The following is a 270553-nucleotide window of genomic DNA, read 5'->3' as shown; positions in this document are numbered from 1 at the left end:
AGCCTCTTTTCAGCAAATTATGAAATTAAAATTCAGCAAACAAATTTACAAATTGCCAATTAATTTTTGCACAAGAAACAAAAGAACAGAACAATGAGTGTGTGCAGCTGCAATAAGGCCAACAAACGGAGAAAGAAAAAATTCCACTTTGTGCGTGTTCCTAAATTCATAAATTGATCATCCCACTTCAGAAAAAAATTCTCATCAAAAGAAAGAAGCCCATTGGTTCACTTAAACACCTCATGATTATTCATAGCCTCAACACCATCATTGCAAGAGTTTTCCCACGATTCTGTAAGATCCATGGGAAATCTCTGCCTCCAGCGAGCTCATTGTTATTCATACATGCAGGTGTCTCATCAATATTCAGTATTGTGTCTTGTGTTTGACGAGATCAAAAAGCAACCTGTTAGTCACTCATCACAAGTCAAACACCTTAAAAAAAATTTTGTTTTACCAATTTGTCAGTCAGCTGATTGTCGAGTAAATGGGTGAAATGCACAGTCCAATATAAACATACAATAAGTAAGGGAATCATTCTTAGAGCATTTACACGTAGTTCTGTTTTATTACAGTAATCCACAGAAATAAATATACATTTGTTTTGTAAATGATTCACACAATTGCGAGGTTTGACTTAAGTTGCAGGCCTTGATCTTTTTGGGAGCACAATATGATCCTGAAAATCAGACACTCAAACCAATATCTCTACTTAAAAAAACCATCAAACCAACATTGAAATAAAAAACAAGAAAAACAACAAATACGGTACAATATAGTTCGTAATAATTTTTGCCTTATTAATACGTCGGGTATACACGTACACTCCATAAATGTTCAACTACAAAACTGGCTTGGCCAGTGTATTCCACCAATATCTTCTAAGAAAATGTGTTCCTCAAAACAAAAAATTCAATGCACATTCAGAACTACTGTTTTTTTTTTTTTTTTAACGCTTTCATACTTTAACATAATTAAAATGAAGCGCTTACAAAATACGTGGGGTGATTGATAAGTTCGTGGCCTAAGGTGTAAGGAGATGAGCTGTACAGTCTGGACTGATATTGTGTGCAGTTCCACTTGCTGAATGATTACATAGACATTTGAAGTTATTATGTTTTCTTGTTTTTCGATTTGACAGATAATTAAACCTTGACTGCACACAATATCAGTCCAAACTGTATAGCTCATCTCCTTCTACCTTAGGCCACGGACTTGTCAATCACCCCGCGTATGTCACGTTTATATACTCCTTAATTAAGTCAAGATATACATGTGTACAATATTAATTCCCATTCTCACATTATCTGCCAACATTGTGGTGACAAAAAACAATAATGAAAAATCTTAATATGAATAAGGCCAATATTGTAAAATTTACAAAGGGCTAATCTAATTAAGGGCTAATCTTACCCCCGTTGTTTAAACCGTCTTGCTAAAATGGCCAAAAAAAAGTGGAATCAGAGTTAAGCAAAGAACTATAAATATCTGAGCCCAATTCTCACAGCGCTGCTTAACGGTAAAGCAGAAAAGTTTTGCTGACTATAGTAGAAATTTATGAAAACCTTATGCACTATTTCACAGCGTGGATGTGCTAATGGTTGCACGCGCATGGAGATTTCAATTTAAGCAAGTACTTCCTCCGAGGCTGAGGTAAGCATGCCTTTTGCCGTGCTTACTGCTTAACGGTCTCCATGAAATACACAGAGGCTCTGTAAGCAGAAGCGCATGCGCTAAGCAGCGCTGAAACAGTGTTTTTTTCATTATCGATATTCACAAAAAGATGAGCATTATTCAGCGAATGCAATAAAGATCCAACTGGAAACTGGAAACAAACTATCATGAAACGAACTTTCATGCTCGATCTAACTTTTAAGTTAAATGTTTCTTTGGGAACACAACTTTAAATTTGAATTCTTAACACGAATGAAAATATGCTTCCCCATGACAAACCTGATAATTACGCTAACCCTCCTTTACAGCAACTATTTATTTTAGTATATTACAAATTTCCATTTAAGCTTCATTTGATGTAATAAAGTGATAGGTATACAGGGAGAATTCAGTTCTTTAAATAAAAAAGTTGTGAATTACCTTAACAGACAAATCACCTGTATCAAGCAGGATCATGTGGTCAGGGCAGTAAGCTTAGAGAGCATGAAATCAACAAAACTCTCATAAAAAACAACAAATCTGAACATTTTGCACAGATGATTAATATTACCGATGCCTCGGATGAGTTCTTCCTCTCATTCTTTCTTTGTTGTCTTCTGGGGTTGTTCCTCAATTTCCTTGTTGACGTCGAAGTCTCGTATATCGTCCAGTTCCTTCATCTGACCCATGGCCACTTTCTTCAGGACAACCACAATGTGCTGGAGAAGGAGAGGGAGGAATAAGGAGATGGCAACACTGTGAGAGTAATAATCATATATCGACATGGTGCTAAGGCCAAAAAAAAAAAGTCTCCGGTTTCTGGTATGGAGCTTGCCCAAAAAGTGGTGCGGCGACGCGGCTTTTTTTTTTTTTTTACCTGATTTTTTTGCTTCAAATGTCGGCTGATGAGTTTAGTCGGGCACCATGCCCGACTAAACTTAGGGCAAATATATGGGAGTCCAGAGAGGCCACATAAAGTTTATTCTCAACCATAACCCAATCTAAGAAAACGTTAAAATTGTGCAGCAGTAGGATTCCAGTCAAACCAGTGAGTTTGGCGGTTTTGAGACATCATCTTTCATTGAAAAAAAAACTTTTCATTTTGCCGACGCGCATGGCTACGGCGACGCGCGCGCATACCAGAAACCAGAGACTTTTTTTTTTGGGCCTAATATAGCAATTTATATGTGTGGCCAGGATTACATCGGCCGACGATATACAAATATTGAGTGGCTCAGCATGGAATGGGAGGAATATTATCGAAAGGTAAAATCTGGATTTTTCCATTTCACGAGGCGAAGCCGAGTGAACTGGAAAAGTCCAGATTTTACCGAGCTCTTTGGCCCTTTGGAACAAAACGCGCTACGCTGAACGCGCACACCAGCATGCATTTGCACACAAATACCGCGTCATGGAACAAGAATGATCCTAACTGTTCAATGGTATTTCCCATTCCCCATGGGCGGATAGTTCTTTTTGAGCCGCGGCGTGAATGGGAGCAATAACGCATGTCATGTGATGTGAGTTCCACCAATCAAATGACAAGGATCTGTTTGTCGGTTATATGAAAACATCTATTCATTTGCACATTAGTTTCCATCGGTTGCGATGCGGTGCCATTCGACACTCCAGACTCAAGAACCATTGGCTGGACTCGAACTCACAACCTGCAGAATGTACATGTATACCCCTGGATGTAGAGTTGGATGCTCCATACTGGAAGGCAAGCACCCGATTTCATGAAACTCATCATAACTTACGATGCATTGCAGCACTGCGACACGTCGTATCCCTGCCACGCATCCTGTGATTCATTTCACAGAATGCTTCGTAAGTGGGACGCATCATAGGTGTATTTTTAGCACACCACGGTGACTGTTATATGTATTTATTCAGGGTACAGTAAATAGTTGTCTTGATTTTCAAAAAAGAGTTGTCGGATCTCCTGTCGAAAAGCTTATAAAAACGTAAAACAAAATGGCAGACTTGTGATGCAGTTTTAAAGGAGAACAAGCTTGCGGTGGACTGTATGGTTACTTTGAAATTCCAACTGCAATATTCCAGGCTAATTAATAATTACATTTACAACTTTACACACATTGTCTCGGTATTTCTGAACATATTTATGGCATTTGTCTACTTAGTTTCAAGGAAGGATCAGCCCCTGACAAGATGGCTTTCATCGGAGGCTGCCATTCTGGATTACTGAATTATGCAAAAAAGACTGCGTCTGAATAAAGATGTAAAATCTACGAAGGCCGTTATTGACAAGGCATTGAGGCTACTAAAAAGGCAGTGAGGCTACTAAATATTTATAGTAAGGCCAAAAAAAAAAATAAGTCGGTCTCTGGTCAGCGCGCGCGTCGATTTTAATCATGCACGTCGATCTTTTTTTTCCCAAAATGTTCCGAGGTAGCTCCAACAGCGCCCTCTATTTCCGCACCTCCTCAAATTTTTTTTTAACAAAGAGCACCAAGGAATGGGAAATTGCACCAAGGCAAATGATCGAAAGCACCAAGGCAAATTATGGAGGACACCAATGTACATGAGGACACCCAAAAAGCAAAATGGTACCCACCTTGTCTGTACAATCCAAGCTTGAAGAAAAAAAAAAAAAAAAAAAAAAAAGCCGCGTGGCCGCGTCAATTCCGGAACTTTGGTCTGACCAGAGACCGAATATTTTTTTTTTTTGGCCTAAAACAAATACAGCACGGTTTACTTCTGGAAAATAGTTGGAAATACTGGTCCCTCGGTATAGGTCAGCTTGACTACCTCTATCCGGGTAGTCAAGCTGACCTACACCTCGGGACCAGTAATTCCCACTTCTTCCCGTCAAACCATGCTGTATTTATATAATACTCAGACGACAATTAAACTGGGTCTGGATGCGGATTACGCCATTTCTCAATAACTTGGCTACGGCTAAATCCACTTCCCATCTACACTTTGTGTTACAGCTGGCCGTAGCCATGTCATTCACATGTGGCCTTTTAGAACGTACCATAAACCAGTATATATCCATGGCTAGTAGTATCCACAGCATGACGTTGAAGAGGATCCCAAACGGGACAATGTCAAGGGCGTTCTGCCTGGCCACGGAAGGGGTGCAGTTCCTCAGCACTTTGAGTGGGTACCAGTACAGACGCATCACACACCTAGGGTGCAGGACAAAGTATTCTCAATGAAAAGAAAACCAAGAAGAGTTGCGACTATGAAGTGTTACGGGCTCCGTGCACAAGTACCCCCTCAACGGTTAGAAAGGGAGAGTTGGGGGGACCACTGGGAGGGACATTTCAACGAAGAGCTGATGATGACTGACACTCACGCAAAGATGCTGAGGCGTTGTGCACGTTCAAAATAACATTAGTCGTGCGTACTTCGCGTTCAACTTCGGGCAAACCAGAATGCACATATCTTGTTCACTGGGCTCTCGAAAGTGGAACAAAGTGCCATAGAGCGCATAGTGTTATTTCTTGTTTAAGCCAATCCTGCCAATTGCAGTATGCTCAATGGTTGAGTGGTTAAGATGTCTAAACTACAGGGTGAGTCAAAAAAACGATACCCAAATGTTGGGACCATTGTTTTAGTGAAGTTCTGCATGTAGCACTTTCAAAATCTAGGATATGAAAGCCCAATTCATAAGCTTTATTTTAGTACAAAAATCATTCAAATCACTTACCCGGTATGTACTTTTCAAGTTACGGAGTTTCAAACACAACCGCCGTTTTAAGGTTCTGTCCACGGATCACAAAAAGTTCAGTGTTCTTTCAGCAAAACAAAAGCAAATCACGTAAGGATGTGTGTGAATTGTTTTCGTGTTGCTGAAAGAACGCACACCTTTCAGCACACCATGAAATTGGCAACGGGGGCGCAACGGGGGCCATAACGGGGGCCATGGCGCCCCCCCCCAAACGAACCCATATTTTTTTTTTTTTTTAAGCGACGCCGCAATAAAGGCAGGCGGTGCATACACCACCCTCTTTTCCTCAACAAAATTTGGTTAAAGTGGTCAGAAATTGCCTCAGATTGCACCACAGAGCATCTAGAATCCAAAAAAGTTTCGGACCCTTTAGCGTTCCCCGAACCCCACGCCGTAATTATTTGGACACACTTTTTTGGGAACCAAATTTTTTTTGCCCCCCCCCCAAAAAAACTGTGTTCTGGATCCGCCCTTGCTGGCCTTGTCAGCAATGCACCTGAATGTCCCTCCCATCGGTCTCCTTCCGACTCTCCCTCTGTAACCGTTGAGGGGGTACTTGCACAGGGTCCGTAACCTTGCTGTTACGTAACAATCCATTCAAGCAGCTAATGTTTGTCACTGCAGCTTTGGCTACCCTCAAAACAAAGAATTACAAGAACACCATCTTTCATTTGCTTTACCAGGAAACAGTCAGGATGGTGAAGCAGATGTTGGCAAACGTCTGCCAGTTTTGATGCTTCTTGCCGTTGCGGAACTTCAGGTAGACGCACACTTTGGAGAACTCCAGCCAAATGTCGTCAAAGTCGTGAAAGAAAGAAACCAGGATTCCAATGTTGTGATATCTATAAAAAGGGGGAAGGAAAATAACATAACTGTTATGCGTTGACATGTCGAGGACTCTAGTCTTCAAACAGTGATTTGAACAAGTTGTCTTGATGGGTTTGTACCAGTGCGATAACTGTGATAACTGGAGCTCTAAATTCTAGCTTCATGCTAATGACAGTATTCCACACTTCCAATCAGCTTTCTGTGCTAAACAAAATATCTGTGCTAACCCTGTAAGCACAGAACCCTTAGTTACAGGATGTATGCACACACATATATGGTACTAACATTTCTCGCTAACCCGTGAAATACGTAACCGTAAGCGCACTATTTTCTGCTACAGGAATCAGGGATTTTTCGTTATTAAACCGTAAGCAGTGCCATGAAATTAGGCCCTGAACATGACTTTTTCACACTATCGTCTATACTACCCACCATCATCTATACTACCCATGTTGAAATCAACACTTACTGGTGAACCGTAAGAGGAACTGGGTCTTGTCCGAACATGGGTAGGCATCACACCGGATGTATATGGGTCCACTGTAGATTTTGGATTTTTCCAAAGGGTTGGACTTAATCCGTGTAGAACGCTGGACCCATGTAGAAGTCGTGTTGGAGAGGTGTTCCTGAAATCCCCTGTTGGACCTGGGTCCAACACGGAAAGTGTGGAAGGCCCTATCGTGGAAGTGCCCACTGGATAGTGCCCACTGACTCTAAAATGTTAACAGATGCCCTGCAAATATAGGTTTCATTCACTCATCCTTGTAGCTTTCCTCTATAACTATGATGACACAAGAGCTACGGTGTCTAGACACACTACTGCAATCTCCGTTTCGGACCCGGGTCCAACACAGAGATTTCGGGAACACCTTCCACAAGTCAGCAAAAATCCAACACCGCTTCCACAGAGGTCCGACACTCTAAACAGCTAATATCCAACCCTGGCCAGAACCAGGGTTGCGAGGCTCTATGGTGGACCCGTTTTAGGCGAGGATTCAGAGGGGGGTTTTGGGGGTCGAACCCCCCCCCCCCCCCCAACTGGACAAAAGTGTGAAAAGGCATTTATATAAGTTGATTTTACCTTGAGGCATAGGAGAAGGTGATGAGCGTAAGGGACAAGACGTGATGGAGGGACATGACAATGGTATCCGTCCGCCATATGTCATGAAACAGCGTATCCACGATGCGGTGGAGATAGTATCCGCCCTGTATGGCATACACCAGGTAGATGTCTGAAGGAACAATCTTACCGACCTTCCAATCTGGGGAAATAACATGTAAATGACCAAAACTACAATTACTGCAAAAAAATGCTGTGTAAACTGTTAAGAACAATATCAGGGCAAAAGGAGCAAAAACGTGTGCGCTATTGGCGGCTCACAGCTTTATCTACTACGAGGTTTCGCCCAGAGATGAAACTGGCCTATAGAAAAAAATTAGGAAAATGGGCCGAACAAAAATCTGTTTCAGAAATCTGGGCCGCGAGCATGATGTACATATGTACAATATGAGCATGATGTATACATGTACAATAAACTTACGGTAGTGCCCGATTGCCGGACACCGCCTCTTGTTCTATTTTAGCATGTTTAGATCCAAACAAAATTTTGAAATTTTAAGATAATGCTTAAAATGATCTCCAGTCGCAAACTACTCCAATCTGGGCTAACTTACAATGTATGTGCATTTACCATACAATCTGTGCGTTGACGACTGATAGAACAGATTAACATTGTGCTCACACTACAAACTGTGCCGTTTTCCTCAAATTCATTGAAATTTAATTTTAAAAAAAACACCATACATTGCAGAGAAAAGATCATCAGCAAAATCAGAATTCTGAGAAATAAATTTGAAAAAAGTCAGATTTCTGATTAAAATCGGAAAAGATTCATCTCTGTTCGCCTCACCTGCTACGCAAGGGTCGCCCACTTTGCGAGCAAGTCGCCCACTTTGCAAGTGAGTCGCCTACTTTGCAAGTGAGTCGCCCACTTTGCTGGCGAGTTGCTAACTCTTGAACAATCAACTTGTGAATGCACCCACATACATTGTGTACACACACTTAGCGTTTTATTAGTATAGTGAGGATGCATTTTGGATATAAGTCAAAATTCAAAAATTTCAAAATGTTGCCAAATGAAGATCAGTTTTGACTTCATGTACTTGGCAACACAAGTTAGGGGATGCCTAATTTAAAGTGGAATTTTCTTCTGCGAATAATGATGGTCATAATTTGTGTGGCTTCCGATTGCACTTGTGCGTTTACTTGTGTGGTAACCATGTAAATAAAAACCTGAAAGAAACTTTGCAAAAGAAATGGACCGTTACTTGAAAGGAGGCAGTGGGAACCAACCCAATACAATACAATATAATAAAACTTTATTATCCGTTTGCGGGAAATTCCATGGCCTTTTTACACGTTATTTGGTTTAAAACACATAAAAAGCATGAATGTAAAAACTACACAAATACAAAAATACAAACATTAAAAAAAATATTTAAAAAAATTAACTTATAACATCTGTCCGTAGGCAAGTAAGATATGTCAATTTACTGTGTACCTGTACTGTGAGATTAGAAGGTTTGCAATAGATGTGCATTGTACTATAAATCCTGCCAACTGCACAGAATGAGACTGTAGTGGGCGAATGAAAGTAAACAGAATTTGAGAGCAGATTCAGCGTTGATTGAACCACAAGTTACATTTTGCAACTAAGATAAAAATGTTACCACAAAAATTCTACTTCGTTACAAATTTACCAAAAACCCAATCTACATGTACATGTATCCTTCCTGCATTTAGCAACATTGGTAGTGTGATCAAGTGGAATGAACATACAACTAAGGCCTGCATTTTTGGTAGCAATAACAATTGTCGTATCGAACTGGATGAGGTCAAATGACTCATGTGTCAACACTTGAAACGTGGGTCTGTGAGTTCAATGATAGGCTTCACAGAAAAACAACCAACCAAAAAACCCCTCCAAAAAACATTGAAGGCTCTAAAGAGTCAAAGGTCCAGCTGTAATCTGCATTTTGTTTTTAAAAACATCAGTTAATACGCCAATAATACCTTAAATGGTATGAGGTTTTATCATCATATGTAAACGCATTTTTGAAAGATAAAAAAGATTATATGAACAAGTACATGTACGATGTACATGATCAAAGTTGTGTTTTGAACACAGTATAATATTAATCGCGGTTAGTTTTTGTCTCAGTCCATGAAAATTTAAACTGGGAAACTCCTGAATCAGATAAAACTCCAACACTGTGGCGTACGGTACAAAATATGCGACATCTTTTTAAAACCAACCATCCTGCTATCTGGACAGTCACAGACAGTCATAAAAATCGATACTCTTCCCCTGCCATGCCTTTCAACACAGGCCTAGTCACCAACAGTCAGATCATATTTCACACAAGCACTGTGACCAGTCAAATTCAGTCAATAGACAAAAGCAGACTTGTGGTAGGCCCAGCTGACTTATCAATCACCTTCAATCAAAGCACAGCTGTATCAAGTGACATAAACAGTCACAGCCAGTCAATCCTGCTTTATGTAGGCTGGGAGCTCTTAACTGTTGAAAACAGTCACTTGATTGACTTTGACTGAAAGGACAACTTGGCACAGAATGTATGTTTGCATCATAGGAGGGTTAGCACATATTCCACTGTAATACAGTGTACATACTCCTTCAGAAATTAGGGGGAGTGTGTGGCCTAGTGGTTAGGGTTCGTGACTCATGATCAGAGGGTCCGGGGTTCGAATCCAGCCGCTGGTCATATATTGTGTCCTTGGGCAAGGCACTTCACCCCCACTTGCCCCTCTCCACCCAGGAGTATAAATGGGTACCGGCATTAGCTGGGGAGTAACCTGCGATGGACTACCGTGGCATCCCATCCAGGGGGAGTAGAAATATTCTCAGTCGTTTCATGCTACTGAAACCGGAGATAAACGCCGGCCTGATGAGCCACATTGGCTCGGGACAGACTTTACTACTACTCCTTAAGAATTCATAAAATCACAGTCCTGGGATTGTTTTGGGCTGTACAAGGAGTAACATGCAGAGCAATTAAGGATGGTACTAGGGACTACATGTAGGCCCAATAGGTTAATAATTTGCACCCAACTGGAAAATTAAGTCAACTGTAAAATACTACTACCAGTAGATGAGCGTACTACTATCAAAATTTTATGGAGGAGTTTCATCAGCTTTGTGCTACCATACGAAAAAATACTCACTTTCAGAGTGTTGTTACAGCACTGGAGACGATGGTGGAATGTACATGTACGTGCTGCGGCCAAAAGCTTCTGAAGGGATGCAGGATCCCCCCTGATGTCATTGCACACCTCCTCGATCGTGTGTTCCACCAAATGATTGAGGAAGTGTGCAATGACATCAGGGGTGATCCTGCATTCCTTCAGAAGCTTTCGGCCGCAGCATGCGTCTTCTGCCACCGTCTCCAGCGTTGTACGGACATTGGAGGACGCCAAGTCGAAACTGGCAGATTCGGAAAGTGAGTATTGTTTTCGTATGGCGTTTTAAATCTCACCCTCTTGCACCAAGCTGATGAAACTCGCTCCATACAACTTGTCATGCCTTGTTTACATGATCGGAAATTTTGGTTTAATTCCATTAATTAATAAACAACATAGTTATTTAGGATCAAAAGTAGGACACTTTTTTTTTTACACATAGTATAAATCTACATTTAGTTGTTATGTACTGGTACATGTCACAGTGTTCTCCAACTTTGAAAATTAAAGGTTGGCGCTGGGGTCGGCGGGGACTCCTGCGAGCGCGGAGCGCGAAGCCCTTACGGCGTGGGGTCCGGGGCCCGCTTAAGGGCCCCGGGAAAATTTTGGATTCTAGATGCTCTGTGGTGCAATCTGAGGCGATTCTCCAGGCCAGTTCCCCCGATTTTTTTAGCATTCAAAAATTTCCTTTTCAACCTAAAGCAGACTTCTCTCAGATCAAATGACACCTTTTTGTAATTTTGAAAAACAAAATGGGATACAAATTATGTTTTTTTTTACGCGATTTTATGGGTGGTGTCGGTGCCGTGCGATCGTCATCTTTATTTTCATGTTGCGTTTTGTCGTTGTCATCGTCATTTTCCCCCCAAATGTCCCTCTATTTATGACCTACCTGTATGTTCTTAAATGTCGCCAACTAGTTTGGTAAGTCAAATAAATTAAAAGTGGATTTTGTTCTCTTACTAGGAACCGGGCCCATACACGATCGCCATTTATAACTTTTGACAATCGGCTCGTTTGCCTCGTACAAAAACATCAATGCGTATTATATTGTGTACCGCGCGTGCAAGCACTGAGAAAAAGAAAGTCGGTTGGCTGCACGTAAGATCTGCCGTACGTACTCCTGCTGGTGTGTGTGTGTACTAATACAGATATATATTTTTGCGGCGGGGTTGTCGCTACTTGAAGTATCGGCACACTCCGGAACTGGGGATTCAGTGCAGTGTGTGTACATCGCGCGTAGGTAATAGTATAGTACGTACGGTGCATGGGGCCGGGGAATCGCTGGTGTTTGCACGGCCGGCCGTGCGTGTGATTGATTCAGCGAGATTTTAAGACAACCCCGATCGGGCTGGGATGACATCGAAATACATTGTTAATGTGTGGAAAAACAACTGAAATCAATTATTTTGGTTGTAGATGTACACTGTAGAGTCAAAAAAATTAAACCTGGCGGCAGGATTTTAAAGCTTGGCGGGGACTTCTTAAACATGGCGGGCGCCGCAGAAAGCATGGCGGGGCGCCAGGTTTGTTCTACATGTTGGAGAACACTGATGTCAAATTTAGCCAACTCTTTTCCAATATAAATAACAGAAATATCAAATCATAAATAAACAGCTATTAAAAACTAGGCTTATCATGACAGTTCAACTTTTGCACTGCCTTTTGTCCTGTGACCCCAAAAACCCACCAAAATTAAATAAATAATTGAAACACAAACGTTTACTTGACAAAAAATGTCTGTTTTTTTTCCCTTCAGCCTTCGACCTTCAGTCATCAGCACTTCCTTTCGTGACGTGAACAGACATCACCCCATCTACGTACTGACCAATAGGAGGAAAGACACGCACTGCATGCAGTGGTGCTGTTTATCTAGTCAGGGAGATTTGATCACAAAGAAAGGATATGTAGATTTCCCTCCACATTACAGTTATTGTTATAGTTGAACTGTTACAAAAAAAGAAAAGAACAAACTGCATTCCATATCTGGGCAAACCAGCATATGATCCTTCAATCCCATGAAAGCACTCAGTGTATCACACATTTTTGGTACATGTACATGTATACATACATACTGTAAGAATGTGTAGGACTTATTTTGTGTCTCCCCCCCCCCCCCCCCTCTTGCAATACACCATACAGTACAAGTATCTGCATTATTGGGTATTTCTTGATTCTTGTCAATAGCAGTTGGCCCAGCTCAGTAATACATGCAAGTCTTTCCCAACAAAATAATGTAGAATATGAGTATTTTCAAAGCTATAAGAGCAATATTAGAAACTGCAAACCTACAATGTAATTGAGCTCTGTGCCTGATAAATTACGACACTGTAAGCAGACAGAAGATCTTGATTTATAGAAATTTATCTATAAAAAATATTCTTTTTTTTTAATTTGCAAATATTTCCCTAGTTATTTTGTACAAATTAAGTTTTGAAATCAAAGCCCCTCAAATAATGGAATGAACCTTACATACATGTACAATGTACACATACTTTAATTTTGTATTATGTTTTATGAAATAAAATAAGAGGTTTTTTTTCATTCTCATAATGTTGCAACTGCAATGAAATACATGTACATTGTGTACAGTATACACTGATACATGTATTTTTGTACATGTATATATGCTTAAATTATTTGTGCAACAATGTTAATTGATACTGGTACTTTTTCAGTAATTATTTATATTAAATGAGGTATAACCATGACTAGTAATAAAATAGGTACCGGTACCTTTATTATGAATACATACATACATACAACACATTGGAATTTAGGGCCCCGGATTTTTGTTACATATCCACTTGCCAAGGGCGGATCCAGGGGGGGGGCCAAAGGGGGCCATGGCCCCCCCAAAACGAAACCAATTTTTTTGTTTTTATACGACATCGCAATAAAGGCAGGCAATGGGTACACCACCATCTTTTCCACAAAAAAAACATGGTTAAAGTGGTCAGAAATTGCCTCAGATCGCACCACAGAGCATCTAGAATCCAAAAAATTTTCGGGGCCCTTAAGCGGGCCCTGAACCCCACGCCGTAATTTTTTTGACCCACTTTTTTGTGGGACCAAAATTTTTTTTGGCCCCCCCCCCCAAATTGTGCTCTGGATCCGCCCTTGCCACTTGCCAGTACGACGTACCTTCTTTGACACAACAGTGAAATAAAACCTGTCTCACAGATTACACTGACAAAGAAACTTAACTAGGCAGCTGTGCAGGCCACTTCATGTACATGTACCCTTGAATATCAACATAGCACTCACAATACATGCAATTGTGATTTTTTTTGAGAGAACCAAATTGTATAGTTGTAGAGTTTGGAGACTTCTCAGCCGCAAGTGGTGCAGCTCACACACAGATCAGTGTGATCAAGTCATGAGGCCAAAAGAAAAAACCCCAAAACTTTATTTTTGGTAACCCGACTGACAAACATGTACATTTGTACATGTAGTGTCGGCAGTTTGATTTTTTTTTTTGAGTTTGAGTTATAACTTATTTTTTTTATAGTTATAACTTTTCTTTTTAATTTTATTTCTTGCATGATTTTTGGATAACTTGTGAAAAATATACCAAATACAAGTCTGGAATACTTGAAAGTACACAATGAAGTAATATGTACCTTCTTACAAATACCAGTATGCCCACCGGTACTTGTCCAGTTGTCCTCATTCCAATACGTGTAAATGATATACACAGAAGTATACGTACTGTGAACATGTATGTACATACATGTACAAAAGATATACAAAAATAAAAACAAACACACACAAAAGAAAAATGTATACTTTGTAGAAAAAATTGAACGTACATACACGTACATACACAAGTTGCAACCTTAAATGTACACGTACGTTGCAACCTTTCGGTTTCTTATTGATTTTACCAGAAACACACTTTTTCCCTTATTATAATTTATGTTACAACATACCTGTAGAAAAAAATGATTCTTTGTGCAAGGACAATGGATATCTTTTTGAGCAAAACAATGAGATTAGGCCCATTGATACAGCATTGTTGACTGAAAAAGTTTGTTGACCTTTTACCTCGGACACCTGTAGGAGGTACTGTTTGACTTTGAGACAGTTAAAGTTAATTGACCCTAAACCACAAAGGGTTGGCAAGGGTAAAGAGCAAGAAAAAGTTTTTAAAAAATTTGAAGGACCACATGACTGAAAGATTACATTTTCAAAGGTACATAACGAGGATGATGTTGTATGGACAATTACCCATGTACCTTGCATTCGATTCTACTAGGAGTACTGAAGACAGAGTGCAGTACAGATGTTTACCAAACAGCTTCGCTGACCTCAACATTCTCTGCAGTATTTACTATGTAAATTTGCTTCCAATATCAATATTCAATTTCTACTGAATCTCTGGCCGCTGACTGTCTGACATACCACTTACATGTATTTAAACCCCACTCTTCAAAAGTGGGAAAAGTTGGCTTTTTGTTAGTTTCGTCGTGGAGGAATAAAAGTATATTCTTTTAAACTTGTGTTCCCGTGCTCTTCAACAATTTGAATTTTTTTTCTATGAATAAATGTCCAACTTGTATGTTTTATTCTAACCTAAAAACCTCCTTTTTTCCCTCCTTTGGACGTCTTCAAACTTCTAAAAAAGATTTCTGTTTTAGCCTCTGAAGAAGAACTTGCTAAGTTCGCAACGTCAGGCCACATTAATTTTTAGATTTATATATTTCAGGTCCATCCAGTCAGTAAGCAGTTTGCAGCAGTCTTACTTTTTTTCTAAAAAAGATTGTTGTTTTGGGCACAAACATAATTATAGTCTATGTAATAGACCCTTGCACAGGTATCAAGCAGATTGGGCAATTTATTATGCAACTAGACTGCGTATGACTGCAAGAAACTGACCAATCAGCGGGCACCTTCTATACGCGCGTACTGCGAGCTCATCGCGTGCGTAAACATCACACCCACGATGAGTAGCATTTTTGTACACGTCATTGTATTACAAAAACGTGGCATTGAAATTTACCAATCAATTTTGGATTGAATGACTTCACAAATTTCTTTGCATGCTTAGATATATCAGACGTTGGACCGGAGACATAGGCTCCATTGGGCAACGGGTCACACTCAGACTAGAACTGATACGCTTTGCAGCGTACATTATGGATACTGATTGAGGGGCGGGAACCAGCCTACCCAACAAGAACGGGAATGATTTCATAATTTGCAATAGTAAAGTAATAATTCAATAACTAATCACGGGCCGATTTTTTCTGTCGATGTCTCTGCATTCAAAAGTGAATAATTTTTTTATTGCTAGAAAAAAAAAGGAACTTAGAAAAGGAATCCTACTTTTTGGGAAGAAATTTGAACATAGCATGGGAATGCATTTTAGTTTTTCCATGGTCTGTTATGCTACTCTAAAACCAATCCTAGTTCCACCCACAAATTTTAAATTGCATAGCATGACGTATTGAATGGAAACCTTTTTTTCTCCAAAAATTTGATTTGTGTAATTCTGTCACAGGAAATTAGTTCCTCAACAAATCCAATGTACAGATGTTAAAACACCATGTCAAATCCAACCAGCACACAAAGCTAATTTCAGGAAATGAAATGTTTTTGCTTCAGTGAAATAAAAACAACACGTAAAAACAAACCTTTGAAAGCTGTATCTGGCCTGAAGAAAATATCCGGGTAGTTTTTGAGCAAAACGTAGGCAGCCAAACTCCACGTGATGCAGTGGCACAGACAGCGCCAGGCGCTCTCGGGCAACTTGTTGATGTTGTCTTCTCTCAGCTTGCCCCATTTTGCAAGAGGCTAAAAGTAGTCAAAAGCATAGGGAAAAGGAAAAAATATTCATTAGATTGTACATTTGCTTAATTTTTCATTTGCATGACAAGGATTGTTGTTTCTTTTTAGCAGGGGAAAAAGTGTTGCTTATGGGAGAAGAGAAGGGAAGAGAATCTTCATAGCAGTAATCGAGAGGATCCTCTTTTATGGGTACAAAACTTGGATCCTAACTAAGTCCATGGCCAAGTCCCATGATGGTTGCCACACTTGGATGCTCCGCATAACCTTTAATTAACTTCAGCTGGAAGCAGAAAGTGACCAATGAGCAACTCTATGGTGACCTTCCCAAGTTGACCAACAAGATAGGAGGAAGACAAATGTAAATCAACGGCACTGTCTGCGACACCCAGAGTTGCCCGCCAGCCTGAAATGCTGGTGAAGAACAGGCACAAGTTTACAAAAAGGACAGTCTTTACAAAATATTGGGGGGGGAGAGTAAATGCCACAGTATGTCTTGTTACTATTGGTCATAGACCATATACTGGACGTTGTCTTGTTTATCTGGAGCAACTCTGCTATTTTTACCAGGGAACAGCAGCTCAAAAAATGATCCTGTCTCTTGGCTGGTTAGTAACAAACTTTAAAAAATGGCTTTTTTGGCAATCAATCACCTTGTCCCTTAGGCCCTCCCAACATCTCGTGCTTCAGGTCTCCACTGACCAGCTATCAATTTATTGGTGGAAAATTGGGTCAAATGGAAAATTGGGTCGCGAGGTCACTCATCTATGGTAACATTGGGGCCAGCACTGTACTGCACACGTGGGTGTTCGACATGCTAGTATAAGACACTCCATGCACCAACTGACAGTCAACATAATAATGGGAATCCTTTTCAATTGGCAGTCATGACCACGTGAGTAGTTGTGCATTATAAGGACAGACTTTCATATCATGTACTGTACATGTACATGACTTACAGGCTACAGCAGGTCTACACTGGCCGAAGCTTCTGAGATCATTTCTAGCTTGTTTTTTTTTATGGGGAAGGACACATGGGGGCACTGGATGGAATCTCCTTGCAAAACAAGATTTCACTAACTGTTGGACTAAATTTTTTGATCAAAATCACATTGTTTCTGTCACAAGCCAAAATAAGAACGAAGAATTCGTACCAGGAAGTACAGCAAGCAAAAAAAAAAAGTTTTCTTGATCCAGGGCACACAAGATGTTTTTCTAACCCCTGGGCAATCAATGAATGACTTATCGGACTTTCACGGACACTCTTAATTACGGTATGGTACCGGTATATAAATACAAAGAGAAGTAAAGCTGTTTAAATCAGCTTAGAATCCATATATAGATGTTCGTTCCCAGCTGTATCCAGGCATTTGGAAAGTTTTATGCCACTAATCTTGGCTACATCTCACTCTTTGTAATGAAGGAATGTCCTGTCCATGTTTATGCTACATGTTTTTTTCACATTATCATCTATGCTGCATGTACATGTAGTCAGGCCATACACAGGGCGAGTCAAAAAGAAAGTGACCCAGATTACTTATTTTTTCCCTTAACCCTAACTCCCTAGGCCTTTTTGCTAGGATGTAGCCTCAATCCTGCAAAATCCTCCAATTGGCCTCATGGAAAAATAGCATATAGCCTCAATCCTGCAAATTCCTCCGTTATTTCTTGAATATGGTCCATGGAGGGATGACCACTGCCTGAATCCTGCAAAATCCTCCGGCTATGTCTGTCAATAGGCTGAGGCAGAGGCAGTGACATCCTAAATTTATGCACGGCTGAGCATAAACAACACAAGGTCCGGCCCAAGACCTTGACACAGTGCGTACTCCGAAATCAGCAACGCACTTTTGCCATGTAACCTCAATCCTGCAAATTCCTCCAATTTGCAAAAAGGATTTTGGAGGATTCAGGGCGGTTAGGGTTAAAAAGCAATTAAATTTGATACACAAATGAAGTATGTCTTAAAAGAGCATGTTCTTCCACTCATCTGAAAAGAAAAAAAATTACTGAAATTGATCCACACTATCAGAAATTAAACATGTTTAAATTACTAAAAGACCCCATTTTTATAGCTGTCCGTGGAATGCCATTGGGAGCTATGGAGCAAAGTGAGAATTACAGATTACACACAAAAGCATTCAAATACAAAGGAGATTTTAATCATTTACATTAAGACTGAAACATTAGTTTTACTGTCAGATTTTGTGTTTTGAATGAAAAGAACAAGTCAACTCCTTTTTTATTCTGAAAAGGTATTAATGGCGATTTTTGTATGTTTTCCTTTGCAAGTTTTCTTTCATCCATGGAGGTTGGAAAATGTCCATTTCATAGTATTTAATGGGTATTCATCAGTTCGTAAAACGGTAAATAATCAGTGGTGGACAGCTGAATTTTGTGATCTTTTTATTAAAATAGACATAACTTGGGAATAAAGTATGCAAATTACGTGAAAATTTTCAGTACTAGTCAATAACATGTACTTTATGCCTAATTGCCATAGATGTTATTTCGTCGCGTTTTTTATATACTGTACATTGGATTTGTTGAGGAACAAACAGGTAGCACCACGCATTTTACATACTGGCGAAAACGTATTGTGTATACATTTTGTACATGTACCTGTTTGCTGGTATTGGAAAAGGCGTGGTGCTACCACCTGTTCGCCAGTATGTAAAAAACGCGACGATTTTTATGAAATGGAGTGAACCAATTATTGTTTAGCTCTTTTTTCTAATTCAGTCACTTTCTTTTTGACTTGCCTGGTAGAGCAAGGAACAGAGGCAAGGCGTTCCATTCACACTTACACCAGAGTGTGCAAGGGTTGGCTGTACATGTAGATTATGGATTTTCTACCCTTGCAGTGAGGGCTGTGCCAAATACTCCATCACTCCACCAAGTTTCCAAAAATTAGTATATTACTAATCAGAATGTTTGAAAAAAGTGACGAAAGAGGTCCATTATATACAGTGAAACGCCGCTATAACGAACACTAAGTACTATGATGAACATCTGGCTATAACGAACACCTCCTTTTGGCTCCCGAAATAGTAAATTTTATTATAACGCACAATCACTATAACGAATGACCACTAGTATAAGGAACATTTTTACGGACCCCAATACCTTCTTTAAAGTGATGTTCTGCTGTATCTTTATTTGTATAGTTGAGTGGTTTATTCTTTTATCAAATGCCAGAGTTTTGTGAACAGCCACTTAACAAGAGTGTTTAGTGAGCTTTCGTGAAGAAGAATAGCCCTAATTTAAGTCTTTTAAACATGTCAAACTTCAAAAATGTCAGCTACCACGAACAACTGTGTCGATGTATTCATAAATAATATTCATAAATTTTTTTTTTACAATATGTACCTTGATTTTTACCTCAACGTCAAATCGAAGTTCAAATACTTAAAACTAAATTGTCTAGCACTACGGGATTTTACCAGTGTATGTAGTATACTGGACCCATGTAGCAACTGTGAGGATTTCTTTTAGTGTGACTGAAAGGGGTTCTCAAACTTTGTTTGGACATCAGACCCAGGTCAGCCACAGAGATTTTGGATAGTATGAAAGGCCTTTTAATCACAGCACCCTCCATGGTAATCCTCCATGGTAATTCCATCACTAGCTGGACAGCCCACGGGCCAGTGTTTTCAGCCCACGGGCCAGTGTTTTCAGCCAACGCTGATTACATTGCAATTTGTCTGGAGGCCAAATTGTGCATGCAACCACATCCATGACACACACATTATGGGCACTGTGGCTCATGCCCAGTGTATGCAGCCAGAAAAACAGATTTTCTTGTTCCGTGCAACTGGAAATTGAATTTGGCTTTCATCCTGTTGAGACTGTGATTCTTATACCGTACCTCCTACGCAACTTTTGGGACATTCCACACTGAAAAGTTAGGGCATGGTTAGGGGTACAAAAGTGTTACATGGGATAATTGGGATTGGAAAATGAAGGCGGATAATAACATCAAGTTGTTTGTCCTCTTTTCTCCTTTTACATACATTCCCACCCCATTGTTGAGGATTGTGCTCACCAAGAATTTCAGACTTTCCAAGCAGATTTTAATAAGATAACATGCTCAGAATGTTACGTGCGTAACAAGGACAGAAAGTTTGTTACTACTGTCTGTATTAACAGAAAGTCATAATTACAATAAAGGTATTTACCCAAATATTGTGCTTTTTCATTCTTATCCCTACAGTAATTGTCCCAATGGTCTTCCTTGCCCCCCCCCCCCCCAAAAAAAATCCAACAAAAGAGGAAAAAGGAAAGAATTAAAGTAAAAGAAAAGGAAAATAGCAAAGAGATTCAAAGTCAATGAATGTATATAATTAAGACTGGAGAGAACTGGAAATGGGTACTAAAATGCAGCTACTGGTAGGCCTACATGTATGTATTCATAAATACATACCGGGTTCATGTATGGATTTGAACATCGCCCCAAAGGGTCAAATGATGTCCAGCCCCCTTCCCTCCCCCCTCCCTTTTTTAGTTTTCCACAGCCAGTATTTCTTTGCCTCTCACTTGCCCCCCTCCCCCCCCCCCCGCCCCCAAATTGTAGAGTCTGGCGCCACCACTGCATAACACCTAAAAATAGAATCACAGAAAAAGTACAGGCAGGTTCAAGTAGAATACTGTATTGATGAACATCTGTACAAGCCTACATTAGGGCAATGCCGAATATGCTGAATAACTGAATATTCACTCATCCAACGAATCTCCGAATACCATATTCAAATTTGCATAATCAAAAAAATAAAGAGAAATGCCCATGCGTATATTTTACTCGTATAAGTTTGCATCTTTCAAATATTTCAGATTGCATCATTCTAGTCAGTTTCATGAACATGGACCTCACCAACAAATTTTGTTGAAATATAATACAAATAGGTCAACATACATAGTTATGTTCTGAATGTAGAAAGCTACATGCATTTGTACTTGTACACACACATTATGACCATTTAATTTCATTCCCGATCGATGCAAATTTCTACCAGGGTGACACATGCACTTCCGGCCTGACACGATATCCGACTTGCACAAGTGCACTTTAGGCCGGCAAGTGTAAACCTTGATCGGTGTGTTTTGAATATTCGATTGAATCCAATTTTGAATAACCAAAAGCTAAATTATTCAAAAATGCACAGCACTAGCCCGCATGCACGTACTGGGGGGGGGGGGGGGGGGGGGGGGGAGGTGTGTGTACAGGTAAGGTACACACACAAAATATTTTTATAATAAAATGTTCATGAATCAGGAAAGATTTTCTAATGAGAGAAATGTACCTGATCTACCAAAGGTTAAAATACTAGTATTTCAGGTCATTCCGATGGGTGTCTGGTTTGCATGCTACAAATCACCCCCTCCCCTCCCCCCACCCCGCAAAAAAACTTAAAATACATTGTAATTATTCGGGTAAATAAAATACAATAAAGAAATGAATAAAATACAATGAACGCATTCCATCAACACAGAAAAATTGTCTTGCTCAATGTGTTTGCCTGTTGCGTACAGCATTAAAGGCAGGATTTGAACAAAAATAATTACATCCACGTCTGCTTTAATTTGAGAAAAAAACTCAGAGTCAAAGTCGTTTCTTAAAATACTACATGTTAATGCATTTTGTGCAGTAAACGCCTCTATGTAATGAACACCGCTACCGGTATGACAGACATTTGGCTATAACAAACATCCCCTTAGTTTGGCTCAAGAAATTTCAAATTCAATTTCAAATTCTATTATAATGCACATTCAATATAACAAACGACCATTATAATGCAAAAATTTTACAGACCCTGTTGTGAAGGTAGTACATGTTTGTAAAGAAGTGAAGACCATAATTTAATTAGCAGTGAGTGTCCAAAATAGCGTATTGGGTATTGTGGGCAGAGAATAAAAGGCTTTCTTCTCAAGGAGCTTTTACAGAAAATCCCTTCCATTCAATTTGTACAAGGTTAGGGCATGGAAAAATCAATAATTAAATTTGGATGGTGATGGGGCACTATTAATGGTCAACTGTCATTAAATACAGCACACAATGTGCACAAAACTGCCCACGGATATGTGTGGTGATACAGTGGCCCAGTTTGTGCAGAAACAAAAATGCTATGTACATGTACATTCTTAGATAAAAAAAACCTTCACTGCTGGCTTATGTGTTTTACACATGTTGTATACATGTACATACATACAGTATACATGTCATGCCTTTTCTTATTACTGCACTCAACATGCAATCAGGGGGCTGTTTTGGAGGTCATTCCTGTATCCTCTGCATAGGAAGTGAGTAATAGCCACTGTGATCCTGTGAAGCCTGATCATGCATGATGTGACCATAGAGCAAGGACCCGTGACATACATGTACATGTAATTACAATAACACCTACATGTACATACATGTACATGTACATGTATCATGCAATGGGTAAAAAAATCTCAACGCATGAAAGGTGATAGTATTGACAATATGAAAAGAGGGGCCAATTTCACAGAGGTGTTACTGTTACACATGTAGGTAACTTTGGGGTCCACATTTTTTCCCCGTCCCTGTTATATCCTACATCTACATGTAAACGTATGATTTTCCCGATGCAGTCGTCCTCCAGGGGTGATTAAGGATAGCAAACTACCCGTTCCGGTGGCTACATGTACCCAACAAAGAAAACAATGTTGCTTGAAGTTATTCTTGATCATTTGATGATGCTTGAAAGTACCAAAGAAACAGGGACAGAAAAGAGTCACAATTTATCGAACGTCCAGTGTATATGTGTACAATGTACCGTACATGTACTTGAATATCACTTAACCATTTTCCTTCACACACAATTTTTGTTTGCATCCTGCTGATGTGGTTATTTCTTGTAAAATACTTTTTTTTAACCCTAACCCACCTCACTCCTCCAAAATCCTCCTGGCGGTTTTGGAGGATTCTAGAGGATTGAGGATGAATGGTGATTGAATCAAATGAGGATTCTGGAGGATTGAGGATGAATGGTGATTGAAGCACATGAGGATTTTGGAGGATTGAGGATGAATGGTGATTGAAGCACAAGAGGATTTTGGAGGATTGAGGATGAATGCATTTTGAGGCAGGACTGTCTGATGATTTTGAAGGATTTGGCGTTGGTTATCCTTCATTTAAACACGAGTGCAAAGTTTTGGGATGAGGAGGATTTTGGAGGATTGAGGATGAATGCATTTTGAGGCAGGACTGTCTGACAATTTTGAAAAATTTAGGCGGAGTTGCAAAATTTTGGAAAATTTTGGAGGATTTTGGAGGATTGAGGATGGTTGTAAGCAACAAGGGCCTAGGGGGTTAGGGTTAATTAATGTATTTATTTATTTATGACTTTTTTTTACAACTTTGCTCCATTAGGCAAACAAAATCCTAAAAACAAACGAACAAACATCCCAACAACCCCAACTGACAAAAAAACAAACAAACAAATTACAATCCTCTCCCCCCCCCCCGAAAAAAAAGAACATTACACAGACTGTCCACACATACTGCAAATAAAGGACAAGAGATCAAGAAATTAAACGGCCCTGAGAAGTGGTCTGATTCGCCAGCTTATTGTTCCTCCTTTCGAACACTCCCCCATCTTATTATTCTTAGGTTGTCTGAATAATTTAGCATGTCAACATTCCAGGGTAGCCAGACTGTCAAATGTATGCATTCACCTGACTCATACATAATGACATTCACGTTCTGTACATTAATGTACTGACCACACACCATTTTGTGGGGACAGTCATGTTGCAGGGACAAAGATCTCCGCAGTCAGTCCCTGTAGACGTTCATCCCTACCGGATATGAAAGGAAGGGCTGCATTATGTATCAGCCTCAACGTGAGCCTTGCTGCTCATACTCATCATAGTCGCAGAGTTATAATTTGAAACTTGAAGATTAAAGTACCTGGGAAATTGAGCGGCATTGTACTGTGCATTTAGGGTCTTAAGTTCTGAGATCAATACTTGGCATGCTTCCAATATATAGCGATCAATACATGTCTTGCAGGGCAATGTTCAATGATGTCTTTACATGTAAATAGTAATAGGGGTTTTGAACACGTATACATGTAGTGGCCCTACTACAAAAATACAATTTATAAATACAATTTATAAATACAATTTTAGGATTTTGACGACACGGATTTACACCACTGTCCAACACAGACTTTCACAGACACAATAAACACAAAACACATTGGTATAACAACTGATTGCATTAATGTAAATTTGTAACATTCGATAAACAACACTAAACTACAGTATGCCCTACATAGTGAACTGGCGCACATTTTGAAAACCTTATTTGCCTCTCATGAGTGAGCTGAATGAATACCACCCTCAATATTTCTAAAATGAAGAAAGAAAAATTTTAAACAAGATAAAACATTCATTATTCAAGTGTGTACAAGTTGTCAGGTTTTGCCTTTCCTTCACCATTTTTTCCAAATTCTGAGCACGCTTTTCTTTATCCACACAGCAAAGACCCACCGCAAGTCTGCCAATGCAGATGGTATGGAAACGTGGTTCACCTCTGACTGCTAGTAAACATGGAACTTCATTTGAATACAGTAGACTTCCACATCTGTAGAAACACAGGCTTGCATAGACTTGCTCCTAGTGCCTGGCTCATTGAAAAAGGAGAAAAACTTATCCTTGGGAAAGCAACATTTCAAATGTTAAAAAAGAAGTTCACTTTCCAATAAAATTAACCAAAAAAGGGATGTCAAATAGTTTTCATACATTTATGAGGAGTAGAAAGTTGCACAAAATGTGTTCCTTGGAAAAAAATTTACTTCATGGGCCTAATTGTCAGAGAATCACTCCCTACAATATACATCATGTACAGTGTCTCTGTTTTGTACCCCTTGTGTGGGAATATGCAGAGTCCATACCAGTGTTGTAGTCGAGACCGGATAGTCCGAGACCGAGACCAAGACCGAGACCTGAAGATTCGAGACCGAGACCGAGACCGAGACCAGCCCCTTCAAGGCGGACCGAGACCGAGACCGAGACCAATATGGTCCGAGACCAAGACCAAGACCGAGACCGCTGATAATAAATAACAATAGTCGAAGTTATTATAGTTGAAAAATGTAACCTTTCTATTCACAAAGAATACAGACCAAAATTTTGACCAGTGGCAGTGTTGACAAATTGATACATGACACCTTACTTGAGCAAAAAGTAGTTACACTTAAGAAATATGGGCTTTGACGTGTTGTCTGCACCAAATCGTGAAAAAAGTAAAAAGTTAAAGGTAGATGTTTCATCTGTTATAGGAACTCGGATCCTAAACTCCACAGTCACCCCTTGGTTTCAGCTATGACTTCTAACGGATATTTAAAGATGCAATTTTAATTTTACATTGTGCCTCTTTTTTCCTAAAATAAATAGGACTTAACTTCTAACAAGACTTGTGTACTTGATTTTTAAAAAAAATGGGAGCTAGAACATGTTGAATTAATTTTTAAATTTCTGTCATAGAATGTGGACTTGTACATGTAGACCCACAAGTTGCGAGGTGATAGCCAGAATGTGCCAGATATGGATTTTTAATTTTTTTCTGAACAGGATTTTAATTTTTGAGGAATAATGGGGTACTTCAAAATGAGCAGCCAGAAAATGGGGTCTCATCATACACTCTCATGGCAACAGTGAGTGGTAACTGGTAAGAGTGTGTGAGTTCAATGCTAGAAAATCAGGTAGAAAAATTTACTTTTTCTTCAAAATACTGTCCCAAATTAAAGAGAACATTGTGTGGGGTCGAAAATATAACTAATTTGAAGCACCTCGTTTATTATCAGAATACAAAATGCAAGTGATTACGCCAACAGGGGTGGGCTAAACTACAAAATACCCGAAAATGGTTGCCCCTTATTGCATAAATTGTTACAAGTTTATACTTTATGTGCCCGACTCAACAGATAAATGCCGAACTTGTTCCAAATCGTTCAGTGACTGGTACTGCAGCAGCTTTACATGTACTTTGGGGACATTCGAATGTGCAGTCGAGTCCAAACCGACCACGATATATAACAAGCTTGATCACAAAGTGAACACAAAGTAATCGATCGAGCTGTAAAAGCTACATATTGCGGGTCTCGATCCGAGACCAGCCAAAATATCGAGACCAAAGGGGACCGAGACCGAGACCAAGACCGAGACCACAGCTTCCGAGACCGAGACCAAGACCGAGACCAGCAAAAAGTGGTCTCGAGACCGGTCTCGAGACCGAGACCGGTCTCGAGACCTACAACACTGGTCCATACTGGTCAATCAGTGACTGGAGACAAGTCTAATAATTGAAGGTCATCTGTCCTGCCTTAACCCGGGTAACGAACTTTTCAAGTAAATAAAGATAGGTTGTATTTGCTTAACGATATAAAATGTTCACTGCGGCACTGTTTTTCAGAAAGTTCACCAGAATGATGGTCAAAGTTCAAAAGGTTAAAACTCACACATACGTGTAAGTACATGTCTACATCACTACTGCATGCACTTGTCATTTTGTACTTCGGCCATTTTATTATGAACAAGAATTTCTTTTCGTTTGCCTCACATGATTTTCTTATGCTCCAGCTATTTGTACTGACACCAAGCAAAGTCTAATAATATTGACAATACCAGCTGTTATTGTCACACACAAAAATAGTGTAATTGTGATGTGTGTTGCAGGTGTTCATGTGCATGCATACGGTAGTATGACATTAAAGACTTTTAATGTACGTACATGCACATCTCAATATGCTGTTTGCAACTTTGCAGGGATATATTTTAGTAAAACTAGATTTTTAAATACATTATCCTCATGAATGCAAATTAGACACGATACATGTGTTGTGCATATATACATTTGTACAATGTGCAATACACGTATTTCCTTCACGAATCCCTTAACCAGCAAGTTTATGTGAAATAATAGAACGAATTATCTTTTCTTTCTTTTTTATTGTAGTACCTTATCTGTGCAAACATCAATTTCCAAATCGGCACCATTTGATGTAAAATGCGGGTAGGGCCTATATGAAACTTTGTGTCCTTTAGTGACGCACCCCAATTGTTTGCAGAGATGAATGACAAGCAGGTCGCAGCCTTTCAATCTTGATTTGCCGTGAACTTCACATGAACTTCTACTTTGAACCCAGGATGCAAATAATCAGTTGAAATGCATAACTTCCAATCCACAAACAGGAAGTGCCAATGAACTTTTAGGGATTTTGAAAAAAAAATTAGGCAGATTTGTTTGAATTAAACAGGTCAACTATTTAGTGAATACTACAGCAAATACTTTTGCAACAAATTTACAAAAAAAAGGGGCAAAGAAATTTTAAGAAGCGGGACATACAAGTTTTATGGCAATCACAATGCGTTTATTTTGCAGAATGTTTTACTGACATATAAGAAGTGCATTTATATTTTCAATTTTTATTTTTGGATGAAAATATCTCACCTAAGATAATAAGTCTCCTGTTTAGGCCCCCCCAAAAAAGTCTCCAGTTTCTGATATGCGTGCATCAACGTAGTCAAACGTTGTTTTTTTTTCAATGTAAGATGATGTCTAAAAACTGCCAAACTCACTGGTTTGACTGGAATCCTGCTGCTGCACAATTTTAACGTGTTTTCAGACGGGGTTACGATCGAGTATAAGCTTTATGTGGCCTCTCTGGACTCCCATATAATTTGCACTAAATTTAGCCGGAAACCACTTGCAGTCAATCATCAGACATCAGCCAACATTTGAAGAAAAAAAAAAAAAAAAGCCGCGTCGCCGCACCACTTTTGGGGCAAGCTGCATACTAGAAACCGGAGACCTTTTTTTGGAAAGATTTCCATATATACGAAGTTCACTCAACACCCTGTGTACAAACCCTATGAGAGTGGACTGAAAAATTCTAAGTGTTTTCTAAGAAAATGCTCGTATTTTCTCACTGCTCAAATTGACTTTGATGACATGAAATTGCTATCTGGGGGCTTGTTAGTCAATACAGAGGAAAATTAGTGAACTTCTTATATGGAAATCTTTCCTTGATTTATTCTGCGAGTCACGCTCAGGTACATGTAGTAGCCCACACTCGGTGCTTCTTCCACCAATAGAGTTAACAAAATGCTCGTGTGCCTTGTTTTTAAGAACGTGTGCAGCATGATCGTGGTTCCACCTCAAAAGATTTCTTCTAATTTTGTTCGACGAATTAGTCTTAACAAACATATATATGAAAACAAAACAAAACACCCTGACCCCCTCTTAAAAACAAACAAACAAATAAACAAACAAATAAGCTACAATTTACTTTTTCATTGTCTGCACCATAGTTTTATTTTGCAAGTTTTCCTTATCTTTTATGAAATGATTGTGCAAATTAACTCTTCCTCCACATTTGTTGGAGTACTAAAAGCATGCATCAAATCCTCTGAATTTGATGCAGCCAAATAATCTCATACAAAGCATTTGTGTCACGTCAGTCAGATCATAGAGCAAGGAACTTACAGAAATAATAACTGAATTATAATTTTGCATTGAATCACAATTGAAAATTACTAGTCCAGTACAACATGCAGGAAGATTTCTTTGGTTGTGTACAAACTTTAGGGGGTGCGATTTTGTTGGACTTAAGCCCGGTTCATACTCGGCGCGAAAGCGAAAGCGAACGCGAATTTGTGACGTCACGGCAAGTATTCGCACTGCAAATTCGCAAAAATTGAACACATTTCAACTCGGGCGAATTTCACAGCGAATGTTTCATGACTTCAAATTTGCTTCGCATTCGCATTCACGTGGAGTATGAACCGGGCTTCATCATTTCATGAGGCGTCGCGTCGGACCTATGAGGTGTCGGACTTATGAGCGACACATTTTGATCAGACAATTTCTAGAAAGAGTTAGAATTAAAAATATTAGTAGTTTATTTTATGATACAAAGCGAAGATCCAAATAACCAAGTTCAACATTATTCTATAATTATGTAGGAGGCCCATGTTGACGTTAAAAACAACTTTATAGGAAGGACATTGAAAGGGGGTCACTCACCAACTAAGCAATCTTTGCAAAAATGCAGTGCTTAATTCCTTACCTTGAAAACCTGAGTTGTCATCAGCATTCGCAGAAGTGTCCAGACCACGGCCAGCATGAAAGGCAACTTCAGTTCCTGCCATGAGATGGGCATGCAGTACATCCTCAGGTCGCCCAGGAATCCATCAGGTTGGGTCGGCGCCTCGTGGTAATAATCCCACAAATCAGGGACCACAACGGTGACAAGTCTGTGATACGCCGGGTACACAACGATGCTCTGAAGATCCATGTTCGCCGTCAGGTTGAACATGGAAAATGGCATATTCTGCCCCCAAATCCACACAAAAATGGAACTAACAAATTCTTCGTGCTTCCTTTCGTCTTATACTACGGATTCAAGATTTTGTGTTTGTGTGTGAATTTGATTGCGAGAACAAATTAACCGTCTTTCTCGCGTTAAAAAAAAAACAATGACTCGGTCTTGCGGTTGCACTTAGGTTAGTTTTACGCTTCTGCAACATGCCGACATTTCCGCATTATCCGAAGTAATAATTTGTTCACCGTTATGTCAAGAGGCTTATAATGCTAGCTTACAATGACAGCTACGCCAGTTAGCAGTAAATAACCAGATTAAGAGACAAAATCGGCTGGGTAAATGATCAAACACTTTGTTGTCCACCGTACCGGCCACTGCGACATGCGTTTTGCACATGCACAGTTTACAAGTGCGCATGCGGTTATTTTTGTGCTTGTCCGTTCATTCAATGCAAATGATGTTGATGACGAATACCGTATCTGTGTGACCCCGATATTAATGGCGTGACCTCGCATCAGCTGATCGTAAAATAAAATAGTGACGTAAATAAAACCTGTCAGCATAATCATGCGGCTAGTAGTTTTTTGTGCAGTGTGTGTGTGTACACGCTCTAAGGGTGCTTTGAAAACAATGTCAAATTAACAAAGTTCAGGGCCAAATAACATGCAAGCCGACATCACTGGGGTTTCTCTCAAACAAAAATTAAATTATTGTCTTGTCCTTCATCTTTTTATTTCTTTTCAATTTTGGGTAGACTAGCCAATTAAATTTTTAATATTCACACCAAAACAAAATCACCTCCCGAAAAGTGATAGTTCCCAAGCCTGCATGTAGCCATTTTACAAGTGGCATCCTTCCACTTTCACAGGCAAATAGGACCCATTTTTCATCCGTGATTTTATCAAGCCTGCCCTCAGATGGAAGCCCAAAAACCAGGGAGTTGATCCTTGGGTATATGTACCCAATTCCACCGTTTTTAAAGCCAAACGGTCTCCGTTTTCAAAAGATATTGTGTGGGGGGGGGGGAGTTTTATGCTAATGAGCTCGCGTAGAAATTCTCACTTGAATTAGTTCAGTGCACCCTGCAGGCAGGGCCGACAGAATGCGTAATTTTAACAGCGCCACCAGAGTTTCGGAATAGCACATTTGGGGAACAAAATGATAGGGGGCCTACAACAAAAACTTCTTTCATGAAATATTTTCCAAATTGTGTTTCCTTTGTCAATACCATTAGAGCATGGAGCTAGAGGAAACAAAGAGCAAGGAACAGATGGAGGAAACGACGACAAACGTCCACTCCAGTCTTCATCATGGGCGTCGGGGGCCGGGGGGGGGGCGCTTCCCCCTCCTTACCAATCACGTCATTGAATTATTCGTACCAACGCACGGCGCGCGCGTGGCGCGCAGCGCACAGTGCAATGGAAGTTATGCACTGTAGATAGAACTTCCATTGCACTGTGTCACTGCTGCTGATGGTGGCGCTGTTTTAAATCGAGATAAATTGAATTCTCAACATTGATCTCCATATATGGAGATCAATGATTCTCAACCTGTTGAACAGTTTGCATTAATATAAATATGATGAACTTGTCGAACTTTTAAACAGTTTTTAACCTGAATAAATTGGCTATTAAAAGTCAACCAATCAGATGACAAGGATTTATTCAGGTGTTATATAAAACAAATAATGAATGTTTCACGTTCGTGCAATGGAAAGAATAATTTCATTCGGTGACAGATGAAATGTTCCATTCCACTCGGCTTCGCCTCGTGGAATGGAACATTTCATCTGTCACCGAATGAAATTATTCTTACCATTGCACTCACAAACATTCAGTATTTGTATAATACTAGCGGCAAATGGGAACTGCTATTTTGTTCGATCTAAACGGAAATTTCCAACGATGTGTTGGAAAGGCCTTCTTTCATTGATTTCTTCAAAACTTCGGACAGCTTGCCAGAAAGAATAATATCACAGGGAGTTTAGTCCCATTACTATCTTTAAACCAAGTATTCAACAATAATTACGTCAGTTACTTTTTGGAAAGCTGCAAAAATGATGGACTGTATGTAGCTTTAACATGCATGTACGGCACGGAGACGCTCGCGTTTGCTTCACACGCGACGCAGATAGACCATGATAGAGATAGACCATGTGCGCGCGGCGCAGACGCATAGATTTTATTCTGTGATGTGGACGATGATCGAACTAAACGCGTTCATCAAATTTAAATCGACATTGCACGTTTGCTCCAAAAAAAGATCACTTGCATGACTTGCGCCAAGCTATCACAGTATTGATCAGCAGTGTCGCGTACTTCATTCAATTTCGCAGTTGGCCAACAGATAAAGCTGTCGTTTGTTTCCGCAGCGTTTCGCACAATTTCTGATTGTTTTCTGTCAGACCGAAAAATAGTTACTAAGATGGCGATGATCGCTGGCAGAGTGGCGGGCAAAATGGCGGCCAAACAGGCCGGCAAGCAAGTGGCCAAGAAACAGATGAAAAAGCAAGTGAAGAAAAAGGTTCAGAAGAAAGTCCAACAAAAAGTAGAGGACAAAGCGCAGGAGAAACTACAGGAGAGGATGCAGGAATCCATGGACAAGCGGAGGGAAAAGAAGGCCGGAAAGAAAAAGAAAAAGAAAAAAAAGAAAAAGCCGAGGTTTATGGGACCAGTTAAGATGGACATTAGAGACGAGCTTGGAATTGGCGACATGGATATTGACATGGATGACATGAAAGGTATGATGATGGACCAAATGAAAGGACCCAAGTTAGGCCCCGGACTCTTCAAATCTGGTGGACAGGTATGTTGAACTAGGCCTATATATTTTAATTTAAAGAAAATCTCTGGACGAAACACTCTTTTGCTTTTTGTAGGCTAGGTCCATCATAGGGCAAAATTTGACATTCTGAACTCCAAAATTAAACCGAATGCCTTGCAAACTGTTTTGGGCTTACTGGACTCTCTCAACAATAGTTAAAAACCACCTGGAGTTTCGTAGATAGAGGGAAGGGTTTTAATGTTTCAAATTTTGGGGTAAAACGACAATGAAGACGACAACACGCAACGTGCACCACATATTGCGATCACCGCGCGATGCATGATGATGTGAAATCGCGTTGATTCACATACGACTTGATTTGAACTGATAGGGGCCTATGGCGTATTTTTTTTTTCGATTACAAATTCGCATTTTCTACCGAAAGATACTGTTCAAAATTGCAAAAAATATACATAGGGTCGTTATAAAATGTTGATTTATTCGGTTGAGTACCGGGACGAATCAGAATATCTACTTTAGCATTGGTAAAGGGCCTATGTAAACGATGCGAGGTTAAGTGGTTCAGGGCGCGTAATTTTTATTCCTAGGAGGGTTAGGGGCAATGTCATGAATAATTCATGTTTATCCATGAGAACGGACAATGACATCAACAGCACTGTTGTTAGTTACTCAACTAGTTACAATACATTAAACCATTTTAAAGAACGGTTGTCGTCGAGCTACCACACAGTAGCCTAGTGGATAGCGAGATGAGCTATGGATACAAAGATCCCTGGTTCGAATCCACGTCGTCGCTGCTCATTTTCATCAGCTATTTTTCTTCTCCAAATTTATCACTGAGATAATTTTAAATTAAGGGGAAAATAGAATGAGAACCTAAGTCTTGCAATGATTCAAAGGAAAAACTGAATTATTCATGACATTGTCCCTAACCCTCCTAGGAAAAAAAATTACGCGTTCAGGGCGGGTCATTTAAACAGGGAGTCACTCATTGTGTTCGGATTGAAGGTAGAGCACTTCACGCTTGCGAGCAGCAACGAACGAACACACACAATTTGTATCAGGCCTACCAGTACTGTATATCCAAAGACGCCCATAGTCAGGTGATAGTATTTATTGAGACAGTTCCCATTTTATGCAACGAAGACGTCGTCCAACCTGGGCTACCTTTCCACTTATCCATAAATGTTTTTTGGTTGTGGTTTTTCGCATCTGGCAGTCAACGCAGCAATGGGTTTGAATGCGATCCTAAAAGTAGAACGAATATACAGAAACGGGCCCGAACAACACTATAAAAGATGAATATTTGCTTATGCTTATCTAATTCTGTAATGACCTGCCGACTCAAATAATGGAAAGGCTCTTAGGCCCAAAACTTGCTTATCTCAAGCCTTGGCAACGTTTAGGCCTAAACTGTCGAAAGTGTTGCGTGTACAAGAATGTGAGGGCCAGCACGCCCGGTTTTGCAGGCTGGTTTTGTGCAGAACGGTGTCGTTTTAGAAGAGTGTACCTAGGTTGCAAAAGCTATTTTGGAATGCTAAAAACACCATAAGGATATTACAGGAGGGGGGGGGGGGACCGTACACATACACAATCGCCGTTCATGCCATGCCAATTATTACTTCCAACAGTTGATTTATATAGGTCTCACTCGCATGGGGGTCATTCCATGTCAGACCAACGCACTTTTTTACCTCATGTCTTCCGATTTTAATAAAAATTGCTGTGCTTGTAGGTCCTAATGAGCAATGAATACACACCAATTTTTAGCCCGATCCGACCTACCACGTGGTCAGGGCAGAAGCCACAAAAAAAATGGCATTTTTAGAGTAAAATACCACCCTTTTGGTATAAATATGTCAAAACTATGGCAATTTTCATCGAATATATGTGAATTTGGTATTAAAATAATGAGGATTGCATGCTCAAAGCACTATTTTTGTCAAAATTAAATTTTGTGAAAAGTAGGTCACATGACCTTTAATATGCTATCGTGACCTTTGACCCATTTTTTGTAATAATGTATCATTCCGAAAATCAACGAAATAAAAATAACTTGCTAGAGCATGTCTTCCTCTATCAGAATCTACTAAAAATCAGTTGGGGTCTTCAAAATTTACAACTTTATGACTATTTTTGTACAGTTGGTAGGTTACAAATGAGTCAATTTATAGACTTTACATAAGAAATACACCAACACAACTTACTATTCTGTTTCTAAAGTTACTAAAATATATCTAGATTTTTATGTATAACGTACAAAGCCAGGAAAAACAAAATTCTACCTTCTGATTCCAAAGAAACTGTCTTATCAGAATATCTGGACTCAGAAGTGTGCTAACCACTAACAATAACCAGGCCTTCACCCAGTACAGCGGACTCACGTCCAGGTGAAATTCATCTCAAAGGAACAAAATGCGATGTCTGTGAGAGTCATTAAAGTTCAAGAAGCACAGTGATGAATGAGTAAAGGTAACTTTGATTGTAATATTAAGTATTATCTTCAAGCAAACTTGAATCCTAGACCCTGATTAGTCCATCTATAGCAACAACTGTGTGATTTTATATAATATTGCACAGCTATATTGCACCCCAGATATTAAAAATGTACATGTACATATATGTTGTGTTATTTCCTGCAGAACGGACCAATACACTACATGTATGCACGTACATCTTCACCGCGTGTACGCATTTGATATCAAGTTTACTTGAAGATAAATTGGTTATAAATCCCACTTGCGCTCGTGGAACACGGAATTATGTAGTGCATGGAGTGGCATATGGGTCACAGCAGCATTGCATTATTTCATATTCCAAGCGCGCTCGTGGGGTAACTAATTATCAGTGGCACCAAGGAGGGGGGGGGGGCCTTGAACCCACCCCAACATTGTCAATTTGTTTGTTTGATTTTAGGCTAGTTTTTGTTGGTCCAATCTTTTACAGAAATTTGAACAAAAAATTATTTATGACCCCCCCCCCCCCCCCCCCCCCCACCAAAAGCCAAATCCTGGGTGCGCCACTGCTGATAATTTACACTACGAGTCTGGTTAGACCTCATCAGCCCTCAGAATGAGAAATTCACAAACCAAGATATATTTTAGTAACTTTAGAAACAGAATAGTAAGTTGTGTTGGTGTATTTCTTATGTAAAGTCTATAAATTGACTCATTTGTAACCTACCAACTGTACAAAAATAGTCATAAAGTTGTAAATTTTGAAAACCCCAACTGATTTTTAGTAGATTCTGATAGAGGAAGACATGCTCTAGCAAGTTATTTTTATTTCGTTGATTTTCGGAATGATACATTATTACAAAAAATGGGTCAAAGGTCACGATAGCATATTAAAGGTCATGTGACCTACTTTTCACAAAATTTAATTTTGACAAAAATAGTGCTTTGAGCATGCAATCCTCATTATTTTAATACCAAATTCACATATATTCGATGAAAATTGCCATAGTTTTGACATATTTATACCAAAAGGGTGGTATTTTACTCTAAAAATGCCATTTTTTTGTGGCTTCTGCCCTGACCACATAATAGGTCGGATCGGGCTAAAAATTGGTGTGTATTCATTGCTCATTAGGACCTACAAGCACAGCAATTTTTATCAAAATCGGAAGACATGAGGTAAAAAAGTGCGTTGGTCTGACATGGAATGACCCATGGGCGTCCTGAAAGGGGGGGGGGGGCCTGGAAAAGATGGGGGAAAAAAGGAGAAAACAAGAAAAAAGAGGCACGAAGTCATATTGGTGTAAATTTAAGGGATGGGGGTGGGGGCAAAATGTCCCTGCCCCCCTCTAAAATCGATAAATTGAGAATATGTTGAGAAATACAGGAATTTTTTGGGAAAAATATGTTTTGCCCGCCCCCAAAAATCCTGGCGATGTCCATGCGCACTCGGAATTCATGCAGTTTCATTTTAGCGTGTAGAAATGTATGTTAACATACGGAGAGATCATAAGAGAGTCCCGCAATTGTTTTTTTTAATTTTGGTGTAAATTTTGTTTTCATAAAAATAACTTTTTTTCACAATTTGCAAGGGGGGGGGGGGGGGGGGGGGGTGTCCCACGAATTTGACTATTCAGCAGAGCACGGACGTGCAATTTTTGACTCCGGCGACACATTTTCAAAACTACAGGGGTCTGATGATGACCTTGGAGACGATCGTGAACCGAGGAAGGGTGTGCGGTTCTCGATCTTTGCTCTGTGCCGCTGCGTCGGGAAGTTCTATCGCTATCTGGGCCGATACCTCCCCTGCTGCCGGACTGGGACATTCGCCAACCAGATCACAAAGGTATACTGTGGGCACCATCTTCAGACACCTTCCGTTTACGAAAAAAACCCCGATGAAACTATATTGCCATTCAATCATCACAATAGCTGGCCCTGAAAAACAACAGGAATGTAACGTTTTAAGGCATAGTTTTGAGTGTAGAGTGAAATTATGGGGTAACTGCCAAAATAACAAACACGGATTCGAAGTGGCCATAGTTCTAGCTCAGCTCAGGCACAATGCTTAGTGAAGTAAGAATAACCGCAGATTTACCCGGCATTTACTTCTTTAAAAATTGTTCAGGAAGCCTAATATTGCTTGACAAAATACTGTTACATTTTGAAAACATGGCCGGAAAAAGAATTTCTTGAAGTTGTATGAGGAAGTCATTTTGAATTATTCAACTGTTTTAGAACGGAAAAGGTATAGAGGGACCTAATTGAATTATTATCCCTTCAACTACAGAATGTGGCAGGATTCTTTTGCGGTCTGCTGTTCCTTGCGATATTCTACCCTATCTTCATCTTGGCGCTCAGGCAAGAACCCAAGCACGCCGCTCTCAGCGTCTCTTTAATCGGTCCAGTCGTCTGCTTCGGCATGGCGTTCTCCCCCAGGATTCGCTGCGTCATGCTGCTCATGATCCCGGGACTTTTCTCAGGTGCAAGAAAAAATCCATTTTTTAAAATTCTATATATAGAGGGTGAGTAAATCTTACGAAACCCAAATGTCGGGACTATTATTTTATTGAAGATCTACATGTAGCACTTTCAAGATGTAGCCTGACATTTGGGTTTCGTTTTTTTACTCGCTTTGTATACATTCATGATGTAGCATGTAGAATTAGAAATTTGGTCTACTTAATCTAAATTTGGTGATTTTTATCTCAGCTCTTAATTGACATATTTATTTTAAGGGAAAATATTTTTTATTCCAACATTTCATATTTCCAAGACCGAATTTGGTTAAGGATTCTGGGTCAAAAACTGTTTGAAAGTCTTTCCCTCTAACTTTCAGTCATCCTATAATTTGATAAAAGCCACCAATACAGTTTACTTATGATAGGCCGACTGTCCCTAAGTCTGTTCCAATCTCTTTTTATGTTAAGGTAGAGGCCTTTCTAAAGGCAAGGCAAAAATGACAAAACTAGTGATTGGGGTGGCCAACAATCCCCTTTTTCTCTCACTCATGTCAAAACATGGAAAATCCCCAAATTTTCCCTTCCTCAAAAGCACCAGGACAATATTGCAATTCTCCCAAATTTCTTCTCGCAGGCATTTTGCCTCTGTATACATCAGCCAATCCCATACTTCAAACCCCGCAAACTTGCCATCTCACTCTGAAAAAATCTGAAATCCTCCAAAAATGTAAAGATACACGAGTTTACTAAAAAAGAATTTGATTCATGATGGTTTTGTCTGCGTGGGGCCAGGGGAAGTGTGGCCTAGTGGCCGGGGTTTGTGACTCACCATCAGGAATCTATGGTGTCCTCAAGGGCGGATCCAGAACACAATTTTGGATTGGCCCAAAAAAAATTTGGTCACCCAAAATGTGGGTCAAAAAAATTATGGCGTGGGGTTCGGGGCCCCCTTAAGGGCCCCCCAAAAAATTAGGATTCTAGATGCTCTGTGGTGCGATCTGAGGCAATTTCTGACCACTTTAGCCAATGTTTTTTGAGGAAAAGATATTGGTGTACTCATTGTCTTCCTTTATTGCGACGTCACATAAAAACAAAATTGGTTTCGTGGTTTTTTTTTTGGGGGGGGGGGGATGGGGCATGGCCCCCTTTGGCCCCACTGGATCCGGCCTTGTGTGTCCTTGGGGAGTCCACGCCCCCCCCCCCACTTGTTTCTCCACCCAGGAGCAAAAATAGGTATACCACTATTAGCTATCATTCTCAGTTGTTTCATGCCAAGGACTAGAGACTTTACTTTTTAAGCTCTGGCAGGAGCTTCTATACATGTCACTTGGTGGTCGGTTGGATGGTATATGTCTGTCTGTCTGTCTGTCCCCAGAAAATTGACCAAAAGTATGATGTTCGGTGTTCCATTCGTGCCATCAGCGTCGAATTTTTCGGCGTTGCATTATTCAGCTCTGGCAGGGATCATTTTGAGTTTCATGCAAGACTTTCATGCAAGAAGCAAGACGGCCAGAGTTTATTCAGCACTCACACTTGTTACGCAGGCTTGTCTGTGTGGCAAACATCAATCAGAAGAGGTACTTTTTGAGACTTTCTTTTCTGTACCACACACTGCAGGGAAGGGCAGGACAATCCTAATGGCCTACGGATTCCTCTTGGTGCTAAGCGGTCCCGTGGAGAACCTGAGCTACAACATGGATATGGCCGGCCAGAGTCAGGTCTGCGGCAGCGAGCTAGCCATGAACCAGACCTACAAGCTGTTCCAAGTAGTCACAGCACCAATGGCGTGTAAATAAAAACACATTCAAAGGGGCAAGGTGAAGGGTACAGTTGTGGGAAAGGGTGGAAGGAGAAGTTACCACGTCCCAAAATTTTCTGATACCAAAAAAACCTGACTATTTTGTGCAGGACTTGGCAATGGGCCTTTTTACACTAATACTTGGACATTTTTAGCATCAATCAAAAGTCCAAGACCTCAAATCAAGCCGTCTTGTTTCTCAGGTTTTATTCTCACTGTACCATGACATCTTTGGAAGTGGGAGAAAGACACATCTACAACAATGGAATGGAAACAGTTTAAGCAAATAAATGAGCCAGCAGATTTGGGCACTAAGGCCCCCCCCCCCCCAAAAAAGTCTCCAGTTTCTGGTATGCGCGCGCGTCGCCGTAGCCATGTGCCTCGGCAAAATTTTCTTCAATGTAAGATGATGTCTCAAAACCAAAAGCCAAACTCACTGGTTTGACTGGAATCCTGCTGCTGCACAATTGTAACATGTTTTAGGTGGGGTTAAGATCGAGTATAAGTTTTATGTGGCCTCTCTTGGCTCCCATAATATTTTTTGCACTAAATTTAGTCGGGCACCATATGCAGTCATCAGCCGACATTTGAAGAAAAAAATGGAAAAAAAAAACAGCTGCGTCACCGCACCACTTTTGGGGCAAGCTCCATACCAGAAACCAAAGACTTTTTATATTTTTGGCCTTGGCCATTAAAGTCTGAATAATCCAAAGAAAAATATCGTTTCAGTTTTGTTTGGAGGGCCGAACCTACCAAAACATTTCCTGTGACTGAACACCCTTCTACAAATTTAGTCTTGGTGATGCATCTCCTTCCCCCCCCCCCCCTTTAATAGCTTTTACAGGTGAAGTCACATCACTGATTGACAAGCTCCGTAGCATAGGGCGTCGAATCAAGGAAGGCTTCCGGGCCATCAAAGATGCCATCAAAGCTTTAGGTAGGTCAATCAAGCATGCGACTGGCAGGTAAGGAAGTGACTTTGCATTTAATTTTGTAAATGTTGAGCAAATAGTTAAATAAGGGAATAAATATGTGCTTGGCCGGTTTTAAACACAATTATCCGAGCTGAATTAATTTCAGTGATTTTGTTCAACTATTTCACCTCAAGTTTTTCGAAACACCCCTCTAGATATATTATGGTATGTCTTTCTTGCAAAAAGTCTTTAACAACTCCTTATATTGCGTGCGTCGCACGTACTGCAGCTGTGCCGGTGTATTGTGAATTTAGGACTATGAAATAGCTGAATCACTGGTAGTATTGACCTATCGCCGTTTGCGAGTTAGCCACGCCCCTTAGACAACCCCATGGAACTTTTGTAAGTTGAGTTTTGTTTGTCTCAAATTTTGGGCATTCCGCGTTCATTTGTTTAACATGTAAATTGGACAAAATTTCACAAGCTGCGTTGACGCGATTCTACCGCGATAGGGCAATTGACCTATTGCCATTTGTGAGTTGGCCACGCCCCTTGCACAACCCTATAGGATTTTTGTACACTAAGTTTGTTGTCCACCGATCCTGTACTTATGTTGGAAATAACCTTATACCCTCCCACTGTCACCCACTCCCTCGCTCCCCCGGTCAATGTTGTTCTCTCCAGCTGATGGAGCATACACCGCACAAAAAGAGCCAACATTGAGCGGGGGTTGGGGGCCCAGCGAGATTTGGCAAGGAATGTGGGTTGAAAAATGGTATTGCCAATTTTAGTAGTTCAGATAGTTGTTTAGTATACTTCTCCCTGCTCCTTTGGTCCACTTTTTGCCTAATTGGAACCTTTTGTAATAATTTCACCACAGGGAATGCCACTGCGGAGTTTTTCGACTGGGTGGGGTCAATGGTGGATAAGTGCAACGAGAAGCTGGGGATACCAGAGAGAAGGTGCCGGCTGGCCTTTGATCATGCTGCCTTCATTTGCCGCAGGGACGCCTGGATCTTTCAATTCGTATGCGGCATCATTGATCTGGTCTCTAATGTGTGTTACATAGCTGGCCGTAAGTAACTAAAATTTCTTTTAAAAAAAATCCATCTTATGAAAAGTTTAATTGAGGTACCCGCTGCTACGTGTGTACGTCAGACTTGAACCAGCCAGCACATCCCGCAAGCTCCGTGGTCGAGTGGCAAGACGTCTGCACTAGAAAGCAGGAGGTCCTGGGTTTGAGTCCCACCCGAGTGATTTTTCCCGACTTTCACTCAGGAGGTATTACACACTGAGTATACATTGCTTACATTTCGATGAAGGGCAAAACCTTATACTGAACGAAAGTTTCGTTCATAATTTATAGTATGTATATACACGTTTTTCTTAACAACACGAATACAAAGGAATGTAAGGTAAGTCTGGGTTTGTCTCTGCATTCAATAGGCGACCTTGAACAATAGAGGACAATAGAGTCCCCAAATCCCGAAGGTTCCCAATTTGGCGATGTGTACAAAACATATGGGAGGTCTTCCTAAAAAGTTTATGTACAAACAAAAGAGGGACAATAGGGGGTCCCCGATTGCAGGCATATACACACTTGTACATGTTCTACATTACCACCCCCCCCCCCCCCTAGGACAGACACACAAAGGGAGAACAACAGATCCTATCAGTCCTCGGTAGTTGGGTCTCTTGTTCAAAACAGTCCTTTGTAGTAGTTTTGTGTGCTTAGTCTATGGGAGAGTGTTACATAACAGGGACAAAGGAAAACACAAAGCACTGTCCTCAGGGGTATAGTAAAACAAGAGTGAGTTTGTTTTTGGTGTAAATCGAGGACACACACATGAAACATCATCGGTGAATCGAGGACAGGCTGGAACCAAATCGATGACGACCTCGACTAGAAATCGTGTACAAAACCAATGAGAGCTATTGCGAAAAAGTTAAAGTACCAACAAAGGAAAAGGGAAGAGGAACAAAAGAAAATCCTTGATTTACACCAACATGGGTGTGTTTGTGTGTGTGTCAGTTTGTCTAACAGTCACTATGTGGACATGTGAACAAAAAATGTCCACATAATGCAGGTTGTGTTGATGATATGTGGACTGAGCCGTGTCCACATAACGTTTTGCCCTCTCTGGAAAACAGGTTAAGAGGCATTTTCGGGTTAGGTTTATCTGACACAGAGTGAAGAGAAACATTCATGGAAATCCACAAAAAAAACCAAAAAAAAAAAGGCTTGAAAGAGTTCTCACAGTTCAAGTTATTTTTTTGTACCGTTTTTTTTTAACTACACAAAAACAAGGGAATATGCACATAGAGTATGTAAAACAAACAGGTGCATGCGTGTGTGTGTTCATGAGTTCATCACGCCCTTTGTGAGTGATCTCCCACAACACAAAACAGGTGTTCACCTGTGAAATGAGTGACTTGCCCGTGTGGGCGACAGCTCTGAAGCGGGTGCGGTGAAGCCTCCTCAGTCAAATGTTACAGAGAAACCTGCTCATACAAGTCCATCACAAGTCGGTCACAAGTTAGGTAACGGGTAACAGGGGGTGAGCAGTGACAAAAGAATGTCACAATTTGTTTGAACAGCTTGGGGTACTTCTAACTGATGTTGTCAACTTTTAACATCAATGATTAACCAAACAGTGGGTGTTCCTCAACAGTTTTGAAAATCCTGTGCCTGTTTCCAAGACTCATCAAGTTCATAGCTTCAAAAGCATCTGATGGTAAGAGGAAAGCATATCCAGGATAGAATTCTTTTTAACAAGTGTTGACTGCTGTGATGTGCGATATGACGTTTTGAACACCCGAGGCGCCCAAAGCACCCGAGGCAAAGCTGAGGGTGCTATGCGCCCCGAGGATGTTCAAAACGTCATATGCTTAATGCGCAGTGGGTGCAATCTCGTCCCCAGGGTGTCGAGCAAAACGCACCCACTATTGGAAACGAGGTTGGCAATCAAGTAAGCACTGGGGATGTGGTAGCAGTGGGCATGGTTTAAACTGAAGTGACGTCACACTTACAAACCTGATAAACCAGCTATGACCAATCACAGCCATAAATAATGTCCAACATGCTAAGCTGTGTATATGGGTGTATATATTATAACCGACATACAGATCCTTGTCATTTGATTGGTGGAACTCACATCACGTGACATTCGTTATTGCTCCCATTCACGCCGCGGCTCAAAAAGTACTATCCGCCCATGGGGAATGGGAAATAATGTTAACAGTTAGGATCATGACGCAGTATTTGTGTGCAATACATGCTCGTGTGCGCGTTCAGCGTTGCGCGTAGCACATATTGTTCCAAAGAGCCAGCGCTACAGCGTTGGGTTCAAACATTTTCGTGAAGGGGTGGTTTGGAAGAGAGAAATACATATTCTTCCAGTGTTGTATTAAAATAAAAGTTCAAATATATCAAATGACGAGGATTTAAATGTCAGTTATATAAAACAAATATTGAGTGGCTTTAAATTGTGAAATGGGAGGAATATTATCGCTCGGTAAAATCTGGACTTTTCCAGTTCACTCGGCTTCGCCTCGTGAAATGGAAAAGTCCAGATTTTACCGAGCGATAATATTCCTCCCATTCCACGCTGAGCCACTCAATATTTTGTATAATGACACGCGCACGTCTGAAACACACTGTGTGGCATTCAAGAGGTGCACGTGTTGTTGCCCAATGTGCGCAGCGGGCGGGGCCGCCCAATGTGCGCAGTGGGCGGGGCCGAATGCATTCGTCAATTTCCTCCAATGACCGATGTCAAGCAGACCCTTTCAACCCTCTGCAGCGATCGACAAGGCCCTGGAAAAAGTGAAAGAACAGTTCTACGTGGATTTTGAGTTCACCCACGAGATGAGAGTAGACTACAACTTCTCCCAGTCGGCCCGACAAATCAGGGAAAACATCCTTGGAGAGATGGAGGAACGGACCGATACGTTTGTCACGGTGGTCACCTGGCTCAACCGTCTCGTGTCCTTCGCTTTCATCTTGCTCCTCCTCAAGTTAGTCCTAAAGCAGTATTGATAATTTGATTTATTTTATTTCTTTCTGGAAATCCTGACTTTGGGGTGTCGGATTGATGCAGTGGTGTGTTCATCATCTTGTTTTTGAGTTTAAGATCGTACCCCAGCCAGGTTTAACATGTTGATTGGATCTTCAGACCCTGCTTTATTTTTTTATGTTTTTGGTATGGATTTTTCAAAACCGCAGAGCTTGCAAGTATTACCATAACTATCGAGTGAAGGACAAACATGACAACTGGTACGTCACTGACTACATGCAGATGATTGACGAGAAACAGGAGGCCTTGGGCAGAGAGACACTCCTACCTCTCAAGAGGAAAGAGCGCAGGAAATACATCACCACAAGTAACAAAGCTCCGACTTGTGCTATTTATCACAGGATTTTGTACCACTTTGTGGTCCCCCAAAAAGTTGACACTTTTTGAGAGGAATGTACGCATGCAAGCTATGCCCGAATCTGCGTTTAGTTAAAGGGAATGTACATCATTGGCTTTTGCTGTAATTTTCAGAAATGAACTATTTGAGCGGTTCAATAATACATGTAGATCAAATGTTGTTACACTGACATGTGTGAAGTTTTGTGTTAAAAAATGCTGGAAAAACCAAGAAAAACACAAATGTTCAAGTAGTCTGGTTCCCTGACTCCACTAAAGATGAAATGGATCAATTTATAGATGCCGGAAAATTGTAAGGTAAGGGAACCAGTCTAGCTGGCCTGCACCCGTTCATGAACATGAAACCAATAGCAAACAAAATTTGGACTGAAAAATGGTAAATTTGGAACAGTAGTTGAAAAAGAGTTAGGTTTTTTCCAACGGTGGTCGGCCGACCACCGTTGGAAATTTATACAAAATACCACTTTTCTTGAAAATGACTTCACACCAGGTGCCATAATTTTACAGGATGCTTTAGACTGTCATTTAACAACATCCTAGTAAGGTATTTTGTAAAAATTTGTTAGTTTTGTTTTTCAATGTTCGCAAATGTTGTATATTCCCTTTAACCCATTAGACACTGAACTGCCCAAAACCGTCGTGCCTATTACTCCCTGTTGTGCCTGAAACTGCCGGAGCACTTGATGTTTTACTGGATTTTTTTTTCCAGTGAATAAACACGTGAACAAGCATTACATCCACTGTGTGAACAAAAGATGTCCACATAACCCAGGTAGCATCGACGTTGTGTGGACTTGCCCACGTCCACACAATGTCTCCCCCCCCCCCCTCCGGAAAACAGGTTTAGAGGCATTTTGGGGTTAGCTTTATCGGTGGCAAAATGAAGAGAAACACTGACTTCACTCCAAGTGCCATAATTTTACAGGATGCTTTAGACTGTCATTTACCAACATCCTAGTAAGGTAATGAATAATGAAAGGTTCGCGGAAACACCATGTGCGAATAATTTCTCAACTAAGAGAATGGTTCTGAAAAGAACCAGAGGTATAAACTTGACGTTCCGGTCAGTATGCTCTGACCGTCTTCGTAAAAAATTGGTAGTTTTGTTTTTCGATGTTTGCAAATGTTGTATATTCCCTTTAAGAAAAACCCGTGAAAAAAACTCATTTTACTCACACTGTGAAAACTCTTTCAACCCAATTTTTTTCTAGATTATCCAGAAAAAATTTGGGTTGAAAGAGTAATCACAGTGTGCGTAAAATGAGGTTTTTTTCAAGGGTTTTTCTTAAAGGGAATATACAACATTTGCAAACATTGAAAAACAAAACTTTCAATTGTTTTACAAAGAACCTTACTAGGATGTTGGTAAATGACAGTCAAAAGCATCCTATAAAATTATGGCACCTGGTGTGGTCATTTTCAAGAAAAGTGGTAGTTTTGTATAAATTTCGAACGGTGGTCAGCCGACCACCGTTGGAAAAACCTAACTATTTTTCAACTACTGCTCAACATCTACCATTTTTTTCCTGTCCAAATTTGGTTTGCTATTGGTTACACGTTCATGAACAGGTGCAGGCCTGCTAGACTGGTTCCCTTACCTTACAACTTTCCGGCATCTATAAATTGATCCATTTCATCTTAAGTGGAGTCGGGGAACCAGACTACTTGAACATTTCTGTTTTCTTGGTTTTTCCAGCATTTTCGAACACAAAACTTCAAACATGTCAGTGTAACGATATTTGATCTATTATAACCCCTCAAATAGTTTAATTCTGAAAATTACAGCAAAAACCAATGATGTACATTCCCTTTAAAGATATAGTCCATCATTTGTAATTTGTACATTTTGTTCGTTTGAAGCAACAAAAGTGTTCAAAATCTAATGAAAGATACTGAACAACTAACCTGATGAAGTTTCAGCTAAGCTTCAGCTGTATATTCCGAGAAAAACAGCATTCTAGGATCTCAATTTCAAATCAAAAGTTACTGAATCATGTTTTGAATTGTTTTGAATTGCAGCTATACGCGACATCGCGCACTGATCTGACAAATTATAGCAACCGCGCGCCTGTGTGCGTCGTGCCAATGCTTGCGCGCGCTTCGCCAAATAACAAAACGAACTACTAATTTAAATTTTCCTACGGTACGTCTTAAGACGCACCGTTGGAAAGGCCTTCTTTCGTTGATTACTTCAAAGTGACAGCTTCCCAGAAAGAATAATTTCACAGGGAGTTTAGTTCCATTACTATCTTTCAACCAAGTTTGTTTTTCAACAATAATTACGCCAGTTACTTTTGGGATGGCTGCAAATGATGGACTATAGCTTTAACTACACGAAAAGAAAAAAAATGTCCACACTAGGTATGTAACGTAAACAGTTCAGTTGCTAAAAGGTTAAGTTAAAAACCTACTTGTTTTTTTTTTTCCAAACAGCTTCTGTATACCTAGCCAGACCGGAGAAGCGGCGGATTGTCCTGGGTTTTGTGATGTGGAGCACCCAAGTTTGTTATGCAGTGGTGCTTATGGTAGCTGACTGCATGGCCTACTGGTTTCTGGACTTGGTGCGAATGCACAGCGAACTCAACGTACATATCAATTGTGAGTTAGGCAGAATGAATAAACGCAATTCCTGATGTAAGAAACGAATACCATACAGAAAAGTTAAAGGTAGCGTCCATCATTTGTAATTTGTGCACTATATATGTTCGTTTGAAGCAACAAAAGTGCTCAGAATCTAAAGAAGGGTACTGATCAACTCAACCTGATGAAGCTTCAGCTCAGTGAATGCTGTGTATTCTGAGAAAACAATATTCTAGGATCTCGATTTCAAAAGTTGCAGAGTCATGTTTTAAATTGGGCCTGATTTCAGCGTCCGAGACACGTTCTCACTGAGCCGAATGCAGCTACGCGATGTCGTGCACTGAACCGACGAATTATAGCAACCGCGCTGTCGTGTCAACGCATATAATAACGAACTACTAGTGGACATTTCCAACGATGTGTTCTTAGACACATCGTTGGAAAGGCCACCTTTCATTGATTTCTTCAAAATGACAGCTTGCCAGTCAGAATCATTTCACAGGGAGTTTAGTCCCCTTACTACCTGTAAACCAAGTAAGGTTTTCAACAATAATTACGTCAGTTACTTTGTGGATAGTTGCGAATGATCGTCTGGCGCCGCCACCGCTAGTGAGTAGTGGCCATGTTTGCATCAATGTGATCCCGTTGCTGAACCAACGACTGGTCTTCGGCAATGTTGAGTAATCACTTCGACAGTGAAAAGTGAAAGTACAGGAAATAGTCATTCAAGAGGAGACTATTTCAGACCAAGGCAGGTGGGCACTGACGTTAATTTCATGGCTTCCCCTGGCATTACCTCTCAACAGCTCCAGGTTCCGTGACGTTGGACGTGCAGGGAGAAGGAATTCTGGCCGAAATCTACCGCTCTCTAGTCCAGTCATTTGATCCACGCCACATCAGTAACTTTGAGGTAGACACAAGCAAGTGCCTGCCCCGTCCGTCCCTGCCCGACACTGCAACCTACAGAGTAATAGGTAATGTTCAGTGGAATTTTGCACAACTGAGGCAAGTTAGACAAGACTCTGCCAAGTTTAGGCCAGTTTTATGTGTCACACAAGTGAACGTCACAAAATAATTGCAGTGAACTTCCCTGGATTACATCAGTTCAGTATTCCAACTGGGCATGCCCACATCAAGATTTGAATGATTTTTCTTTTGCGATAAACAGGTATGCGTGGAAAATCAGGTACCACCAACATTTAATTGTGTTGTTTTGAGGTAAGCACAAAATTGTTATAAAAAGTTGGATGGCAAAGTGTGGGTAGGTGTTTGTGAGCCCCAACTTTTATGGGAACGAAAGTTTCCATCATGTTTCCAATTGCATGCAAATTGAGGAATGCAGATTCCATTACCCAACCCCCATAAACTTGTGTGCATTTGCCTGCCGTATTTATACTTTTGTATGGGCAAAAAATAATTGAATCTTGTTGCGCCCACGCGTAGTTGGAATTCAGATTTGGCTTATTCTGCAACTTTTTGAGATCTTGTGATGCAAAATCCATATCTCTGAAGACATAAATTTCAGAGTTCAGTTGTAATGACTTGAGTCAATGACTTGACTCGAGTCCGACTCAAGTCACAGTTTTTGGGGACACGACTCAACTTGAGTACCAACAGGTAACTGACTCAACGAGTCTCATGAGTCACTGCGAGTAAATGACTCGACTTGACTAAAGTCCCTCATCAGATGACTTGACTCAAGTCGATAGCTTATAAAACAAAGGTACAAAGTTATTTATGTTCGTGTTCTTCACATAACCATCAAGTTGTGACCGCTTATTTCGTACAAATTACGCCCTACCACAGACTCTCACCTCATGGTTTTTAAAATGTAGCGCACAAAACACTATCCCGGAATCAGACTTTAAAGGCATTTCCCAAATCTTGGTTTCAGCATCAGCTCGGGCAACTTCTCAAGCCCTTGATGGAACTCTGGCTAAATTTTATGTCCCACTTTACACAAATTATTGGATTTCTTTCTCTATAATCAGACACAGTTTCATATGTCGCAATTTGGTTTTGACATGGTCAGCGTAAAACATTATTGAAGACCTGAAGCCAAACCAGAGATAAAACCAAACTTTCACTTCTTCTTAACTGTTAACTGTAAATCTTCGGTAGAAACGCCAGCAGAAGCTGGACATTGTTTGGGGGTGTCAGAGTAGGGTCTTTTTTCCACATTATTTTCAATATATTTCTATGATGATGTTTTTTTAGTCATAGCCGTTTTTTTTTTCCCCGACCCCCAAATGCCCCCTCTGGATCCGCGCCTGGGGTAGCTGGCGCCTGCCAGAGCTGGGGACTGCAAGCGAGGTAGTTGAGTAGGTTGGATTAAAGGGAGAGTAGACCATTTTGTCATTGGTGCATTTTTTTCATTTGAAGCAACCGACAAAAAAAACTTTACTCTCTGTATTTTGAATCTCTAAAGACCAAATAGCCCATACGGTGTACCAGGACTCAAGAAGATAATTTTATGATCCTCCCAAAATTTTGTATCCTCCCCAAATTTCTCGTGGCCCTCAGGTATTATCTTTGGCATCGCTTTTCTCCTCATAATATTTGAGGCCTACGGTCTTCGTCTGCGTCGCCTGATCATGAGTAAGCACTACCCAGAGAGGGAGCGGGTGCGCACCGTCTGGCTCTACAATCAGATCCTGCGACGGCGCGGCGGCTTCAGGAAATTCCTTAAGAGGAACAAGAAAACGGAGGACGCGGCCGAGGGCACAAAGGGTGACGGTCTTATCAGCCACCTTGCGTCAAGGTATGGTATCTGTATCTGTGTCACACCAACTTACGAGAGAAGACAACGAGAAGAAATTACAGTTTTAGAGGTGGGAGGAAACCCCAGACGAACATTCTGGGGAAAACCCACGGAATCAGGCAGGGACTGAAAACCCAATCCACATGTGGACCAGGGCAGGAATCGAACCCAGACCATAGAGGTGGAAGGCGAAGAAAGTAACCACTGCGCCAACCTGACTCCCCTGGTGACTGGACTGGAGACCTTATCTCACACAGGCAGTGCCCTCAAAGTTTCTGACATTGTATTGATTTGACTTGTACCTGTACTGTTGAGTGAAGCTCTCAAAACACCACACATGGAACGCACGTGAAAGTACTGAAATTTAGGTGACCCTGCAACTTTACAGAGGTCATGAGGACAACATGCAGACTCTCTATCAGGGTGAGATATTGAGCCAGTGGATCACACTGGTGGCCACTTGAAAAAGTTAGCTTTAATTCATTTGAAGTTATTCTTAATGCCAACTATGCTCCGTACCAAGGGGACTATTGGTCCATTGAGAGCACAAGTCTGACCTACACACGAAGGTAGTAGCAACTGACCACCTCAGTACTTTTTCCCACGGTGGGTGTGAAACATGCCGTGGGCTTGAGCTGCTCAAGTTAGTTGGTTGGTTGGTGGACACTTTACTCAGCCATATATTGTATTCATGCAACTGGAGTATTACAGCTTTGCATTCAAAGACCCGTTTTGCAAACACTGATGCCATGTGTCTAATTTGCATAGATCACGCCCCATTCGTTTTCTGTACCGGTACTCTTTAGGCATCGGTACAGCCCGGGTGACGGACGGTGCCATCTTCACACGTTACCCATCCGCCATGGGTTGTACCACTTGGTACTTGTTCCTTACCGGCTTAGTCCCATAGAGCTATATTAAATTACTAGAGCGCTAACTCGTCATTCTGCGCACAGAGACGCTTTGAAGCCTTCCTGGGCGCAGACATTTTGAATTCATGTGTGTGTTTGTAGAACATAAAGAAATTAGATAGATTGAATTTTGAAAGTGTACTCTACATGCAACGTGCAAGTAGAACATACGCAAACAACTTAAGCGCGTCATTGACGGTTCAAAATATGTGACGGCAAGAAGCATCTGCAGCGAATGCGCGCACGTGTTGCGCTGTTTGTGTAGGGCAAAATGAAACGCTCATTTGCTGATCGTGCGTTTCGGTTTTGGGCTTATTGGCTTCGATAACGCACCAGTATGGAATACAAACGCAGATATGCAAAAAGCCGTACAAAAGCCGTACAAAATTTCTTGGTCTCCATAGGTTTGTGCACAAATATGGATGCGCCCAGCAGGCATCTCTTTGTACAGGGAGTTAGCGCTCTAGTAATTTAATATAGCTCTATGCTTAGTCCATACTCTGAGTAAACATGGGTTTTAAACTTGATTTTTACATATTTCATGCTTTTACTATATCCCTTTTTTTTGTACAGGTCAAAGATCATGGCCAGAATTCTAAAAATATGTGGATTTAAATGGAAGTTCTGCGTAAACTGCGGTATACCAGGAAAAGCTAAGGACACAGAGGGATTCATGGATTGTGCCAATGCAGGGTGCCGAGGTTAGACTTGTCATATGACTTAGAAAGGAAGACCATTACACTACTGAAGTGCTTGTAAACAAGTAATGACCAGGTTGACAGATTTTTATTGAGAATATCATTAAGGCCAAAAAAAATCTCCGGTCTCTGGTATACAGCTTGCCCCGAAAGTGGTGCGGCGACGCAGGTTTTTTTTTTCCAACTCTTTTTCTTCTTCAAATGTTGGCTGATGTTGCAGATGCTTCAGTGGAGCTTGAGATGACTTCAGTAAGGCCATAGGGCTTGATAATTCTGCACCCACTCAAGATCTCGACCGACACGCACATTCTTTGGGAAAATTTGATAGTCAAGACAAAAATCAGAGAAAACGGTAACGTCAGATGACCATACATCAACATCGTGCATGAGCTGCCAGGCTGTCATTAGTCTGCTCCCTTACATATTGCGACAATTAAAAAAGCATTTACAGGTTCCAGATACACGGCCATCGCTCCCTCAGTCTGGATTCCAGACGCACAATTACAAATTTACAACATCGTCTGCAAATGGTGCCCAACTAAATTTAGAGCAAAGTATATGGGAGCCCAGAGAGGCCACATCAAGCTTAAAGCTATAGTCCATCATTTGCAGCCATCCGAAAAGTAACTGGCGTAATTATTGTTGTAAAACATACTTGGTTGAAAGATAGTAAGGGGGACTAAACTCCCTGTGAAATTATTCTTTCTGGGAAGCTGTCATTTTGAAGTAATCAACGAAAAAAGGCTTAAGACGCACCGTAGAAAAGTTTAAATTAGTAGTTCGTTTTGTTATTCGGCGAAGCGCGCGCAAGCATTGGCACGATGCACACGCGCGCGCGGTTGCTATGATTCGTCGGATCAGTGCGCGACATCGCGTATAGCTGCAATCGGCTCAGTGAGAACGCGTCTCGGACGCTGAATTCAGGCCCAATTCAGAACATGATTCAGCGACTTTTGATTTGAAATTGAGATCCTAGAATGCTGTTTTTCTCGGAATATACAGCTGAAGCTGAGCTGAAACTTCATCAGGTTAGTTGTTCAGTATCCTTCATTAGATGTTGAACACTTTTGTTGCTTCAAACGAACAAAATGCACAAATTACAAATGATGGACTATATCTTTAATCTCGATCGTATCCCTATCTAAAAACACGTTAAAATTGTGTAGCAGCAGGATTCCAATCAAACCAGTTAGTTTGGCAGTTTTGAGACATCCTCTTACATTGAAAACAAAACTTTGGCGACGCGCATGGCTACGGCAACGCGCGCAGACCAGAAAACGGAGAAGCTCCTGGACCCTAAAATAATCCACCTTGGGGCACATTCTTTGTCTGGTGCACTTTGATGCATTTAGCTATCAACACCAGTGCATAAACGGCCAGTTCTGAAACAATGAGAGCCAATTCCATTAAAGCTATAGTCCATCATTTGCAGCCATCCGAAAAGTAACTGGCGTAATTACTGTTGAAAAACAAACTTGTTTGAAAGATAGTAAGGGAACTAAACTCCCTGTGAAATTATTCTTTCTGGGAAGCTGTCATTTTGAAGTAATCAACGAAAGAAGGCATTTCCAACGGTGATTCTTAAGAAGCACCGTAGGAAAATTTAAATTAGTAGTTCGTTTTGTTATTCAGCGCAGCGCGCACAAGTATTGGAACGACGCACACGCGCGCGCGGTTGTTATAATTCGTCGGATCAGTGCGCGACGCCGCGTATAGCTGCAATTCAAAACAATTCAAAACATGATTCAGTAACTTTTGATTTGAAATTGAGATCCTAGAATGCTGCTTTTCTCGGAATGTACAGCTGAAGCTTAGCTGAAACTTCATCAGGTTAGTTGCTCAGTATCCTTCATTAGATTTTGAACACTTTTGTTGCTTCAAACGAACAAAATGCACTAATTACAAATGATGGACTATAGCTTTAAGCAATGCCACAGTTGTCTCCTGCTGCATTCGAGGCAGTTTGGCCTAGAGACGTTTGACCCGATGGATCTGGCTACACTGGGGAGGCTTGTCATCTAGACAAGTGTTGCATGTTGCTGTGTTTGGCAGGGTTTCTAGCCAACATACCCTGGAGGGTTAGGGTTAATTAAGGGGCATTAAGTTCCGTCTGAAGAAACATTGACGGGGTTTTTCCTCCCGCGATCCTGGGTCTTTACCAATTTTTTTTTTGGGGGGGGAGGGGGAAAATAAATATCCCCCTATGCCTCTGAGTGGTGTTGTCATGTATTGCCCCCTGTGAAGACAATTCAATGAACAGTCTCTTGAGGAGCAGTCTCTTGATCTGTGAGGTGACAGATGAATTTGACGTAACAATTTGTGTGTGTGTGTGGACATTTTGTAGCCATTTACTGCCTGGAATGCGTCCACGACGTCCACAACATGTGTCAAATTTGCAGCCGACCCGTGGACTATGACATGGACTTCACCGTGGTTGATTTTGAAAGGTAAGCTACACGTGTATTAGACTAAAGAAATTACACTGGGCGTATCACATCTGCAGGGTCTGAAAGACGTCATTCTTTCTTTACTGAAAATGTCTTTCTCTCAGATTTTCAAAAAGTCTGATTTCAGCCATAAGTCTGAAAAATCTCAATCCTGTGTGCCTCTGAACTTGTTTCAAAATACCCCATTTGCGTTGCTGCAGAGGGTCAAGTGATGAAGAAACGAAGGACCAACGGAGGAGCAAGGATGTTGAGGACGGAACTCTTGATGAGGAGACAGATGAGGACAAGGATTTGGACTACAGCTACCAGTTCAGACTCCCGGGCCTTCGTAAGGAAAGTGACCATGACGATGAGGATGATACCACTGCAGAAGATGATTATGACGATGACGATGACAATGACGAAGAAGGTTCTGAAGACGAAGACGATTCTGACGAGGATTACAAGAAAGATGGAGCACCACACGTGAACATCCCTTCGACTTTACCTCCCTACCGATTACCAATGCCGTTGAAACCCACTGGTGCTCGTAGATTTTGATGGACTCGGTACACATGGCTCATCGGCCAAAACCCCAAAAATTTAAAGGGGTCTGGATGTTGATGGAGTCCGGTAAGGCTGGGACTGTTTAAGTAACTTGATGCAGCTATGCTTTGACTCCGGGTGCGTGATAAAGCAGCTCTGTGACCACAACTTGCCTGCTTTGTCTGTTGACCCAGTTTGAATAGTCCCAGTGCTCGCTTGACATGTGATCTGACTGCTGGATACTAGCGTTTGTTAAGGTATAGCAGGGGAAGGGGACTGTCTGTGACTGTTTAAATAGCAGAAGGATTAATGGATAAGTCAATTGGTCTTGGCTGCCCTTCAGTGGCACACCCAGGATTTGGCTGGGGGAGGGGCCCCCACAATTATTTTCCTTCATATTTTAAAGAAGTTTAAATTAAAAAAAAAAATTTGCCCACAATTGGGGGGGGGGGGGGGGGGGGAGGGGAACTATTTTGACTTTGGTGGCGCCACTTACACCCCTATTATACTACTCGAAAATAGGCCACATACATATCACCAAGGTCAATTCGTGGGACTAAAAAAAACAAATTAAAAAATTGACATCCTCTTGGGGGGTGGGCTCTAACCCCCCCCTCCCCCTTGGCCACCCCCCCCCTTGGGTGTGCCACTGCTGCCCTTGTTTATTTATACATAGGTGAAAGGTACTTCAATTTTTTAAAACTTTATTCCGGCAGGCTTCTGGGCATTCTCAGACCTGCGTGACGAACTTACCTCCAAGATTTATTTCATCAATTTGGGCACTTGTGGCTCTGAGGGGAGGAAGAGGGCTCGGGTCATAACATCTTGGACAAAATGTGCTCCACGGCCTCTGGGAAATCTCGGCAGACAGCGGTCGCTCCTGGCTGGATGCGATCCTCGTCACCATGGCGATATTTGCCTGTGTGTAGACAAAACAAACGGCACGTTGAAATAAATCTTTTAAAACTTGAAACCAATGTGACTCAGCTCAAAGACATCTTATTGTTATTGATTAGGATGTGATGTGGGATGTGTTTTTTGCAAGGAGTACATGTATAATTTATTAAATTTATTAAACTTTTGAAAGATTTTTTAAGGTACAGTTCATTTGCAGCTATCCAAAAAGTAACTGACGTAATTATTGTTGAAAAGCATACTTGGTTTAAAGATAGTAAGGGGACTAAACTCCCTGTGACATTATTCTTTCTGGGAAGCTGTCATTTTGAAGAAATCAACGACAGAAGGCCTTTCAAACGATGCCTCTAAAGACGCATCGTTGGAAATTTCTGTTAGAATTTTTTTTTTTATTCGGTGAAGCACGCGCAAGTGTTACACGACGCCATGCACGCGCGCGGTTGCTATAATTCGTCGGTTCAGTGCGCGACAAAATTGCGTAGCTGCAAATAGCTCAGTGAGAACATGCTTCGGACGCTGAATTCATGCCCAATTCAACTTTTGATTTGAAATCAAGATCCCAGAGTTATTGTTTTCTCGGAATATACAGCTGAAGCTGAGCTGAAACTTCATCAGGTTAGTTGCTCAGCACCCTTCTTTAGATATCAAGCACTTTTGTTGCTTCAAACGAACATAATGCAAAATTACAAATGATGGACGCTACCTTTAAATCCTGAAACAAATGTGACACAGCCTAAAGAAATCTTCATTGTTTGAATAAGTAATGTGTGCAATTATTTTCTTTTAGGGTTTTGAATGTGTTTTACTGTATAAGTAATCTCATAAGAAGTTTAGAGATGTTGTGCTCTTTTGTAAGCCATTTAGAAAAGGTTCATTCTGTATTATCAATTTGCGGTTTTTGGTTTTGAGTTTGAAACAACCCTTACTCAAGAGCCTGCTCTTTTGCATTGCTGGATACTCTAAGAATTCTGCTCATCCTTTGCCATCCACCATCGAAAGAAAAACCTCAGCTGGCTAATTGAAGGTAGTCATAACACGATGAACTCAGTCAAGGTCTTAGGCTGGACCTTGTGTTGTGTATGCTCAGCCGTGCATACATTCAGGCCTATATTATACTGAAATCCTCTGCACTGCTCTAGGATGTCACTGGCTCTGCCTCAACATATTGACAGTAATTTACAGAGGATTTTGCAGGATTGAGGCAGTGGTCACCCCTCTAAGGACCACATTCAAGGAACAATGGAGGATTTTTCAGGATTGAGGCTGTATGCTAGTTTTACATGGAGGCAGTTGGAGGATTTTGCAGGATTGAGGTTGCATCCTAGCAAAATGCCTCTAAAGAGAGCTATAGGGTTAAGAAGTGTTTTTTCAATGGACTTTTATTTTCTGTGTTTAACACAATTCAATATTTATTTATAAATATTTATCAACAATTTAATATGTTTTCATTTGTAAATTGTTTCATTGTCAAATTAAAATTAATATCTGTTGTGTTTTTAAAGCGAAAAAGATAACAAAGTCTGACCTGTTTTAACTAATATCCCCTGCAGTCCAGCTGCCATGGCACCATGTACGTCGTCTCTAGCATCCTGGCAATTAATATTGGTGACAAAACAGAGGGAAGGATAGAAATTATTATTGACAGCTATTAACCCTAACCGCCCTGAATCCTTCAAAATCCTCTTTGCCAAAGTGGAGGAATGTGGAGGATTGAGGTAACTTACATGGCAAAATGTGTTACTGATTTCGTAGGACGCACTTTGTCTAGGTCTTGGGCCGGACTTTGTGTTGTTTTTGCTCAGCCATGCATAAATATAAGGCTGGATTATGCTTAATCCTCCGTATTGCTCCTGGATGTCACTGGCCAAGCCTCAACATACTGACAGTCACTGCCACAGGATTTTGCAGGATTCAGGCAGTGGTCACCCCTCCACTGACCATACTCAAGAAATAATGGAGGAATTTGCAGGATTGAGGCTTGAGGCTATATGCTATTTTTCCATGAGGCCAATTCGGGCAATTCACAATGCAGAGCGCCACCAATAGTTTGCCACGGAGAGTTCATTTTTCCCAGTGCATTGTGGGAGATGGTCGACAAATTCGCAGCGCAGGACATTTGAAATTGTTCGTTTTTTCCGGTCTGTAGTTTCGTAAGTGTATGATTCGAGTATATATATGTTGCCATTTTCTTTTCTTTGTATCACTATGGTGATTTTGGTAAGGCGGCAGAACGCTACAAACAAATTACTGACACTCATTCAAATGGGCCATATTTTGTCGACCGTAAACTTGAAAAGTTGACTCTCCATGGCCAACTCTTGGTGGCGCACTGCATTGTGAATCGCCCGAATTGGAGGATTTTGCAGGATTGAGGCAACATCCTAGCAAAAAGGCCTAGGGAGTTAGGGTTAAGGGAATAAATGTGTGCTTGGCCAGTTTTAAACAGTATGTTTAAGACCGCCGGGTTGGAGTCTGGATGCTGATAATGAGACTGTTTGGAGTCGGGATGTTGATAATGAGACTGTTTGGAGTCAGGATGCTGATAGCATGGAGGTTTCCTACCTCCATGCTGATAATTACCCGAGCCAAAGGCGAGGGTAAATTATCAGCATCCAGACTCCAACCAGTCTTCAACATATTGTTTAATACCGGCCAAGCCCATATTTATTGCCATTCATAAACACCTTTTATGGTAAAAAAAAAACATCAAAACTTTTTTGTCCAAAAGACAAATTGGGACACTTTTTTTTTATATCCTATCCATTCACAATGATATTCATGTTGAACCATAACTGTCCGATGTGCATATCATATCTTAGAACACACGCACCATGTTTTTCCTTGTTTAGTTTCTTTACATTCAGATTGGAGTGGGGAAATCTGAAACATTTTCAAAGTTTGCTTTTGGTTTCAGAAATGTAAAACAAAACTTCATTCAGTGGATCCAGATTAGACCTACATGTACCTGATGCCTGACGCACAATCCATATCAGCATACTTTGACCATTTCTTAAAGCTACAGTCCATCATTTGCAGCTATCCAAAAAGTAACTGGCGAAAATAGTGGTGAAAACCATACTTGATTGAACGATAGTAAGGGGACTAAACTCCCTGTGAAATTATTCTTTCTGGCAAGCTGTCATTTTGAAGAAATCAACGAAAGAAGGCCTTCCCAATGGTGGGTCTTAAGACAGTGTATGCTCCCCGTGTATGCTCCCAACCTGACGCGTGTAGACCAATGTATGATTCCCCCGACTCTGCTCACGAGGTGACTTTTGGTCACTCCGCGAGAACATTTTACATTTGTGAAAAACACGGATTTCAGGCTTTTTGTCAAATGTTTATAATTTACGATAATTTAGAAAGTAAACAAACTTGGTCAAATTGCTCCTTGAGACAAATATGATAAAACGGCTAGTAAAACTAAAAATGGAACAATTAACGAATTTCGAGTATTTTGTCACTTCGTTAACAAAGCGCGAGTCTGGAACATGCAGTGGCACTGGAAAAGCATGCGTGTCACTGCCGACATGCGCAGTGGGCGGAGCTAAATGTATCAGTATATTTGGTCCCTGCACATTCATTCATCTTCCATCACATTCTTACATCTCCTATCATCACAGCGTCTTGGGGACTGCATCCCAAGCTCCTCAGGGCTTCTAAGAAGAACGTCTTCTCTGGCTTGCCGACGACGGAGGCCTTGGTCCCGCTGGCGTACTCCAGGGCTTCCACGAAGGGTCCCGGACCCAGGGCCAGGCCGTCCAGCCTCTTGAAGTACCTGGCTTTGTGGATGGCTATCAACTTAGCACCATCCAGGACTAGTCTGGAAGAACAGAAACAGGCTCGTTGTAGACTTATGACAAGCATAATTAGAAGTGATTACTGGGGCAGCCCCACCCCCGTGCACAGGTGGTAAGCGTGTACTCAAAGAAAGAACGGGTGCAAAATGATCTGGTACACGGTGCCCTGTGGCGACGTGCATACATGTAATAGGGAACAAAATATTGTATACGTCTCCACAGGGCAATTTCTATCGATGAATACGTCTCCACAAGGTTATCACGAAATAGATATACGGATTTTACTCAAAAATAGGAATTTCCAAGGTGGGTTGAAATGTCGCAAAGTGAAGTATTTTATGTGAAGGGTATTAAGTCCGAATTTCAGCCCAGGAAATTAACTCTGGTTAAAAAAGGAGTATTTTGAAACTACACTTTCAAACTCGAAAACTTTAGTACACGAGAACAAAGAAATGACTCCACAAGGATACAAATTCCAGTATGTGTGTGTGCACACAAGTGTGGCATCATGTGAAAATGGAGGAAATTGCGGAAAATGAAAAGAGGGAAAATCGGAAATCCTATTAAAATAGGAAAACTATCATGCCCGGAAAAACATATTTTGTAGGTCTTTTGTCGGATATGCAGAGATACACCGTAGTAATTAAAATTTAAAAACAGGCGTCTTTACCTGAATGCTGAGTTAAGAGTTGCATAATTGAAGTTGTCCGGGGAAAGTCCAACCACCACAGAGTTAGGAGAATCTATAGAGATGCCTGTAAACACATGAGAGGGAAGTCTAGTGATTTCAAAATGAGGCTTAAGACTAGACTGGTACATGTCCAACCATGGCCCAACTATTTGAAAAGACTGACCTCTTCATTCAGTGTCATTAGTCTGGTGACTATGGAGAATGTGTGGTAAATAGAGACTAGTTCCCAATTCATGCCACATAATTCTTTTGGCATGGTTGATTGATACAGTACTGAAGCGGTGTTGGACTGGTTGTTTTAGGTGCCAGTCTATTTTATTGTATTGCGTGTTTTCGATACCTTAAGTTTTGGGACTTTCATACACTGTATTGAGAATTTTCAGACTACTATGTATGTAAGTTTAGAATCTGGTAGAAAGGGTGATGGCTCCTTTTTGGACACAAGCATCAGCAAAAGTGACAAGAAAATAAAAGAATCCATCTCGAAAAATCCGCCATCTTTCTGAAAAAAAGGGGGAGGGGCACCTCCTCCCTTTTTTTGAAAAAACCAGGACGAGAATCATCCTGTGCTTCCAACCTTCAAAATCTCTCATGGCATCCTCTTGCAGGAGCAGCATTGGCCTTAGAGCGCCCTCTATCACCACATTCCGTGCGGCAGTCAGGGACGAGAAGATCTCTCCAACTCCGATGTCAAAGCCCAATTTCTGGAGCCGCTGGTGGAGGGTCGAGACACTCTCTTTGGTCGTGTTGGTCACAAACTTGATTTTGACCGGAGCTGATCTTAACCTGGTCAAACAAATGAAGGCCAACCCCCCAAAAAAGAGATAAATAATATGAGACACAAAAATAGTCTACGGAAAATTACACTCTGTGAAGTTTGTGTTAGCATGGAGGAAGGAAGTATTTAGGCTTTGCATGGTGGAGTATCAGTATCGTTTCGGTTTGCGGTAACACCATGTGGTAATAACTACTGTCGCTCAGCAGATATTTAGTAAGTATGGTTGGGTTTCAGACTTTTCAGAATTGAAGATACTTTAAAACAAACTGTGATTAATTAGTCACAAAAGGTGATTAATTAGTCATCATTTTATTAATTCATGTGAAACGATTCTGGTCACTGACTTGTGAATGATGGACTTAGTTGCATGAGTCAAGCTATTTTAGGGCATGGCAGCGACTAGAGTCAAGTTGTAATGTTGTTGAATATTGTATCCAAGCATGGAGCCCAAGTCTCAAGAAAGATGTGACAGCGTTAGCAAAGGTACAGCGCAAGGGCAACCAAGATCATCCCAAGCTTGAGAAACAAAACTTATACAGAGAGATTATTGGAGTTGGACCTGTACAGTTTGGAAGCAAGAAGACAACGAGGTGACCTGATCGAGGTGTATAAGATCCTAAACGGCTTGGAAGGCATTGAGGAGAGCAAGCTCTTCCAGAGACACGACAAACCATTCCAAGTCAGAGGTCACAACGTAAAGCTCTACAAACCAGGATTAAAGAAAGGCTTGAACTGCAGAAAAAAACTTCTTTTCCATCCGTGTTATTTCCGAATGGAACAACCTCCCATCACATACTTTATGTGGTGAATGCAGCCTCAACAAAGCTGTTTAAGAACCAACTTGATGCCTAGTATTGGAAAGAAATTGGATATGGGGTCACAAAGGCTTAGCCTATTCAATTCCTATCAACCTAAGTAATATAAGTAGGCCCTAAGTACTTCTAGAATTGGAGAGAAGCCTTCTAATTCTAGTAGTAAGTAAAGCAGGGATTTCAGTGGAGTCTAGTCAGTATACAGGGTTCTCCCCAGGATTTTTTCAAACCTGTGGGGGAAGTTTTGTTGTGATTCACCAACCTGCGAAGCCACGGCGTGGGGTTCGGGGCCCGCTTAAGGGCCCCGAAAAATTTTGAACTTTAGAGGCTCTCTGGTGCATTTTAGAGCAAATCTGGGGAGTCTTTAAGGAAGATTTTTCCTTAAAATTTAGAGGAGATCTTGTGATATTTTTTGTAATTAGAGAAAAAAAATATCAACGTTTTTAACTTAAAAAAAAAAATCAACATTTCAAAACCTGTGTTAAACCTTCTTGATCTAGAAAGTATGGATTATATTTACAAGCAAGTTTCAAATTAAGAAATTAAGGTGAAGAAAAAAAATCACTTTTGCTTCCGACTACATGGCTTTCAAAATAGCGTCGGTAGGTCGGAAAAATTATTTCGCCATTTTTTTGGGCTGCTGATTGAATCATGGAGGAATAAAAACACATGATTGAATGGAGCATATTGAACAAGGAATCATGTAGTTTTGTGCCTGGATTATTTTCCTTTGCACCACGAAAATTATCAAGACTGACCATCAGAAGTGATTAAAACTTGCCTCACCTAATTAAAAATATATTTGAGGAGGTTGATTCCACTATGCTTAACGTACATCGATCACGGCCCCTGGCACTGCCAACATTCAGTCTGGCCGGCCGTACATCGCGCAGTATCAGTGTGCATTACTGCACTGTGTACGGCCCTACTGTTTCTAAGAAGCACGCTACGATGTTTCGCCACAAGTTCGAGCTTTGCAATCTCGTCATTTTAATGGAAAATACATACACAGAAAACAAAGATCACGTTCTGTGAATTAATTTGCAGAAATTCTCTTTCTCCATCGATGTTTGTTTGGTGTTTGTACGATCCAACTTCGGTCGACATCATCATCATGTATGCACGCACGAGGCAGTAGTCACTGGTTCCGGTCCTTCATCATAGCATTGATACTGTTGGCACGCGAAGGGAACCAGTGTACCGTGCTGTATGCGCTAATATATAGCTGGCGGTTGACGCGAAAGACCCGTCATCGTGTGCATTTTGATCACGCATGCATCAGAAATGCAGGATTTTTGTCAAGATTTTGCATGTCAAGATGAAATAATGGTGTATGAAACGATTATGTTGTGCATTTTAATGGCTTGTATAATAATTATATTGTGCGTATCGGGGGCTGAAAAATGTGATCGGCATTTTTGTCGGCGTATCGGGCCGCAATTCCAGCGTATCGGGCCGATACGCACGTTTGTACGTGGGGAGAACCCTGGTATATTAGGCCAATGTCAGGTCAAGTGAAGTGCACTCTGAGTCTATTTATGGGGTCACTGAGTCATATTCTTGCTTGAGTCAAGTTCTGTCACCGTATTTTATTCTCGATCTTATCTAGGATTGCAAATTGAAATTGGGTACAATTTCTGCAATTCCTTTATCTTTATGTTAATCTGCCAATCAGCCTAATGTGGCTTTGCAACTTGATGCCGCAATTTCAAGTGTTGATGTAACTCGAGTCGAGAATCTCTAGCTAGCTATGCGAGACTCGACGTCCAAGTCAAATTGAGTCATTTGCTTGCAGTGAATTGAGTCAGTTTGAGTAGTATGCCGCATTGCCAGTGTAAGCTCATGCAGACTCAAGTCAAGTAAAGTCACTGAAAATTGCGACTCGCATTCAAAGTTGGACTCAAGTTGAGTCGTTCACTCATTCAACTTGAGTCATTATAAATTCGTCTTGAGTCATTACAACTTGAAGTTGTAATGACCCAAGTTGAATTTAGTGAATGACTACACTTGAGACGTTGAGTCCAAGTTTGAGTCACAACTTTGGCAGTGACTCGACTTGACTGGACTTGAGTCCAAGTTGCAAAGTACTCAGTTGTAATTAATACAAGGCAGGTTCAACCTTGCTAATGCTGCCACTGCTCCTGGCACAATAGTGTCTTCGATGTGTAATGTACCACTCAGGTCAATCAACACTGCTCTCAAGACAGCTCGCACAGCCATCATTCATTCATTCAAAGAAAAATCCAAAAATATTAAAACTTTCATACTCAACACTTTTCTATCATAGCCCCCTCTATTGACCAAAAATGCGCACAGCCACGTCCACGTGCTTTTGGCGAGTCAAAATCCTAGACGCTCGTATCTTCGGGGCCATGCTGAATATGATTCTTTAGAATGGCACCTGACTGACATGATCGATGAACGTTTCGCAATCAAGTGAAACAACCGAATTAGTTTGCGATATAAAAATTGACATGCAGGTACGTAAATACTTAGTGTTAGTAATGCCAGTTGGAAGATCAGCTAGCTGTGAGGTATGGATGTTTGGGGTATTGCGTAAAACGACATTTAAATCTTGTGTCTAAAGTTTGGTAAACCAGAAAGTGGAATGCCCAATTTTCGGACAAGTGGTGGCGCTACCCAGTCTAACTGTACTGTAGCCCCACTACTGTGGCCGTCGGTATGCTGCGCTGAACTTAGGTTCAGCGCAGCATACCGACGGCCACACTAGTGGGGCTAATTGTACTGTAGTCCGCACGTTATTAACTTGTCATTGTCAATGCCAATATTAAATTATACATGTAATTAACTTTATAAAGTTATTTTTTTGGTGCAAAATTAAGTAATTGTTGGGCATTATCCGCTGCAGGGTTTATAAATCGACACCAGTGAATAATTTATTGAAATTTGAATATTGAAAATATTAAACTAAAACTAAAAGTTTCTGACTTTCTCTCTGTCATTTGTCTCAGTTTTGGCTGAATCAGCAAATGGGCCTCCTTCTAAAGTATGTGACAATTGTCAGGACAAACGCAATCAATGCATTAGATAACAAGAAAATATACAAATGAAGGTTGTTTTCACAAGGTTAGGGTGTCATTAAATTTGGTCATTGTTGGTGCTGTCATTGGTAGGCCTACTGTTATCTGATTTTTCTCTCAATCAATTTAAAATTGTTTCTTTGTTAATCTTCAGAAGCAATCATGCCATCCGCAAAGGCCACGAGACAAGGCAACGAAGCTGGCCCTCAAGGTGCGTCTGGCTCCAGACCAGCTCAACCGGCCGGCCAGTCACTGAAACAGCTCGGGAAGCGGTCCAAGAAGAACAAAGCAAAGAAGGCAGCCAAGAAAAAGAAAAAGATGAGACTGCCAACAAGACTCACAAGGCTGTTGAACTACAAGGCCAAGAGAGTTCACCTGGATGGTCTAAAATCACAGTCTGTGAACCAAAAGCTGTGTGAAGGAAGCACAACACTAATAAGGCATTGCAACAGGACCTTATCATCTACAACATCTGGAGGCGGGGTAAAGGGTTTTTTGGAGGAGGGAAGGGGTAGCTGTTTGTCAGCCTTTCAAAAAGCATCCAACTTTGCTCATAGAGCCTCTGACAGTAGTGGAGATTTAGGTTCAAAAGATGGTGAGGGCAGCGCTGGATGGAGATTGATCCCAAAGGAAAAGCTCATTGCTCTAGATTGCGAAATGGTCGGCGTGGGTCCGCAGGGGAGAACTAGTGCCCTCGGGCGGTGCAGCATCGTCGACTATGACTGTAATGTTCTGTACGATGATTACGTCAAGCCTGAAGTTGAGATCCTTCATTACAGGACTCAGTGGAGCGGCATCCGTAAGCGCCACATGGTGGACGCGATCCCCTTCAGGGAAGCTCAGCAGCAGATCGCAGACATCTTACGGGGGAAGGTCCTGATTGGTCACTCGCTGCGGTCCGACATCCAGGTCCTCCAGCTCGGCCACCCGAGGGAGGACACCCGCGACACCAGCACCTACCGGGGCCTGCGGGAACTAGCCGGGGTGACCGTCGGTCCCGGTCAGCAACTCGGCCTGAAGAAACTGACCAAGCTGCTCTTCGGTCACTCCATTCAGCAGGGCGAGCACTGCTCTGTGGAAGACGCCAGGGCCACGATGAATCTCTATAAGCTGGTGGAGCGGCAGTGGGAGGCGGAGAGAGTTTCCGCTTTCCCTGACCGGGATTTTCGAGTCAGCTTCATGGACGATCACTTTTGGCCCGATGATCTAGACCAGTAAATAAATTCATTGTGTGCCTAGGGCCAAAAAACAAAAATCTTCGGTTTCTGGTATGGAGCTTGCCCCAAAAGTGGTGCGGCGACGCGGCTTTTCTATATATTTTTTTACTTTTTTCTTTTTCAAATGTCGGCTGACTACTACAAATGGTGCCCGACTAAATTTAGTGCAAAATATATGGCAGCCCAGAGAGGCAACATTAAGCTTATACTCGGTCGTAACCTCATCTAAAAACACATTAAAATTGTGCAGCAGCAGGATTCCAGTCAAACCAGTGAGTTTGGCGGTTTTGAGACATAATCTGACATTGAAATTTAAAAAAATAAAATCCCGACGCGCATGGCTACGGCGACACGAGCGCATACCAGAAACCGGAGCCTTTTTTTTTTGGCCTTTTCAAATTACAGGTCAACCCCAAAGATACCCAGCATTTTTGTTGGTATTAAGCTTCCTGGATCCTTAAAAATCCAACATTCGTATTAGTGCCTTTTGTCAGGCCATCGATAAATCAAAATTATGTGAAACAAATTAGGACTTTGGCAAATTCTAATAAGTATAATTTAATAATATGCATGCAACCTAATTTGACTTCTCCCTAACCCTCCAGGGTATTTTGGCTAGAAACCCTGCCAAACACAGCGACATGCAACACTTGCCCAAGAGACAAAGTCTGCCCAGTGCAGCAAGATCAATCAGGTCAAAAGTCTCGAGGCACAACTGCCTCAGAGTCCGTGGTCACCAATGCAGCAGGATACAACTGAGGCATTGTTCTATGGGACTAGCTCTCATTGTCTCAGAAGTGGCTGGTTTATGCACTGGTGTTGGTAGCATTTTCCATCAAAGTGCACCAGACTTTTCCACCTGATGCACTGTGCTGCGTCTGGCAGGGTTAGGGTTAAAAGTAAGTCATAACTTTATTACGGAGTTTAGCATAACTCCACAAACGTTGAAACACGTGTGTGCGCATTTGAATTTAAACATGATGGTATGCATGAAGTTTTCTTTTATAAATTGTGAAATTTTGAAGATGTTATATTTAAGCACAAAATATACTGTTTTTTTTTTAACAAACGTGCTTATATACAGAGAGATGTTTATATGCACTAAATTATTCCCAAATTCTATTGAATTTTTAATAGCGTAACTCTGTTCATCCTTCACTTTGTTTTATGTCACAAGACGTTAGAAAACAGAAAAGTCAAATATTTCATGTGCTTTCCATCCTTTCCCTAAAAAGTGGTTTTATGAAGTATTTCCATGACAGATTAATACTGAACATGAAATAAATTTGAAAATATATGAGAAATTTGATAATTGTGTGAATTCAGATCTTTTTATTTTTCTCGCCAGGACATCTGAATTTAATTGTCTAAATGACTACAATGTTTTTACAATATGTTGGCCACTGTTACCCCCTTCCCATAACCAACTTAACCAAAAGAAAAAGCTGTTGTTTTCACAGGTAGTTATTTAACCCTAACCTCCCTGAATCCTTCAAAATCCTCTTTGCCAAAGTGGAGGAATTTGGAGGATTGAGGTTACATGGCAAAAGTGCGTTACTGATTTCGTAAGATGCACTTTGTCAAGGTCTTGGGCTGGACCTTGTGTTGTTTTGCTCAGGCATGCATAAATATAGGCCTGGATTATGCTTGAAATCCTCCGTACTGCCCAAGCCTCAACATATTGACAGCTGCAGGATTTTGCAGGATTCAGGTAGTGGTTACCCCTCCACAGACCATATTCAAGAAATAAAGGAGCAATTTGCTATTTTTCCATAAGGTTGATTGGAGGGTTTTGCAGGATTGAGGCTACATCCTAGCAAAAAGGCCTAGGGAGTTAGGGTTTATAGAGACGGACCATTTGCACATTTAACAACAAAGATAAATTTCTAATTGATGCCAATGTTGAGGCTCTCGACCATACAATTTACATGCTCAAAAGTGAGTTTCATTCAATGAATCTAGAGTTGACTGTCATTAATACAACACTGCTAATACAAATTTTGGTTACAGCAAACATAAAGCCTGGGTCCTGACTGTGCATTTATGTGCGCAATGAATGGGACCGGCACTCCTCTTAATACAAAATTCTGATATAACATACATTTTTGGCTAGGTCCGGCTGTGTATGCATAGCTTTAGACGTAGCATCTTTCTTCATAAGAAACCCAAGAGAGAAATGAGTCTTTGGTCACAAATGGTCAGTGACAGTGGAAGGTCCACCGAAACGGACTCATAGACTTCCTAGTACTCTATATACATGTACACAAAATTTGCAAATTATTCTCTCTGTTTATCTTGCTTCAAGTGACATGCAAGGAGGACTACAGCATCCCCCCCAAGAGAAATACCCCCCCCCCAAAAAAAAAAATTATTCCTTCAATTCTTTTAGAGACTCCAAACTAACAACTTAAACGAACAGACAGCTTGGTCACATATTGGCGTCGGTAACAGTTGGTGGGTTATTTAGAATTTCACATTAACTCGTCCAACAATACGAAGGGCGGAAGGGCTCTGTCAAGTGAAAAAAAGGCCTTATTTGAGAAAATTGTGGTAACTGGCAGGGGGGAGGGGAAGACCCCCTGCATCCGCCACTGATTGCTACCAATTGTTGTCACTTCAACAACTCTGTCGTAAACATTGTTTTCTCAAAATTTAAAGATATTAATTAAAATCAAATTATCAAGAATGAGCACTGTGTGCCTTACATGTACATGCGTTATCCACCAACTACTTACAAATGTAAAAGTTCCGACAAGATTCAATAATGATTATGTCTAAAGACTTGATGCATTGCTGGTACCTTAGAGGCTGTTCTTTGTTTATTATAATTTAGTAATGATGAATGCGGTACAAAAACCATTCCCTGTCAGTTTCAACGTTTGGAAGCTGACAAACACGCTGCAAGGGTACTTTCAACCTGGCCCCTGGTAGGTCATGGGTCATAGGTACTGCGCAGGATGTCGTCAGTTTGTGAGTTCAATCAGGGATTCCACCAGGTTTCCTTTGTTTTCTCGCAGGCTGCGCTCAGCTTCTGTTCTGCTGATTTCAAGCTCTTGAATCTGCCAAGGTGGGTTATAAAAAGAATGACTAAAAAAATCATTTGTTAAATACATACGGTCATTTAAAGCTTTACTATAAACAGAGATGAAACTTTTCCAATTTTAATTGGAAATCCGACTTTTTCAAATTTTGTTCCCAAAATGTGTTTTTTTCTGACGATCTTTTCCTCGCAAAGTCCGATTTTTTAACTTAAATTTCAATGAATTTGAACGGCACTGTGACACCTGTATTGCGAGCGCAATTTTTATCTGTTCTACCAGTCGCCAGTGCACAGATTGTATGGTAGACACACATACATGTGAGTGAGCCTAGATTGGAGCAGTTTACGCAATACGGCTTGTCTGGAAATAAGTTTTAAAGCTATAGTCCATCATTTGCAGCCATCCGAAAAAGTAACTGGCGTATTATTGTTAAAAAACATACTTGGTTGAAAGACAGTAAGTGGACTAAACTCCCTGTGAAATCAATCTTTCTGGCAAGCTATCATTTTGAAGTAATCAACTAAAGAAGGCCTTTCCAACGGTGCATCTTAAGACGCACCCTAGGAAAATTTAAATTCGTACTTCGTTTTGTTATTTGGCGCAGCGCGCGCAAGCATTGGAACGACGCACAGGCGCGCGCGGTTGCTATAATTCGTCAGATCAGTGCGCGACATCGCGTAAAGCTACAATTCAAAACATGATTCAGCAACTTTTGATTTGAAATTGAGATCCTAGAATACTGTTTTTCTCGGAATATACAGCTGAAGCTGAGCTGAAACTTCATCAGGTTAGTTGTTCAGTATCCTTCATTAGATTTTCAGCACTTTTGTTGCTTCAAACGAACAAAATGCACACATTACAAATGATGGACTATATCTTTAAGCATTAACATATGACATAATTGAAACATGTTGCATGTTTTGAGGTTTCAGATTTAGCTGTACAAAATGTGATACTTTAAAAATCATGATGATGATCTTGAGGATGGCAAAGAGAGCATAAACGATAAATTTCACTGGCTGTTGATGGAAGAAAAAGACGATAATGCCTGATTTTTCCCATGTAGGCTAGTGGAGTTTGGTTGATTGGTCATGAATGATGCCCTTGTCTTTCAGACTATTCCCCCGACTTTCTCAAGTAAGAAGTGAACTTCTTTGCTGACGAGTCCATTACTCTAACTGTAATTCAGGCTTTTTAATTTTATATAAACACTGATAATTTTTCTCATCGTATAATTTCGTTTGGATCTAAAATAAAATAAAAACAGGAGACGGTGTCCGGAAATTGGGCATAAGGTGTATTGCACATATCTACATGTGTAACTCAGATTTCTGACACAGATTATAATTTTGCCAATCTTCCAATTTTTTTTCCCATAGGCATTAGGCAAGTTTCATCTCTGTACTTAATTTGGGGTTCATTGTCAAATTCTCAGCTTCATCTTGGGCTCAATAAAAGTCAATACCCTTTCATTGTATACTGTTTAAACCAGAAGGAAATACTGCAAGACATTGTGTTACACTACACGCTTTGATGTTTATGTGGCATAATGGTGCGAAAAAAAGACACGACAAGCCTAGTAGAGTTGGTCCCAGATTGCAAAAATGGAACAGCCATTCCAAATCAATGGGAGCCTTTTGAGACGTTGGTGGCAGCAAACACACTAGTCCTTTTCAACTGTTTATGTCATGTTTAAGCTAAAAGCATGCATGCTCAATATGACGCAAACAATGGAAAAAGTTTTTTCATGCATGCGGTCTGCACAATGGGTTGGGTTTAACCCAATCATTGGTGTTACAGAGTAATCATAAATGACAACATCGCCTGGATCTCTTCACCAGTCTACAACTAGTCGAGGTCACAAGGGGCAGTCAGTCAGTCAGTCAGTCAGTCAGTCAGTCGTGAGATAGGTACGAAGAGGACACTAGACTGGCCCTCTGGGACCAGCAAAATAGGACACTTACAATCAGGTCTACATCTGCTTTCTTGATGACGACTTTGGCTAATTCTCGCTCTCTGTAAAAACAATCACAGAGTTGGCAATTATTTTTTTCACAAAGAAACATTTCCTTTGAAAAATAATACAAACTGCATTGATAAGGAGGGCAGGAACACTGGTTAACTCTTTTAACAACAGAAAATGTGCCTTATTAGACAGAATTACAGCAAAATGCAATTAAAGGGAATATACAACATTTGCAAACATCGAAAAATAAAACTACCAAGTTTTTACGAAATACCTTACTATGATGTTGGTAAATGACAGTCTCAAGCATCTTGTAAAATAATGGCACCTGGTGTGAAGTCATTTTCAAGAAAATGGTATTTTTGTAAACATTTCCAACGGTGGTCAGCCGACCAGCGTTGGAAAAACCTAACTATTTTTCAACTACTGCTCAAAATTTACCATTGTTTTCAGTCCAAATTTTGTTTGCTATTGGTTACATGTTCATGAACGGGTGCAGGCCAGCTAGACTGGTTCCCTTGCCTTACAATTTTCCATCATCTATAAATTTATCCATTTTATCTTTTGTGGAGTCAGGGAACCAGACTACTTGAACATTTTTGTTTTTCTTGGTTTTTCCAACCTTTTCGAACACCAAACTTCAAAAATGTCAGTGTAACAATATTTGATCTATTATACTAACCTCTCAAATAGTTCATTTCTTAAAATTACAGCAAAAGCCAATGATGTACATTCCCTTTAACTTCACAATACACATGGGGCTGGAAACATAAAGCAAGGTATGCCATGGTCAATCCAACTTTGTGCACTGAAATGACTGAATTATGAGATTTACAGATGACTGACGCAACTTAGGGAACGTCTCAAAAGTCGGAACGTTCCCGTTCCGTATGAAACGCTCCTTTTGCCCAAACCTTCCAAACTCCATCAAAATCCATCCCCCCCATTCTGAGGGGATTTTGATAGGCAAGCTATGAGAACCAAGTCCATCAAAATCCACCTACAATGTATAGCAGCGGTGGATTTTGGTGGATTTGGTCCTGAAGCATTAGGTGAAGCAGAGTCAGTGATGGATTTTGGTGGACTTGGTACTGTTCTGAGTAAAACTCAGTGGGGAGTTAGGGTTAAGAACTCTGTGTGTTTCCATCAGGAACGCGCTGTGTTCCCAGCGTGTTCCCAACTGGAACAGGCCATTCCCAAACCAATGTTCCCCAGTGGAATGTTCCGAGCGTTCCGACTTTCGAGACGTTCCCTAACACTTTCTCTTTGATCTTGTTACCTTTCTATCTTCTCTGATCTTTCCTTTGACATCCTCTGGTCCAGGGCTGCCAATGCCTACCAATGAACAAGGAAAAAATTATCAATTTGAAAATTCGAAAGACGACAATATGTGACCTGCTCCACAAAAAAGGGTATTAAGTCGTGCTGAGCATTATTGTGTAATGGTGAACATTTTGGTGAACATTTTGTCAAAATGTAATGTTAATTTTTTGTCATGAATGACATCTTTAATACCTACAGTTTTAGGTTTCAATCACAGATTTTGATAAACAAATTGAAAAAAAAAAAATTTTGTGTGCATCGTTCTGTTGTTCTAATCGGCAGCCAAATGGCATCAGTGCAAAGCACCAGTATCATGGCCCATGACCTCAAGAAGATTACAGGAATATGGCAATTGGACGCCGTCTGAATTCTGCCCGAAATTACAGGTGCGGAAAGGTACGGAATTCAATGTTTTTTTTTTTTTAAATATAATTTGGGCGATTATCAAGTGGAAAAATAATTCAAATCTTGATTGATTGTCTGCTACCCTAGCAACAGCTCTTTCCACACATTTTTGTATCATGGCCGGCCGTGTACGGCTTACCAAGGGCGCAAGGCCATGGTGCCAGTAGCAAGGCCAATGGACTAAATATATAGGCCTACCCTAGCTGGAGTTACCCAGCCCTAAATTTTATCATTGGGTTGTCATTTAGGGCTTTCACGTAACTCAGCAGCGTAGGCAGGTCCCAAAAAAAATTGCGGAAGCGTAACACCCGATGACTGTTTCATGCACTAATATGAGGTTTATCACTCGCATCACAGCTGCGGTACTGGAACGGCAACCGATAGTACATGAAACAGTCATCAGGTGTTACGCTTCCGCGTGACGTCATGTCCAACAGCCAGCGCGCGCAGCCGGCAAAAACGACTAGTACCAGCGCGCTGTGCATGGTAATCGACCGCCATTCATTGTACACAATTTTTGTGTGTGCACAAACCAATTGCAGTCCTGGCCATGCCTGCAAGGTTGTCAGGTTAGCGGTTATTCCTCCTTTTTTCACTGCAATTGTAGGCTGAATCTTCATCGTTGATCGTTTTTTACTTCGAGGACCAGTGAAATGGTTATTCCAGGCAAGTTTGGGGTGAGTTGCAGTCGCAATTTTTTTTGGGACCTGCCTACGCTGCTGGGTTACATGAAAAGTTATCTACCCACAAGTTACTGAACAGAACAAAGTTGCAAAGCATTAGACAGTAGCATGGGCGTCGCCAGGATTTTTTCTAGAGGGGGGGCAAAAAAAAATTTTGCCAAAAAATGCTTGTATTTCTCAACACATTCTCAATTTATCAGTTTTAGAGGGGGGCAGGGACATTTTGCCCCCCCCCCCAACTCATTAGATTTACACCACTTTGTCTTTGCGCCTCTTTTTTTTTTTTTTTTTTTTTCTTCTTTTTTTTTTTTTTTTTTTTTTTTTTTGCTTTTCCAGGGGGGGGGGGGGCAAGTGCCCCCCCTTGCCCCCCCCCTCGCGACGCCCATAAACAGTAGGCCTATACATAAATAACCAATACAAATTTATTCCCAAAATGAAGTTCAGTCATGTCAGTAAGAACTGCCAATTATGTTGACAAAGGGAATTTAAATATCCAACACACACATTGCTCAGTCGTTGTCCAGTGATCTCTTTTTCTTCAGCATAGTCCGTAACTCTCTCAAGATCTGCCGCTCCACTGTCGTGTTTCTTTGCTTTAGGCACGGTGGAATTCGACTCCACATCCTCAGGGTCGTGGTCAACTTCATTTTGAGACATCTCTCAATGTGGAAATTTTTCTAATAACGGAGAAAATGTGTACTACTTTGATGGAGCTTTGCCGCAGTCTAGTCCCACGTGAAAATGAGATATCCGTGACAGAAGAGGGCGCCCTTTATCAGTTTATTGGGCGCATTTAACGCCGAGTCGAGCACGTTTGGGCGAATTATTTGTTTTGTGTTTCTTTAGCTTTATCGGCGAAATAAAAATTGGGCGCAATGTAAAAAGGAATACGATTACGGACGTGCACAATTTACGGAGGGTCACCGAAGAAAGACGTCTAGAAATCTCCCGAAAATGGCTTTGGCACGGCTATCTACAGTTGTTCGAAGGAATTTCAGCACTTCAGTGATTAGAAGAGCGGGCTACGGTGAAGGACCAGGCAGTGTAAGATTTGTAAATTTGTCATTTTGACCCCTAAACTTCGAGGTAAATTAAAGTTCACGAGTTGTAAAACCTGCAAGTTGCAAGCAGCAATGCAGCGCTAGCGCAGGAGCCATTAATTTGCAGTTGTCCAATTTCTGGACATATTCCCACATCTGGCCATCACTAATTTTTCCCTCTAGTGACCTATCACTATCAGCCATCAGAAAGTCTAGTAAAAAGTCAAATTTATCATAGAAAAATATTGAAGTATTTCTGCGCACTCGCCTTTAAGTTATAATTTGCAAGGCGTGCATCCTACATCCTAAAAAATGACATAGGGGCCTACTAACCCTTTCACTGGGATCATATCCTTTGATGCACGAACTTTAATCAGCATCCGAAAGAAAATGTGGAAATTGAAGGCTTTACCAGGAATTCAGGCAAAAAAAAATGAAAAACATTGGCATTTTAAGTACAAATGCAGGCAAATGCTTCCGGGCCTGCAGAACTTCAAAAATATGACCGAAAGGTGACCTTTCTTGGTCTCCCAATATCGTCAGTATTATAGTGAAGATGTCATAGATAAGAATTTGCAGTTTCTACAACTAAAAACTTACGGCGCAACTAAAAAGACACATTTGTTATATTATTTTGGAATTTTTTTGGTCATAAGTTTTAAAATCTGACATCTTAAAAACTGTCTCTGTTGATTGGGATGATCAGAATAACAATATCATTGGGATCTACATTTAATAGGTAAATATGTATCTATCTATTTATGTAAATATGTAAATATAGGCCTTTGTATAAATCTCCAAAATGGGATATTGAAAATAATCTTGAAATTACGAAAAGTGTATTGGCATTGAAAAAAGAAAGAAAATATGTTTGAAAAGCTCAGCAAATATATTTTCCTAAAGCCAACAAATCTAAGTTATTAAAAAAAATGTTTATATTGAGTTACATGGCCCGGACAGCACATATTTTTCATGAAGCGTCCCCTGCGCAGAATTAGGCAGGATTCTTTTCTTCAACGCCAAAACTGCGTGCTTTGGAATCCCCGCTTACTGCCACAAATAAAGAGATTTCGCTGTGTTAATCGGTGCGGTGGATGATCGTAAGCCAAACAATATAAGTTTTGTTGAGGAAAAGAGCGGTTGCTTTGCTATTTTTAAGCTACTTGGTTGCAAAGCCTTATCTGTGCAGAAATAGGAGGATCGAGGATATTTCTATTTAGCCAGTACTTAGAAAGTTCAGACCATGACCAGTCTCATTATCATTAATATCAATCAATCATACAGTTTAAGCACTTTAACATTAGTCCAAGTAACTAGGACGAGTTCTACGAATCGCCTTTTCCATTTAAATTCCACTCATTTTCATCATACCCCCCCCCCAAAAAAAATCCTCAGATTTCGAAACCCCCCCCCCCCAAAAAAACCCAGTCCTCAAACTGTCTGAAGAGAAGAGTGGAGTCAGTCATTTCAGAGGCAGTGGTCATTTTACTGACTCTAAGCCAGTAAATACCAATGCATTGATTAGTTTGATCAAAATGTGAAATTATTGGTTTAATAACAAAAGTATCTTCTCTTCCTTTTTGCTGGCCTTGATATTCTGTAATCATTCTTCCGCAAATTTTGGTCAAATAAAAAAAATGAAACGCATTAACGATATTAAAATTGGATTGTTGACCCAACAGAATATGCCATTCAACATCCACAAGAAATGGCGTCTGCTCGGAATAATGACAGTCTTCTTTGGCTCAGCGTTTGCTGCTCCTTTCATCCTGGTTCGCCACCAGCTCCTGAAGAAGTAGACGACCTGGCAACTTAGTATGGTTTTTGTTCATAATTATCCAGTAAGTATCGCTAGTCGTTACAATGTACAAGTCCGGATTTAGCCATTAACCCTAACGGCCCTGAATCCTCCAAAATCCTCTTTGCCAAAGTGAAGGAATTTGGAGGATTGAGGTTACATGGCAAAAGTGCATTACTGATTTCGAAGGATGCACTTTGTCAAGGTCTTGGGCCGGACCTTGTGTTTTTTTTGCTCAGCCATGCATAAATATAGGTCTGGATTATGCTTGAAATCCTCCGTACTGCTCCAGGATGTCACTGGCCAAGCCTCAACCTACTGACATTCACTGCCGCAGGATTTTGCAGGATTCAGGCAGCGGTCACCCCTCCACAGACCATATTCAAGAAATAATGGAGGATTTTGCAGGATTGAGGCTACATCCCAGCAAAAAGGCCTAGGGAGTTGGGGTTAAATACTTTAATTTCTTATGCAGAATTGTCTTTCCATTCCAATGTATTTTTTATGTTTATGCTTTGTAGGATTGATTTGGTTGAGTGAGAAGAGGACCCACGATGGACATCTGAAGTGACGCTTGTTGACATCATTTGAGAAGAATTCCAGCTATAAATAACATTACAGCCATATTACCATCTCACTTTGTGGCACTGGCTGCTAAACCTACAATTGTGTGTACATGTACACTCGGTAGATCTTCAAAGATTTTGCATGAAAAAAATCCCTGGCTCTTTTTTTTATTAAATGAGACAGAAAGTTGCAATGTGTTGAAAACGCCCTGTAACAGTCCACAAAAAAACACACAAAAATTGATCGATAGTGAATTTGGTAAAACTCCCTAGCCAAGTTTCAATTTCACCTCACCTGTTCATTGTGTGCATTCAAAAAGTGTGTCTGATTTAGCTGTTAGTAATACTGTAAATTACTATGATTTTTCAAAGCTACATGTAATACAAAAATGTATGTTATTTACGTTAGGTTGCTTTGCATAAGGCAAGGGAAGTTATAGCCTTTGATTTTGAAACCCAACTTTAATATGAAGAAGCTAATGTAATTTCTGGAGTTTTGTTTAATAATGTGTTGATTGACTTTTTCTTGTGTGTGTTAAATTTAACTCTTCGGTACATGTAGCATGAAAAACCACAAGACGTTTAAATTTGAATTGGCTAGTTTCATACTTGTGAACCACTGTCCTTTATAGCGCTGATATTTTGCGAAATAACAAGTGTAAGATTTCTTCCTTGAGATTTTGAAAGGAATATTTAAAATCTTCTATCAGTTGACTCACTTTTAAGATCAGGAAGGTCACGATTAACAAGCTGTAAATCCAGACTTCAGGTTCATACATGTAATAAGTTTCTCACATGAGGGATTAAAAGAGTTTTATTCACAAAACTTAAGCTGTATGGGTGTCATTACTGCTGTATTACTTGTATACCGGGGCGTTTACCCTTTTACATTTGGAACAAACTAGTGAAGGTTGCGGTAACGCCAAGTGGAAATCTCTTTCGGGACGATGTGTGGTTCTCAGAGATGCCATCAATAAAAAGCCTGAAACACTACTAAAAAATAATCAATAAAAAGCCTGAAACACTACTAAAAAATATATCAATAAAAAGCCTGAAACACTACTAAAAAAAACCTGAAACTACCCTTACCCCCTTTCAAAAATGTGTTTTCTGAATGTTTCAGACCAAATCCAAATTTGATTTGTCACATTTAAAAAAAACAACCCTGAATTCAGGTTAAAACCTCAAAAGTGGCATCTCTGGGTTCTGAAAAGGACCGGTTGGTTGTTAAACTAGACGTTCCGATCAGTTTGCTTTGCTCGTCTTCTGGAGGTTGCCAGACTGGTGGATGGGGCTGCAATTTACAGAGCTGGGTGATGCGTGTAGTAGTGAATGCTGAAGGGTGATTGCTGGGGCGTGGAGATGAGGACGCAGGGAGCTGGACACTAAGGCGTGGTGATGAGGACGCTGGAGGTTGGTCTGAGGTGTAGCGGTGAGGATGCTTGAGGCTGGTCGCCGAGGCATGGAGGCGAGGATGCTGGGATTAGGGGACGCCAGATGTCGCTGAGTCGGAATCCGATCTCATTGACCCTCTAATCCTTCGTGGAAGCCAGTTCGGAGCATCAAGTTTTGCAACCAACCGGTTCTCTTCAGAACCACACATTTTCCCAAAAGAGCTTTCCACATAGTGTTACCACAAAACTTCACTAGTTTATACTACCGCCATGCAAAGTTTCAAATCTTACTAAAATTTGGAATACTTCGCAAACCAAAGGACTTCTAAACAAAGATTTCTTGAAGACATTGGGCAGAACAGCAATAAAACAAACGTTAAAGTGAATGTACCTGTGCGCTTCAACAATGCGTGCAAATTCACTTTTACAACGATCGTTTCTCAAAATTGAACTGTCAATCAACAAACCCATTCAATTTGGAAAGGTGCTTGTCGTTGGGGTGTACATAGTGGAGCAGATAAGGTACATATTTGGGGGCATAGTGCCTTTGATGATACAAGCATGGCATTTGGCACGCAGAGTATGTCATGAGAAAGATATTTGGCTATAGGGCAATTCGCAGATTTGTCCTTTGAAAAAATATACATGTATGTAGAATAAATAGCAAATTTCAAAATCTTCAAAATGGCTGCCCTTGCGTGCCATTCTACCTATATTTTTTTCAAAGGACAAATCTGTGATGGCCCTATAGTCAAATATCTTGTTCATGACATACTCCGACTGTGTGCCAAATGCCATGCTTGTATCATCAAAGGCACAATCCCATCACCTATCTGCCGTACTAACATGCAGACTTGAACAAGTTATCGTTCTGATGGCATCACAATATACAACAACACTGCTAGAAAAAAATAGTTGAATATGACACTAGAATATTTTTTCAGGCAGATTTATTTTTCAAGCAAACTCCACAAGCACAATTTTCTTCTTCAGGAAATGCAACAACATGTAATAGGCAATTCAACCAATGATTTCTCACAATGATTCCTAGAAAGAATTCAATTACAATTTTATAAAAAAGTATTTCAAATATCTGGGTGTGAATCAAATGACGTGGCAATTACTGGCAACATATTCATCACAAGAACAAAATCTAATTTGTGTGGGACTACGGAAATTCAAAAGTTGCTCAACATAATCCGCAAGCTTTCTAAATTCTACAATGTTGGACACTGAGAGTTAATTTTATTGTCCTCATTTTTTTACCGATTTGACGACTCCCTAAATTACAGTGAACCCTTTCTATTCAAGCTCTACCCAGTACCAGCCTTTTGTTAATATAGTCAAACCCTGATAAGAAGAGCACTGTTAAAGGGAAAATACAACATTTGCAAACATCGAAAAATAAAACTACCAAGTTGTTACGAAATACCTTACTAGGATGTTGGTAAATGACAGTCTAAAGCATCCTGTAAAATTAGGGCACCTGGTGTGAAGTCATTTTCAAGAAAAATGGTACTTTTGTATACATTTCCAACGGTGGTCGGCCAACCACCGCTGGAAAACCCTAACTTCTGATCCAAATTTACTGGTTTTTTTTTTTCAGTCCAAATTTTGTTTGCTATTGGTTCCATGTTCATGAACCGGGTGCAGGCCAGCTAGACTGGTTCCCTTACCTTACAATTTTCCAGCATTTTGATCCATTTTATCTTGAGTGGAGTCAGGGAACCAGATTACTCGAACATTTTTGTTTTTCTTGTTTTTCTTGGTTTTCCAGCATTTTCGAACGCAAAACTTCAAACATGTTAGTGTAACAATATTTGATCTTTTATACTAACCCCCCATATAGTTCATTTCTGAAAATTACAGCGAAAGCCAATAATGTACATTCCCTTTAATACAACATCATGCTTATAACAAGCAAAATCTTAGGTCCAAAGTCTTTGTTTTGCTTTGTTTTCCAATACTGTAAATACAAGGTACCTGTTATAACAAGGTAATTTGTAAAGTCCTAAGGACCTTGTTATAAAGGTGTTCGACTGTACACACACATGGCATACATATACAATGTACACAGTACAGTACATGTGCCTTTGCATGCTCAGCAAGGTTTGTCGTCAAAAGTTTTTAACTTGTGCAGGGCATGGTAAAGAAAAAACTCTAAATTCTCTGTTTCTAATAAAAATAAAACGAAGATATTGTCTACATCCTAAAAATGCACAAATCTTACAACTACATTTTGTACAAACTTTGTGAACTGTAACTATAACTACTGCTAGTTCAATTTTACAACAACCGACAAACACAAGAACTCCACAGTTTGGTTAGTAATAAACCTGTTAATAGCCTCATCTCCAACTTTTCATTAATGCCAGTTTTGAAATTAAGGGTTTGCATGGTGGACATGATCAATGAATGGGAGGTTTGCGATACGTAACACCATGTGAATGATATCTCTTTGTGAGTTGTGTGGATCTGATACACCGTGCCCTCTGGAGACATGCACACAATAGGGAACAAAAGATTGTATACGTCTCCACAGGGCAATTTCCATAGATGAATACGTCTCCACAAGGTTTTCACGAAATAGATATATGGATTTTACTCAAAAACTAGGAACTTCCAAGGTATGTTGATGTGTCGCAAATGGTAGAGTTTTAGAAAAGGGATATTAAGTCCGAATTTCAGCCAAGGAAATTAATTCTGGTTAAAATAGGAGCATTTTGAAACTGTACTTTCAAACTCGAAAACTTTAGTACATGAGAACAAAGAAATGTCTCCACAAGGATACACATTTCAGCATTTGTGTTCTCAGAAGAACCAGTTGGTTTAACTCCTGTCTCCTGATGGCGAGCAGAGCATACTATTCAAAACGTATAGTTTAACTAACTGGTTCTTCTCAAAACCACGCACCTCACTCATTCACATGTTGTTACTCCCATTCACAGTTTTGAAGACTGAACAACATTTAAAACTCTTTGTATTTTTGCATCATCACGCCTTGTTAAATTTACCTTTCTTTGTCCCCAAACAAATTGTGGGTTTCACTGGTACCTGTCTGCTTAGTACCTATTTTACTGACTTAAACTTGTAGGCCCCTCAGACCAAATTGGCTTGGGACCAGCTTCACTAAGGCTCGGCCTGTCTTTAATCATTTGTTTTACGCAGGACAATTTTTGCCCCTGTATGAAGAGCCTGTTTTTTTCTCTTTTTTTTTCTTCTTCAAATAAAAGCACTTAACTAAAAACATAAAAGACAAAACAGTGTGCAAATTGGTTAAGCTCAAATATACAGCTTTTGGTGCAGAAAGTGGCAAAACAATGCTAGTTTTATACCACTAGAACGTGGTTAAAACAAACAGCATAACTACTTCATGTTAGAACAAAATTACAGGTAACACTCGTCTGAAGATACAATTTGCCATTTTGAACAGTGATTATAATATCTTCCATCCATCCAGACTTTTTTATATCGGGTAATGATTGGAAATGCATTGACGAGAATACAGAAATATGAAACTTAACTTGTGCATCCAAGCGCCGTACACTTATGGAAAATAAAAGGATGGTCGATCAGAAAAAAATCCTTCTCTAGATACTTGCATAAGATTGGCAACAGTTTTTTACAACAGCCAAACATTTCTCAGTAATATTTCAAAACTATTACTGAGGCACTGCAGCTAGTTTTTATTTGTAATTAAAAGCGCTCCACTAAAAACTTGTATGTATTTTGCCCCAGGGAAATGTGTACAGTTGAGTCTCGTTAATACAAACTCGTTCGGACCTAGCTAAAATTGTTTGTTATATCAGAAATTTGGATTAGGAGGAACATTAGTCCCATTCATTGTGCACATGAATGCACAGTCGGGACTAAGGCTTTATGTTTGTTATCACCAGAATTGTGTATTAACAGAGTTTGTACTTACAAGATTTGTACTTACTATCGACTGTAACGGGCCAAATGTAATCATACACATGTAACATCATAAACAATTTGCTTTCTTTCTTTCTCTTTAATTACAAACGGTTCAACATTACCTATGTGTACACACGTGTACATTTTGTTAGATGATGATGCAGAGTTATACTACAGTTATCTTAGAATCGACGGATACTGAATCTGTTGTCTGGCTGCATCTGCTGCAGTCGATCCATGCCCATGTTGACACCAGCCGAACCCATCGGCATCTGACTGCTTCCCATGAAAGCGCCGACACCCATGGAACCCTGGGACATCATGCCCATGTTCCCAGACATACCTCCGCCGAGACCACCCCCGATGTTACCCATCATGCCCCCGCCGCCCATGTTACTCATGAGGCCAACACCTGCGCTTCCTGCAACGCCACTGCTACCACCCCCGCCCATAAACTGACTCCCGATGGTATTCTGGTTGTTCATCATGGAGCTCATGGGCTGGTTCTGGTTCATCATGTTGGACATGTGCGATGTGCCCTGCATGCCAAGGGAACTGGAACCTCCGCTACGATTGGCGGAAGAATCCAGTCCACTGGGAGGCCAGCTGGCCGACTCCTGGGCAGGTGGTTCGCCAAGGATGCTGCCTCGATTCTGCTGCTGTTGCTGAAGAGGCTCTTGCTGGTTCATCATAAAGTCACCTCGACCGAGGAGTGAGGTAGTCCCACTCATCCGTGTGTTCACACTCTGACTGGATGAAGACTGCATGGGAAAATCTTGCTTCTGTTGCTGCTGGAAGTTGCCAAACCCACCAGACACATTGGAGCGACCCAAGCTTTGGTTTCCCCCACCCACGTTTGCTTTCCAGTTGCTGCCCGACACCACGTTGCCTCCATCACGATTTCCCTTCCAGCCATCTCGTGAGTCGCCGCTGCCTCCGCCATGGGAAGGCATCCTTGCTGAGGTGCCATCTCTTGCCTTATCCCGATCATCTCTGAAATCTCTGGTGTCTCTCTGCGAATCCCGATTGCTGAAGGAACTGTCCCCTCCCCTTCCGCTACCTGATCCCTGGTATCTGGTGCTCTGCTGGTTGGACAGCACTCTGCGTTCATCTCTGTCATGGTGGTCTCTTGATTCCCTCCTGGAATCCAGTCTTTTGATGGGTTCCTCAATGCGTTTGTATCCTTCATCTCTCCGGTAGCTATCCCCTCTCTTTCTGGAGCCATCATTTTTTGATGGATCGCCGTCCCGGTTGGCTGACCTCTGACGGGAATCATCTCGTCTGTCATTACTGCGTCTCCCCGGTTCATATCTCCTTTCGACATCAGAGCGTGATCTGTCATCCCTACGTTGGTTGGAACCCTCTCTGTATTGGCTGGTTGAAGTGGGAGCACGCATGCCACTGCTGCCACCAAACCCAGATTGCTGCGGACTGCCAAACTGTCCTTGGTTGAGATCATGCTGGGAAGGAGCGCCCCCTTGGTTTTGCTGCTGATCGTACTTCGCTACGTGACGCTCCCCAACAGCCACCACCAGTCTGGTGTCCGAAGGGGTTGTCTTGTTGAAGTTTCCCGTCATGCCCTCTTGCATCATGGCCCGCCGCTTGCGGTCGTTGCTGTAGGGATCTAAAGCTTGCTGTGCTGCGGCCTGCTGTGCTGCGGCCTGCTGTGCTGCAGCCTGCTGTGCTGCGGCCTGCTGTGCTGCAGCCTGCTGAGCTGCAGCCTGCTGAGCTGCAGCCTGCTGGGCCACAGCCTGCTGAGTTGCCAAGGTCTGGGTCTCCAAGGTGCGCTTGAGTGTGGCCAGTCGCTCCTGGTCGATCTTCAGCTGGATCTCCATCTTGCGAAACTCTTGCATCTCTCGCTGGAACTTCTCCCGTTCCTGGACCATCTTCAGGCGATCCTTCTCGATACGTTGGCGCTCAGCCCGTTCCTTCTCTAGTTTGGCCTGCTCAGTCTCCAACTGCTCCCTCTCCTTGCGGAGCTTTCGCAGCTCTTCCCGGTAGCGCCTCTGCACATCTTCCCGCTCCCTGCGGATCCTCTCCTCCCTCTCTCTGTCCCGGCGACGTTCAGACTCTCTTTCGTCCTTCTCCCGTCGTCGCTGGTACTCCTGGCGCTGCTTCTCTTTTGCCTCATCCAGCGAGAAGACTTTGTCTTTCCTGTCCTTATCTGACTGAGAGCTTGAACGTCTGGAAGAATCTTTCCCCGTTGATGAAGATTCACTCTTCTTCGACGCATCTGAGCTGCCAGATGGTGTCTTGTCATTCTTGCCTGTATGATAACAACAACAGGTATAATTCAGAGATGAAACTGGCATAGGGGAAAGAAATCGGGAAATAGCCCAACAATTGCACGTGTCTGAAATCTGGGCCGCGCTGCAGTTACATGCAATTGCATGTACAATACACTTCATGCCTGATTTCCGGACACCCACTCCTGTGTTAACTTCGATCCAAAGTAAATTTACGATGAAAAACCTGGCCAGTGTTCTCGTAAAATCAAAAAGCCTGAACTACGGTTAGCGGAACAGACTCCTCAACAAAGAAGCTCACTTCTTATTTGAAAAGTCAAGGAAAAAGTCCAAAAGACAAAGGCACCATTCATGACACCACGTATCGTACGTGGGAAAGAAAAAATGGGCATTATCGTCTTTTTCTTCCAACAGTGATTTTTTTAAAACCTTTTATCCAACTGGAAAAGGCTCCGATCAGTGTTGGCCTAGGTGTTTCTACCATAGAAACACTCCATTAACGACTGTTGAAAGAGATTAAAACTACGATCGGGATAATTTTTACATGCCATTTTCATTGACTTTTCATTAATTTTTTTTGGGAAATTATAGTCTAAACAATATCACCTTTTTGCAGGATGAATCGTAAACAATCTGAAATTTTAGTTGGAAAAGTCAGAAAGTTGGATTACTGATTAAAATCGGGAGAAGTTTCATTTCTGATAATTTAATCCTCCTTAAGTTGTAAGGGAACGATCCAATATATCCATGACATCAACTGCACATTGTTTTACATTGCATTCTTTTCATTTGCATTTTTTGATAGCATTTCATTCAAGAAATTAAGTTCAGATTCATAGTGATAGGCAGTTGTGCAATGTATTTACTCCGTGTAAATGTTCATAATTAATTGATCCACGTTTGATTTTCTGACAGTATGTTGCTATCGCAGTTTTAAAAAAAAAAAATTTCGTGATGGCAAAACTGTAAGTTCTGTTCTTTCCGTTAGCTGCTCATTTTCTTTACCTTCAACACTCGTCTTGGTTCCTGTTGTCGGCTTCTTTTCGTTCTTATCAACCTCTTTTCCAACTGTATCCTCCTTCTTAGCAGTTGATCCCTTGTCATCCTTCTTCACGGGGGCTGAGGGAGCTTTCTCTTCCTTCTTGTCATCCTTGGAGACAGGTGTGGCTGCTGCTTTCTTGACGTCTGCTTTCTCCTTGTCATCTTTCTTGGCTGCGGGAGTGGAGGACGTCGACGTGGAAGACTTCTGGGCGACCGATCCGGCCGTTTGATTACGAGCCTGGTTGCAAAAACAAAGATACAACAGGTTTCGAGGATTACAATTGTCTATTTCTAGTGTTGTAGTCGAGTACTTTTTTCTGAATACCGAGTACTGCCGAGTACTTAGGTTGCGGAGTACGAGTATAAGTACTTGTGCCTCCGAGTACAAGTACAGATCTCCGAGTATGAGTACTTGTACTTCTGAGTACGAGTATGACTACTTGTTCTTCCGAGTACTAGTACGAGTACTTGTATTTGTATTTCCGAACACGGCCATATGGCAATTGGTTCATTATGTGTAATTGGCCCAGGCCTAGTCAGACCGATATACAGACCCACTCCATCTAGCAGTTAAATGTGTTTGTCCGGACGTGCTCAGAGGAAAATCAGAAAACTACAATTTTTTTTCACAAGCCAATCAACCATTTCAAACTGAAAGTATCGATAAAATAAGGCCATGGTAAGTCAAGCTACACCCCCAAGTACTGCTATTCGAGTACGAGTACTTTGATGATCAAGTAAAATTTTGACATGTTGAGTACGAGTACTTTGCTGCCCGAGTACAAGTACCGTCATTTCGAGTACGAATACTTTATATTCAAGTACGAGTACAAGTACGAGTACTCCAAAAAAGTACTGGAGTAGTACTCCAGTACCGAGTACAAGTACTACAACACTGTCTATTTCCTTATGGGCTCCGTGAGCCGACAACGAGGGCGCCCTTTTACCTAGCAACGACGTCCCATGGGCGGGACATTTCGCTGGTTGATGCGCACCGTTCCTTGTGTGTGATGCACGTACACCAGGGGATTTGTACTATGTCCACGCAGTGGCTGCACTTCGCGCGCGGCAAATGAATTGCAGTCAGGCAAGATGGCGTCGGTCGGTCACCCCCAACTGTACTCTCTTTGCCGGTGAGGGGGTACTTGTAAACGGAGCGGATACCAGATCAATATTACGTCTCATACATAATTATGAACCACAGGCCCAACAAAAATTTGTGTCTGAAATCAGTTTTACATTCTTGGGGTTACTCCAACAGAATCTACGTGATTCTTTTTATAAACTTTCATGTTGAACCAGTGTTGTTGTCGAGTGAAAAGTCCCCAAGTCATCACTAGTCCATCACAATAGCGGGACAGCTGGATAGGGGAAATATTTGGGGGAACTGTGCATTTGATGATACAAGCATAGCATTTGGCACACAGTCAGAGTATGTCTTAAAGCCCGAGTCCATCATTTGCAGCTATCCAAAAAAGTAACTGGCGTAATTATTGTTGAAAAACATACTGGATGAAAGATAGTAAGGGGACTAAACTCCCTGTGAAATTATCCTTTCTGGCAAGCTCTCATTTTGAAGAAATCAACGAAAGAAGGCATTTCCAACGGTGCTTCTTAAGAAGCACCGTAGAAAAATTTAAATTAGTTGTTCGTTTTGTTATTCGGCGCAGCGCGCACAAGCATTGGAACGACGCACAGGCGCGCGCGGTTGCTATAATTCGTCGGATCAGTGCGCGACATCGCGTAAAGCTGCAATTCAAAACAATTCGAAACATGATTTAGCAACTTTTGATTTTAAACAGAATGCTGTTTTTCTCGGAATATGAAGCTGCAGCTGAGCTGAAACTTCATCAAGTAAGTTGTTCAGTATCCCTCATTAGATTTTGAACACTTTTGTTGCTTCAAACGAACAAAATGCACTAATTACAAATGATGGACTATACAGTCGGCTCCCGTTATAACGAGGTCCGATGGACTTTCACAATACTGTCGTTATAGCCGGAACCTCGCTAAAACCGGAGCGCAGTTTTCCCCATTCGTTGTGCACAAGGTACGGTACATGTGCGTGCGTGTTTTAATCGTGTAACGCACGTCCGAAGACATGAAAAGATGGTCATTTGTTGGTATGTACGTCTGTTAATAATGTATATTAAATATTTAACTGATGGTGATGAATAAATGAAATAAATAAAATACCTTTGAGGGAACATTGTTCAATATTTGAGGACCTGAATCCGGAGGAAAAGGCATCATCGCTGAGAAGAATCAGGCAAGTAGGTCACTCGCACAAATCGTGCCGAGTGACATTTTGCTTTCATTTTGCATTTGCTGGAATCGGGCAAGAGAGGGCGCCAATACATGCATTACTTCCGGGTTTTAATGACTCCTGATCCTTAGATGCTTTTTGGTTGTTGACTTTTTGGAACAGTTGGGTATTATTGTTTCTGAAGGGATTCTTTGAAATTGTAATTATTTCGGTTAACTATAGCGCACATTCGTGCCAAGTGACATTTTGCTTTCGTTTTGCATTTGCTGGAATCGGGCAAGAGAGGGCGCTAATATTACTTCCGGGTTTAAGTGTCTAAATGTGTAATTTCGCAGCAATTGGTGATTATTATTTGTCGGGAGGGATTCTTTTAAGATAATAATAATAAATAAACAAAAGTAATAATTTTGGATTAAAATTTGTACAATGTATATGTGGTGGGGCGTTTGAAGATCTTGGAAACCTGTTTTCATTGGGATTGTTTTTTCGGCGGGGCCGGAGGGGTTCTTAATTTGTTTAAGATTTTTATTTTTTTATTCTTCGGATTCTTTTTTGGGGGTGGGAAACACGGTATGTTTTAAACTTTATTTTTTGAAGACAGACTGAATTATCTCTGTTTGGAAGTTGTGGTGGCTCTAAAAAGAGCCGTTTGTTTTGTGATGCTGTGTTCTTTACTTCGTATTTTTTTTTATAGCCACAAGCCAACAATAGGGAGCAATTACGCACCCGATGTTCGGGCGGTAGTACTAAAGGCTATTCCTTACAATGTTAACACTTAACTCCTGAGCGCCCCCTATTGTTAGTTTGTAATAATATAGAAACGTGGTACCGCAGTCGTAAGCAAACTTCAAACCTGGTCACGCTAAGGGAAACCGCAGCGGGGGATTAGCGACTAGACCAGCGGTCCACTGCGCCGATTATCACAGTCCCATTGAATTTATTTATAAAGATCGGCGAGATGAAATAACGTTGGGTTGAAGTCTTTACAAAGGTACATTGATGGGTGAAGCTTAAGTGTGTTGCTTGAATTGGAAGACGGGAGCATGATACCCGTTTCGGGACAAAAGGTCTGTCGTTGACAAGCTGCAATGCCCGTAGTTTTGAAAAGATGTCGTTGTAAATGGGTTGAGAACAATGCTTTTCCTCGCATTGGGTCAGCCAAAATCGTCGTAATAGCCGAAGTCTCGTTATGTCCGTGCACGTAATAACCAAATATTTCCCCATAGTAATGTACACAAATTGATCGGGACTGGCAGAATGTGCTCGTTACATCCAGGTTATCGTTATGACCGAGCTCGTTATAACGGGAGTCGACTGTAGCTTTAACAGATCCAATGATGCTTACCCACGTCACATCGATAGTGCGACCGTGTAATTTGGTGCGGTGCAAACACTCGATGGCCTTGGATCCTTCCGCATTGGAAGACATGGAGAGAAACCCGTAGCAGTGATGGCCAGGCAGTTTGGCGTTCCATATGATCTTGGCACCGATCACCTGAACAGTTTGGTTTGAAAATATCAAGTCATCACAAGTCAGTCACAAGCCAGTACAGGTCCACCACAAGTCATTATGAGCATTCTAAGCCTTCCTCAGACAACTTCTGAGGTAGGTTATTAATATTTGGAGCAAAATGTGACCACTTTTTCAGCGTGGAGCGATTAGGATATCAGTATTTGCTTGTCAGAGTGGCGTGAGCACAACGCTCGGGTTGTTCTCAAGGTGGCACTGCAGCTACACATGGTTTGTTGTGCTTTTCACATCACTTTAAAATTACACATATGGTCTACATGTAAATTCAGTTCGTTAATACCCCCATTTTCTCCAAGAATTCACACTGGTTAAAATTAGAGATCCAAAACCTGATTTCTGGGGGGAAATGGAAAGGTCACATCCTTTTCCAATCACATAAAAAAATTTCAATAACCCAAAATACAATTTCAATATCCCAAATAATTGCGCGCGCACCTGCAACCATAAAGCCCAATGAATCGTACACCAAACATTAGTGCATTGTGGGGCCAATCAACGTCATTTAAACTTAAGTTAGATTCTTTGGGAACGAGAAGACGCATTATGGTTTGTAGAGTGGTTCCCAGGCCCTCCACTGTCCCTCGGACTTTGAATGTAAACCAGCCTATTTTGGAAAGCAGGAACCAGTTTGACCCCTGCGCCGTGCTGGCATATTCAATATTGTACAATGTAATAGGCGCTGCTAGTGTGGGATAGTCTGTCAGTCACGTAGGACTTCTTTGGTTTTGACAATCTCTGAGATAGATCGCTTAATCATAGCGACATCAACAAAATAACTTCAAGAATTCTTCATGACTGATGGTTGAACTGATTTGACAGCAATAGAGAAAAGATGCAACAAAAACAAATTTCCTTAAAAAAAAGGGGCGGTGCGGACCCCCCTCCCCCCAAAAATCTGCCCATGATGTATTTGTGACGGTTATAAAAAGACACCCCCGTTATTTTTAGGTTCAACCTTATTTACATGTAAATTCAAATTAACCTAGTGCCCCCAACGTCTGATATCAGGCGCTAGCTCATTCGTTATTTCCCAAAGACCTGAAGTAACATCACTTCATGTAAATCTTGTCTTCACATATACAGGTAATTATTACTATCTTTTTATTTTCATTCTTATTCTTTACATCAATAACCTTAGATGACATCACAATACCTCGACTACCCATTTCTGTTTGTATTTCCTTATTCCCGTATTTAATGGTATTTTAAACTAAGTTCTATTCTTGAAACGTTGAAATTCAAGATGGCCGACCCCGCAAAAGTTTCGGCGGGAAAACGTAACTATTGTTTAATCATTTGAATGAATCATTATTATTTCATGAACTAAAAGTAATTCGAATTCATCTTGCTCTAATCTTACTGATTAATTGTAGCCATTTTGTAAATATATTTTGATTATTCGTTATTTCCCGAAGACCTATAGTAACATCACTTCATGTAAATCTTGTCTTCACATATACAGATACGGAATAATTCGCTGCTGCATCTACCACAACTAAAGAGCTTCCGATCCCTTTTTTCAAGAGTGTCACATATTGATGAGTTATTCAGTCGTACCTTGCCGTACTTGCTGAAGGCGGTTTTGAGATCGGCTGCTCTGGTCTCCTTGGAGAGGCCACTCACCCAAATGTTGCAGTTTCCGGAGCTTCCTTTTTGGATCAACACGTAAACAAGAAAAAGAACACAAATGGAAGGAAATTCAACTGGACAAGACTGAAATCCAAAATTATCGTAAAAAAGTGCTGCACTTATACTACTGTCTACTTTGACCTCAATTTACATGTTGACCCAAAGTGGGCGTGGTAAGCCTTGGTGAAGCAATTTCGCCACATTTTCATAGTCAACGTTATGTTTTGCGTAATAGCGATACGTTTTGGAGTGTTTTCACAGAGATAAGGCCAAAAAAAAAATAAGTCGGTCTCTGGTCAGCGCGCGCGTCGATTTTAATCATGCGCGTCAACCTTTTTTTCCCCCAAAATGTTCCGCGGTAACTCCAACAGCGCCCTCTATTGCCGCACCTCCTCAATTTTTTTTTTTACCAAAGAGCACCAAGGAATGGGAAATTGCACCAAGGCAAATGATCAAGAGCACCAAGGCAAATTATGGAGGACACCAATGTACACGAGGACACCAAAAAAGCCGAATAGTACCCCACCTTGTCTGTACAATCCAAGCTTGAAGAAAAAAAAAGAAAAGCAAAAAATAAAAAAAAAAAGCCGCATCGCCGCGTCAATTCCGGAACTTTGGTCTGAACAGAGACCATATATATATATTTTTTTGGCCTAATGTAATTTTTAACTATTCAAAGTCTGAAAGAAACAAATTTGCAAAAAAAATCAAAAAAAAAATCTCAACTAAATCATTTTTTCACGTGCCAACCATGACTTCAGGGGACAGTGAAATCGGAGCATTATGTACCATTTAAGGACTTGCATACAATAACCAAGCCTCCCTATTAACCATTGCATTTTGTTGGACGGTGATCAGTTGACATTTGAAACCGTTAAAAAGTTTAGGCTCAAGAGTAGAGCAACAGACTCGTACCATTTTCTTTTCTTACTACATTTGAACAATGGTTAGTTGAACCTACCTTTGTTGTCTTTCGAAGCATCTTTTCCAGTTGATGTTTGGCTGGGGAAAAAAAAATGCAATGTTTATCGGATATTAGAACTTTTACTTTGTGATGCATTATGGGATGTACAATTTCTTCCAATTAACTTTCATTACAAGTTGTGGTTCCATCTCAAAAGTCACATTAATATTTACACACCTCAAATGAAAACACTTTGAAACCGGATGATTAGTAGAGTTCTCACAACCATTTGAATATGTATTCTCTCTATTTACTACTATAAGTGTTAACTATAATACAATAAATTGGGGAAGTACAGGAATATTTAAAATGAGACAAAGGCATCAGCTTCATTGACAATGACAATGCATGTGCTACAATACACAGGCACAATCCAGCACAAAAATGCTGTATGGAATATTTCATCCAGTTAATAAAATTCTCGGTTTCTAGACTTTTATTTTCATTTTGTGTGTGTGCGAGTATTTTGCGCACAGTCCTCTAGTCTTCACTTTAGATTACTTGACCCTTAACTATTCCCAAACAGTCAAACTCCAACACCAGGGTTTGTTGGAATCTGTTACTGATTATGCTTTACGTGGGATTAGGCATACCACAAATAAACAGAGTCCAACTGTTTATGTGTACAGTTTACCATATGGTGTTGGAATTTGCAAAGACGTGGAAGGTTCCTACATGTAGTAAATCACCCAAGGGATTAGGGTTCACCCCCTAAGGGTTCCTCCGGGACTACTCTGCTAAATCCAACAGAGTCCAACAGTTACTTCCTGCTCCATCCAACAGAATCCAACTGTGCCTAATATTTAGTTGTCTGCTGGATCCAACAGAATCCAACTTGGCGTTACTTATCAGTACCCAACAGAATCCGACTCTGAATATGTAGATGTACATTTTGTACAAGGGGTTTACTGCTCAATCCGACAGGCTCCAACGGGTTAATGATATAGTTGGATCCTGTTGGATTCAGCAAGGTTTAATCACAGGGTCAACGCCATAGAGCTCTCAACTTCATTAGGCGTAATTTCCATGTGTTCTAAATCCATCAAAGAGAGGCTCCACTTCACACTTGTGGGACCACACCTTGAATCATAGCACCACTGCTTGGAATCCATACAGAGTGAACCACATTACATCTCTAGAGAAGGTTCAAAAGAGAGCTGCAAGATTTCTTTGTGGAGACTACTCAAGAAAGAGTAGTGTGACTAACATGCTGGCAACCTTAAATTGGGTAACCCTCCAAATGAGGCATGATAACCACCGGATTGCAACCCTGTTCAAAATCCCCTGTCGCATCATCACAATAGATTAGATTCTAGTCACATCCTGAAGCCAAAAGCTGGGGGGTCAAAATGGCAACAACAAACAATTTGAGAGAACCCATCAACATCAACACTTGAACACTCGTTCTTTCTGAGAACAATCAAGGTATGGAACAATCTCCATCAGACAGTTATTGACCCGTCGTCACCGGCAGTTTTTAGTAACAGCTATAGGCAACTGCATGTGCATGTACAACGTGATAACCACTCAAAATCAAATCCAATTAGTTTCCACTCTCCTGAAGGCCTCCTTGTTAATATCCCTCGCGGAGAATTCAGGAAGAATTTCTACCAAGTAAAAGGTACCACTAACACTTTTCAAAAAAGTATTCTAGCCACTCGAAAAACAACAATAGCAAGTTTTCAGTTGCACCATGAGAAGAAGAAATCTCTTCATGAGTTTGTGTGGTTCTGAAAAGAACCAGAGCGAAACAACTTTTTGGACAGAATGCTCTGCCCGTCATCAGGACATCGCCTTCTTACTTGAAAGACAATACATGCTGTAGCTTTTGCCGCGACCAAATCTACAGATCATTCCCCATTCAATACACAGGTAGACGCTTCATACAAGCACATGCATACACGTAATAAGAATAATAATTTGCAGGGCTAATCATCCTTACTCTCAGCTGAGTAGCTGAATTACGAATGACGCGGCTACAACTTGGTCGAGCCGAAGGCATGTAAAGGCGCCTTTGGCAGCTGCCATATGACTGAATGTATGACCACGGAGCACAGCCAGAGATCGAAAGTGTTTGATTTTTGTGGAAGGAGGACAACTGGAGAGCCCGGAGAAAAACCCTTGTGGCACAGGAGAGAATCAAGGCACAACTCTACTCACATATGGTCCAAGCTGGGAATTGAACCTGGCCCACAGTGGTGAGAGACAAGCGCACTAGCCACCCATGCCACCCTAAAAACATGTACGTGTACGATTGGTGTCAATGCATGACAACTGTACAACAAATACCAGGTGGTTTGAGAGGACTTGAAACTCTACCAGGTGGTTTGCGAGGACTTGAAACTCTACCAGGTGGTTTGAGAGGACTTGAAACTCTACCAGGTGGTTTGAGAGGACTTGAAACTCTACCAGGTCGTTTGAGAGGACTTGAAACTCTACCAGGTGGGTTGAGAGGACTTGAAACTCTACCAGGTGGTTTGAGAGGACTTGAAACTCTACCAGGTGGTTTGAGAGGACTTGAAACTCTACCAGGTGGTTTGAGAGGACTTGAAACTCTACCAGGTGGTTTGCGAGGACTTGAAACTCTACCAGGTGGTTTGAGAGGACTTTCAGGGATTGCAGAAGGTAGAGCCTATCCTCTATTACTTCACATGGGGCTTGAGGCCCCTTGAAAGATTCAAGGGCAAAGAATATGCCATTGGTTTACTGCACAATGGAGGGTTTTGGAGGATTCAGGAATCCAAGCAAAAACATGTCAGCTGTTTGTTTTGAAGACGGCGATACATATAATAGATGTACTCTTTCAGTACGTGCGTGGGAAACGGTATATCACAGAATGAGGTCCAAGCGCATTATTTCCAGGGCATGAAAACACTTTGTTGTCATTTGGGGTCCTTCAGGTGAGATTCAGATGCGATTAAGCCGTAACCTCAGCAACTTCATATTAACTATAGCACTCCAAGATCCCTCGTCTAGGATTCGGGACGATTTGAGACTTCAGATTTCCTTTTTTTTTAAGTGGTGCATGAAGAATGTGCCATACTTTTAGGCGAATAACATGTAAGAAAGATTCCTAAAATGCCTAGGGAGTTAGTTTAAATAAATACTGATAAAAGAACCCAGGACACGTCTTGTGGAAGGGTAAGCCGTTTGCTCCTTTTCCCCCACTTAGGATGCAAGATGCATGTTACCAACGGAAATTTACATGTTTTAACCCATCCACAACTGTACTGCATTGTACTACACTGTACTACACTGTGTTTATTCCCTAATGAATCCATAAAACCACAGAGTGCTCAGGTGTTTTGGGGCGCTACAAGGAGTAATAGGCTGGGCGGTTTGGGGCGGTTCAGTGACTCATGGGTTAACTCAGTTAAAAGACTTGAGTGCGCATTTCCAGTCGTCAGATTTTTTTTAAAAGGCTGAAGACTGCTTGTAGTCAACTGATATTGAAGTTTTTAACTCAGAAGATTCCCGAGTATGCCACAAAGGCCTGTGAAATCTTAACTTCAATAACGATTTTAAAGTTAAAACTCAAGATCAACACACCAAGTAAAGAAAAATAAATACTTAAGAGCGATGTAAATATACTAAGAGGATTTTTACCTAACCAAAGTTTTTTGTATATTAAAACTATATACATGTGCTTGGTACATGTACATTACAAAAAGAAGAGACCACTTTATTTTAAGTAGGCCTACACAGCAACTGCAGCTAAGGATAAATAAAAGCTAAACCATTTTCTTCTTTATTCGAGTATGGAAATCTTGAAGATCTCAAAACATTGCATACATGTTGAACTTCATCGAATGAAACAATGGAGAACACAGACAAATTATGATGTTACTGGGGGGCTTGATGTGCACTTAATGTTTCTACACAAATATGAAGAATCAAAAAGTAACTTTAGCTTTACCTACACATTACCATGTTGTCACAAGTGAGCAAATTGCAAGCAATAGATTCAAACCTTTTGCTGGGTTGGGCAACGGTTCCTGTGGCAGGTGCGGCTTTCTTCTCTGCCGTCGAGTCTTTGTTTGAGGCAGTTTTACCAGAAACACTCTTTCCGCCGTCTCCGTCCGTGGTCTTAGGTTTGCCGACAATGTTCCCAGAATTCCCTGACACAGTTTTGGTACCCTTCGCCCCGTCGTCTCGGGAGGCAGAATCTGCCTTTTCCGGTTGGGATCTGGTAGACTCTCCCACCGCGGTGGGTTCTTCTGGTTCAGCTTCCTCAGTATCTTCGACAGGCTCTACCATGGACTCATCTGCATCTTTGGTGTCAGAAGCGGGATCAGAGGCATCGGCAGCCAGGCCAGATTCATCTTCCTCTTCGTCAGCTGCCCCGGTTACTTGTTCTGCACCTAGGATGGAAGACTTTGATAACCCCCCTGTCTGGCTTCCTATGCGCTTCGTGGTTCCAAGCGCACAGGATACTGAACAGCAATTGTAAACAGACAAATCTACAAATGACAAATAACAGCTGGTCTAAAATGGATGTTACATGTAACAATCTACAAATGCACTTGAAGTTGCACAAAATGATGAAATTGCCAGAGGCCAAATCAAAACGAAACGTTATACTGCCCCCGTGATAGTTTAAAGAGAAAAGACTCATTTTAAGGAGACAATCTTGTTTCTGACACCTTTAGCTGGCATTCACCTTACTGACACATTCACAGGTACTAGTTTCTACCGAGCTTAGCTTACCCGGACGACTCAGAATTGATAAGGTAAAGAGTTACACTGATCTAACAGTAACATAGTGTTTGTCAAGTCATTCCTCTATGGCTCCAATGTGACAAATGTGGCTCTGTAGTTTCTGCTACCAGTTCGAAGGTTCACACCACAGACTTCATCCTGCATTCGCATCTAGCGGTACAACACATGTAGTGAAGGGTGTTTTTACAGTTCAAAGCTTAACGGCTTTCAATGTTAATGTTCCGAAATCTTGATCTCCACGTACTGTTTGTATCATCAGACGCCATCAGGATATCAACCAGGCAATGGGTGTCTACGATGCTGTCATACCGATAACTCATTGGGGTTCTTTGGTGGACCTTGAAGTATCAGCAGTCCAATTTTTGATTCCTCCGTCAAACCAGTCTTTGCTTGCCTCATCGATTCATACTGCAGTGCAAGGCAGATTTCAAAGTCGCTGGTATACTCGCACACCTGGGTTATCCATCTCTGCAGTTCAGTTCTTTTGCCATGCTGAAGTGGTCTGGGTTGATTTCTCTCTCAGCACCGGCAGGATCGGCACGAATGATGTGTCCGCTTCACCAACCGACAATTCACTCCAGACGAGGAGTTCTGACTCTACTATACGCCAAATGAAGTAGTAGGAGAAAATCCGTTTTGATGCTCGCCATCACTGGTTGAAAGAAGATGCCAGTGGTCTGGTTCTCAGGTCTCAGAAATGCTTCTTCATCCTACGATTCAATTTCCTGGCTTCACTTTTAAATGCAAGAGTTAAACGTTTGAAGGTTTCTATCTGCAGGCTACATAGTTCACACAGTGGGTTTTCCAGATGCAGGCGACAACTTTGATGAACAGCTTCCAAGACGTATTGCATGTGTGGGTGCAGGCAGCTACGGTTGAGGCCTAGTCTGTGGCGTGCAGAAATCCTGTCACAAGCTAAGGCTAAGCTCCCAGCCTGGGGATCTATGTACACGTCCATAACCAACGTCCTCAGAGTTTCCACGACAAGGAGTAAGGGGTGCCCCTTAGTCCATGTGACTTGAGTCTGTGACAAATCTGAACCGTCATGTTGAGTTGAATCAGTTGCTCCCAAATCTCTGGCTGCACTGAGCACAGTTCCTCCATCAGGACACAGGTGAAGCGCTTGGACATCAGTTCTCCATCAACAAGTTCCTCGGTGTTTTGCTAATGTTGGTTCCAGCTGCGCCACTCTGTCACAAAGTACACGATCTTGCAGGTCGGGTTCCGCCGGGCACCAGTCGCTCCAGATCTTGAGCAGCACACGCTCGTACATCAGTTCCACGCAGTCACTTTAATGCAGGTCTTAGCAGCAGTTAGCTTGGCCAGTCTCTTTATTCCCCCAGTCAATCAGCCAACTTCTCGGTTAATCACTCCGTTCGTCAATCTTTAGAAACTCAAGGGTTACAAGGTTCAAGATCAAGCTGAAGGACTTCAGATGCTCCGGATACTCAAATGTTTGAGAGGATTTGTTCTTTTCTAATTGTTCAGTGGGAAGTTATCGTCAGGCCAAGTGGTCGGCTGTTCCTGATTTGTAAAGCAATCACCAGCAGAGATATGCATAGTCCTGCACACTGTTCAATAGGTCATTGTAGATGGTCACGCCACGTAGCTGACAAAGTGGATCACATTAATTTCTCTCCGCTCCATTTCACAGCTGCGTCAGTAACCTCTGGCATCCAAGTAAATCCCTTCTTTCTCTCATTGGGACTTTTGATGTATTCCCCTGCCAGCCCCTATTTACACCATGTCATGCAAACTTTAACCCCACTTCTAATTTTAGTTTTAAACCAGAAACTTTTCTCTTCGTCAATTTGATTCAGATGAGGTGACATTTTTTGTGAAATAAAAAATGTATCATCACAGCCACAAAGGGGTCGCATGAGGTACATGATAAAATAGGGAAGATGTCAGAAACAAGCTTTCTCAGAAAAAAAGGAAAAAAGTGTGAGAGTGAGGGCAGATCTCAAGGGTCCCTCGCTATTCTGTGGTTTGATTCCTTGAGATGTGGGACTTTACCTTCTTCTTCAGCCTGAACATCGTCTTCAACATCGCCCTCCTGATCCTCCTCTCCCTGAAAAGAAAAACACCAAGAGTGAATGATTTCCAACGGTGTAACAAGGTTGCATTTGACAAACTAACCTCGTGAACTGCTGCTCTGTCGGCACCATAAAACAGTTAGAACCTTGCACAGCTTTATTCAACATGAAACATGATTTTGTGGACGTTCAGACAAAATCAAAACAGTAAGAGTTTGAAATATCCACTGGCCTGAGTCCAGAGATTAACCCTAGCTCCCAAGACATTTTTGCTGGGATGTAACCTCAATCCTGCAAAATCCTCCATTTTGCAAAGAGGATTTTGGAGGATTTGGGAAGGTTAGGGTTAAAGTGCTTGTCAAGAGCTTTCTGTGACTGAAGTAGACCAGTGACCTAGAAGTTTTTCACCTTCTCCTGATGACGAACAGAGCACACTGTTCGAAACATCAAGTTTAAACAACTGGTTCTTCTCAGAATCACACAACTAGAAAGAGACATTATTCACATGGTGTTACCAACAGAGTTGATGGATGAACTTTGTTTTTGCGTTTAGAGCGGCACGAGACTGCACTTGACTTGCCTCCTGTGCAGTAAAGCGGGCGTTATCCAGAGATACGATCATGTCTTCCTCGCCTTCGTCTGTGGCTGCTTCCATTTCTGGTTCATCTTGGCCTGCATCTGTTACCTCCAGATCACCATAGATGTCTTCCTCCTCCTTAACGAACAAGGAGGCAACAAGAATAAGAAAAACAGATAGTTTATGATGCATAGTACCAGACTTTTTCTTGTCTTACTTTAAGGGTACTTCCAGAACTGTAAGGTTTTTACAAACCTTACAGATAGGCCGATGTAAAGTTGTATGACAGAAAATGTTCAATTTTTCTGACCTCCAAACTCTCCTGTTGCGAAATGTTAGGCCCCAGTATGTCACATGTATTACATTGACATGGCTAGGTACCTATAGGGTGGGTTCAAATCCCTAATATGTCAAACAAAACTGTAAAATTTACCAGAATATCACTTTACCAAGATCACAGGAGTCTCCACTAGGCCGTCTGTCATCGTTTGTTGTTGACTGAGGGCACTTTAATTATCTTCACCAACTACAGTGTGGCTTTCATTCTCTGTCTCGCCTAATATTTTTTCTGTTTTAAATGTCTGTCATACAACTTTACAATGGTCTATCAGTTCTGGAGGTACTCTAAGGTGCTCTAAATGGACAGTCATGAAATTCCTTAACCCTAACCCTCCAGTGTATTTTGGCTAGAAACCCTGCCAAACACAGCAACATGCAACACTTGCCTAAAAAAACAAGCCTGCCCAGTGCAGCAAGATCCATCAGGCCGAAAGTCTCAAGGCCCAACTGCCACAGAGTCTGTGGTCACTGAATGTAGCAGGATACAACCGAGGCATTGTTCTATGAGACTAGCTCTCATTGTCTCAAAGTGCCCTGGTGTTGGTAGCTGAATGCATCAAAGTGCACCAGACTATTCCACCTGATGCACTGTGTTGCGTCAGGCAGGGTTAGGGTTTATATTCTCTCAGATAATGATCATAACTGATCCCATTCAAACATTTGTTTTCGAGCCACATACTAGATTCTCTTCGTCGGAATCTTCGATGAGTTCCATGACAATATCATCATCTTCCTCATCTTCAACCGTCACGTCGTCTGTATCCCCATCGTTGGCCGATTCGTCCATCTCCCCTTGCTCGGTTGCTGTGGCATTTTCATAAGAAAAAGAAAAAGGAAAGGGGGGGGGGGGAATTAAAATCAAACATGAATTCACGTTAAAGGTACAGTCCATCATTTGTAATACGTGCACCAACAAAAGTGCTGAAAATCTAAAGAAGGGTGCTTAACGACCAGCCTGTTAACGACTAACCTAATGAAGTTTTAGCTTTATACAAAAACTGTTTATGACACTTACGAAATGTCTTAGAAATTCTTGGTGATGACGGCAGTTCAATCAGGATGGTGTCAGGGTCCTCTCCGTTTTCTCTGAGTGCCTGGAGATAAGTTGTGAAATAAATATTATAATATAAAAAAATAGGAGTATCAATTTGACAAACAATGGAGATATCATTTAAAACATGAGAAAGAAATACCTTATAGTGATACAGAAAATGACACAGAAAAAAATTGTGCAGCACAACTGCAAATTATCTGTTAGGGCTGTGCATCAAAACTGGGTACCAGTGTACCTGCATGCTGATGACAGGAACTGGTTCCCGATTAAGAAATCGAGTACCCATAACCAACTTTACATGTAACTAAGCAACTTCTCAGACAATGAAAAACAAAAAAGTTTTGAATGTCAGTTGTGGAGAATTTTCAAAATCAAAACCAATCTACATGAACAAACAAAACAGATTCACGTTTATGACGCTTGTGAAAATGCAATTTATACATAAAGCTATGTATGTACAGTCGAATCTCGTTAGTACAAACTCTGTTGATGCAAAATTCTGTTTATAACAAACATAAAGCCTTAGTCCCGACTGTGCATTTTAATGTGCACAATGAATGGGACTGATGTTCCTCTTAATACAAAATTCTGATATAACAAACAATTTGGCTAGGTCCGAACGAGTTTGTATTAACGAGACTCGACTGTATTGAGCTCACTGTACACACTTGTATCTTGTATTGATGCACACATGTGGTAGAAGTATCGTGCGGACCTTTATGAACAATCTGTACAGCACTTCCGCGATTTTCGGTTTGCTCGGCGCGCGCCGAGCGAACCGAAAGTCATCATCGATCATAAGTGCGGGCACGTTTCAAGTGTCAGGTAAAAACTCGGTGCAGAAAGGGCATATTTTCATCATTTTGGCCTAAAAACTGACAGAATCCACTGATGTTTGTTGGGTGCGATTTACGTGAGTATGTCAGGAGACAGGAGGTACAGTACGGAGTTTAGGGGCAAACTGTACAGCGTTTCTGTGGGAAATGGGTTGGCTTTGATGTAGTCCGAGTAACTTGGACCCAACTTATCGCCTTTTTTAACATTTGGACATGGTCTGGCGATAGTAAGGTCCAAGCTAATACCGCGACCTAGACAACACAGTCCCAAAAACCAACATTTTCCAACAAAAACATCAGATTTCACCTTCAAAACGGCCTCCAAATTACTAGATATGCCATCTGAGGTACAAGTAGACATCGATAATTAAGATGGTTGTACTGAAGTTTACTTACGATCCGGAAAAAAGTGAAATTTTCCGTTCATTTCGGAGAGCTCCCCTCGCGATCTTGAACACGTTAAATTTCCGATCGTGTTTAATGTTTGAACGACGCGATTTCTTCTACATGCCCAGCGTACATTCGATGGTCCCCGTATCCCGAGTGCGATTCCGTTACCGAGCGCGCGCGATGCATCGATTATGATAATGAGTAGACTGGATCACGTTTGTAAACACATGTGCATTTCAAACGATAATAGGGAGTCGGGAACTAGCGCAGCTTTTTTGGCGGGTACTAGCCCCACTAGTGTGGCCATCGGTATGCTGCGCTGAACCTCTAGCCACACACCGTGGTACCGCGCGCTACTGAGGACGAAGTTTCATAAAATCTGCGGTCCGTTTCTTACATTCTCAGTTTCTTACTTTCTTATGGTTGTATTCTATGATGTTTCACCTATCACTTTTGGGATGCTTAGGTCTAATGATGTTCCATTTTCCGAGATATTCTTCAATCTTTCTGGAGCCCATTATGCACTCGTGAAACGTCTGGTGATGGCAGCCATTTTGAATGGACAAGAGATGACCTCAAGCTGTGACGTCGCGTTTATGCAAATTGCTTGTCAAGCGCGCGAGGGCGCGAGTTGCAAATGCGACGGCTGTTTCCTGTGCCGTAGATCCCGAATAGAGATCGGTGCACGTGGCCCCCTGACGATAAATGCATGGTAAAGTTAATAGTGGGGCTAGGCGGGTACCAGTTCAAGCTGGTTCCCGATTCCCTTTTACAGTTCGAAATGCACATGTATGTGTTTACAAACGTGATCATTATCATAATCGATGCATCGCGCGCGCTCGGTAACGGAATCGCACACGGGATACGGGGAACATCGAATGTACGCTGGGCATGTAGAAGAAATCGCGTCGTTCAAACATTAAACACGATCGGAAATTTAACGTGTTCAAGATCGCGAGGGGAGCTCTCTGAAATGAACGGAAAACTTCACTTTTTTCCGGATCGTAAGTAAACTTCAGTACAACCATCTTAATTATCGATGTCTACTTGTACCTCAGGTGGCATATCTAGTAATTTGGAGGCCGTTTTGAAGGTGAAATCTGATGTTTTTTGTTGGAAAAATGTTGGTTTTTGGGACTGTGTTGTCTAGGTCGCGGTATTAGCTTGGACCTTACTATCGCCAGACCATGTCCAAATGTTAAAAAAGGCGATAAGTTGGGTCCAAGTTACTCGGACTAGCTTTGATGGATGTTTTTGTACTTTATTGGCGTTTTGTAGAACTAGAAGCAAACAATTTTGCAGGGTAAGTTGTCTATAGTATGATTTATGCGTTGTGGGGCGCTTGTACGACAGACATGACAGACCACATCCCAAATGTCAAAAAAGGAGTTCTATCGCCCCAGTTAGTGGGTCTAGACACTCTAGTGTGGCCTATATTTACAGAGGTAGTCGGTAATTCGGCTACATGGGGCTAGTTTGGGCCCAAGTTGACTCGAAACCGTAACTAAGCATGTTAAGTACTTGGGCCTAAGTAATACACAAAAAACGCCCTCAACGTTCATCGAAAACGCACACAGTGCATAATGCCAAAACACGGTCAACGTTTGGGGTCGATTATCAAAATAATTCTCACCCCCTGCAGCCTTTCAAGCAAAACAGCTTTGATGCCTTTTTGCTCCAAGCCCCTTTTTTCCAGTTCTGCTCGTAGATCTTTCACCAGAAGTTCTGATATCTTCTTTCTGACCTCGGTTTCTGCCATCATCGCCGCTTATCCGACAACGCGTGCATATGCAGAATGTCTGATTTTAGTGTGGTCTCGAATTGCACTTCATTTACCCGTACCGTATTGTGTGAACGCGTGAGTGGAATTACAGGTGCCAGACGAGAACATCACATGGGTGGTAGTGACGTCATGAAAGTCCACTCCGCCCAAAAATCGGACAGAAACAGCGCGCTGCCCCCGACTATAAGAGGACACACAGGTCCAAAAGTTGTTCTTTTTTTCAGGGAATGAAATCCAAAAGTTAGAAGTCACAAATTGCAAATGCTAGATCTTAAATATTTCTACAATCCCCCCATCTGACCCAACGGTAAAGGCCATGGGCGTCGCCAGGACTTTTTCTAGAGGGGGGCAAAAAATTGTTTTGCCAAAAAATGCTTGTATTTCTCAACACATTCTCGATTTATCGGTTTTAGAGGGGGGGGGGGGCAGGGACATTTTGCCCCCCCCCCCCCCCCCCACCCAACTCATTCAATTTACACCACTATGAATTCGCGCCTCTTTTTCTTTTCTTTCTTTTTTTTCTTTCTTTTTTCTTTCTTTTTTCTTCCTTTTTTCTTCCTTTTTTTTTCTTTCTCTTCCTTTTCCGGGGGGGGGGGGGGGGGGGCAAGTGCCCCCTTGCCCCCCCCCCGCGACGCCCATGGTAAAGGCCATAAGAACCTGTTTTATAATGATGCTCGCTTATATATACACAGTTGAGTCCGCACCCTGAAAAAACGTATACATTGTAGCCGTTATTTTCATGTGAGTTCAAAAACCCAGATCTCTATCCATGTATCCTTTACCGAGTATTTCTACTGATAACTTCAAGATATCCAAAATTCGAGATATAGCCCTCCAGGTATAGGGGCATGGCAGTCCGAACTGGAAAATGGCACATAATAAAGAAACTCGCGAAAAAAAAGTTGGTCGTATTCTCGGTTCGTACATCAAATTTGCTCCATAAACATTGGGTCTATACGGACTTCAAATTTGTTGGACGTCGTTGCCACGCCAACCAGAGAGGGGAAGTTACGACAGCCCGCTTATCAAAGGTGAAACAGGTAGAGTACTTGCTCGAAGGTCACGAACGGGGAAGGGCGCCTCGCACGACCCCATGCACTCAACGGTGAAAACTTAGTTGCAGAGCCGCTAATTTTTTTTGGGGGGGGGGGCAGGGGGTAAAAACCGTAAACTCATGCAGATATAACATAAAGCAGATTATTCTTGGTGTTTAATAACACCGTCCCACGTACGTGTTTCACGAGAAAATGCCTATAAGTAAGCTTTTGTACATTATACAGGTTCATAGGGATGGTATTTTTACTATTACAAAAGGTCAACGACCACAAAGTTGATTGGGATAGCTGAACTCATCGACCCGATCCACCAAGTTCATCAGGTATCCAAGACGCATACGAGAAGCCAAAGATCCTCAAGCACAACCCTTCAGCTTCCACCTCAACGACATCTGGCTCCCACTCCAAACTGATGGGGCCCCTCCGCCCTAGGTCCTCTGCTATCAGCTCAGACTGATGGGTCTCCTTTACCTATAGGTAGTCTGCAGAACTGTTCCACTAGTACTCAATGGGCAAACAGCTTGTATTTTACGGAAACGAGTGATTTTTGATTTCACGAAGTTATACACTGTGCACTGAATCGGTAATTTTCATTTTCACGAAGTAACACTCATCTTTATTTCACCATTTTAAAGGCTTTTTATTTCTTTTCCCTGCAATCTTACAAGAACACTGATTAATCATTTTCCTGTCCAACGTTTTAAAACGCTTTTATCCAAATGAGTTTTTTTCTCTCGTAAAAGTGGTGTTGTAACTTTGTGAAAACGAAAATCGTTCGCGCCAGCGTCAGATATTATGAGCGCGCACATTTGAGTGTTACTTCGTGAAACTAAAAACTTGCCATTAGCGGTTTTCACGACTAATAGCACTTATGTGCAAGCCCGCGGGAACGGGGGTGCTGTGGGTGCCCCAAACTTTTTGGAGTGGGGTGCTGGAATATGCTTCAGCACCCCCTACTCACAGGAAAAATGTGTTCCAGCCAGCAGTATTCTACGACGATGAAATTATGCACAATCTTTTGACGTTGGGATCATGAACAGCAGAAATATCGTTGGTTCTTGGTTGGTTCTTCTCCTAAATACTCCACGTGGGAGTTTATACAGGAGGCCAGAAGCACCGGGCAAACCCCTTCTCTTAGCGATAAGTGTTTACTGGGTTCTTTTACGTGCATTATACAACACACGGGACCTACAGCTTTACGTCCCATCCAAAGGACGAAACAATAATGGTCAAGTACCTTGCTTAAGAGTGTCCGCCGGCGGGCTCGAACCCACGTCACTCACGGTTGCCTCTGAAACACCAGAACATGAGTCCGGTGCTCGTAACTGCTAAGCCATGATACATGCACTCGGCAGTCAGCACTATTCAACCATACGGTTGCGAAAGCCGATTTCTATAAAGGTTACATAATACTTTATTTTGATGAAACAACATGATCTGTTACAGTATACCTTGTGCAAACATGGGTATGGACCAAAAGACTGAATACGTCTCCACAGAGCAATTTCTATACGTGAATTCGTCTCCACAAGGATATCACGAAATAGCAGATATGGATTTTATTACTCAAAAAGGCATTTCCAAGGTGTGTGTTGATCTGTCCCAAATTGAAGTACGTTGTATTTTATCATGGAGGAATGTGTTCTTATTCCTCCATGATTTTATGTAGGGAATATTCAGTACAAATTTCAGACCAGGAAATTAATTCTGGTAAAAATTTTGAAACTGCATCGTTCAAACTCTGACATTTTAGTACACGAGAACAAAAAAAATGACTCCACATGCAAGGATATATTTTGCACAAAAATGTGGACGGTTGATGTGGGCGATTTTTTTTTAATGAATTTAGGTTTGGGTACGTCCATCATGTCAAACTTGTAACACATGATGTTTAACGCGTACGTACGCTTGCATGCATGCACGCATGCACACAGAGCTACAGCCGGCCACTCATGCGGTTGCGAAGGCAGATTTCTTAAGGTTACGTAACACTTTATTTGGAATGAAACAACAATGCAGACAGACGTTGATGTTCGCCGGCGGGCGAATTCTTTGAAAGTCAGTTTAATTTGTCCCATTTGGAAGACCGTATCTTCGTGCATGGAGGAAGGAACACAACCTCCATGCTTTATGCAACTTTCAGGTTTGTTTCCCTTATAACTGATGCAACTATGTGCTAAAAATCGTTTTGATATGTTCAGTATTTCTCTTTGAAATTAGAAAATATAGGTTAGTACCTCCATTTTCAAACCTGTAACACTGGTGTTTGCAATACAATATCATTTCAAGTCTCACTAATAATTAGGTTCCTATCCATTTTGGTGTGCAGTAAAACAAATTGCACCATCGCCTCCTTCACAAGTTATTAACTAATCGCCATTTTCCCCCAGCTTCCATCGGTGACATCGTTTTTGCCAGCCCTGTGCGCCCATTTGCCGCGCCGGTCGACGTGCCCGCGTGCCGGGCCCGGGCCGGTCCTCGCGGACAAGTCGACCGTTGAGACAACTCGACCGTTGAGACAGGTCGACCGTTGAGACAACTCGACTCGGGACAACTCGACCGTTGAGACTGCTCGACTTAATGGAAATGAATACACGTGGAGCGGAAAAAGTTGCACAAATCTGTGGCAAGACCGATCACGGGTGCGGCGCGGGCATACTCGATGTACAGAGGGCGTCGCGTCGGGCCGGTGCGCCCCACCCGGGCCGCGAGGACCGGCCCGGGCCCGGCACGCGGGCACGTCGACCGGCGCGGCAAATGGGCGCACAGGGCTGGCAAAAACGATGTCACCGTGCACGGTACGGACAAGTTGACCGGCAAATGGGCGCACAGGCCTAGCAAAAACGATGCCACCGTGCATGGTACGGCCACGTTGACCGGGGATGCGCGCACGTGGCCTTGAAAAAAACGAACGATGTGCACGGACAATCACGCTGCGCTATATCGGCTCTGCGAGGCGACTTGTCTCAACGGTCGACTTGTCTTTCCATTTATCGCACATACGGTCGAGTTGTCTCAACGGTCGAGTTGTCTCAACGGTCGACTTGTCCCGAGTCGAGTTGTCTCAACGGTCGATTTGTCTGACCCCCGATACCGAGACCCACATGAAGTCACGCTCCGCCGAGTCGCACTATTGAATATGCTAATAATGCACCTATTATGTTGACGGTGCCGCAAAATCCACGTGTAATTATGGGTTATAGTCCAGCGAAATTTGGCTTGGGAGATCATGAGATTGGTCATGGTGCAACACGAGCGTTTGCTGAAACCAGATTGAGCTGAAATTCAGAGTTTAAAGTGTTCAATTACTCGTGAAATAACAACTTGCGAGGATCCCTAGAAATAGAGATACATGTAAGTAAAACGATTTGGAGACCCTTTCGAACGATTTTCCCCCGATGGCTGTTCCTTGCTCTATGGTTTAGGTCAGCTTTACCAGTGACGTTTCGGCATCAATAATGGCGATTTTTTTTTTCACTTACATGAAGTTTAGAATTTCTTCTTCTGTTACTGAAATTTAACATTTCAATCAGTCTGAGCATATTATCTGAAAGGCAGAACGCTCAAAATGGCATGTTTTTTGGGGGGTGCATTGCTTCCACTGCTGCCGCACTACTTCACAACCACAAGGCTGAAAGCTACATCTCTATAGCTAGAGTATATACGGTGAATGGTGATAACAATGGCGTCGGTCAGTTGCGCAACGAAGTAAACACGAGAGAAAAATAACAACAGAATTCACGTCAATCTGTGAGATATTACTTTAATTGGGTGCAATAAACATGAATATGGCCCAGAGTTCGTGGAAAGAGGGCATGCAGGGAAATTGTACTTGAGGCTTACAACACTTGAATCATCGCCATATGGTAGTCCCACCATGGAGCTTATAGCTCCATGGTCCCACTAACATCGTCTTTGACGTTTATGTGCGTTGTGAGGGAATTAACGGTGTTCCAAACTATCGTATATATTTTCTTATAGCTTCGTGTTTTGTGTGCTTCCGTCAGCATCGCTAATTTTGCCATATATTTTTTTCTGAACAGCTTCATGCAGTGAGTGGGTAATAAAGGAATGAACGTTATAGTTGTTGAAACGAAACCAGTCACAGCATTGTTGGGGCTCAATCATTTAGACTTGTTATGCATGGGTCATGTTCGTACCAGCCAGAAACGGGCCCTGATAGGAATTTAACGTGACAATAAATTGGACGTACAAAATGACGTTGTAACTTGTAAGGGTGCTGCCTTGTTAGCAAGCTCAAAGGGATTGTGTGCAGTGTTAAATATAAAATCAAGTTGACATGTGTTTTTAAATATCACAGGAGCAACATCCGATATACATCATTCATGAAATATGACATTTTGAGAAATTTCCCAAGTTTTCATACGGAAGGTATACAGAGCATATTTTGTTCGTCATGAAACGATTGTTTCGGTGATGTTGACCGTTGTGGGCCAACTCCGAACAAACACTTCCAAAATCATGCATTTTGGGCGATGTATGACAACTGCGCCTGCATGGGTATTACCATATCGCTCCGCAAAGCAAAGCAAACTCTTTCTTCCACCCAGCACTAATCTCATAGGAGTGAGCAACTGAGGTTATGCTGGCCGCCGGGCGCTTTCTATTGTTGCTTTCGAGTGTGGTGATATCACTTTGAAGTAGGGGAGTTCTGACTCCTTCTGTTCCTCGCTCCATGAATTTTCAACGCAACCTCCGTTTTAAAGTTCTGTCCACGGATCACAAAAAGGTAACTGTTCTTTCAGCAAAACGATTACAAATCACATGGGGATGTGTGTGAATGGTTTTCGTTGTGCCGAAAGAACGCACACCTTTTGGTGATCCGTGGACAGAACTTTAAAACGGTGGTCGTGTTTAAAATTCCGTAGCTTGAAAAGTGCATAAGTGATTTGAATGATTCTTGTACTAAAAGAAAGCTTATGAATTGGGCTTTCATATTCTAGATTTTGAAAGTGCTACGTGCAGAACTTCACTAAATCAGTGGTCCCGACATTTGGGTTTCGTTTTTTTTTACTCACAAGTGCACATTACCAATTCGTGCTGAAAATTTCCAATGTGAATTATATACGGTCCTGATCATGATTTCTTACTTTTTTATTTTTCTGCTTTATAGGTCTATTTGCCGACCCTCCACTACAGAGCTGTGCCTTCGTCTCTACCAATTGACAGTCAACACCTACCTGTCTGCTGCTATTTCCTGCAGCTATACCTTCCATTTGTTGAATAAGTAAAGTAGGACAAAGTGAACAGTGTGTTAGTAAGTCTACATCATAGTCAGTTTCTAAGTGTATATACTTGAAACATATTATCATCATGTCGAAGGCAAAAAAGACCATACGGGCCCACCCTGAGAAGGAGTGTTTAACTCAGTGTGCAGTAAAATATTGCAACGCAGACCTCCGCTTCACCAGAATCTATCATGTAACCGGTTTTGATGCGGCTAAGATGCTGTTTGCACACCAGGTTTACGCCATCGCCAGAGACTCTTGCATTTGCGGTAAATGCAACACAAGGATAGCACGGCAGTATAATCAGCCTAAGGAAGCAGGTCCAGTCTACGGAGGGTCTAAACCGAAGAGAGAGCGCAAAGCAACTTGCTTCCTGTCACGTTTTCAGAAGTGCGAGTCAGTCGCTGCCCATGACACTACAGCTGGAGATTGGCCATCATTTGCTGCTTGCTTTGGCTTGCATCAGCATGACCCTGTACCTGTCCATGAAATTAGTTTGTGCAAACTGCACTACGGAAAATGGTACGAGATCAAAAACCAAAATGATTGTTCGTATTGTTTCCGGCGTTTACGAAGTTTACGCGTAAAAAAACGTCATACTATCCCTGACTTTCCAAAGGTAAAAGAATTTTTACAGGAATGTGGAGAAGTGACAGTGGATGAAAACTCCAACATCTGCCACACATGCTACATGAATTTCCGAGATATCGTGGAGATGAGACGAGAATCTAGCGATGAAGAAAGCAGGGGGAAAGTCCCACAGGGTCCCAAGGGATTCAACACGGAATATGGGACATCGCCAATCCCGTTGGGTCATGCAATGGGATCCCGTTGGGACCCCATGCAGTGGTATCCCATTGGGTCCCATAGCAATGGGATCCCATTGCCGATGTCCCAAATTTCACACTGGGTCCCATTGCAATGGTATCCCATTGGGATCCCCGTGCCAATGTCCCAATTTCCACAGTGGGTTCCGTCGATCCCACTGAATGGCAGTGTTGTAGTCGAGGCCACAACCTCCGAGGCCGAGTCCACAACCTCCGAGGCCGAGGCCACAACCTCCGAGGCAGAGGCCACAACCTTCGAGGCTGAGGCCACAACCTCCCAGGTTGGGGCCAAGACCGAGGCCACAACCTCCGAGGCTGAGTCCACAACCTCCGAGGCCGAGGCCACAACCTCCGAGGCAGAGGCCACAACCTTCGAGGCTGAGGCCACAACCTCCCAGGTTGGGGCCAAGGCCGAGGCCACAACATTCCAGGTCAAGTCCGAGCCAATCTTTTAAAACTTGCATTTTTAAATCACCCAAACAAGGCCAGGTTTAGTTGGATTTTTAACATCGGCTTCTGCCATCTCGACGACTTTCATCGTCAGCGTCATCCACTCCTTTGTCAATAGCCGTAGCTGCTCCAAGTTGGTGGTGCTGTGTATAGGCGCTTGCTCACCGTCAATTAACAGTTAAAAAGTAATTAACTGGAAGCATGTGATACAAAAGAGCCGTATCTATTTGACTCTTATCATCTCAGAAACTTTGCTTCAATAAATGCAGAAAGCCTTGAACCATTGAAATTCTCAGGATTGCGTTGAAAGTTGTCTCACAGTTTATAATTTGTACAACATTATTTTAAGGTTGAGAAAAAGATGATTTTCCACAAACATGTAAAATTGTTTTTGCGGGTAAAAGTTTGGGATAAAAATGGAAAGGTTTTGCTTTGAATTTAAATATAAATGCCTCTTATACGTTCAATGTAAAAGTCTTGTTTAAAAATAGGCAAGAAATCATGCTATAAAACGGTAAAGGCACAGGCGTCGCCATATAATTTTGAATTGGGGGTACAATCATGAAATTTGTCGACGGACCCTTCCGCCAAATGAGTATAAATGATAATTTCCGCCCAAAATGATCCCTTTAACTCCATTTCGAATTATTGCATAAATATATGAATGGTTAATTATGTTGATTCCTTTGAATGGATTTATTTTCAGTGGGATAAGTTCAACTTCAAAAGTAAATCGTCAAAATTTGGCCCTGTCATATTGAAAAGTTTTAGACATTATTTTGCTCGTCGCAAAACTACGTGATATACACGGACGTGTGCGCATACATTGTTCAGGCCCTTTCCCTGATCCCAGACTGGGGGGGGGGGGGGAGTTCTTTAAATCCTAAAGTTGAACTTTTTATTTGCGAGTGCGAAGCCCTGAAGGCGTGTGAGGTCCGGGGCCCGCTTAAGGGACACGGAATTTTTGGATTGTCTAGATGCTCTGTGGTGCAATCTGAGGCATTTCTTGGCCACGTTCTCTGACGTTTTTGATTTGAAGTTTTAACTTGGTTTTTAGGTCAATTTTAGTCTTTACTTTTAGTCTTGGTTTTCGTGGTTTTGGTTTTACAATAATGTGGTCATTTTCTTTTCAATTGAAGTTCTTGTAAATTAATTCTTGTTGTCCGGGGAGGGGGGGGGGGATTTGAAGAATTTGTGTCTGTGACTCTATCTATTATTTCAATTCCTCGCGAAGAGAAGATACTTAATTTAGTGTAGCTGGTCAGTAAATCCCCATATGCATGTCTAATAATTGCGAGTTTCCCCAAAGTGTGTCATTTTTCTAGGTAACACGGGACCCCGACCCCACGCAATCAGGGCTTCGCGCTCGTAAAAAAAGTTCCAGACCCCCCCCCCCCCCCCCCCCCCGTCTGGGATCTGGAAACGAGCATGCGCCCAGGTACTGAGCGTCAACACGTAGTTTGGTGACGAGTAAATGCCCAACAATTTATAATAAGATATCAAGGAAATGGCCCGATCAGAACGTTCGAACATGAATATATTATAGCAACGTTACGTGAATTGGTCGAACAAAATATTGGACGCATTTTGTCCTTTACATGTTTTTAAGATTTCTTACCAAAAGGGTGTTGAATCGGAATAAATTGTAATTGAGCATACGAAATTAAAACGTTTGTTATGTCGTCATCATTATCTCGATATGAGCGAGTCGCCCAGAGGTAGTCACGAACGGGAATTTGTTTGTTTCGTCACTAGTATCTCTACTACATGACTGTAGTAGACTAAGGCCTGTTCTTTAAACAGCGTGCCACTACCGTATACCGAACTAAATTGATTTGAGCTCATGCAAGTAGCTCGGCTATAGATCTTTATTATGCTGCAAACATTTCAGTCATGTTCCCTGTATCGAATAACAGTACTGAAGGATAATGGTTTTTGTGCAAAAAGGAACCTAGACTATTTTCCCTTCCAGCCTCAAATCAAGATGGCCGCAGCATGATAATAGTATATAGCACAGTTCGTTGCTCTAAACACCGAACTTTATAAACTTAGTCGAACTAAATTATCCAGCAGCGAATCTCACGTGCAGTGCACCAATTTTTCAATGCATGCGGCACTGAGGGCAATACAGTTTGTGTGCAATTTAGCAATTCAAAATTTCAAATGGCAGGGGGCACCCGGAGAATGGACCGCTGCTGGGGAGAACATGACCCCCATTTCCCTTTTTTTAACCCATTTAAAAAAAAATTCTGCTAGCAGAAATTAATGGAATTTATTTGTACGACTCTCTTAGCGTCCCAAAAGTATAAGACTAAAATATCAGTTCCCACTAGCAGAAAAGGTTGAACATATTGCAATGCGGAAACCAGAATCTCCTATTTTGGTGTTGGACTGAAAAGTGGACCATGTACAAAGTCGCATTTTGTACGACGCCCATAGAAAACCACACTAGGACAGACTCCACCAGGATACGTTTTCAGGTCAATATGACCCTTCTACGAGGCTAACAAATCTATTTTTCGAGGTGATCACTTAAAAGTAGCCTGTGGACTGTAAAAAACAAACTGAACAAAGCAAATAATTATGTTACAGCAAAAAGAAGTCAGATTTGTATAGAACTGGCTTGTTTGTGGGAAACTCCCTCCGCTCCCAACGTGTTTTCGATTATTTTGAGACTAAAAAAAAAAACTGGATTGCGCGTGTGGAAACAACCAGAGGTGGGATTTGAACCCACGACTCTAAGAACTTTATAAGTCTCATGTTCTACCAACTGAACTACTCCGGGACGACGTATCCACACAGCTTAGCCAGCAACCCTAGTGGAAAAATAACCCTTTTTATTTCATACATGTGAGGACACGCAATATCCTGCAATAGTTGCATCAGATAGATTGTGTCATGAGACGACCATAATACTAATGCATCGGTCCTAACCAATAATGTAACAAAAAATGTCCGATAGTGTAGCCTTTATTACTACACCCTCGGTCAATTTGTGTGACATTATCGGTTGGTGATACTTTATCCGTTGGTTACTACATTATCAGTTGTATTCGGACTATCGGACATTACAGTCTTTGCGGACTATCGAACCTTATTGTAAATTCGGAATAATGAACCTTCGGACTATTGAACCTTAGTTTCGTTTCGGACTACTGAACCTTCGGACTATTTATACTGTGCACCCAATGCGTCACCACCGCGTTCTGCATGCAATTTCCTGTTATAGTTGCGTCATGCAGAGCTCTATGGTCATGCACAGTGACGCTATAATCTGCCCGGTGGCGCGCCCCCCCCCCGGGGGGGGGGGGGGGGGACACACACACATGTTTACGTTACATACGTAGTGTGGACATTCCTTTGTTTTCGTGAAGTTAAAAAGAACGTGAAAAAAACTCATTTTACTCACACTGTGAAAACTTTTTTTGTGATTCCCTTTAGTGTTTCTCTTCTCATTTTGCCACTGATAAACCTAACCCCAAAATGCCTCTGAACCTGTTTTCCAGAGAGGGGGGAACACTGTGTGGACGTGGGTAAATCCACACAACGTCGCTGCTATACCTGGTTTGTGTGGACCTCTTTTGTTCGGAAGTCCACACAGTGAATGTAATGCTTGTACACACGTACAAGTGTGTATTTGTCCCTCTTTTGTTTGTACTCTAACTATTTAGGGAGACCTCCCATACGTTTTGTACACGATCGTAAATTGGGGACCTCCGGGAATTGGGGACTCAATTGTCCTCTATTGTTCACCGTCTCCTATTGAATGCAGAACAAATTCACACACACTCATACAACTTAGTGTGTATTTGCCTTGCAATTGGGGACCGGTCCCTATTGCCCCTCTTTTGTTTGTACTCTTAACTTTTTAGGAAGACCTCCCATACATTTTTTACACGCCAAATTGGGGACCTTCGGGAATTGTGGACCCACATGTCCCCTATTGTTCAACGTCCCCCATTGAATGCTAAAACAAACTCACGTTTAATGAAATAATGGAGCTTATATGTTTATAATAGGCCGAAAGCTGATGTGACCCACCATATTTCCCGCCACAGCATGTAATATAGCATACAAGGAAAAAGAAAGAACAGAGGCATTTCTTTATTAATATGAGAGCATTAACTTAAGGTTAACGTTAGTCGTCCACCATAGATCAATCATAACAAAAATGCTGGATTGCGCGTGTGGATTGTGTTAAGGTGGGAATCGAACCCACAACCTTAAAGGCCGAAACTTTATATTCTACCAATGAATTACTCAACGAAGTATCCACACTGCTAAGCCAGCACCAGCAGTGTTGAACAAACCCTTTTATAGTCTACATTGGATGGAACACGATTACGATGACTGTACTGAGAGTTGCATCATGTTTTTGCACGGATGCCGCGGCTATAGACCTATATCATGCATGCTGCCACCATTTTCCCTGTATCCAATAGTACTGAATGATAATGGTTTTTGTGTAAAAAGGAAACAGACTATTTTCCTTCCAGGATTTGTATGGGAAACAAGATGACAGCAACGTGGTCTACAGACCTTTCTTTTGTTTGTAAATCATCGAGCGCCAGGACTTTATCACTTTTGCACAATATAATAAAGTATTCGATGCGACCTCGTACCCATCCATAACCTATGGTGATCTATATCTGCCATCTCACCTATCGCATCTCGCATATACAGGCATGACACATTTCGCATGTCGCATTCCCCTCCCCTCTCTGATGTCGCAAGTCGTCATTCCCGTATTTCGCATGTTGCAGGATGCACGAGTGTGTATTTGCCTGCAATTGGGGACCCCTATTATCCCTCTTTTGTCTGTGCTCTAACTTTTTAGGAAGACCTCCCATACCTTTTTTACACGATTCCAAATTGGGGACCTTTGGGAATTGGGGACCCTATTGTTCTCTATTGTTCAACGTCCCCCATTGAATGCTGAAACAAACACGTAAATGAAATAATGTTTATAATAGGCCGAAAGCTGATGAGAGTCACGAGACCCACCATATTTCCCGCCACAGCATTCAATATAGCACACATGGAAAAAGAAAGAACAAAGGCATTTCTTTATTAATATGAGAGCATTAACTTAAGGTTAACGTTAGTCGTCCACCATAGATCAATCATAACAAAAATGCTGGATTGCGCGTGTGGACTGTGTTAAGGTGGGAATCGAACCCACAACCTTAAAGGCCATAACTTTATATTCTACCAATGAATTACTCAACGAAGTATCCACACTGCTAAGCCAGCACTAACAGTGTTAAACAAACCCTTTTATACTATACATTGGATGGAACACGATCCCGATGACTGAGAGTTGCATCATGCACCGATGCCGCGGCTATAGACCTTTATCATGCATGTTGCCACCATTTCAGTCATCTTCCCTGTATCCAATAGTACTGAATGATAATGGTTTTTGTGTTAAAAGGAACCAGACTATTTTCCTTCCAGCCTCGCTTTGGTTACGTTGATTTGTATGGAAAAACGAGATGACCGCAACATGGTCGTTGGACCTTTCTATTGTTTTTAAATCATCGAGCGCCAGGACTTTATCACTATAGCACAATATAATATAGTAGTCAATGCGACCTCGTACCCATCCATAACCTATGGTGATCTATATCTGCCATCTCACATATCGCATCTCGCATACAGGCGTGACATGTCGCAAGTCGTCATTCCCTCATTTCGCACGTTGTAGGATGCGCGTATGGATGGTGTTAAGGTGGGAATCGAACCCACTCCTTAGGGACCCTGACCTTTAATCCAACAAATGAACTACTCAACGAAGTACATGTACATGTATATCGACACTGCTGTTGACAAAAGAATAAAGTCACGTTTTATTAATTTGCTAATATGGTAGAAAACAACCAATAACTTAGCATGGCTATTTAGCATAATGGAGGGGAACAAACGCGTAGTTTCTGGAGAAAAAAACACTCGTGGGCTTTTTTGTGGAGGGGCAAATTGAGAGACTCGAATTGGGGGGGGGGGGGGGATGACGTGCCCACCAGCCGCCCCCTATGCCCTGTGGTTAAAACCCATTTTACCCAGTGCAAGTACTTGCATCTGACTTTATCGCCCCACGTGCCATCAAATAACACTTAATTATAACCCATTTTAGATTATTAAAACATCAGTTTTTCAATGTCAAATGCAAAATAACCCCCAAAACACAAATCGCGTTTACAGATACGAGCGTCACAGATGCTTAATATATAATATAGTTCTTTTTTTGAAGGGTCGAAAAAGCCCCCGACTCCAGTCAAAGAAGGGAGAGGAAAGAAAGGAAATCGTATAGAGGGCACATATAGTTTTAAGGTTTGTTCACCGTAAAATCGAGGCCAGAAAAATTCAATAATCAAATCAATTATGTCATGGAGCTTATGATAGGCCGAAAGATGGTGTGACACACCCCATTTTCCGCCACAGCATTCAATACCATAGATGGAAAAAGAAAAGAAGGGGCAAAACAGGCATTTCTGAATTAATATGAGAGCATTAACTTAAGGCCAAAAAAAAATAAATATTCGGTCTCTGGTCAGACCAAAGTTCCGGAATTGACGCGGCCACGCGGCTTTTTTTTTTTTTTTTTCTTTTTTTTTCTTTTTCTTTAAGCTTGGATTGTACAGACAAGGTAGGTACTATTTTGCTTTTTTGGTGTCCTCATGTACATTGGTGTCCTCCATATTTTGCCTTGGTGCTTTCGATCATTTGCCTTGGTGCAATTTCCCATTCCTTGGTGCTCTTTGGTTAAAAAAATTGAGGAGGTGCGGAAATAGAGGGCGCTGTTGGAGCTACCGCGGAACATTTTGGGAAAAAAAAAAAGATCGACGCGCATGATTAAAATCGACGCGCGCGCTGACTAGAGACCGACTTATTTTTTTTTGGCCTAAGGTTAGTTGTCCACCACCGATAACAAAAATGCTGGACTGCGCGTGTGGATTGTGTGTTAAGGTGGGAATCGAACCCACAACCTTAAAGTTACTAGCTTTATATTCTACCAATGAATTACTCAACGAAGTATCCACAATGCTAAGCCAGCATGCAACAACCGTGTTTAAACAAACCCTTTTATTACATTGGATGGAACACGATGATTTCGATGACTGTATTGAGAGTTGCATCATGCACGGATGCCGCGGCTATATAGACCTTTGTATTGTTTGTAAAACATTGAGCGCCAGGACTTTATCACTATATAGCACAAGATGATAAAGTATGCAATGCGACCTCGTATACCCATCCAAAACCTTTGGTGATTACCTTTGGTTTAATAGCTATATTAAATTACTAATAGCTCTATAATGGTGATCTATATCTACCATCTCGCATATCGCATCTTGCATACAGGCATATCGCACGGCACATTCATGTCGCACCTCCCCCTCTACCCCTCTCACAATGGACCGATCCAGTAAGCACCACCCCATGGTATTCTGACCAATCACAGCCGTGATTTATGTCCGACATGCGTGCACAAAAGTCCGACACATGCGTGTACGCGCGTATGATGCGCGCGGCAGGAATTATGCAGTGTGGCATTGGAGAGGAGCACGTGTTAATTGGTCGTGCGCAGTGGGAGGGGCTTACTGGATCGGTCCATTCATGTCGCAAGTCGTCATTCCCGCATTTCGCACGTTGCATTGGACAGCACGTGTGGATGGTGTTGAGGTGGGAATCGCACCCACAACCTTAAAGTCTGAAGCATTATATTCTACCAATGAATTACTCAACGAAGTATCCACGCTGCTAAACCAGCACTGACTAATATGCATAGGCCTAACGTCAGCATAAATAGTAAGATTTTTGCGATTTTTCCAACCAAAATAAGATAAAGAAGACCGCAAACCCAGGTCGGGACACATTTCCTCAGGGGCGTGCGGAAAATACCCAAATATATGTATTTATCTCAATTTCTAGGAATCTCCTCAACTTGTTATTTCGCGAGTAGTTGAACACTTACATCATCTAAGTATATTTCGAATTCCAGCTTAATCTGTTGTTGCAAACGCTAGTGTTACACTTGAACTATCTCCAAGAAAAATTTCGACGAGTTTTTTTGCCGACCAAACCCACGTGCAAATATGGTTTTTAGCAAAGGTCCCATAGCGCCGTGGGTCTCGGTATCGACCAATGGAAGCCGGCAAAAAGGGTGATATGTATTAATTAATAACTCGTGAAGGAGGCTTATGTGCAAATTTTAACTGTACACCATAATGGATAGGAACCTTATTAATATTCGTTAGGCTTGAAAAGATTGACAGATATTGCAAACACCAGTGTTACAACTTTCATCCACGTAGCTACGCCTATTTTTCCAATTTCAACGAAAAGTAAAGAAAAGTAAAGAACATCACAACGATTTTTAGCACACCATACTTGGATCATTATAAGGGAAATAAACCCTGAAAGTTGCAAGAAGATATGGTCTTCCAAACGGGAGAAATTGATGTTCAAAGAGTTCGCCCGCCTGTGTGAACATGTCTGTGTGCATGTTGTTTCATTCAAAATAAAGTGTAACGTTTACTATAGAAATCGCCCTTCGCAACCACACGGCTATATCGCCCTGCATGTAATCAAATAGGTGACTGCTCTATATTCCGACACCCTATGTTCCGCCACCCTATGTTCGACACCCCTGTTCCGTGGGTGTCGGAACATAATAGGTATGGTACCATCAAATGAACATATCACTAACTAATTATAACCCATTTTATTTTATTTAAACGTCAGTTTCTGCAGCAAAAAACACCCGTTGTGATTCCATTTTGCGATTGTTTCATAGATGCTTATACATGTAGTTTTAATTAATTAATTAATTAATTAATTAATTAATTATACCTTTATTTATCCAGGGTAAACCCAAACAGCAAAAAGCTGGTTTTCATTAGGGCCTTGCATTAAAATAAACTAATAATATGAAATTTACAAAATCGAAGGCTTAAAATTATATGCACTTAACACAAATAAAAAGCAAAAACTAAGAAAAGATAAAAGAAAAACCAGCAACAAAAACAAATCAACACTCTCTCGGTAAAATAACGTTACTAAAACAGAGCGCAAAAAAGGAGTGTATAAACAAACAAACAGACAGAGGGACTTCATAACGGGACAAATAAAAAAAAAAAAATATATATATATATGTGTAAAATATAAAACAAACATATACCCCTTAAAAAATAAGACGTTTAAGAAGATTCAAGTAAAAAAAGAACACATAAAGAATACTCATACATTATTTAAAAACAAATACAAATACTTATTAAACAAAATACGAACATAAAAACTGGTAGATGTAAGAAAAAGAAAAGAAAAGAAAAAAAACCCTAAAATGATAGAAGTATTAAAAATGTTAATATAAGTAATTAAAAAGTTCAGTCTTAAAAACAGGAAGCGAACGTGGAACTCTAAGCTGGGCAGGAAAACTATTCCAAAATTTGGCTCCAGTGACTGCAAAACCTTGAGAATAATATTCTGCTTTAGAGGTGGGAATCTTCAAGCTGTCTAGTTACTTGGTATTGTGCAAAACAGGAGAAGAAATCAGTCATGTATTCAGGAGCCATAGAGTTTACTTTTTAAAGGGACGAAAAAGCCCCCGACCCAAGTCAAAGAAGGGAGAGGAAAGAAAGGAAATCGTATAGAGATCACACATAGTTTTAAGGTTTGTTCACTAAAATCGGTCAAATTGGTCACTATAATCGAGGCTATAGAAATCACTTATCAAAGCAATATCATGGTGATTTATGATTATAATAGGCCGAAGGCTGATGTGACCCATTTCCCAAAACAGCATTCAACATGGAAAAAGAAAAGAGGGGGAACAAAGGCGTTTCTGTATTAATATGAGAGCATTAACTTAAGGTTAGTTGTCCACCATCGATCAACGATAACAAAAATGCTGGACTACGCATGTGGATTGTGTTAAGGTGAGAATCGAACCCACAACCTTAAAGACGCAAACTTTACATTCTACCAGTGAATTACTCAACGAAGTATCCACAATGCTAAGCCAGCACTAACCGTATTAAACAAACCCTTTTATAGTCAACACTGGATGGAACACGATTACGATGACTGTATTAAGAGTTACATCATGCACGTACGGATGCCGCGGCTATAGACCTTTGTATTGTTTGTAAACATTGATAAAAATATTTAATAAAATATTTTATTCAATGCGACCTCGTACCCATCCATATACTATGGTGATTTATATCTGCCATATCGCATCTCGCATACAGGCATATATCGCATGGCACATTTCGCATGACACATCTCCCCCTCCTCCCTCTCTCATGTCGCAAGTTTTCCCGTATTTCGCACGATGCATTGGATGGACTGCGTGTGTGGACAGTGTTAAGGTGAGAATTGAACCCACAACCTTAAAAACCTTAGTTTAATGTTACAGTTGGAACAGCGCACGATAGTATATACAAGTGCACCCAATTCCTCTGCGGAAAAAAAGATACTCGAGCGCTCTTGCCCCCCCCCCCGTCTGGATGCACCCTTGGATGTAGTCTGGTTCCCAGACCTGACAATTATACCCGACGCTCACGTCTTAAATTGTAGGTCAGGCAGCCTCCGTGGCTAAAAATAAACATGACGACATTAATGGCCCTTTTTCAAAGCGCGGCTTCGTTTCCGATTTCGCTTTATCACTTGTAGCTTTTAATGTTCTGATCAAATCTTTAAATAAATCACTTGCTTCGTAATATCATACAGTTATGATAAAACAGTTTGATGTTTTGGTAAGATAACATTGAGTAATGTTGATCTGGAATCTTCACAATTAGGGAACCAAATAACACTGTTAGCAGGCGGAGCCGAATGAAGACCGAGTTTTGGAAATTCTCGGTAACGGTCGTCAAATTCAAAATTGTACATGACGCAGCAAAAAGTTCGCCCGCACGATCCGAGTATATTTGATGCACAAAATCGTCGTTGAATTTCAAGTTTTCTAAATGAAAACAATGAATATTAATTATCAACTCATTTATAATAAAATAAATTTAATAAGCAATTAGCAGTTAATTAAACCTATATTATATACTCGGAAATACTCGGGCGCTATCCGATGTCGACGAAACGACTTCGGCAAACTTCGGAAATTTTCGGAAAAAGGAGGAATTCCTCCCGTTTTAGTCACGTGACGTAAATTGTAATACATTGTATTACCGGAGGCTACCGGACCTAAGATTCATCAGGAATAGTCGGAATCTTTTGGTCTGGAAACCAGACTACCTTGGATGAAACTCGCAAATAGCGCGGGTAACACATCTTAAAGGGAATATACAACATCTGGTTTTGCTCTAATTTTCAGAAATAAATGGATTTGGAGGATTAGTATGCTATAGAAAATATTGTTAGAAAAACTGACTTGTTTCATCTTTGGGCTTGTAAATGCTGGGAAAAGCAAGAAAACCAATTTTGTTCTTTTAGTCTGGCTCCCTGACCCCACTTAAGATGAAACGGAGCAATTTACAGACTTTGGGGAATTGTAAGGTCAGAGAATCAGTCTAGCAGGCTTGTACCCCTTCACAGGTGTGTAATCAATTGGAAAATGCGGAATAACTAAATATAAAAAAAATTAGGAGAAATTTTTGAAAAAAGCCAGTTTTCTCCAACGATGGTCGGCCGACCAGCGTTAGAAAAATACAAGTTTTCTTGAAAATGTCAGCACACCAGGAGCCACGATTTTACAGAATGCTTTAGAATGGCATTCACTAACAATCCAGTAAGATATTTCGTTATAATTTGATCAATTCGTTTTTTGATGTTTGCAAATGTTGTATTTTCCCTTTAAAGGAACGTCACACTAGGCAGAATGTCTGCGTCTCGCATGACATTCAGAAAGGATGCATTTATTGACCTTTTCATGATATTGTTTAGTTTTCGGAGGCTATAGAAATATCATGTGAGCTAAACATTTTGTCAGTAATAACTTCGGGCTTGTTCAACTTGTGTTTCTGTTGCAACAGCTCTGTCGCTCTACAAGTACAAACTTCTGAAAACGAAACTCCCACAACTAAATTCTAAAGACATATAATAGACCTATTATTTCCATCATGTCAAGAAAGATGGCAATTAAAACCCATAGTAATGGACATTTTCATTACAACTGGCATATTTCATACTGTCGGGCAAAGTATTGCAACATTGATGACTTTTAGGAAAAAGTACTGGACTGCGCGTGTGGATTGATGTTAAGGTGGGAATCGAACCCACTCCTTAAGGACCCTGACCTTAAATTCAACCAATGAACTACTCAACGAAGTATCCACACTGCTGAGCCAGCACTCGCTGAATAAATCTGACCTTTTTATAACTTCCGTCACCACGGACGATCTGAATGAAAGTTCCTGCAATTGTTGCGTCATGCATTTTGCAATCAATCGATGCAGTCCCTGAATCACTATACGTGGGATCTCTTTGCATGTACAATAGTACACTGCAGCACGTCACTCATAGTCATAGCATCACATTATAATTCAGCGAAGGAAGAAAAATATGCGCATTGAGAACACAGACAATAAAGACCTGTTCCATTGATTATAGAACATCACTTTTCTTAGGCAATGAACCAAAATGAGAAAAAAAAGCCGGATCGCGCCAGTGGATCTGTGAGGTTTCGAACCAGTTTCCTTAAACAAGTTGTGAAGTTATCGAAGTATCCACTCGGCCAACGCCGGCACTTGAAAAAGTGGAAAATAAAGTTCATATAGGCTACATTGGTGGCATTGCGAAATCATATCACAAAAGTTCATTATATTATGACGGCAATATTTACCCTTACCCAAGTTGCTGAGAATAAAGTAATATCAATAATATAGTTATACTTCTGAGCTTATTTATGAATGGAATATTATAATCACGATGAATGTATGGTCCTATTACGAAATGCGTCATGCGCAACCTCGTTCCCGTGGTGTCGAGCAGTACGCACCCACCACTACCTGCTCTCTCACCCGGCACGGGATCGTTTGCATACAAACCATTTTTTTTATACGAATGCATATTAGGAATAGTCTGGTGCCCGGCTGCTCTCACATCAGCGTTTGTTTTTGTATGCGGTATCTGCGGTAAAAACAATCAGTTTATCGCAGCGTGACTACGATGTTCAAAGTCTTATTATGTATTATCACATTTTCATATTAATATAGTATAAAAGCAAACTGGAAAGTGGAGGATTATTTTTTTTGGGAGGAGTGGACGTAAATGATTGCAGTGAACGTTAAAACACGTAATATACACGATGGAAATAACAACACCATGCAAGTGCAAGATATAAATAATTAATAATTACTGGTAATTAATCAGGATGACCGGGATTCATGGTGGAATCTGATCTGGGAATTTTGTGAGTGCAGAAAAAAATAACCTCCACAGCCCAAAGGCACTACCCGCGATTGAAAAAAAATCTATTTTTCAAGGTGAAACTCCAAAAATGCATCATGAATATAAACAGCAAAGCACACACAGTTCAGCAAAAAGAAGAGGATTTAGTTTATTTATTAAAAAAAAGCAGGATTTGCGTGGGTGGAAACATATCCAGAGGTGCATGGACTTGAATCCACGACTCCAAGACCTAAAGTCTCATGTTCTACCGACTGAACTACTAGCCACACAGCTAAGCCCGCACCCGTAGTGTAATGATAACCCTTTTTATTTCATACATGAGGACACGCACCCCCATTTTTTAATAAATAAACTTTCAAAATGACAGTAAAGTACTGACTGACAACAAAAACACTGCAATAAGATGGTACACGGCAATTAACCACCCCCTTCGTTGGCCAGCTTGAGCGACTACATGTATATGGATTATCCATATAACTATATTAAATTACCTTACAAACTGTCTGTGAAACAGATGAATTGTATACTGGGTGGAAACAAAAGTATCATCCGTGTATACATGTAAATAGCCGGGAGTCAGGATGGCGTAGCGGTACTTTCCTCGCCTTCAACCGCTGTGGCCCGGGTTCGAATCCCACCTGGGCCAATATGTGGATTGGGTTTTCAGTCCCTGCCTGATTCCGTGGGTTTTCCCCCAGAATATTCTTCTGGGCTTTTCCTCTAAAACTGTAACTTCTTCTCACTGTCTTCTCCGGCCACAGGTTTCTTCAGGCTTGCGAGCTACAGTGCCTTTGGCACTTTTGAGGAACCCTTGGTTTCATTACAAGAAATGGTCGATAATAGTAATAAAAAAGTTAACTTTACTGTCAGTTTTAGCGATTCCTTGAAGTCTACTAATGTTTTTATTACTCAGACTATTAAAGCAAACATTTCAGTAAAAAAACAGTCACCGATTGAATTACACTCTGATAGAACAAAAACACTATGTCTCTGTTTACACTGAAGGACTTGAGTTTACGACAGAAATATCCGTTGATTTACTTTACCGCACACTTTATCAGTATTTGTATTCCACTTCAATGTCTGACCAATACATAACTTCCAATGATTGTATTCCGTAACAATTTCAACGTCTTCATTTTTACTCCTCAAAGGTACAATTTCACTCTTGAGCTTACGCAAATCGAAAATCATCTTCTTTGTCTTAGGAATATTGATCATCAAGTGATTATCCTCACATCAATAGCAAACTGACGATTTACCTAGCGCATCCCTTTATGGAGTTTCGTCATTATGCGAGTAAATCCTGTCAATGAGATATCATCGGCATGCTTAACAATCAAGTAGGAATTATTAAAGCACATTGTTTTATCCCAAGATTTCCAGTAAAAACACAACCCTGCCCTCTATCCAGGCAGGACACTCTTGTTGGTTTTAAATTTCGCAAGAATCGCCAACAAAAATACTACTTTAATTTGCCGGGAAGCATTATAACGCATTCGTAATACACACTAAAATCTAGGCTATAGAGAAATCAATTATCAAATCAATTATATCATGGAGCTTGTTATGATTATTTAAATATAGGCTGAAAGCTGATGTGACCCACCCTATCTCCCGGCACAGAATTCAATAGCATGCAAGTATGGATGGAAAAAGAAAAGAAGGCGCAAAAGAGGCATTTCTGTATTAATACGAGAGCAATAACTTATAAGGTTATAGTTGTCCATCATCAATGACATTTAAAAATGCTGGACTGCGCGTGTGGATGGTGCAAATGTGGGAATCGAACCCACGACCTTATATTAGGTAGTTCCAGTGAAAACTCAACGAAGTACCCACACTGCTGAGCCAGCACCAACTTTGCTAAACAAATCATTTTATAGTGTATGACTGTGAGTTGCGTCATGCGAGGATGCCGCGGACATTGTCACAGGCATGAGAGAATAATATGAGTAATCACTGCTACCGACCTCGAACCATCCATAACCTATGGTGATCTATACATCTCACATTTAGCCCAAGAAAAAGACATACAAACCGAAACCAAAACCTATTTCTCTAGGTGAAACTCGAAAAAATCATGGATAATGGAGAATAAAAATTATGTAACAAACTACACCGTTTAGCAAAACGTAGAGGATTTGTAGATCTGGCTTGGTTTGAAACTACTCCCCCCCCCAACGCTTTTACGATTATTTGGAGACAAATAAATACAAAAGAACAAATAAAAAAAGCTGGATATTGCGCACGTGGAAGCATATTCAGAGGTGGGACTTGAACCCACGAGCCCAAGACATTAAGTCTTGTGTTCTACCGACTGAACTTCTCGGACGAAGTAGGCCGCAAGATGATGTGACCCACCATATTTCCCGGCCACAGCATTCGATAACATAGATGGAAAAAGAAAAGAAGGGTGAAAAAAAGCATTCTGTATTAATACGAGAAATTTAACTTATAGTTGTCTATATATATCATCGATCAATCGACCAAAAAAACAAAAATGCTGGACTGCGCATGTGGATGTGTTAAGGTGGGAATCGAACCCACAACCTTAAAGTTAGCGGCTTTATATTCTACCAATGAATTACATAACGAAGTATCCACATTGCTAAGCCAGCACCAATCGCGTTTAAACAAACCCTTTTATAGTCTACATTGGCTGAGAGTTGCATCATGCACGGATGCCGCGGCTATTGTTAGTAAAACGTTGAGCGTCTGGAAATAGCAATAGCACTTCAATGCGACCTCGTACCCATCCTTAACCTACGGTGATCTATATCTGCCATGTCGCATATCGCATCTCGCATACAATCACAGCGCATGACACGTTTCGCATGTCGCACGGACGTGCCCATTGCCCACCGGCCGCCCCTCGCCCATGTGGCCGGCTACGCAACTTTAAGCTTGTTTGAACATTTTGCTCAATACATGTTCTTGCATCTGCATGAAATACATGTAACAATAACTTAAAACCTATTTTATCTTATTAAAACGTCACTTTTTGCTGCAACCCCCCCAAACCCCCCCCCCCCCCAAAAAAAACCACACCCGTTGTCATACCATAGTACACAATTGTGTTATAGATTTAGTTTACTTAACTATCTAAATGGTCGAAAAAGTCCCCGATCCCAGTCAAAGTAAGGGAGAGGAAAGAAAGGAAATCGTACAGAGGTCACAATACATATAGTTTTAAGGTTTGTTCATTAAAATTGGTCACTAAACTGGAAGCTATAGAAAAATCACTTATCAAAGTATATCATGGAGCTTTATTATATGATTATAGGCCGAAAGTTGATGTGACCCACCATATTTCCCGCCACAGTATTCAATATAGCATATATGGAATGGAAACAGAAAAAAAGAGTACAAAGGCATTTCCGTATTAATATGAGATGTTCATGGGCGTCGCGAGGGGGGGGGGGCAAGGGGGGGGGCACTTGCCCCCCCCCCCCTGGAAAAGCAAAAAAAAAAAAAAAATGGACGCAAAAAAAAGAAAAAAGAAAGAAAGAAAAAGAGGCGCGAAGACAAAGTGGTGTAAATTTAATGAGTTTGGGGGGGGGGGGGGCAAAATGTCCCTGCCCCCTCTAAAAATGATAAATCGAAAATGTGTTGAGAAATACAAGCATTTTTGGTCAAAATTTTTTTTTGCCCCCCTCTAGAAAAAATCCTGGCGACGCCCATGAGCATGTTTGAACATTTTGCTCAATACATGTACTTGCATCTGCATGACATACATGTAACAATAACTTAAAACACTTTATTTTATTAAAACGTCACTTTTTGCTGCAAAAAAAACCCAAACACCTGTTGTCATACCATTTTCACAATAATGTGTCATAGATTTAGTTTACTATCTAAAGTGTCGAAAAAGTCCCCGATCCCAGTCAAAGTAAGGGAGAGGAAAGAAAGGAAATCGTACAGAGCTCACAATACAGTTTTAAGGTTTGTTCATTGAAACTGGTCATCTAAACTGGAAGCTATAGAAAAATCACTTATCAAAGTATATCATGGAGCTTATGATTATAATAAGCCGAAAGCTGATGTGACCCACCAAAAAAGGAGTACAAAGGCATTTCTGTATTAATATGAGAGCATGAAATTAAGGTAAAGTGTCACCATCGATCAATGATAACAAAAATGCTGGACTGCGCATGTGGATTGTGTTAAGGTGGGAATCGAACCCACTACCTTAAAGTTAACGGCTTTATATTCTACCAGTGAATTACTCAACGAAGTATCCACACTAATGAGCCAGCACTCGCTGAATAAATCTGACCTTTTTATAATTTCCGTCACTGCGGACGATCGAATGAAATTCCCTGCAATTGTTGCGCCATGCATTTTGCAATCAATCGATGCAGTCACTGAATCACTACGTGGGATCTCTTTGCACGTACAATGGTAGTCAGCACGTCTCTCATAGCATTCCATTATAATTCAGCAATAAAGAAAAATATGCGCGTCAATAACAACGACAATAGAGACCCGTTCCTTTAATTATAGAACAGCACTTTTCGTTGGCGATGACCCAAACAAAAATGAGCAAAAAGCCGGATCGCGCCAGTAGATCTATATGAGGTTCCGAACTCGTTTCCACTACGTGTTTGAGAATATTGCGAAGTATCCACTCGGCCAACGCCGGCACTATTTGTGGGTGAAAATAATGTTTATATAGGCTACTTTGGTGGCATTGCGAAATCATATAACAAAAGTTCATTATCATGAAGGCAATATTTATCCTTACCCAAGTTGCCGAGATTAAAGTAAGATCAATAATAAGGTGGGAATCGAACCCACTACCTTAAAGTTAACGGCTTTATATTTTACCAGTGAATTACTCAACGAAGTATCCACAATGCTAAGCCAGCACGAACCGTGTTTAAACAAACCCTTTTATAGTCTACACTGGATGGAACACGATTACGATGACTGTACTGAGAGTTGCATCACGCACAGATCCGCGGCTATAGACCTTTGTTTTGTTTGTAAAACATTGAGCACCAGGACTTTATAACAATTTTAGCACAATATGATATAGTATTCAATGCGACCTCGTATCCCTAACCTATGGTGATCTATATCTGCCATCTCGCATCTCGCATACAGGCATGACACATTTCGCATGTCGCATCTCCCCTCTCATAATTATGTCGCAAGTCGTCAATCCCGCATTTAGACTGCGCGTGTGGACGGTGTTAAGGTGGGAATCGAACCCACAACCTTAAAGACTCAAACTTTATATACTCAACGAAACATCCACACTGCTAAGCACCAACAGAGTTATTGAGCAAACCCTTTTTTAACGCGATGACTGCATGTATTGTTGCGTGAATGTGCGCGGATGGCCGCGGCTATCTGCATAATAGCATCTCGCATACAGTATCTCTCACATGACATATTTCGCATGTCGCCTCTCTGACTCCTCACCTCTCGCATGTCGTCATTCCCGCCTTTCGCATGTTGCATGTCGTATCTCGAATGTTAAATGCTCGAATATCGCATCTCGCTGCACTATCATGATGTTGCATCTCGCTCCATAATTTATAAAGAGAATAAAAAACTACAAAAAGTCAGCAAATAAGTTAAAACCAAATACATGTAAACGTTGCCGACATCTCCCTCGCAAGCCACCAGCTACACATACCTTTTAGTTTTAATATTACAGTTGGAATAGCGCACGAAACTATATACTTCACCCCATTCCTCTGTTGAAAAAAAAAAGATACTGGAGCGTTCTTGCCCCCCCCCTCCGTCTGGATGCCCCCTTGGATGAAACTCGAAAGTAGTATGGGGAATCATGATCTTTTTAAGTAACGTCACTGGGCAGAATGTCTGCGTCTCGCATGACATTCAGAAAGGATGAAATCACCTTGTAATGATATTTGTTAAGTTTTCGTAGACTATAGAAATATCCTGTGAGCTAAACACTTTGTCAGTAATAACTTCGGGCTAGTTCAACTTATATTTTGATTGTAACAGCTCTGCCGCCCTACAAACTTCTCAAAACGATTTTTTTTTTTTTACAATATAACTCCTATAACTAAACTCGAAAATACATGCCTTTTATTATTCGTATCATTTAAAAAAAGATGAAAAGAAAAAAACCCACAGTGATTACAACCAACATCTTTCAGGCCAGGCCTATGCAACATCGATGACTCTTAGGAACAACTATATACGGGACTGCACGTGTCGATGATGTTAAGGTGGGAATCGAACCCACTCCTAATTAAGAACCCGGACCTTAGATTCAACCAATGAACTACTCAACGAAGTATCCACACTATGAGCCAGCACTCGCTGAATAAATCTGACCTTTTTATAATATCCGTCGCCACCATACAGCTCCATGGTTACCACGCACGATCTGAATGGACACCGTGCAATCAATCGATGCAGTCACTGAATAAGCACGTTGGACATCTATACATTTACAATAGTAAACCATGGAGCTATGAGTAAACAGAGTACCGCATGATTTTCGCGGTGCAGGCTTTCAAGCACGCTGTGCTCTCACAGTCACATTATATAATTCAGTGAAAGAAAGAAAAATATGCGCATTGAGAAAACAGACAATAAAGACTTGTTCCTTTAATTATAGGACAGCACTTTTCGTTGGTGATGAACCAAAAATGAGAAAAAGCCGGATCGCGCCAGTGGATCTGTAAGGTTCCGAACCCGTTTGCTTAAACGTGCTTGCGAAGAAATCGAAGTATCCACTCGGCCAACGCCAGCACTTCACTAATGGAAAAATAAGGTTTATGTATGCTACGTTGGTGGCATTGCGAAATCATATCACAAAAGTTCATTATCATGACGGCAATATTTACCCTTACCCAATGATGTTTCCATGATTAAAAAAAAAAGATCAATAATATAATTTTGTTCCCAAGCTTAAATGTCTAAAGGGGTATCACGATGACTGTAGTGGCGTCATGCGCAACCTCGTTCCCGTGGTGTCGAGCAGTACGGTCCCGCCACTACTCTTTTTGTGTGTGTAGGCGAATCAGGAACAGTCTGCATGGTGCCTGGCTGTGCTTTACGTCAGCGTTTGTTTTTGTATGCGGCGTCTTGGGTAAAAAAAAACCCAATCAATTCGTCGAGGCGTGAGTATGAAAATACGATGTTTTATGCACTGTATCACATTTTCATTTTAATACAAAAAGCAAAATTGGATTTAGATAAAACACGTAATACACGTTTGAAATAACAAAACCAAGTGCACGATATAGCCTAAACAATTACTTGCTTAAAAAGGATGAGCCGGATTTATGATCGAATCTGGCCCCTTTATGAGGCAGAACCTGTACTGCCCGCGATGGAAAAAATCTAATTTTCGAGGTGAAACTCAAAACATAGCCGTGGGAATAAAAACTACAAAGCACAGAATTATGTTAAAAACCACACCATTCAGCAAAAAGCAGAGGCCGATTAAGTAAAGAACATATCACAACGATTTTAGCACATACTTGGACCATTATAAGGGAAATAAACCCTGAAAGTTGCAAGAAGATACGGTCTTCCAAACGGGAGAAATTAATGTTCAAAGAGTTCGCCCGCCTGTGTGAACATGTCTGTGTGCATGTAGTTTTATTCAAAATAAAGTGTTACGTTTACTATAGAAATCGCCCTTCGCAACCACACGGCTATATTGCCCTGCATGTAATCAACTAGGTGACTTCTCTATGTTCCGACACCCTATGTTCGACACCCCTGTTCTGTGGGTGTAGGAACATAATTATCATGGGTGTCGGAACATAGGGGTGTCGGAACATAATTGGTATGTTACCATCAAATGAATACATCACTAACTAATTAAAACCCATTATATTTTATTTAAACGTCAGTTTCTGCTGCAAAAAAAACACCCGTTGTGATTCCATTTTGCGATTGTGTCATAGATGCTTAATATTATACATGTAGCTTACTTTTTAAAGGGACGAAAAAGCCCCCGACCCCAGTCAAAGAAGGGAGAGAAAAGAAAGGAAATCGTATAGAGATCACACATAGTTTTAAGGTTTGTTCACTAAAATTGGTCAAATTGGTCACTTTAATCGAGGCTATAGAAAAATCACTTATCAAAGCAATATCATGGTGATTTATGATTATAATAGGCCGAAGGCTGGTGTTACCCATTTCCCAAAACAGCATTCAACATGGAAAAAGAAAAGAGGGGGAACAAAGGCATTTCTGTATTAATATGAGAGCATTAACTTAAGGTTAGTTGTCCACCATCGATCAACGATAACAAAAATGCTGGACTGCGCATGTGGATTGTGTTAAGGTGGGAATCGAACCCACAACCTTAAAGACGCAAACTTTACATTCTACCAGTGAATTACTCAACGAAGTATCCACAATGCTAAGCCAGCACTAACCGTATTAAACAAACCCTTTTATAGTCAACACTGGATGGAACACGATTACGATGACTGTATTAAGAGTTACATCATGCACGTACGGATGCCGCGGCTATAGACCTTTGTATTGTTTGTAAACATTGATAAAAATATTTAATAAAATATTTTATTCAATGCGACCTCGTACCCATCCATATACTATGGTGATTTATATCTGCCATATCGCATCTCGCATACAGGCATATATCGCATGGCACATTTCGCATGACACATCTCCCCCTCCTCCCTCTCTCATGTCGCAAGTTTTCCCACATTTCGCACTATGCATTGGATGGACTGCGTGTGTGGACAGTGTTAAGGTGAGAATTGAACCCACAACCTTAAAAACCTTAGTTTAATGTTACAGTTGGAACAGCGCACGATAGTATATACAAGTGCACCCAATTCCTCTGCGGAAAAAAAGATACTCGAGCGCTCTTGCCCCCCCCCCCCCCCCCGTCTGGATGCACCCTTGGATGTAGTCTGGTTCCCAGACCTGACAATTATACCCGACGCTCACGTCTTAAATTGTAGGTCAGGCAGCCTCCGTGGCTAAAAATAAACATGACGACATTAATGGCCCTTTTTCAAAGCGCGGCTTCGTTTCCGATTTCGCTTTATCACTTGTAGCTTTTAATGTTCTGATCAAATCTTTAAATAAATCACTTGCTTCGTAATATCATACAGTTATGATAAAACAGTTTGATGTTTTGGTAAGATAACATTGAGTAATGTTGATCTGGAATCTTCAAAATTAGGGAACCAAATAACACTGTTAGCAGGCGGAGCCGAATGAAGACCGAGTTTTGGAAATTCTCGGTAACGGTCGTCAAATTCAAAATTGTACATGACGCAGCAAAAAGTTCGCCCGCACGATCCGAGTATATTTGATGCACAAAATCGTCGTTGAATTTCAAGTTTTCTAAATGAAAACAATGAATATTAATTATCAACTCATTTATAATAAAATAAATTTAATAAGCAATTAGCAGTTAATTAAACCTATATTATATACTCGGAAATACTCGGGCGCTATCCGATGTCGACGAAACGACTTCGGCAAACTTCGGAAATTTTCGGAAAAAGGAGGAATTCCTCCCGTTTTAGTCACGTGACGTAAATTGTAATACATTGTATTACCGGAGGCTACCGGACCTAAGATTCATCAGGAATAGTCGGAATCTTTTGGTCTGGAAACCAGACTACCTTGGATGAAACTCGCAAATAGCGCGGGTAACACATCTTAAAGGGAATATACAACATCTGGTTTTGCTCTAATTTTCAGAAATAAATGGATTTGGAGGATTAGTAAGCTATAGAAAATATTGTTAAACTGACTTGTTTCATCTTTGGGCTTGTAAATGCTGGGAAAAGCAAGAAAACCAATTTTGTTCTTTTAGTCTGGCTCCCTGACCCCACTTAAGATGAAACGGAGCAATTTACAGACTTTGGGGAATTGTAAGGTCAGAGAATCAGTCTAGCAGGCTTGTACCCCTTCACAGGTGTGTAATCAATTGGAAAATGCGGAATAACTAAATATAAAAAAAATTAGGAGAAATTTTTGAAAAAAGCCAGTTTTCTCCAACGATGGTCGGCCGACCAGCGTTAGAAAAATACAAGTTTTCTTGAAAATGTCAGCACACCAGGAGCCACGATTTTACAGAATGCTTTAGAATGGCATTCACTAACAATCCAGTAAGATATTTCGTTATAATTTGATCAATTCGTTTTTTGATGTTTGCAAATGTTGTATTTTCCCTTTAAAGGAACGTCACACTAGGCAGAATGTCTGCGTCTCGCATGACATTCAGAAAGGATGCATTTATTGACCTTTTCATGATATTGTTTAGTTTTCGGAGGCTATAGAAATATCATGTGAGCTAAACATTTTGTCAGTAATAACTTCGGGCTTGTTCAACTTGTGTTTCTGTTGCAACAGCTCTGTCGCTCTACAAGTACAAACTTCTGAAAACGAAACTCCCACAACTAAATTCTAAAGACATATAATAGACCTATTATTTCCATCATGTCAAGAAAGATGGCAATTAAAACCCATAGTAATGGACATTTTCATTACAACTGGCATATTTCATACTGTCGGGCAAAGTATTGCAACATTGATGACTTTTAGGAAAAAGTACTGGACTGCGCGTGTGGATTGATGTTAAGGTGGGAATCGAACCCACTCCTTAAGGACTCTGACCTTAAATTCAACCAATGAACTACTCAACGAAGTATCCACACTGCTGAGCCAGCACTCGCTGAATAAATCTGACCTTTTTATAACTTCCGTCACCACGGACGATCTGAATGAAAGTTCCTGCAATTGTTGCGTCATGCATTTTGCAATCAATCGATGCAGTCCCTGAATCACTATACGTGGGATCTCTTTGCATGTACAATAGTACACTGCAGCACGTCACTCATAGTCATAGCATCACATTATAATTCAGCGAAGGAAGAAAAATATGCGCATTGAGAACACAGACAATAAAGACCTGTTCCATTAAAGGGAATATACATCATTTGCTTTTGCTGTAATTTTCAGAAATGGATGGAATTGGGGGTTTGGAAATATAAAGCAAATATAGCTACACTGAATTTTTGGAGGTTTTGGGTTCGAAAATGCTATAAAAACCAAGAAAAACGATCATTTTCCTGTAGTCTGGTTCCCTGACTCCATATAAGAAGAAACAGAGCAGTTTACATACATTGGGGAATTGTAAGGTCAGGGAACCAGTCTAGCTGGCTTGTACCCGTTTATAGGTTTGTAATCGATTGCAAACAAGTGCAATGGTAAATTGGGGCCAGTATTTGAAAAAAAGCCAGTTGTTTCCAACGCTGATCGGCCGATCAGCGTTGGAAATTGATACAAAAATAACACTTTTCTTGAAAATGACAGTATACCAGGTGCCATAATTTTACAGGATGCTTTAGACTGTCATTTACCAACATCCTATTAAGGTATTTCGCAAAAACTTGGTAGCTTTATTTTTCGATGTTTGCAAATGTTGTATATTCCCTTTAATTATAGGACATCACTTTTCTTTGGCAATGAACCAAAATGAGAAAAAAAGCCGGATCGCGCCAGTGGATCTGTGAGGTTTCGAACCAGTTTCCTTAAACAAGTTGTGAAGTAATCGAAGTATCCACTCGGCCAACGCCGGCACTTTAGTCAGAGGAAAATAACCTTTATATAGGCTACAATGGTGGCATTGCGAAATCATATCACAAAAGTTCATAATCATGACGGCAATATTTACCGTTACCCAAGTTGCCGAGATTAAAGTAAGATCAATAATATAGTCATACTTCTGAGCCGGCTTATATATGAATGGAATATGATAATCACGATGACTGTATGGCCTATTAAGAAATGCGTCATGCGCAACCTCGTTCCCGTGGTGTCAAGCAGTACGCACCCACCACTACCTGCTCACCCGGCACGGGATCGTTTGCAGTACAATCCATTTCTTTATACGAATGCAATTTAGGAATAGTCTGGTGCCTGGCTGCTCTCACATCAGCGTTTGTTTTTGTATGCGGTGTCTGCGGTAAAAACAATCAGTTTATCGCAGCGTGACTACGATGTTCAAAGTCGTATTATGCATTATCGCATTTTCATATTAATATAGTATAAAGCAAAGTGGAAAGGGGAGGTTTATTTTTTTTAGAAGGAGTGGACGTAATTGATTGTAGTGAACGTTAAAACACGTAATATACACGATGGAAATAACAACACCATGCAAGTGCAAGATATATGAATAATTAATAATTACTAGTAAGTAATCAGGATGACCTGGATTCACGGTGGAATCTGATCCGAGAATTTTGTGAGTGCAGAAAAAATAACCTCCACTATCCAAAGGCACTACGTGCGATTGAAAAAAAATCTATTTTTCGAGGTGAAACTCCAACTTGAAATGCATCATGCATATAAACAACAAAGCACAGATATCATATACCGTTCAGCAAAAAGAAGAGGATTTAGTTTATAGCAGGCTGCGTGTGTGGAAACAATATCCAGAGGTGCATGGGACTTGAACCCACGACTCCAAGACCTTAAGTCTTACGATCTACCGCCTGAACTACTAGCCACACTGCTAAGCCCACACCCGTAGTATAATGATAACCCTTTTTATTTTTTTACATGAGGACACGCACCCCCATGTTTAATAAATAAACTTTCAAAATGACAGTAAAGTACTGACTGACAACAAAAACACTGCAATAAGATGGTACACGGCAAATAACCACCCCCTTTGTTGGCCAGCTTGAGCGACTACATGTATATGAATTATCCATAGAGCTATATTTAATTACCTTACAAACTGTCTGTTCAACAGATGAATTGTATACTGGGTGGAAATAAAAAAAAGTATCATCCGTGTATACATGTAAATATCCTCAATTAGTTAACACCAGAGCTTTCTCATAAATTCCATAAAGCTCTTTTACACTGATACCGATAACTTTACTGGCAGTTTTAGCGATTCGTTGAAGTCTACTCATGTTTTTATTAGTCAGACTATTAAAGCAAACATTTCATTAAAAAAAAACCAGTCACCGATTGAATTACACTCTGATAGAACAAAAACATTATGTCTCTGTCTACACTGAAGGACTTGAGTTTACGACAGAAATGTCCGGTGATTTACTTTACCGCACACTTTATCAGTATTTGTATTCCACTTCAATGTCTGACCAATACATAACTTCCAAGGTATTGTATTCCGTAACAATTTCAACGTCTTCATTTTTACTCCTCAAAGGTACAATTTCACTCTTTAGCCTACGCAAATCGAAAATCATCTTCTTTGTATATTATGAATATTGTTCACCAAGACGATTATCCTCACACCAATAACAAAACGATTTACCTAGCTCATTCCTGTATGCAGTTTCTTCATTATGCGAGTAAATCCTGTCAATGAGGTATCATCTGCATGCTAAACAATCAAGTAGGAATGATTAAAGCACATTGTTTTATCCCACGATTTCCAGTAAAAACACAACCCTGCCCTCTATCCAGGACACTCTTATTGGTTTTAAATGTCGCTAGAATCGTCAACAAAAATACTGTTTCAATTTGCCGGCAAGCACATAACGCATTCGTAATGTACACACTAAAATCTAGGCTAGAGGAATCAATTATCAAATCAGTTATATCATGGAGCTTGTTATGATTATTTAAATATAGGCTGAAAGCTGATGTGACCCACCCTATTTCCCGGCACAGAATTAAATAGCATGCATGTATGGATGGAAAAAGAAAAGAAGGCGCAAAAGAGGCATTTCTGTATTAATACGAGAGCAATAACTTAAGGTTAGTTGCCCATCATCGATCAATCGACCGCGACATTTAAAAAAAGTAGGCCGCAAGATGATGGACCCACCATATTTCCCGGCCACAGCATTCGATAACATAGATGGGAAAAGAAAAGAAAAGAAGAAAAGAAGGGTGAAAAAAAAAGCATCCTGTATTAATACGAGAAATTTAACTTACAGTTGTCTATATATCATCGATCAATCGACCAAAACCCCCCAAAATGCTGGACTGCGCATGTGGATGTGTTAAGGTGGGAATCGAACCCACAACCTTAAAGTTCGAGGCTTTATATTCTACCAATGAATTACATAACGAAGTATCCACATTGCTAAGCCAGCACTAATCGTGTTTAAACAAACCCTTTTATTGTCTACATTGGATGAGAGTTGCATCATGCACGGATGCCGCGGCTTTTGTCCTTTGTATTGTTTGTAGACATTGAGCAACAGGACTTTATCACAATAAAATATAGTATTCAATGCGATCGATCTCGTACCCACTCATAACCTATGGTGATCTATTACCTGCCATCTCCGACGGCGCATATCGCACCTCCCCCTCCTCCCTCTCACATGTCGCAAGTTTTCCCGCATTTCGCACGATGCATTGGATGGACTGCGCGTGTGGATGGTGTTAAGGTGGGAATCGAACCCACAATCTTAAAGACCTAACTGTATACTCCACCAGTGAATTACTCAATGAAGTATCCACACTGCTAAGCACCAACAGTGTAGAGCCACGGACCATTGTGTAAATGGTCCGTTGTAGAGCAATTAAATTTCGCATCTCGCTGCAGTATCATGATGTTGCATCTCGGTCCATAATTTATAAAGAGAAAAAAAACACCAAAAGGTAGCGAATAAGTTAAAACCAAATAGGGGCCTTAATGTAAATTCAAACGTTGCGTATATCTCCCTCGCAAGCCGTCAGCTACACATACCCTTTAGTTTTAATATTACAATTGGACCAGCGCACGATACTATATACTTCATCTCATTCCTCTGAAAATAAAATAATAACTGAGTCCTCTTGCCCCCTCTGTCTGATGCACCCTTGGATGAAACTCGAAAAAACGGGGAGTACATATTTACCGGGACCGTCACTGGGCAATGATGTATCCGTCTTGCATGACATTCAGAAAGGGTGCAATCACCTTTTCATGATGTTGTTTAGTCTTAACTTCGGAGACTAAAACATGTCCTGTGAGCTCAACATTTTGTGAGTAATAACTTCTGGCTTAAGATCCACTTGTGTTTCCAATTGCAACAACTCTGTCGCTCTACAAACTTCTGAAAACGAAAGTGCCATTTTACAATATAACTCCCACAACTAAATTCTAATGACACATAATTATTAATAGGCCTATTATTATTCCCATCATCTCAAAAAAAAATATGAAACTAAAAACCCACAATAATGGACATTTTCATTACAACCGACATATTTCATACTGCTGGGCAAAGTATCGAACATTGATGACTTTTAGGAAAAAGTACTGGACTGCGCGTGTGGATTGATGTTTAGGTGGGAATCGAACCCACTCCTTAAGGACCCTGACCTTAGATTCAACCAATGAACTACTCAACGAAGTATCCACACTGCTGAGCCAGCACTCGCTGAATAAATCTGACATTTTTATAACTTCCGTCACTGCGGACGATCGAATGAAATTCCCTACAATTGTTGTGTCATGCATTTTGCAATCAATCGATGCAGTCACTGAATCACTACGTGGGATCTCTTTAAACGTACAATGGTAGTCAGCACGTCTCTCATAGCATCCCATTATAATTCAGCAAAGAAGCGGAAAAATATGCGCGTCAAGAACAACGACAATAGAGACCCGTTCCTTTAATTATAGAACTGCACTTTTCGCTGGCGATGACCCAAACAAAAATGAGAAAAAAAAGCCGGATCGCGCCAGTGGATCTATGAGGTTCCGAACTCGTTTCCACTACGTGTTTGAGAATAAATCGAAGTATCCACTCGGCCAACGCCGGCACTACGTGTGTGGGAAAATAATGTTTATATAGGCTACAATGGTGGCATTGCGAAATCATATCACAAAAGTTCATTATCATGACGGCTTCAACGAAGTACCCACACTGCTGAGCCCGCACCAATTTTGTTAAACAAATCATTTTATAGTGTATGACAGAGAATTGCGTCATGCGAGGATGCCGCGGATATTGTCACAGGCATAAGAGAATAATATGAGTAATCACTGCTACCGACCTCGAACCCATCCATAACCTATGGTGACCTATATCTGCCATCTCGCATTTAGCCCCAAAAAAGACATACAAACCCAAACTAAATCTATTTCTCTAGGTGAAACTCGAAAAAAAACCATGGAGAATGGAGAATAAAAAAAAGATATGTAACAAACTACACCGTTTAGCAAAACGAAGAGGATTTGTAGATCTGGCTTGGTTTGGAACTACTCCCTCCCAACGCTTTTACGATTATTTGGAGACAAGTAAATACAGAAAAAAAGAAGAAGCTGGATTGCGCATGTGGAAACATATCAGAGGTGGGACTTGAACCCACGACCCCAAGACCTTAAGTCTTGTGTTCAACCGACTGAACTTCTCGGACGAAGTAGGCCGCAAGATGATGTGACCCACCTCCCAGCCACAGCATTCGATAACATATATGGAAAAAGAAGCAAAGAAGGGTGAAAAAAACCATTCTGTATTAATACGAGAAATTTAACTTATAGTTGTCTATAAATCATCGATAAATCGACCCCAAACAACAAAAATGCTGGACTGCGCATGTGAAAGTGTTAAGGTGGGAATCGAACCCACAACCTTAAAGTTAGCGGCTTTATATTCTACCAATGAATTACATAACGAAGTATCCACATTGCTAAGCCAACATCAATCTTGTTTAAACAAACCCTTTTATAGTCTACATTGGATGAGAGTTGCATCATGCACGGATGCCGCGGCTATAGTTAGTAAAACGTTGAGCGTACCGGTTCGTTAGTGTGACGTCACCTCCAGCACTTTCTGCACGATTGGAACCGGAAGTTAACGCAGCTCGAGCGTTTGCAGCCAATGGGCGCTAGTAATCAGTGGTGTGCGCGCGTGTATGGCGTTTTTACTAACGAACCGGATAGCACTATACAATTGTGGTATCAATGGACTTCGTACACATCCTTAACCTATGGTGATCTATATCGGCCATGTCGCATATCGCATCTTGCATACAAGCATATGGCATGACACGTTTCGCATGTCGCTTGGACGTGCCCACTGCCCACCGGCCGGCCCTCGCCCATGTGGCCGGCTACGCAACTTTAAGCTTGTTTGAACATTTTGCTCAATACATGTTCTTGCATCTGCATGAAATACATGTAACAATAACTTAAAACCCATTTTATCTTATTAAAACGTCACTTTTTGCTGCAACCCCCCCAAAACCCCCCCCCCCCAAAAAAAACCCAACCACCCGTTGTCATACCATAGTACACAATTGTGTCATAGATTTAGTTTACTTAACTATCTAAAGGGTCGAAAAAGTCCCCGATCCCAGTCAAAGTAAGGGAGAGGAAAGAAAGGAAATCGTACAGAGGTCACAATACATATAGTTTTAAGGTTTGTTCATTAAAATTTGTCACTAAACTGGAAGCTATAGAAAAATCACTTATCAAAGTATATCATGGAGCTTAATTATATGATTATAGGCCGAAAGCTGATGTGACCCACCATATTTCCCGCCACAGTATTCAATATAGCATATAGAAAAAAAGAGTACAAAGGCATTTCCGTATTAATATGAGAACATTAAATGAAGCTTAGTTGTCACCATCGATCAATAATAACAAAAATGCTGAACTGCGCATGTGAATTGTGTTAAGGTGGGAATTGAACCCACTACCTTAAAGTTAACGGCTTTATATTCTACCAGTGAATTACTCAACGAAGTATCCACAATGCTAAGCCAGCAACAACCGTGTTTAAACAAACCCAGTCTACATTGGATGGAACACAGTTACGATGACTGTATTGAGAGTTGCATCATGCACGGATGCCGCGGCTATAGACCTTTGTTTTGTTTGTAAAACATTGAGCACCAGGACTTTATAACATTTTTAGCACAATTATGATATAGTATTCAATGCGACCTCGTATCCCTAACCTATGGTGATCTATATCTGCCATCTCGCATCTCGCATACAGGCATGACACATTTCGCATGTCGCATCTCCCCTCTCATAATTATGCCGCAAGTCGTCAATCCCGCATTTAAACTGCGCGTGTGGACGGTGTTAAGGTGGGAATCGAACCCACAACCTTAAAGACTCAAACTTTATATACTCAACGAAACATCCACACTGCTAAGCACCAACAGAGTTATTGAGCAAACCCTTTTTTAACGCGATGACTGCATGTATTGTTGCGTGAATGTGCGCGGATGGCCGCGGCTCTCTGCATAATAGCATCTCGCATACAGTATCTCTCACATGACAGATTTCGCATGTCGCCTCTCTGACTCCTCACCTCTCGCATGTCGTCATTCCCGCCTTTCGCATGTTGCATGTCGTATCTCGAATGTTAAATGCTCGAATATCGCATCTCGCTGCACTATCATGATGTTGCATCTCGCTCCATAATTTATAAAGAGAATAAAAAACGACCAAAAGTCAGCAAATAAGTTAAAACCAAAGACATGTAAACCTTGCGGACATCTCCCTCGCAAGCCACCAGCTACACATACCTTTTAGTTTTAATATTACAGTTGGAATAGCGCACGAAACTATATACTTCACCCCATTCCTCTGTTGAAAAAAAAAGATACTGGAGCGTTCTTGCCCCCCCCCCCTCCGTCTGGATGCCCCCTTGGATGAAACTCGAAAGTAGTACGGGGAATCATGATCTTTAAGTAACGTCACTGGGCAGAATGTCTGCGTCTCGCATGACATTCAGAAAGGATGAAATCACCTTGTAATGATATTTGTTAAGTTTTCGTAGACTATAGAAATATCCTGTGAGCTAAACACTCTGTCAGTAATAACTTCGGGCTAGTTCAACTTATATTTTGATTGTAACAGCTCTGCCGCCCTACAAACTTCTGAAAACGATTTTTGTTTTTGTTTTTTACAATATAACTCCTATAACTAAACTCGAAAATACATGCCTTTTATTATTCGTATCATTTAAAAAAAGATGAAAAGAAAACACCCCACAGTGATTACAACCAACATCTTTCAGGCCAGGCCTAAGCAACATCGATGACTCTTAGGAACAAAATATACGGGACTGCACGTGTCGATGATGTTAAGGTGGGAATCGAACCCACTCCTAATTAAGAACCCTGACCTTAGATTCAACCAATGAACTACTCAACGAAGTATCCACACTGAGCCAGTACTCGCTGAATAAATCTGACCTTTTTATAATATCCGTCGCCACCATAGCTCCATCACCACGCACGATCTGAATGGACACCGTGCAATCAATCGATGCAGTCACTGAATAAGCACGTTGGATCTCTATACATTTACAATAGTAAACCATGGAGCTATATGAGTAAACAGAGTACCGCATGATTTTCGCGGTGCAGGCTTTCAGCACGCTGTGCTCTCACAGTCGCATTATATAATTCAGCGAAAGAAAGAAAAATATGCGCATTGAGAAAACAGACAATAAAGACTTGTTCCTTTAATTATAGGACGGCACTTTTCGTTGGTGATGAACCAAAAATGAGAAAAAGCCGGATCGCGCCAGTGGATCTGTGAGGTTCCGAACCCGTTTGCTTAAACGTGCTTGTGAAGAAATCGAAGTATCCACTCGGCCAACGCCAGCACTTCACAATTGGAAAAATAAGGTTTATGTATGCTACGTTGGTGGCATTGCGAAATCATATCACAAAAGTTCATTATCATGACGGCAATATTTACCCTTACCCAATGATGTTTCCATGATTAAAAAAAAAAGATCAATAATATCATTATGTTCCCGAGCTTAAATGTCTAAAGGGGTATCACGATGACTGTAGTGGCGTCATGCGCAACCTCGTTCCCGTGGTGTCGAGCAGTACGGTCCCGCCACTACTCTTTTTGTGTGTGTAGGCGAATCAGGAACAGTCTGCATGGTGCCTGGCTGTGCTTTACGTCAGCGTTTGTTTTTGTATGCGGCGTCTTGGGTAAAAAAAAACCCAATCAATTCGTCGAGGCGTGAGTATGAAAATACGATGTTTTATGCACTGTATCACATTTTCATTTTAATATAAAAAGCAAAATTGGATTTAGATAAAACACGTAATACACGTTTGAAATAACAAAACCAAGTGCACGATATAGCCTAAACAATTACTTGCTTAAAAAGGATGAGCCGGATTTATGATCGAATCTGGCCCCTTTATGAGGCAGAACCTGTACTGCCCGCGATGGAAAAAATCTAATTTTCGAGGTGAAACTCAAAACATAGCCGTGGGAATAAAAACTACAAAGCACAGAATTATGTTAAAAACCACACCATTCAGCAAAAAGCAGAGGCCGATTTGTAGAACATGGCTTGATTTGGGAAAACTCCCTCCCAAGTCCCTACGCCTTTAAGATTATTTGGACATTAAAAAAATAGCTGGATTGCGCGTGTGGAAACATATCCAGGGGTGGGACTTAAACCCACGGTCCTAGTAACGGTCTTGATATGTTCTACCGACTGAGCTACTCTGAGCCTCGGGGGAGAAGCCACTCAGCTGCGCCATTAATATAGAGTAAATTAACGCTTTTTATTTCATACGCGAGGGTACGCCAAAAAAGTTTAAGACTGAAACTTCCAAATGACAGTAAATAGACTGACAGCAAAAACACTGCACCATAACTGATGCACGGTACTTGAACACCCCTTCCTTGACCGTGAGCATGAGCGATCTTACAAACTGTTTGTGAAACAGATGAATTGTATGGTATAGAAATGAAGAGTACAATGTATAATCCCTCATGTAAGTAGCCTCAAGTTAACTTGGTCAACAGAACGTTTACACTGATACCGTTAACTTTACTGACAGTTTTAGTGATTCGTTGACTTGTAGTCTACTAATGTTTTTATTCAGCAAACCGTTCAGCAATTGAAAGTAGTCACCGATTGAATTGCACTCTAAAACAAAAACATTATGTTTCTGTCCACACGAAGGACTTGAATTTACGGAGGAAAGTACAGCCGTTGATTTGCCTTGCCACACATTTTCTATTCCACTTCAATTTCTCATCCGTGAATATAACTTCCAAGGTATTTGTATTCCGCAACAATTTCAACATCTTCATTCTTAATCCTCAAAGGTGAAATTTCACTCTATAAATCTTACGCAGATCGAAAATCATTTCCTTGATCACCAAGGGATTATTGATCACCAAGGGATTATCCTCACACCATTTAACAAAACGATCTTCCTTATCCTTGTATGCAGTTTCGTCATTATTATGGGGGTATCTGCATACTTAACAACTTCAGTAAGGCGGCACCGTTTTACCCTGAAGTGAATATTTCCCGTAAAAAATACAATCCGTACCCGCGCCCTTATATCCACGATACTCTTGTTGGTGTCGCTAGAATCGCCAATAAAAATACTGCTTCAATTAGCCGGCAAGCATAGTGCATTCGTATGCTTTGTATAATGTACACACTAAAATCGAGGCTAGATAAATCAATGATCAATCAGTTATATCATATGGAGCTTATATGATTATTTAAATCGGCCGAAAGCTGATATGACCCACCCTATTTCCCGCCACAGAATTCAATGTAGCATAGGAAAAAGAAAAGAAGGGGCAAAAAAGCATTTCTGTATTAATTTGAGAGCATTAACTTCAGGATAGTTATCCACCATCGATCAATCGACCGAGATTGAAAATGCTGGACTGCGCATGTGGATGGTGCTAAGGTGGGAATCGAGCCCACGACCTTAAAGTAGGTAGTTCCAGTTAAAACTCAACGAAGTATCCACACTGCTGAGCCAACACAAATGTTGTTAAACAAAACCTTTTATACATCACGATGACCGTGATGAGTTGCGTCATGCGACGATGCCGCGGCTTATTATACACGTATACATGTATATTATCTGGATATTGTCACAGACAAGAGAATAATAGTATTCACTGCTGCATACCTCAAACTCAACAACCCCTGAAGAAGGACCTATGCAAGCTTGGGAATTATTTTGGAAAAGGCACCGCTTTTGAAATTTTCCCTACGGTCATAAATTATGGTGATCTATATAGCTACCATCTGACATTTAGCCCAAGAATTAGAAACAGACATAAAAACCTAAACTAACCTTATTTTCGAGGTGAAACTCGAAAAAACCTTGGGGATTAAAAAACCCCAACAAATTAATGTAACAAATATAAAGCCTAAAACGAAGAGGATTTGTAGAACTCTCTGTTTTGGGAAAAACCCTCCCAATGCGTTTACGATTATTTGGAGACGATTAAGAAAAATGCTGGATTGCGCATGTGGAAACGTATCCAGAGGTGGGACTTGAACCCACGCCCCCAAGATTTTTAATTTTATGTTCTACCGACTGAACTACTCGGACGAAGTAGCCACACATCTTAGCCAGCAACGGTTGTGTAAAATAACCCTTTTTATTTCATACATAGGGGAGGGACACGCAATATCCTGTAATAGTTGCATCACAGATGTGTCATTGAGGCCATGAAAGTGCAATGCATTTACTGCATTCTGGAGTTAATTGCCCGCCCCCAAGCGAAAATATAAAGGGAAAGAACAAAATGGTTAGGGGGAGATGAAAGAATTAAAAAAAAATACAAATCACAGAGTTTTAACTTAATAATTATATGTTCACTAAAATTGTTTGATGAAATCTAGGCTAAAAAAATCCGCCTCGTAAATTATCATGGAGCTTATTATAATAACACATTGACCGATTTTTTTTTCGGTCGATGTAATTTTTGTATTGCTAGAAAAAAGAGCAATGTAGATTTTTTTTCAGGATTAACCCAGAGCCGGATTAACTTCCCGTTTTCCCGGCATTTTTTTCCTGATATTTTCAAGAAATAATGGATGCAACTCGAAAACGTATAACTACGGGGAATACATCTTTCAATACATCTGAATATAAACACGTTTCATACGCAACGTCATTTGCATGGGCAGTCTGCGTCATGTTTCAGAAAAGGATGAAATCACTGGATGTTCTGCAAAGTAGAAATATCCTGCGCGCTCACGGTGTCGGAAATAATTTACGTTGGTTAATCTGTGGTTAACCTGCAAAGTCGCTCTACGAGTTAAAATGTGAATGTTAGATTTTACAACTCCCGCAACCGTAATCTTAACAAAGACACATTATTTTTTATCATCTCCAAAAAGAACAGAATGAAAAAAAAAACCCACACGGTGATGGACATTTTAATTACAGCAGATATCACCTTCAGGAAAAAGTACTGACTGCACATGTGGATGGGACGGTTAACGAGGGAATCGAACCCACTCCTTAAGGACCCTGACCTTAATTCAATGGACTACTCAGCTCAACGAATTATTAACAATGCTGAGCTAGGACTTGCTGAACAAATCGGAACTTTTTTCCATTACATCTGGCACCATGATCATGGAATTCTCTTGTCATATATTTTGCAATCAATAATCAATGCAACGACTGAGTACGCGGGATATTTCTCTAATTCAGCGTGGTGCCGCAAATGTTCTCTTTGGCATTCCCACTGCTATAGCGCACAAACTTCGAAAACCTACTTTAAGTAGAAAGAAGGAAAATGTGCGCATTTAAGAATACGGACTTGCTTTATAATTCAAGGATAACACTTTACGTTTGCATTCCATCCATTTGAGTAAAATGCCGGATCGCGCCAGTGGATCTTGTAGGTTTCGAGCCTAGCCCGTAACCATTTAGACAAGTTGTGTGAGAATATCGAAGTATCCACTCGGCCAACGCCGGCAACTGATGTGGAGGGTACTAATGTCACGCTACACTGTCGACATTGCAAAATCATATCACAAAAGTTCATTATCATGAAGGCAATATTTACTCACACCCAGGTTGCCGAGAATAAAGTAAGTTCAGTATTATATTTATGCTTCTAACTTTTAATTCCGAGCTTATTGGCTAACGAGGCAGCCGGCCGCGCCATGCCGGGGCGAGCTAGCTGGCATGCCGTCAATTAAGGCTTGTCACGTGACATTATGCGCGGCATACATTTAGATTTTTTTCCTACGGAAGCAGAAGCCCCAAATTATTAAAATGGGAAAGCTTCACACAGTAAAAGCTGAAAATTTCTCCTTGGCAAAAACTTACAATTACAATTAACATCGAATTTCTGTTGTTGTTTTTGCTATTGTTGTTGTTGGACGTGGGTTGATGGTGTTCGTGATGTCGTAGGAAATAATATTTTTTTTCCTGATGACGTATTATTAAAGCGCGTCGTTTTTTTTAGCTGGTTTCATGCAAATGAATGGTGTAAATACTGCATGCCTGGCTGCGAACCAGTGCTGAAAAATAGGCCACGCGCACGCGCAGCATGCATGTGCTACAATCGTGTGTCGTTTTGTGACTGCGTGAGTGTCTGGTGAATTTCTGGCACCATGGTTTCCCCGGATTCGTCGAAAAAGAAGGTTGCGAATCTCCGAGTGCAAGATCTGAAGTTAGAATTGGAAAAAAGAGGTCTTGATAACAAAGGAGTAAAAGCAGTGCTTCTTGAAAGATTACAAAAGGTAAAGAAAATGATGTGTGAATATTGGTCATTTTTTGTGATGGTGGATTGGGAAGTGGGTCAACTCGTACCCAAGTTAACTCGTACCCGAGTCAATTCGTACCCCAAAATTTACACCCCAGTCAAGTCGTACCCGAGTCAGGTCGTACCCGAACTCGTACCCAAGTCAAGTCGTACCCGAGTTGACTCGTACCCGCAGCTCAAAATAGTTGCATATTTTCGAAAATCAGGGAAACGAACGGAAGATGAGGGATTTTGCCAGTTGTCCGTGCAGGCCCGTGCGATCGAACCGAAAATGACTGCGATCATTCTGCGCGCGTGCTCGTTTCAAAAGTTAGGGAGGTCTTAGTGCGGAAAGGGCATATGTTTCATCATTTTTGCCGAAAACAGACAAAATCCACCGATGTTTGTTGGGTGCACATAACGTGAGTATGTCATGAGGTATTGACTATTGTACGGAGTTTAGGGGCAAACTGTGCAGCGGTTCTGTGGGAAAATGCTTGGTTGGGATGGACGTTTTTGTACTTAATTAGTGTTTTGTGCTGACAACAATTTTGCGGCGTTCTGAACCTATGAGGCTCCACTACAAGTTCTAGGAGTAGGCCCGGGTGACATCGTTTTTGCCGGGTCTGAGCGCGCACTCGCCGGTCAACGTGGTCGTACTTCACGGTGACTGCTCCTAGAACTATGAGGCTCCACATAGTGGAGCCTCATAGATCAAGAAGCCCGCAAAATTGCCTGCAGCACAAAACATAGTAATAAAGTACAAAAACGTCCATCAAAATGGAGACATTTCACACAGAACCGCTGCACAGTTTGCCCCTATACTCCGTACTTTATCTCTTGACATACTCACGTATCATGCGCAGAAAGTACTTTATTAGTGTTTTGTGCTGCAGGCAATTTTGCGGGCTTCTTGATCTATGAGGCTCCACTACGTGGAGCCTCATAGTTCTAGGAGTACACGGTGACATTGTTTTTGCCGGGCCTGTGGCGCATGGCGCTCGCCGGTCCACGTGGTCGTCTGTGCACGGTGACATCGTTTTGTCGAGCCTGTACATATCCCCATGCGCACACTCGCGGCGTAACTACTATTTATGTCGCCGTTTCTTAGGGTAAAATCGGAAGTTTTTGTTAACCATCCTTCCATCCGTCCTCCCCAAAAAGGAGGGGAGTACGAGTTGACCTGGGTACGAGTTGACTCGGGTACGAGTTGACTCGGGTACGAGTTAACTTGGGTACGAGTTAACCTGGGTACGAGTTGACCTGGGTATGAGCTGACTCGAGTACGAGTTGACTCGGGTACGAGTTGACCCAAAATCGTGGATTGGTGGCTCATTGAATATGCATCTTGCAATGTTGCACTAGTTGTACGCATTACATGCATTATATTCACCATGTTTCCGTTCACGTTACCTTCTACTTCTACGCTCATGACGCTTGGTTGGCAAACTCAAACTGCACATTTTGCCAACCACTCTCAAGCTCAAAGAAAATGTAACTTTCCTACCTTTTTGCAGTTGAGTATACAAGCACGTACGTTGTGGAGTGTTGGCATGGTTGGGCCAAATAAAAAAAATGTTTGGCGTCCTGCCTTTTTAAAAAATAGGAAGCGGGAGGCCCTTTTTTCGGCGCCCTACATACAGTGGCTACACTTCACGATCGCCCTTTTTTCCTTCAAAATGGCCGCCCGACCGGGCTATTTTTCAAGATGGCCGCCATTTCTTTTTTAAATGGCCCCCATTACCTCAAGAAATGACATACCAGCTTTATATATGGGCTAGATTAGGCAACAGACAAAGAGGCCAAAATTATGACATCGTTTAGGGTAAGCACGGGTGTTTTCGACCAGCATGACCGGGGAGAATTCGACTGCTGTTACTAACCGGCGACCGCTCAATAAAATACGTAAGAGGTATCCTCATAATAGACTTTGGCAGTGGATATTTTGCCGGAGACAGCAAACCTTTAGTAAAAGTTAGCTTGCCAGATATGCACTGAACATACGCAGTTACTATTTTTTAAGTTAAGACATTTTCCGGTGACAAATTTTAGTCTGGCTCCATGCCAACATTATCGTTGTAACTTTTACCATTTTACAATATCGAACTTTATTTCCCTTTTAAAAAAATCCTCCAGAGCCACAAATCTGAAAAGAAAATGTGTACTCTGCAAAAAAATGTTTGAGACATGTTAACATAATAAAAGGAAAAATATTCTTTTTTGGGGGGATGGCATGGATGGGGGAAAAAACCTTAGAAATGTTGCCAGCGAGGATCGGGATCGAACCCGGGTCTTCCCGCTCATGAGATCCATTGCTTAGCCACTAGACCAAGTGTGAAACACAACCGTTGGTGGTAATTTAATATATCTTATAATTCAGCCCTATCTTAGAAAGTACAGCGCCCTCTGTTGATATGGATTGCTACTGGCAAACCTTTTGTAAACGTTAGCTTGCCGACATTACCTCCGGCAATATATCCACTATCATAAACTTTACACATGATGTTCAGTTCCTGCCCTTGATTGTCCATTGTTCAGAAGTCAGAACAGCTCCGTGAAATCTTTGTAATTCAATCCAAAATTGAACTCGCGTAAGCCGGTGCGGTTGCCGTGTTATTGGGTCACGTAAGAACAAGGGTATCATTGGTGGCACTCTTTGAGACTTAACAGGGGTGATGCCGTCAAATCAAGCCAACCTGTCAATCATTATTGGTTAGGTCATCAGGTCGATGCATGATTGGCTGACAATGTTTATTGGGCAGGGCTGATATAGGGGTGATCAAATTATGACCAACAGAGGGCGCTGCTGTGGCTGTTTTTGATCACCGCGCTTATTGTATTGGCTTGGCACATTGGGGCGCGGGGGCGTGCGCGGTGAATTGGATCGGGCCCTGAGATTCACTTTGAGATTTTAAGGGTTGATTTGTGTAATTTTGTTGAATACTCCCCCTTTTACCATAAATGTATACATTTTTGGGTAAAAAAAAAAAAGGAGGAGGCCTCCAAAATGTAGTTCGCTTGTGCTGCATTCTGTCCCACATTCAATGACACAAAATTTAGTTATTTATCCCTCACGCCAGGCATTAAAAAAAGTTCCCCTTTCTTCCTCTACCCTATTTTTTACGCACAGGCCCTGACTGAGAATGGAGAGGATCCCAATGAGATTGTGTTTGAAACTCCAGCCACCCCAAAGGCAGCTGCTGCAAAGAAACCACCCGCAAGTATGTCACTCTCCTGTGTTCACATTTGTTCTCAGTGATTGGAATGTTCTCGGTACTTTGGGAGGGAGACGCATTTTCCTTCATACTATGTACAGTGGATCACAAAAATTGGGTGTTGTAAAAACAACCCGAGATTCTTATATTGGGCTTGTTGCTCCTTGACAGTTAAAAGTGCAGAGATTGTGCCACTGGTTTCCTGCTCAGCAGTGGATCCAAAAGGATGGGCACGAGGTTTTGCAGCAAAAATGCCTCGGTTTTATTGTAATTTGGGCTTGATATGGTCGGGACTCAGTAAGTCAACCCTAACTCCCTAGCGTCTTTTACTAGGAACTAGACCAATTCCATCAAAATCTATCAATCACTGTGCGTCCAATGCAAAACTGTACATGACGTAATGGAATCCACCATTGACGCACTGGTTGACATTCATGGACTTGCTGCGCATGGCTTTTATCACAATAGCACTTACAGGAAGCTGGGCAAAATCATTCGGATACCCCAAGCACTGCTTCAGGCCATTAGGCCCAAGTCCATCATACTCCGTCAATATGTAGTCATGCCAGGCCTTCTGGACCTTCAAGTCCCCCAAAATCCACCAAAACAAGGGGATGGATTTTGATGGAGTTGGGGTGGTTAGGGTTAAGGACTCGCTATGCATATTGTTTCATTAGCAAAATTTTGTTCTGGTTGTAAAAGAAAGTGCTTCTGTTGGTTGTTGTAGTTGTTAACAGATGGCTTATGCTTCAATTTATTTACAGGAAAGAGAACATCGAAAGGAAAGTCGGGGGTAAGTGTTCTATTTATCTTGCTTGCAACTTGCACTTCCATGAACTTGTCTTGAAATTAGCTTGTGAGATTGTTCAGAGCTTCATGGCACATGAAAAGCAGCATTTTGGGGAGGTAAACTTTACTTTCAAGTTTTAACCCCTAGCAGAAGTCAGTATTCACACCTGTATGTAAAACCTGTTAACCCTTACCCTTAACCCTAACTCCCTAGGGGGTGTGCAAAATCATATTGAAATTGGAGGATTCAGGACTGTTAGGGCTATTCCCTTTTGCTTGGAGCCATTGTTAATCCTCCAAAATCCTCCAAAATGTTGCCCTCATGTTAAAAATGAAGGATACCCATTGCCTCAGTCCTTCACAATCGACCTACAGTCCTGCCTCTCAAATTGCATTCATCCAAATCCCCCAAAATCCTCCTCTTCTTCATACACCATCAATCCTGCAAACTCAATCTTTATTGAATGTCCATGTACCCTCAATCCTCCACAATCCTATGTTGCATTCATCCTCAATCTTCCATAATTCTCCGAACTGGCCAGAGGACTTTTGAGGATTGAGAAGGATTAGGGTTAAACACACTTACCTGATATCCTTTCCCCTGAAACTGACCTGTAGGGTTTTAACCCTAACTCCCAATTGACTTGACTGTTAAAGTAATGGACCAAGTCGGCCAAAATCCATCACTGACCCCGCTTCACATAACGCTTTAAGACCAAATCCGCTGGAATCCGCTGCAAGACCACCACTACTATAGGCGGATTTTGCTGGACTTGGTACTCATGGCTTGCCTACCAAAATCCCCAAAATGAGCGGATGAATTTTTTATGGATTTCGGGAAGGTTAGTGTTAAAGAAGTGAAAGCTGATTTTTTCTTTCCTTTGCAAAATTTTGTTTCATTTGCAAATTTTAGGAGGATGAGGGAGAGTCGGATGAAGATATGGAGGAAGGATTAGAAGGTTTGGAAGGTTTGGGAGGAGACGGCATGGTGGTGGACGAAGTGACTGATGACATGGAGACTAGTCAGGAAGAAGGTACCAGTAAGGTGAGTTGTCAAAAGCGGTTAAAAAGCGCCCTCTCTTGTCTGCACACAGAGCCCGTAAGTGGAATCTTTATTATGGCCTTATTAAAGGGACGTTACATTGTGGAATGTGCCCAATTGGGCTACAAAACGCATTTTAGCCCTAACCTCGAGAACCGTGCGTGGACGCATTTCAGGGGTCATTAAAAAAAACACACAATTTTCAGGGATTTCAGGCCGTTAATGCCCTTTTAATTTCATTCTTGTCATCTTGTTTTTTTTTTTTTTTTTTCTCAGGGGGAGGACATTGACTTGGACGTCATCTTAGGAAGCCACGAGGATGACGACGAAGACGTTTTGAACATAAGTCTGGAGGAAGACCAATTCTTCACCGAAGAGGTGTGAACCAATCTGTGGGTCTAAGGCTATGAGTTTTTCACAGTTAACTTAATTTTACATCAGAGTGAAAAGTTTCATGACAATCTGATGCATTTCACTAACTGTGTAAATCCCATTGGAATGGGTGAAAAACCTATAGCCTTTACAGTCTGTTATTTTCACTGATTATAATATGCTCCATCGAGATGACATACTCATGCTAAGTAGTTTTTGAGAAATTAAAGGATATCTGCGTGCACAACTTTTGTTATGGGACACCCAGTGACCCAGAAATCCCAACTATCAAACACCAGTCTGAAGCAAGTGTGAAGTTGCTAAATTCCAACCTACCGACCCTATTTTTGAAAGGCATGTAATCAGAATTTTTTTGGGCCTAACTTTACATGTATAATTGCAGTTTCAGTGAATGAGGACAAGGGTTCTGTTGCAATAAATATTATATATCCCCAAGTAAGAACAGCTGTATTGGTGGCTAAGTTCCCCAAGCTCCGTCCTTTAATTAAATAAATACACCGTGAATCTTTGGGACGCTTTGGCCAACACAACTTGCAAAACTCTCCGACGAATGTTTTGTGGATTTTTCAATTTCCTCAAATCTCACCCCTGAAGAACAGAACAAGGCGTGAGATTACTATTCACTCGACCTCAAGCCAGGCGGGTTGAAGCCTTCTCCCATCGGGCAGCACACTCACGGCATTGCTCGCTGCGAGTGGGTCACTGACAGATGTTTTTTGGGCTTGTTTTCTACGTGTTTATCTGTCATCCGTTCCGAATAGCATAAAACCTTTGCCGGAAAAGACGTCATCCAGTGCGAACTGGTTAAAAAAAAAGAAAGCATGAACCAAGGAAGAAATAGTTATGTTTTTTTTTTGGGATAGTAAGGCTTAAAATGTTCATTTTTAATTTTTGGTTTACGTTTTCTTCTAATTTTCTGCAGGAAAGCGAGGGATTTGCTCTTGAAGGTGAAAAAGGTAAAACAAGTCTGCTCAAACAGGGAATGTTTATTTGTATGTTATCACGTATAAAGGTGTAAAGAAACAAAATACACACATGCAATTTTTGTAAAAAAAAAAAAAGTACACAAATCACATGGTAGAAAGGCTTGTTTCTCATGGGTCTGTGTGAATCTCTTCAGCATATCTGGCATTTTTCAGATTACAGAACTTGAAGGTTGATAAGAGTCCCTTTTGGATGGATGTTGAATTAGGCATCTGAAAAAAAAATCAATCTCAAAACAAAATTGCCCTTGTGCTGGAGAGACTTACCAGGACAGAGTAGAAAACATAGCGGATGTTGAAGGAGGTGTGACAGATGTCTCATCATAGCAACCACAATTACATGATGTGAGCCAACGGATCTTGAAGCCAACAGTGCTCCTGGATGTCACGTCGAGATTGGCCCGATGCTGGATTCATGCCATGGTCGACATATCAAGATCGTCTGACTTCATGAAAACGACAACGGTTGCCAGCAGGCTTGTACCACAAACATGAGCAACCAGACAGAGCCTTCAAGAAACACAATCCTCTTGAGCTGTGAAGTGATCCTGTTGTGCGTAGCGAGACCACATTATGTACCTGTGCATACATCACGTGGTGTTCTCAGCAAACCTCAGTCCATGTGCCGAAGCCTTGTCAACATCAGCAGTCCGCAGAACTTTTCCGTTCGATTTATATTGTACACAGCAGTATCACAGTTGTAACAGCGAGACTGGCTAACAACTGTCGCTCTAGCAGACTAGCTGGTTTTCTTCTGATGGCACACCGAACCTGACACAGAAGCACAGAACACTTCAAATTCTCTGCACGAGACAGCACTTTCAGGGAGAGAGCCGGTCTTACCGAGCAAACATAGCTGAAGACTGTAGGAGTTCATGGAGCGGATAGTCACATTTTATCCCAGCATTTTGCCAAATGAAATATTTGGTATCCCTGTGTTCAAGTCAGCTGTTCTTCGAGGACACCTCGACATTGCTTTGAACACAGCATCAAGTTTCTCCGCGATGGCTTTACGTAATCCACCAGAGCTCATCATCTTATACGGCGATTACCGAATAGCCTCCACATCTGAAGTCCCAAAAGAGGCTTCTCAAAAGGTTTAGTAGACAGAAACAAGCCTTTCTCTATATTCAAATACAGACAGAGAAACAAATTCATCTTGTTATTTTTGTTTCAAAATACATAATTGGAAGGATGTCCTCAGAGCCCCAATGTATTTAGTCCATAACATCTGCTGAGTTTTCTTTGAAGGATTTGCTTCTTCTCCACTTTGGCAGCTATTCCGGCCTTCGTATATTGGCAGAAGGTCAGAACTGACCCCCCAAAATGCCCTGTTACTTAAAAAAAAAATTGTGCTCAAAATTATTGCCTAACCCCTTTCAGCAAGTAGCAATCAGGATGAAAAAATGGAAGCAGAGGATTCCTCAGCCCCCGAAGCGGAAGACTCCAAAGAAGCCGGCAAGGAGGATTCTTTCTCACAAGATACTTCTTTAGATACCAAAGGGGAGGGTAGCGAGTCGTTAGTAGTCCATGTTGATGAGCCGTTCATGTCGGAGCTCGACGAAGAGCTGGCCGAGACCGCCACCTCAAAGAAGTCCGAAGATGCCGAGGCTGCAACCCCAGCCAACGATAACAAGTCGGCCGAAGCCAAAGTTGATGGGCAGAAGGAGAAAGGGGAATCCGAGCCACCAGAAAAGGCCGACAAGAGTGATAAGAGTCCAGCAGGCGACGCCAAAAAAGATGACAAGGGCGAGGAGAAGGTTAGCCCTGCTAAGGCGGCCGCTGCCGGCAAGGAATCGGCCTCGGACAAGAAAGCCACCACCTCGGCAGGAGCTGCAAACTCACGCAGCAAAAGGTTTGTCAGTCATGCTGATTCTTGATAATCGTTTACTAGCTAGAATAAGTTTTCATGCAAAGAACATCTTTGGCGCCAGCGGGCATACTTCCTGCGAAACCTGCTATGATTATTATTATTTTTTAACTTGGAAGCCTGTGGAGTTGTGAAATTGATCATTAAACGTTGTGCACAATGCGTCCTGGTCAAAGCATTAATCACTCCATCCTTCATCAATGCAGCATCCATCACGCACGCACTAGACGTTGTCGCAGTGCAATTTATTCCGAATCCCGTCGTTCAGACTTGCGCGGGGTGACTGGTTAGACGTGTTTTGAGATGAGGATCACTCAGTCTTCCTTAGGAGCTTTAAGGCAAGGGGAGAAGACGGCTGAAGATTTGAGGCTTTTGAAGTTGACTGCGGTGGCCTTGCTGTTGACCGAACGGTCAAAACCAGATGCAAAAAAAAAAAGTTTGAACAACATGACTTAAATTGACGTCTGGAGCTGAAAGTCTTTCACTCATGCAAATGTGCTGCATTTTAAACTAAAGCTGCTTCTTGAAAATTGGATTGAATTTACGTTCATGTACATCCACCCAAAATAAAAAACCCTGAAAACTGAAATTTGATCACAGTAGTCATCCACATTTTGTTTTACTCTTCAATAAGGACATGAAATTGATAGTTTCACAAACGTGGTGAATATGCATGAAGGGAAGTGGCTTCATGTGCAGCTCAGATGATGTGCTCGTCTCATGAAGGTTCCAATCCCATCGGAACGTCTAGGAATGTAGACTTTTTGTCAGTTCGGCCTTGAAAAATACTGTCGAAATAATGCACGCAGCAGAGTAAAGTCCACTTTGATCCGCGCGGTGACTGCCGTTGGTCAGCAGTTGTTACTGACTCCCTGTGAAGATCCAACTGGTGGCACAGTTCTGGTTGCAGAATAGAAAAAAAAGTACAATTTAATTCATACAAAAAGTTTAATATATCCTATGCTTCAAGTCAAGCTTCATAAAATTAGTTTGGCGTTATTTTCTCTGGCTATACTAACATATTGAGTGGTCTGTTTAGTTCAGTTGAACTTACTAACATGTTAATGTGGGGGAATACTGCTGTTTCTGTTGGAGAGTCTTACATGGGAACATTCTTACATGGGAACATTGGGATGTTGTCGTCAAAATGTTTTCATTTCCCACAGGTAAGTTGGAGATTTTAAAGCCAGTATCCTCTGCAGCAAGGAAGTTTCTTTTCTAATACTTTTCCCTACAAATTTTGTTCTCAGCTCGAGCTCTTCAGGACGGTCCCCAACCTCCAAGGATGACAAAGGTTTGTACCAGATTTAAAAAAAAAAAAGAACTTAAGCATTGAATTAGTTTTGCTAAAAGCCCTTTCCACACTAGACAAATCTCGGGGTTGACGCAGGGTTGACGGAGGGTTGAAAATATGCATCATTTCACATTTGGAAGAATTTCAATCCTGTGTCAACCCTGCGTCAACCCCGAGATTGATTCCGCCCCGGGTTGAACTCAACCCTGCTCCAGACCAGGGTTGAGATTTTCAACCCGGGTTGAAATTTTTGCCAGGGTTAAAAACAGAAGAAACTGAGCATAATAAGCTTGATTTGCATGAAACAAGTAAGAAACAATGTGGGGTTGAACGCGGGGTTGAAAAATCTAAAACTCAACCCGGGGCAGCACTGGGTTCACCCAGGGTTCACCCAGGGTTCACCCAGGGTTTAGTTCAACCCGGGTTGAGAGGCTCTAGTGTGAAAAGGGCTAAAGTGTTTCAAAATGGAAAGTTGGTATCAGATGTATATTAACTACTGGTGCAGTATAAATGCCAGACTAGTTATCTCACTTGCTAGTCATTTTCTTTATCAGATTTTTAACCATTTTAAGGATCGACTACTCACTCATTGTACCTAAAATCCTAAACTGCAGCCTGGATGCTTCCCATGTGCTAAGCAACTGGAGAAAATAAGCAACTAGGGAAAATACGATAAGCAACCAGGGAATATGGTCCTGATTTTTAAGTAATTACTTTATTTTCCTAATAGAAATTGTCAAGACATTTCCTTTCCTGAATGAATGGGAGGTTTGCGGTAACACCATGTGAATGATATCTCTTTGTGAGTTGTGTGGCTCTGAGAAGAACCAGTTGGTTGAACTCGACGTTTCGAACAGTATGCTCTGTTTGTCATCAGGAGACTGATCATTGATCGTGTCCACCATGCAAACCCTTAAGTCTCATTTAATCCTTTCCCGACAACTTCCAAGAGTTCAGAGGCCTTCTATCCCTCTTGTCTTAGGTATTTGGAATACATTGGTCTTGGGGGGAAAACATTACTGTACCAAAATCCAGCATGCTAGGACATAGCGACTCAAGAGGCAGTTAGATAAACACAATTTCATAAAGGCATTTCACTGTCCAAATTTTCAAAATCCGGTTTAATTTTGCGGTTGGTAGATCGGCGTGGCTCAGGATCCTCGCGGCCAGGCTCTGGCAGCTCAGGGACTACCTCTGGTCGTAACCTTTGGGTGAGCAACCTGTCCAGGAACACGCGTGCGGCAGACCTAAAGGCCTCCTTCAGCAAGTATGGCAAGGTAGGTGCAGTCTCCTCCATTAGTCTGAACACTTTCTCAATATCTGGCTTAGACCTGTTCCGCGTCCTCAAATGCAGGATTAACAAATATATTCACTTGGCACAATAGAGAGGAATATTGAAGTAGTAAGATTACACAACAAAGTAAACATTTCAGATACTTTTGAGATGTTGGCCCGTCAACGAATACATATATGATTCCAGGATTATCAAAAATATTTACATGGCACAATAGAGGAGAATATTGAAGTAGCAAGATTACACAAAGTATACATTTCAGATGCTTCTAGGATGTTGGCCCGTCAACGAATACATGTATGATTCCAGGAGTATCAAAAATATTTACATGGCACAATAGAGGAGAATATTGAAGTAGCAAGATTTCACAACAAAGTATACAGTTCAGATACTTTGAGGATGTTGGCCCGTCAACGAATACAAATATGATTCCAGGATTATCAAAAATATTTAAATTGGCACAATAGAGGGGAATATTGTAGTAGCAAGATTTCACAACAAAGTATACAGTTCTGATGCTTTGAGGATATTGGCCTGTCAACGAATACAAATATGATTCCAGGTGTATCTGGCTATCTCTTCCATAGGTTGGTGCTATGTACCGGTTGGAGGTTTCAACCAAGATGTGGTTGCAATTTCTTGCTCATTTAAACCCTTCAATACTAACTGCTAAATCAAGCAGATCGCTATAAGATGAGAGTTTCGTTTAGCTTTCGATAAAATGTCTATTAGATATTGCCCACTGTTTGATCTTGTTTGAGCCTGCCAGCTTGAAGAATGAAGCAATCATACTTGAGAAGTAGAAGAAGTCATACTTTGATTCAGAGTTTTTAAGTTGTCTTTTTGCTACAATTGTAATCTACATACGCTTTTCTGTGTCACGCCACTTTTTAAAGGTTAGAAGGTCGTTGTATTTCAATCCCACCTAAATGAATTGATTACCGCGATTGTAGCAGAAGAAACTCCACTGTCGTCCGAGAGCATACATGTCATTTTGTGATACTAAAAGTGTTGTGTTCTGTACCCAGGTGGTCGGTGCCAAGGTAGTGACCAATGCCAGAGGGCCCAGGGCCTTCTGCTATGGCTTTGTGTCCATGTCCTCCAGCTCTGAGGCGGCTAAGGCCATCAACCATCTGCACCGCACCGAGCTCCACGGACGCACCATTCATGTTGAAAGGGTAAGCTTTGAACTCAGGATTTTGAAATCCGGGCAAGTCCTCATAAATCATTTGACCTTGACCCTGCCAAAATTTAGATACAGAGTTGTCTTTATAAATTAGGAGAAAATGAGCTTGCATTTGTGTGTTGATCTTAATGGGTTTTTTTGTATATTGTTATACATCCTATGGTATCCAATACACACATTTTTGTCATGGTCATTTAAACTGCATACTGATGCAAAACATTTAGAAAAGAGTATGTCATTGAAAGCCTCTGAGACAATTATTTTTCATGGAGTTGGTGCTAGACTTACCCATGTCTTTCCTGTTATACCTTTCTAGGCACGTTCCAACATGATACCTGTTGCATCGACATCAGGAGTGTCCGGGCGCAAGAAGGAGCCATCCCCGGAGAACAAGGATAAAAAGCCTGCCGAGAAGGCCGAGACTAAAGAGGTGAAGAGCACTGGAGAGACCAAGAAAGATGAGAAAGCACCTGCAGCTGCAGCGGCTGTGGAGGCCCCTGAAAGCAAGGAGGAGAAGACCACGACACCCGCTGCAAAGAAAGATGGGGAGGTTACAACAGAGGGTGCTAAACAGGAAGACAGCAAAGATGACAAAGAGGGAGCGGATGCATCAAAGGAGACAGGTTGGTTTACGTGGCTGAGTATTTTTCGAGTGTGTATGGAATTTCAATGGACTTAAAAAAAAAAAAATAATAATATGTCATGTGGTCCTTATATAATCATGGAAAAACAACATACATGTAAGTGCAACAAAAGGGCCTGATTACCAACTCTTTGTACATTCTCCGTTTAAGCATCTGCATTAACATGGCTTTGCTGATTATATCTTAACGGTTTATTTCTGGTTTCCTTTCTGAAGATGACCAAGCAGCAAGTGGTGCACAACCTGAAAGCAAGGCTGAATCCTCAGATAAGAAAGATGGCGACAAAGACGAAGCACGTCCCCGTAGTTCCCGATCCAGCACCAGCGACAAAGACAAGCAAGACTCCAAAGACCGGAAGGACATCTTGTCTCTTGACAAGATCAAGGAGCAGCGCATGCGAGAGAGACAGCGCAAGCGGGAGCGAGACCAGCGTGAGATGGAGCGACGCAGGGAGCGGGAGCGCCAGGATGCCCTCAGAAGGGAGAGGGAGATGATTCGACGGCACCAGCGAGATCAAGAGGAGCAGCTTCGTCGCCAGCGGGAGCAGCTGCGCATTGCGCAGGAGCAAGAGAAGCTGGAACGCCAGAGCATCGAGTGGGAAAGGATAAAACTGCAGCAGGAGCGGGAAAATCTGCAGCGAGAGCTGGAACAACACCGACAGATGGAGATGCAGCTACGGTTAGCTGCTGAGCGCCAGGCAACCCTGAAGAGGTCTCTCGACACGAGAAATATGGCAACGCGAGATGTGGATCCTTATGTTGGCGATCAGAAGCGCAGGGCGCCAGCTGGGCCGCAGGGTAGAGGGGATTTCAGCAACAACGGTCCCAACAGGGGAGGCATGGCCATTAGCACACATGTGGTTAATCCAGAGAGGCCACCTGATAGGTTCAATCGACGAGATACCAGGCAGATGGATTCGGGGCCACGTCGTGATAACGCACCTCAGCCAAACAAGTTCTCTGGGCCGCCGCCAAGACGCAATGACCAAGTAAGAAGAGATGACGGACGCCGTGAAGATGTCCGTCAGCGTCCCCAAACCAAGAATGAGCCAATGAAACGAGATGACCAGCCTCGCCGCAGTGGTCCAGCCCAACGACGTGATGAACCACCTGCACCTCAACATCAAAGACGTGGATCTGACACCTTCAGACGGGATGATGGGATGAAACGCCGTGATCAGCCAGAAAGGAGAATGGATACATCTCATCAGCGACAACCTCCAAGAGCAGAGGCGAGGAGAGATTCTCGAGGGGACGGCAACATGAGAGATGACCGTCGAGGACCTCCTGCAAACCAGGGTGACCGCTACCAAGGGGGCCAGGGGCAGTCCAGGGGTGGCAATGCACCCACCTACGGTACCAGAGATGGTGGCCATCCCAGCAGTGCTCGTGACAGCCATCGGGATCGTGACAGAGATATTGATAGAGGAGATAGGCCTCGTGACTCCTCTCATCAGGGTCAGTCAAAAATGGGAGGATCTCATGGAGGGGATTCCCGCACCAATTGGAAGGGAGGTCGTGATTCAGGCATGTCAGGCCAGGGTGGCCGATCTTCAGATTGGAAGTCCAACCAGCGTGGTGGAGACCGCTCTTACGATCGCGACAACCGTTCCCAGAATTACGATCGTGGGCAGGGCGGCAATAGTTGGGGTGGTGATGGCCGTTCAGGGGGCCGAGAGGATCATATGATGAGGAGCTCAGATAACCCTCAGCGTGGCAGTCTGCTTGGCACACCACCCATTCAAGATTCCAACTGGGGCTCGGGCAACATGGATGCCCCAATGAGTCGTGGGTCTGGATCACTTGTGGCGGGCAACTCTCACATCTCCAGCCTTATGAATCAGAGCCAGCCCATCAGCTCACTGCTTAACACCCCGTCGATGTCCGGCCCGTTCATCAGCGGTGGAACCGTCAGTGGTGGTCTAGGGGGTGGAGTTGGCATGATACAGCAGGTGCCCATGGGGGGTGGAGCTGGCAGCTCTTACATGGGTAATCAAATGAGTGTAGGAGGCTCCAGTGGTGGGGGGTCTATGGACCGCCATCGATCCTCGCAGAACGACGGCCGTTTTGCCATGCGTCGCTACTAAAAAAAAACCAAACAAACAAAGCAGCGAAGCTTTCTTAGATCTGTCAGAATAATGTTTTTAACCAGTCGTTATTATTTTTTTGATTTAGTATTGTAAAAGTATTTCTCTGAAAATCATTTTGTAGTGTCTTTGATGGTGATATTGTTAATCATCATAGCATCATCAAGCTGTTATGACTTTTGACCAAGTGATACTAAAAAATCTACATGTAGCCCCTGACAATGTTTGTAACTTTGTTTTCACATCGTTGTTAGTTTTAATGAACCTGTGTACATTTTTAACTACTTTATAAAGCAAGGCAAAGCACAATGAACCGTCTTTTCTTTAATTGTTTTTTAATGTAAAATGGAATTGATGTAAGTGAAGTTAAGTGTAGTGCCTATAAAAATGAAAACTTTTCACCTAGATTTATCACACAGTTTTTTGGCTAAATTTAGTCATACGGTGAATGTTAATAATTCCTTTGTAGATGGAGAAAAAGAAAGTTATGTTTCACTTTTTAAAGTCGCATCAAAGCAATTACCTTCTATGTAAACATTCGGGTTTGCTGTTTAAAACTTTTGAAAAATACGTGTACAAAATGAAGTAAGGAAATTAGGATTGGAAAATGTTATAGACTTGTTACTGTTAATCTGTTCGCTCGGAATATTTCAAGATTATTACAAGTTTGTGGTTTCACCGAACTTCAAAGGCATAAAACTGTGACTTGTTTCACTTTTGTCCAAAAACCTGTATCAAAGTTTTAATTCAAGCCTTTTAGAAACTAACCATAATAGTTAACGGGAGTTGAAAGTTATAAAATGTTGAAAAAGTATAAGGTTTAAATTTGCTTTAAATTTTACAAGATTGTTCTTTTTTCTTAAGTTTCATAGTGGATGTTAAGCCTGTGTAAGTTACATAGTTGTACTTGACTCTTGGATGCTTGTACAAAAAACGTAATTTTTGATGATTTCTTGTTTGTGGAGTCACATTCACATTTAGGGAGTCTGTACTTTCCAGCAGTATGATATATGCATGTACATTTTAATTTTGTGGGGAGAAAATGTCAAGTTCAGCATTGTACAGATTTTCAAAGGTTCTTCATTTTTTTTAATTTTGAAGATGATTCATTCTTTTGTTTGACACTTGTCCGGCTTTTGTTTTGATTGTTCTTTTTTCTCGTTGGAATCAATATTTGATTAATCATGTACCTGTACAGACACATCGATGGAGCAGTTGAATTTCATTGGAAGATGTACGTTGTTTCTTTCAAGTTTTAAGTGAGACATAAAAGGTGTTAATTGGTTACATGTATTGATTTTGCTTTCTTGGATGTAGGCTTGTGAAAATAAAGAGCTTTTCAGAGAAATTAAAACGAGGTCTCTGTTTTACTCTGTTTTGTGTTAATGAACGCGTGATGATCGATGATAACCAAAGAAGGGATCCGTTAGGGGGGAGGTTTACTAATTTTATGGAACTAGTAAATTGGGGCAAAAATAATGGATACTGAAGTTCCTAAATACATTAAATACATATATATTCTTGAATTGCCTTGGAATGCTGGAGAAATCGTAATTTTTTACCATTTTCAGGGTGGGGGACTGCATTCTTAGATCCCCCTCCTGTGACGGGGCGTGTTTTAGACATGCTTTAGACTCAAACCCCCCCCCCCTCCGTTTCCTTAAAGCTAGATCCGCCTGTGAAGCTTACTGCACGACTCCTCAGCAATCGTACGTTCTAAACCACCAACACATAGTAGAATGTTTGAAACTCCTTTCCTGATACATTTACTCACAACTATAAACTTCACATTACATGTGCATACTCTATTGGACACATGTCCATACTACCAGCCGGCTGTGCGTGAGTGATTTGGTACATATAGTCGTGTTCCCTAACGTGGCGTACTTCGAAGTTTACCCAAATTTCCTCGTGTAGTGTTGCCAAACCTCTTTGTTGACAAACCTCAAATTCATGCAGTGAAATACTGGTACTTTTACCTTATTAATGCTTGCTGTTTAATCTCTGTGAACAATTTCGGTTTCATAAAATTTAAGCCGAAATTAAAAAACGGTGGCGTCCGGAAATTGGGCACAATTTGGCGGAGTGTTCCCTAACGTGGCGCACTTAAATAAATCTTGGAAAATTCCAAATTAACATTTAAGAATTTCTGTAAACTCGATAAATTCTGATAAATCATTATTATCTCTACCTACATACCCAGCCATATGTTTGTCACAAAATTATTTTCTTATTTTTCGGGGCATTTTCAAAGGGTTCACTTTGCACTTGAAAATAAAATCGGAAAATCACGCCAAAATAATTTTTTCTTTTAACTTTGTAGCGGGTGAATAAACTCGCGATTTATGAACGGGAGTGTTTATTACTTGATGAAATTTCTCTTTCTGTGAAATTTCAGTTAAAACTTTTGCTCTAGCTAGGCGCTACAGGTGAAAAATCAAAGTGCGCCACGTTAGGGGCCGCGCCACGTTAGGGTACATCAACAATACACATTCGAGTTGTTTCCACGTGAATGCGACATCAAATGCGGCAGAGGCCAGACAAACGTCATATTTGGTAAGTAAGTTTTTGCTTCCACTATTTGTGATTCCTCCGAAATATCTGTATGTTTCAAAAACGGGCTCTTTCATTTTGCAAAATATCGCACTGCAGCTTGCAGGCGCAGCTAGGCTAGCTAGCTATGCGCTCCAAACTTAACTTGTTTATGAATATCCATGACCCTATTATGTTTGCGCACGCGCAGCGTCTCCTTACGTGTTTTTTTACGCTACCGCGGGAAATGGACGGATGAGTACTGTGCGCGGGTGAGTGAAATTTAATTCATAAAATTTGAATGAATGCCATTGAAATCGTCCGTTAGCACTGTATGAGTTGATAACTGAAATAAACATAGATCATTTTAGTCATTGAAGTGTTTGCTGACTCGTGGTTTGTAATTCTTAATTTGGATGGCAAACCGTGGAGATTTTGGGTAACATGTCGCTTGTTCAAGTTGTTGCTCATGAATTGCATATTGGAAACTGAACATGTATACGGTGTGCAGTGAAGCTATGTCATCTATGAAGGACGATAGTACTATCACGACTATACATGTACATGTACTACATCAGTACATGTACATATGGGAAAGATTGCCATAGGCCTATCTGGACATCACTAATTTTCCCTTCAGTGACTTATCAGCCATCAGAAAGTGATAGGCGTATGTCTTAAAAAGTCAACTTTAGCAGGGAAAATATTGAATTTTGAAGTGTTTAGCATCAATTAGGCCTAGTGAGAAAACACTGACTAAGGAATTTTTCAGACCAGTCTTATAGACTAGTCATACGGTTTGTGCACAGGGTGACACTGACAAGTGATGGCCAGATATGGGAATCTTTCCGTACAAATGTACATGTACAATGTACATGTACGTAAGCTTACATTAGCTTACTTCATTCATTATGTAAGTTCACGTTAGCTTACATTCATTGTACTGACTAGGCCTAATTTGCCAATGTAATCCTCTTGATACACACATATCTTTTTAGATAAAATCTCTCTAGAACTTAGAACTTAGTGGACAAATATCCTACTCGCAAGTCGTATGCTGTCACTCAGAATGTGTGATTTCAATTTTTTGTTCGTGCTCTGCAGTCATATACTCTTATGAACGTTGGTTGAATCGATACAGTTGACATGGTTGAGAATAGTCTCCAATATTTAAAAAAATCACAAATGCCTTGTTTTTACCAGTTCCAGATCACGCTTGTACCCAAAAACACACGTAATCAATTTATCTGATGGGTCAGAAGTTTGGTTAACAGTCATCTCAATCGTTTGCCAACTCGACTCGAACTAACTCGACCGTTTGCCAACTCGATCGTTGTACCAACTTGTCCATTGACCAACTTGACTTTAAATGTTGAATACTCTTGACTGAGTGCCAACTTGTCCGTTGTACAACATAAAAATATGGCTGAGATGCATGACTTCGTGCGTGCTACTTGTTCATGTAGCTCGCGGCCAGCGCAGCTTTTTCAGGGAAAATTTTTGTCAAAGATTTTAGGTTTCCATGCAGGGCTCGATTTACCCGGTGCACGCATGCACCAGTGCATGTAGATTTTTGCTTGTGCACGTAGCTTTTTTACTGAGCATGCACGACGTGCATGTAACTTTTTTAGCCACCAAAATACTCATTTCATGCATATATTTACAAATGAGTGAGAATAAGAATAAAGTTTGTTGAATACTTGACCAGATAGTGTACAAACGTGTTATTTCTTTTATATATCCATAAATTATTCCTCACAGCAGATTCAGAGTTGGCAAGATCTCGACGTCCTGCAACCTCCTCCAATCATGCATGTGATTTACCACGTGATACATGCTGCGGATAATTTGGTATCACACTGACGCTCCGGGCATTTCTTATGTCCGGATCATAAGTGTGATTCCAACTTATTAGCTGCGTTTATCACGTGGTCTCATTATTGGCCAATCGGACGCCGCCTATCATATGCGCCACATGAAGCAGATGGGTAGCTCGGAGGGCTCCGATAACTTTGCACGCAAATGACCCTGGGTGCTTGTGTCACTTGTCAGGTTAAAATCTAATTTCAACACGTTCGTATGGGTCTACATCGACGGCAAATTTCGTCGAAATGACACGTCCTGAACACGCGGGAAGGCAAATTTAGATTTCTATGTAAGTACTCAACATATGTACGAAATTATGTATGGTGGATCAATTTCGCCATGTTCGAAATGCCACAACAGCGTGGCGTATACAACGCCACGTTCACGGGTCTAGGCTTGAGCATGATCGAGTAAAAAAGGCTATGTACTGTACTGTCTGTAGAAAGTTCGATAAATCAAAGAGAAAGAATGCCTTCAGAGAAGCAGACAGGTGTAAGTCAATTATGGTGCATGTGGGTTTTTCTTGGTGCATGTAGGTTTTTTGGTCTACATGCACCAGTGCATGCCACTTTTTTTTGGTAAATCGAGCCCTGTTTCCATGTACATGTAAGAACAGCTAAATCTGTTGAGCAATATTTAATAATTGATGACTGCTGTGATGTGGGATGTATGCCGTTTCTAACATCCGAGGGGCGTACTCGGCGGGAGTTAAAAACAGCATATCCCACATCACAGCAGTCAAATCGTGCCAATACATTGTACATGTACTATGTAAGTCAAAATGAGAAATGGTTGGACAACATGTAACTTACTATGCAAGAAATACATGTACATGTAGATATTAACTCAGTGCAGTGTAACCCTTGATAACTGCAGGCTTTCCTGCCGGACATGAGACTGAGCAGTTGCGCATGGCATGCAGTTCTCAGTCGCGAGTGCGCGTGCAGGTTCTACACGCACGCGCACAAGCTCTGCACGTGCGCGCGTGCAAGTTCTACATGCGCGCCCGTAACGTGCATATGAGGTTAACTAGTATGCATCTTTACAGACTGGACACGTGGCCTTTCTCGACCAAGGAAATTAAAGCTATAGTCCATCATTTGTAATTAGTGCATTTTGTTCGTTTGAAGCAACAAAAGTGTTCAAAATCTAATGAAGGATACTGGACAACTTACTTGATGAAGTTTCAGCTCAGCTTCAGCTTCATATTCCGAGAAAAACAGCATTCTAGGATCTCAATTTCAAATCAAAAGTTGCTAAATCATGTTTCGAATTGTTTTGAATTGCAGCTTTACGCGATGTTGCGCACTGATCCAACGTATTATAGCAACCGCGCGCGCCTGTGCGTCGTTCCAATGCTTGTGCGCGCTGCGCCGAATAACAAAACGAACAACTAATTCAAATTTTCCTACGGTGCTTCTTAAGAAGCACCGTTGGAAATGCCTTCTTTCGTTGATTTCTTCAAAATGAGAGCTTGCCAGAAAGGATAATTTCATATTTTCACAGGGAGTTTAGTCCCCTTACTATCTTTCAACCAGTATGTTTTTCAACAATAATTACGCCGGTTACTTTTTTGGATAGCTGCAAATGATGGACTCGGGCTTTAATTACAGTATCCAAGCACACGATATAACAACAAATTATGGTACATGTACATCTCCTTATTCAGTGTTCCTGAGCTTTGGCTCAGTGTAAAATTCACCAAATTCTCAATATAGTAGTGTATAAAACAATGTCGTACATGTACACAGGTCTTCTGTTTTTCAAAGAGGAGGCACTGCGGAGTTTCAGAAAACATCACAAGACTCGGGCCTGCCCCTCAGCTGCTTCCGACACAGTCATTAGGGACACTTCCTGCACACGGCTCCCAAGGGTGCAATGTTGTTATGTTCAGGCTGGGGCTAGGGTCCCTAGTATTATCACGAGATTTGTGATAATGTCGGCCTGTTGACTAACCCGGCGTGGTGAGCGGGTGTGCAAAAATAGACTGCAGTTGGGATATAACATATTGCAGGGGCATGTCTGTAGAGCTCTGTGTGTGTATGTGTCACTCCGCAACAACATTAGGAAGGGACAGTTACATGTTCACGTAATCATGTGTACTACAAGGAAATACATGTACTTGCCCACAAGTCTCTGCGGAAGAAAAGAAGTTGAGGTTTTCCTGTAAGATGTGAACTGATATTTTTAGTGGCAGATTGTACATGAACAAGTTGAATATTATCAAAACACGGCTCAAGATTTCTGAGGAGGCTATTGATGTTGGCCGTTGTGCTTTCTTGGAATATCCCCTAAGTTTTAATTGTACATTGTACAGTGGCCGTCGTTAAGGCACTCGACCGTCTGGTTGCCTGACCTGACAATATTCGACAGCGGGATATTTTTGTCTCAGAACCAGACCATCAACTGAATGGTAAGAACAGAAGTCAAGTTTTTTTTCCCATTTATCAAAAATCATCCAAAGCCAGAGATCACTCAGAAAATAGAAAGAAATATACATCAACAAAAAGTAGAATTTGATTGATGACATAAAAGCAAAGGAAATTATTAAACAAAAATCGGAACCCCCCCCCCAAACTCTGAAACATTGGATGCGATCCCGGTACCTTTGGCATGGTAGTCCATCGTATGTGTGTACCCAATCAAACTACCAAAGCGCTCCACCAGAAATATACAATTAACTTATACCGGTACATTTAAGTACAATATTTAGATATTAAAGCAATTTTTTTTTTGGCAACACCATTAAATATAGCCGTTGAAAATTGTGCTAGGGCTACCGTAATAATAGCGGCTAATTTCCGAAAAAGTACCCATTTCCGAAGGGTGAACCTGTACACTAAAATTACTCAGACAAAATTAATTACAACAGCAAGTCAATTGTGAGCTTTCACATGCAAAATATCCCTAGGTACATGTATCATAATTATATGCCTGTAGTGTAGAAAATATGATTGAGATTGTCCACTTACCCTAAAATTAAATATGAAAAGTCTAGCCATGAGTACGGTAGAAGTGAATCAAAAGCTGCATTATGAACGTTTTACAATTATTAAGAGAATTAATTCCATGCCTGAACTGCATAAATGTTTTTCTTTTATATCAGACATCCAAAACTATGAAAGTGATACTGGTACTTAGCCTCATGTGCTATGCGCCCCTCAGGCGTTCAAAAGGGTATATCCCACAGCACAGCAGTCAACAACTGTTAGACGTAAAATAATCATATCTACATGTACGTATTGCATGATTGATAGTACGGTACATAGTATTTTTCTGTATACTTTATCACTAATACAATGGAACTTGTGCACATGTATGTATGTTCATGTACAAGTACAGTGAAGTGCATAGAGGTACATGTACATGTTCTTTGCATGACGCAAGGAAACAGCACAAATGATGCAGCATATTGCTTGGCGTGCCTGCCGTCATTATCGTGTGCAATCATCTAGAAATTGATGTTCATTTGCTACTCTGTCCAGCCTGTGAGATGATGCCACTCTGCGTGCGTGTGCCGCGTATTCTTTTGGAAAGCTGAATAAGTTTATTCAACACCCACAGGATTTACTTGGTTTCCCTGCTGTTCATGTGGTCAAGCGCCCATGCTTCAAGGTTAGCCTTTTTTTTCCATTTTTGTCATGATATTCTAAAGAAGATTTTGGCTTTTCAAGCCCGCACTATACAACTGCCATAGCTGGTGGGTGAAGAAGGCACACATGTACATGTACGTACCGTTTGTAACGGTTTTAATTCTATGTACATGTACATGTACATTGTATGTTTACAATGTACAGTACATGTACACGTACATGTACATGTGTGCAATACCCTGTTTTTTGTTGCATTTATGTACATGTACATCAAATTGTTGGCAAGGCCTCTCTGCAATATACATGTACATGTATGTTGTATTTTATTGATTTTTTGAAAGTTAATTTGCTACTGGTTTGTACATGTACATGTACACTGTATGTATTCAGGCATGCAACTTTTCCTCGGATCAGCTGATTTCCTCTTTTTTCACTTCCAATGTGTGCCATTGAAAATAGAAAAACACTGTACAAAGTCTTGGAAAGATTAGAATTTCCTCTTTTTTTGTGACTTCCCAGTTGCATGCCTGTGTATTGTTAAATCCAAATTCATGCACACCCTTGTGTGTTTGCAGTTTTTCACCAGTAATGACGGAGATATAGATGTACTTTTGGAATAATTGGAATTAAAAATTTACAAAAGTATACATTTCTGTACAGGTGAGATTTTTAAATTGGAATTGATTGGTTTTTACAAGTGTATGGAGGTGGGACACATTTGAGTGAATAAGCACAGGTAAATCTCTTGGTTATTATAATTGTATAAGGCTGTCCATTTTCGATTAATTTAGTATTTGATTATTTGAAACTGCGTTTGACCAAATATTTGAATATTTGAAACTTGCCGATCAAGTTTTACATGCGCCAGCTGCCACTGCGTGCCGCACTGGTCAAATGTTGTACTCAAAGCGCGTCGGTTCAAATTTGATAAAATGTACTCATGTGTAGTACATATACCTAGTACAAGAATGTACACATTTCATCTACCAGCAACTCCATCAATTTATGTAGTGAGACAAGACAACAGACCTTAGCCTTGATCTTGGATAGGAATTCAATAAGTCTAACTCTTTAGTTGATAGTTCGTGTGGTATTTATTAGTCATCAACCAATGACAACAGCGGCTGCAAAGTAAGGGAAAAGATTACATTATGAATCATAGTTCTATATGCCCCCCAAGTCTTTGGGAATAACAAAGGCTAACAATTCTAGGAAGAAAAGATTCCAATAATGTAACAGACATAACTAAGTAACCTAAAGAAAAGCACAGATTGCAGAGGCGTGAACATGAACAATTATCAAAAAAAAAAAAAAAAAAAAAATGCTGAATTTGGACAAAAATGAGGTAGCTGAAAACGAGCAATTTTACTCCACAAGCAACTGTTGAAGCCGCTGTTGTCATCAATAAGTCTAACTCTTTAGTTGATAGTTCGTGTGGTATTTATTACAGCGGCTGCAAAGTAAAGGAAAAGATTACATTATGAATCATAGTTCTATAGGAATAGCTTGTACTAGACATTCACTAAATTTGGGTTAATTTACCACAATACAAGGTGTGTGCTTGAATACAAGGTGTGTGCTTGGCTACAAGATGTATGTATGCCCAACCAGGTTTCCCTCCCTATCTATGTTGAGGTGCATGTGATGCACCTCTATTGAAACAGAAGCCGGGCTGTGCCAGGGGGATGACCTGCCAAGGCTAATTAATGGTGCACTAAACACTAAATCCTACCTCCATGCTAAAACAGACTTGTGCATGTACCAGTAAAATGTACATGTACATGTAGTTCATGAAATGTCTTAGAACTGTGCCTGCTTTTTAAGCTCTGGCGGGAGCTTCTACATGTCACTTGGTGGTCGGTTGGTCTGTCTGTCTGTCTGTTGGTCTGTAACTGGAAAATTGACCAAAAATAATTGACTAATTAATCAAATGCCATGCCGCGGTCATAAAATGCACTCTTGATGACGGTTTTTGGAATAGCGATTTCGTTTCGATCGATGCGCAGAGCTTATTGTGCACTCGCGCTTGTTAAAGATTTACATGTAGTCCATCATTTGTAATTTGTGCATTTTGTTCGTTTGAAGCAACAAGAGTGTTCAAAATCTAATGAAGGATACTGAACAACTAACCTGATGAAGTTTCAGCTCAGCTTCAGCTGTATATTCCGAGAAAAATAGCATTCTAGGATCTCAATTTCAAATCAAAAGTTGCTGAATCAGTTTTGAATTCGTTTTGAATTGTAGCTTTACGCGATGTCGCGCACTGATCCGATGAATTATAGCAACCGCGCGCGCCTGTGCGTCGTTCCAATGCTTGCGCGCGCTGCGCTGAATAACAAAACGAACTACATGTGTACTAATTTAAATTTTTCCTACGGTGCGTCTTAAGACGCACCATTGGAAAGGCCTTCATTCATTGATTACTTCAAAGTGACAGCTTGCCAGAATGAATAATTTCACAGGGAGTTTAGTCCCCTTACTATCTTTCAACCAAGTATGTTTTTCAACAATAATTACGCCAGTTACTTTTCGATTGCTGCAAATATTTGGTGTGCCAACTTGAGTGAAGTGCTGTGTACATGTATGTATACAACCGTGAATTTTTTACCATTCACAAACTGGTAACCCGTGCAACAGTCTACCCTGTGCGTATTTACCCTGTGCGTGAATCCTCGCGCGCGCGTTTGGTAAACAGCAAGAATAACATCTGACACGTGATGGTGAATTGACCAGTGACAGTTCGGCTCTCGATCATGAATATGTATGAGTTATAGTAACAAGTTTGTTGGAATCTGTCAGGATGGGTACAGTACCCCTAAACTTGACTCTTTTACATTGGGTTGGCACACCTCCAGAATCAAAGGCAGAAATATATGTGTGTGCAGTTTCCCATATGGTGTTGGAATTTGCCAGGATGGGTATGGTTCCTAGTAAATCATGCTTGGGTGTTGGGGTTAACTAAAGTAATGTAACCAGAGACAAGCTTGCCTGTGAATTTAATTTACAGTTTTGGATTTAGTTCTATCATAATAGACCAAGGACCTGGCTCTATGGTTCTACTGTATTCATGTACCAGTGTGTACAATGTACAATGTATACATATTTTAAATTTTTATCAACTACATATTTTAAAACTTATACATGTACCGGTATGTAGTTCAAGAACAGAAAAAATTGTGACTGCGGAAAATTTGCCCTCTGCGGCAAATTCAAATCACAAAAGAGGACAAGGGAATTTTATGTGTGTGTCCATTGATGGCCAAAGAAAACCATGAATAGATTCACAGCACCATGACAACTGGGGATACTCCCTCGTGTTTGTATTGTAATCTGGCACGGATGGTTGAAGTTTTAAAGTTTTTTTTTGAATGAAAAAAAAAACCGCTTGGAATTGTACCAAGTTCTTTACACATTCAGACCGGTATGTACATTTGTACAATGTACATGTAGTTATGTACATGTAGTTGTGTACAGCAGTTGCAAATGTCTTGCTTTTTGGAGACCAAGATTTTTGTCTCAAATTTGCAGCCTATACAATGCACCGTACATGTACCATACATCTAATAGGTTTTTAAACAGTTATTGTAAAGCTAAAAAGGGGAAAAGAACCAAAACCTTTATAATCAAACACAGGTGCTAAAAACGTCATACTAACATCACAACAGTCAACATTTGTTAAATATAACTCAAAGGACCAGTATGTGCACACTGGTTTTCTGAATTTCTCTTTTTTTTACTTTAAATAATAAAACAAATGAAGTGGGAATTTGCTCCAGTCAATTATAGTGTACTTACATGTACATACATGATTTGAAATTTGCAAAATTCCAGGGAAATTTTTTTTTTTCCCTGCTAATTTTCCATACGTACAAACTCACATGGACATGTGCATGTACATGTAAATGTGCACATACGTGTACATGTACATGTACACACAAAAGTGTGTTCATGTACTGTTGCACCTTGACTTCCATTCCTGTTGAATAGAACTTAAAAGGCTGTAGCCTAGGGAATGTTTAAGAAGACCTTTTGGGTCACAGAATGTTGTACATGTACCAGCGCGTTACGCGTACGTACAATGTACATACATGTGCCTATGTACATGTACATGTATGCACATATGCAGTTGGGAAAGTCCATGTACGGTACACATTCATTTTTACTGAACAGAAATAATCATCCCCACGATATTCAAGTTAAATTGTCCACGTCAAAGAGTATTTACACTCAACAAAAACAAGCACTTGGTCTAAATGCACTAGGGGTCAATGTCTAGTTGGCTGAAAATACCAGCTGCGGGGATACATGAACCAGCTCCCCCCCCCCCCTTGTACATTGTACATGTGAAGACATGTTTGCTTGGCGGAATTATGAATGGCTTCAAATGGCGTCGTCAGGCTTTGACTCCATGTCTCTTGTTGCTGGGACTGAATTGGCACGCTGCCAAAGGGGCGCTCTTTTTTGGCTGGCTTGTTCAGGGGGCTTTACCGCATTGATTAGGGATGATCTTGACATGTGCACTGCCGACTACCGTCATGGCCGCCGCGGCTTTTACCCTGCACGCACTGCGTTTTGTTAAGTGGAGTGTACGAGATGCGTACTATTGCGTGCAGTGCGGTTGGGTCTCTCGCGGTCAGACAGGACCCGGGGAAAGCATAGATTCAATTTTTGTTGCGTGTAATGTGATTTGCAGACGCGGCTGACACCGCGCACACAGAACAGGGAGGCGGTCTGGAATCCTTGAGTCTTTGGTTAATTCTATTAGACAAAGTGGTGAAGTTTTTATTGAAGTGCACCGGTATTTGTGAGAATTTGGAAATGCCAAAAAAAGAGAAGAAAATCAAAAAGAGGGAAAGCTATCCGGTGATTTTATTTCCGGAGTGCCTTCGTTGCAACCTGACAAGATCCAAAAAAAATTGTAGATGTACCGGTACATATAATTTTATGTACATATATTTCAAATTTTCTTTTTTAGCATTCATGGTGCATGTAGAATCTAAACGTTTTCTTTAAAAAAACCTAATTAACCAAACATGTAAATTCTTGGCCAACAATAAAAGTGTGTCATTACACTGTGTATCATATTTTGCAAAGTCCACTTTTTTTTTCTTTCTTTTTTTGGGTTAAATGCACGGACGAATACCAGATTCCCAGTTAATTTGTGTGTTGGTACACATGTATTCAGTAACAGTATGTCATAAACATTTTAAATATTTAAAAGTGTTATTCCCGAATGTTTCAAACAACATGGTTGCAACCCCCCTCCCCTAAAAAAAGGGGGAAAATAAAGATTCCTGGGATTCGAAGAGTTTTACATTATCCAGCACTCCAAATCTGTACATCTTTATTCAATTTTACTCTGGAATGTTCTCTACAATAGTTTGTCATTGAAAGTTAAACTCTTCAAGCATAATCCACATATTGCTGTTTTGATTGACATTTATGCATATAAAAAAAAAAGGCTCACACAATTTCCTGAAATCATTACATAAAATTCTTCCTCAGTATCACTCCCTTGTGCATAGTCAATTACCCTGCAAGTCATCTGGAACATGCTTGGATGGCATCCACATCTTTCAATGTCTGGCAGATCTTGGACAGTGGACTGTGTGCAGAAAAAAAAATTGTGAAGCAGTGACCTTGACGATGTGGGGATTGAATTTCTCACTGACACACTTGAGTGCAATAATTTCAAGCAGTTGCTGAGTATGTCTATCATAATTTATAAAGCCATATTGGATCATTTGGAGCTACCCGGAAAAGTAGTCTAGTGTAGACTGATTTTAGTGATAAAAACCTTGCTCGAAGTGAAAATAGGACTGGCATCAAATACCCTATGAAATAAATCAAGGCAATTAATAACATATATATTTCCAAAGTGTAAAGGTGGTGGTCATTTTCACTTTAAAAATAACTGACATTGATTTTTCAAAGGACAAGTAGTACCCTTGCATTGCCTCCCCCTTTTTTTCTTAACTGATTTGCATATTTGTCATCAGGGTCAACTACCTGCATATATTTTTTTGTGGTTTATAATTTTCCAGCCACCATTGTTTTCATTCGATATCACCAAATTCAAATTTACATTCAGTAGTGTATTATTCACAGAAACGGAGTTAAACCTTAATTACTGTGCTTTATAAAACACTAACAAAATGTAAAGCTTCTGGGACCTTATGGCACCATCAGATTTGCATTTTTCATCTTCTAGTTAGCTACCTGCATATTTTACCTGCAATTTATTATTAATCCATCCTCCATTGTTAACATGCAGGGTCACAAACACAAATACGTTCAGAAGCTTCTGAACTTTATTATTCACAGAAATGGAAATCAACATATATATTTACATTTTTTTCATTTTTCGGGATATGTGTACGTTTGTTACAACAAACAGTGACAATTAAGTAGAAACAAATACACATGAACATTTTAGACAGAAATTTTTCAATGTCTCCATCCGATTAAATAGGACACACTGAAAACAATGTTAAGTTTTAACCTTGAAGAAATAAAAGAATATCAGTCAGTTGTGCTCGATATAATGATAAAATGGAAAACAAAATGGAAAACAATATGGAAAACTGCAAGGACCTAAGCCTTACTCCCTTGGAATTATTTTAAAAACCATACATGTTGAAATACAGAATCCTCCACTGTTCATATTTACTAATGGTATACATAGCTATCCCTAACAGTCCCGAATCCTCCAATTTCAATATGATTTTGCACACCCCCTAGGGAGTTGGGGTTAAGCTTTCATTTCCCGAGATGCACCGCAAGTAAAACTGGATTTGCATCTCCAACGGGCAGCTTGTCACTCACATTGATAAATTTCTCTCATTCACGAATGACACATTATCAATTTCACGGTTGAAAGGGTTAGCCTTGACATTCTTGTTGGAACTGGTTGCTGTCTGAAAAATGTGACTGCCTTTTCGTTTACGTACTGTTACGATTATAGTTAGGGCCTACATGTTTACAATACATCACAGTTGCTCCTGTGACCTGATAAGGTCACGGCGCGACCCCATTAGGTCACCCAGTAGCTTAGCTGAGGAGACACCAAGGCAGCCTGACATTGTTGGGCTGACATTTGAATGTCCCCCAAGGCTGTGAAGTGTACATATTACTACATACTGGTACACCACACATTCATTGATCCCAGTTGTTGGGGTGACACTATTACATGCAGCAATGTAAATGTCGGGACAAACAGTATGCTGCTTCTGCTACACTTACACAATTCATGCACCAGGATTGTTTGTGTTGAAATTGTGGTTGAGTTTTAATTGTTACATGTTTGGCTGAGCGTGTAGATGTACACGTACATTGAACATGCACGCATTTTTAACAAATTTGTTATTAAAGGGAATATACATCATTTGCTTTTGCTGTAATTTTCAGAAATGGATGGAATTGGGGGGTTGGAAATATAAAGCAAATATAGTTACACTGACTTTTTGGAGGTTTTGGGTTCGAAAATGCTATAAAAACCAAGAAAAACGATCATTTTCCTGTAGTCTGGTTCCCCGACTCCATATGAAAAGAAACAGAGCAGTTTACATACATTGGGGAATTGTAAGGTCAGGGAACCAGTCTAGCTGGCTCGTACCCGTTCATAAGTTTGTAATCGATTGCAAACAAGTGCAATGGTCAATTGGGGCCAGTATTTGAAGAAAAAAAGCCAGTTGTTTCCAACGCTGATCGGCCGATCAGCGTTGGAAATGGATACAAAAATACCACTTTTCTTGAAAATGACATATTTGTATAAAGAGCGCAAACTAAGCTGTGCTGTCTGAAGTTCTACTGTATTTTCATGTACAGTCAGAATAAACACTGATGTGAACACCCATAGGCCTGCACATGTACAACGCATGCACTGATACCATGTACATGTACATGTACACATATGTTTACAGTAGGCCTAGCCTTACATACATGTGCAGTACATAATTTCCATTGATTACTACTGCACACGTACATGTAGTACACATGCTAATGCATGGTTCTACAGTTGCCCCCTCTCAGCAAACCTGGGCAATCCCACAGCAGTGTTTAACCACAAAACCACAAACCACACAACAAGATCCCTGGTTGATAGCAATCTGTCCCACACTATCAATGGCCCCAGGGTTATTTATCAATGAGGTTCCCTGCCCATATAGTGCAACTGTGAAGGCCCGCTATCTGACATGGATTGGTTTACCTGTCAAAATGCCAAGCGGTGACCAGTTTATAGTGTGTTATTATTTGCCCAGAATGCCAACACACAGAAGAGACCCAGTGGGAACAGTGTGTATACACAATCTGTTATGTTGTGTGCTTGATGTTCTGCATTTTAAATACCTATACTGTACATGATACATGTAGACAGTTTCCCTTGATTTTAGTGTTTGGAAAGGGTTTAAAATGTTTTCAAGAAGATACTACATGTAGTATAAATATTTTTTGTGGCTGATTTCTGTTGTTTTTAACATTTGAGATCATTATAATATTTTGTGTTTGATAGTGATGGTGATATTCTCTCATATATTCTCTCGGACTGTATCACACTATCCTCTGATGTTTTTCTGCAGACCTTGTGCACGTTTTACCTTTAGTCATGATTAAATTGCTACATCTTTTGTACTTGTATCTGAAAAATGTAATTAATTAATCCAGGTTTTAAAATATACAAGCCAAATCTTCGGAGCCTATTTTCCATTTTAGTATACATGCATTGGGGGAAGAATGTCTTTAGCAAAAAAATCGTGCAATCATATATAATTATCATCACGTTAAAATGTATTCAAATGTGTTTGTACCGGAAGTAATTCGTAATAAAAAAATTAGTACAGTTTCCCCCGGAGTTCAATTTTATTCAAAGGAATATTCATCTATGATAACCGCTCAATAAAACAAAAAGTGTAATCGATACAGGGTACATGTAAATGAAGCCGTGGAGGGATAATTCTGGAATGTCCGCTCTGGTATTTTTAGCACCTGCGAAAGTAATTATTCAAGTTATGCATGTACCGTATGTCCAATTGCTGAACAAGACTTTCCTATTTCTAATTCTGCAAAGCTACGTACATATGTACATGTACATAAATTACGAGCTGGCTTATGTTTTGACTGTATTACATGTACATGTATGCGCATTGTATGTGTACTAGTACATTCATGTACATAGGCTTCGCACAGGTACCGGTGCATTGCTTGCTAGCAGTATACATGTGCGTACATTGTTTACATTTTGCTCCTGCATTTTTGTCAGCCGAATCAGCTCATTTGCATAAACTCTGCCTGTTATCGCAGCATTTGTGTTTTTTTTTATTTACAATTTCATAGAGGATCCTCCCCTCTTGTGTTTGTTATTGAGTACTTGAACTATAGATCAAAGATTAATGTAACACAGTTTACATCCATGATGTGAAAATTTTACCTACATGTACCATATTCACGTTGAGTTTGATAAATGTTGTTCAAAGATATAGTCCATCATTTGTAATTTGTGCATTTTGTTCGTTTGAAGCAACAAAAGTGTTCAAAATCTAATGAAGGATACTGAACAACTAACCTGATGAAGTTTCAGCTCAGCTTCAGCTGTATATTCCAAGAAAAACAGCATTCTAGGATCTCAATTTCAAATCAAAAGTTACTGAATCATGTTTTGAATTGTTTTGAATTACAGCTATACGCGACGTCGCGCACTGATCCGACGAATTATAGCAACCGCGTGTGCATCGTGCCAATGCTTGCGCGCGCTTCGCCGAATAACAAAACGAACTACTAATTTAAAATTTTCCTACGGTGCGTCTTAAGACACACCGTTGGAAAGGCCTTCTTTCGTTGATTACTTCAAAATGACAGCTTCCCAGAAAGAATAATTTCACAAGGAGATTAATTCCCTTACTACCGGTATCTTTCAACCAAGTTCGTTTTTCAACAATAATTACGCCATTTACTTTCCGGATGGCTGCAAATGATGGACTATAGCTTTAAATTTGCTTGATTCACTTGTAGTAGTAACTTGTTCAGAAGTGTTTTGAATGTGTCAAAAAATGACTTAAATTTTATACTCAAAATGCTTGAGGTACATGTAGGCCCAGAGTTATCCACGGGATTTACAAAAAACGCGTCAGGGTGTTCAACATTCTCCACAACTGTCTGTAAGACACCGTACATAAAAGTACACTGTGTGCGAATTGCTTGAAATGTACATACATTTATGTAAACATAGTAAATGCAGGTGTGGTCATGCACCACTGAATAAGGGCACTGTATTTCTGTATTCAATTTCTATAACAAAAACATTGATCTACAAATGTGCTTTTTGTTGTCTCTACCAGTGACCCGTTTTTATTTAAAAAAATAAAAAATAAGAGGTTAAAATGGTATCAGAAATGTACTTTTCCAATCAAAATGAGAGATCTGTATTTACCATGTTCACAGGCAAGTCGTACATGTAGCATGATTATACATGTACATGTACATGGTTCATGTATACATGTACCTTAAATTTATGTGTAAAAAAAATCATGTAAAAATTTATTGTGATATTAAACACCTTACATGTACATGCACATGTATGTACATGTACATGCAATTCTGGTTTTGAAGTTTACATCTCGGTGAAGCTGGTTAATACTGCTGCATATGGGATGTTAAACGTCAAGTTTTGACTTTACAAGTCACAATGTATCAATGCAGCCAATTTGCAAAAGTTGAACTCATTTCAAAATTCAACACAGCAGAATTTCATCCAAAAGGTGCCTGCTTATGTATTGATGTGAAGAAAATTTGAGTGACATTTCCTCTTATTTTTCTTTTCCTTGTCCATGCGACAAAGGTGACACCGTCATCATGGCTAGAAGGCGAAGAAGGGTAGCAAAGACAAAGCAACAGACACGCTCAGCTCACACGGAACCCAACGAGGAAGGGCTTAGCATGGGGTCAAAGGTCACCATGATACCCACAAAAGGGGCGGAGGAACATCTCAGGGTGAGTAATGTAGTGGCTTCTGTTCACGGTTTGGGGTGGGGGGGTTAAGGAATTGTCATCTTTCTTCAGGTGGCCTGGGATCAGTTCCTGTTTTAACCCTAATCAACAGAAAGCAACAGTGATAAAAAGTTGTTGCATACTGTTGCATATACAGTAGCAGCAAACTCAAGTCCCTGTGCTGTGTTGCATCTTGTTGCATTTAGCAGGGTAACTGCTCTAGGATGATACAACATAATCCACTGTTGATTGCATTGGTTGCAACGTTTGCAGGGTAACTGCTTGGTGCAAAGGCTGATGTACATGTACACTGGGTTCACTGCGAAATGCAACAGAATCCCTTGTTGAAGTTTGTTGCATTTAGCAGGGTTCTCATTTCGGTTGTGTTGTTACCTGCATGGGGGCTTCAATTTCAAGAGTACATGTGGGAAAGACAGTGCATTTCTTCAAGACTTTGCCCGTAACTGACACACTGTTTTCAAAAATACTGTACTGGCATTGAACCGAGTAGAGTGGATGAAAGACATGATCATCATGGAGTCCAACCCTCGAGTTTGGGGACAGACGGACTATAAACAGACGGATGGATGGATGTACACTAACATGTATTGTTGTCAAATAACTTGTGAAGCCCGGTTCATACTTCATGCGAACGCGAATGCGAAGCGAATTTGACGTGATGAGGCGTTCGCTGCGAAATTCGCCTGAGTTGAAATATGTTCAACTTTTACGAATTCGCAGCGCGAATTCTCCCACGCAGTCACAAATTCGCGTTCGCTTTCGCTTTCGCGCCGAGTATGAACCAGGCTTTAGGACAGAATAGTGTATATAAAACAAGTTTAAAATCATCTCGGTTAAGAGCGAAATCCAATAACAGTTTTTGCAGATCTCCCAATATGGGCAATCCCCAATACAGCACGTCACCAAGAGGTTGCCTAGGAGAGTCCATTTGTCAAGTTTATGGTCAACAGAAACACGGCTGACTTGCCGCGTTTTGAACGAAAGTCAGCAAATGACTTGAAGAAATGTTTGTGATAGATTGAGGCAAAGCATTCTTCCGCCTCACAAAAAAACACCATGCCTAGATAAAAATAAAGAAAAGAAAAAAAGATACTTGAATCATACGCTACTGACAGGAGAAACTACAATGTTAAGCGTCCCGCACCGTAAATGTGTCGACTGTCTCCCACAGTGCACTGTGAAAAACATGACTCTCCGTGGTAGCCTCTTGGTGGTGCACTGTATTGGGAATCATCCGTATCGAAAATAGTCCTGAAAATGACTGACAGTTTTGTGTAGGAATGCAACCCAACTAAATTTTCACTCTTTAGGCCAAAAAAAAAAAGTCTTCGGTTTCTGGTATGCGCGTGCTTCGCCGTAGCCATGCGCGTCGGCAAAATGAAAAAGGTTTTTTTCCAATGAAAGATGATGTCTCAAAACCGCCAAACTCACTGGTTTGACTGGAATCCTGCTGCTGCACAATTCTAACATGTTTTTAGATTGGGTAATGGTCGAGAATAAGCTTTATGTGGCCTCTCTGGACTCCCATATATTTGCACTAAGTTTAGTCGGGCACCATTTGCAGTCATCAGCCGACATTTGAAGCAAAAAAATCAGGTAAAAAAAAAGCCGCGTCGCCGCACCACTTTTTTGGCAAGCTCCATACCAGAAACCAGAGACTTTTTTTTTTTGGCCTTAGATCTATGGGCTCCGTGCACAAGTACCCCTTCAACGGCCAGAAAAGGAGAGTTGGGGGAGACCTACATGTAGACTGGTCTCCGGTCCATCTGCTGTGTATTTCGAATGATCCAAAGTTATTGGGGGCGGGGATTAGTCTGGGAGACCATCGCAAGTTCAATTTCAACGTATTCGCGTGCCGACGACTCCTGATGCTCATGCGCGAAGATACTACGGCTGAGCTTTGTGCACATCAGTATAAATAAGTTGTGCGTACCGTACTTCGCGCAAACCAGTGCAGTACGCACATGTGGTGTCCCGTCCAAGGCATTCTTAAAAGTGGTAAAAACGTTCCCTCTTTTGTTGGCGCACGGAGCCCATACACACATCTAGCTTAAGCTTTCATGTTCTTGAATTTATTATTCATGAACAAAATTAATTTGCAGTAATCCAATTGCTGAAATGTTTACATGTAGGTACCGGTACATACATATATTATACATGTAATTGATTAATGAAATACTGAATTGTGTACATTGGAACATTCCTGCCACGCTAAAAAGAAATAACTAAGTCATGTAAGTCATGTTACAAAATTAAGCTGAGTCCCATGCTGATCCTCCACATACACGTGTACATTATGTATCCCAGCCAAATTTGAAATGCCAAACCATGTACAAACATCGACTGGTTCAATTAAAAATTCATTTCAAATTGTTGTAATAACCACTGAAAAATCAATCCCCATTATCCTGACTCCAGTGCCTTTCTCGTTTCTGCCTGATCCCGCCCACCCCCTCCCACCCCCGCCCACCCCCAGCGGATAATATGTTTCTCTACTATCAGCTGCTCCATTATACATGTAACTGTTCCCATATTAGATTGTCATTTGCTCTGGGCCCTGTATTGACATTCGCTGTCCCCTGGGTGACTGCTCATCCCCAATGCAGCCAGTCCGCCGTCTGTATTAATTATTTTGTTTCCTTCTTTCTCTATACACTGTACCTTTTTCCATCTACGGTATCTCTCTAGCACTACATGTATTATACCTACCTGTGATTCGCGGGTGATATTCCAACTACTGTATACATGTACTGGTACATCTACATTACAAATTACATTATTATTGTTCATGTACATTACCGGTATGCATACGTACATACATGTACGTACATGTATACAATGTACAATGTACATACATGTACCAATATAATTATAGTGGCGATGGCGACAGTATTTTCAAAAGATGAATGCGCGTCAGTTTCTAACCATTGTAGAATTTCACCTTGGTTCGTTGGCATTGACTTTTTTTAATCGGAGGAGAATTTTGCTCTGGTGTCTACATGTACATGTATAACAGATCGCAGTTAAATTTTTGATGTGACAAATGTGTAACGGGAAGTTGTAATAATTAATTCCTCTCTTTATTTGTTTCGTTTCTTTTATGGTACATGTATCTGTATAATTTTCATTCAAGGTCAGTCAGGACCGGTACATTGTTTAATTTTCAACAAAAAGAAAAAGAAAAGAAAAGCGGGAAAGACTACATGTACATGTACATGTACATCATGGATTGGGACATTAGGGCCCCCCCCCCTCCCCCAAAAAGATTGTTCTGCTTCCGATTACATTGTTTTCAAAAATAGTGTAGGTAGGGATTTTTTTTTGGGGGGGGGGGGCAATTTGTTTTGTGTACGATCATATGGAAGTGTCTGCATGCAGTCAAGGAAAAAATGTAGTAATTGATGGTTTTGGGTGTTTTTCCCCTCATTTTTCCCATAAAAAAATAAGGGTAGGGGCTGTCAGAATAGGGTAGGTAGGGAAACCGGAAACAGAACTGTTTTTTGTTTTGTTTTACCGGTAAATGTCATAAAAAATTATGTTTGCGATGAATATACTGTATTCAGTGTTTTATTAGCTGATGACAATATGAACGTGGGACATAAAATAACACTATTTGTTTCTCGGTGCCCCCAATTGTTTAAGGTTAATTTATGTGGAAACAATATATTTTTAATTGTGCTCTGAACATAAAACGTATCAACATACCGGTAGTACATCACCAAAAATAACACCTTTAATATTTTTTTTCCAATTAAAAGAAAATTAACCATAGCCAAATAATATACAGATTTTTGCTAGGAATCATGTACAATCTACCGTTGCACTATGAAAATCTCTACGATACAGTAGACCACCATGTTCTTTGTACTTCAGATAAAAAATGGGAAATCAGTATACAATGTACAATGTACACGTAATGAACATGTACATTGTAAATCGTGCGAAAGTGGTCATTATTGGATTGGCAAGAATTCTTGTTGATTTGGCTTGAAGAATTGAAAACAAAACATTTAAACCTAGCCTAACCCTTAATCTTAACCCTTCCAAAGCCCTCAATATTTCCCCAGAGGTTTGGAATAATTATCAGGATTGAGGAAGTTTTAGTTCAGTTAGTGAAATTGCATAGGGGGCTTAAAGAGGCACTAGGTCCTTATCATCTCGTTCAAAGCGCGTTATGTAGCCCAGTTGGGCTGTTCCAGGACGTACATGTAGTGTCCCTTTAATGGGCCTTGGAAGGTGAAGTGCAAATACTGTGTCGTTTGTTTTCAGCACTTGATTGATTTTTGAAAAATTTCAGAAGGTTCAGTGTGAGCTATCAGAAGTCACTTACTGTACATAAAAATAATAAAGTTTTGGTTTGTTTGCTTATTTTCCCCCCTTTTTGAACAGAAAATAAAATTGATTGCTGAAAATTTGGTAAAACCAACATTGTCCAACACCTGTCATGCTATTGTACCCATGAATCCCCCCCCCCGACTTTCACCTCATCATGGTCACATATAGTAAGAAATGTTCATCATTGAAATGCATAGCCCGGAAAATGTTACCTAATGCCTTGCCATTTCCTGTGCCATTAAAATGAGCACTGGTACACAATCCATTATTTAAGATTAACGCAAAGTGTCTTTTTCCATCAAGCACTTCAAACATAAAAGCCCCTTTTTTTTGCAACATGCATTCTATTGAAAATGGAGACGCTTTGCATCACCCATGATTTATCATTAGGCACTGTGTACAGTATGCATTCAGTGTACACATATAATTCTCTATAATGTACGTAATACATTTGTCCATGTATGTTTCGCTTTTTTGTGCACAGCACATGCTTTTGTTGAAAGGTAATGTTTGTTGAAACATGACAATTGTCGGCTCTTAACTTGGAATTTGTTAACTGACAATACCAGTGTGTAGTTTATAAGAATTTGTGGTATTGATTTTTGGCTACCCACTCATATACATGTGCAATGTGATTGTACAGATAAGAAGCTGGAAACCTCCGCTGATTTAATTTCCAAACCATTGACTTGATTTTTGCAAAAAAAATCATGTACATCATGTCCATACATGGTGACAATATGAATTAATGACTGAGAAATGTTTTGAATCGTTTCCGCAGCATATTGCACTCTAACAAAACAGTGATTACAATTTATGTTAATATGTTGGAGCTAAACAGCTGTGGCTTTCCTACTTGTGTACTCTCACAATTTTCCTGTTAACAGATGGCGAATTACATCTACATGTACATGTACAATGCATTAGCAATGACACAGTGCGTGCTTGTACCGTACGTATATTTTGTCTTACATATCCCATACTGCTCATTACCTTTCATGAAATGCAACAAGCAAGCTGGGCTTCTCTTCCTTGCTCTATGATGGTAAAACCATCCAAAATCAATACAGTAGTGAGCTTTGCGTGTTCTTTGCGTGTTCGCTGTGTGGGCTGTAATCTCGGAAAAAGGTGGTGTGGAAATTGGCTGAAGGAAAAGAAAAAAATGATAACACAGTGTACGTTTGTGATGTGAGCTACCGGGGTACTTTGAAAACGGTTGTGGCCACCAAGAATCAATAGTTGATAAGTTATTATAAATAGTATATAGTATTAAATTGGTTGTCAATTGTTAATTATTTTGTCATGTTCCAACTGGGTTTCTCGTGAGAGGATTTTGAGGAAGGGAATCGACCTATCGCCGTTTGCGAGATAGCCACCCCCCTTAGACAACCCTATGGAATTTTTGTAAAAAGTTTTGTTAAGTCTCAGATGTTGCGTGTTCCGCGTCCATTTGTATATCATGTAATTGGACAATATTTTGCAAGCTGCGTTGACGCGATTCTAACGCGATTCTACCGCGATAGGTCAATCAAGTACGTGTGCCAACCATTTCTTGTGCATCTGCTGGGATGGCATCTGCCGGGATGGCAATGCTCTTCTCATGCTTTCAAGTTCCATCCAAAATACTGTATCAATATATGTGAAATGAATGTTTTTATATTACATGTAGTTGTTTCATGTACATATAGTACATGGACCGGTACATACATGTACATGCATACATGTGTGGGACAGTTGTGATTTTTGCATTCTCTCCTGTTATTTTTAAAGATATGGTCCATCATTTGTAATTTGTGCATTTTGTTCGTTTGAAACAACAAAAGTGTTCAAAATCTTATGAAGGATACTGAGCAACTAACCTGATGAAGTTTCAGCTCAGCTTCAGCTGTATATTCCGAGAAAAACAGCATTCTAGGATCTCAATTTCAAATCAAAAGTTGCTGAATCATGTTTTGAATTGCAGCTATACGCGCACTGATCCGACGAATTATAGCAACCGCGCACGCCTGTGCGTCGTGCCAATGCTTGCGCGCGCTGCGCCGAATAACAAAACGAACTACTAATTTAAATTTTCCTATGGTGCATCTTAAGACGCACTGTTGGAAAGGCCTTCTTTCATTGATTACTTCAAAATGATAGCTTGCCAGAAAGATTAATTTCACAGGGAGTTTAGTCCACTTACTATCTTTCAACCAAGTATGTTTTTCAACAATAATACGCCAGTTACTTTTTCGGATGGCTGCAAATGATGGACTATAGCTTTAAGTGAAAATCAAAATGTGTTTGTATATATTTGTCATCCTTTCCCTGCTGTTCTGTTCAATTGTGTAGGAGTCCCGCCTCCCCTTTTCACCCTCTGGACTCATCTCGTCTTTAAAGAATCTTATATGGTCGACCCCTGTGGTGAGTGTGGTCCATCCCAACCTTTCTGACTTTTCTGTACCGGTAGTTCGATTGTGGGGCGTACCATTTGATTTCAGGTGTTTTGATTTGGAAGGGTTTCTGTTGGCGGTCACTAATTACATTTACTTGCATACCTTTGTGTACAGTATACTGTACGTACATGTACATGTGTATATGTACTTCCACAGGCCTGTATATTTTTTATTTAATTTATGCACTTATTATGTACATACATAACCGGTAACTTATATGCACATGATGCGTTTTATCAGTTGCGCGTCATGACAGTTGAATGCACGGTTCACTTAGATTAAATGGGGTTTTCCACAAAACTAATCTTCATTCAATAATAGTCGCACCTGTACACCAAGTATTGATTTTGATTTTAATATTCACCCTAACCCTACACGTACGATATGTCAGTGTACTGCAGTATAAGAACATAAAATTAATCTACCTAATTTGATCAAATTTAATTAGCATGCTTGAGGTTTACCGGTACCATTTCAACTGTTAAAGCCAAGATGTATTGTACTTGTCCTAAATTAATTTTGTTCACCGTGACAACTGACATTTCAAGGATTTGTGCTTATTTCTGCTGGAAAATGGCAGAGGATTTGAGTTTTGTTACAAAATGTAAGTTCTGACCAATATCAATGAGGTCAGTGTTAATACTGTAAAATTTCAACTAATCAGTTGTACACATGCACGGGTGTAAATGTACATGTACATTGTGTACATGTGCATCAACTACCAGTACTGTACAGATGCGTACATGTGTACGTACATGTATGTGTTTATTCATGTATTCACATTATGTGTTTGGTAATATTGTACATTACATATAGAATACATGTATGTTGACTAATCCCTGGAGAGATCTTGCTCGTCAAGGCAAATTTGCTTTTCATGCATTTTGTTCGTGTCCAATAATATAGCACCACTCAAAATCCAAAAAAGAATGTTCAAAACCCAACCTGTTGACGCTTCAACTCAGTCAATATTAAAGATTTTGAAAAAAAAACAGTGAAAAACCACCTACATTTGTACATTTCTTGATTTCTCCTAAATTTTTTGTACAGTACCGGTAATTCCAAGGGGTGTTTCGTACAAGCACCGGACGATGTTTAGTCCAAGTTTAAAGCTTTTTTGATAGCAATTCGGTTGGTTGCTTTGGGGATAAATACAAAATGATACTGCCCTTAAAAGCTGAGGTCATTGATATTGATCAGATAATTCAACAATGTACTTTGGCTGCCTGTGCACTGCACTGTATGATTATTATACAACATGTACATGATTGTGCCTGTGCACGGTACTTACAGTACATTGCACATGTACCGGTACCGTAAATGGCAATTTTCTCCCTTGTTTCCTCCTCAATCATAATTCCGTACACGTACGCTATGTATGCTGATTGCTCATCACTAATATTACAAGTAATGATGATCTTCGCCTACATGTACATTTGTTTGTGTACCATTAGGTAGCCTACCAATTTTTTTTATCGTGAATTTTTTTTTCAGTGCTTGGTGCATTTTGCATTATCAGGTAAATGAGCTTTTGGTTCTGGAAATTGGCACCGTATGGCGTGACTTCTGTTCTTTTTGCATAAAGTTGCGATCAATCATTATTGATGTTTTACCTGTTTTTGTTATTAGCAGGAAACCAAATTATGTGAATGTCATGTACGTGTGTATGTCGTGTTTTTATCACATACGTGTATGTAAGTAAATTGGCAGGTAAGTTGACACCTTGTTTTTTTCAGCAAACACCAGTTTACGGTTGTGACTTGAACACTATCGTCAATCATTTATTTTGTAATTTGTTTGTTGTGCTGTATACATGTATATACATCTAATATAAATGTTTTATCCCTCAATTTTAAAATAACTCTTATATTATCCAATTGTAAATGTAATTTCCAGATTTTTAAATAAATATTTTATTTTTAGTTGTCGTATTTTTCAAAGCTGTAAATTTCATGAATTCAGCAAATTTGCCTCAATATGATTTTTATGAAATAAACCAATTTATATACGTCAATGTGTACATTTGCAAGGTACAGCCTGAAAATTATGCTTTTTAATGGGCCCATGCAAGTTTGTTTAAATGCAATCCTCGAAAATCCACCTTTGTGTCCCAAGTTACAATTAATCATATTTTCAATTTTTGTTTTGCCCTTTACAAATGTATTTTGATGCCTTTTGGTTTTTATGCTAAATGCAAATTTCCATATTCATGAGCACAAGTGTGCTGTCATTTCAGGCAGAAACCTCAATGCTTCAGTTTTTACAGCACAAAAAGTTGCCAGACTTTTGGATATTTTGCTTTCGTAAATTTCTTTTTCTCTGATGTTTCATCGTTGTTGTGTCAGTACATGGCAGTAACCCAATGAGCAAACTTTTCTCACAGATGTTTTCAGTGAGCAAATTTTTGGGTTTCATGAACTTGAGCAGAAAACCCTGAAAAACTGAACATTATCTTCCTGATATGACATCACAGCAACAGCACCCTCAGTTGTCCGGAAAAACATTGACAATTGTAAATGTTTTCAAGAAGTGCACTTTTCAATAAAATAAACCAAAAAGAGATCAAATAGTTTTTATACATTTACGAGGAGTAGAAAGTTGCACAAAATATATTCCTCAGAAAAATTCATTCCGTGGACCCTTTAAAGGGAAAATACAACATTTGCAAACATCAAAAAATAAAACTACCAAATCATTTTGAAATACCTTGCTGGACTGTTAGTGAATGACAGTGTAAAGCATCCTGTAAAATCATGGCACCTGGTATACTGTCATTTTCAAGAAAAGTGGTATTTTTATATCAATTTCCAACGCTGGTCGGCCGACCAGCATTGGAAAAAACTGGCTTTTTTTCAAATACTGGCCCCAATTGACCATCGCACTTGTTTGCAATCGATTACACACCTATGAACGGGTACAAGCCAGCTAGACTGGTTCCCTGACCTTACAATTCCCCAATGTATGTAAACTGCTCTGTTTCTTCTTCAATGGAGTCAGGGAACCAGACTACAGGAAAATGATTGTTTTCTTGGTTTTTATAGCATTTTCGAACCCAAACCTCAAAAAAGTCAGTGTAACTATATTTGCTATATATTTCCAACCCCCCAATTCCATCCATTTCTGAAAATTACAGCAAAAGCAAATGATGTATATTCCCTTTAAAGATCATTTATCGTACCCTCATCATAGTACAAATTTCTGGTTAGATCATTAATTTGTATTGCCCTTGAACATGTTTTCTTTTGTCAGGGTATCTGTTATGGTACATGTACATGTGCATGTACTGTCCTGCTGGCAATGTTTCGCTAGCCTCGGCAGGCTTTCCAGTAAAAACATGCCTGACCCACATATTGTGCCCCCCCCCCCTACTGACAGACTGTCATGTGTTCCTGGCCCCCACCCAGAACCGACCAAGCAATCTTATGAGTCATGCTGCTGTTGTCTTACGTGGCCAGCTATATTCGTTCATACAGGAATGACTTTACTACGTACTGTACATGTACAACGTACGTGTACACGTACATGTGTATGGTGTACATTTGCACATCATTTTTACTTCAGTTTTGTATACCTGTACATGTAAATTGTACATGTGGGCAATTCCATGATACGGTAGCTTCATTTCTGTTGGTTTGGCAAACAATCAATCATAATATCTTCGAGGGGAATCAGTAACTCGCGGTACTGTAACTTACATTATACAAGTAGTTTGTCTGCCCCTTGGTACAAGTTTAAACAAGTAACAAAAAAACCCAGAAACTTCTTTTTGCACAGAATATGAACCTTTCTCTGCCTTAAAAACCAAAAACTCACCGTAACACAAGTAATTTGTTGGTGAAAAGAAGATGCCAAAATGACCCCCGAGAATCCATAATTTTAGTCCCCAGACCAGTTTTTTTTTTAACAAAAAGTACATTTGACCATATTCCATCTCACTGGCAGTGAAAAAAAAAAAACCAAATGGCACACCACTCAAATGAGATGTGTAGTGGTCTTCTTGTCCCTTAAATTTGTGATTCTCGTAGTTCTGAAGATTTCATAAATTGTCCCTTCAGCCACGTCCACTTTTCGTGGAATTGCCCATGTACAATGTACATACATGTAAATTGCTGTGTCGCTTCAGTACTTGCACAAATGGAGAAAATGTTTCCAATGTTTTTCAATCCAGATTCCAATAATCATAAGAGCAGCAAAATACAAAAAAAGTTTCCGTCACGTGCCGTGGTTTAAAAGTGTTTCCTGAAATGTGGTGCAATCCACCACCTCTGTTGAATGATTTCGCCCGAGGATTTACTTGAAAGTTGAATTCTGTTTCCTATTGGAATAGAGCTACACTGTCACGTATTCCATTTAATTCCAATTTATTTTCCGATTCGACAGAAAACCATCAATTGGCCAAAAACTATCAGTAACATGTACATGTACATGTACATCTCAAATTTCAGGACTCTTTGATACATTGATACTCGTTAACAGTTTGTAAATTATAAGTTTTATAACCACAGAGGTAGGACAGATCACAAGGTCATGCATACTTGCACCAGTTATAAATTTACTATGGAAACCCCCTCCCCCCCAAATAAAAAGTCTATAGATGTATAATACATGACTTTGAATAACCAATAAACCAACAGCTACGGCATACGTCAGGTCTGTCACTACGGTAATGTCACTACCATGACTACGGTAATGATCTCGTAACATTTAATGCTCTGATCGTGAACGTTTTTGTCCCCCCAACAATCGTGATCTAAACAACGCTCATTTGTTATATGGCTGATCTGTTCAATCAATCATCAACAATTCGTTGTGGATTCAATAAATTTTACGAAATTATGTTTTTTATCAATAAAATTGCAGAAGTTATTTTGTTTTGGGAGTGCAGATAGACCTTGTTCTCAAATGCTGTAACATGTGCTTAGTGTTTCTTTAGAAGAGTAAGATTGCAATGAAGCGGTAACAATGCTGATACTCTGTATGTGGTTCACACATTTTTCACTATTCAGCGGATTTTACCCCTTTATTTTGTTGCTGTTCGAATCGAAACTGAAAATTGGGCACCATTTACATTCCCACAAAACAATAACAATTAATTGCACCACAGGTATTAACTTTTCCAAAGGCACTGTCTGTTTTTAATCACTCCAGTAACTGTCTCTTAACTTTGTGACTGTGTTTTCATCGGGACTTAACAAAAGCCTGTTCAGCAAATTTTGTTTCAGGATTTTCTTGTTACAGGGATCGCTAACTTCAAGTGCATCAGGCATTTGCTCCGTGCTTCAAACTGGTCTGTGTCATTAACTTCATTGACAAATTCAGCATATTTTGGTATTGTTTTGTTTCTTCCAGCAAAAGACAGATATTCCGTGCAAACGGAAGCGGGAATTGGCGGATGATAATCCTGCGTTCATTACGTCAACGCCTGTCCCGAAACCAAAACGGACAAAGACGGAACCTCCAGCAGTCGACGAATGCAACAATAATACAAGTCAGTCCAATTTACAAGAATTTTTGACTTGTAATATTCTTGTCACTCCCTCACCAAACCTTGTGTTTATGTATGTAACTTCCTGAAGTCGTTTTCCTCAAGACATGACCAAATTGAAATCCACCAGGTTTGGGAGGAATTTGGAAGATTCAAGGTTTTTGGCAAAATTAAAAATGTAAAGGTATCCATACAACATTTGCAAACATCAAAAAACGAAATTACCACATTATTATGAAATACCTTACTTGACTGTAATTGAGTAATCAGGCATGCAACTTTTCCTCGGATCAGCTGATTTCCTCTTTTTTCACTTCCAATGTGTGCCATTGAAAATAGAAAAACACTGTACAAAGTCTGGGAAAGATTTGAATTTCCTCTTTTTTTGTGACTTCCCAGTTGCATGCCTGAGTAATACATGTAGTCTCAAGCATCCTGTGAAATCATGGCACTTGTGCTATCATTTAAAAAAAGTTGTAGTTTTGTATCAATTTCCAACGATGGTCGGCCGACCATTGTTGGAAAAAATAAATTAACTTTTTTAAAATACTGCCCCCAATTTACTAAATTAAAGTAAGTCCACATTTTGTTTGCGATCGATTACACATCCGTGAACGGGTGCGAGCCTACTAGTCTGGTTCCCTGACCTGACAATTCCGCGACATCTGTAAATTGCTCCATTTCGTCTGAAGTAGGGTCAGGGAACCAGACTACAAGAACAGCATTTTCTTCTAATTTTTTCCCCAGCACCTACATGTATGAACACAATACTTTAAACAGGTCACTGTAACAATATTTGCTATAAAATACTAACCCCCAAATCCATCCATTTCTGAAAATCACAGCAAAAGCAAATGTTGTATACTACCTTTAAGGTTAGTGTTACACTCTACTGGGACAGCGAGAATTTGTCACGACATGGAAGTGCTGACCCATAAGAGACATTCCTTCGGATTCATTAAGATCCATGTAATCTTTTATCAAGTATGAACAATTGTGGTGTAACTCAAACTATTCTGTCTGGATTTGACGCAGTTCCCAAGAATGCAATGGCAGCCAAATCAGCGCAGGATTACGAGAGCCCTCCCAGGACAACACTGCTGGGCACGCTGTTTAGTCCAGTTTACCAGTTTCTTTGTAACGGTGAGTCTTTTCATTTTAGTGAAGCCAGAGAAATGCTGAGTTAAGTGTTTGTAATGGTGAGATGAAGAAAGTAGTTCAGATTTTTCTCCTTGTAGTCTGGGTTTTACAATGTAAAAAAAAACGAACCCTGGACTGTTTATGGGGTTAAAAACATCTTTGCAAATCACAGTGCTAAAAACATACATTTTGTAAGTTGCGGCATGTAGTGTGCTAGATTTAGCTAAAGAATTTTGTTTTCTTTTAACAATATTACATCAGAATTTGTACATTATATTTGAGATAGAAGGTAATTTATATACATGTACTGTATGTTCCGTTCACAGGTTGGTTTACTTCAAAGAAGAATTTCATTTACATTAGGAAAGGGAAGTTTTAAATCATTTCGACTATTAAATACTGGTGCAAGTTTGATCAAGATCGCAGGGGATACATGTAGGTACATGTACATGTATGCTATAAATTAACCAGTAATTGATCATTGGTCCTTAAAGGGGTTCATTTGTTGCAATGTTTTGTCAGGCATGACAACAGAAAACAAGGAGAACCTGCCCAAAGTGGCTGAGCGGCTGGACCTCGACTCGGTCCCCGCCGACTCCATGTGCCAGGAGGCGGCGGTTCCCAGAATGCCGCCCTCCGACGCCGTGGCGACGGACGCTGAGCTATCGGCCGGTGTGGCCTCGACAGCCGAGGGCAACACGCCGAGGAGCGACAGAGATGAGGACGACGAAGAAGAGGAGGAGGAAGAAGAAGAGGAGGAAGAGGAATCACAGGAGAAGACCATGACAGGTCAGCACCATAGATGACAAGTGTCTGGAGAATGCATTGCTAAATTAAAACGGTGCATGACAATGGCACTGGTTCTGTGACCTTGGGTGACAAACTAAAAACAGTAGTTAAAAACATACAACAAGAGTTCCCCTTGTCATTCTCCCAGGTTTGGCCCAATAGTTTCTTTCCATGGGTATCAATATATCAGTTTTGTTAAAGTACAAGGATTTGTGACACTCGTTGTGCAGGGTGTGCCCACATTCAGAAAACAAATAATAAAAACTGCTAAATATTTTTTTTATTCAATGAAATTATATATTACATCAAAGCCTGACTATTTCTCAATCCACTCCTTTTTACCCCATTCCATTTGGGTCCCTAGACCCAGAAATACAATTGATTAAGTAAAAGGATGACAATGTTACTTTGGCCACTCTCACCCAGACGTGCTGAATCTGGGTTAAGCATTGAATAGCCATTGAAGTTGGTGACATCACAGGTGAGAATGGCCCAAGTAAAATATACACCCTTTCACTTAATTGATTGCATTTCTGGATCAAGGGACCAAAAATGGAATAGGTTGAGAAATAGTCAGGCTCTAATGTAATTATATAATTTCATTCAAGAAAAAAAAAATAAGCAGTTTTAATTATTTTTTTTCTGAAAGTCACAGTTTTTTTGGAACACTCTGTTTTACTTATAGATGGATTGAAGGAAGATACCAGAGGCTTCCTCAAAAATATTTCAGAGAAGTTTCAAGTCGGCCAAGTTGGGACTTAAAAAAACTTTGCAGAGCACGTTTTCAGAGTTGATTTTTTTTTTGGCGGAGGTGCATACATGTACATCCATTTTCCTGTGTTGACAGCAACAGGTAAATGATACACGATGGGCTTTGACGCGGCACGTCAACATGACCCCCCTGACACGTGGTCTCAGTTTCCTACATTTTGCCCCCCCGTTGGGTTAATCTGGGTAGGGACAAAATTAATATTTTCTTGTCGATGCTTGTCTGTTTAGATTCCAACCATAATGATATGACGCACTGCTCGTTATCTGCCTGCAACACGTACGTTGACGATGACGGGCTGGACACTGATTACACGCTGGACGAGTGGGAAACCTTCGATCCGTGAGTATTTGCCAAACATTGCGAAGGGGCACAATTTTTTTTTTTAGTCTGAGAAATAAAATAGCTGCTGTAGGCTGGTTAGTATGTAGACTCGAAATACACCAATTCTAACATTAACAGTGTTGTTGATGAGTTCATCACAAGTCCATCACAAGTCCTCACAAGTCCATCACAAGTCCCCACAAGTCCATCACAAGTCCTCACAAGTCCCCACAAGTCCCCACAAGTCCATCACAAGTCCATCACAAGTCCCCACAAGTCCATCACACGTCCTCCCAAGTCCATCACAAGTCCTCACAAGTCCATCACACGTCCATCACAAGTCCATCACAAGTCCTCCCAAGTCCATCACAAGTCCTCACAAGTCCATCACAAGTCCTCACAAGTCCATCACAAGTCCATCACAAGTCCATCACAAGTCCATCACAAGTCCATCACAAGTCCATCACAAGTCCATCACAAGTCCATCACAAGTCCTCCCAAGTCCATCACAAGTCCATCACAAGTCCATCACAAGTCCATCACAAGTCCATCACAAGTCCATCACAAGTCCATCACAAGTCCATCACAAGTCCATCACAAGTCCTCCCAAGTCCATCACAAGTCCATCACAAGTCCATCACAAGTCCATCACAAGTCCATCACAAGTCCATCACAAGTCCATACAAGTCCATCACAAGTCCATCACAAGTCCATCACAAGTCATCACAAGTCCATCACAAGTCCATCACAAGTCCTCACAAGTCCATCACAAGTCCTCCCAAGTCCATCACAAGTCCATCACAAGTCCCCACAAGTCCATCACAAGTCCATCACAAGTCCTCACAAGTCCATCACAAGTCCTCACAAGTCCCCACAAGTCCATCACAAGTCCATCACAAGTCCTCACAAGTCCCCACAAGTCCATCACATGTCCATCACAAGTCCTCACAAGTCCATCACAAGTCCATCACAAGTCCTCCAGTCCCGATTCAAGTCACAAGTTATTCAAATGGGCTTCGAGACAGGCATCCCATTGTTATTGTTCATCCCCTGTTGCTTCTGACAGAACTTGTGAAGTCCTGTCAAAATAAATCGAGTGACTGTTTTAAGCAGTTGAGTGCTCCCTTCTCAAATACAGCAGGATTGACTGGTTGTGATTGTTATGAAACTTGATACAGCTATGCTTTGGCTGTAGGAGATTGATAAGCCAGCTGTGACTGCCAGTCACCTGCCTTTGTCTGTTGATGGAATATGACTAGTCACTGTGCCTATAGTATAGAGATATGATCTGACTGTTGGTGACTGGCCTGTGTAAAAGGCATGGAAGGGGACTGGAATGAATGTTTGACTGTCTGTGACTGATCAAACAAAAGGAGGGTTGAACTAGAGTTAGGAGAAAATTGGATTCAATACCTGGATTTTAGTAAACTTTTAGTTGGCATAGTTTTTTTTGTTTGAAGTGTACCGGTATGTGAGTGGGATTAAGAAATGAAAAGTTTGGATTGTTTTGATCAATTTATTTGTTTCAAATCGTACGGCAAGTTATTTTTTATAGAAAATTTCACGTCAGTCTTGAGTTTAGGCAAATCCTTAGACACTACATGTAAATATTGATTTTCAAATATAGGTAGTCTTTCTTGTATTTTTTTTTTGGGGGGGGGCATATATTTGGACTCATTAACCTACCAGGTATGTGAACAAAGTGGCTACAAGTACAGAAGCTAGAACTGAAGGAACTGCTGATGGGCAGAATGTTAAAGCTTACTGCTTTTGATGCACAGTTCAGGAATATTTATGCTGCTTTAAAAAATAAAACCAGTTCATGTTTATTGGGTTTTTTTTCTCCAAATAATTTAACTTGAATATAGAACGGCAAAGAATTTGTCTCATTCATAGAAATATACTTGGTTGCTAAATTATTTAATATTAAAAGTTAGATTTTATACGAAATTGAAGTACGTGTAACTAGGAGCAACTAGAGTGACTCTGATGAAGATTACGGAGATTTGTAGAATCCAAGTCAGATGGCAGTCTGTTACTTTTTAAGTCACTTCTGGTCACAAACGTTGTACACGTGTGCTCCTTTAAAATTGTTTTTCTAATTCTCGCACTGCAGCCTTTAATTGGCAACATCCTATCCAGGCCCGAGTTTTTTTTCTTTTTCTTTCTGGGTAGGTATTCAACCTTTGATACGGTCATGAACTCTGTTGATGACTTAGAGTCCACATGACCTCTGATGTTCGTTTCCATTAACGCAAACAAAATTAAAAACGAAAGGGAAAAACAACTTCCCTAATCACACGTATCCCGCTCGTTCAAACCAAATCAACGCTGCTACACCGAGAAAGACTTTTAAGCCGTCCATTGACAAGCGGATGTGTGCATTTCACTTGACATCCTAATGGACAGAAAAATACGACAGCACCCCGAGATGGGAGAGGAGGTAGTTAAACCCTTAAGAAAACAGAAAGCGGGGGTTATTTATTCAAGCTAATGTATTGTTTTAAAAAAAGGACAAACCTTGTGATGGATAGAGTTGGGGGGGGGGGGGGGAACATGCAGAAACGATTTCCTGTTTTGTGTTCAGGAGGTTGGTAACCTACATACATTTGTAGGTGAGCCGTGTGACGTGACGTGAGGCGCTGTGCGTTAGATGTTGCACAAATAATAATTGCATCGTTTGGTGACATTTTTTTTGGACAAGTGAAGTGGTGTACATAGAACCCTGTTTGGCTGCGTGACTCATCCCTTGAAGTTGTCGCCAGCAACGTGCGGCAGAAATTATTCATGTCAGTTGATTACTGCACTGTACAAAAAACATAATGTCTCATGTACATGTACATGTAGTAAGAATCAAGCCTATGTGTACATGTACATTAAGCACTTAAGCTTTAATGATTGAGTATGATTACAAATAAATGTGGATACAAATATGCCCAGAAATACCTTAGAATTGAAACCTTAGAGACTGATGAACATTAAGGTGAATTGGACAAAAATGTTCATTGCAAGGAACCTAGGATTGCAAAATTTCTGTTGCATGGGGCTCTTTAGGTACAAGTAAAAAAATAGTAAAGCCTGTCACTATAGCCAATATGGGCTCTGTGCGCCAACAAACGAGGGCGCCCTTTTACCTAGCAAGGACGTCCCATGGGCGGGACACATACATTTCGCTGGTTGACGCGCGCGCACCGTTCCTTGTGTGTGACGCACGTACACCAGGTGATTTGTACTATGTACATGCAGTTGCTGCGCTTCGCGGCAAAATGTTGCAGTCAGGAAGATGGCGTTGGTCGGTCACCCCCAACTGTACTTTCTTTGCCAGTGAGAGGGTACTTGTGAATGGAGTGGATAGCTCATCAGTTTATCTCCTGTTTCCCAGGCATGAAACGGCCGCACTCATGTAAACACTGTGACTAGTAAAATTCCATCAACAGACAAAAGAGGTAACTGGTAGGTACAGCTGGCATAACAATCAGCTCCAGTCAAAGCATGGCTGTATCAAATAACGATGGAATTCTTAACCGTTAAAAACAGTCGCTTGATTGATTTTGACTGCAGTGATGGCGTAGCTGAATTTTTTCAGCCAGAGAGGGTGGGATTTTGTATACGATACAGTCAAACTGTACTGGCAAGCTGCTCTTAAACCTTCAAAAATCTGTTGAAATTTTTTTCATTGTTAAAGGGACTATACATATACAACATGTGCTTTTGCTGTAATTTTCAGAAATGGATGGATTTGGGGGTTAGCATTTTATAGCAAATATTGTTACACTGATTTGTTTGACGTTTTGGGTTCGTAGATGCTGGAAAAACCAAGAAAAACAATCATGTTCTTGTAGTCTGTTTCCCTGACCCCACTTAAGATGAAACGGAGCAATTTACAGATGTCGATTTTTGAAAATTACAGCAAAAGCAAATGTTGATTCCCTTTAACGTTCAGTCTGATTGCGTTTGCCCTTTCAGATATTACTTCATCAAGCAGCTGCCTCCCGTTTCTAAGGAGACCCTTTACCGCTCCCCGGCACTCCCTCTCAAGACAAGGAGAGCCCCCGAGTATTCCCTCGTCTTGGATCTTGTAAGTCCAACTATCTCGCCACTGAGTCTTCCTATGTTCTTCTCAAACGTTTATGAAGATACCGTTTAACTGCAAAAAAAAAAACTAAATCAAGTGCAAAATATAATAACAGTTACGTGTATCACCCTTAAGCTCTGTGCTTAGTGCCTCATGAAATGTCAAGTATTTAAAAATGAATTTCAGAAAGGAGCGAGTTTTTGTGTACATTTTCTTCTACTCAAAATAAAAGGTCCACTTTGTGGTTCTGGTAAGCAGAAAAAAAACCAACTTAGCAGATTCATGTGCCTTGAGTGCTAACCCTGTTAGGGAATCTTTATAGTAGACGCCAGTTCATACTTAATGCAAATGTGTATGTGAAGTATATTTAACTTCAAGAATAGTTCGCTGCGAAATTCGCCAGAGTCGACATGTGTTCAGCTTCTGTGAATTCGCAGTGCAAACAAGACCTCACGTTGGCTTATGCACCTAGTATGAACCCGCCTGAATGCATTGCCAAAAATGTTTGCTTACGCTTGAAATACACTAAGCATTTGTTATAATCATGATTGCTGCTATTGTCAGCAAACAGTCTTTAACTATAAAACCAAGGGGACAATTTCCCCCAGCTGTGAAGCATAGACATTTGGTCAGCATTATACAAATAAAACATGGTTTGAAGGTTGATAGTCGGTATTAGCTCCCTGAGGTATTGGAAGTTGACAGACTTCACCTTGGGAACTAGTCTGTCAACTTCCAAAACCGACTACCCACCCAAACTAACCATGTTTTTATTTGTTTTACTATACCCCATACATATTCACAAAAAAATCATGAAGTTAAGCATAAGTTTTCTCGGCAAAATGTTGTTGTGCGTGTGCCCCATCCTTTCATGTAGCTGCTGCAAGCTTGGCAATGTTAGCGTATAGCGCACTACTAGTTCCACGATTGCTTTGTAAAGCGCATGCCTAGTAGAGTAGCGCACTGCATGCGTATTTAACCTGTGCGTGAAACCTCGCGTGCGCGTTTGGTAAACAGCAAAAGTATCGGCTGATGGTGAATGGGACCAGTGGGAACTCGGCTCTCCGTCATGAATATGTACGAGGTATAGTAATGGAAAATATTTGCTAATCGAAAATGGGTTACCCGCCAAAAGGTCATGGTATAAGTATCGCTTGTGAATGGTTATCAGCTGAAACTTGCTTAGTATATTAACATGCTAAGCACATATTTTCTGCTTAACAGCTCCATGGAATTTGAGCCCCAATGGCATTTGGTTTCTTGTTTGTGTTTCTTTCTTCAGGATGAGACCCTGGTTCACTGCAGCTTAGCAGAGATGGAGAACTGCACCATGTCCTTTCCTGTTGTCTTTCAAGACGTCACATACCAGGTAGGGTTGAAATTGGACTCCGTGTGAGCCAGGTTAAGGGGGAAGCACAGAAAAATACATGTCTCCCCCCCCCCCTTCCCAACAAAAAAATTCAATTTAATGCTGCCAAATTTTTCAGTATTATCAAGTGCCTTTTTCCTCATCTTAACATGACTTTCAACAATCAGATCCCCACTCGAACCTCCGACCCAATATCCTTCTACTTCTACTTGATCGTGCAAACGATTGTAGGCTGGTCTCTCATTCAAGTTTGTTTATGTGGAGTGGCGTGGCCTCGTGGTCTTGAGCATTGTATCCGTGGTCTGCGGGTAATTCTGCAGGTTATGGGTTCGAGTCCAGCCTGAGGTTATGGTGCGTGTGCCCTTGGGCAAGGCACTTTGTCACTCATTGCTTCTCTCCACCCAGTAGTAAATGGGTACCTGCCTCCTTCCCAATCTACTTGATCGTGCAAACCATTATAGGCTGGTCTCTCATTCAAGTTTGTTTATGTGGAGTGACGTGGCCTCTTGGTCTGGAGCATTGTATCCGTAGTCTGCGGGTAATTCTGCAGGTTATGGGTTCGAGTCCAGCCTGAGGTTATGGTGCGTGTGCCCTTGGGCAAGGCACTTTGTCACTCATTGCTTCTCCCCTACCCAGGAGTAAATGGGTGCCTGCGAGGGCAGAGATGGTTATTGTGGTTGATTTTAACTGCTTTGCGCCAAAATGGAAGCATTGAGCTGTATACTCCCCAGGGAGCTGAGATTGTCTTTGGTATGTTTCTTTGGCCCAATGAGCAGGGTAATAATGATGTAGCGCCTTGAGCACCAATACTGCTAGATACGTGCGCTTTACAAATACACATATAATTTGTTGCTGGACTCCCCCTTGATAATTTTCCATTGGATGTGTTCCATATGCTACCTCACTGTTATTTCTGTAGATGCGCCAACTAAGTATCCCTTAATCTTGCCCCCCCCCCCCCTTTCATATAATTCTGAATACTCACAATCTTGTATTGATAAAGCGAAGTGGTTACTGAAACCAAAAAGGGAACAGTTTGGCCCTTTGCCATATTGAAGATTGTGCAGTGGAACAGAATGTCAGTTCTCCATAGGTTTGGCACTTTTCTTCAGGAAATTGGCGCCTTTCCAAAAAACAGCCTTGCAACAAGACACTGTGTTTCTTGAATTCGTACCGGTTCATTTCCGATAACACACTTCCAGTAAATGCCACAGTGGGCTCTGAAGTTCCCTACATGTAGTTGAACTTGCCAAGTTTTGCTCTGTGTGAATCTACGAATGATTGCTGACATTGTGTGACAGCTGAACGTTTTGTGGACTTTTTGATTCAGGTTAAATTTTTTTTCACATATGTGTGATCTCTTAGAAAACATCTCAAGGATCATGCATGTAGGTTGTTTTGGTGGACTGAAGCTTCTGGCATATTAACATTTTCAAGATAGCTTTACAAATTTTAAGTACTCTTTTTTTTTTCTTTTTTTTTTTAATTGAACCTTATGGATGAAAGAAAACTTAGGCCTTGTAATGTCTCTGACTTTTAGCTGCAAATCCACCAAAACTTACTTTTGGGAATGGAAATTGTTGAACTACTAATGTTTTTTTCCTTTCCCACTTGTACATACACTGTTGATTCAAAAGTTCAATTGTGTTTTACAAGACGCTTAAATGAATTCCATCCCGCTTTCTTCTAAGGAAGAAGTGTTAAGGGCCTTTATTTTTATTATTATTTATTTCTGATAATGAAACCAAGGATTCCTCAAAGGCGCCCTAGGCACTGTAGCTCGCAAGCCTGAAAAAAAACCTGTAGAGAGAAGACAATGAAAAGAGATGACAGTTTTAGAGGTGGGAGGAAAAACCCAGAAGAGTGTTCTGGGGAAACCCAGGGAATCAGGTAGGGACTGAAAAGCCAATCCACATGTGGCCAGGGCAGGAATCGAACCGGGGCCACAGCAGTGGAAGTCTAGGAAAGAACCTTTGGGGCTTTGATGCATAATATATTAGAGTGATCTGCAACTGGACTCCAACATAGTACAACTACATGTATTTTTCTTTGGCTCCAAAGCTTTGTATTTTATCCGCAAATAATCAAAATGAAATGTGTTTCTCTTTGAGTAAGGTTGTGAGAAACTGCAAAAAAAATCTCCAGGTCCCCTTCGCAGTCCTCATCACTGCAGGGAGACTCTACTTGCAAATATGTGATTTACCAGGTTATTTGCTATTTTCTCATTCTCTCTCTCTCTCTGTGTCGTAGGTGTATGTGCGGACGAGACCTTACTTTCACGAGTTCCTGGAGAGGATGTCCAAGCTGTATGAGATCATCCTCTTCACGGCCTCCAAGAAAGTCTACGCCGACAAGCTGCTGAACCTGCTGGATCCTGACAAGAAACTGGTCAGGTAAGTGGGATAACGCCACCTCTTGTAGGAACCCTTGTCTAGGCAATCATTTACAGTTTTGCAGAGGGTTGGATGATGGCACACGGTTGTTTGCTAGCAATTTTTTTATACTCAAACTACTAATTTTCAAAGTTCCCTGACTCTAATATTTGAGGCACTCTCACCTGAAAGTAAAACAAGTTCGGGAAAGAATGTTGCATCCTGACGCCACTTCAGCTGTTGTGTACAAAGTCTATGGAGAGTCAAGACAATTTTCTAAGCATTTCCTAACAAAATTGGAAATGTTTCTCAGTCCCAGATTCATGTCTTTTCAACATTTTTGCAATGACTGACCTTAAATGAGATGACATATGCAGAAACAAGTGGCGTCAGGATGCAACATTCTTTCCCAAGTTTGAGTACCGATACGATATGCGATAGTTATACGATAGCAGTGACTTGCTCTCTTCACCAGCCAACAAGACAGTCACTCAGTGAGATAAGTACAAAGAAGACACTGCAGGTTGGCCACCTGGGACCAGCAAACACTGGCATTATGAACGATGTGGCTAGGCCTTTCTGCCGTGGCTGTGTGAAGTACGTGTCTCACCACTAAGTTTTGGCGTCTTGTCTGTTTTCTTCTGTAGGCATCGGTTGTTTAGGGAGCACTGCATCTGTGTGCAAGGCAACTACATCAAGGATCTGACCATCCTGGGAAGGGACCTGACTAAGACAGTCATCATTGACAACTCGCCTCAGGCATTCGGATATCAGGTACTTGACTCTTTGGGGTCTTTAAACAGCTAATGGAGCTGTTGCCCTTTGGTCCAATGATGCTTGTGTTCTTGGGCAAGACACTTTACTACAATTGCCTCTTTCCACCCAGGAGTATAAATGGGTACCTGTGAAGGTAGAGACCAGATTGCGCTGATCTTGAGCTGCTGCTAAAACTGGTCTCATGACTTGATGAACAGGGGTAATAATTGTGAGGCGCTTTGAGACCTTTGGTATAAAGCGCTATATAAGCACCACATTATAAATATTATTATAATGAGTCTGCAGGAACTGTCGATGGTATCGTGTAGCGTATTCAGGACATGTAGGACAGGCATCATGACTCACATCACCTGCAGTCCGCCCCACCTCACCTTAAACCCCCGCCTTAACCGCACCCCAACTTAAACCCCACCCAAACCTCGTCCAACCACCACTAGGCTTATGCAACACCACAATATAATGAAATAAAATAATTTTGTTCCATAGTCTTCAACACAATATCATTTGTGAAATTATCACTCTTTAAAGAAAAGTGGCTCCTTGCATTAGTGATTAATTATGTGGTTCATTATGTTTCTCAAGTGTGTTTTTTTTTTAAGGGGGGGGTATTAATTAAGTCAATTCCAAACAGATTTATGTAAAACTGAATGGTACCTAAACGGAATCATAATGGATTCCAAAATGTTGTGGTCATCCAGTCCTAATCTCATACACATTCCCCACCCCATCTCCACCCTGTACCCACCCTCCCTTTCAAACATCAGGGTTCACTTCTTGCTTAACTGCTTGCAACTTATCTTTCCAAAGGGAAAAAAAGAGGTTGACATAGTAAGCTCTTGGCTTCCCTTTCAATGATTCCCAGCTTGAAGTGCATCCGGTCACCTCTTGCTGTAGTTTACCCCGCAAAATCGCTGTGGTTGTCCAAGGAAAGCTTCCCTCGATGGAGTGCACAGATTGCTGAGCCTGTGCTGCTCACGGTTTCCTGTTTTAATAGGTTAAGCCATTTAGGATTCAGTCTTCCCAAGTACGTACTGTAGAATCTTTGTGATCACTTGAATCTCTTGAATTGTGCTCACAGGCCAAGTTCTTGTTGACATAAATGATTTGTATATGCGTTATGTGAAAGGTGACCAACATGTAAGCTCCATTGTGCATACACGTATGCATAAGTTGGCCCTTTAATGTGGAGACAGTACCCTTTGTTTCTGTTTTTCTTGTTGATGATGTTTTGTGATATCTACTTGTACATCAAAACTTCCGATGAAATGAAAATATGTAAAAATTAAAGGGAAAATACAACAGTTGCAAACATCAAAAAATAAAACTACCAAATCATTTTGAAATACCTTGCTGGACTGTTAGTGAATGACAGTGTGAAGCATCCTGTAAATTCATGGCACCTGGTTTACTGTCATTTTCAAGAAAAGTGGTATTTTTGTATCAATTTCCAACGCTGATCGGCCGATCAGCGTTGGAAAAAAACTGGCTTTTTTTCAAATACTGGCCCCAGTTGACCATCGCACTTGTTTGCAATCGATTACACACCTATGAACGGGTACAAGCCAGCTAGACTGGTTCCCTGACCTTATAATTCCCCAATAAATGTAAACTGCTCTGTTTTTTCTTAAATGGAGTCAGGGAACCAGACTACAGGAAAATGATTGTTTTTCTTGGTTTTTATAGCATTTTCGAACCCAAAACCTCAAAAAAATCAGTGTAACTATATTTGCTATATATTTCCAACCCCCCAATTCCATCCATTTCTGAAAATTACAGCAAAAGCAAATGATGTATATTCCCTTTAAGTTCCGAGAAAATTGGCTTACCCCCTAACCTAAGTCCCCCAAACTCCATCAAAATTCATCCCCCCATTTTGGTAGATTTTGGGGTACTTGGTCCAGCAGGCCTGGTTTGACTAATTATTGATGGAGTATGATGGACTTGGGCCTGGAGGCCTAAAGCAAAGCATGCATTGGAAGCAGTGTGATTGATGGATTTTGGCGGACTTGGTCCAGTACTTAGTAAAAGACAGTAAAGAGTTAGGGTCAATGAAATGGATATATATATTCATAAACTCGTGTTCAGCAACATCTATTGCAACATTGTCGGTAAAAGTTTGGGACTCACAAATGTTTCAATTCTTTTCATCAAAATCTTCAACCATATGAAGGCTGCACTTGCAAGGAATAAGAAAATGAACGTGTGACCTGCGTGCGTGGCATAGCCCTCCAATACTGCAACATCATTGTCCTATTTCTCCTGGCTGTGACCTTAATTTTTCTTATACGCCCGCTTCCTTCCCGAGTTCCTGAGGCTAAATAATTTAGGCCGAGGATTTCCTCCTCATTTTGCTATTTTTCTCTTTTAAAAGAACTCTGCCCCTATATTTGCAGTTCTCTTAGCCTGCCCTTCCCCCCTCCCCTCCCCCCCTCCCCTCCCCCCTCCCCTCCCCCAGAGTGAAGGAACAGTCGTGGGTTCAAGCCCTGCTCCAATTTCTTTCTTTTTTTCAACCATAACATTAAAAATGAAAGACTACTGTACAGTTTTATCTTTTTGAACTACCACCACAGCTGGAGAACGGTATCCCCATCGAGAGCTGGTTTGCAGACGACAACGATGTGGAGCTGCTCAAGCTGGTCCCATTCCTGGAGAGTCTGGTGTCCATGGTAGGTCCCTTGTAAACATGTGTCCTCAGCGACAAGGTTCCTGACAACTCGGAGTGGAATGACATTTGATTGGTCTGGACCACTAATCTCCATAAATTGACTTGATAGCTTAAATGCCCATCATGTTGTACATTAACTATTATCGATTTTTGACCAGTTCGCCCCATCTTCAAAAAATTTCCGCCGATATACGAATGTTCTTGGCGTACATACAGCACGTGCTGTATTAAGATTTGACACGCATTTTGTTCATGTATACGTATTATGATGTTCTTCAAAAGACAAAATTTTTGAGCCACGACGTTTGAAAAATTGTGAACCGTGGTGGACAAAAGGTGAACCAGGTGAACCACGATGTGACAAAAGTGAATCAAACGTTTGAGAAAAGATCTAAGCCGGCAAGTTGTCCTTTATAAAACACCGACCGGCCTCCCCAGTATGGCTTCAAATGACTTCTTTCTGCAGCTCTCTGCACGGTATTCAGTCAAAATATAGAGATCAGTGGTTCAGACAATGCTTCAATCTCCCAAATGTAGAGTCAGAGAATGACCTGCACGTATTGTCCGTATGACTTTTGAGGCAGGGGTCAACTTAACCTCAGTGCACAGGTTACATAGTTTCCTAAGGCACACATTTGTCATCTGGAAAACATCTGGAAAGAGCAATCGTAATGACACATACATATATAAGGCCAAAAAAAAAAATATTCGGTCTCTGGTCAGACCAAAGTTCCGGAATTGACGCGGCGACGCGGCTTTTTTTTTTTTTTTTTGCTTTTGTTTTTTCTTCAAGCTTGGATTGTACAGACAAGGTGGGGTACTATTTTGCTTTTTTGGTGTCCTCATGTACATTGGTGTCCTCCATAATTTGCCTTGGTGCTTTCGATCATTTGCCTTGGTGCAATTTCCCATTCCTTGGTGCTCTTTCTTAAAAAAAAATTGAGGAGGTGTGGAAATAGAGGGCGCTGTTGGAGCTACCGTGGAACATTTTGGAGAAAAAAAAAGATCGACGCGCATGATTAAAATTGACTCGCGCGCTGACAAGAGACCGACTTATTATTTTTTGGGGCCTAACAGGTGACCGGCAATAAGGACAATAAGTAATTAGGTCAGGCAACCCCAACAGCCACTTTCACACATGATTTGACAGGAAAATTAGCTGAAATTTCTTCTTTAAAATTGGTGAAATTTTTGCCATTCTGCTACCTTTTTGTGTCGCCTCAGCAAAGTTTTGGAGGATACTTACCAGTCCTAAATTCTGTATCCCCATGTGACCGCATGATCGTACCCCGCATGTATATTAAAGTTCAGGTTAAGTTTTTGAAAACTTTGTATAACTTCTACATGCTTTCATGGATTTTGATGAAACTGGGGGAAGACACAATTCTTCATCAGATTGCTGAGGTCAAAGGTCATGTAGGGGTCATTAGAGGTCATTGTTCAAATATGCTTCAAATGTTTCTTTGTCTACAGATTTTGATGGATTTTGATGTAATTTGGATGGATCCTTGGGTGGGGGTATCACAACTCTTCCGAAATTGGAGCTCAAAGGTCATCATAATGCACAAAATTTGACTGTTTTTTTTAGAACACAATACATATAGGCAGTGTTGTAGTTGAATCACCAACGTCGAGTCCAAGTCTGAGTCTTGAGTCACAAGCCTCGAGTCCAAGTCCGAGTCCCGAGTCACAAGCTTAGAGTTGGAGTCTGAGTCTTGAGTCGCAAACCTCAAGTCTGAGTCCTAGTCACGAGTCACTTGCCCGGCCCCTGGATGCGATTTTCTGCGGCGCTTTGTTTTGTAAAAAGAAGTAAAAAGAATGCTATGTCCGTCGCACAAATACGTAACGGTATGTTTTTTTCTTTTGATGAAAATACGTGACTCGAGTCACGAGTCACCAAGCTCGAGTCCGAGTCATCATGGTCGAGTCCGAGTCATTTTTCAATGTGACTCAAGTCGAGTACGAGTCACGAAAAATGTGACTCGAGTCCGACTCAAGTCTGAGGCCTAGACTCGAGTCCTACAACACTGCATATAGGGATCGACAGCAAAAAAAGGCGACACGTGCGGATCACGTCTGAATTTAAATTGACATGTTTGTGTGGTAGAAAAAAGTACTGTTGTTTTCTAATTTATTTGTTTTTTTCTCCTTCCCAGAAGGAGGATGTACGACCACATGTCCGAGACAAGTTCCGACTGCACGAGTTACTACCGCCAGACTGATAGACCATGGCACCACATCAGGCCCCATCTTGTACAGAAAATAAGTGTTCTAGAAACGAAATTTTAATGTTTAAACAAAGACAATGGCAGAGTTCATTAGTGACGAGAATTTTTACTTTTTTAATCGAGAAACCAGAGAGTAGAACTAATTAAGTGTTGTAAAGATTTCAGATAAAAAAAAAAGAAAATTCAGATACAGTGTTATTCTTGTACGGAACGGCCCATTTAGGGTCCATTTTATGCGAGTTCTTAAAAAATACCACATTTCGTATAGATTTTAGGAGATTTATTAACTGCTTTTTAACACTGTGTAAAGCTTGTGTTCTTGTAAATATTGACTCGGAATTCTTATTGCCACATTGCTGTCATTTGAAAAACTAATAATGTTTTTTTTTAAGAAAAATTACCTAAGGCAGTGCCAACAACAAAACATGACTTCAATTACTGCGAGATTGGACGCTTGAAATACAAACTCGGGTTTTTTTGGGGGGGGGGGGGGGAAGAGCTCAAGGAACCATTGCTAAACTCACAGCTGGCTACATGTAGCTTGATATCGAGTGCTTTAACTGAACTAACTGAAATTTTTTGGGGGAGTGAAGTTCACCATCAGTTGAAAATTTGAATCGTATTCGCAATTTTGGCAAGATTTAGGCGGTCCTTGAGTTAAGTTTGAAATGTCGAGCATCTGTTGTGGAAATAGGTTTTCAAATGAAATGAATTTGTCTTTGTAGAATTGTTCACGTTTATTTAGATAAAAAGTTTGTGGATGATGAATTTTTAGTTGGTGTGAACATTCCTCCTTACATCAGATTTTTTTTTTAAATGACATATTAGTCAATGCCAATTTCTTCTTATTTTTTTTTAAAGAGGGCTTTTAAACATTGCAGGTCTTAAATATTAAAAACAAAAAAAAATTATATGCAGCTGTTGTTGAACGTTAATGGATGAGAAAGCAATAATGTGTTGGAAATATTGAAGATTTGAAGCATGTTCGAAAAAGTTTGTTTGTATGCATGGAAATTGGGAGTTTTTCTTGGAAAAATGTATTTCTGGCATAATAAAAAAAAGAGAAAGAATTTGGGATTCAAATAAAAAAGATTTGTGGTGTTCAGTTTCCCCTTTAGAATCACAACAAACCTTTGTGGAATAATTAGGTTTTCTTCCTTCATTTGTTTTTCCGTCAAGATACGCCTCCTTTTTTTGTAGAACAGGAACAATAGTTGGTAGGTAACAGAAAATTGTGATATATGAAAATAATGACCATTTCAATTGTTTTGGTGTCTGAGTTATTAATGTGCGTATTCAGCTCGAAAAAGAGTGTGTTCTATTTTTGGTCCAAAGTTACCCGGAAAAAGTCGTTTTAAAAATAACATGTCTCGTTTTTTTCTGTTCATTTGAACACCGAAATTCTGTGAACTTAAAATTATGCATACAAATTCTATGTAATTTTAATCAGTGTGTCATAAAATACAAATTAAGAAATGTCAGATTGTTTTTTTTTAAATTCTGGTTTGATCTGAAACCGACGATTTCTAGCTGATGTAAGGGTTAGTCTAAAAAGCCAAATTCGTTTTTATCATCTTTCTTTGGGGTTGCTTGGACCAAAGACGGAACACATGTCTTCGTGGTTCGGATGGTATCTGTAACAGAATCAACACGTACGGGTTATAGTCGTTGAAAACATCTTGTACATGGTTGTAAATTAAAAACAAAAAATACAAATTCGCCCCTCGTGTAAATAAAGTCCATTAGATGAGATTTAGCACCGGTAGAGGGAGAACAAAAGGGACAAAATAACAAAGGCGATTGTATTTTTGCAGTTATATTATATTCCTGTGTAAGATTTCTAATTAAAGATGTGTAAATAACAATGTTTAGACTTGTACAGGCTGCCAAAACCAGCTCCCGATGAACGGTTTTAAAACACAAAAAAAGGATTATTCTCTCTAACATAAATAACACCAGAAAACACAACGAGGCATTTCAAATTATTTGGTTTGTTTACAAGCTCTTTGCAATTTCAAATTCGTTGAGGGGATTTTGACGTTTTGTGGAGAATTAAGTTTTAAAAAACAAAAACAGGTTTTTATATTGTACAGATGCCACAATTCTTTTGGCCGTTTTTCCCCCAGAGTTTTGGTGGTTCCCCTGAAAGGTTTTTGGAATTTGGAAATGGTAAGGCATGGTTTTAGCAGGTTGTATCAAGGCTTGCTGTAGATGTGTTGCTTGTTGCTATTTCGCTAGTGTTGTGTTTTCAGCAAATACAATCAAAAGAAGCAAAGAACGGTTTTGTTTTTTCGGTTTGGTTGAATGAATACAGAATTAGAACTTGTGCAAATATGTCAATGTGCTTTTTATAAGAATAGTTGAAAATCAGTGCCATCTACGAGTTCAATCATTTGAACACCAACTTGTATTTATTGCTTACTATGGTCTCATATATGTTGTTGGGTTGAAAAGTATTTGCAGTTGGGGCCCGTCTTATTTCATATCTGGGACGAGTTTGGACAAGTTGCGGACATTTGTATCGGGTATAAGTCGCAGGATTCTGAACAACTTCCCCGCAATCTTCCCGCAATGAAGTTATCGGCATTGGTGCGTCAAGCAATTGCTAATGAAAATTTCCCCAAAACATGTCCGGGACAAATTCAGAGCTTCTGTCGAACAAAGTGAACGATTCTACCGCAACTTGTCCAGAACTCAACCCAGATATGAATTAAGATGGGGCCCTTACAAAGAATTTTTGTCCTAGCTACTTGTTGGCTTCAGGAAGTTCCGTTAGATTGGTTGATGTGTTTTTCGTTTTTTAGAGATCTCACTGAAAATGCATATGGTCGATGCTGTAAATATAAATTGTGGAATTTTGAAAATGCATGCATGTTTATTCATTTTTATGATGACCTATGATCAAAATGATGTAAAGATATGTAATTTTTAACTGACTTGAGAAAACAATCATTTGATGCTGTAATGTCCAATGCACTTTTGCTTTTGTGTCGGGTTAACCCATTGGATGCATAGTTGTACAGTGAATAACTCTGACCAATCAAATATGTTGATAGTGATGTCTGATTTGTCCAATGGCAGATGTTGTTTTAACTTGCCTTCGTAAAAAACAAAAAAACAAAAAACAAAATTGCAATTGCTTTTTTCCCCCCTTTCTGCACAAGTGTGTGAGAAATTAAAAGTGAGAAAAAACTAGGAATTTGTTAAGGCTAAAAAGTTCCGAAGGATCCTTTTCGCACAACAGAAAATTTGAATTTAAATTTTTTTTTTTTTTTTAACATGGCCTTACAACTCCACAGCAGCTTTTTGCCAATAAGCGTTTATTTTAAAACGGGATGAAGCGACCGTGACATGTATTTCCAGCTAATTTGATGGAGAATAAGATGTGCATAATTATTGCGTTGATAGATGTACACGCACTGAAATCCTTTTAAAAAAAAAAGACAATTATTATAAGCCCCCCAAATAGGACGTATTGCTGTTAATTATTTTGTTCATTTTCAAGCACACAACCTGCGCACCAAAATGTTTTAAACAGCATTGTACAAAACTGAACATTGAGAAACTAAATAAATTTAAAAAGGTGTTGCCCACGGCCTATTTTTATGGAGACATCGGAAATGGATATTTGATTCTTAGGCACTGGGGAATATCATGCTCAGGTTATAATTAATAACTTTTAATTTTTTGATCAATTCTGTAAGGAGTTAATAATTTCTGTGAAAGGGGGTGCTTTTTTTTGTTTCTTGCAGATTTGCACATAAATGCCAAGAGTTAACACAAAAATATTAAAATTCTCCCCTCTAAGTTTCAGATGGAGATTTTATTTCTCTCCTTTTAGAATGCTTTTTAACCAGTGTGGCACTTTTTAATTCGGTTCTTCTTTTTAAGTGATGGTACCCTTAGACTGTATTTTAATTACCTGGAGAAAAAAAAAATTGTAATTACAAACTGAAGTGTTTATAATAGTCTGTACCACTCTTTGTGTTGTAATAAGATTCTCACCTTGTACAAAAAAAAAAATACATTTGTAAAAACAACTAAATACAATGGGTGTCATACATATGAAAACTGTATAGATTGTTGTGTACGTTTGTTGTCAACTTAACTTGGATTGAAGTAGGAAGCATCCTTGCAGCTGAAGCTAGTGATCTGAATTTTTTGCGTAAAAGTTATCATTGATATGCTAATTTCAGTTCAGACGTGTCCATGCTTTATAAGAAGGTTTTTTTTTGGAAGTCATTACAGCTTGATATTTTGTCTTCAGTTAAGACATTGGTCCTGGCATGGCTTAAAAAACGAGATTTTCATGAGTCTTGGGCCGGGTGAGATTCCTTGAACCAGCCCGAGTCTGGTTCCTCGAACCAGCCTCATGGTATTGAATTGGCTGATGTACTCTCAATTTGAGTAACCAGCCTGCCCGGCTAGTGATGTGTATATTTCCCTTCATGCATGCGATGGCAGAAAATTTGCAAAATTGACACATACAAATGTACATGCATCCAGGTTAATAAAGTCGAATCATTGCATGTACAGCTTTTTGCAGAGTTTAGAATCTTTTGGTGGGCCCTTACAGAGGGTAGTTTTTGGTACTAAAACTCGGTGATAATTATAATGAAAGAACAAAATGCCCATCTTGGTGAAACAAAGACGTGCCTCAGATTTGGCATCATATGTTAATGGGTCTGTTAAGTTGGTTTGCTGGGTTATTTCAGCATGCTACCTGATCAGTGAAGCTAGTTTGTATCCACAGTCTTCTACATCTGTTAGCTTGGCGAAAAACAACATTTTGTGAGCTTGGGAAACTGGTAACTTTATTAAAATGGCTTGTGATGTATATTGGCTCTGATAGGTTCCCAGGTAATGCTCATGGTTTACAATGAATACATTTTTTTTAATCTGCTCTGATGTAGCTCTTGATATTTTATGTCTGGGAAAGAATGTAGTATCCTGACGCCACTTCAGCGGTTGTGTACAAAGAGTGGATAGTCAAGAATTTCTTAACAAAATTGGAAATGCTTCGCAGTCCCAGATTCATGTCTTTTCAACTTTTTTGCAATGACCGACCAATACTGAGATGATATATGAAGAAAAAGTGGCGTCAGGTTGCAACATTCTTTCCTATGTCTGTGTGGAAGTTATCCACACAGTGGTAACAAACGCATAACAGGAGAAGTCTGCACGTGATGTGCAATACCAAGTTAAGTTGACAGCGAAAGGTATACCAGTATTTTGGAGATGGATTTACAGTATTTTTGCGTAAAAGTAGAAAATAAAAAGAAGTTATATTCAGGGAAAATGTGTTTCATTGTGCATGGTTTTGGTTTGTGTTGTGTATTTTTACTATAAAAATGAAATGTTTCAAATTAAACTCTTCAACATTGTCATGTCTCAAAATAATACTTTGATAATAATATAATAAGAAGAATTAATCCCTTGTATCAATGTTGAGTCAAGAGTTTTGACAATCGAAAGAAAAATATATTTTTTTACAACAATTAGCACTCGTACTACAGTTGACCAATGAAAAGGGCTAAGAAATTTCACAATGTTTTGGCTTTCATATTTTAATAGAGCAACGTCAATAAAATATATCTTGTTGACCACTTTTTAAAATTCAAACAAGGCTAGACAAGGCAGTTTATTGATAAAATAAAATTCAACAATTTCAACCAGTATGAAAAATAAAAAGGTGCACATCTACATAAACACAAAACAACCACCATATTACGTGGTTTTGAAGGCACCAGTACACTATTTGAACTCCATTTTTGCACACAAATAAAAATGTAGAGACAAATGCATTCCCTGAGAATTGCCTGAAAAAAAAAAGGCCGGAAACATTTCCATACCTGGACATCACTTGACACCCTGTGCACAAACCCTATGAGACTGTTCTGAAAAATTCTAAACGTTTTCTCAGTAAATGCTTCAATATTTTCCCTGCTAAATTTGACTTTTTAGGATGTGTTATCGCTTTCTGCTGGCTGATAGGTCATCGCAGGGAAAAATGAGTGATGTCCATTTTTAGAATTCCCAAAAGGCCAGTTTGACACCTAATTAAACCTACATGTATGATGTTAATTTATACTCCAACATGTTACATGTATATAGTGACCTATATTAGTCACTGTACCGCCCCAAACCGCCTGGCTTATTACTGTGCCCAAAACCACCCCAGACTTCGTGGTTTGATGGATTCATCAGATAATAATACAATGTATTAGAGTTGTTATAATGGGTTAATTTATACAATTACCCCTTAAAAAATGTCCTTCAGTAAAAAAAAAAATTGGAAACAGTACACACGTACAAATACTAGCACGTTTGTTTATGGTGCAAATCAAGGATTTTCTTTTGTTCCTCTTCCCTTTTCCATTGTTTGTACTTTTTAACATCAGCTCTCATTGGTTTTGTACACGTTTTCTAATTGAGGTCGTCCTCGATTTGGTTCCTGTCCTCGATTCATTGATGTTGCACGTGTGTGTCCTCGATTTACACCATAAACAAACGCACCCACACATAGAACAGTTACCTCTAACACAGTTTCAGGTTGCATTGTTTTGTGTGCAAAATATACCATATTAGTATACAAATATTGAATGCTTCGAGTGGTGTAGTAAAACTAGCCTCCCGAGGTGATCCATGGACCATTCTATTTTCCCGAGGTGAAGCCGAGGGAAAATAGAATGGTCCATGGATCACCGAGGGAGGCTAATTTTACTTCACCACGAGATAAAGCATTCAATATTTGTTTTATAACACTTCTCCCACAGATTCTGCTTGATTTTAGTATTTTACATTATTTAAATCTGAACACAGTTGAAATAAACTTCAATTTCAATACAAAATTGGTGGAAAATGTATTTCTCTCTTAAAAACTAACCATTCACGAAATGTTTGAACCCAAGTCTGCAGCGCACTCTCTTTGGAATAATACGCGCTACGCACAACGCGCAATGCGCACACCAGCATGCATTTGCACACAAATACCGCGCCGTGGAAATAGTACTTTGGTTGCTAATGGTATAGTACTTTGGTTGCTATGCGCATAGTACTTTTGGCCGTGCACAGAAAGATAGCAAAATTAGAAAGTAACATGTGACTCGCTCTCGGCCAATCAAGACACAGAATCTGTGGGTGAGGTGTTATAAAACAAAATATACAAAAGGAATTATACAAGGCTTACATCAGTGGAAAAAATATAATATGTTTGCATTTTAAATACAGGTAACCTTACATGTAGTTGGTTCCATGCTACACTGGAGTACCAATGACATTGAAGCTAATCACAAAATATATTTGCCTCGACCAATGTGTTGTATGGTAAACTACCAGCAAAATATATCATAATCATAATAACTTGGGCAAATGTCAGTCAGCTGCTTTGTAGCCAAAATTTAGCACCAAATGACAGCTAATCACAAAATAAATTTGCCTCGACCAATGTGTTGTATGGTAAACTACCAGCAAAATATATCAGAATCATAATGACCTGGGCAAATGTCAGTCGGCTGCTTTGTAGCCACCATTTAGCAATCATTTTCCAAAGCAGGGAATTTTAAAGGCAAGTTTTATGAGCAAATTATCCACGTATTTTATGAGGTTCTCTTCAAATTAGAAGACGCCTGTGAATTTTTTTTGATGATTTCAACCATTATGTCATGAAAACAGCCAACATAATTTTTTAAGATAAAATGGTTTCTTTTGCTCCGAGCTTCGTTTCCCAATACAAAGCCAGACATGTAAGAAAACATAGAATCATGATGCATCTTAAATTTCGCATCCAACAAGCTGTTAGAGTGATCCCTTAACCAAGAACACAAAGTAAAGAAAAACATCAGTGTCGTTAAATTTATAAATACTGGAATGCATACAAGTAGTACAATGAAAACCTATTACACCCTCAAATTTTTTTTGAATGGCCAGGTATATTTGGTTCAAGCAGTATTAATGTTTGTGCACTGCACTTTTATTTTGGTACCCCCCCCCCCCCCAGCAGGTGTCCGTGCCCCACTGGGTGCCCCTTGCCCCCCCCCCCCCCCCAAAAAAACCCCACACCACACACACAAAAACATGCTATATCATGTACACACACTCTTAGATGTTCTTTTCACCCCTCGCATAAATGAAACATCAGACTGTTCATCAGGGCCAGATCGCGAGCATTAAGCTTGTTTGAATCTAGCCCGTCATTCGCTGGTGCTTTCATGTCATGTGACAGGCGGTGGTAGACAAAAGAGAGTGTTTGACACAACCAATGGCTACTGGAATGAAATGTAAAGCACTTGCGAGTGTGTTCTGAATAAAAAGTTGAGGGGGTACTAATTGTGCACATGCAGAGTCGAATAGTAGAACGCCATGGTCCAGTGGTGACGGTGTTTGACTTATGTACGAAGGTGCGTGGGTTCGAACCCGGCCAGGAACGTGGTGTTTGTGCCCTTGGGCAAGACACTTAACTACAATTGCCTCTCTCCACCCAGGAGTATAAATGGGTACCTGTGAGGGTCGAGGACCGATTGAGTGCTGATATCGGCTGCCGCGTGGTCCCATGGCCTGATGAATGGGGTAATAATTGTAAAGCGCTTTGAGATCGTTGATTTGATGGAAAGCGCTATTTAAGCACAATTATTATTATTATTATTAATAGGTCAGACCATGCCATCTACAGTTGGGATATAGATGCTATAATTGGGGTTTTATCGTTTCCACATTTCTAGGTATTCCAGTAGCCAGTGGTTCTATCCATATTGCAACCATGCAATGCTCATGATCTTACAATACAACACAGGACTTTGATGTTTTCTTCTGTGTGCCATCTACGGGTTTCACTTCATCCTCTCCATTATACTTCATGATGGCATCCACTATCTGTGGATGAAAGTTGTAGACAATTTAAGGAAAAAGTGATTTTTATGAGGTAAACATACATTAGGCCAAAAAAAAAAGTCTCCGGTTTCTGGTATGGAGCTTGCCCAAAAAGTGGTGCGGCGACGCGGCTTTTTTTTTTTTTTTACCTGATTTTTTTGCTTCAAATGCGTGCTGATGACTGTAAATGGTGCCCGACTAAACTTAGTGCAAATATATGGGAGTCCAGAGAGGCCACATAAAGCTTATTCTCGACCATAACCCAATCTAAAAACACGTTAAAATTGTGCAGCAGCAGGATTCCAGTCAAACCAGTGAGTTTGGCGGTTTTGAGACATCATCTTTTATTGAAAAAAAAAACCTTTTTCATTTTGCCGACGCGCATGGCTACGGCGACGCGCGCGCATACCAGAAACCGGAGACTTTTTTTTTTTGGCCTTAGAGCCAATATTTTATTTACTCCCGTTCTGCTGTCTGAACAGTAAAAGACAGTCAAACAGAATCAAACCTCTTCCCCTGCCATGCCTTTTACACGAGCTGGTCACCAACAGTCAGATCATATTTCACACAAGCACTGTAACAAAAACGCAGGCAAGTGGTAGGCACAGCTGGCTTATCAATTACCTACAGTCAAAGCATAGCTATATCTAGCCCAGGTGGACTCCCTTACTGCACTAATGAGACATCGTCCAACCTGGGCTATAAAGCTGTATCAAGTTTCATAACAGTCAATGACCCGCAACCTTGCTTTGTGTAGGTGGGAGCTCTTAAAGGGAAAATACAACATTTGCAAACATCAAAAAATAAAACTACCAAATCATTTTGAAATACCTTGCTGGACTGTTAGTGAATGACAGTGTAAAGCATCCTGTAAAATCATGGCACCTGGTATACTGTCATTTTCAAGAAAAGTGGTATTTTTGTATCAATTTCCAACGCTGATCGGCCGACCAGCGTTGGAAAAAACTGGCTTTTTTTCAAATACTGGCCCCAGTTGACCATCGCACTTGTTTGCAATCGATTACACACCTATGAACGGGTACAAGCCAGCTAGACTGGTTCCCTGACCTTACAATTCCCCAATGTATGTAAACTGCTCTGTTTCTTCTTAAATGGAGTCAGGGAGCCAGACTACAGGAAAATGATTGTTTTTCTTGGTTTTTATAGCTTTTTCGAACCCAAAACCTCAAAAAAGTCAGTGTAACTATATTTGCTATATATTTCCAACCCCCCAATTCCATCCATTTCTGAAAATTACAGCAAAAGCAAATGATGTATATTCCCTTTAACTGTTAAAAATGAAAACAGTCACTTGATTGATTTTGACCGAAGGGACAACGTTGCACAGAATGTATGTTTGCATAGGAGGATATACGACAAAAACCTGTATTCTGTTTTTGGCTAAACCAAAACTTATTTACGTTTAAAATTTCTGACAACTTCATACCTCCTTGTGCACAGGAAACCTCCCCACTTCCAGTTTTGAGTAAAGCAGCTGGCCATTCAGAGTGACTTCAAAAGAAGCTGCAAAAGATGAGACAACTGTTTTTTAACACACATCAAACTATGACCTGATATGTGTTGCGTAGACTTTTGTAGGGTAATTCGTTGTGGTGTGAGTAGTGGTGTAATGGGGGAATGGGGGGGGGGGGGAATGAGGGCTCCCACTTGAGACCTATCCCCCTTCTTATGTCACCCCCTGCCAACCGCTCCATCTCAGAGTCTGGGAGAAGACAAAAACAAGCTTTTAAGAGTTAAAGTCCCATGGAGTGCCCAATGAGAAAACGTTTCCCCCTAATTAGTGCCCCTTCAAACTGGACACCATGCAGTTACACCATTTAAAAGAAAAACTCTTAATCAATACAAATAAGTCATAACTGGGAAACATGCACATTTAACAAATGTAATTCAGTGTTGCAAATGTGTAGTCCATTTGAGTTTCCTCGACCTCCATAAATGTTCACAGAGGTCAACTTATAAGTGACCATCTATCTTTTGTTTTTAGAAAAAAATATCACTCATCAAGTTATATCACTTAAAGCAAGACTTTTCTGGCTGCATACATGTACATCTGTGTATAGACCGACCACAGGACGAGGGAAAGTCTAAAATAATTATCAAATGTTGCTCTGCTGGGTAAAAAGTAAACTGTAAACGACTACACGTATACATTTTTTGGTAATCCTTACTTTTAGGACCCCGTTCTTATATAGGAAGGGAAAGACTCACCAAAACAGTTGACTAAATGACACTCAAAATGGACATTCTGATATTTCTTGGCACATCTGAACAATTGGCAATGACACCTTCTTGAAATCAGCAGGATTAATTTTGTGGAAAGAGGGCAGGGCTTTGATTTATGAGGGAAATTCAGGGGTAAAAGACGACAATGACAACCAGAAACAGACTCAAAAACCAAGATGGCAAACCTGAAAGCTCAATGCGATGACAGCTCGATGCTGATTGGCTGATAAAAAATAAACATCTTATTTATTTTTTTTAGCAGCCAATCAGCATCGGGCTTTCATTATGTAGGGATGGCAAACCTGAAAGCTCAATGCGATGAAAGCTCAATGCTGATTGGCTAATAAAAAAATGAACATATATCTTGTTTATTTTTTTAGCAGCCAATCAGCATCGGGCTTTCATTATGTAGGGCTTTCACGCGTGTGAGAATTACAACATGCACGTCTGACTGCGAAAAAAGGTAGGAAAGTCACATTTTCTTTGAAAGTGCTTTCAAAATTACAACTAACATGAATTTATATGAAGAAAAAAGACTGCTTTAGCCTGCAAAAGTCACATTGATACTGGACAGTCATCTGAAAAAGTCAGTTTTGAACAGAACTCGTAAAAAATAGAGGTGTCCTAAAAGTAAGGATTACCCATTTTTTATTAAAAAAAATCCACTTACTACTCCTGCCGACTCTGCCGTCAACAGCCACTTCAGGATCTGCAGCTTGGATGTCTGTTTTCAGATCCATGAAGCGGGAATCGTACCCTCATCCGGCACTAATGAACACAAAAAACGTCTCATTTGTTTGTGTTTATTAATTTGTGTTTTGTTTGAAGTCTTCCCTGTTTTTCATGAACGGCTGCCGGCCGAGTGTTACTTCTAGAATTAGAAGGCTTCTCTCCGTCTGACAGAGAGAAGCCTTGTGCCTTGTAATTCTAGAAGTAGGCTGCCGTATGGTTTTGTTGAGTTTTATCTTGACCGATTGTGATATGGTGTCTGGGGGGGGGGGAAAGACAAATTTAGCTTGACAACTAAAACAAATTCACACCCAGATTCTCAATTTAATTTATCATATTTTTTAGCTACTGAGGCGGTTCAACGGAAATTCGGTTCAACTGCTGTTGAAATCTCATAATCATATAGATTCTCAATGGTTTGTTATCATTAAGCTGCGGGTTGATTACTTCTAAAATTAGAAGGCACCCCGGGGTGCCTTCTAATTCTAGAAGTACGGGCATGACGGGTAGGTTAGGCCTAGAGGCTTCCGTTAAAATAGCCACTTATTGACACAACGTCCTTTTTGCGGGTGTATACTAGACCAACAGTCATGACAGTGTTGCAATGTTGCAATAACAAATAGCACCTCATCAGAACATCTTCCTAGGGAAAAAATGTTGCAACCTGACGCCACTTCCGCGAGTGTGTACAAAGTCTATGGAGAGTCAAGAAAGTATTTCCTATAACAAAATTGGAAATGTTAGTCCCAGATTCATGTATTATCATTTTTTAGGTTAAGCCATTTTTGCAATGAATGACCTTCATTGCATTGAGATGATATATGAAGAAAAAAGTGTCGTCAGGTTGCATTATTTTTTCCCTTCCTTGTATCATTAACTCCGATTGGTAATTGGCATGATTCCGTTGCCATGGTAACCTGGGCATGGCGGTGAATTTATCGATCTAAATGAGACTGCGAACGCTTCAACGCAACGCCGCCGCCCTGGAAATCATATCACATATGCCACTAAAAATATAGGCAGTGGCTATTGTTACGGCAGCCGTAACGCATTTCCCATTTTCTATCGTTACGGTAGACTGCAACCTGGCAACTTTTATAAAAAAAACATGACAAGAAAATATAAAATTAGAAGGAAAAAAGTGAATTTGAACTTTATGAAATTTGGACTTTATTTCCCTTTTAAAAAAAATCCTCCAAAGCCTCAGGTTAGAAAAGGAAAAAAATTCGAGTGCAAAACCGAATTTCGAACCCGCAACCTCGCGGTGCAAAATCCTACCCTTTATCGGCTGAGCTGGCGCACTGCTCGATAAAACGTGGGGAAACAAATAATTATATACCTGCGTGCGTATCAAAAAAATATCGTAGAGGGCGCTAAACAACGAGTGCCGTAACGATAGCCACTTCGAAAAATATAACGAAAATGTGGCTATATTCATAGGCCTATTCTTGATCACCAAGATTGACTCTCGCTAAATCACAATACTTACCAGAACTCGATCTCCACCTTTTTCGGTGCCATTGTGAAAGTTTCAAACGGAATTACGTCTTTTTCCCCAAATATTGTCTTTCTCTGCAACCGCGGTTTCGATGTGAATGCGGAAATAAACAAAAGGGCGCGATAGACTAGCAAAAGTCTGTCGTTTTCTCTTTTTTTCGCAATCGTGTATAAAGGGGCGGAGCTAAGGGAGGGGAGGGGCCTTCAGTTTCCGCGTGAATTAATCAGAGAAGTGCGTGTTTCACACAATTTTCCATTGGTGGGTGGAGCATTCTACCCCTTCCTTAGCTAGCCAAAGTGTTACCAAAAAAATCAGGTTTACATTTTTACAGTGCTATCAAAGTTTGTATGGTTTCCTATACTGGTGTCCAAGTAAAATTGTTGAATTAAAGTCAGAAAAATGGTTTGTATACACCATGTGTGACTGTATGGAGAACAAATGACACCCTTTTGCTGCCCCTTTACAATATACAATTCTGAATTAAGTCTTCAAATAATATCCAAGGTCATTCTCAAATGCTTCTGTTCCCCCGAGAGTAGACTTGAAATCAAGTCTGTAATGAGTGGTTTTAATCGCGTCCGCCGCGCGCGACTGCCAAGCTCTGTGCCGGGGGTACGACATACCGCATATGCTGTCCTAGTAGCGGGGACGCTACGTACATTTTCGACCCCATGCGTGTGCGATCCCATGCGTAGACACGGACTGACCATATGCCGCGCTGTACGTGTATGTACATCGTACATGTACTGTACATGACTTTTGCATGACTGGTTGTAGCGCTCACTTTGCGTGAACGGCGGTGGCATGGCCGGTATGCGGATTCTGGCGCTGATGACGGACATAAACCACTATAGTCTAACGACTTGCCATCAAGTCTACCCCGAGGGCAGATCCAGAACACAATTTTTGGGGGGTGAGTCTAGATGCTCGGTGGTGAGATCTGAGGCAATTTCTGACCACTTTAACAGATATAAATAAATAAATAAAAAGAAAACTAAAAATAAATTGAAGACTTGATATAATTCTCTCATTTGGGAACTATACAGAATTGCTCTAAAATGGACAAAAGAAGTCACTAGGTTTGTGTTTACACGTATGCAGGAAAACACTTGAAACGTGGCCAATTCCCCCCCCCCCCAACAAAAATATGGAATTTAAAAAAAACGGACACATTGAGGAAATTTCGAGTTCATTTTCATTCTAAAACTTTTATTCGGATACCAAAATCAAGTACACTTAACAAAAATTCAATATATTCTTAGAATCGAATCTCTCCCCCGTTCTTGTCACCCCTCGCATACATGAAACATCAGACTGTTCATCAGGGCAAGATCGCGGGGATTATCCCCGTTTGAATCTAGCCCGTCATTTGCTGGTTCTTTCATGTCATGTGACAGGCGGTGGTAAACAAGAGAGAGTGTCAGACACAGCTGGCTTGCACTGGAACGCATATGATTTTTTTTTCTGAGGGTTTTTAAGGTATGTTTTTAAAAGAAATTGTAAAATTAATATACACATGTACATGAAGGTCTTATAGTCCTGAGCAGTACTGATACCGAGAAAAACAAATGGTTACTTTCCAGATTCTTATAAAGAGCAGAGATAAATCTTCAGCGGGATATCATTTCTTAAAAATATATTTATCTATGTTAAGACCTGGGCAATTCCAGTGTTAAGAAAGGAAGTGTAATGCTATGACAGAAACAATTAACCATGATATCAAATTAATGATTTGGAAAAATGATCCCAAACTCCTAGTCTGTAATCTCTGTGACCATTACCAGATAATTGATGTATAAGATTTAAAAATACATTTTCTGGTGTGTTCACTGAGCTGTGTCGTGGACATCACTTAATGCCCGAATTGCCAACCTATTTTCATGTGGTTACAACAGATCTCTTCCATAAATTTCCACTGGACTGAAGTTTAGGTGTCTTTAAGCCCAATAAAATTTGTGAAATGGACTGCAACTTCTCCAAGTTATACTCTAGTGTGTCCCAAAGCTGTGTTGAGTACGAGCTACAATTGGTTAAAGCATAAAAAAAGGCAGAAAATATATTGGTCATGATTATTTGACGCACCAAACCTTATTGCACACCTAATCAGGGTGTGTTGAATACTTAAGGTGTTGGTACAAAGAACAAAATGGTGGCACAGTAAATCAAAACACTTATTTCACTGATTGACTTTAACAAAAACAAGACCAGTCTCAAAACCTCAAGTCTCTATCCAAATATTATTTTGACCATACATATACATGTAGGCCTATATTGCATCTGCCTCAACTACCATAAATATGCATTCATGCTTTATCATTAAATATTAATACACCTGAGACAGAAAACACCGCTTGACTTTTAATTAAAAAAGAGATACAGAAACTATGCATAGAGTTCTTTTATAAATGAGTTGTTCATAAACTGAAGACAATTTTGCCAAGGGGGGGGGGGGGGGATCAGTACTTACACAACTACAATTGTAGGGAAAACATGGATTACTCTATCAGAGTAAAGTTGTAGTGCAGTCCATCACAAGTTCGTCACACATCAAATCGCAAGTGAAATCATAGATCTCAAAAATAAGAGGGGGACGATGAACAATATGACAAAGAATGCCTTTCTTATGGCTCAATTTGTCACTGAACTTAAGACTAAATGACTTGCATTTATAAGTCTTGGATTAGACTGGATTCTATTCCCATTATACAGCCGGTCGCTGACAAAGCAAGGTCAATATCAACAAGATGAATCAAATCGAGTCTTGGCAATATTGGCAGCGCTACCCGGGAAACTCATGCCCGCTGTATTGAAGCTAATGCATGCGCGTGAGGTATGCTCGGAATTTCCCGGGTAGCGCCGCCAATATCGCCAAGACTGAATTTGATTCATCTAGTTGCTAGAGACCACCACTGCGGCAACTTATCCGCATTTGTCATTGGGCTGGCTGCAAATAGGGGAATAAAAATTCAAATCAAGTCTTAGACTAAGACTGGTGATCGACCTGTGACGGACTTGACTACAACTCTGTACAATGTAAAAAAAAAATTGTATTTTCTTTCTTAATTTTCATTGATCATGAGCTACAGTGATTCTGTGCAATTCGATTTGAATTGTAAAGGACACCAATTCTGAAATAGTGTATCGTGACCTTTGAAAAAAATTGTGAATTTCCTGTGAAGGGATCTGTCCCAAGATTGGAACAGACTGTGACAAAATCCAGGATGGGCAAATGCATTCCAGAGGCAGACAAGGTGTCGGGTGCTTTGCCAGCGGCTGTGTCTTTACAGCAAGACGCAATTGCTGGCTGTATTAGTGACAGGGGTCACGTCCCCCTCGCCTTTGTACTCCTTAATAGCCGTGACGATCTGCAATTGACAATGGGAAAATATAAGTTTGATGAATGATGATAATATAATTTCCTTAGTTTGATGTCCCTATTGGGGTTCCCCACAGAAATCTGAAATTGAAATTCCATGACTTTTCCAGGACAAGCTTAGGGCTTTCCATGACCAATTCCTATGCTGTTTTGGCAATTTTACAATACATTGGCCAGTCATCACACTGATGAGGCAAGGGACGTTTACCTCTACCTTTCAGTCTGCCAGTTTAACACAAGATCACTGAGCAATACAAAAGCATCAGAATGGCGCATTGCACAAACAAGTATAGAGCATAAAGAGGAAGTACCGTATAGTAAACTGTATTGCAAACTGGAAGACTGCCATCGCCAAATATTATTCATCAACACGTATGAGTTGTGCCAGATTCCATGACTTTTTCCTTGAAAATTCAATTTTCTATTTCTCCCTGTAAAATAACAAAATTCCATGACTAGCCATGACTTACATGTGTATGACGATAGTTTTAAATTCCAGGAATTTCCAGGTTTTTTCCTTGATTGTGGGAAGTGGGAACCCTGATTGGTACAATTTTTAGTGACATTTCTGTAGTTTTGTACTGTGTTTTCCATACTGAGTCAAAACATGTTGGCTCAAATGATTAAAGTTGTGATGAAGGGGTGGAAAAAGGCAACAACAAAAAAAGCTTCGCCTTTGCTGATTGCTGACATTCTACAAGTTTTCTCACATGGAAAATTATGACATTGCTTTTTGTTTTGAAATTAATGTTCTGTCAGCATGACAAAACCAAAAAGACCTTCTGAAAGAAAATGACAACGATTCTCACTGGCAACAAAAAATACTGACGTAGCAATAACTTGCTACAAGTCTAGTGAAAACAAACTTGTAACGACTTTTTAACTTCTCTTTTTTCAATGAAATTTGAGGTTATTTTTTTTTTTACAACTTTTAGACCACAACTATTGAGAAGAAATTTTGGCTGGGCAAATTTGCAAAAAATTAATGAAACTTAGTGAAATTTGGGTAATTTTTAATTTTTGTTTACTAATTCTGGGACAATGGATCAACTTGACTGAATTTTTCTCTTTCATCAAATTTAATCTAGTTCAATTGAAGCAGAGCAACTTCTTTTCGTACCTCCGTGTTGATGGGAAATCCTCCAGTCTTCAGTTTGGAGAACAGCAGTTTGCCGTTCAGGGTCACTTCAAACGAAGCTGTCAAAATGTGTAAAGGGTGCAGGACAAACATCAAAGTATTGTGCATAACCAATATTGTAAAACAGAACTACAATAGACATTTTCATGGTATCAGAAATGTGCAGTAATGGTACAGTTGCACTATGGGATGGTTCGGGCTCACAAGATAGGGACGGTGCAAACTTTCCCATGATGCGTTCCCATTTCAATAGTCGTGACTAGTCATGGCAGAATGACTAGTCAACTATTTAGAAATTGATAGTTGTGACTACCAATGCTTTTTAGTATTGGTATCTAGTTGACTAGTCACACTAGTCGTACACAGCTAGTGGTACAGGGACTAACATGTTAAAGCTATAGTCCACCATTTGCAGTTATCCGAAAGTAACTGGCGTAATTATTGTTGTAAAACATTCTTGGTTGAAAGATAGTAAGGGAACTAAACTCCCTGTGAAATTATTCTTTCTAGCAAGCTGTCATTTTGAAGTAATCAATGAAAGAAGGCCTTTCAAACGGTGCATCTTAAGAAGCACCGTAGGAATTTCAAATTAGTACATCATTTTGTTATTCGGCGAAACGCACGCAAGCATTAGCACAACATACACGCACGCGGTTGGTTGCTATAATTCGTTGGATCAATGCGCGACATCGCGTAGCTGCAATCGGCTCAGTGAGAACGTGTCTCACACGCTGAATTCAGGCCCAATTCAAAACATGATTCAGCAAATTTTGATTTGAAATTGAGATCCTAGAATGCTGTTTTTCTCGGAATATACAGCTGAAGCTGAGCTGAAACTTCATGAGGTTAGTTGTTCAGCACCCTTCTTTAGATTTTGAGCACTTTTGTTGCTTCAAACAACAAAATGCACAAATCACAAACGATGGACTATATCTTAAAAGGTTTGAAGTTTACTTTACAAACTGGGGTAACATACATGTAGGTGTTTGGGCGGGTGTTATAACCAAGATGCTGGCTGTGCATGTTTGTCGGGTTTAATATTTTGATGAAGTTCCAACTCTGTGAAACTGCTACAACTTTTTAGTTGTTCTCAACTTATGTACATTTTTTTTTATGCACAATCACAAAATGTGTTGTCCACTGGTCAGCGCACTAATTAATAAGTCCTTTGCAAAAGTTTATTCCTTGCCATGAATCGTGATACAGAATGCTTGTATTATGACGTGGTATTCTCGTATCACAAATATTGTGTGCCACAATAAATTATTGCAGCAATATTAAAGCGCCCCCTTGGTCCACTTACTACTCCTGCCGACCCTGCCATCCACTGCCACTCCAGGAACTCCAGACTTTATGTCATTATGGAGATCCATGAAGCGGGGATAGTAACCTCATCCACCGCTGTAGACAAAAAAGAAAGAAAGATAAAATTCAATCAAAAATTATACATGGTCCAATTTCATGAGTTTGCTGATCACACAGGAGTTGATTAATTCAGCTTCGTCATCACAGTGGTCAAAATCAGGCAAGAGACTGTTTTCGATTGTTCAGAATTCCCTTGGCACATGTATATATATACTAGACCAAGTAACCGGGGCACGACCAAATTGGACAACATCTAGCGCCCCAGTTATTACTGGGTCTATGTAGCCATGCTTTGACTGGTGGTGATTGATATGCCAGCTGTATATAGTCGTGTTCCCTAACGTGGCGCACTTCGAAGCTTACCCAACTTTCCTCGTGTACTGTTGCCAAACCTCTTTGTTGACAAACCTCAAATTCATGCAGAGAAATAATGGTACTTTTACCTTATTAATGCTTGCTATTTAACCTCTGTGAACAATTTCGGTTTCATAAAATTTAAGCCGAAATTAAAAAACGGTGGCGTCCGGAAATTGGGCACAAATTGGCGGAGTGTTCCCTAATGTGGCGCACACAAATAAATCTCGGAAAATTCCAAATTAACATTTAAGAATTTCTGTAAACTTGATAAATTCTGATAAATCATTATTATCTCTACTTACATACCCAGCCAGATGTTTGTCAGAAAATTATTTTCTTATTTTTCGGGGCATTTTCAAAGGGTTCACTTTGCACTTGAAAATAAAATCAGAAAATCACGCCAAAATAAATTTTTCTTTTAACTTTGTAGCGGGTAAATAAACTCGCGATTTATGAACGGGAGTGTTTAGAACTTGATGAAATTTCACTTTCTGTGAAATTTCAGTTAAAAGTTTTGCTCTAGCTAGGCGCTACAGGCGAAAAAACAAAGTGCGCCACGTTAGGGGCCGCGCCACGTTAGGGTACATCAACAATACCTACCAGCTACCTCTTTTGTCTGTTGATGGAATTTTTCTAGTCACACAAAGTCAAATTAGGTTTTGCCTTCACCGACGTATAAACACTGTATACTCAGTGTGTTATCTCCCGAGTGAGAGTTGGAAAAAATCACTCGGGTGGGACTTGAACCCACGACCGCCTACTTTCTAGTACAGACGTCTTACCACTCGACCACCAAGCTAAAGGGATTGGTTGGTGTGAATAACACAACACTGGCATGCATGTCTCAGCCATTCCACTCCTTCAAATCAAATGTCAATGACAATGAACTATTATGATCTGACAAGGACAAACGGAAGCATGGAGTAACGAAACACACAACTCACATTGTAATTTTACTTTGAAAAACCCTGTAATTTCAATGCGTTATAGCGTGTTACGATGTAGTGTGTGCAAACTGTAATTATATTTGTGTGAATAAAAAAAGTAAAGGAAAAAATGTTGCAACCTGACGCCACTTCAGCGGTTGTGTACAAAGTCTATGGAGAGTCAGGAAAATTTTCTAAGTATTTCCTAACAAAATTGGAAATGTTTCTCAGTCCCAGATAATTTTACAATGGCTGACCTTCACTGAGATGATATACATGTATGAAGAAAACAGTGGCGTCAGGTTGCAACATTTTTTCCTTACATTCATTCATGTAACACCAACATTTTCCTATATTATCATAACTAAACGGGCACTAGGTCCTGAAATCCCCGAAAAATTTCACGTTTTGGATTGTTTACTTAGCTAAGCTTAGCCTATTTCAAACATCTGCTGGTTGAAAGGAAACCAACCTATCTTACCGTTCCCAAGAAAAGAGGAAAAATCCCCGGTTGTTTACATCGGACACGACGGAGTATGAATACGGTTTTCGTGTCGTTCTTAGTGTACGATATACATGTTGTGTGTCTCAGGAACAGCGGTGACCAATCACCAATGCAAAAAAATGTGGTTTCTTCAAAAGGTGAACACATCACCAATGAAATCACAACTACTAGCATCCAAACAGCTCGGATTTTAATATGGGGTCGCAAAAGTGGACCCCGAAATTTGTTCTCACACGCATAATAGCCTACACGAATAACAAAAAAAACCCCGCCCAGTTTTTAAAGGATAGTTGTGTGGATGTTTATATCCTAGTTTTAAATGTTCTTTTCCGAATATAAACGCCATCTCGTTCAAATCGCGTTTTGTAGCCCAATTGGATTACTAGACTAGGACCGCACCCGGCGTCCGGCGCGCAGCAAGACCGCGGCCACACTTGACACTAGTGCCCTAGCAATAACATGCTTAAGCAGCTGTTAAGTGGGGCTAAACTTAATGGCCTTTCCCTCCAATCAAACTGCCAGGAAGCCACACTTTGACATTCTACTTACCAGTATTCAATCTCCACTTTTCTGGTTGCCATTATGACTTGGTCGGTGGAAAACGCTCAAATATTCGTCGAACTGGTGGAAATATTTCTCAGTTCCCACTCGTACCGGTACGTGATCGTACGTAAACTCGACTCGTATCAACAGATGGTAGAGGGCGCTCTTCTGAACTACAAAGTGTTCAAGTCATGGTCAAACTTCGCTCGTACCCCTGTTTGCAGGGCGGGGGGTACGGGGGTACGAGTGAAAAGTCAAACTTGCCATCTGTGGATGTGGCGTCGTCCTCTCAGTCTTGAACAGAAGTTTATGTCAAACTGACAAGAAAAAGTCCAACTTTTGGCTTCACATTACAGACTTCACAATCTGTCAGATTGATAAAAAATCTGCCAAATTCCCCAGAATTACTATACACTACATTTGTATAAACACTTAAAATCAAATACAGATGTTACAAGGACGGTGTTTTTTTTTTTACATTGGCTGGATTTAAATTTGTCTAGCCTTATTTTATTTACCGTTCAGTAGTAAACCTTTATCGCACCAGCCACCCCGTTTCTTGTCATCGGACTTATCATGGGCACACAAATGAGAAGTGTATACTGGACCGCAGTTTCTTTACAAACAAAAATAACATTTTCCCCCCTTCATTTATGGTACAGGCCTATTTTTTTGACTCATGCATGCTAACGCAATCATCCGATTGTGGACCTCAAAACCCCAAATTTCCTTCAAGCCCGTCGTCTTTCTTAACAAACAAGATAAATTTCAATTTTCAAATCACAATTAAAAACTTGTATTTACATCACATTGCGGCGGTACGGTATGCGTCACATGCACAAAATTCACAATAAAAACGGTCACAATGATAATTCAAACTACAATGTATAGTTCAGTTTTATCGCCAAAACTTTATTTATTATTCGGTCCTAAAAAAGAACGAACACAATAATCAAAATACCATTTCAATTCCACCTTGTGTACCACCTTTCACAAACATGATGTTCCAGAAGTATTCATCGGGGTTGGAGATTGGACATGAGCGACACATCCATTTGAAACCATCCCGTCATTCGCTGGCTGATGTTATGTCATGTGGTAGGTGGTGCAGTCAGTATAGAAATGAACGGACGATGGGAAACAAATCATTAACATAAATTCAATAAAAATGTGGCACAAAACGTCACTGATCGACAGCGATGGTTGCATTGTTAAGTTTGTAGAGCGCCCTTGCACAATTGTATTTCTTTTTTTTACTTTCTCGCACTAACGTCTTGGGAATATTGTAGCTTGTAAATTATGCATGCATGTAAATATATCTTCGAATAGAAGGGGGTATCACTAGCGGTGGAGTACATGATCGTCAGGTTGTGGGTTCGATTTCCCAAGACGTTATATAGTGCGAGCACTCCGAGCAGGCAGGCTGGTTTCCAAGTTATCGATCACTAGCGTCTTGGGCCAAGACTGTATCACAGAGTGTGTCATTTGCAAATATTTCACTTTGTGTATTACAGCAAATTCGAGTGCCAGATGATGACGTCACAAAAATTTGTATTATCGTCTCAAAATAAACTGGAATAACGTGTGCTCCAATAAGTTAATTACAGTATTGAAAGTTGCCTGCTTGTTTGCGCTTTGTGCGTTTACATCATCATCAGGACCGTAAATTTTGGGTTGACATGGTGCCCCAAGGTCCTGATAGGGTTATTTGGAAAATTTATTTTTTATTAAAGTAGGTTACAGGTGCTTTTTGGTGCGGTGCTTGTAATCCGAGTCACGTCACCTTCGCCACTGTAGTCTTGGATAGCCAGAATGATCTGAAAGTATGGTAGAACGAAGTTGTGTCAGTTCTTTGCAACATCAAACTGTATATTCAGTTGAGCAAGTTGTTGAAAATAACTAAATTTGGATATAAGGACTAAAGGTTAATTACAAAGACATTTGCGAAAATACATGCGACTGACTCTATGATTATGAGAACAATTAACCAAACACGATTATGATTTCACTAAATGACGATCAGAAAGTGGCCCGTTAAGTTAACACTGTGCATGGTCCCTGCCAAAACCAATTTCTCTAAAAAGTCAAATAACATGGTATATACAAGCTTTAACTATTGCTTTTGATAGTCCTTCAAGGTATATCTCCACCCTGACAAGCCTCAAATCGCCCGCAAACGCTTGCTATCAACTCACCTCTTTTTTGATAGGGAAACCGCCAGAGCTCAACTTGGAAAACAAAAGATGGCCGTTGAGAGTTATCTCGAAGGATGCTGAATTTACAAAGTGGAGAAGTGCGAAATGTATGATAAAAAAAGTCACGAATAAAGCATACTTGTGGAATGTTACAACGTAATGCGCCTACCAAATGTCCCCCCCCCCCCAGCTGCCCCAGGTCCGATGTCGGGATTTGGTCACGTTTTTCATGCCCCGGGGTGGGGATTTTACATTAACATTGCCGTATTGCATGGAAAGGCAATCACTAAAGTGCCCCACGTATGTATGTCGGGGCATGGTCGGGAATTGTCACTTAAATTTTGCCCGAGGGGTGGGGATGTTGTCACTTCAAAAGTGACAATCCCCACGTCTTGGGTGGGGCAGCCCGGGGGGGGGGGGGGGGGGGAGAGGGGGGGGGGGAAACAATAATAATTATGCGCATAAATTCAGCCACGTTTTCTTGGATAATTACGCCTAAATGCATCGGTGGAGTTCTGTTACATTTTTTGGCGCGGACAAACGGAAAAAAGCAATTTACGCAAAATGACAAAAAACACGCAGAAATCATAGTTGGATTAACATAATATTTCTTTTGGAATATGATAAATATCCCCTTTCATGTCTATGAATGTGACATGAAATTCGACGCTTGGAGCAACTGCCACAATTAAAGCAGTCCCATTGTCGTGCACATTTTGGTAAAAAAAAGCAGGTTTTGCAATCAAAGCCAGCTACTCAGTTTGGCCCACATCATTTCATTCATTGATTCACGGGAGGAAAGTGAGCGTCGTGGTACCAAGGAGTAAGGAAAAGTGGCATCAACTGTAACGGCTCAACTCCAGCAAACTTACTTTTTTGGCCAACTTTGCCTTCCACAGACGCTTCAGGGAGGGCTGCATGGATGGCGTCCATCAGCCCTTTGAAGCGTTTCTCGTACCCTCATCCGCTGCTGTGAAGGGCAAAACAAACCAAAAGAAAACTGACGAATAAAGTAGTTGCCAGTAAGTTCCAGGAACATGGTCATTCTTGGAATATAGACCACATTTGGCGGCATTTCTTTTTAAAACAAAACCGTTCACGGTTGTTGAACCAAAACTGCAGTGTCGCACGACATCCTAAAGCGTGCTCAGATTTGTGAATTGATCATCTCAAGGCACCTAAATTAATATACATATTAAATTCAATGTGGCTCAATAAACAAATACATTGTACATGTACTCGGGTAAGCGTTCCAAGAATATTTCCAAATAGGAAGGAAAACAATAAACTGATCAGTAGAGGTTGTTTGCGAATCATAAAAGATGCATGTATTTTGTATTTTTACTTTGAAATTTTTAAAACTACTTAAATGTTGACATTGAAGAGACGAAGTTTGAAAGATCAATCACTTTTAAAAGCAATTCCTCTCAGTCAAAGTGAGAAAAACCTTGATATGAACTCACCAATACTCAACCTGAATTTGTAGTTTCGGCGCCATGTTGAAGCCACTGGTGCTAAATTTGCCAAGTTGATTTTTGTCCGAAGTGAAGCTTAACCAGTTTACTTGTCAAATGTCGCGAATACAGATAACTTTTACAATGATAAACAGTGTCAAGTTTACATAGCTAATCGGTATCTATTTATGATTTATTTTTACAAAAATCTTTTACTAAGCACTCAAGCAGAGAACCTTTGGATCTTAAAACCAAAGGTCACAAAATACGTTGAAGTACATGCATAATTACAGGCGAAGGGAACAAAAATAACCTTGCAAAGGCTACGACAGTCACAATGCTTATTAATATTAAAAATTACATCCATATACATTTAAATAAACTTCTTGGTCATTTTATTATTTATATAGATTTACCAAAAATAAAATCAGTATATAAAAAAATATCGGTTAAAATTTATTTCATAAAATTAAAAATAAAATCGATTTATAATTCACATATAATAATCCCAATCTTTTTAAAAACATTAAAAAAAAATTCATTTGGTTGATGTTAAAAGTTGATTTTCTTTTTCAGAAAAACACAAGAATTTACAAAAATGCAAATTAAATTCCTTCGAAACATAAGCCAGAGATAAAAAAGCCAATGATACTAAATAAATACCACTCATTAATGAATTTGTAATTCCACATCATTTAAGAAACCAAGATGCAAGAAGATAATAACTTTATTAATGGTATAAGCAGCTAGATTTGTTTTAGCTGTATCTGTTGCCACGTTTCCAAATTTGAAAAAGCATGTTTGCCCACAATAGTTTTGTTATTCCATGCGAAATCTAAAGGAACTTTTATCATTTTGTTCAATTATTCCAATCTATAGAGCAAGATTAACCTTTAGTATATCTTCAAAAAATTGACCTTCCGAAAATAGTGGAAGAGTAAACACTATACATGTACAGTTAATGCACAATAATATTCGTGACCCGAGTCTGCTGCTGTTTATTGTGAGGCGCTGTGATCTTTGTAGAGCGCCATGCAAATGCTTGGTATTATTATTATTATTACCCTGCTTGATGTAGGAAAGCAATCACGTAATAGTCTGCATTTCTAAAAAAAATATATGCCAGCAATTGGTTGAATTGAAAAGTAGTATTATGAGAGGTTTGGAAGAACTAGCCAACCTACATCATTTTAATATTTCTGGTATAACTGTTCTCATCATTAAAAACCAAAGAAATGATGTCATGATAACTCAAGCTTATTAAAATAACCATATTATCTTTTGTTTATTTAAAAAATCTTATTTCCATGTAGGCCTAGTAAATGCTCAAAGGATTATGCTCAAAGGATTTGCCTTTGAGAAATGTCTTGCTTAAGACTGAAAATATCCAGTCAGTTTGCTTAAATCACATGCAATGACTTCCCAACAGAAAAGCAAAATTCATTATGGGATCATAGGCATCAATACACGGTTCTAAAGTTCTGTCCACGGATCACAAAAAAGGCAAGTGTTCTTTCAGCAAAACGAAAACAATGAGAATTGTTTTTGTAGACCTTTGTTCTTCCTGTTGGAATCTGTTGACTCATCAGTAATTTTTTCACCTATAATTTTGCCTGTGGTAATGATTCTATGTCTTTGTTAGTGCTATCTTCATAAAACTGTAGTTGACATTGACCAATGACCTTTGACCCTTTGGTCAGCTCGACCCAGATGGTATGGCGGCATTCTTCGTCTTCCCAACAGGAGATGGTCACTTCTTCCCCAACAATGGCTTCATTCAAATATCTAACCCACACCTTTTTAGCATTGTAGAATGATATGTCTGTTTTGAAGGCCGACAGAGAGCCTGCAATGGCGGCCAAGCTGATGCAGTCCAGACTGAACAAAAGGTACCCAGCCTGATTGAAGTGCTTATTTGCATCAGTGTCGCTTGCCATCACAGCTCTACGGTGGGTGAAATGTTGAGATGGTCGCCTCGGAAAGGTAGGGTCGGGCAAAGGACGTTTGCCATCACGGGGTTGTATCACAGCCTGGGAAGTTTCTCGGGGGATGGCAATCGGTCGACGCGTCTCCTTAGATACGACCACTGCATGGTAACTGCTTCGTTCCAAAAGTTCATTGGTGAGAAGATCAAAGAGTTCCTCATCTATGCAGTAAGAGGTCTTCCCAATGTAGCTGCAACTGGAGACAATTCTGACTGGCCGATTTGCACTCAGTTTGGAGTAAAACGCTGGAAATATCTCTATAGTCTGAGAGCGGACGAAGAGAAGGTACTGCTCATTGTATTTGGCCTCTGGACCATGCTTCCCTCTTTGATGCCTGGACCCTTCTAAAAGTTTCAAAAGCTGCCACACTGCCAGTTTACCTGAGTGTGAGACATAACCAGAACTGATTCAGGGCAAATCAGTAACTTGAATCATCAGTATGTTATTTCCCTTCAATCAGATTTTCAATATCTACATGTCAACATTCTGAAAAAAATAGTGAACAGATAAAAGATTCATCATTCTGAAAACAGTTTGCAGAGAAAATAAAAAAGATGATGCATGTGGCCGTGGGAGGGGAAACTACTTGTTCAAAACAGGTAAAATAATAATTTTTGAGGTGTGTTGACTGTCAGCTAGATTCCCCAAAGAGTAACTATAGGCCTACGGTCCCAACAAAGATCTCGGAAAAGTCCAAGTTAGCAACTTTATTTTGCGAAAATCAAGGTGCGGTCCTCTTTTCCCCACTGACCGGCAAATTTCATGATGCAAAACATTCAAGTCTGTAACTTCTGTAGGCCTATATAAAATTCTTGTCAACATCTGAATACCTGTTTTGACAAATCCATCGAATGGCAACTCATCAGAAGTGTAGTAACATCGATCATCCTGACATGCAAACTTCATTGTAGGCCTATACTGGCAAAGATTTACCCAAATATTATGTTATCGTAGGACCTCAAGTCGATCACAAACATAGAAGCTAGCACTATGCTTGAAGTTCCTCATTCGAACACTATTTTTGTTGCAATACAACTACAAGTATAGTAAAGGACGTGCAGTAGTACCAAGTACTATGTACATGCACGATAAGCTCGATCAGACCATGGTCAGACAATGAGCAACCTTAGACGAGGTCAAATCTCCTATGGAACGCCAAAGAGGCATTTAATGTGATCATCGAATCGGTGATGCACTTTTGCAATCGGTGATGCACTTTTGCAATTGGTGATGCATATTCACGATCGGTGATGGACTTCTGCGACCAGTGATCAACATTTACTGGTGATGCATATTCACGAGCGGTGATAGACTTTCGTGATCGGTGAAGGACTTCGCGATCGGTGGTGATGGACTTTCGCGATCGGTGGTGGACTTGCACGACCGGTGATCAAAATTGCAATCGGTGATGGACTTTTGCGACCGGTGACGTGACGACCGGTGAACCATCACCGATTGCAAAGTCCATCACCGATTGCAAAGTTGATCGCCGATCGTGCAAGTCCATCACAAGGGCGGATCCAGAACACAATTTTGGGAGGGGCCAAAAAAAAGTTTGGTCCCCCAAAAAAGTGGGTCAACAAAATTATGGCGTGGGTTCGGGGCCCGCTTAAGGGCCCCGAAATTTTTTTGGATTCTAGATGCTCTGTGGTGCGATCTGAGGCAATTTCTGACCACTTTAACCAATGTTTTTTTGAGGAAAAGATGGTGGTGCACTCATTGCCTGCCTTTATTGCGATGTCACATTAAAAAAAAAAAAAAAAATTGGTTTCGTTTTTTGGGGGGGGCCATGGCCCCCTTTGGCCCCCCCCCCTGGATCCGCCCTTGGTCCATCACCGATCGCGAAAATCCATGCATCACCAGTAAAAGTTAATCACCGGTCGCAGAAGTCCATCACCGATTGCAAAAGTGCATCACCGATTGCAAAAGTGCATCACCGATTCGATCATCACATTAAATGCCTCTTTGGCGTTCCATACAGACCTGCCAAGATCAGCGCACGTGGTGCCATGCCGGTGACCGTTGGTATAAACCGGTGTCACATGAAAATCCGACTCCTATGAAAATCGGACCCCTTTTCCCTATTATTGGTTAATCCCTCTCACGTGATCGGTCACTTTCCTAATTACCATACTTACGCATGCGCGTTATTACCAATGAGTCCGAATTTCATAGAAACGTACATTCACGCTACACCGGACCATGGAGCTCGGAGCCAGCTAGCTAGCTACGTAGCCACGGCTAAAAATAAACTTGATGGCCCTTTCTCAAAGCTCGGCTTAGTTTCCGGTTTGGCTTCACGATTACAATGTTCTGATCATCACTATAAAAAAAAATCCCACTTACTTCATATCTCAGTTATCGACGCGAAGGTTTACTTACCTACATCCAATGGCTTCAGACTTTAGTTGGCTTGCTTGAATACAGTTCTTATCATTTTTTTTATCAAGTAGTTTCAGATTGATGAGAATTGCTTAAATCAAGTTTATTTAAAAATACAGTTGTTACAGTTGTTATCCAATGACTGCCCCCCTCAAGCCCCGCCACCCCCCGCATGTACTCCCCCCCCCCGGCCGCGCCCCAACCCAATTTTTTTATTCGCTTGTTCCTGCAGGTTAAAAAAAAACCTTGGCCTGCTAACATATACATCTCACGCTTGGCGCGCGGCCGGGGGACCCTAAAAAATACAAGCCACTTGTTTACCATGTAAAAACTGAACATGATTTTAAAACTGCAGAACAAACCGATTTTAGCAGAAAATACTTTACTAAGTTTTGTTTGTCTCAGATTTTGCGCGTTCCGCGTCCATTTGTATATCATGTAATTGGACAATATTTCACAAGCTGCGTTGACGCGATTTTAACGTGATTCTATCGCGATAGGTCAATTTCCAACAATGTGTCTTTAGACGCACGTTGGGAAGGCATTCCGTTTCGTTGATTTCTTCAAAATGACGGCACCCTAGAAAGAATAATTTCACAGGGAGTTTAGTCCCCGTATTTTCTTTCAACCAAGTATGCCTTTCTACAAGAATTACGTCAAATTAGGTTTTGCCCTTTACCGACGTAAAAACACTGTACATGTATGCTCAGTGTGTTACCTCCAATGTGAAAGTTGGAAACAAATCACTCGGGTGGGACTCAAACCCACGACCTCCTGCTTTTCTAGTGCAGATGTCTTACCACTCGATCACCGAGCTAACGGGATCAGTTGGCTGGTTAAAATCTCATGTACATAGCAGAGGGGACCGCATTAACTATTCTTCAGATGGGAATTTTGCGTCCGGGTGATGTAAATCAAATTAGGTTTTGCCGATAAACACTGTATACTCAGTGTGCTACCTCCCGAGTGAAAGTTGGATAATAATCACTCGGGTGGGACTCGAACCCTCGACCTCCTGCTTTCTAGTGCAAATGTTTTACCACTCGACCACTGAGCATTAAGTATTCTTCAGATGGAATTTTGCGTCGGGGTGATGTAAATCGAATTAGGTTTTGCCCTTCCATCTGAAGAATAATTACGTCAGTTACTTTTTGGAAAGCTGCAAATGATGGACTGTAGCTTTATGTGGGGTCAGGGAACAAGAGTACAAGAACATGACTGTTTTTCTTGGTTTTTCCAGCATCTACGAACACAAAACTTCAAACAAGTGCAACCATATTGCTATAACATACTAGCCCCAAATCCATCCATTTCCGAAAATTACAACGCAAGCAAATGTTGTATACATTGTATACATGTACATGTTTCCCTTTAGCATACGGAATCCAAGGGATGGCAGACGTTTGCTCATTTTTGACGAAGTAGTACGTAGTCAAAACTTTAATATGTATCTGAATTCATGGTTTTCTTCTTGTGCCAACGCTGGCCTATTGGAGGGGGGGGGGGTATGCTCTTTAACAGAACATAACAAAACCTCTAGAGACACTTTGAAATACTTGTTTTTTCAATATCATATTTTCATTAAATCTATCTCAATCAATTACATGTAAATGCATAACTGAAATGCACAACTGGATTTTACAAGAGTGAGAAAGGATCCTAGTAATTAATTCACTCAAGGGTTTTTCCTTTTCAAGTCTTGATAAATAACTGAAATATATAACAGGTACATGTACCTCAAAGTTATAACATCTTCTATGTATAGTCATCATTATTTCTAGAGTTTATAACAATTTGTAGATTATTTCCCTATTCATATTTTGCAAGCTTTAAGCATCATTTGCCAGCTGCAGCCAGCTATATAATACGGAATTTCAAAAAATGTACAATATTAAAAAAAAAATGCAAACAAATAAAACAAATTCGAAATTGCAATACCCCTGTATTTTCTGACCAAAACTGCAACCAGGGATGTATTTAAATCCTCACGAGTCTTTGCAAGTCCATCACAAGTCCTTCATATAAGTTTTGACAAAGTCATTCATCCACTATTCCTTATGACCGTACTTGTGAATTGTCCCGACTCCTTGTGATTTACTTGTAAAATTCTCCATGTACTTGCGATGGACTCGACTACATCCCTGACTAGACCATGGGCTTTCGCTTGAGTTGAGGGCTGGCATTAGGAGTGGGGTGTGAGTCTCCCTTTTGGGGTTTTTTTTTTGGTAAGCAAACTTGTGTGACTGTGAGCATATATGCTGTCATGAGTATAGCGCCACCTACTGGCAGATTGTTCCAGACTTCCAGGGAAAAGTGTGTAGTTTCATTCCTGCGCGATTGGTTCTTCAGAAATTTCATGACCACACCCCGAAAACCTCACCTTATAAACTTGTTTTCATCAACTTCACATTTGAGTATTTTTCTTCCCAGTTTGGCATGCAGTGAGTTGTGTTCTTTAGCACAATGGCCTCTTGAAATTTGTAAGAAGGCAACAGACTGTCCACAGTTGATTAATTGAACATGCAAGACTGAATGGAATCACACCATCAAATATGTGGAATTCTTTCACTCTTCTGATGACATGTTCAACATGCGTTCGCAATCTTTCGACATTGGGTCTAGAAGTGACTTCAGGTACAAATCCACTTGTTTCTTGCCGCGGATACGGTAGGAAGACAAGGGTGCACCCTATTTCTTGCAACATGTCACCAATAGGGAAACCTGTATCGAACATAACCTGGTCCCCTTTCTCCAGCAGCTTAAGTATGCCAGACTGCTCAGTGAGTTCCTTGTCTGACAGACCGCTGGAGTGGAGATGACTGACAAAGGAAACGGCACCTGATGGCGTTACTCCCACGAGTCCCTTGAAGGTGGTGTGACATCTGTCACTTGGGTACGGCTCAGAGTGCTGAGCACTGAAATTAGGCCTTGGGTTTTGAACTTTCACCTCAGAGCAATCTAAGATGACCCTCATTTTTGGATGTATGGTCTTGACGCATTCAGGCATACTTTGCCCAACGACATTCCGGGATGGCCAGATCGCAAGTGATCCCAGAACAAAATGCAAATATTTTGTCCAGTGGATGAGGACTCTATTCACTGTCGCCCGGGAAACATGGAATCTTACGGCCAAATCTTGCTGAAGGAGCCCCACCTTGACTCGGCACAGGAACAGAAAAAACTGGTTCAAGAGTGTCAAGTCTTCGCTGCAGAAGAAATTCTCTTGACGGTCACCTTCAAGTTGAATAACTTTCCCCCATCCTATCATTTTCTCACAGGTTGGCTCGATGCTCATGTAAACAGCCTGGAAAGTTTGATAGTCAGTAAAGCCTGTGTAAAACATCACCAACTGCGGGTCTGCTGAGATGCTTCCTATGCCAAACCTCTCTATCTGCTGCTTTCCTAACGCATCCTCGAGATGGTGAATTGTCTGGTGAGCATCCTCCAATTTATGCCGAAGTGTTTGAAGGCTATGGTGCATTGCTTGAAGGCTATGGTGCATTACTTGAGCATTGAGAGATTTATACCTAGCCACTGATGTCCCAGCATCCTCAAATCTGCAATGAAATAGCAGTAACTGATTACATGCATGCGTCTATAAATCTACGTTAGTCCTATGTTGTTTGAGGCAGATGCTTATAAAGCCTAAGTGAGACATGGTGATGCCACTATACCTTGCTTGGTCTGTTTGTTTCAGACTTAAATAAAAAAAATGGAGAACGAAATGCTACATTGGCAAAATGGATAGTACTGCTCTTCAAGTTGGTACACGTACCATCTACGATGTCTAATGTAGAGTATACAACTTGCAAGATCAGCAGTCAGTCGCATTCCCATAATCACTTAATCACGCAAGAACAGTTTGTGTGATTGGTCCATTTCACAGGTTGCATTTCTGCACGATCAACCAATCTCCCAAAACTGGTTTTACTGCTAGCCTTCGTCAAGGTGTTTTCAACGATAGTGTATGATAATTGATGATCTACTGCTAATATAATACAGTAGCCATGTGCAATGCACTTAAGTGCATTTTTGGGTCGGGTCGGTTAAGCCATTTTGGAAAAACAAAACAGAACCGAAACAGAATGGAAATTCACATGGTGCACTATTTAGTGCAGAGTCAATGTGCGCATTGCAAGTAAAATTGGTTTGCAGTCGGTCTTATCAGAAGGTAACGTTTGAGTGCCGCACGGCATGATTCAGTTACTGAAAGCCGACATTTTCTTACGCGAAGTGGGTCAGTTCAGGCGCAAAAAGCGGACACGTACATTTGCCGCAGCCAGATACATTGTATTCAGGGTTTTTTGGGGTCGGTTCGGGTCGGTTTTCTTTGAATTGTTGTCGGGTCGGGTCGGTTTTAGGTAGTCCGGTTTGGTTTCGGTTCAGATTTGGTTTGTAAATAAATGTCTCTGGCCTCGTCAACCCGACCCGATGCACATTACTAATTTGGAATGGTCTGTGCACAAGTACCCCCTTCAAGGTATAGTCCATCATTTGTAATTTGTGCATTTTGTTTGTTTGAAGCAACAAAAGTGCTCAATATCTGAAGAAGGATGCTGAACAACCAATCTGATAAAGTTTCAGCTCAGCTTCAGCTGCATTTTTTGAGAAAAACAACATTCTAGGATCTTGATTTCAAATCAAAAGTTGCTGAATCATGTTTTGAATTGGGCCTGAATCCAGCGTCCGAGATACGTTCTCACTGAGCCGATTGCAGCTACACGATTTCGCGCACTGATCTGACGAATTATAGCAACCGTACGCACGTGTGCATCGTGCCAATGCTTGCGTGCGCTTCGCCGAATGACAAAACAAACTACTAATTTGAATTTCCTACGGCGCTTCTTAAGACGTACCGTTGGAAAGGCCTTCTTTCGTTGATTTCTTCAAAATGACAGCTTGCCAGAAAGAATAATTTCACAGGGAGTTTAGTCCCCTTACTATCTTTCAACCAAGTATGTTTTTCAACAATAATTACGTCAGTTACTTTTTGGATAGCTGCAAATGATGGACTCTGGCTTTAAAGTTTACAAAGGGAGAGTTGGGGAGAGACCACTGGAAGGGATATGCTAGCTTTATCAATGGCTCACATGATGTTGGCAGCCGAAATCAGGGGACATTCGGCATTCCCATTTATGCTTCTGCGTGGAGAGAGGCAATAACAGTCAAGTGTTTTGCCCAAGGGCACAAACACCATGTTGCTGGTAGGGGTCGAACTTTGACTTCGAACCCACGCACCATCATTCATGAGTCCTCAATAGACCATGGCAATTCCTCTGAATAAACCTTGCCATGTTTCAATGTTATGCTGTTCCTGTTTTTATCAAATAATTTACCTCAGTGTCCCATTCAGGACTGAAGGTCTTCTATTTAGAGAATGTGGTCTTTCTTTGATTCCTGCAGTCCACTTGAAAATGCTTGGCACAGCTCCCTTCTTCAGTTTTCTCTTTGTTCCGAAGACTCTCACAAATTCTCCAGGCTTGAAATGGGCTGAGCACACTTTGGTTTCATATTTAATCTAAAACAAAAGGTGCCAACAAATACTACAATTAGGAGAGGAAAGTGATCTTGCATGTAATTTTGTTTAAAAAGAACAAATTCCGTCTGCCAAAATTAATTCCGCATTCATAAATACCAAAGACAGTATATCCATTCCTTTTGGTTGAGAGCCCGTCACGTGGCTTGTTTTGAATGGTTGATAAAGACTGCCTGGCTGGTCTTAAACCTTTATTCAATGTCACATGAACTTTGGACTCCTATGAAATCTGGTGCCTTTTTAAGTAACCGTTTTATTGGTTGCACGTTCACGATGCTTACGTACATAGGCACGCGCAATATTAACAGTACCTTAAGTCAGTATTTCATAGTTTTACTTCACACTACACCAGCACAGCTGCGTTCTGCACCACAAGGGCAGTATGCGCGTCAATCTCCATATAAGGAGCTGTTTACGATATGGACATATACCATAATATAGCCAGAGGGGTGTTTCGAAAAACATGAAGTAAAGTTTTTGAACAAAACCATTGGAAATTTATAATTTTTGACTTGTTTGACTTTTGGACCGAAAAGTTTTGATTTTTGGACTGAAAAGGTATATATGAATAGGAATAAATATGTGCTTGGTCGGTATTAAACAAGATAAATGTGACTAGTCAACCAGAAGGTATAGATCTCTGGACCCATGTCCATATGACCCTTCTGCATAAACCAACACTCCATCTTTAGAGACCTCATCTTTCAAAAAGCGACTATCAACAATATCAGAAAAGTTGGAGGGCATGGAACAATATGTTCAAGGTTCACCTGTGCAATTACAGCTATTGGGCTAGAAATGGTAACATTTCTTCAAACCGCATCTCTAGGGACAGGGATGCAAGCAATACTTTGCCTGAAATTTGAGGTACAAAATGAAAAGTATACCAGTGTATCAATAATGTTACTTATTTCAATCAATTTGAAATAAGCCTGAAATCAGGCAATTGCAGGAGTGATCTTTATTATGTACCTGGAAGTTTGGACCAATGATGCGGTGAATCCTCGCTGCCCATACTTTTCTTAGGTTCTCATCGTCGGGAAACTTGTGAAACGAAAGTTTTTGCTCGGGATTGTGTTGCGAGCTGTTGGTACACTGAGGCACACAGCAGTAATAAAGATGCCTTTTCTTTTCCAAGCTGGTTTTCAGCTCAGCAGTTAGACGGTCTGGCTGTTTCAGCTCAGCAGTGGGACGGTCTGGTTGTTTCAGCTCAGCAGTTAGACGGTCTGGCTGGTTCAGCTCAGCAGTTGGACGGTCTGGCTGTTTCAGCCCAGCAGTTGGACGGTCTGGCTGTTTCAGCTCAGCAGTTCTACGGTCTGGTTGTTTCAGCTCAGCAGTGGGACGGTCTGGTTGTTTCAGCTCAGCAGTTGGACGGTCTGGTTGTTTCAGCTCAGCAGTGGGACGGTCTGGTTGTTTCAGCTCAGCAGTGGGACAGTCTGGTTGTTTCAGCTCAGCAGTTAGACGGTCTGGCTGTTTCAGCTTAGCAGTTGGACGGTCAGGCTGTTTCAGCTTAGCAGTTGGACGGTCAGGTTGTTTCAGATCAGCAGTTGGACGGTCTGCTTGTTTCACATTACTGTGGCAGAGACAGAGAGTTGGGACCCAATCAATGCTGGTTGTGTCCCAATCCTTGGCACTCTTTCCTGTATAGAATACAAACAAAAACCTACCATGATACATTCTGTGGTATTGTACCACAGAAGGACCGTTCATGACTGTATAGTAGGCCTTTATTACTTGAAGTCAAAGACACAGGGTCTGGAAATTGTGTTTTTTATAAAAAATAAAAACCAAAACAAAAGAATTGCCCCAAAAAATCCACACCAGAGAAGTACTGTCTTGATAATTTAAGAAAGGGAAGGACCACTGATTTATATTCAAAATTTCCATTTTAGGAGACGTGAAGAAAACAATTTTTCTTCTTTTTCATGTCTTGTAGAAGTTGTAGCAGTAGTGGATGTTAACACAATTTTTTGGTAAATTTTGCGACAGATATTAAAAAAATGAAAACTGGCCAAAACTGTACACTATGTTCGAAAGTGAGAATATTTCTCCAAAACTACCTGTTTTCCCACATGGGCCCACACTACATGTAGACCTATGTCTTTTCACAGTACATATTATGAATACACATGTGCTTCACAAACAAGGCACAGGGAATACTTGGGGGGGGGGGGGTGTCAAACTGGTAGGGGAGTCGGGAAACCTTAAGTAGTTGATGCTCAGCCGTGCATAAATAGGCCTAGATTATACATGTATAAAATATGACTTGAAGCTTTGCATGGTTGGTGAGACATGTTTGCGGGTGTGGAAAGTAATAACTTCTTGGCAGAAGTGTGGTTCTCACAAGAATCGGTTGGTTGAGTGTAGAACTCGACTTTTCGGACAGCGTGCTCTGTCCACCCTCACCCTCCTGAGGACATACGGAGAAAACTGTCTGAAACGTTGAGGAAGGTTTGTGTTCCTTTCTCCATGGCTCAACCAACCGGTTCTTTTCAGAACCACACATCTTCCAAGAAGAAATTACTTTCCAAGTAATTCTAGAATTAGAAGGCACCTTTGTTAACGAAAAGGTGCCTTTTATAATTCTAGAAGTAACTTTCCACATGGTGTTAACTTTTTAATTTAGGCCTAGATTATATTTCAATTTGAAATCCTCCGCACTGCTCCTGGCCTCTAGGATGCAGTGTTGGAGCAAAGGCTTTGACCCTCAAGGCCAAGGCCAAGGCCAAGGCTTTGAACCTCAAGGCCAAGGCCAAGGCCAAGGCTTTGACCCTCAAGCCTCGAGGCCAAGGCCAAGGCTTAACCCTCAAGGCCAAGGCCAAGGCCAAGGCCAAGGCCCTGTTTTATGAAATGACCACTGATATAGAACTAATTATAGTCACATGAGTGACACATCATCACGCAAGGGCGGATCCAGAACACAATTTGGGGGGGGGGGGGGAAAGAAATACAATTTGGGGGGGAAAAAGAAATTTTGGTCCCCCCAAAAAAAGTGGGTCAAAAAATTACGGCTTGAGCTTCGGGGCCCGCTTAAGGGCCCGAAACATTTTTGGATTCGAGATGCTCTGTGGTGCGATTTGAGGCAATTTCTGACCATTTTAAACGATGTTTTTTGAGGAAAAGATGGTGGTGTACTCATTGCCTGCCTTTATTACGACGTCACATTAAAAAAATGGTTTCGGTGTTTTTTTTTTGGGGGGGGGGGGGCGCATGGCCCCTTTTGGCCCCCCCTGGATCCGCCCTTATCATCACGAATTGCTTGTTACGAAGAACAACATTTCTTTAATTGCAATCAACATGCTCGCATAGGCCTACACCGTTTTATGACTGCACTGTATCTATTAAAGTATAAGTTCAGGTCTTCAATATGGTTTAACTAAACAAAATAATGATTTACTTCTATATTGACACACAATTCTCCAAAGTGTAACAAAAGGGGGATCCAAGAAACTGATTTGGGAAATATGTATTTGCTGGCCCAACATGGTCAGAAATATTAGCATTATCTAAAACAGATACATGCAAATCTTTAGCACTTATCAGGGAGACATATATACAACCAATCAGATCTATTCCATAGTTATATGCAATTAAAGTGATCATCTCATTAGCCCCACAAGTGTACGGAATATTTTTGCAGCAAATCTACTACAATGGTAACAAAATGTGATGCTACAAAAGTGGAAGTGTGCCCAACACATAAATCTATAGGGTGCTTCCCTCCTCCATGGTAATACGATTAAAATGGTAACAGCAAAATTTCGAACTGATTTATCTGGAAAATGCACAAATCTATGGGCCTTGAAGAGCCTTGACTCAAAATTGCAAGGCCCTGAACCCTCAAGGCCAAGGCCAAGGCTTTTGCCCTCAAGCCTCGAGGCCAAGGCCAAGGCCCTAAAATCCAGCCTTAAGGCAGCCTTAAGGCCAAGGCCCAGCATCAAGGCACTACATCACTGCTAGGATGTCACTGGCTCGGCATCAACAGTGATGACTGGAGGATTTTGCAGAATTGAGCATGTTGAGGCAGTGGTCACGTCACCCTTCCAATTGACCATTGCTTCCTCCATGATTCAACAAATAATGGATGATTTTGGAGGATTGAAGCTGTATGCAATCTGTACATCAGTACATGGAGGCAGTTGGACGATTTTGCTGGATTGATGTTGCATCATAGCTTAAAATCATGCCTTTGGCCTTAGGGAGTAATTAGGGTAAATAGAGCCGTGCACAGAAATTACATTCAAAATTTCCTTAAGTTTTAATTGTTTCCTGAATTTGTAATTATCGCTTGATATTTATGCGCCTATATGTCCCCCCAGTTAGAACTCCTTTTTTGACATTTGGGATGTGGTCTGTCGTACAACAGACCACATCCCAAATGTCAACAAAGGAGTTCTAGCGCCCCAGTTAGTGGGCCCATATCATGTCTATAGTATAATGGGACTAAAATTTACCACTGGCAAAATGCCGGGAACAGACTCTAGCATGCGTGTTGAAGTCTTTCTTGTCCGCACGGCCGATCGCAGAAATCCACAACCTGCGACGTTTCTCCGACAGCTCCCGCGCCTTGCTTCCTACGTGCACCTTCACCTTGGGAATTCGGAAGAATTTCAAGCCGTTGTCTCGAGCTCCACCACGCCGCTTTGATTGAGCTCCACAACCATAAACAACACAAAAAGCAGGCATTTTGTGCGCGAATTTAGTCAAACTACGGTGACAAAACGTTGGTAGTTTAACAGCATGCATGGACAATGATGGAGCATATAGACCAACGTTAACTTGTACACACACATAATACTGTAGCCATTATGAGCAAGGATATGTGTGGAAGACGTGTTCCTATTGAAATCTCAAACTCCACAGCGTTTCCCTTACACTAGATTTCTAAAGAATTCCTTGTGGGGTCTATTATGTTTTCTGCCCATGTGTACGTGTACACACAACATGCAAGCGGTAACGAATTTGCAGACTTCGGTTCCGTTCCAGGTTCGGCTCTATCTCTAGCCTCTGGAAGTCGAAAATAGAAATCTTGAAGTAAAAGATCGACCCTTAAATATAGGGGGCCTACAACCAAACCATGGCTTTCCTCACCATAAAGTTCAGTCGGAAAGGAGTTCTTAACGACACTCAAGTAAAAAAAAAAACCAACCACAGCATTAATAATTACACGAATAATAAAAAAAATAACATATGAATTCGGAACTGATGAACTGTGGCACAGTCGAGCTCAGGATTTTGGGTAGAGAATTAAAAACACCCAAGCTTTTTATTGTGAAACTCTGGAAGTGTCCGTTGATTAAAAAATTCCATGCAATCAATGAAAATCTCAATTTTGTCAGGCTATGCTTTGTCGGTAAATTTCATGCGAGTGGGTGCATGGAGGAAGTAGGAATGAGCTATTTGAAACACAGAACAAAAACTCTCTCGACAAGAAGTATTCTTTCAAAATATTCATTACATATTATATTCTAAAAAGAAATATATCCTGAATTAATGACCTTATAAATCAGGCCCCATCATTTCCCCCCCCCCCATAATTTTCACTTTTATTGATTTATGCAAACAAACCAAATTGAGATGAAAGTTCCATTGAAAGTTTCCAGCAAATGCCTAAGGCCAAGTAATAATCAAGACTCAGTATTCATGATATGACATATTAATACAAAAATACACAATCAAGTATTTTCATGATTATATTCCTGTATATAACATCTTAAATGATGGAAGTGCCTGTAATCACTAAATGTAGGTGGAGTTTTAAAGTAGCCATATTAATTTGCATCAAAATGAGATTTATATAAGACATGATAAACCCTAACCCAACAGGGTGTGTGAAAAAACCCTTAAATTTGAGGGTAAGAGGCAAAATTTCCCTGAGAAATGTCACACGTGTCTTATAAAAGTCATCCATCCATTGTACAAGAAAACAAAATTACAAAACAAATAATGTAACAATAAATATTAAAATAACTTGAAAGCTCAGCTTTGCAAAAGATCTACAGGCATATTGAAAAGACTGATCTCTTCATTCATGGTCACTAGTGGCCGACTATGGAGAAATACGATGCAGATTAAAGCGATTAAAATATTAACAAATTAATACAGGATACACATTTGTCACACATCCCTTAGCACTAATTTATCACTTATGAACTGGATTTGATACCTCTTTTTTAATCAATTTTAGCACAAAGGGAAACTGACTGGACCTGTGCATTATAAAAAAAAATTTAAAGATGAAAAAAGAAATTGACAGGAGCATGCAAAAACAAATATAAGATGAAAGCACCATTGAAAGTTTACTTTCCAGGAAACGCCCAAGGCCAAGCAATAATCAGGACTCAAGTGTTCCTGATACGACATATTAATACAAAAATACATGATCAAGTATTTTCATGATTATACTCCTTTGTATAACATCTTAAATGATGGAAGTGCCTGTAACACTAAAACTGTAGGTGAAGTTTTTAAAGTAGCTATATTTGTTGCATCAAAATGAGATTTATATAAGACATGATTAACCCTAACCCACCAGGGTGTGTCAAAAAAAACTTAAATTTGAGGGTAAGAGGTAAAATTTCCCTGAGGTGTCACACGTGTCATATAACATTCGTCCATCCATTGCACAAGAAAACAAATTACCCAAAAAATAATGTAACAATGAATATTAAAATAACTGGAAAGCTCAGTTTTGCAAAAGATCTACAGGCATATTGAATAGACTGACCTCTTCATTCATCGTCATTAGTCTGGTGGCTGACTATGGAGAAATACGACGCAGATTAAAGCGAATAAAATATTAACAAATTAATACAGGAAACACATTTGTCGAACATCCCTAAGCACTAATTTATCACTTATGTACTGGATTTGATACCTCTTATATAATCAAATTTAGCACAAAGGGAAACTGAATAGGTGCATTTTAATATTTTTTGTTTTTAAAGTTGAACAAAGAGATTGATGGGACGAGGCTTTGAACCTGCGACCTCCGGATTGCAGTTCCGGTGCTCAACTAACTGCGCTATCCAGCCCTACAATGGTGGTTCCCAGTTTGATCAATGTCTTTGTTCAGCTTCAAACCTGGGCAAATGATTTGCACACACACACAAAAATAACAATTGATGAAAGAAGTATTTTTGCTATTTCAAACACATGGTCCATAAATGTGAAAGAATTTTGGATGCCAAAGGTTGTTGAAAGGCATGTTTGGTATGACGAAATTGGCAGTATGGTTGAATTTTGTTTTACTTTTCCTCACCCCGCTGTTCAACTGGCATGAACGACTGAACTCACATGTGTAAAACCCATGCGAAATTATGTTTGCAGACTTTAAAAAAAATGAAAAATAAAAATAAAAAATGCTGAGTCATGCTAAAACACATGGAAATCCACAGAAACGCAGATATTTCACAAGCCTAGCAAATCACAGCTTTGAAATAGCTCGTGCTTCTTCACTTTTGGAGGTAGAATTGTTCAGTTCGTCATCATAGAACTGTATTTGGCACTGACCAATGACCTGAGATTCTTGGTAGATTTCAACCCAAACGGTTTGTTTCTGATCTCCATCCTCCCAACAGGATAGGGTCAGTTCCTCCCCAACTTCAGCCTCACGAACATACCGGACCCAGACGGTCTTGGCATCGGAGAAGATGATGTCGTGCACAAAGCTGGGTAACTTGCCCTCTAGTGCTGCCCCACTGGCGCAATCAAAACAGAAGCGAATAAAGACCGCCTGGTTCAGGTGCTCGTTGGCATCCGTGTCGCCTGGAAAAACCATCCTCTTCTGGGTGAAGCACGCAGAAGGTTGTGCCGGGAAATCAGGTCCAGACACTGGTCGCTTGTCTTCGGTTGGGATCACTTGGGACATCTGGGCCATCTCGGGTGGGATTGGGGTTGGGCGACGTGTTTCCATAGAAACAAACACCGAGTGAGTACTGCAAGTTGCCAACAGCTCGCCCGTGGTTAGATCGAAGGCGTTAGCGTCCACGCAGAATGAGGTTCTGCCAATGTGGCTTGTAAACGTGGTGAACTTTAAGGAGGAAGTCTGACTGAGAGAGTAAAAGGAAGGATACACTTTGAAATAATGTGAACGAACATACAAAACTGATAAGCCAAAGTCAATGTTTTGAGAGGTTATGCCCTGTGTGATGCGTGCGATGCGAACTCCTTCTAGTATCTTGGAGATCTTCCCGATGCTGATCTTCCCTGAAGGAAAGCATGAAAAAAGGGAAAAATAAAAGATCATTAGATAAAGTCTATCATACTGAAACCACAAAATGCAGCTTTTCTGTATTGTGAAACCCTCATGCACAAACATATGTAGCTGTAAGGGTCTAAGAGTTTTAAGGGTCTAATGGTTTTTCTTGCTGGGGCCAGCCTATAGGTTAATTCGCCGAACAAAATAAGAATGCATTTTTGAGGTCGTACCACGCTTTCACGCAAGCGCGCGTTGTGGTAACCCTATTGGTTGAAGGAACCCTGAGTGTGTGAGTACTACCTGAGCGCGACTCGCGCGAGCCTTGTGTGCTCTGGGACCAGCTCCACTAGAATTACCTTGTGTTGTACCAACTGAGCGTCTGTCTTCGGCAGTAAGATTTCTGTTCTTTTCTAGACACCACTCATGTCCAATGCAAGGTAAATTCCTTCTTACACTTGGCACATCATGGAATATCTCACTAAAAATGGGTTGAAATCACTGGAGGCTGTTTTTTTAATACCTTTTCTACTGCACATATTCCAAGTAAAATTGATCAACTGTGCTTTACAATATGAACAATAAAACTTCAAGTTATTTAAAATCCAATTAAAATACAGCAGATGTCTGTTTAAAGTACAATCAACTAATTCAACATACCCGCCTTGTCAAAGTCATCATAACGCAGGCCCCCTACGATACAATGGAAGAGTCCATCTGAGCCATACTCTCCCTGCATGGTGAGACAGGATGATGCTATAGGAATGCAGAGGAATAAGAAGCAGAAACCTTTATTAAAGTACAGACCATATACATGATCAAAGTTACTAAAAAAGTCCTACCCACTTCTCATGTGGGCAACATTGAGTGTGTCCGAGTAGCTCACCCGGATCGACTCCAGTAAAGGCAGACAGGTTAGCCACAACAGCCGGGCTAATCAAAGCTCACCTGCGGGCCATCACGATCCTCACGTGACACCCATAGCCGTGACCGTAGCCACTGACAAAACGCCCATTTCGGATTGGGTCTACGTTTGAGATTGACTGCTTTATAGTCGATTGCACAACTCAAAAACGATGGGCTGGAATTATTATACAGAATCAAAAGTCGCAATGAACTCAATAATGATCACCTTTAGACTTCAAATAAAGTTCATTTTTATGTCCACTTGAGATTTCCGCTGTCCGGAAGCCATATGTGTCTGTTTCTTGGAATGAATAACGCATGCGTGTGACGTATTTCCACCACTGACTCTGCTCCATGAGCAGGGTCAGTGGTGGCTGACCCCAATGAGCTTTGTCTTGCTGATAGCGCCCTCTACCGTTGATGCCTTTTGGCTGTGAGTGCGCCGCTATATACCAAATGCACGCAGACGAAAATAATCCAAAGCTGGTCTTTGGGCCAAGATTTCCGGGCATGTGGCATGCCGCGTGACTGACAGGTGAACGATCCATGTATCCCATCAGGTATTGCGCAAGAGCATTGTTCAGTTAGAACAAGGTTGCAATTGAGTTACACATAAACGGATGCCAAGAAGCCTCCAAAAGGAGCTGGAAATGACACAAAAACTGGAGAGTTGAAAACTTGCGCATATTTTTTATCTGTTATTAACAAGGTGAGTTTTTTTTAAAGCAAAAATCAACAATGCTCGCAGTCTAAATGTGAAAATAAATTTGGTAACAAGTGCTAACGTTGTGAGTAATTCTATATAGTGTGGCCTTTATTTATGCAGGTACATGTAGTCCAAATAGGTCACATTTATGGGGCTACATTTGATCACATTCAAGCATACATGTAGTTAAGTGATTGCCAAACCTGATCGAGGTTTAGTTCATCACCATTTCTAAAATGTTCCTGCTGGAGTAATTGCAGGATACCCCGCCACTCGGAAATGCATCTGTAAAATCTCTGGCTACACGGTTGGAATCACTGGAAAAGAAACAATTCAAGTCCATTGCCAGCTACATGGATACTGAGTGGGGGTCCCCGTGAGAACGAAGCAACACATAAGGAATGGGGGTTGCTGAAATTCCAAACCAACTACCCTGTTGCCGGCTACGCGGCCGAGGAGTGGGTGTGCAGTGGAGCATGACGTGTGTAGGCCTAGTAGTTATAGGATAGCCGCGCTGAAAAGGTTTATTGAGGGCAATCAACCATGACTCCGTAGCCGGCTACGAGGTGCATAAATCTAGTGCCAGGGTATAAGTATAAGCCACTTTGGAGTTACTACTGTGCGTGCGCACATCAAGATTCAACAATTTACTTTTGTGGATGAACAGTTTGCCATACGTGTGCAAAATCACAGCGCGGTACCAATTAAATCAAGATAGTGGATATTTTGCCGGAGGTAATGCCGGCAAACTAATGTTTACTAAAGGTTTGCCGGCGGCAATCCATATCAACAGAGGGCGCTGTACCCTTTAAGATAGGGCTAAATTATAAGATGTATTAAATTTCCTCCAAAAGTCGTGTAGCACATTTGGTACAGTGGTTAAGCTACGGCTTTCGTGAGCAGGATGACCCGGGTTCGATTCCGTTCCCCGCCACTTTTCTAAGGTTTTTTTTTCCCATCCCCAAATAAATAAGAATATTCTTCTTTTATTATTTTAACATGTCTCAAACATTTGATTGCAGAGTATTACATTTTCTTTTTCAGATTTGTGGCTCTGGAGGTTTTTTTTTTTTAAAGGGAAATAAAGTCCGAAATTATAAAATGGTCTGATTCCCATCTTGTGAATACGAAGTTACAATGATAATATTGGCATGGAACCAGACTAAAATTTGTCACCGGAAAATGTTGAAGTACAAAAACACAGTAACTGCGCATGTTCAGTGCATATCCGGAAGACTAACGTTTACTAAAGGTTTGCCGTCTCCGGCAAAATATCCACTGCCTTAAATCAAAGTCAAAGAAAAGATATTGATTCTTGTTTTGAAGTAAAGGCAAACTTTTGAGGTTTTTTTTTAATGGCACCATGATTTCCTAAGTTGTTTTGTATGCTCCAACTTTTGTGTGAACAGAAGTTTCCATCTTCTTTTTGATTCGATGAAAAATTGCAAAAGGTGGATTTGGTTACCACATCATCACATGGCACATCCCCCATCTGCCCAAAAGGCATAGGCCATAGACTAGTACGCATTTTATATCTGCTGTGTTGAAACTGATGTGCGTACTCCGAAGTGGCTTATCCTGCAATTGTGCCCTCCTGCCGATGCATGTCAACTACCTAAATAGCTTCTTACTCCACTTACCAAATTTACTGTTCTTAGTTGTTTATTGAAACTCAAAAGCAGAGGGCTAGGGGCGGGCATGGAGGAAGGAATTACGCAAACCTCACGGGTCCTACTAAAGCGCGTCAACAAGCGTCAACAAGCGTCAACAAGTTTTAGTAGTCGTTAAGTGCGCGTCAACAAATTTTGTATAGGCCTTTGAACAATAAAAACAGCTTTATATGGTAGAAACAGCAATAATGAACATCTTCTGCATATCAATTAAAGTTAAAATTATTTTAAAACTTGGTTTTTTGAACGCGAAATGTACGACGAATTTGTCGATAGAAGTAGGCCGCCATCTTGTTTGGATGGCGCTGTAGACTTCGCGCATGCGTAGTATGGCTCTTTACACTTCACGCATGCGTAGTACGGCTAGCTACACATAAACAAGATGGCGGCCAACTTTTATCGACAAATTCGTCGTACATTTCGCGTTCAAAAAACCAAGTTTTAAAATAATTTTAACTTTAATTGATATGCAGAAGATGTTCATTATTGCTGTTTCTACCATATAAAGCTGTTTTTATTGTTCAAAAGCCTATAAAAAATTTGTTGACGCGCACTTAACGACTACTAAAACTTGTTGACGCTTGTTGACGCTTGTTGACGCTTGTTGACGCGCTTTAGTAGGACCGAACCTCACAGTCACACATCACTCACGAAAATTGCACGATTTCCGACGATTGGAGGCGCTGTTAAAACGGCAACACTGCGATAGTTGGGGGTGTGGGTTTTTCGAAAAGTCGGCATCGTTCTGGTTTCACCTGATCATCGGGATCGCCCCAGGAGAAGCCTTCAAAACTAAAAATGTCAAAATTTAAGGGCCATATAATGGAAACACCCTTAACTTGGCCTTATGTTGTAGTATTTGATGTTTAAGAAGCAGAAATACTAGTAGGATCGACAAAAAAAGGAGTTCTAGCGCCCCTACCATACAGTTACTGGGTCTAATACTCATACATATAGGGCCTACTTTAATTGAACCTCTCCGAGGTATTGGGGGGGGGGGGGGGGTGTTAGCTGCAGCTGAATGGGTTGTGGAGCCTCCACTCAGTTCAATTCGGGTGATAAAAACTTATTTTTGTTTTTCCTAAAATAAGCGGGGGGGGGGGGGCGCAACTTAAGAGATCCTTTGATGTTCTACCTAGATGTATTTTGGAATTAGGATATATTGTGACAAACTATATTCCGTAAGAGAACTGGCACCCCCCCCCCCCCCATGGAGGTAGGAAAAATTATACCCAACTTTACTTTTATCCCCTTTGGTGATAATTTTTTCAGGGTTCCACTTTGGAAATACAATGTTCAAACAGCTACATATCAAATTGATACATTTTACTGCCTTTTTGTATTAAATGTATTCAGCAAAGTAATAGAAATTTCCAAACTGGCTTGCGCTTCTTGTAACTGAATCACAAATTAATTTCAGTTTCAACTGAGGTTTAATTTTATGTGAATGTCATCAATATATCTACATACACTATAATTTTAGCATCACAAAACATAGAACCATTAAAAGAAATCACTTTATAAAAATACATTCAGATCCATTTTTGGGAGTAAAATAGTTCGAAAATGTTAGTTGGATGATACTCACTTGAATGTCATATAAAACTTGATTGGATGTACATGTATACATATTTCCCTTAATAACAAAAAACAAACACAATTTGTAAAGGTGGTTGTTTGTGATCCCGGCAAGACAATTTGCCATTTAATTTTAAAAAGATATATATCTATCGATCACCTGCAAGGTTCACAAAGTACACAACTTTATAAAACCACAGCTGGGCTATGTTGAGTTGTAACCCATTTCCAGTCTTAAATTCTTTTGAGCCCAGTCACATTTATTACATGTACCTTACTGTATATTTCAGACTGAAATACACTTATTTTTTAATGTTTATATTATTTAAAGTTTGATATCTGTTTGTGAGGTAAGAAGGTTTGCTATAAAAAATTCTAAATATTTATCACCTGCCAATTGGACAACTATTATTCCTCCAACCGCAGTTGGGCAATGTTCAGCTACATTGTGCATTAACTTCCTGCATTTCCAGTAACCAAATCTTTTAAGACAAGTTTAATGAGTCAGAGTTTTGCCAAGGTCAGCCCTCCATCAGGCTCAGAGGTGGACCTTGTCAGTCCATCTTCATAGAATTGTATTTGACACTGGCCAATGACCTGCGACTCTTGACACATTTCGACCCAAAGAGTTCGACTCAAATTGCGGTCTTCCCAGCAGTACAGCGACAATTCCTCACCGACCCTGGCCTCGCGAACGTACAAGAACCACACCGTCTTGGCGTCCGCGTAGATGACGTCTTTCCTGAAGCTGGGCAGGTGTCCATCTAAGGCAGCTGAACTTGCGCAGTCGAAACAGAAGCGGATGAACATTGCCTGATTGAGGTGATCGTTGGCATCGGTATCACTGGACATGACGGTTCTGGTCTGGGTGAAGCACAAGGTGCCAATGGGTCGTGCTGGAAAATCAGGTCCAGAAATGGGTCGCTGGTCACGTGGGATTATCACTTTTGCGCGCTGCCAAGCCATGGAGGCCACCGGAGAAGGGCGACGTGTCTGTTCCGAAACAAAGACGCCGTGAACACTCCCAGAGGCTAGGAGTGTCTTTGTGCTCAAATCATACATGTCAGTGTCCAAACAATATGACGTGCTCCCAAGATGACTCAATGTGCTGGTGATATCCAGAGCTCGGTTCTGTGTGAGTTTGCTCGTGTAAAAGGCTGGATAAACCTGAAGAAATTGGGCACGAATAAATGTCAATATGCCGAAACTCCTGAGGTTGATTCTGATGCCACTTTGGTTTAGTGCCTTGTGGGCTCCTTCAATGAGTTTCAGCAGCTTCCAAACGCTTATTCTCCCTGGCCCATGAAAATGTAGAAACATTTTTGTCAACAGTATTTTCGAAGTATAAATCTGATGTGAACTGGTTAGCAGATTGACTATTCCTTAATTAAAAAAATAAGTATTGCGAGATTATCAACACTTTCCTGAAAAGGAATTAACATTCTTATTGTCAAGAATCATTGACCATCCATCCCACTTTACGCTTGATGTCTTAAGTAATGTTTTCATGTTTTCATGATTAACCCTAAAGGGGCCGGGTTATTTTGACCATCTCTCAGCCGGGGGGGGGGGGGGCGGATTCGGCCCCCCCCCCTAAGATCTCGGCCATCGAGTGACGAAAAATTTTGAAACTCGATACATGCATAGAGCAACTCTTCCTTGACATACCCAAGAAATTTCATGACTATAGGTCAAAGGGTTTTGTAATTATGGCTAATTAATTATTCATATGTACGAATGGCAATTCTGCTCTGTGTACACGACGTATATGCGAAAATTCAGTTTTCACGGCGCGTAGCGCCGGAAAATTTTTCGCTACGCGGCAACCCGTGGTCCGATTTTTATGTTTTTGGGATCAAAAGATGCGCAAAGCTCGAGGCTAAAAAGTCAGAACAGCTCGGGTCGCGAAAATTTTTTTTTTAGAGGCTATCACGGAAAATGTTGAGGGGGGGGGGGGGCGGATTCCGCCCCCCGGCCCTTTTAGGGTTAAGCCCCCCCCCCCCCCCAAGTAGTTCTGTTTCCGATAATCACGTGATTCAGGGGAAGCCTAACCCTAGCAACTCCCAGCCTGGAATGGTCTGGTGTCTTTGTGCCATTCTCACCCATTGTGAATAACATACTGATGCTGAGCGTCTCTTGAGCTTGCCCCGAATCATGTGATTTAGCAACAGTGTCTTTGGTCTGGAGAATTCACAGTTAAAACGTGCCAAGCATAATGAGCAAGTCAGTGTACCAGATGTTATTCAAATTTAACTCGCAAAGGGTATAGGTTCAACCTCGTCCCCAGGGTGTCGAGCAGTACGCGCCCACCACTACCTGCTCTCTCACCCTGGTATTGGATCATTTGCATGTGCAAGATTTTTGCACACGTATGCAAATGAGGAACAGTCTGGTGCCTGGATATGCGTTACACATTAGCGTTTGTTTTTGTATGCGGTGTCTGGGGTAAAAACAGAGTCAATTCGTAGCAGCGCGGGCACGGCGTGAGTTACGAAAACACGATTTTTGAAATCAAACTGTTACGATCTTATCGAGACAACATGCAGTATCATATTTCATATTAATATGAGCAAATTGGAAAGGAAATTAGTATTTTCGAGAAGGCGTGGACGAATGATCGCGAAAACACGTACTGCACGTTGTGAATATATAGCACCAAGTACACGATAAAAATCCATTACTAGCCAATTGCGGTATCCAATCAGGATACAGGAAGAAAGTTTCCTATCCAGGGTTTACTATTGGAAACACGGTTGGAAATAAAGTAAGCACTGGGGACGAGGTTGGGTATAGGTTAGTCTTAAATGGCTTATTTACACATATACATTGTAATAAAGATTTTTTTTAAGGTGTATATAATTATATTTTAAAAAAATGCTAAGCAGAATTGAAAAGAAAATAAGTCTGCATCTATGCATTACCTGATTTGTCAAAGTCATTGTAAGACAGCTCCCCCAAAACACAATGGAGGACTCCGTCAGCATCTATCTCATACTTCATGGTCAGACTGGTAGACAGGGACCTTGAGTGTAGAAAAACATACAATTTTAACAAAATCAGGCCAACTTTACTCACACTTTACTCATAAATGTGACGGTAATACTGGACTACCTCCGTTAATAGGGAGGTAGGCCCTAGTCCAGTTTTACCGTCACATTCATGGGACTAAGCACGCAGTTGCAGCTGGCAGTTTCGAATATGCGAATAGACCTATCGTCGGAACATTATTCGTGAATGGACAGCTCTATAGGGCCCTAATCCTATCAACTGTTCATGCTGTTTCATATACAATAATGGCAGATTTGGTACTTTACTGTTTGTCTGCATCCCGACATTGCAAAGATCGGCAAAGTTCTGCAAAAATATGTTCAGCAAATACCACTACAAGTACATGTGATAATGGTTAACATCATGAACTTATTAGCATGCTAAAGTGCTATAGGGCTAGGGCCTAACGTTAGACCTAGTTAAAGGGAATATACATCATTTGCTTTTGCTGTAATTTTCAGAAATGGATGGAATTGGGGGGTTGGAAATATATAGCAAATATAGTTACACTGACTTTTTAAAGTTTTGGGTTCGAAAATGCTATAAAAACCAAGAAAACAATCATTTTCCTGTAGTCTGGTTCCCTAACTCCATTTAAGAAGAAACAGAGCAGTTTACATACATTGGGGAATTGTAAGGTCAGGGAACCAGTCTAGCTGGCTTGTACCCGTTCATAGGTGCGTAATCGATTGCAAACAAGTGCGATGGTCAACTGGGGCCAGTATTTGAAAAAAAGCCAGTTTTTTTCCAACGCTGCTCGGCCGATCAGCGTTGGAAATTGATACAAAAATACCACTTTTCTTGAAAATGACAGTATACCAGGTGCCATGATTTTACAGGATGCTTTACACTGTCATATACTAACAGTCCAGCAAGGTATTTCAAAATGATTTGGTAGTTTTATTTTTTGATGTTTGCAAATGTTGTATTTTCCCTTTAAACGGCGGCAAATGACAAGTTTTGATAACAATTCCTATATAGTTTACACTGGCACTTCAAACGGTTTGTCTATACTTTTTGTGATGCTAATCATTGCTAGTTGGAACTCACCTAGACTAGGGAGTAGGGTGCAAGTTTAGCTAAGGAAAGAAGTTGAACTTGAAGTTGAAGTACCGTGATCGATCACTCATGACCGTACCGGTACCGGCCAGTCCCGACCAAAGTCCCATCCCCGGCCCCCGTGATTGTATGTATATCTCCATACACAGACTTACGAAAGCCCATTAGCGCCACTGCAAGTATATATGTTACAGATTATTTAATTCGTTATTACGGCTTATTAATTCGTTAGGCCAAAAAAAAAAAGTCTCCGGTTTCTGGTATGGAGCTTGCCCAAAAAGTGGTGTGGCGACGCGGCTTTTTTTTTTTACCTGTTTTTTTTGCTTCAAATGTCGGCTGATGACTGCAAATTGTGCCTTAGTGCAAATATATGGGAGTCCTGAGCAGCCACATAAAGCTTATTCTCGATCATAACCCCATCTAAAAACACGTTAAAATTGTGCAGCAGCAGGATTCCAGTCAAACCAGTGAGTTTGGCGGTTTCGAGACATCATCTTTTATTGAAAACAAAAACTTTTTCATTTTGCCGACGCGCATGGCTACGGCGACGCGCGCACATACCAGAAACCGGAGACTTTTTTGGGGGCCTTATTACGGATTATTTACGGACTATTAATTCGTTAATACGGATTATTAATTCGTTATTACGGATAATTAATTCGTTATTACGGATTATTTAATTCGTTATTACGGATTATTAATTCGTTATTACGGATTATTAATTCGTTATTATGGATTATTTAATTCGTTATTACGGATTATTAATTCGTTAATACGGATTATTAATTCGTTATTACGGATTATTAATTCGTTATTACGGATTATTTAATTCGTTATTACGGATTATTAATTCGTTATTACGGATTATTTATTTCGTTATTACGGATTACATTTTTTTTCCAAGAGGGGGAAAAACATATTTCTCAACATAATTTTTTTTAGAGGGGACAGGGACATTCCCCCCCCCCTCCAACCCATTAAATGTACAGCAATATTACATCGCGCCTCTTTTTCTTTCATTTTTTCCTCTTTGTTTTCCTTTCGGGGGGGGGGGGGAGGGGCAAGCTCCTCCTCGCGTCACCCATGTCCAAAGCAAGGGCGGATCCAGAACACAATTTTGGGGGGGCAAAAAAAAATTTGTGGGTCAAAAAAATTACGGCGTGCGGTTTGGGGCCCGCTTAAGGGCCCCGAAAATTTTTTGGATTCTAGATGCTCTGTGGTGCGATCTGAGGCAATTTCTGACCACTTTAACCAATGTTTTTTTGAGGAAAAGATGGTGGTGTACTCATTGCCTGCCTTTATTGCGATGTCACATAAAAAAAAAAAATTGGTTTCGTTTGGGGGGGGGGGGGCATGGCCCCCTTTGGCCCCCCCCCCCTGGATCCGCCCTTGGTCCAAAGCCTTCTAGGCAGTCGTATCATTGTTGCGGCTGCCAACAGAAAAAAATGGGAAACGGATGTCAGAGGTCACTCCAATGTCTTTTGGGTCTGAATTTATATCAATAATAGTTGCAATATCCTTCCTTTGCACTACTGTGACTTTGTTCACGAAAAGCTGGCGTTTTGAAGAATATAAATGATAAATAGTGATAAATTTGTATACAAAGTTAATTGACCCATCCCAGGGTACCAGAGGTCTGATGCTCCTCCCACATCTGAAATTATTTGAATGGAAACCCAAATATCTGTAGTACATGTGTGAAGTTTCAATTCAACCTGTTAAAATGATTTGTTGTCATGGTCATTAAAAAGTCGGCACTCTCGATCTCATGCGCACTCTCATGTAAATTAAACATGGTCAATGTGATGGGAAAAGGTTACATTTAAGTCGACCTGTTTTGGTAATTTTGCGACATTTTGCGACGAGAGTATGCCCTATTTACGTAAACTTTGTGTCAAAATAACCACAGGACATCCAAACAACTGTCAGAGAAACTTGGCGGGATTTAAAAAATGCATTGCGACGATATAAGGAAAAAATGACCATGGAGGGGGTTGCACTCCCTCCCACTCCGTATTTCGCGCCGCTCTTAAGTTAATTATTCTGACCTAAGATCACTCTTTAGTCATATTTTCATATTTAACAAGTGCCAAGGCACCAATACAAGCTGGTTTTTATTTTCTCCTCTACCGTTGTGTCGCAAGGGTATGAGCGAAAAAGAAAAGGTTGGGGTAAAGACAACGCCCCCCCCCCCCGCTCTGCGCTGTTTGCGCCGCTTTTAAGTTAACTAGTCTGATCTAAAATCACTCTTAAGTTTTTTCCCCCCATAATCTACAAGTTGCAAGCTAATGACACTTGCTCAAATTTGATTAAATGGAAAATTTGCCGCATGTCGCCAATGGGCCTTTGTCTTAAGACCGGCCATTCTGTGATCAGGGTCGATGATATTTGTTCCCGAAATTTTGCATTTTGATTAAACCCTATCCAGCTATCAGTGCATTCTGATCACGTATGTGTGAGTACCAGATTTATTTCGTAATAACGAATTAATAATCCGTAATAACTAATTAAATAATCCGTAATAACGAATTAATAATCCGTTAAAATGAATTAATAATCCGTTATAACGAATTAATAATCCGTAATAACGAATTAATAATCCGTAATAACGAATTAATAATCCGTTAAAATGAATTAATAATCCGTAATAACGAATTAATAATCCGTAATAACGAATTAGTAATCCGTAATAACGAATTAAATAATCCAAAGCACATTATTTCTCAAAATCCTTGTACTTTGTCCAGCATATTCTTACTTATCAATTTTTCGAGGGCGGGTGGGGGGGGGGGGGACATTTGCCCACCCCACCCCCACTGACTGACCATGGGCGTCGCCAGGATTTTTTTCTAGAGGGGGGCAAAACATATTTTTGCCAAAAAAATCCTGTATTTCTCAACATATTCTGGATTTATCAGTTTTAAAGGGGGGGGGGGGCAGGGACATTTTAGCCCCACCCCAAACCCATTAAATTTACACCACTTTGACTTCGCGCCTCTTTTTCTTTTCTTTTTTCTCTTTTGTTCTTCCTTTTTTTGCTTTTTCGGGGGGGGGGGGGGAAGCGCCCCCTCCCCCCCCTCGCGACGCCCATGTGACTGACGCCCATGTTGTTCAATGTGGATTAAATAAATTAACAGCAATAGTGTGACTTCTTTTTTCCCTCTCTTTTTTGGGGTGCTTTTCCGGGGGGGGGGGGGGGGCAAGCGCCCCCCTTGCGATGGGTGGTCAAGTGGATGGGTGGTCAAGCGGGAACGCACCCCATGGGATTCCTCTGATAAAAAGCGCACCTTTGCCTTCAATCAAATGAGCAGGGTTGGGGAGGGGGCCGGGTGTGTGTGTGTGGGGGGGGGGGATACACTTATGAGATTCTTTGCTGTTGTACTGTATTTAGGCAATACTTTTTAGGGTTTCGCGATGGAAATACAATGTTCAAACAGCTACATATCAAATTTGTACATTTTACTGCCTTTTTATTCAGCAAACTAATATAAATTTCCATACTGGGTTGCGCTTCTTGTAACTGAATCACAAATTAATTTCAGTTTCAACTGAGGTAAACTTTATGCGAATGACATCTCTCTCCTCCTTTCTCTCTCTATTATATACATAAAGGAAGCCAAACTATAAATGTAGCAACACAAAACATAGAACCATTATGAGAAATCAGTTCATAAAAAATATATTCATATCCATTTTTAGGGAGTAAAATAGTTAGAAAATATTACTTGGATGAAAAGTTTCCCTGAATAACAAATCAAAAGATAAGAAATTTCTGAACATTTATCACCTGCAAGTTTTACAAAGTGGGCAACCTTAGAAAACCACAGTTGGGCAATGTCGAATTGTAAGCCATTTCCAGTCTTAAATTCTTTTGAGCCCAAGTCACCTTTATTGCATGCACATTACTGCACATTTCAGACTGAAATAACCTCATTTATTTTTAAATTTTTATATTATTTAAAGTTTGATATCTGTTTGTGAGTTAAGAAGGTTTGCTATCCAAATTCCTTACTATTTATCACCTGCCAATTGGACAACTATTATTCCTCCAACAGCAGTTGGGCAACGTTCAGCTACATTGTGCATTAAGCCTGCATTTCCAGTAACCAAATCTTTTAAGACAAGTTTAATGAGTCAGAGTTTTGCCAAGGTCAGCCCTCCATCAGGCTCAGAGGTGGACCTTGTCAGTCCATCTTCATAGAATTGTATTTGGCACTGGCCAATGACCTGCGACTCTTGACACATTTCGACCCAAAGAGTTCGACTCAAATTGCGGTCTTCCCAGCAGTACAGCGACAATTCCTCACCGACCCTGGCCTCGCGAATGTACAAGAACCACACCGTCTTGGCGTCCGCGTAGATGACGTCTTTCCTGAAGCTGGGCAGGTGTCCATTTAAGGCAGCTGAACTTGCGCAGTCGAAACAGAAGCGGATGAACATTGCCTGATTGAGGTGATCGTTGGCATCGGTATCGCTGGACATGACGGTTCTGGTCTGGGTGAAGCACAAGGTGCCAATGGGTCGTGCTGGAAAATCAGGTCCGGAAATGGGTCGCTGGTCACGTGGGGTTATCACTTTTGCGTGCTGCCAAGCTATGGAGGCCACCGGAGAAGGGCGACGTGTCTGCCGTGAAACAAAGACGCCGTGAACACTCCCACAGGCTAGGAGTGTCTTTGTGCTCAAATCATACATGTCAGTGTCCAAACAATATGACGTGCGCCCAAGATGACTCAATCTGCTGGTGATATCCAGAGCTCGGTTCTGTGTGAGTTTGCTTGTGTAAAAGGCTGGATAAATCTGAAGAAACTGGGAACGTATGAAAGATGTTGTGCCCAGACCCTTGAGGTTCATTGTGACACTTCGGAATCTTTGGTGGCGGGCTCCTTGAATCAGTTTCGCCAGCTGCCACATGCAAATTCTCCCTGCCACATGAAAATGTAGAAATAATTTTATCAACAATATTAGAAGCATTAATCTGAATAAAAAAAAGAAACGTGCCAAAAACAAAAACCTGTATTTAAGGCCCCCCCCCCCCAAAAAAAGTCTCCGGTTTCTGGTATGGAGCTTGCCCAAAAAGTGGTGCGGTGACGCGCCTTTTTTGGTGTTTTTTTACCATTTTTTTTTCTTCAAATGTCGGCTGATGACTGCAAAATGGTGCCCGACTGAACTTAGTGCAAATATATGGGAGTCCAGAGAGGCCACCTAAAGCTTATTCTCAATCGTAACCCCATCTTATAACACGTTAAAATTGTGCAGCAGCAGGATTCTAGTCAAACCAGTGGGTTTGGCGGTTTTGAGACATCATCTTTCATTGAAATTTTTTTTCTTTTCATTTTGCCGATGCGCATGGCTACGGCGACGCGCACCCATACCAGAAACTGGAGACCTTTTTTTTGGCTGGTTGAAAATCGAAACTTTTGAAGTGCACGGGGATCACAACATTTAGTATTCTATTCTCTGTGATCTGACGTTTTCATGAGTCATGACCAATGGGTTGAGGTTTATTCTCAAAATTGTTCCTGTAATTAATTGGCAGTGTATATTTTGCCGGAGACGGCAAACCTTTAGTAAACGTTAGTTTGCCGGATATGCACTGAACATGCGCAGTTACTGTTTTTTTGTACTTAAACATTTTCCGGTGACAAATTTTAGTCTGGCTCCATGCCAATATTATCGTTGTATTTTTGTATTAACAAGATGGGAATCAGACCATTTTATAATTTCGGACTTTATTTCCCTTAAAAAAAAATCCTCCAGAGCCACAAATCTGAAAAAGAAAAAGTAATACTCTGCAATAAAATGTTTGAGACATATTAAAATAATAAAAGAAGAATATTCTTATTTATTTGGGGATTGGAAAAAAAACCCTTAAAATTGTGGCGGGGGTCAGGATTCGAACTCGAGACATCCCACTCACTAGAGCTATTGCTTAACCACTGCACCGACTGTGCTACACACCTTTGGTGGGAATTTAATACATGTTATAATTCAGCCCTATCTTAAAGAGTACAGCGCCCTCTGTTGATATGGATTGCCGCCGGCAAACCTTTAGTAAACGTTAGTTTGCCGGCGTTACCTCCGGCAAAATATACACTACCTAATTAATTTGATGGCACTACAGTAGCACTATTTATTTCAAATTACATGTAGGCCTAGGAGTCAATGAATATTAGCAGATGAGTGGGCTCACAAATCATGTTTTGGTTTATACATGTAGGGCCTATAACATTAAACTCTACAATGTCAATGATGTGAAATGTACAAGATTCAAGAGTATAGACTTCAGACTCTACGATACACATTTCAAATACATTGTCATTTTCTCAGCAGGTTGGAAAAGAATACGAATTTAGATCGTATATCCTCGAGTCACCATAATCGGCGCAGGTAAAACGCTTACAACGCGCGCGCGTTGTCCAACGCAAATTGAATGAGAGTGCGTCAAAATAGATCCCTACCTGATTTGTCAAAGTCATTGTAAGACAGCTCCCCCAAAATGTAATGGGAGACTCCATCAGCATCTATTTCATACTTCATGGTTTACAAATGGGAGAGTCTGGAAGGCATAAAATGCAAATTAAATTCAAGACTTTCAGAATAAAACGGCAAATAAGACAGCAGAACAGTTTGCCGCGGCCGGGCGGTACTGTATGTACTACGATACGATATGATCGAAGGTCCAAGGTCGTCACGTTTTCTGACGATTGGTGGCGCTTTGCATCTGATTCACACATGCCGTCCGATGCAGTTGGATGTGCAGACCACTGATCTCTATATAAAGACTGGATAGCTAATACAGAGCCGCACAATGTACGAATTTGACGCCATATTGGTGAGACCGGCTGGTGATCTTCAAAGGACAAGTTGTCGTTTTTATAGACAGCATGATTTCTTTTGTAACGTCGCGGTTCACTTGACTTATATTTTGACCACCATCACTGACCAAGGTTAACTACAATTTTTCTAACGTCGTGGTTACTAAAATGCCGCAAATATAACTTTTTCGGCGTTTTGAAATAATAATCACTACGGAAATGTGTCCCTTTTAGAACATCATAATATGTGTACGTGACCAAAATGCGCGTCAACTGTTGATACAACGCGCGCGTATTTACGCGTAGAACGTTTGTATATACGCGGCCATCTTCGTGAGACCGGGGGCGAATTGGTCAATATGCAAAGTCTACTGTGTGAATGTTGTATGCA

The 270553-nt window shown here is 40.7% G+C and overlaps 16 protein-coding genes, 2 long non-coding RNA genes and 2 other non-coding genes across 34 annotated transcripts; 6 read left to right on the top strand and 14 right to left on the bottom strand.

Annotated features, from left to right (window-relative positions):
• Positions 1-674: 674 nt before the first annotated feature.
• Positions 675-30034, bottom strand: LOC119744877 (ceramide synthase 1-like). Its single transcript, XM_038221062.1, has 6 exons — positions 29324-30034; positions 16079-16238; positions 7263-7443; positions 6034-6195; positions 4655-4808; positions 675-2372 (listed from the first exon to the last, which is right to left on the bottom strand). Exons 1-6 carry the CDS (start codon positions 29582-29584, stop codon positions 2250-2252), a joined length of 1041 nt encoding a protein of 346 aa, XP_038076990.1. The 5' UTR covers positions 29585-30034; the 3' UTR covers positions 675-2249.
• Positions 30035-31763: 1729 nt separating this feature from the next.
• LOC119745700 (DC-STAMP domain-containing protein 2-like) lies at positions 31764-54737 on the top strand. Of its 2 annotated transcripts, none has more exons than XM_038222239.1 (15): positions 31764-32383; positions 36509-36664; positions 37109-37343; positions 38898-39068; positions 39914-40015; positions 40873-41067; positions 42665-42727; positions 43796-44009; positions 44218-44375; positions 46859-47023; positions 47812-47979; positions 49529-49766; positions 51251-51378; positions 53720-53822; positions 54023-54737. In XM_038222239.1, exons 1-15 carry the CDS (start codon positions 32003-32005, stop codon positions 54360-54362), a joined length of 2817 nt encoding a protein of 938 aa, XP_038078167.1. In that variant the 5' UTR covers positions 31764-32002; the 3' UTR covers positions 54363-54737. The 2 variants fall into 2 exon arrangements, with proteins under 2 accessions (XP_038078167.1, XP_038078168.1); XM_038222240.1 differs by having other exon boundaries at positions 31765-32383; positions 37109-37301.
• On the bottom strand, positions 47840-63672 carry LOC119745703 (haloacid dehalogenase-like hydrolase domain-containing protein 2). The gene is made up of 7 exons (XM_038222243.1): positions 63463-63672; positions 60331-60539; positions 59733-59817; positions 58869-59085; positions 56788-56851; positions 55101-55266; positions 47840-47965 (listed from the first exon to the last, which is right to left on the bottom strand). Exons 1-6 carry the CDS (start codon positions 63564-63566, stop codon positions 55163-55165), a joined length of 783 nt encoding a protein of 260 aa, XP_038078171.1. The 5' UTR covers positions 63567-63672; the 3' UTR covers positions 47840-47965; positions 55101-55162.
• A 51-nt stretch (positions 63673-63723) lies between these two features.
• Positions 63724-65647, top strand: LOC119745702 (apoptosis-enhancing nuclease-like). 2 transcript variants are annotated; one of them, XM_038222241.1, is made up of 2 exons: positions 63724-63823; positions 64539-65646. In XM_038222241.1, exon 2 carries the CDS (start codon positions 64547-64549, stop codon positions 65600-65602), a length of 1056 nt encoding a protein of 351 aa, XP_038078169.1. In that variant the 5' UTR covers positions 63724-63823; positions 64539-64546; the 3' UTR covers positions 65603-65646. The 2 variants fall into 2 exon arrangements, with proteins under 2 accessions (XP_038078169.1, XP_038078170.1); XM_038222242.1 differs by having other exon boundaries at positions 63738-63877; positions 64539-65647.
• Positions 65648-68415: 2768 nt separating this feature from the next.
• On the bottom strand, positions 68416-73759 carry LOC119746357 (huntingtin-interacting protein K-like). The gene is made up of 4 exons (XM_038223253.1): positions 73524-73759; positions 71888-71943; positions 70607-70658; positions 68416-68660 (listed from the first exon to the last, which is right to left on the bottom strand). The coding sequence occupies exons 1-4, from the start codon at positions 73674-73676 to the stop codon at positions 68565-68567; spliced, it is 357 nt and encodes a 118-aa protein (XP_038079181.1). The 5' UTR covers positions 73677-73759; the 3' UTR covers positions 68416-68564.
• Positions 73760-73802: 43 nt separating this feature from the next.
• On the top strand, positions 73803-77254 carry LOC119746358. The gene is made up of 3 exons (XR_005273734.1): positions 73803-74063; positions 75742-75900; positions 76379-77254. It is a non-coding gene; the product is annotated as an uncharacterized LOC119746358 (long non-coding RNA).
• A 3554-nt stretch (positions 77255-80808) lies between these two features.
• On the bottom strand, positions 80809-103202 carry LOC119746356 (SAFB-like transcription modulator). Of its 3 annotated transcripts, none has more exons than XM_038223249.1 (11): positions 102994-103202; positions 100096-100174; positions 99760-99884; positions 98745-98879; positions 98145-98199; positions 95380-95869; positions 91407-91447; positions 90374-90465; positions 88631-88780; positions 84984-85257; positions 80809-83998 (listed from the first exon to the last, which is right to left on the bottom strand). In XM_038223249.1, the coding sequence occupies exons 1-11, from the start codon at positions 103120-103122 to the stop codon at positions 81915-81917; spliced, it is 3654 nt and encodes a 1217-aa protein (XP_038079177.1). In that variant the 5' UTR covers positions 103123-103202; the 3' UTR covers positions 80809-81914. The 3 variants fall into 3 exon arrangements, with proteins under 3 accessions (XP_038079177.1, XP_038079179.1, XP_038079180.1); XM_038223251.1 differs by having other exon boundaries at positions 95380-95842; XM_038223252.1 differs by having other exon boundaries at positions 95380-95770; positions 102994-103201.
• Positions 103203-105649: 2447 nt separating this feature from the next.
• LOC119745951 lies at positions 105650-112042 on the top strand. 5 transcript variants are annotated; one of them, XM_038222666.1, is made up of 2 exons: positions 105650-105783; positions 109333-112042. In XM_038222666.1, exon 2 carries the CDS (start codon positions 109533-109535, stop codon positions 110727-110729), a length of 1197 nt encoding a protein of 398 aa, XP_038078594.1. In that variant the 5' UTR covers positions 105650-105783; positions 109333-109532; the 3' UTR covers positions 110730-112042. The 5 variants fall into 5 exon arrangements, with proteins under 5 accessions (XP_038078594.1, XP_038078595.1, XP_038078592.1 ...); XM_038222667.1 differs by lacking the exon at positions 105650-105783 and adding an exon at positions 106181-106341 and having other exon boundaries at positions 109359-112042; XM_038222664.1 differs by lacking the exon at positions 105650-105783 and adding an exon at positions 106181-106341.
• Positions 112043-113433: 1391 nt separating this feature from the next.
• Trnai-uau lies at positions 113434-113509 on the bottom strand. The gene is given in 2 exon segments: positions 113434-113469; positions 113473-113509. It is a non-coding gene; the product is annotated as a tRNA-Ile (tRNA).
• A 32790-nt stretch (positions 113510-146299) lies between these two features.
• Positions 146300-146373, bottom strand: Trnaf-aaa. Its single transcript has one exon. It is a non-coding gene; the product is annotated as a tRNA-Phe (tRNA).
• A 1932-nt stretch (positions 146374-148305) lies between these two features.
• Positions 148306-164678, top strand: LOC119744301 (SAFB-like transcription modulator). Its single transcript, XM_038220169.1, has 12 exons — positions 148306-148526; positions 151659-151749; positions 152508-152536; positions 153446-153577; positions 153851-153952; positions 154890-154923; positions 156334-156805; positions 158071-158114; positions 159255-159391; positions 160437-160586; positions 160911-161217; positions 161454-164678. Exons 1-12 carry the CDS (start codon positions 148398-148400, stop codon positions 163322-163324), a joined length of 3498 nt encoding a protein of 1165 aa, XP_038076097.1. The 5' UTR covers positions 148306-148397; the 3' UTR covers positions 163325-164678.
• A 1382-nt stretch (positions 164679-166060) lies between these two features.
• Positions 166061-216381, top strand: LOC119744332 (CTD small phosphatase-like protein 2). 3 transcript variants are annotated; one of them, XM_038220202.1, is made up of 13 exons: positions 166061-166128; positions 182150-182301; positions 188986-189057; positions 194439-194577; positions 195610-195717; positions 196237-196503; positions 197503-197614; positions 201563-201674; positions 202954-203040; positions 205291-205433; positions 206060-206186; positions 208760-208855; positions 211011-216381. In XM_038220202.1, exons 2-13 carry the CDS (start codon positions 182164-182166, stop codon positions 211074-211076), a joined length of 1467 nt encoding a protein of 488 aa, XP_038076130.1. In that variant the 5' UTR covers positions 166061-166128; positions 182150-182163; the 3' UTR covers positions 211077-216381. The 3 variants fall into 3 exon arrangements, with proteins under 3 accessions (XP_038076130.1, XP_038076132.1, XP_038076131.1); XM_038220203.1 differs by lacking the exon at positions 166061-166128 and adding an exon at positions 166166-166295; XM_038220204.1 differs by lacking the exon at positions 188986-189057.
• A 3271-nt stretch (positions 216382-219652) lies between these two features.
• Positions 219653-224560, bottom strand: LOC119744333 (migration and invasion enhancer 1-like). Its single transcript, XM_038220205.1, has 4 exons — positions 224413-224560; positions 222865-222962; positions 221398-221474; positions 219653-219953 (listed from the first exon to the last, which is right to left on the bottom strand). Exons 2-4 carry the CDS (start codon positions 222932-222934, stop codon positions 219858-219860), a joined length of 243 nt encoding a protein of 80 aa, XP_038076133.1. The 5' UTR covers positions 222935-222962; positions 224413-224560; the 3' UTR covers positions 219653-219857.
• A 1042-nt stretch (positions 224561-225602) lies between these two features.
• On the bottom strand, positions 225603-232784 carry LOC119745870 (migration and invasion enhancer 1-like). Its single transcript, XM_038222520.1, has 4 exons — positions 232638-232784; positions 230239-230336; positions 228918-228994; positions 225603-227786 (listed from the first exon to the last, which is right to left on the bottom strand). Exons 2-4 carry the CDS (start codon positions 230306-230308, stop codon positions 227703-227705), a joined length of 231 nt encoding a protein of 76 aa, XP_038078448.1. The 5' UTR covers positions 230309-230336; positions 232638-232784; the 3' UTR covers positions 225603-227702.
• A 1024-nt stretch (positions 232785-233808) lies between these two features.
• On the bottom strand, positions 233809-236385 carry LOC119744638. Its single transcript, XR_005273582.1, has 4 exons — positions 236290-236385; positions 235699-235796; positions 234827-234903; positions 233809-234448 (listed from the first exon to the last, which is right to left on the bottom strand). It is a non-coding gene; the product is annotated as an uncharacterized LOC119744638 (long non-coding RNA).
• A 1367-nt stretch (positions 236386-237752) lies between these two features.
• On the bottom strand, positions 237753-239378 carry LOC119744498. Its single transcript, XM_038220440.1, has 2 exons — positions 239096-239378; positions 237753-238645 (listed from the first exon to the last, which is right to left on the bottom strand). Exons 1-2 carry the CDS (start codon positions 239169-239171, stop codon positions 237882-237884), a joined length of 840 nt encoding a protein of 279 aa, XP_038076368.1. The 5' UTR covers positions 239172-239378; the 3' UTR covers positions 237753-237881.
• Positions 239379-242200: 2822 nt separating this feature from the next.
• Positions 242201-251309, bottom strand: LOC119745381. 2 transcript variants are annotated; one of them, XM_038221697.1, is made up of 5 exons: positions 250638-251308; positions 247732-247823; positions 247156-247581; positions 245984-246165; positions 242201-244204 (listed from the first exon to the last, which is right to left on the bottom strand). In XM_038221697.1, the coding sequence occupies exons 1-5, from the start codon at positions 250927-250929 to the stop codon at positions 243103-243105; spliced, it is 2094 nt and encodes a 697-aa protein (XP_038077625.1). In that variant the 5' UTR covers positions 250930-251308; the 3' UTR covers positions 242201-243102. The 2 variants fall into 2 exon arrangements, with proteins under 2 accessions (XP_038077625.1, XP_038077624.1); XM_038221696.1 differs by having other exon boundaries at positions 247156-247823; positions 250638-251309.
• A 309-nt stretch (positions 251310-251618) lies between these two features.
• LOC119745382 lies at positions 251619-257718 on the bottom strand. Of its 4 annotated transcripts, XM_038221699.1 has the most exons (4): positions 257633-257706; positions 255695-255697; positions 255041-255152; positions 251619-254391 (listed from the first exon to the last, which is right to left on the bottom strand). In XM_038221699.1, the coding sequence occupies exons 1-4, from the start codon at positions 257690-257692 to the stop codon at positions 253610-253612; spliced, it is 957 nt and encodes a 318-aa protein (XP_038077627.1). In that variant the 5' UTR covers positions 257693-257706; the 3' UTR covers positions 251619-253609. The 4 variants fall into 4 exon arrangements, with proteins under 4 accessions (XP_038077627.1, XP_038077628.1, XP_038077629.1 ...); XM_038221700.1 differs by lacking the exon at positions 255695-255697 and having other exon boundaries at positions 255041-255136; positions 257633-257718; XM_038221701.1 differs by lacking the exon at positions 255695-255697 and having other exon boundaries at positions 255041-255144; positions 257633-257700.
• A 1327-nt stretch (positions 257719-259045) lies between these two features.
• Positions 259046-262255, bottom strand: LOC119744317. Its single transcript, XM_038220187.1, has 2 exons — positions 262162-262255; positions 259046-260535 (listed from the first exon to the last, which is right to left on the bottom strand). Exons 1-2 carry the CDS (start codon positions 262238-262240, stop codon positions 259745-259747), a joined length of 870 nt encoding a protein of 289 aa, XP_038076115.1. The 5' UTR covers positions 262241-262255; the 3' UTR covers positions 259046-259744.
• A 4536-nt stretch (positions 262256-266791) lies between these two features.
• LOC119746397 lies at positions 266792-270055 on the bottom strand. The gene is made up of 2 exons (XM_038223311.1): positions 269806-270055; positions 266792-268269 (listed from the first exon to the last, which is right to left on the bottom strand). Exons 1-2 carry the CDS (start codon positions 269882-269884, stop codon positions 267482-267484), a joined length of 867 nt encoding a protein of 288 aa, XP_038079239.1. The 5' UTR covers positions 269885-270055; the 3' UTR covers positions 266792-267481.
• Positions 270056-270553: the final 498 nt, after the last annotated feature.

This window comes from Patiria miniata, unplaced genomic scaffold, assembly GCF_015706575.1.
Source record: "Patiria miniata isolate m_02_andy unplaced genomic scaffold, ASM1570657v1 HiC_scaffold_7, whole genome shotgun sequence".
Taxonomy (NCBI): Eukaryota; Metazoa; Echinodermata; class Asteroidea; order Valvatida; family Asterinidae; genus Patiria; species Patiria miniata.
The sequence above is the reverse complement of the archived record's forward strand: the minus strand, read 5'-3'. Positions and strand labels throughout refer to the sequence as shown.

What these genes read in the sequence shown, in the direction of transcription:
- LOC119744877 (XM_038221062.1), bottom strand. Translation starts at nt 29,584, where the DNA reads ATGCCATTTTCCATGTTCAACCTGACGGCGAACATGGATCTTCAGAGC. An exon ending in ACCTTCTCCTATGCCTCAAG is followed by an intron (nt 6,196 to 7,262) that starts GTAAAATCAACT and finishes CCCTTTTTATAG; the next exon opens with ATATCACAACATTGGAATCC. An exon ending in ACCATCCTGACTGTTTCCTG is followed by an intron (nt 4,809 to 6,033) that starts GTAAAGCAAATG and finishes CCTGCACCCTAG; the next exon opens with GTGTGTGATGCGTCTGTACT.
- LOC119745700 (XM_038222239.1), top strand. Translation starts at nt 32,003, where the DNA reads ATGGCGATGATCGCTGGCAGAGTGGCGGGCAAAATGGCGGCCAAACAG. An exon ending in AGATGCCATCAAAGCTTTAG is followed by an intron (nt 40,016 to 40,872) that starts GTAGGTCAATCA and finishes ATTTCACCACAG; the next exon opens with GGAATGCCACTGCGGAGTTT. An exon ending in TGTGTGTTACATAGCTGGCC is followed by an intron (nt 41,068 to 42,664) that starts GTAAGTAACTAA and finishes GTTCCTCAACAG; the next exon opens with TTTTGAAAATCCTGTGCCTG.
- LOC119745703 (XM_038222243.1), bottom strand. Translation starts at nt 63,566, where the DNA reads ATGATGGCTGTGCGAGCTGTCTTGAGAGCAGTGTTGATTGACCTGAGT. An exon ending in ACTCTTAACTCAGCATTCAG is followed by an intron (nt 59,086 to 59,732) that starts GTAAAGACGCCT and finishes CTGTTCTTCCAG; the next exon opens with ACTAGTCCTGGATGGTGCTA. An exon ending in ACGCTGTGATGATAGGAGAT is followed by an intron (nt 56,852 to 58,868) that starts GTAAGAATGTGA and finishes ATTAATTGCCAG; the next exon opens with GATGCTAGAGACGACGTACA.
- LOC119745702 (XM_038222242.1), top strand. Translation starts at nt 64,547, where the DNA reads ATGCCATCCGCAAAGGCCACGAGACAAGGCAACGAAGCTGGCCCTCAA.
- LOC119746357 (XM_038223253.1), bottom strand. Translation starts at nt 73,676, where the DNA reads ATGTCTCAAAATGAAGTTGACCACGACCCTGAGGATGTGGAGTCGAAT. An exon ending in CTGGACAACGACTGAGCAAT is followed by an intron (nt 71,944 to 73,523) that starts GTGTGTGTTGGA and finishes GTTCATTGGTAG; the next exon opens with GCATTGGCAGCCCTGGACCA. An exon ending in AGATCAGAGAAGATAGAAAG is followed by an intron (nt 70,659 to 71,887) that starts GTAACAAGATCA and finishes TTGTTTTTACAG; the next exon opens with AGAGCGAGAATTAGCCAAAG.
- LOC119746356 (XM_038223249.1), bottom strand. Translation starts at nt 103,122, where the DNA reads ATGATGGCAGAAACCGAGGTCAGAAAGAAGATATCAGAACTTCTGGTG. An exon ending in GTTGCCCAACCCAGCAAAAG is followed by an intron (nt 91,448 to 95,379) that starts GTTTGAATCTAT and finishes TTTTTTCCCCAG; the next exon opens with CCAAACATCAACTGGAAAAG. An exon ending in TGCTTCGAAAGACAACAAAG is followed by an intron (nt 90,466 to 91,406) that starts GTAGGTTCAACT and finishes TGATCCAAAAAG; the next exon opens with GAAGCTCCGGAAACTGCAAC.
- LOC119745951 (XM_038222666.1), top strand. Translation starts at nt 109,533, where the DNA reads ATGTCGAAGGCAAAAAAGACCATACGGGCCCACCCTGAGAAGGAGTGT.
- LOC119744301 (XM_038220169.1), top strand. Translation starts at nt 148,398, where the DNA reads ATGGTTTCCCCGGATTCGTCGAAAAAGAAGGTTGCGAATCTCCGAGTG. An exon ending in TGCAAAGAAACCACCCGCAA is followed by an intron (nt 151,750 to 152,507) that starts GTATGTCACTCT and finishes ATTTATTTACAG; the next exon opens with GAAAGAGAACATCGAAAGGA. An exon ending in GCAAACTCACGCAGCAAAAG is followed by an intron (nt 156,806 to 158,070) that starts GTTTGTCAGTCA and finishes TTTTGTTCTCAG; the next exon opens with CTCGAGCTCTTCAGGACGGT.
- LOC119744332 (XM_038220202.1), top strand. Translation starts at nt 182,164, where the DNA reads ATGGCTAGAAGGCGAAGAAGGGTAGCAAAGACAAAGCAACAGACACGC. An exon ending in ACAGGAGAAGACCATGACAG is followed by an intron (nt 196,504 to 197,502) that starts GTCAGCACCATA and finishes TTGTCTGTTTAG; the next exon opens with ATTCCAACCATAATGATATG. An exon ending in TGGAGAGTCTGGTGTCCATG is followed by an intron (nt 208,856 to 211,010) that starts GTAGGTCCCTTG and finishes TCTCCTTCCCAG; the next exon opens with AAGGAGGATGTACGACCACA.
- LOC119744333 (XM_038220205.1), bottom strand. Translation starts at nt 222,934, where the DNA reads ATGGATCTGAAAACAGACATCCAAGCTGCAGATCCTGAAGTGGCTGTT. An exon ending in CGGCAGAGTCGGCAGGAGTA is followed by an intron (nt 221,475 to 222,864) that starts GTAAGTGGATTT and finishes CATCTTTTGCAG; the next exon opens with CTTCTTTTGAAGTCACTCTG. An exon ending in GGTTTCCTGTGCACAAGGAG is followed by an intron (nt 219,954 to 221,397) that starts GTATGAAGTTGT and finishes TTTCATCCACAG; the next exon opens with ATAGTGGATGCCATCATGAA.
- LOC119745870 (XM_038222520.1), bottom strand. Translation starts at nt 230,308, where the DNA reads ATGGATCTCCATAATGACATAAAGTCTGGAGTTCCTGGAGTGGCAGTG. An exon ending in TGGCAGGGTCGGCAGGAGTA is followed by an intron (nt 228,995 to 230,238) that starts GTAAGTGGACCA and finishes ACATTTTGACAG; the next exon opens with CTTCGTTTGAAGTGACCCTG. An exon ending in GATTTCCCATCAACACGGAG is followed by an intron (nt 227,787 to 228,917) that starts GTACGAAAAGAA and finishes TGTCAATTGCAG; the next exon opens with ATCGTCACGGCTATTAAGGA.
- LOC119744498 (XM_038220440.1), bottom strand. Translation starts at nt 239,171, where the DNA reads ATGAAGTTTGCATGTCAGGATGATCGATGTTACTACACTTCTGATGAG. An exon ending in CGATGGATTTGTCAAAACAG is followed by an intron (nt 238,646 to 239,095) that starts GTATTCAGATGT and finishes TCTCACACTCAG; the next exon opens with GTAAACTGGCAGTGTGGCAG.
- LOC119745381 (XM_038221696.1), bottom strand. Translation starts at nt 250,929, where the DNA reads ATGCATGCTGTTAAACTACCAACGTTTTGTCACCGTAGTTTGACTAAA. An exon ending in TCATTGGTCCAAACTTCCAG is followed by an intron (nt 246,166 to 247,155) that starts GTACATAATAAA and finishes CTTTTGTTTTAG; the next exon opens with ATTAAATATGAAACCAAAGT. An exon ending in GTCCTGAATGGGACACTGAG is followed by an intron (nt 244,205 to 245,983) that starts GTAAATTATTTG and finishes ATTTCATTGCAG; the next exon opens with ATTTGAGGATGCTGGGACAT.
- LOC119745382 (XM_038221698.1), bottom strand. Translation starts at nt 255,642, where the DNA reads ATGGAGCAGAGTCAGTGGTGGAAATACGTCACACGCATGCGTTATTCA. An exon ending in ACTTTATTTGAAGTCTAAAG is followed by an intron (nt 255,137 to 255,512) that starts GTGATCATTATT and finishes GCATTCCTATAG; the next exon opens with CATCATCCTGTCTCACCATG. An exon ending in TGATGACTTTGACAAGGCGG is followed by an intron (nt 254,392 to 255,040) that starts GTATGTTGAATT and finishes GCTTTCCTTCAG; the next exon opens with GGAAGATCAGCATCGGGAAG.
- LOC119744317 (XM_038220187.1), bottom strand. Translation starts at nt 262,240, where the DNA reads ATGAAGTATGAGATAGATGCTGACGGAGTCCTCCATTGTGTTTTGGGG. An exon ending in CAATGACTTTGACAAATCAG is followed by an intron (nt 260,536 to 262,161) that starts GTAATGCATAGA and finishes TTCATGGGCCAG; the next exon opens with GGAGAATAAGCGTTTGGAAG.
- LOC119746397 (XM_038223311.1), bottom strand. Translation starts at nt 269,884, where the DNA reads ATGAAGTATGAAATAGATGCTGATGGAGTCTCCCATTACATTTTGGGG. An exon ending in CAATGACTTTGACAAATCAG is followed by an intron (nt 268,270 to 269,805) that starts GTAGGGATCTAT and finishes TTCATGTGGCAG; the next exon opens with GGAGAATTTGCATGTGGCAG.